Below are 286753 nucleotides of genomic sequence, written 5' to 3' on the forward strand. Positions count from 1 at the left end.
CCAATGTACATGGCAGAGGGGCATTGCTGGCACATGATGGCATGTATCACAGGGGTAGATGTGCAGGTGAATGAGCCTCTGATAGTGTGGCTGATGTGATTAGGCCCTATGATGGTGTCCCCTGAATAGATATGTGGACACAGTTGGCAACGGGCTTTGTTGCAAGGATAGGTTCCTGGGTTAGTGGTTCTGTTGTGTGGTATGTGGTTGCTGGTGAGTATTTGCTTCAGGTTGGGGGGCTGTCTGTAAGCACATGGGAAGCCCCTTGTTAATATTATGGCACCCTACAGAAAAAAGGTTTCTCTATAGGAATCAACCCTTCACTGTGAGTAACAGGCGACTGTCATTTATTACTTAGCACAACATATGTGTGGGATGCACTAGAGAGAGGCTGTAGGTGGGTGTGCCCACCCGATAGCAGTCATCGCTGGTCAAGCATGGCACAGCAGGGCATTCCCTGCCTCAGTTTCCTTCCCTGAGGTGGCTCTCATCTCTCCCCTCACCAGTCTGTAACTGGAGATATGGCCGAGCTATTCGGCCAAGTCACAAACAAACCTAACTCCATCTGGAACAGCAAAAAAACTAGCAAAGTCCAAACAAACTAAAAAGATCCTTCTGGGGCTTCTCTTCAGCCCGTTCTCTGGGCCCTGTTCCTAACTCCTTCCTGGGCTACCTTTGAGAGTCTCTTTTCTCCATTTTGGACTCGAGTACTGGCCCCCGGCTCGTTCCCCGGCAGATCCTTGCTCAGGGCCCTCTACATGAATAGCTCCCAGTAGTTCCAACACAGAGTGACCTCACACTCTGTCCTTTTATAAGATCCAGGTGCTCATGAATCTATCACCTGATCTTCTTAGCCCTTCCCCCTCAGGCTGGGAAGCAGCTAATTAATTATGGCACAGGTGCGACTGGCCCCATCGCCTCCCCCTTAAAGGGGCAGTCACCCTGTGACAGAGGGACACAAGTGAAGATGGATTCCCTGCCATTGGGGACCTCAGCAGAAGAAGGGGGCAAACACAGGGGTAGGACAAAGGTGAAGGTGAAGAGCCGACCCTTGACAGGTATAAATCAGCATAGCTCCTTTGACCATCTGATTTACACCAGCTGAGGATCGGGGCCAAGATGGTCATGAGGTTGCTTTGGTGACGTGAGAATTGACTCTGGAGAGCACTCTGGGGATGGGGCAGGCTCCACTGAATGGCAGGAGTGTTCATTAGTGATGACACACACACCCACCCACGTTCCTCACACCCACTTTTCACCAGTGTAGGAGACCCACACAAGGTGTGGGACTGGGAGGAATCAGGCTTGAGGGCATCATCTCACGGAGAAAGGTCCCAGAGGCCTGCAGCCCCACCTTTAATCCTGCTCCATCCTTGTGCCATAAAACCACAGTGCTCCTTCTGCCGGAGAACCCTGCAAAGAAGGGGAGATTTAGCACTGGGTCTGACACTGAACCAGTTCCCCTTCTCTCCCTTCTGGTGTGTCTTTATAGCAGCCCCTCCCGGCTCCATGGCTGGGAGTGGAGAAGCGAAAGGGGCATCTGGGCCCGAATTAACATTCAGAACACACAATCTCTAGACAGCATGTTAAGCTCAACGTGCACAGAGACAAATTTCAAAATGCCACAGAACTCAGAAGATATTGTGTTGCTATCCAGTGACCCAGACATGAGCGCAAAGGCATCTTATACCAGGAGGTGTGAGTCAGCAGACTTCAATTAGCCCAAGTACCCGAGTCAGGGTAGATATGGCAAACACCCTGTCCCTTAATGTGGCTGGTTATTCGAGCATCATAAACGATGCATGCACCGGATCAGCGTTAAAGAGGCGGCAAGCTGCTGACTGCTGAGAAGATCATTTCTTCCCCCCCTCCCCCCCCCCATTGCACCACATCTGCATACCTGGCCACGGAACAAAGGATACCCAGCCAAAGTCTCTATAAGCTTTTGCTGGGACTAGAATGTGATAGCAGCTGAGAATAATAGCAGCAGGGGGTGGAGAAGCAAGAGACACACATAGGTACTTGCAAAAAGAACAGGAGGACTTGTGGCACCTGAGAGACTAACCAATTTATTTGAGCATAAGCTTTCGTGAGCTACAGCTCACTTCATCGGATGCTGTAGCTCACAAAAGCTTATGCTCAAATAAATTGGTTAGTCTCTAAGGTGCCACAAGTACTCCTTTTCTTTTTGCGAATACAGACTAACACGGCTGCCACTCTGAAACCTGACATAGGTACTTGGTGGCTGAGATCCTGGGATGTAATGAACATAAAGCCTTTGGGGACGCTCAGAACTCCCCTTTGAAAAGCTCCCCTGGCTGGCATGTCAAGGAGTTCAGATCTCCTTTCAAAAGGCTCCTTCTGCCCTGCTCTCCCCTGCTTGCTTTGTAATGGGCAGCTGTTTCTAATGATCTGTAAATGTTAAATGCTCCTTAATTCAATCCAAGCACTTGTTCTCAGATGGTAAATCCTTCATCTGTTCTGCTTTCAACTGGGTCTCAAGAGCCATTGATAGCTGCTCCCCAGAGAGGCAAGGTTAGAGGTGCTGGCATCCTAGCATTGAGCAGTTCTATTGTATTTTATAAAGGTTCTTATCCCTTGTGCATCACCATCGTATCTGAGCAGCTTCCAGTTATGCCTTAAGCAACATGACTAACACTGGTCGCGTGTGGTTGGTTCTTTCTCTCATCCTCTCTCTGGTGGTTGGGCTCGTGTAATATTCTGCCTCTTGCCACATCAGAATGGACCAACGATCTGTTCAATCCAGAGCCCAGCTCTGACCACAATGGAGCAGATGAACCGTCCTTGTAATCATCCTTGCTCCTGCCACATTGTAACTGACCAATGGCGCACCTAGTCCTGTATCCCAACTCATGGCAGATCTCCACACAGCTGTGGTCTGTCTAGTCCTGTATCCCAGGCCCTCCTGTCCCACCAGAACAGACCCCGGGTCCAAGATCTAACCCCATCACCCTAGTCTTACTATGCCAGAATAGACTGATTCAGAGCTTAACTACCCTTATATCTAACCAAAATCTCCCTTGCTGCCGATTAAGCCCATTATTTCTTGTCCTACCTTCAGTGGACCTGGAGAACAATTGATCCCCCTCCTATTATCCACATCCAGTGGTACAATATAAAACCGCAAAGGAAGCCACAATGTTATTTCTCGACTCCCTCACATTCTCATTTTACAAACCCACACAATCATAGCCTCCTATACACTCACATCTTTACCCGTCACACACTCACAACCCCATGTCACCCAACCGCCGGGTCCCAGAAAGCACCATCACTGAAAAAAGACACACGGAGTATCCCACGGAGTTGGACTGGGACAATCACTTGGCTTCCACCTCTTCCGTTGCTGCTGTTTGGGAAGCTTGCGTGTACAGTCCAAGAACTAGAACCTCTGAGAAAACCCTAAACCTGGCATCCCCTCCCGCCATCAAATATCACTAGATTTTGTAATTTATACCAGACAGGCTGAATGGGGGAGAGGGGAGATTTTCTGTTTAAATCCATAGGAAACTCTCTCTCTCTCTGCCAATTATTCTGAATGATTTACTGAAGTATCAGCTCTTCCCCGCAGACCAGGGACACAGTCTTGCCTTTGATCAACCAGGTGACTCACCATCTGGACTGAGGGTGATATACAACAAATGTGAGCTATTTCTGCACATGTAAGAAAAAGTAGCCATCATTGTTGGGAGGGGTGGGGGAAAACAAGCCACGAACGGGAAATGCCCAGGCTGGGCTGCTCCTCACAGCTCCGCTGAGCCTTCTGCACCTGAGTGTAGAGCTCTGCTACCCGAACGCAAACTGCTGCTTGCGAGGCATGGGAGCAGGAGGAGTCCTAGATCTAGAACAAATGACACAATGCCAGGCTTGGAACAGAATGGCTTGAACTGCAGTCTCCATGCGGCACAGTGGGGCTAATCCTGCATCGCCCATTCTCCATGGGGCTTGCCGCACACACAGCTGAAGGAGTGGGGTCGGGAAACCTAGCCAGGACAAGGGCAGCGCCTGTATGACCCGCAGCCATATGGAGCCAGCAGCCACTCAGTCCTGTGCATCTGGGGATTGGGGGGCATGGTGCATATTCTGCAGATGCTACCACAAGCCTGAGGCTGCAGGCGCAAGGATGGAGCAGCCCTAATGCTGTTCTGTGCCCTGGCTGTGAGATCCCCATGCACCAAGCCCACTGTCCTGGGGGTATGAGCAGTCAAATGTTGGGTGGGGGTGGATTTGCCATTTTTAAACCAGGGGATTGAATTCCCCTCTCAGGCCAGCAAAAAATGGTTCCACCAGGTCAGCATGGGCCCCCCAAGGGAGAAGCACATCTTTAACAGCAGGTGGCTTTGGAGGGTCACTGATGGAGGCACATGGCAGGAAGCTGATAGCTGAATGATTCTAGAAGGCCTAATTCATATGGCTTCACTGGATGAATATGGCCCAGGGGATGCATCCCTCTCAGGGGGGATGTCAGTGATAGGGTGCAGTGTAGAGAGAAGCCACGTTCCCTGGGGCAGCGTTCTGCCCAGGATGCAACACATGGCCCTGGCAGCACCTCTCGCAGCAGGTGAGCAAGCCCAGGACCCCTCAGGGCTGGTGCTTGCCGCTTTGTGCGTTGCAAGGGGAATCATTCTCAGCTGATATGCAGTGCGTTTGTGTTCTCTCTGCTAAGGCGGCAGCTCCCCATAATTAACATTTCTGTCCCTAACCTCTCACCTATACATTTCATTCCTGTTCCTCTAACTGCCTTCAGCACAATGATAACTAACGATGGAGAATCCTGCGTCCCGCGCTTTCCTGCTGTCAAACTCTCCAGCAACGTCTCTCTGTCTTCTACTCCTACCCCCCACCCCCACCCCTTGCCAATCGAGCCTCTTCCTTCATTAGCTTCCTCTTGCTCTCTCTTTCTCCCAGCTGCCTGGGCTTCTCTCATTTTGTCTCTTCTCATCCCCAGTATAGTTCCCTCCCTCCCTCATCTACCTCGTACATTTCATTTTGACTTTGCTTCCTCCAAGACAAAGTTAAGTGCTGGGATTAATCTTGGCACATAGATTTGCATCTAGGCTCGAAGAGGATGTGTGGAAAGGAAGCGCTGCAGATTAATGGTGATTGAAAGTCCAGTCGCTCCTTAAATGGATTCCTGGATAGTGAAATATGAGGGTAGGTGGCTTCAGAGAGAAAAATATTATCTCCCATCCCCCCTCCATTCCCCCAGCTGATCATTCTTCCTCTAGGAACAGGGGACTCAGGAGTTTGGGGTTCTGTCCCCATCTCCTTCTCTGTGACTCAGTTTCCTCTCCTACCATTTGTCTGTCATGTCTATTTAGACTGTAAGCTCTTTAAGGCAGGGACTGGCTAGTACTATGTGTCTGTTCTCAGTTCAGCCACCCCGGTAATACAGACACTAATGAAATGATGATGAAGAATAGCGATCAACCAAGCAGGTGTCTGAGCTGCAGAGATTCCAGGAGATGGGTAGCCTGCAGGAGGACCACCCCCTATCTGCATCCTGCTGCTGGGACTCCTCGCAGCAGCAAGGAAAGATATAAACGGAGCGGAGAGGACCCACCCTGGATTACACTGGCCACAGAAGAAGTGGGAAGGCAGACCCAGAAGGGGCTCAGGGAGTGAATGCTGATCCAGGGCCCCAGCCAATAGATTGTGTGTTGATGTCAGTACATATTAACTCCACTGGCTTCAGCAGACTCACTGGGTACAGCTACACTGTAAAAAATACACCAACCCACAGCAGCAAGTCTCAAAGCACAGGTCAACGGGCTCAGGCTTGCGCTAGGAGGCTAAAAATAGCAGTGCAGACATTCTCACTGGGGCTGGAGCCTGGGCTCTGAGGCCTTCCCCCCCTCAGGGGGTTTCAGAGCAGGAATGTCTACACTGCTGTGTTTAGCCCTGTGGTGGTGCGAGCCCCCAGTGAGTTGATTGGGCTCTGAGATTTGCTGTGTAGACATACCCTCCGTGGCTTGGCCGTCCTGTAACCCAGATCATAATCTAGCCCATGGGTGGGACCTGTAAGAGCCCTCCCCGCTGTCCTAACTGTCTCCCATTGAAGTCATTAGGCCTTCCAGCTCCTTCGAAAATCCCACTTCACATAACCCAAGGCAGAATTCTACCATGGATTGGACCAAACACTCCAGCCCCCAGGGCAGAACGCTGCCAGCTGAGGTGATATATCATTACACCAGGACTCTGCTCTCAGACGCTTCCAAATCCCTCCGGGTGAGACTTTACAGCCTGCTCTGACCAAAAGCCAGGATCCCCTAAGGTGGAACTCCGCCATGTCATGTGTCCCAAACAGCACAGGTTCCGGGTCAGGAAACCATTTCCAGGAAGCTGTTGCAAAAACCTCCAGAGGTTTGGAGAGATGAGAGATGCCCCTGCTCTTTGTTGCAAAGCCAACGTTTCTTGGACAGTCTCTAATCCTCCATCGTCCTCTCCACGAGGCCTCCAGCCCTCATCTAAGCCTCCTGACTCGTGCACTTTGCAAAACGTCCTTTCACCCAAGGCCCTTTTCCCTGCTTTCTGTGTTTGTCAGCTGCATTCGCCAACAGTGTCCGGCCCACGATGTGAGACGCTCAGCTCAGCGAGCCCTGCAGAATCGCGGCTCCATATTCCCCTGACAACTGGCTGACGAGAGGAGAACTCATTAAAGAGCCCCACCGAGTGCGCTGTGCTGGCCGAAACAATCTGCAGGAAGATGCGTCATGTCGTACCTCGGGGGCAAGAGGCTCAGCTGCTCCGGAGCAGTGATTGGCAAAGCCTTATTAATGAAGCAGATTTCGGTGACATGGGGCAAATGGAGAGAAAGAGCAGAGGCTTCATCAAATCATGCAGTGTGGGCCTGTGGGGCCAAGACTTCAGCTGGTGTAAATTGGCATGGTGTCACCGCTGTACACCAGGGGAGGATGCGGCCGGCTTCCCTACCTACTGCTCCTTTGTTGATCACCCCTAATTTCCTCCTGTAATGAACGCTGCAGCAGCGGGCAGGCAGTGACTCAGAACAAGGGCCTGCAATGTAACTAGTTACTTTCCTAAGATTCTGAGGCCTCCGTGGGAATGCCAGAGCCGTAGTGCAGCACACAGAGGGAGCTGCCCAAGGATTGCTCCCTTACTTCATTTACTGGATAACCCAACGTCCCATGGCTCTGGTGCTCCCCTTCCCCATGCCAAGCTGGAGCAGGGCCCTCCAGGCTGACCTGTGACCAGAACCTCAGCTGGCATCAATCCATGTAGCGAATCTCTGCAGGCGAGTAGCTTAACAAGGTGCTCATGGGGAGGTGGGTGCATATAACCAGGGGGCCAGAAGCAGATTACTGTGGAGGACAGAATGGTGTGAAGAAGTTGCTGGTTAACCAAACCAAAGATGCTTTTTGGCCTGATTATCAGACAATAATTTCCATTTGTCGCAGGAGGAATTTTCCAAAGAGTTCTAAAACTTGGGACAGGAAATTCACCCCCCAGCCATCCCTCTGCCTGCTGTATTGGGTGCCAGCCAGATTTCCTCTAGCACTGGATCCACACCTGGCCTTTTCCTTTGTGGCTATTTGTATTATCACATCATCTACAAGTCCCGGTCAGGTTTCAAGCCCCATTGTGCTAGGCGCTGTGCAAAAACAGAACACAAAGACAGTCCCTCCCACAGACAGAGCTCACAATCTAGTCTTATAGAGTTTACAGTCTTCCCTACAGATCCCCTGGGACATCTGGACAACTGGGTGGGAACCTGCATTTTAGCACATCCTTTAGCTTCTGTGCTGAGCTGCAGGGAAGGGAGGGATAGGCGGGAGAGAGAACAGAAAAAGCCTAGGGATGTTCCCAGCTGCTCTACAACCTCCCTTCAGTAATTACAGCCCCTCCACCCACCCCATTCATCACCACGACATCCATTTAGCTCTTGCCTGGGACATGTGCCCCTCCTCACACGGCCCTTCGTCACTCTGAATCGATTTCCAATAGTGACCGAACAGGCCCCGGCCATTCAGGAGTTCATTTCCATCACTTAGATGCAGATGGATTCTCCTAGAAGTGGCAGGATCACTGAAGTTTCATTAACAGACCCTGTAAAAGTATCTAAATAATGTTTTTTCAACATGACGAGACAGCTGAGTGAGTCCATCGTGCCTTCTCCTGTATGCTCTTCAGTGTACCAGAGACACACAGAAGAAGAGGAAAGCCCTTACGGTTTGCCCCTGCCATTATGTGATTCATAGAGCCTCACCTGTAAAGGAGGGTGGAGTTCCCACAGTGCCCTAGAGCAAAAACCCTCTGACTACTACTCTGGCCCCCATCATCAGAGTATCTGAGCACCTAATGGATGTTAGCCTCGCAGCACCCCTGTTAAGCAGGGAAGTATTATCCCCCTTTTACAGATGTAAACTGAGGTACAGAGTCTGTGGCAGAGCCAGGAATTGAACCAGTTCTAGTCCTGTGTGCCCTCCATTATAACATTACCCAGCTCTTTCCATCAGTTGATCTCAAAGCACTTTGCCATCATTTTACCTGTTTCACAGGTGGGGAAACTGAGGCATGGAGAAATGATGTGACTTGCCCACAATCATCCAGCAGGCCAGTGGCAAAGTTAGGAATAGAACTTAGGTTTCCTTAGTCTCACTCCTGAGTCTGCTAGGCCACACTGTCTCCCACTAGACCAACCTTCCTATCTTACAGGCATTGAATAAACTCCAAACTTACCCACTTCCCGAGGTTTGGTAACTTAAATAATACCACTGCCATAATATCAACTGCAGCTGTGGGTTTCTTCCCAAGCTTGGCAGTACACTGCTTTCAAGTTACAGCTGGCCAAGTCTTCTGAATTTTGCAACTTCACTGAGAATTTCCACGGCTGCTTGCATCAATTTCCACCAGTTGAGGATCTGCCCCCAAAATCCCCCTGTTAAAAATCAGAAATCACAATTAGCCCCAACTGCCCCTCTAGCGAGCTCTTATTAGTCACAGGCCTTGCTGGTGAACTGGGTCTTGAGGAGAGATTTGCGGGAAAAGAGGGTTAGAGCCTGATGGATTTGTTCAGGGTCTAGTTCCATATGCAGGAATGGCATGGAAGCAAATGGGAAGATGGCTTCAGAGGAAGCAAAGAGGGAATCAAGGCCAATATTAGGGTGATAAGAATTGAGAAGTGCATTGAAGGTGAGGACAAGAAGCTCATGTGAGAACTGCCATGTTGGCCAATGAACTGGGGAGTGACCTGGGGACCATCAGCACTAAAAGCATGAGGTACCACAGCTTGAGCTAAAGAACCAAGCTGCCCCAGGTGGTCCTTTAACAGACCCATATCCTGCGTAGATCAGGCACTAAGGTGGGATTTGTTACACCCACTCCCCTGTACATTGCACTTGCACTGGATATGGTAGAAGAGCACGTGGAGGAGTTCATTCAAGGAGGTGATGTGCAGGGAGCAGCAAGCGAGGAAGATGTGGTATGAGCAGCCTTTTGCATGCTGCAGAGGGAAGGAGTGTTGGACGAGAGCTGGAGAAGGGCATGTTGCAGCAATCCAGGTGGGCGGGGAGGAGAGCTTTTTGCCACCAGAAGCGGGGGTAAAAGGCAGACTTTAGTGATGCTGTGCAGGAAGCAGCAGCAGGATTTGGATGTGAAGGGAGGGGGGACAAAAGGAGGAATCAAAAGGGACCCTTTGGCTAGGGGCTTGAGTGACAGGGAAGATGGTGGTGCTGTCAAAAGTGGCAGAGAAGGTGGGGAAAGAAGAGGGCTTGGGAGGAAAGCGCAGGGAATCAGTATGTCGACAGTGAAAAATGCAGGAGGGGCTGGCTGCAAGTGGATCAGAACTGTATGTGTCTGCACACGTATCCCAGGCTAGCCCTCCATAAGACAGCTCAGCAACCCCCTTCCTTTCTGTTAGACTGAACAATTCCCTGCCCACAGACTGCTGGGGAAGTTATAATGTGCCACAGCCCTGTGCTTAGCCGTACCTTTGACTTGCCCTCTGTTTATGCCTCTCAATTATTCTGTTTACTTCCTTTCTTTTTACTGCCTTTAAGCGCAGTGATGAATTTTATCGGCTGCTCCCCACAGAGCCGAGGGTTTCAGAGCATATGGGCCATTCAGGCTCCATTCTTCTTGGGTTTATTTTCTCTTTGCCTCCAGCCCAGTGTCTTCACAGGTCTTCAGAGTGAATGGTGTCAGCCACTCTTGCCTTGTGAGGGCAGCTGTGGGCTCATGATGATTACGGTGGCGCAGAGAGTTCTCAGTGGAGATCAAAGCCCCATTGGGCCTGGCGCCGCACAGCAACAGAGGGAGAGTCCATCCTGCCTCTGAAAGCTCACAGACTAAAAGAGACAAGGCAGAAGGGGAAACAGAGGCAGAGGGAGGGAAAGAGGCTTGCCCAAGGTCATGCAGCAAAGCCAGGAAGAGAATCCAGGTCTCCTGCTTCCCATTCTAATGCCCTATCCACTAGCTTTTCTGGAGGCTCACACTACTCCACCCACTTCCCTAGCACCCTCCATCTAAAGCTAAGCAACAGCCCTCCCCTCCCCCCAAGCCAGCAATGAGTTGAACCTTTGGGGGAAAGGAAGTAGTGTTCTCATCCCTGTTTTGCAGAGAAGGAAACTGAGGCAGAAAGGAGTAAATTGTGGTTTTGAGCCGTAGTTGTCAGCGGGGCACAGCACTTCCCTAGTGGGAGCTCTCAGGTGCCCCGCGGGAGACTCTGAAAAGGATCCCTGGGTGCTCCTCCACCCTCAGCCAGCTGGCTGGTAGGCAGGGGACAATAGCCGTGCCATCGCTCCCTTTAGAATTCCAAGCCCCAGGGACCCCCTGAGCTTTGGGCAAAGATCAAGCATCCTTCTGCAGAGGCAAGGGTGTCCTTGTGGGACAGGCAAGATCTGGCCTTGAACAACATGCTCATGCTCAAGGTCGCACAGGAAATCTGCAGCAGAGCCACGATTTGAACCCAGCTGGACACAATAACTGCCCATCCATCCTGCTGCCCTGTACTGCCTGGTTTGGGGGAGAGGAAGGGCTGTGCACGCTCACAGCTGTCCACCCCACCCAGACCTGTTTTCAGCCAGTGCCAGCATTTCTTGGTGGCTAAGGGGGACATGCAGCTCCATGCAGAAGGGGAAGCGCTTGTCGGTGGCGGGGAGTTCCTGAAGGCCCTGCTTGTTTTACGGTCAGCAGGGGAAGACATCACCTCCATCTGGGCTCCTGCTGAGGTTAGCAGAGTAGGTAACTCCAGCTGCCAGTCATTCTTCCTGTTCCAGGGCTTGATCTCATGTCCACTGAAGGCAGTGCCCCGTGTCCCCTTGACTTCACTGGCTCAGGCCTTGGGTGACTGACAGGCAAGCTCCATGCAAGTCCCAGTCCTCCTTCACCACTCGCCCTCGGCAGCAGGAGTGGGGAGCGGGAGCCCTGGAGCAATCTTTTCTGTGTGTGCTCCGAAAATCACTGAGAACCATACAGCAGGGAGGACTTGTGCACTGGCAAAGGGCTGTGGCATGACTCAGCCCCCTGTGCATGGAGCCTTCCCCCAGAGCAAGCACTCTTAAAACCTTTCCCCAGAGCACCTTTGCAAAAGAGAGCTAAGGTTAACCCTTTGTTCCCTGGGGGCTCTATGCCTTGCCACAATGACCTACCAGGGCTTTTCCCTCTCTAACTTCCCTAGGACAAGCCCTGAGGCCTTAAGTCGCTTCTTACTCAGGAAAACTCCTTGCTGAAGTCAATGAAATCCTAAAAGGTGGGATGCACCCACCACTTCAGTGAGGGTTATTTATATCAAGCACCTCACAGCCCCAACTGAGATCAGGGCCCCGTTGAGGCAGGTGCTGGACTAACAGACAGTAACTTCGCTCCTAGTCCCAAGAAGCTTACAATCGAAACCCCTGCGTCTAGCTCCCTGATAACACAGACAGAGGGCAAAAGGAAGGGCCCAAGGTCACACCAGAGGTCAGCGGTAGAGCCAACAGTATCCAAGTCTCCGGGATCGTAGTCCAGAGCCCGATGGACTAGCCATCCCTGCTTCCCTATGGGAGTGGAAGATGCGCAGAACTTCTCAAAAGAACTTCTTCCTTGCTCCTAGCTCTGTGAAAGCCACAACATCCCAGCAAAATTCCACACCAATGGTGGGTGTTTCTGTCCCTCCAGATCAGGATGTTTTGCAACCCAGAAATGTCACCTGTCACCCAAACTCCACCAAAAACACTCCAGTTGAAATCTTAGGCTTTCAAACGATTTTTGATCTGAGCTCATTTGAGTTGGGAATCAAATTTCACGTTCAAAAATTTGCAAAGGAAAATTTAATATGTTGTTTTTCTCCCTGCTTGTCAAGAGGTAATTCATGAAATCAGTTGATCTAAGGCTCCCATGACTGGCCCTCATGACTGAAGTATCTCGACACCTCACGTCTTTAAGGTATGTATTTCCCACAGCCTCCCTGGGAGGTAGGGCAGTTCTAGATTGTAAACTCCTTGGAGGCACTGTCTTTTAGTTCTGTATTTGTACAGCGCCTAGCACCGTGGGGGTCCTTGTCCATGATGGGGCTCCTCACTGCTATAAATAAATAATAATAATTATATTAGCTAAATTCTACAGATGGGGAACTGAGGCACAGAGACACTAAGGCCCAGATCCTCAAAGGTATTTAGATGCTATTGATTTCCATGGGACTTAGGTGCCTACATACATCTGAGGATCTGAGTGACTTGCCCAAGGTCACACAGGAAGTCTGTAGCAGAGCAAGGAACTAAACCTGGAGTTTTCCAATCGCAGGCTAGCACCCTAATCATTGGACTATCCTCCCTTCTCATGCACAGTCACTAACCACCCCTGCTGGAGGTCGGAAGTCTGCAAATCTGAGACTTTCCTCCAGCAAAAGATCCAGTCCAATGGGTTTTACCATCATGCAAACTGCCACCATTTCGCCTTCACTGCCCACAAAATCCTTCTCTATTCTGTCATCACAACTCTGCCCTTTTGCAAGTGCTGCTCTCTCCACTGCGGTGAATTTGGTGCACTACAGGTTGATTAGATGAAAAAACGAGCCCAACCTTCTGACAGTAAAACATCTTCATTAATTCTAGCCAAGCCACAAGGGGTGCGCCCCCTGCAGACACAGTCCTGGGAAATTATCCTCTCTCTGAGGGGATTGGGCCAAATTCTGCTCCTGGCTACACCTGCACAAGCCCATGGAAGTCACTTGGGAAGGTTGCATGGGGTGCAAAGAGGGCAGAATCTGGATAATTGGCTAGTTGAATTGTCTTTGGAAGCCCAAGTAGATCAGATAGGAACAGAACCACCTGCTGAGGACAGCAACTGTCCCACATGTGCCCCAGAGGAGGATAGTCCCCAGTCCTGCCAGTGTCTTAGAAGTGAGAAGAGGAGCTCATTCACTACTTGTCGGAGGCGGAGAAGGAAGGTCGGCCCACCTACCAGCATCTCAGGGAGGGTGAGAGAAGCATGGATGGAGAAGGGAGATCCCCACTTTCTCTAGGGCCTCAGAGATGGGAAGGGAGACGGCCGGTGGGAGGCCTTTAATTTAGGGCCAGTTCAGTCTTTGTAGGCCCTTGAGACCTGTGGGGTAAAAGCCCGCACACACCTGAGGCTCGCCCCCTTAGTCCTTCCTCCCCCAAACTCAGCAGAACAGTACACCAATGTGCTCCCTGCTGTCAATTCAGCCCGGCAATGCCCACGTGTGTCAGCACAGGGAGACTCATTAACTCCGGGGAGGAAAACTCAGGCCGGCTTATTAATATCTGTATTTATCAAGTATTTATGCTAACAGCCTAGGGGATGATAAATCAGCCTCACTGGGAAGGGCTGGGCCTCCTCTGGTCGATCAAGGAGTTTGTGACGAGGAGGATGACACCTGGCTCTCAGAGGGAACTGGGTCTCGGGAGCTGGCTTCAGAGCGGCAGCTGGTTTGTGACAAATAGAAACTAATTATCTGTTTGAAAGAGGTGGGTGTGGGAAGGAGAGAGCGAAAGGAGGGAGCTTGCTGGAGGTGGCTCAGCAGCAAGTGCAGGCAGATTACAGTAGGCTGCCTATACAGTAAGGGTGGTGATTTCAATGCACAGCACAGGTGAGGATTCTTCTCTCACTTACCCCAGATCTGGAGGAAAGGCACTGACCACACTGGAGTTACTTGAGATCCACAGCGGCGACTCCACTGGCTGACTGCCCCCCTCCCCGGTCCCCCCCCCCCACCCCGGAGTTATTCCAGATTCAGCAATGATTCCATTGGAGCTACTCCCGATTCACAGCAGTGACTCCACTGGCTGACCGCCCCTCCCCCCCCGCTCCCGCCCCCCCCCCGGAGTTACTCCAGATTCAGCAATGATTCCATTGGAGCTACTCCCGATTCACAGCAGCGACTCCACTGGCTGCCCCCCTGCCCGGAGTTACTCCAGAGTCCGAACACTGAATCCATTGGAGCTACTCCAGAATCATCCCAGTCACTCCAATAACTTCAGTGGAATTACTCTGGATTTACACCACTGACTCCATTGGAGTTACACTAGATTTAAACCACTGACTGCAGTGGGGTTATTCTAGATTCATACCAGTGATTCCACTGAGTTCAGTTAATCAGCCGATGAGCCGGGAATACAACTCCCACTGTCTGGTCCCATGATCCAGCCACTCGACCACAGGTTTCCACAGCCCACAGAGCCCCTATGAGGGAACAAGACTGTTTTCACGTCCGAGGCAAACACAAGGCTAATAATGATTCTGGAATAGGTATTCCAGTAAACTTCCAAGTGTAGACAAGCCCTCCGTTGGTTTTCTCACAGGAGTGAGCACCCATGAGTTTCCAAAACTCTCACCCTGCAGGCTATTCAGGGTACCACTTAGGGACTGTCCTTAAAACCTCACAGGGTGTGCCGCATCTCCCGGGAAGGCAGCGATACAGTGGCTCTTAAATAATGTATGATACTTTCTAGTACAACCACCGCTAAGTCTTGCGCACTCTCCAGATGAGAAGCGTAGGCTTTGCAGCGCATGTGGACTCGCAGCGTCGTGTCTGAGGGCTATATCCTTGCAGGGAAGAAGGCTGTGTTTTCTTTGCAGCTTCCTTCTTAGCTACCCTGGGAATAGATGCCCTTTGAAATGAGGGGAGTGCTGCTTTTATTTGATTTCCTCTCTCTGTATTTTCTCTGTCTGTCCCCTGTGTCTCACTTGGAAGCCGATCGTGTTCTCTGTCTAACATGAGGCTGTGTGAGTGTGTGTGTGTACACGTTTCCTGGGGCGCCCGCTCTGTCAACAGCAACGATAGCTCTTTGCATCAGGTGTTTAAACAACTTTCCCTGAGTAAAATTATTCTTTTGTCATGTTCGAAGGCACACTTGGACAGACAGAGCTGACATCCTCACAGGGAACATACGCACCTCGGCACCTCCAAAAGCAACTCACTTGGGGCTAAGCAGTGAGAAAACTCCTAGGGATGACGAGCCAGATCCTCAGCTGGTGGAAATCAGCATGGCTCTGTGATATTCTGGACATCTCCATTACCTGCCTCTCTATTCTCTTTCTCTCAGGCTGTCCCTGTGAACAGCCACTCACCCCCTGCTGTGATAAATGACTCCCTAGCCCTGAACTCCTTGCCTGGCTGGGTGAATCCAGCAGCACAGATGCTGCCCTTCGGTCACTAGATGGCGTCAGACAGTTGTGCTTTTTGTAGCTCTGCCTTCTCTCCCTAAGAATGTGGGGGGATTTTAGGGAGAGGGAAACCCCGGCTCTGCCCACGCTTTTTCTAGCCAACTGCTGGCTTCCCGAGGGCCCCCACTGCTCCATCAGAAACCATCCCATCCCCCGCGATGGAGACATATCCTTCAGAATCTACCCACCGCTCTCCAGCTTATAGCTGGGTACCATCCAAATTAGGCTCCACTGGGGATTCCGGCCTCCAGCTACGTGTGCCCTGGGCAGGGCTTAATTTGTGCCAGGCCTCGCCAGGGCTGAGCCCCGGCACCTCTGGGCTTGGCAGTTCACAGCCCCGGCACCTCTGGGCTTGCCACGTCAGTTATGAAAGTAAAAAAAAAAATTGCGTCTAGCTCCGGCACCTCTTACAAATTAAGCCCTGGCCCCAGGAGAAGCAGGGTGGGGCACGCATCCATTCACTCCCTGGGCACTACGAGGGGGAGGTGCCAGCCCTGGCCTGGGGTAGAGGTACCCTGAAGAGGAGCTGTGATTAGGACACAGTCTGCCTTCCCTCTCCTGAGCTGGCTGTGTGCTGGCAAGGGCAGATCCTCCAGCCCTTTCTGGACCTGGCTTGGAGCAGTGGGAGGAGTTCTGAGAACTGAAAGACCATGTGGCAGGAATTCTTTCCCTCTCCCTGCAGCAAGGGCAGGGAGGGTCCATTCAGGTCAGGAACGGGTGCATCAATACAACCAGCCCAGGAGAAAGCCTGGGACTGGAAGGCAGCTTGGCAGAGCAGGCAATTGGGGACCCCTGAATCTGCTCTGAGACCGGGGCAGAGTCACTCCAGCCAAAATCGTTCCCTGATTTTGGACGCAGTTCTCCAGACACCTGTGGGGGCCTGATTTTCTGAGGTGGTGAGTGTCTGCTGCTCCCAGGAATGTTGATTGGAGTGGTGGGTGCCCAACACCTCTGAAAATCAGCCCCAGGCACATGTCTCTTGCTGAGCCCCCAAGCACCCCAAGTCAACAGACCTTGAAAATATGGGGTGAAATCCTGATCTCTTTGAAACAAATGACAAAACTCCCATTGACTTCAGTAGGGCCAAGATTGCACCTAAGGGCTTTAATCTCCCTGGGCCTCTTTTCTCCCATGGACAAGGGGGATTATACTAAAATTCCTGCCTCACCAGGGGTGCTGTGAGCTTTTCAGGGGGCTAAGGTGCTCTGAGAGAATCGCATAAACACCTAGACCCAGCTCATGTTTGCAGACGGCTTAGAAGTTGTGTGAGCGCTGTTAGCTGGGGGAAAATGTCTCCTCTCATTCAGGGTTGCATTAAATGAAGCCATCTAGAGAACCACAGGCTGGGAAGGAATACGGAGATTGAAATGCCCTCTCCCTACAGGAGAGGTGGTACAGGAGATCGGCTCTGGCTCTGATGCTGGAACAGTGTGTGTGTGTGTATGAGAGAGAGAGGCTGCAATAGGCTAGCTCAGGACGGAAGCCAAGCGCAGAAGCATTTGCAGTTCTGATCCTTCACTGCTGAGTGCATCGCAGATACATTATGTGTGTTTACAGATGAAAAAGCAAAAATAAAGCCAATGCCATCTTAAACATTCTGTGCAGCACTGCACGCCACACTGATTCAAAATGTTTATAAACACGGAAGGTAATGTAATCAACTGCTGCAGCAAATACACCCCAGGTACGGGGCGGTGACAAGTGTCAAATGCGCTCCCTATGCAGAGTCACAGGGCTCTGCTGTGGGCCGTTCACAGAACAAAAGCAGCTGCAAAAGCCCAGTGAGAAATGCTTTAAAGAGCTATTTCTTTTCCTCTTTCAGTCCCTCTGGCCATAATCATCAGCACAATATGATATCATCTAGTTCTATAGTGCCATTCATGTCCCAGTGCCCTGCAAACTACATGCATAGGGAACTGCTGGAAAGCTGTCACCTCAAGGGTGGACAGTGGCAAAGCATCATCCAATGCAAGTTATGCCCAAAGGTGCCAGGATGTGGGAATTACTGGGTGAAATTCTCTGGCCTGTGTTAGGCAGGAGGCCAGAGTAGAAGATCCTAAATGGTCCTTTTTGGTCTATGGTCAATTCAAGCCCATAGTTCCACAAACTTTGTAATGTCCGCCCAGAGCAGAAAAGGGCTTAGTGTCTACAAAGGTGTAGCTGGGTGATTTATCCCTTTCCCCCTCCCATAACTGCATGGACCCACATTTCTCTGCTTCAGAGGGACAAACAGCTTAGTCTAACTGGTGAGGATTCCAACGTGTGTTCCTATGAAGCTGCATCACTGAAAGTGCCCCTGCATGTGATGGAGGCCCAGAGCGGAGCTGTCTCCACTGAGACCCAGCTCTCTGCCCATGCAGCAGCCCTCTGTGTTGCTGATTGGCTAAGGGATTGATGATCTGTCATACCTGTAGGATCTGATGCAGCTGGGGCCTGTCCCGATTGTTACGATAAACTTTGTCACTGGCTAACGTCCTCACCAGCTGTTTTCAGCCTATGGTGTAGGGAAGGCCCCAAATAGCAGTCTTCAGGAACTTTGAATCCCTCTCTTTCTCTGTGTCTGGTCTCTTGCTAGAGCAGACCTTAGCCACTTCCAGATGTGTCCTCCTCAGAGCGAACCATCGAAGCCTCTGCTTCAGCTCAAACCCTGGTAACTGTCACCAGGGATTCTGGGGGGTACAGCAGACAGGATCTGGTTGCAAACGGCTGCCTGTAGAGTCAGCGTCCATGAAAAAGTCCTGGATTAGTTCGATGCACCCTCAGCTGACGTGTGGCTGGCGATTCGTCACTGCACTACGGGGAGCCAGCCAAATGTTGCATGCTTTAATGGCAATTTCAGGAACATTAGTGGCATGACAACTTATATCAGAGTGGGCCAAAAGACTATGCTGTTAGTGGTGTTTTCACAAAGTGGGTGGCGTGCTCCCTTTGGAAGCCTGAAGGCCAGGCTAGCCCTTTCCATTGTTCGGCAGAATTTCAGCCCTCATTTAGTTTTTAAAAGTAAACTTCTAGCTGCTAGGGCTACAAATAAAGCATTTAAAACATGAAGCGCATTTCACCAACACAGAGATATCTTGCCGGAGTTTGCAGAAAGCCTGAAACAATAGCTCTGCGGTTTAGACTGCTCCATTCATCTAAATGGAGGCGAACTCAGAAGTAAGGGAAAATACTTCAAGTATCAACATTTTATTACTCATCCAGCCAAGTGAAAAAGGAGAGGAAGGGTCATGTTATGAAGATCTAAGCCATGATGCTGTGAAATGTGAGGTGACGATCTCTACAGGTACCTATATGGGCAAGCAAGTTTAGAGCATAAGAACGGCCATACTGGCTTAGACCAATGGTTCATCTAGCCCAGTATCCTGTCTTCCAACAGTGGCCAATGCCAGATGCTTCAGAGGGAATGAACGGAAGAGGGCATTTTCAAGTGATCCATCCCCTGCTGTCCAGTCCCAGCTTCTGGCAGTCAGCGGTTTAAGGACACCTGGAGCACGAGGTTCAACCGTGATCATCTTACCTAATAGCCAATGATAGACCTATCCTCCATGAACTTGACAGTAGACTGCTCTTTAATCTAACAGAAAAATGCAAAAAGAGACCCGATGGCTAAAAGATGAGGCTAGACAAATTCAAACTAAAATTAAGCTATACATTTTAAAAAGTGAGGTAGTTAAACATTGGAACAACTTACTGTCGCCTGTCCATCCACCATCACTTGTCTTTAAAACAAGGCTGGTTATCTTTCTAAAACGTATGGTGTAGATCAGGCAGAAGACCTAGGCTTGGCGCAGAAATTACTAGATGACGTTTTCTAGCTGGTGCTACAGAGAAGGTCAGACGAGATGATCCTAATGGTCCCTTCAGGCCTTGAAATCCATGAATCCATTAGCTAAACCTCATTACTACATAATAACCTTCATTATTTTCAAACAAACCTTGTATTTGGCTAATCCGCTTGGTTACAGGGCTGTCCAGCCTTCCCTTGAATGGCAATCAGCTTCTCCAGGGAAAAAAAAAGGAAAGAGGTGTTGAAAGACTCTTTGGAGGTATCTTTTTATGGCTTCCGCCTTTCCACTCACCATTGTATGCAATATCCTTCCCCACTGAATCTGTCCTTTTCTGTTTGCCAAGCATTGATTTGTTCCTGTGTTGTTTCTAATGGAGCTTGAAATCAACATGACTTTGTTGTTGTTGTTGTTGTTGTTGGTCACATGTTTGTTTGAGACTCAGCATCCTTGTTGATGCCAGTGCAGCTTGAGGTCTAGGGCTTGTTGGTTAAATACTGAGTTAGCAGAGGGACCTTTAAAAGCAGAAAACATTGTTTTTCTCTAGGTCCTGTTTTTCAAGGGTCATTTTTAAAAAGTACATACATGCAAAAAATGCTAATTCTGAATCAGCATGACTACATATCGATATACACACAAAATATATTCAAAACATGGCCTTCGTTTACATTACACATTGTCTAGGTCCTACATAAACAAGGGCCATTTATAAAAGTATGTGTGTGTGTGTGTGTATATATATAAACCAATTATGAGGTGTGGTGGCCAATGGCTTGACTGCAATCTCAGAGGCTGTGGGTTTGAGTTTTGCTTACTCCTACATTAAATCTCACCTCCAATTCACCCAGCTGCAAAATGGGCACCTGATCCTTGGGTTAGGGAAGTCAAAATCGGTCAGATGTGATGCCAGCTGTGCCACTCCTTGTATACCATTGGGTATGGAAATGGCTGCACCTTAAACTGCATCCCTTTGATGAGCTATCTCTGGCTGGGGGCAGACTTCTACTTGTTACCAATAGTAAGAGTTCCTCTTTATCATTCAAGTGCTTTGCAGACCTTAACAAAGTCTCACACTAGGTCAAATGAAAGAAAGCCAGAGGTTTAGATATTTCCCACCCCCACCCTCCACCGAGGTGGCAGGGGCTATTTTTTCAAGCTCAGGCAGGCATATTATACTTGGTTCACATGTTCAGACTTTATTCTGTATCCATGAGGGCTAAAACCATAATATTCTGATTCTGATTTAATCCAGTGACTCCAAGAGCTGGGAACCTCGGCCTGCAGCCTTGATCCAGCCCCTTTGTAAAGCAAGTCCCTATCATCAATATCCCCTTTGTACAGGTAGATAAAGTGGGGCCCAGGGGCTCTAAGCCAGAAAAACCGGATCATTTAGTGTTACTCATCCATCACGCCAGTTGGCTAGGCGCTCCCAGAAGAGCTTGCAGTCTAAATGGAGGGGGACCGACTATGGATGCGGGAAGAGGGAAACAACATACAAGGGAAATGCTTGAGGTGAAGGCGGGCATGTGTGGGTGAACCTAGGAGTCCTGACTCCCAGGCCCCTGGTCCCACTACTCAAGAGCACCGGAAGCCACAGAACCCGGGTCCCATGGGATGACTTCAGGGATTAAATATAGAAAACCAAACAAATAGTGGGTCGGGGCTGCAGACCTTCCCGGTCTCTCTCTTTCTCTCTCTATGAGGGGAAGTTATCCAGTTGAAACTAGTGGGCTAATGACAGGTTTCAGAGTAACAGCGTGTTAGTCTGTATTCGCAAAAAGAAAAGGAGGACTTGTGGCACCTTAGAGACTAACCAATTTATTTGAGCATAAGCTTTGGTGAGCTACAGCTCACTTCAAGGGCTAATGCTGCTTTAGCAGGATCGGGCCCAGACTGGCTGAATTCTGGGTTGGGACGGGATCATGTTAAATCTGCCTTCCCCGGCGGGCGCAGCCGCTCGAAGTCGGTGCTAATTTTTAGGGGGGTTAGGGGGGATCCCTAAAAAAACGAGCCACAGCCCGGTCTGCGAGTGGGGGTCGGCTGCAGGCCACGGCTGGTCGGCTGCTGCCCGCGCCTCCCCGTGGAAAGGGTTAAGGCTGAGCCCTCCTCCTGCTTTACATGAGCTGACATCACAGCGGAGGAGCGGGGTTACGGATCCGGAGCCACGCCAGTGTGTGTCTGCGCGTTCCATTGTTACAGAGCAGAGACCAGAAGGGAGGGACCCGCTTTTCCCGTGCTGATGCTCCAAGGAGACTCCAGTTCTTTCCCCCAGTCGCAGCAAAATCTCGGTGCCAAAGAGTCGCCCCGGCCGCCGCCAGCCCGCTCGCTCCCGCTCTCGGTGCCCGGGAAGTGCCTCCCCCTTGCTCCTGGAGGAGAGAAGCAAAGACATGGAGCTTTGCAACTTGCACCAAGCTGGGACCATCTGATCGCAGCAACGTGGACTGGAAATTAACAAGCCCTTTCCCCTCTTTGCACAGCCCGGCCGGGCGGCGGGGGGAAGAGATCCAGCCTCCTGCGTGGTTGCCTTGGGATTTGTTCCCCGGTGAAGGGCTCCGACCTGCCCCCAGGGTCCGGAGGGGGAGGCGGAGAAGGGGAGCATGACTTGTCCTCCGCCTGGTTTCAGGGATCGGCGGTGCTAAGGGAGAGAGCTCTGCCCCTGCGGACGTGGTCGCCGGAGGACGAAGGAGAGCTCCCCGCTGGGGGGAAAAAAGCCGGGTCCGGGCTCCCTCTTGGAGCAATTTTTGTAACCCCAGAAGGGAGGCTGTCCGCGACAATCGGTGGATTTTTAAGGGGCCCCTGCACAGCCTGCCCCGCCAGATTTGCTTGGTGCGCCCGATATTTATTGCCCCTGCCTGGGTCGTGTTTGTATTTTCCTTTGCCATTTTTTTTTGGAAGGGGGGTGGGGTGCAAGCCCAAGCCAGCAGCTCGCCTGAACCCCCGCGTCGCGCCCGGTTCCTTTGAGTAAGAAACTCTGATGGCTCCGCACCGGCGGTCGAGTCGCCCTGGGTGCTGGTGGACTACTGGAGTTTGCTTGCTGGTGGCTTCCCTCTTACCAGGTGAGCGACTGGGATCGGCGGCTGCCCAGCCCTGCCCTCCCCAGGGCCCGGCTCCCTGGCTGCAAGGATGGGGCGGGGGGATTGGTGGGGCTGGGGGGCGAAGGGAAGTTGGAGGTGAATAAGGTGGGGGGGGGGGGTGGGGGGGTGAGAACCCGGCTTCTTTTCTGCCTAGCTTTGCAGCAGACGTGAAGGCATCTGGGGGGGGCTGGGGTCCCGAATGGGCGGGGGGGGGGGGGGGCTGGCAGAACGGGCCGAGATCGTCTTTGCCTGTAAACCAGCAACCGGATGATTAGTTTTGGCGGCAGCCAGGCTCCGGAGTCCCGGGCGCTGGGGCGGTTTGTGCGTGTTGGCGGTGGCAGCGTCGGGCGCTGCCAGGCTGCCCAGAAAAGGGCTGGGGGAGGCGCACAGATGTTTTGGGGTGCGCGTGTCCCGTCCCCCCCTTCCCCCAGCTGCACGGGTCACGGTGCCGATCCGCTCTCGGGGCCTGATTCGGATCCCGGTGCCCGCTGTGTCAAGCCAGAGCGACTCCGCTGAAGACTCGCCCTGCCGTGTACCCGCTGGTGCAAGTGGGAGGAGAACCGAGCCGTGGGCAGCCGTTTGCCAGGCGTGGCTCGGCTCTGCCCCCTTCTCCCCCGGCCTCGGCTGTAGGGCAATTCATAGGCTAACCCACTTTTCAAATTGCCCTGGCTGGGCTGGCTCTGTTTCTCCTGGCGCCTGCTGCAGCACCGAGCGGGTTAACGTAAATCCGGGGTCCTGCAAAGAAAACAAAAGGTGGCTGTCGGCTTAGCACTCAGATGTGGGGCCGAGGGGCAGGGACAGTCCGGGGGCATTGTGCTGGAAAATGCGTTTGGGAGGCGACTCCAACAGATTCCCCCTTTCAGGGCTTAACTCCTTCTGCCCAAGCCTGTGAGTGCAGGAACCAGCGCCCCACTGCCTGCCCTTTGGCAGGGGGACGGGCTGCAGAGGGAGGGAGCCTTACAGCTGGGCAGGCGGGAGGAGCCGGATCAGAGGTGGGCGTTTTAAAAGGGGGGAAAGGCAGAGGGCTGGATCAGCAGCTGGCTGCAAGTACCCCGGGACCTGTCGCCACTGGGGAGCATCAGGGATGGGCAAATCCGGAGACTGGCCGGCTCAAGGGATGTGGGAGAGGGTGAAGGCCTGGTGCTGAAAGTCAGGAGTCCAGAGAGGATCTGCCAAGGGCGGGGAGTCCAGGAGAAAGGGAAGCCAGAGCTGGATGTGTCCCTGCCTGGGAGGAAAAGGAGCTGGTTGTGCATTGCAGAGTAATAATGTGATGGGTGAAAACAGCCCTGGCCTCTTATACAGGTCACTTTCTCCAGCCAGGTGGATTGGCTGTTTTAAAAGCTGCTCTGAGCTGTGGCTTGCAGGAAACAAGCTCAAACTTTGCAGGAAATCATTTGCCATGGATGCCCTTGGAGATTTTCCATTCGGGGCATTGGCTAGGTCACGCTCCCCACACACAGCCAAGAGGTACTGGAGATGGAATGAGTCTGCAGGAGCAGAGGGATGAGTGGTTTGCTTTTGCAGCCACTGTGATTAATAATTTATCCCTCATATCACCACTGAAGCATAGGAATTGCCTTAGCAAAACACAGTTGCTCTGTCTATTCATTGCTTCAGTTCCTATCCTGCCACTCCTATGCTAGAAGAGATTAGTGCTCCATCTAATCGGTATCCTGCTTCCTGCTATACTTAAGGGTCCATTGGAAGTCCCATCTCTTGCCAGATCGCAATAGATCAGTGCTCTGTCTACTCTCCTATCCCTCCTCCAGCTCTCCTGGAGCTTACCAATGGCCCATCTTGTCTGGTAGCCTGGCTCTGATTTGCAGAGAAACGTACAGTCAACTCCGCAACGCTTTGGTGATATATTCCTTCCTGACCCCTGCTGGTGACCGCTTTGTGCCCTGAAGCATGGGTGGTTGATATTTTCAGCTCTGGTAGCGGGCAGGAGTCCCAGCCAGAGATCAGGGCTCAAGTGTGCTAGATGCTGTACAAAAACAGAACAAAAAGATGGTCCCTGAGCCCCAAAGAGCTTATGAATCTTACTAAACGGCTCACCTCAGCAACATCCGTTCACAGTGAGTTCTGCAAGGGAGTGAGATGTTACATTTAAAAGCTGGAAAGCGCGTGCACGTAGCTATCCATATATAGCCACTGAGACCCAGAGAGGCAGAGGTGTCAGGGAAAAGGCAGGGAGAGGTGGAGAACACAGAATGAAGCTCTTTTTCGCTCTGCTGGTCAAAAAAAAAAAAAAAAAAAAAAAAAATCCCCTACTTTGCTGAAGGGAATGGTATGGGACCCAGGAAGGATGCAATTAAATCAGGAGGCAATTTTAATCTTCTCCCTGCATTCCTCTGCTTCTGTCAGACCTTTAATGTTCATCTGTTCAATGCAGATTTTTTTTGTTCCTCTCCTGTGTGCGTTTCCCGCCCATTCCCTCTCTTCTTATAATGTTAGTTTTGTCTTATAAGGAGATAAAAGTTCCTTGCCATAAAAAGGTATATGAAGTCCCCTATAAAAATCTGTTTCACAAATTGTCTTTAATGCAATCTGCTCAGTCGCCCATAACGGATTCAATTCCGGGCTCCTGCAGTCTACCATGCAAATCTCCTTTCCTGTCCGTGTGGAGCCATTACCAGGTATCATATCAGGCTGCAGTGTAGAGCTTCAAAGATGTTAATGGGAATCGGCCAATTCAAAACCACAGGGAGCTGGACAAGAAAGACCCTAACCAGCTGATTTTCAGAGGCTGGGAACACTTGTGGTTAAATTTATGTTTAAGAAGTACTAATGCGCTATCTGTTTATCTGCCATGGAAATTGGTGCCGTTCGAGGCACAGCTGGTCTTGTGGTTGATATGGGTGACTTGGCGCCAGAAGATCTGGTTTCTATTCCCAGTACTGCTGCAGACTTCCTGTGGGAACGTGGGCAATTGCCTTCTCTTAAGTTGGGACAGTAATACTTCTTGAGTTCACGGTGGGGCCTATGTAGCTTGGTTTGTAAGGTGCTTTGAGATCCACAGATGGGAGGTGCTATAGACATGCTTGATGGCAATTTGCAATTTCAAAGTACTTTGATGATCACTGGCTAAGTCACACCCAAGTTATAGTGGCCTGGAGGCCCTAGGTCAGATGTGAGACTTCACTGCAATTCAAGGGGAAATTTCCTTTCCAAGGAGATTGCACAGCCTTCAGGAGAATCTGTCATCAGACCATTCACAATGCCCAAGCTGCATATCTTTGTTAGATGCCAAAGGGGACTGGTCCATAGTATGGTCGAAGAGCAGCAAGAATATCATGAAGCATCTGCTAAAAGGCTGACGTTTGCAAACATTGAATTCATTGGTTGGATCGGGTCAGATTTTTTTCTTCTGTGCACTCCTGCAGCATGACAACAATTGGATCAGACTACAGTATTTTGGGAAGTGAGTGTGTGTGTTTTGTGGCTGTTTTCTCATTAAATATTGCTAGTGCACTGGAACTTACCGACCGAGTTTTGGCCTGGAGTGAATTTATGGGCGTGTGTCAGCATGGGTTGGGTGTTCCAGCTGGAATTGGAGCCAACCCAGCTGACCTGAGTTCAACTTGCCCAGCTACTCTGCGGTTACTGCATGGTGGGAACCACTTTTGACGACTGGTTAGAGCAGGGGGGACCAGGGAGCAGGACTCCAGGGTTTTACTTCCAAACTCTGTCTCTGAGTCTGCGTGACTGTAGGGTGAGCCTCTTTGCTTTCTTTTGCCTCAGTTTCCCTGATCTGGATAATGGGGTTATAATATTCACCAGCCTCACAGGGGTATTAAAATTAATTGGAAACCATTGGCAAACACCATGGGGGCTGCAAAGCAGGATTAGGAAGAGAGGGGGATTACCAAGGGCATGACGGGATGCTCATCTCAGAACAATACAAGGGGCATCGCTAACTAGTGGTTAATAGTGTAAGTGGGCATTGGCAGGGTCCAGCAGCCTTTTTCCTCATGGCTGGCTCTCCCTCAGGCTTGATTGTTCCCACTGGCACCAGCCTAGTTTCCAGGGAAGCACTGGGTAGCTGAGAACGATCCTTTGGGCACCTCTCGCTCCTGAGTCGAGTCACAGCAGGAACTGGGCAAGCCAGCTCCAGTGACTTCCTTCCCACCCCAGATGAGCACGTGACACCTTCAGCGGGCTCCCTTTCACTCTCCTGTTGGAGTGAGTGCATAATCAATCAGATGGGCATGGTGTCTAAACCTCAATAGGACCTCAATAGAGAGATGAGATAAGGAGGGAGGAGGATGCTGGGGAGGAGCAGAAGCGACTGCCCCCTCCTCAGTAACATGTCCTTGCTGTAACCAAGGGAAATTCACTCATCTCTAAATGCACTGTGTCATTAACAGGCACAACTTCTGCAGGAGTGCGACCAGCAGCAGACAGGCCTGGGGGGAAGGGGCAGCTATATAGTGATGTGTGCAGAATGGAGCAGAGGGAGAGATGGCCCTCTGGGACACAGAGCAGTAGGAGGAAGGCTGTCCATGGAGCTTTGCAGAGATGAGTTTGCAAGTCCTCAGATGGACGCAGAAGGCCCCTTGACTTTCTTAAGCAAATGGCTGCCATGCACGCTTCCATCTTGCTAAGTTGTTGCCCTTCGGTCAGAGCAGCTCTTCTTTGATTGTGTTGGGCCAATGAAGATTTCCGGCGTTAGCTGCCCCTGCCGTGGCTGTCTCTCCTGCTGTCCTGTGGTGGGAGCCCCGGCATGGGCTTGTCCTGAGTCCCCGCCCTCCACTGGGAATTCCTTTGGCCCTGATCAGGAGAGGATGTTCGGGAGAGATTCCTTAAAGGGTGCCAACTCCCTGGGGTGATGATATTTGGGCCAGTGCGATGCTCAGATGAGCCAAAGCCGGGAATGAAAGCAGAAGAGGTGGCGGTGGCAATCCTGCAAATACCCGCCAATAGCTATCCCGGGCTCATATCCCAAAGTACTTTTAACCAGCCCCGCAGCGGGGACCCCGGGGGAGTGGGTGCACACCCAGACGAGTGTCTGTGCGGGTATGTGTGTATTTTCATGCTTGTGTGTATGCACATATGTCCGTCTGTGCAAGTGTGCGTACAGCCGTGTGTGGGTGTGTGCACTTGCATGCCCTGTGGGTGTGGGTGTGTTTGTACGGGGGGTGTGCACTGACATGTCCGTATGTCTTTCTGCACAGGCCAGTTGGGTTTGTTGGTATAAAGGGCACAGATGAAATACAGGGAGGGGCAGATGGTTCCTAATCAAACAATGCCGTGAGAACTGTTCTCTTATTCAAATGCGTCAGCTTAGCTCTAGCCAGCTTCCCGGCTCATTGGTGGGTTGGTGCCGGGAGCTAGAAGAGGCGGCGTGCAGTTTGCATCGTCTCCCCCTGTCCCCTCTTAATGTCAGCTGAGAAACAGGTTTTGCTTGGTCACAGAACCACAAATTCAGTCCCTGCTCTCCCAGGGTCTCTCCGGCTGCAGTGAAAGCTCTGTAGCCCAAATTACCTTTTCAAGTGAAACCCATCAAATTGATAACTATATCCCCCACTCCTCCTTGAGCTGCGTTTAAGCCCAGACCCCTCTCCTGATGTCCCGCTAAGATGCCCATTGACCTGTCCTGGCAAAGGTTTTAGTCTGGGTTAGGATGGGCCCTGTTCACTTTCACATTGCTGCTGGGATGAAGGGAACCCCTCAGCTCTGGAGCAGAAAAGAAACTCCAGCCTTAGGTACCGTAGAGGGAGCAGTGAGGCCCTTCAGTCAGCAGGTGAGAGTGCACAGGGGCTAATCAGACCTCCCTCTGGCCTTCCCCTGCCTCCCCAGTGGGTGAGTGACTCTTCCTGTGTTTTAAGGACCCGGCTTCCAACCCTCGCAGCCACTAAATGCGCGCTTGTCGCAGACACAAACTGCGTGTGAAGCCGGGAGCGGTGCTTCCACATGCCGAGCCCTGTGGGTACGTACCCTGGCACTGCCCATTTTACGTGCACCGGTCTGCATTATGGGCGCATGTGCCTGGATCTGGGGCTGCACTGCAGGGGACCGGGGGGTGGGGGGGTGGAGCGCTGCAGTTTAACCCCTATATTTTCTTCACAATTGCTTTTCTCTTCCTCTTCATCTCAGGGGCTGGGACAGCCCGTTGGCACAGACTGGTCCCAGAGGGGTTGCAGCAACTGCTCAGCTCTGCTTTTAAGCAGAGAGCAGTGAGTGACTCGGAGGGTAGGACAGGGGTGTCAACCATCTTTATCTTCTCCCCTCTTTCCCGATGCTCTGCCCTGGCACGGCTGAAGCTCCCTGCTCTCTCTGCACCAAGAGGCAGTGGGCTTTGGAACAGGGGCTCAGCCTCTGCTGTGAATGGGTTGCTTGACACCAGATGAGGATCTGGCTCACAGTTTCCTACCCTTCCAGATCCCACTGGGAGGGGAAATGTCTGTACCAGGGACACCTCTCCCTTACAAGACGTCCCTTCTGATGCTGGCGCTCAGTGAGGTATATATTCCCCTCCCTCCAGACAATATTTGGGGGGACACTTATTATCAGCTAGATCCAGGCAGAGTGCAGACAAGCCTTATCCCACCTCAAGTGCACCCCAATTCTACACTCCAGCAGGGCTTGAAATTCTACTCCTGGGCTCTCCAACTTCGGTCTACCACCCCGACCTATGGTGCCCTCTGAGATTCCATCCTCCCCTTCCTTCCACATGCTTGATGCTCCAGGACACAGCTTCAGCAAGGGGGCAGGGGCAATGGTCTTTCTACACCTTGTCCGCTAGGCTCTGCCTCGCTCTCCCGCTCTCCTCCAGACCCTCCCGTTGCTCCTACCCTACACCCTGTGGCTTAGAGTCAGTCCCAGTCTAGGTTGTTTTCAGTGGCTCTTTGAATTCTCGTCAGCCATACGGGTGGGTGGGAGAGATCTAGGGGAGGAGCAATCCACCTGGCAACATTGCCCGCTGAGATAAAGGACCTGGGTCATTTTAAGAAGTAATTCCTGCTCTTGCCATGCCCACGTAGCTTTCCTCCCTCTGATTGGGGCATACACTGCAGGGGAGTCTGCTGCAGCGCAGGAGAGGAAATGGCTGGTGACCCCACTCTGCTGTGCTGGGATGTTGCACAAGGAGCTTGAATCACATCATTGCTTTGAAGCAGCAGCGTGTGCCATATAAGCCACCTATCTAGGCAACAGAGGCAACAGTAAGCCTCTGTGTATTGAGGATTGGCTGCATCTCTTCCTCTTTCTCCACCCTTTCTTCCCAGCCCCTCTTTACCTGGGCTTAAGCATGTTATCACAGTTCTCTTTCCTGGCAAGCCAAACCTTTCTTTCTTTCTTTCTTTCTTTCTTTCTTTCTTTCTTTCTTTCTTTCTTTCTTTCTTTCTTTCTTTCTTTCTTTCTTTCTTCCCAGGAGCTCAGCCACTCACCCTCTCACCCATTTGTTAAACACAGGGAGTTGCTCCATGGAGATGGAACTTTTGGGTCCCCTCCCATGGTTGTTAGCTCAGGTGGATGTGGCTTTCTGTAGTTCAGTATGTCTGGTGCATATTTGACCCTCCGGGCCTAGGGAATCTATTGTTCCCCAGTGAGGGCTCCGTTGTCCTTTTCTTTTAGAGCAGGCTGATTGGAGACACATCCTGGAGTGACAGACAGGTCCAGGGATCCTGCGGGTTGTGGCTAGCGTCCAGCGTTTCTTCTCTGGTAACAGGCGACAGCGGTTCCAGATACAATGGGATGTCTGTTTTGGAGGCGAAGGGGCTGGAGCCGAGCGCCATGTGGCCACCCAAATGCATAAACAGCCTTGTTTTCTAATCGAGGCTGAAAACGCAGAGTGCAGATCTCAGCCGCTGAGGGGGGCAAAAGAGAATCTGTGGCTGTGTTGGGCAGATTCAGGCTGGGGCTCCGGTTACTGTCTCAACATTCTGTGTATCAGCTTTGAACCCCTCAGCTTTCCCCATAGGGGTGGGGCACTTCTTGAGTCTGGCTCGGCAGTATCTCTGGGTTCAACCTTAATATTCTTTGCAAAATCCACTGGTGAGACCCCATGTGGCTGGTGCTCTCTGGCCTAGATGCCGTTATGATGTGCCATCTATTCACATACCATCCATTACAAGTCGATGTGGCTCAGGGCATGAGATGCACTAGCCAGAACATCAGTCGGGGGACTCAATGCAGGGCTATAGGGTAAAAGAGACTAATTAGAGGCTGTGGGACTTACGGGTCTAAGCAGAGGCTGACTAGCCCAGGGTATCAGGCATAGAATGTAGGATCCCAGAGATAAGGCGCAGGTTATAGTAGACACATAGGTGAGGGACAAAGGACAGACCCGGGGGTGATGAGCCACAAGATAGGGAGCACTGGCCCGTCTCCGCAGGGCACGGAGAACAAAGGGATACAGGGTAGAGAGTAAAGAAAGGCTATAGAAGGGCACAAGGAATAGTAAGGGGCCAGCAAGCCCTGGGTACAGGGTAAGGGCATGGGGAATGTGGCTATAAGGTTCCGGGTACATAGCAGGGGGAAGAGGCTGGGCATTTTTAACCCTCTCCTCAGCTATTCTGTGAACAAACATAGGCTTCCCATCTCCAGAGCAGTAAGTCCAGCACCTTTCACCAGCACTGAGCTCCCTGCGAGATAAACAGTGTCAGTGAGGAAAGAAACAAGGGGAGGAATGGTCCTAGCTCTGTCCTTGAGCAACAAAAAACAAACCACCCGGCTGCTCCCAGGGCCTGGGACGGGTGAGTTATCGGCTCATTGCGGAGTCATAACTGACCACCAAACCCAAACCTACTGTGTACAAACAGCAACAACAGAGCCATCTCCTGCCCTGAAATTTCACTTCACCCTCCATCGGGGCTAGGCACTAAAGATCAGGTTGTTATTCAGGCACCCCAGAGTAAGAATGGCCCCAGGTCTCAGTAGGCTCTCAGGTAGACGCACAGGGTGGATTTTCTGATGTACAAGGGGTGCCAGCCACAGAGGAAGAGTAAGGAATGTATCACAGTCGTGCTTAGAGGCCCTAGCCAAGTTCAGTGCTAGGTGCTGTACGTACACAAAATGAAAAGGGCATCCCCACAGAGCGTATGGCCTAAGGATGCGTTCTCCATATCTCACTTCCCCAGTCTGTATGGCCTTATCCAGGAGAACAGGAGCTCAGCCATTTGACAGGTGAAGATGCTGGGTGGTGCAGCTGGTCTGGAAGAGGATTTAGTCCACTGGCCATTTAACTGCAATGGAAACAACCGAACAAGCTGTTCATTGTCAGGCCAGCGCCCTCTTCTCTGCAGCCACCACAGCAGGATGGGGGCAGGGGAGCTGGTTTGCAGGAGGCAGTGGATGAGATGGAGAAGCTAGGACTTGCCCGCTTGTGGTAAAGATCCCATGACACTTTGCATAGCAGCCTTGGCATACTTGCCAAATGCTAACTCATATCAACTACCACAATCTCTCCTGCAGTGTCCATGGGATACAAGATCCTTCATCACTTCCTCTCCCACAGTGTTTGGTAGCATTGCTGGGGGCTGTTAATCAGCAGATGTGCTCCACCCCAGAGCTGGATGAATTTGAGCTGTGGTTGGAATGATCTTCTCCCTGCCTCACGGGCTCTGTTAAAGTTGACTAATTCATGATTGTAAAGGGCTTGAGATCCTGGGGCAAAAGGCATTAAAGAAGGAGCAAAACCTTCGACAAATCCAAACCCCAGAGATCTCTGATGGTTAGTGACATGGCTCCCAAGGCAGGAGCAGGGTTCCATGTGGCATAGGGAAGAAAGCACATACTTCCCTATGGGAGCCATTCAAAAAGCCCCAGGCTTTACCCTTTGGGATATTGCTAGGGGAAAGGGAGTCTTTGTGGGTGTCTGAGAAAGACAGTGCACAGACATATCAGCATGCATGTTTCTAAATACCACTTTTGTCTCCCTGTTTGCACATGTGCAGACATGTCTGGGCCTGCTGCAGGTATCATAGAATCATAGAATACCAGGGTTGGAAGGGACCTCAGGAGGTCATCTAGTCCGACCCCCTGCTCAAAGCAGGACCAATCCCCAATTTTTGCCCCAGATCCCAAATGGCCCCCTCAAGGATTGAACTCACAACCCTGGGTTTAGCAGGCCAATGCTCAAACCACTTGTTCAGGCATGTACACCCATGTTTCCCATGTGCTTGGCTCTGACTTCTTGCATGCATCTGTGCTGGTCCCCATAATTGCGTGCATCTCCGTGTTTGCGTGGGTGCACTGCTGCTCATCTCTGCAGCCACTGCTGTTCACATATGTCTATCTGCATATGCGAAGCCTAAGGTTTTGCTCATCTCCATGGTCATCACGCCTTTGCTATGTGCTATTAGAGCTTGTGACATCTGCAGCAGCCCTCTTCCCTCCCACGCCAGCTGCCATGCTCCAGCTGCAGGCAGGGACGTAACAAAACCATGGCCTTTCGGACAGAGGCAATGTAGTCTTTTTAGCAAGCACTGACTAAGGCAGCTTCTGAGCATCTTCTGCTTACTGAGAACGGGAGAGAGAGAGAGAGGGAGACTGCAAAATCCCTGAGTGTGAATTTCCTAGTGATGATTTTACTGTCCACTGGTAATTAAGCAGAGCTTGCCCAACATGTGTAACTCGCACTTGACTCCAGAGATGTGAATTAAAGGCACAGGGAAGGCTTATCAGCATCTCCTTCCGGAGGGAGGGATCACAGACACTCTGATTGTTAGAGACGTATTGTTTGGGGGGTTGATCGGTGCTGCAATGTCTGACAAGTTCCTTCGATTCACAGTGAATGAGACACCGCAGTGGTGAGCACGGGAGGGAGGCAAAGGGATCACACATCGTCCCACTTGCAAAGGGGGTGGGTGTGGGGGTGTGTGGTTCATGGTTCATGAGGCTGGAGGGGAAATTGAAATGGGACCAAGGTCAGGAGGAGAAAAATCTTTGGGATCTCTGGGGAGAACAGTGCTCTGGTTATGTCTGGCTTATCTCTCTCATGATGGGTTGCACATTATACTTGGGAGAAGCCTCTAGAAGTCCTTGGCCTGTCTGGTGAGACAGCCAATCAGGGTGCTGAGCCTGGTGCTACATGTATGCTCCTCTGTCTGCTGGGAGCTGGGCTGAGACCCACCTCTTCATTATACTCAGTGTGGTCTAGTGAATAGAGCTCCCAACTAGCAGCTCCGAGACCTGGCTTCCATTCTTGGCTCTACCGCTGATTGTGGGCAACTTAATTCTGCTCTGTTTTGCCTCCCACCTTTGTCTGTCTTGCCTATTTTGATTGTAAGCCTCTCAGGGCAGAGACTGTCACGCACTACGGGTATGTACAGCACCTAGCGCAATGGGCCTCAGTTTCATTTGGGCGTTCAGTGCATAGAACTACTAAAAACAATGGTAATATGTAGGCTAGCCACCCACAGTCAGATGTTAACAACTTGCATTTGCTACTGACCCAGACTGGAGTTGAATCAGCGATCTCAGTGAAAGTTCCCTAAACCTGGCCTGACAAGGTCCCCATTTTCTCACTCCATTCCAGACGGAGGCTGGTAGGAGTGGATTTCATGAGTATAACATTTCCAGACATCTAACTGTAGAAGCTGAAATATCTTTCTTTCTTTCTTTCTTTCTTTCTTTCTTTCTCACTCAGCACAGCAGGAATGTACGATTTTTAAATACAATTTTTGCCTGTGGTATAAATACTGAAATGTGCTTTTCCTTCCCTTCTTTCCTGGAGTTTAAAAATATGGCTAGCCCAGGGAGGTGCATCTTTCAGTGCAATTTATAATAGTTGCTTTCAAGTGATGTGGAAAATAAGCTTCCCTCTGCACCCTCCAGCCTGGCACCATCCACGGATTTATTCCCTTTATTTGTGGGAGCCTAGGAATAATTAGAAGCTGCATCTTGGCCTAAGCAGTCCAATTATTTAAGCTTTGTTTATGGCCAGTCTCCGGAGAGCTGAGTGGTCCAGGGCTGCTGATCCTTCACTTGTCTTGGAAACTCAGGCCTGCGTAACTGCCATTTGGTAACAATTAGCAAATCCTGGGCTCTGTGTCTATCACCTGCCAGGTATCACCCAACCAACGTAAATTGGCTGAGCCTCCTGGAGCCAGTGTTTCAGGACAGGAGATGGAAAAGAACAGGCTGCTGCTTGTGGGCAGGGAGGAAGGAGAATGCTGGAAAGGAGCTCATTAGTCAGCTTAGTGGGGAGCTCGCTGGGGTCATTTACTCTGTGTTTGTACAGCACCTAGCACAATGGGGCTCTGACCTAATTGAGGCTTGTAGGTGCTATTGTGACATTAATAGTAATAGCGCCATGCATGGGGAAAGCAGCTTCAATGCAGACATGCTCAGAGCTCAGCCTCCTCCCTGACCCGCTGCAGCCCCTGCTCTTCAAGTCCTTGCCTTCCCCAGCCCCAGCACTGTCACTGCACCCCAGCTCCACTCTGCAGCATCATTCGCTGGGCCAGCCCTGGGATCCCACCCAGCTTTGTTGCTATAACTCAGTGCCGCTCTTTGGAATGTCCTACTGTTCCCAGGGAGGGCAACGTGCCGCTCTGCCAGTGTACAATACTTGATTCCTACCTGCAGCTCACCCTGCTATCGAACTCTGGACTCCTGCACAGCTCTGCCACTGATCCTCAAGCCTGACCCACGCTCCTCCCTGCCATGCCAGTCCTAGATTCCTCCGTGACCAACTCTGTTGATGCTCGTCAAGCCTGACCCACAGGCCGCCCCTGCTACGCCAGTCCTAGATTATCCATGCCCAGCTCTGATGGTGCTCGTCAGTTCTGATCACATTCTCAACTACAGTTCCAGTCCTGGGCATACACACCCCGAAGCTCTGTCAATGCACCTCAGTCCTGACTTGCATCCCGCCCCGTAATGCCAATCTTCAGGACCTTTCCTGAGCAGAGACCATAGCTGTGCCTGGCGGCGGCACAATCTTGTGATATGGGCAATGTTCTACTGGCACAAAGTTAAGACCAACAAACTCATTTCACTTGTGAGATGGAGCCTGGGGCTTTGGAGGTGAAAGGCTGGTAAAGCTACATTCCCTGGCCCCATAAGGGAAAAAAAAGGAAGGCAAAATCAAATGCACAACTACAAAATGAGGAATAACTGGGTAGGTGGGAGCACTGCTGAAAAGGAGCTGGAGGTTTGCAAGACGTGGGAGGTAATTGTCCCGCTCTGCTTGGCACTGGTGAGATCTCACCTGGAGTACTGTGTCCAATTCCAGGTGCTGCACTGGAGGAAAGATGTGGACAATTTGGAGAGAGTGCAGAGGAGAGCAACAAAAATGGTAAAAGGTTTAGAGAACCTGACTTACGAGGAAAGGTTAAAAAAACTGGGTGTGTTTGGAAAGAAGACAGAGCGGGGATCTGAGAACAGTCTATAAATATGTGAAGGGCTGCTAGAAAGACAATGCTGATCAATTCTTCTCCATCTCCACTGAAGGTAGGACAAGAAGTAATGGGCTTAATTGGCAGCAAGGGAGATTTAGGTTAGATATTCGGGAACTGTTGTGCTCTGCAATGGGCTTCGAAGGGATGCCATGGAACCCTGTCCTTGGAGGTTTTTAAGAACAGGTTGGACACACACCTGTCGGGGATGGTCTATGTTTACTTGGTCCTGCCTCAGTGCCAGAGGCTGGACTTGGTGACCTCTCAAGGTCCCTTCCAGCCCGACATTTGTGTGATTCTGTGATAAGGAAGGATCCATGCGCTCTGGAAACCGCACAGTTGCCATAGCCTCCGTTCCCGTCACGCTCCATGGTAAAGAGAGAGCAAGAGAGATTTGATTACATTATGACAAGCAACAGAGAGTTGGAGTGAGAGCTGCAGTCTGCCTGTTGTAATACCAATTAGCAGGGGCAGTGCAACCATAGCCTGACAGCTGCATTGATCCCATTTTTATATGGGAGATCCAATAATACCATACCCAGAGCTCCCTGGAGCGTGGGGCTGAGAACGCGGACAGTTGAGGAGCTGGAGAGCGGAAGAAGAGCTTGTTTATATCTGCAACCCACAGAGGGGGATGCTGCCCTCATGTATGTAGAAGTCACCCTCCCGGTTCAGTTCCCGACCAGGGCATCCTGGTTGAGTTCCGTCCAAACGCCACCCCTGAACTTCGGTGGCATTTGGATCCAGGTCAGAGTTTGTGGCTCAGACCCATCTCCAGCTGTTACTGTAGACAGCCTTTTTGGTGGCTTATGTAAACCTAGTGTGTCAGGCCGCATTTCGTTTTCCAGTCAGTCTGCGTACAGGGCCCAAACCACAATTGCGTCCCGTGTTCAGGGCCCAGAGGCCAAGGACAAAAGGGACCATGACGGGGAGAGCTTCCCCTCACACTTGGTGGCAGCCCCCCAGTGGAGGTGTGCAGGCAAGGGACTCTATTGGGAGGTTGTTTGCACAGATGCTGTCTCAGCCGTACCCGCTCAGTGGCTAAGGAGAGGACTCCAATTTGTAGTTTGCTGTGCTATCGATCTGGGCCCTTTCCCCAGCACTAAATCCACTCTGGAAGTATGAAGCTAAATGCCTTATTTTTAAGTATATTTTTCGTGCTTTTGACATCCAGCTGCTGCCCTCCCTGCAAAATGATTGCCTGGCATCCTAAGCGCTCAATATATTTGCAGCGCCTTCTGCTCCACACCAGCTGGCATCATGCTTGAATCAACTTCTATTCAGAGTGGAAAGCTAGCCTTGTGGTTAAAGCAGTGCCTTCGGACACAGGAGATTTGGGTTTGATCCCTGCTCTACTTGACTCCCTGTGTGAAATTGGACAAATTACTTACTCTGTCTATGCCTCCCATCTGGGAATGGGTTGCTGATAAGAATCCTCCCTCTTCTTGTTATAAGCTTGTTGGGGCAGGAACTCTTGCAATGAGTTTGTATGGCACCTAGCACAAGAGGACCTTGATCTCAGTGGGTGCTAATATAATACAAATGGGAGGAAATTTGCAAAGCACAGAGACAAGTGTCTCCTTTTGGTACCACAAATAAGCTGCCAAAATAGTTTCTCTTTTGAGACCAGCAAAGATCAGCCAGCTCACTGCAGAGGGAATTCCCAGTTTAGTGCAGGAAGCTGTTTAGTGCAGGTACATTTGCAAATATTCTCAAACAGAGCAAATATTTCTTTCTGGTCTAACTCTGTTGTCTTTGCTGGGGTTATGCCAGGGATGAACTTGGTCCATTATATTTCTCCTTTGTTTCATTGCAAAGGGTCTGTTGATTTTACACTCAGTTGCTTTGCCGCCAGCTCATTTGTGGTTTAAAATAAATATTTGATGGGAATTTTTAGGGCTGGCGAAAAGTACCAGCCGTTTAGCCAAGGAACAGACAGCAGCAGGGCCAGCTTCTGCTGCCCACTGACCCTCAACTGGAGAAACCACTTGTAGGGTTGAAGAGGGAGGTCATGTCCCAAGCCCCACTCAGTCCTGGTTCTCTCTGTTGAGAATACCAAGGCAGGAAGGATGGCCTTAGTGGTTAGGTTGCTAGCTGGAGACCTCTGCCACAGACTTCCTGTCAGACCTTGGGCAAGTCACTTAGCCTTTCCCAGCCTCAGTTGCCCATCTGTAAAATGGGGATAATAGCCCTGCCTGACCTCCCAGGAGGGTTCTGAGGGTAAATACATCAAATCTCGTGCGGTGCCCAGCTGGTAATGGGGGCCAGCTCGTTACATAAGGGGAGCAAGTAGCACTGTCAGCGCTTGTCTGAGAACCGTTATGTTCAATGCATATGCAGGCGCTTAGCTGGTAACAACTGTGGTCTCTGCTGTTGTAGGCTGGAATTGAGCTCACAGCCTGGTGGTGGGAGGAAGGGCTTGATATCCCATTGCCAGTGTAGAGTTCCCGGGTCTTTGCAGCCTTCCAGGAGAAGGGAGGATATGCAGAAGCTGTGCTTTGCAAAGCTGGGGTTGGAGCTATTTGCTTTCTGCCAGAGGGAGTCGCAAATTATTGTCGGGATGCACGGAAAGGAGATTTGTGTCCTAGCTCCCTGGGAAGCTGGTATTAATACGCTGAGGCTCAGTATTGGAGTAAAGAAGATGCAGCTTTATTGAATGCATCCTGCCTGGCTGGAGGTCTTCACAGAACTGCCTGCGCTCCTTAAATGTCCTGCCTGAGCTTGCTGGGTGTCTCCTGGGAAATCTGGGATGGGATTGTTCAGGAGCTGACTCCAAGCTGGTTCTTGTGAAACCCTGGTGTGGAGTAGGAGTGGAGGAGATTTAAGGCGCATTAAGAAAGGGACTTTTTTGAAGGGCCGTTTCCTTTGCGAACTGGTTTCACAGCATATTAGCCCCTGTCCTGGCCTTGCTGAGCTGTTCAGACCTTGCATTCTCCTCTCGTTTCAGCCTTCCGTGGGATTAATAAAGACCTGCAGGAGAGTTTCTTATCTTCCAGCTGAATTATGTTTGCAATACAGGGAGCAGAGGCAGCTTTGATCTGGGAGGAGCGATGGAGGGGACAGTTAGCACAGACATGAAAGGAAAAGAGGAACATGAATGGGATAATGAAGGAAGGAGGGAGGGGTTGGGTCAAACTGGGTTAATTTTCTGCATGGGAAGTCTGCACTGCTGCTGTCCAGGCTGTTCCTGTGGTTGGAGGGCGTCAGTCTCCAGGGCCGGTCCCTTTCCCCAAGAAGGGAAATTTGCACTGGGGTCACTCCATTGGTGAGTTATGGGGGAAAAGACGCTCGTGCCAGCCTGGCTGTGATCTAGCGCAGTGCGTCTACGTTTGGAGCTTGCCCTACGTCCGTGCAAATTTCCCTCATCTAGACAAAGCCCAGGGGATGCTAGGATGTAACTTTATCTTCACAGGGAGCCAGAAGTAGAGTCAACGTTCATTAGCCGGGACGGTCTTGTGGTTAAGGCACTGCAGTGGGACGCAGGAACTCAGCTCTGCTACAAACCCATGCATACCTTCTGGCCAGATGCACCAGAGGAGTTAGGCTCCAAATGTCGATTGGTTTGAATAAACATTCGGAGCATTCAGCCCATCATCTCTCTGTCTCTCAGCTCCCCATGTGTAAAATGGCAGAGGCCTTTCCCCACCAGCGGAGGGGTGGTGAAGGCTACGGATTGGGACTCTGGAAGTCTGCTAACAACCTTGTGTTGCTTCGCCATGTGCCAGTGAGGTGTGACAAGTGTGAACCTGCATCATTATGCGAGAGCTTTCCTATTGGTATTGATCTAAGTAGGATCAGGCCCTGTACAAACACTTCCTAAAACAGCTGAGCATAGAGAGAGGCTGGAGAAGTTCAATCCTGCGTAGGTGAGGGAGGTGCAGGCATGGGGAGAGGGCAGTAGGGGAGGTGAGCAGGAGCAGCCCCATCTGGCAAGGGTTTGAATTGGGTTAGATCCGTTTTCCATGGCTCCCCTATTAAGCAGCTGCTCTGGTCGAGGAGGATGCAAGTTGTTAGTTGCTGCAGCCTGAGAGCATCTTGCTTCGTTGCTCTCCTGGCTTCCAGCAGCACGGAGGGAGTTTGGCGAAGCCTGCCTGAGCTGCCTGCAGCAACCTGGGTCAGGGCGGTGGACGGGAGCAAGCGGAGGAAGGACACATCTGAGCCTGAATCCGACAGGAGGCAGCAGGCCTGTTCTGGACGGATCCTCGCCGGCAGGCTCCAAGGTCAGAGTCTCCCATTCACACAGGGGATGAAATGAATGAACTGTTCACTCCTCAGCCTCCACGCGCCCAGGTGCTGATAACAGAGCTGTCAGAGACCCCGACTGGAAGCCGAGCATAGTGGAAAATGACATGAGACAACCTCCTCCTAGCAAACAAATGAGGGGAGAGGGGGAGGCGGAACTGCTAATAATAACCCATAATCAAAAGCCAGAGGTGGCAATTCTTGGAAGGCTCCTCCTGGACTCCCATGGGGCAAACAGCCCCTGTGGCAAGTGTCATTCATTGTACAGCTCCTGGTTTGCTCCTCCTGAACATGAAGGTCGTTGGCTCCAAGCTGGCTTTCAAATCCCCCTTGACGGGAGCCTGCAGGGAAGAGACGCCGGGACCTGCTTTTGCTGTTCACATGGGGTGTGAAATGGTCCCTTGAGGGCATAATATTTGTGTTCACTGGGCCAGAGATGAGGGAGCAGCTCCAGCGGAGGCTAAAGATGAGAAGATGGAGATGGGTCAAGTCCCATTAGCTCCCAGTCCCCATTCTCGCCGTTGGGCCCTATGGCATCCTGTGCAGTGCTTGCTCCCGATGAGGGTTAAATGCTCCCAGGACTTTGCAAGTGCAGCTGTGTGCTTGGTGCAGAGGAGGAGACTGGCTGTAGAGACTGGCTGCACTCTGGAGATGAGCTGGATGCTGTTGGATGGTGATGATGCAAGAGCCGCTCCAGGGTATGGCTACACTGCTATCAGGAGGTGCGTGTGCAGATATATCTGAGCTAGCTTTGAATTAACTAGATCAAGGCTAGCTTGAGTGACCTCAGCAGCGGAGCAGCAGCTGGATCAAAGCTACCTTGGTACATCTGTACATGCTGCAGCCACGCTTCCTGACTGCAGTGTAGACGTGCCCCTGGAGTTGGCTCTGGAAAGAGATTGTTGCCCCAGTTGTTTTGGAGAAAATGGATCTGCATGTCCAAGGGATCCCCATTGTCCAGGGTTTGAAATTAAGGTGGATAATGAAAAATGAGCATTTTTTTTCTTTCTTTCCTGAAACAATGGCTTTGTGAGGCTCTATAATCAGGGTTGATCGTTTGCATTTATAGTATGGTGCTTTGCATTGCACAGGAGCCTGGGAGGCTTTATCAACTTTAGGAAACTGATTACGTGCTGTAAATATACATGAGCACCACTTTCGTCCACCCCTGAAATGCAGCCATTTCTGGAATGTAACAGCTGTTAACAGCCGCGCAGCCACTGTTTCAAATCCGATTAGGCCCGGATGTGAGGAAGAATCCCATGTCTGACTGACACTGCACTCTCTGAAGGAAATGTGGCAGGGCCTGCAATATCAGTCCCAGCCCTGAATACTTGCTGTGGTTTAAGTGAGTCTCAGAGACTTTTTGCTGCTGCTTCCCCTTCTCTTCTCTGATCCAAAACACTACACCGGGGCCCCCAATGGACAGGATTGCAGCTAATCCATGAGGAGATTAATGACCTGGTTTTCCTCCCCCCTCCGGCCCCCCGTCTGCTCTGATGAATCCGAGACAGGCGCCTGTGTCCCCTGCTGACAAGTGGTGATGGCTGCACTGCCGATGTGGGTCTCGAGGATTGCCTGTGGGCTGGGGCTGTCTGGTCCTCAGACCCACGGCATGAGGAAGACCCAGCTGCACTAGCATGCAGTCACCCCAGAAGCTGGAGGGAGTGAGCTTTGGTTCAGGGAGACATGAGAATTGTCTACACATTGAAGGAATTCTTGGCCTGCCCAACACACCTCACCCAGGGCTGGGCAGCTCCCTGCCAGATTAGGGAGATCAGATAAATTCAAGATACCCCCCTGGCATCCTTCCTGAGCCCTTATTCCCCAGGCAGAGTCCCCACTGGGTTAAGGAGATAGGGAAGTTAACAATAGGGTTGCCAAGCATCTAGTTTTCAGCCAGAACGCCTGGTCAAAAAGGGACCCTTCTGGTGGCTCCAGTCAGCACCGCTGACCGGGCAGTTAAAAGTCTGGTTGGCGGTGCAGCAGGGCTAAAGCAGGCTCCCTGCCTCCTCTGGCTCCACGCGGCTCCTGGAAGTGGCGGCATGTCCCTGCAGCCTCTAGGCGAAGGGGTGGCCAGGGAGGCTCCGCGTGCTGCCCCCGCCCCGAGCGCCGGCTCTGTAGCTCCCATTGGCTGGGATCCACAGCCAATGGGAGCTGTGTGGGTAGTGCCTGAGCCGCCTGGCTGCACCTCCGCCTAGGGGCCGCAGGGACATGCCGCTGCTTCCGGGAGCTTCCTGAGGTAAGCGCTGCCTGGAGCCTGCGTGCCGAACCCTCTCCTGCACCCCAGCCTCCGGCCTCAAGCCCCCTCCCACATCCAAACTCCCTCCCAGAGCCTGCATCCCGCTCCCCTGCCCACACCCCAGCTCCCTGTCCCAGTCCGGAGCTTCCTCCTGTACCCCAAACCCCTCATCCCCGGCCCCACCGCACAGCCCGCATCCCCACTCAGAGCCCTCACCCCCTCCCTTACCCCAACCCTGTGCCCCAGCCCAGAGCCTCTGAACCCCTCGGCCCCGCCCCCAGCCCCCTCCTGCACCCCACAGACCTCATCCCCAGCCCCACCCCAGAGCCTGCACCCCCAGCTGGAGCCCTCATCCCCTTCCACACCCCAACCCCTTGCCCCAGCCCTGTGAAAATGAGCCGGGGGGGGGGGGGTGGAGCGAGGGAGGGATGAATGGAGTGACCAGGGGCGGAGCCTTGGAGAAGGGGCGGGGCCTCGGGGAAGGGCCAGGGGTGTTCGTTTTCTGCAGTCAGAAAGTTGGCAATCCGAGCTGAAAACCTCCATTCCTCTGAACAGCCAAGGCCTGGTCCATTTGGTGCCCCTGCTCCCAGGGATGCATTGAAGGCCCCACAGCTGTGGGGTGGGCTCCATGGGTATCAATGGGAGTGTAACCACCTGTGGGGCGGGGAAGAGGGGCTCTGCCCATGTCTGTGTGTGTGATGTCAGTGTGTATACAAGTGCGTCTGTCTCTCTGGGTGTCTGTGTTGCTGCCCATGGCTGTGTGTCTGTGTGCACACGGAGGTGTCTCTGGGTGTGTGAGCCTGTGTGTCCAGGAGCGTCTCCGCGTCTGCGTGGGCCCCTTTCCAGTCGGCTCGTGCGTCTGTCTCTCTCCCCTGTTTTTGTGCCCTCCTCGCCGTCAGACCCTTTGGGCCTTCCCCAGAGCCCCGGGGTCACGCTACATCTTGAGTCTCCTCCTTCGCTGCTGGCCCTGCTGGGGTGACGCTGCAGGCCTGGAGCTCGGCTGGGCGTGGGGCGATGGCCGGGACGGGGTGTCTCTCCAGCCAGCGCCGCCCCCACTCCCCTCCTCCCTCTTTAACTGGAATTTGGCTCATCGAGACCATCTGTTCCTTTTCGCCCCGTTGTCATGGCGATGGAGTGGCTTGAGACAGAGGTTTAGCGAGTGGTGGCCTGGGGAATGCTGGGAAAAGAAAAATACACCACCAAAGGTCTCCTCCTTCCCTGGGCGGAAAGGCATGGGAGAGGGAGGGATCCTGTGTGGGGTGGGACCTTCCCGCCCCGTCTCATTCCGCCCTGCCCAGCCTTGCTTCTGCCCTTCCCCTCCTGCTTCCCCTCCTGCCTCTCCCGCTCTCTGGCTCTGTCTCCTGTTGGTTTCATTGTCTCGCTCACACCCACCTACCATCCGCTGGGTTACAGCTTGGAAACCCTGACCTGCGCTCAGAGTGCAATGGGGTGCAGTGGGGATTCACCCCTTGCTCCCCACGGACCAGTCCCAGCACTGAGGCGGGTGGGGGTAGTGCTGGAAGGCATGGCTACAATACTTCTTTTATGGAGGTGTCGCTAGCAACAACCTCGTCCCCACCCATCTGCACCCGCTCTGAGCACCAACTCCGGCCGTGCTAAAGCTCCCCGCGTCTTGCCTGAAGGGGTCATGAGGAGCAGGATTCTGGGTGTCCCCCCAGCTAGGTTCCCAAGGGGTGGGGGTTGTGACTTGTACCCACTGCCCTGTCCTGTGGTCCTGTACATACAGACGGAGTATGGACTGAAATCCCCACCCTCTTGCCCGCAGCAGAGAGCCCAGATAGCACAAGAGAAACTGGAGCAATCTCAGTGACCTGCCGGTGCATAACCTAAAGCAGAATTCAGGCCAGTTTGTTTGTTCTTCTCTCTGTTTGTTTTTATTTAAAGAGTCACTTGTCAGGCAAATCTAGGCCCACGATCCTATTTCTATTCAAAACAAGCCTGTAATGAATACTCAGGCCAGTAGAAATGGTTCCCTGCTATTTATATTTTCTATTTCCAGTGGAAGCAGTTGAAAAAACAAACAAACATAGGAGAGAGAAACAAATAACTGTGTGCCTGCAGTCTTTACAACCTCCACATTGCAGCTTTGTGCTAGTGCGTGAGAATCAGAAACTGAAACCAGTCAGAAAATGGCTTGTTTCAAAAAATCTATCAGTCTGTCATTGCCACACACCTGCTGATTTATTATTGTATTTCTTTCTGTGTACTGCGTTAGCTAGACACTGTGCTAGACACGATCCCTGTCGCAAGAGTTTACAATCTCATGCCCTGCTCCTGCCTTGGACTTTGCTGACTCTGTATTTGTGCCCCTGGTGCAGAGCGAATCAGAGGCGTACCAGGGTGGGGGTGAGGACACTGCCCTACAGCTATTCTCTGCTGCTTAAGACCCAAACTGGGCTGTGGAAGCAAAGCGAAAATTAGAGCAACGCTGAGACTGCTCTGACTTACACTGGGGGCTGGGTAGGCCCTCTGGGTGGCCCATGGGAGCACAAAGATGGCTTAAAGCTGCCTCTATCCCTTTGCCTCTGCCACACCACTAAGTACAGGAAGGGAGTAAATGCAATCAGACATCTCGTGTTCAGAGATGTACAAGTCTTGATCTGGAGCCCTTATCTCGATTCCTGCTTACAAAGAAAATGTTATTTTTGTAATGACCCTAAATCCCAGCCCCACTGAATTGCCATCACTGGTCTGTTTCACTTTGAGGCTTCCCCCAGACTACCCAGCTCACTTTTCTTGGGACCAGGGCCCGTATGTTCTGATGTAGATTTTAAATGCCTGCTTTAGCTCTGCTTGTGTCAGAGCCTGGCACAAGAACGGCAAACCGAACCCAAAACAGCATTGATGAGGTAAACAAAAAACCAAAAAAATATCATCAAGAATTTTTTTTTTTTTTTGCAGATGTGTTTTTTGCCAAAGCAGACAGGAAGGCCAAAATGTTTTGAGAAAGATTGATTTGATTTTAACATAGCTCATCCATAGCACTTAAATGGAACAATTCCTCCTTGCCAAAACCAATAGCAACAACAAAAGTGACCCAAACATTTATGTCAGATCCTTGTTCTCCTTGAAAAGCCAGGTTCTTTAATTGGCTTTTAATCCGGGAAGCCAAGTGCTGTTTTGGTGTTTGCATTGAATGGTGCTAGGGGATAATATCTTTCCTTTCAGTGATAGGCTATTTGATCTCTGCATGTCAGCAAACCTGAGCATACGTGCCTGAGAGTTGGGGAGGGAGGGATTGGCACTGGCTCTCAGGCCAAACAGGAGCACAGCTACTTTCTTATTCCCAATCATAATTAGAAATAAAATGAGGAACAAGTGTCTTTTGTCCCTGTGCTCTGGGCTGTCCTGTGACTCTACAATCCTCAGGAAAAGCCTTCAGAGATGGCATCTAGTGTACAAGGATGTTAACATTTTGTATCCAGTTCACATGACAAACCGGCTGCTGTGCTGAAGTATGAACGTAGTCAGGCCACAGTTTGGCAAATCACCTAAGTATGTGTTTAACTTGAAGCATATGAATACGCTCATCCCTGTTCCGCAAAGCACGTAAGCAGATGCTTAATGTGAACCATGTGATTGAAGGCAAGGGGACTACACATGGCTTAAGGTTAAAACACCTGCATACGTGTTTTACTGAATGGGAGCTATAGCACAAAGTTGAACTAGGTTAAATAAAGCAATGAGCTTCAACTAATTTAGCTAAACTGATGCAACTTTGAGTGTGGACACTTTTACATTAATTTAAACATAGCTGCTATTCGCTTAGCTCGCCCCGAAGCCAGGTTTAGAACAATGGAGCCATGCACAAATTTGGATGGAATTTAATCCTTACATTAAAGGGGCGGGTTGTGTGGACCTTTGTGCTAGGGAAGAGAAGTCCTGAGTTCAGTTTCCCACACTGCCACAGAACCTCCCTCAATCCTGTGTCGTCTTGAGCAAGTCACTTAGGCCAGAGTTTTCCAAAGAGCTCAGAATGTTGCAGGCTGATCTTTGATCATCTTGGAAAATCTAGCCCTTAGTCTCTCTGTGCCTCAGTTCCACCTTGATCAGAACAGGAATAGCCACATTTCCTTTGCCTACCTTGACTCGTTAGATTGTAAGCTCTTGGGGCAGAGACCGTCTCTAAGGGCTTGTCTACACTGGCGCTTTACAGCGCTGCAACGTTCTCACTCAGGGGTGTGAAAAAAACACCCCCCTGAACACTGAAAGTTTCAGCTCTGTAACGTACCAGCACAGACAGTGCACCAGCAGCCGCGCCCCTCATGGAGGTGGTTTTCTTAGAGAGCTCTCCCAGCGCTGTGCCACGACTACACAAGCCACGTTAAAGTGCTGCCGGTAAATTAAAGCTAGCCCAGGTATGTCTACACGTGCTGCAGTCATACCTCTGATTGCAGAGCAGACATCCCCTTAGGTGGCCGGAGATTTGTTACACTGGACATTAAAGCATCCGTTGCATTAAGCTAACTGGTGGCACCGCGGGGCTCTCTGGATCCATTCAGGCCCACAGGGTGATTTGTCTCAGTGCCGTTGCCGCGACATGTTAATCCCTGCAGAAGCGTTGACTCCCTTGTGGCTGGGAATGGCGTAGCAGGCTCTTCTTGTCTAGTGGCCCTGCCGGCAGCCGCTGCTGGTTGGTGTTGGTCTGCCTGTTCTCATGACCTGGCCACCTCACGTCTAGTCCCGTTCCTTCTGGGGCAAGAGAAAGTCCAACATGGAGAAACATGTCCAATCCCTCCGTCCAGTCTTCCACCCTCAATGCCCCTTTTTCTCAGGGCTCCCAGGAGTCCACATCCCCTTCTCAAGGGTTACCCGTCACCTTCTCTGTCCTCTACCCCAGGTTCCAGCTCAGGGAGCCTAGGACAGGCGGTCAAGGTTCACCCCACCAGACTCTGTGCTGCCACCTCCCTGGACTTCTTCCTACCCATGCCTGTCAGCAGGCCTTTCCCACAGCCTGCCTAAGTTCACCCTTCTTGCAGGCCACAGAGTTCCTCCCTGGAATTCCCCAACCAAAAGTATAAATTTAACCCAACTCCTGCCATTCTCAAGCTTGACTGTTCATCCCTCTCTGGTCCTCAGTTGAACGCTTCCCAGGGCTCTCTCTCTAAAAGGCCAGATCCTGCCTTACAATCAGGGCTCATCACCAGAGTTTGGTGCACCCCCAGTGGCTGCTCCATGTCTCTCCTTGCCAGACTTTGCTACTCAGGAGGATCCCAGGGCTGACTGTCCCTTGGGCAGTCTCTCTAATCCCAGAAAACAATAGCAGAGTTCCTCTTTCCCTACAGCCCCTTTCTACTCCATATCCCCTGCCTTTTCAGAAGCCAACCAGCTCCTCTCCCACCTGGGGCTCATCTTTAATTGGGGCTGATCCACCCTCCAGGTGCAGCCAGATGGGTTAATTGGCCTCTCAGGCCCACAGTAAACCTTTTAAAGCCAGGATGGGGAATCCACCCCATCACAGCTGGCTTTAAAACAAGAGCTAAGCCACCGGAGTTATTACCCAGGGTCCCAGGTGGCCTTGTACAGCCTGCCCTGTCGCAGCATCACCCGAGCGAGCTTTAATTTATCGGTGACTGAATGTTAAAGCATCATTTATGTTCAGATAACTGGGGAGGTCGTGGGGCTCTCTCTGGATCTGTTCAGCCCTGTTTGCACATCACCAAGTGATTTGTGTTGCAGCCCTGTTAATCCAAACAGGATTGGGAAAGGGTTCTGCATTCGGGGCTTAGCAGGTGAGGCATGAGGCAAATTTGGGACCAGTCCACCATCGCATAGCTTTATTGGCTCTGCAGGCATCACAGGTGAATTGGAACCTGACCTCAAAGCCATTGAAATCAGGACCATATTGACTTGACGGGCTGTGGGGCAGACCCTTGGCCAGTTATGTGAACAGATCTTGTCATGTTCTGCAGGCAGGAGCAAGTGCCGCAGAGGGGAACCTGTGTGGACAGCAGAGGTATACAGACAGCACTGCTCTGTGTGCAGGGAGACCTGTGAAGTGCACTCTGTAAGTGTCTCCCAGAACAGTTCTGACTCACTGAGGAAATAGACTTGATGAATAAGTTGGCACCGTGTATCTGTGATTATTTTTCTGTTGTAATTGCACTTTGAGCAATAAATAGTAGCAGAGCTTGCCTGTGGTCCGTACAAAGGAAGTAATAGTTAATCAGGGGCCTGCAGTGGATTTATTTTGATTGGTAAATATTTGTCATCCTATTTTACGAGCTGGCCAAGTGGGGCCTGATTTCCCAAAGAGCTCAGGGTCACATTTTCAAGGTTTCAGCACCCACATTTGGGGCCAGGTTTTCCAAAGAGCTCAGCTCCCACTGAGGCACCTACATCAGGGCCAGTCTCTCAAAAATGCTCCGCTCTCAACGGGTGCCCAGCGTACAGAGCTCTTTAGAAAATGCCATGCGTGTTGTGAATATTTTCCATCAAGGTGCATTAGAAATGTGTGATGCGACTGGCCCCAGCTCATTCAGCTCCCCTGTTGGGTTCTCCTTCCTCAAATGTTCATGCATTCGGGTTTTACTAAGCTCCAAGGCTTGCAGGAGGCAAATTTGATATCCCATCCTGCAGAATCTGCCAAACTTCTGGGGCTGGCCCCACCTGCGGCTTTGTCTACGGTGGGGATTTGCCCTGATGTAGTTACCCCAATGCAAACTCCAAGGCAAAGCTTCAGCTTTCCTCGGTGCAATTTAGCCCAGCGTCAAGCAGGGATAAGCTGCCCCAATGCAAATAGTGTCTTGGAGCAGCTTCGCTTGCCTGCCCTGTCCCCAGTGTGGCCAAGCCCTGACCCTCAGGACAATTGTTTCATGTTTCTCCAATGATAAGGCTGGAAGTTTTTTAAGTCTGTACTGCACAAAGGATTTTATTATTATTATTTTCTAATTATTTGTCTTACCCTAGCACCTAGGAACCCCTGTCATGGACTTGAGCCTCATTGTGCTAGACGCTGTACAGAGAGCAAAAATATGGTCCTACAGGAGACAACAGGTGTATACAGGCAGATGGGGGAGTACAACGGAACAATGAGACAATATTGGTCTAGAAGCAGTGGTATCAGCACACCAGGGGCATAGTGGTTGTCAGGTCTTCCTGTTGTCTGTGCAATGCAAGGTCTCTGGACTAGTATCCCAAGAGAACAAGCAGTGGAATGGCCAACTGGCGTTGTGAGTATGGGTGTAGAAAGGGGGTGGTTTATTTGCAAGATGGACCAAGCAGCAGCATGTCAATTCCATTTCCAAGTGATTGGAAATTCACGCCAGCTTGAAATCAGCTCCTGTATTAGAGGGTCGAGTCCACTACCCCAGGGGCTGGTGTCTTGGCCAGACTTATTTTACAAGGGACAGGAGTTAACATGCTGCCCTGCTGGAGGATGGTTGTGGTCTAGTTGACCGAGGCATCAGGAGACCTGGATTCTAGTTCCAACTGTGGCATAGACTCACTGCATAACAGTCCTTCCGCCTTGCGGTTTCCTCAGTTCCCCGTCTCTACAATGGGGCTGACAATGTGTGTAAATAACCCTTTGGAAATTGCTTTGAGACCCGTGGGCGAAAAGTGCTGTGCAAGCAGAAAGCATTTATAATGAGCCAGACTGGAACTACAAAGGAGCTGTGAGGCCAGGACTGTCCAAAGAGGGACCTCAGGCTAGAGAAGGGGGTTTTCAAATATGCCTAGGGGTGTTAGTCCAGTTTGACTTTCAATGAGTGCTTAACTCCCACTGAAAATACCAGCCTAGCGTCTTTGGTATGGAGGGGAGAAGTCAGGGGAAAAGCATGCAAGAGGCCTTATAGCAAGGGGATCCAAAGTTTGGCCCGTAGCCACCCTGGCCTTCTATAGGGAGTCTCAGCCCAGAGAGACCACAATGCTCCATCTTGATTTAAGTGAGGGATCAAGACAGAGCATTGCACACAGGGAACATGTGTTTGTAGAGGCAGCAGGTGAGGAAGATGTTTGCAACCTTCTCCGTTTCTGGCAGATATGGCTCAGATGCCCTGGCAAATTGCCACCGTGGCCTTTGGGTTGGGCAAAATGTGGGCGTTGTGGATACATTTGGAAGGGTGTGATCTTCATTCGTAAACACTAGCGACCCTCTGTCCTGTCTGAAAACTAGTGGAAAGACGTGTCCAATGTTATAAGAATCAGGATCTACAGAGATAACAAAAGAAGGATAGAACATATTTCTTGTGGGCTATTAAGTGCTTGTGGGGCTGATTCTCTCACGTGGCCCATTGTATTGTCATTTAAACTTGGGCAACATGGGTGCAAAGCGTGACCTGGTCAGAATGGTAGCATGGCGTACGCACATGGCACAGGTGTGAAGGACTGCACAATACTGGCGGATCGTCTGGCTCAGTGCATTTTCATGGCTCTCCCAAGGAATTCTTTCTTCTCTGATGGCTGCTGATGTTCAGAAACAGAGTAGGAAGGACTGGGAATATTGGGAAATATTACGATTGCACTTTTCTGGATGCCGCTTCAGAAACGCGACAGCTGTGCCATTGGAAGGCATGGCAGTGGGAGCTGGCTCCCGCAGGAACATAAGTTGATTCAAAATAAACCTCGGGGCTCAGTATCAACACTGGGATCCAGCCCCATTCTGCAGGCGGAAAGGTTGCCTCCTTCTCAGCCTAGAGTTTCCACTCTGACTTGCTATGGGATTGCAGGGGGTGCCACAGGGGCAGGATCTAGTATTTATTTGGCTAGAAATGTCTCTAGCTACACTCCAGAGTGCTGAGATCCATAGCTTTGTTTTACCCTGCTGGACAAGCAGTAATCAAACCTTCTCCCTTCCCTTTCCCCTGCCCTCCAATTCCAGGCTGGCAGTGAACAGCTGTGCAGAGAATGGCTCCCTGGGTCATTCATCTTTTTCCTGGGGCTCATTGTGCGCCTTGAGCTGAGCCGGGAGCAGGAATATGCAGTGGGCGGGTGGGGCTGGGGAGGAGGATCCCTTTATCCTCCTGCAGTTCAGCACTCCCGGTGACCAGGGCAACGAGGCATTAGCGATGGCCACCTGTGTGGATTATACAATGGACAACATGCATGGGGGGAGGGACGGGGAGGCGGTGTTTGGGTTATTTGGCTTTTCCACTGAATGTGGCTGTTGGGCGTTTTTTGTGAGCCTGAGCTTCACCAGGATGGCAAGGGCTCAAACAGCAAGAGAAGACGTAGGGTTGCACACCTGCCCTTTGACCATAGCCAGAAGTGAGGGAAGGCGAGGCAGAGTGGTGCTCTGGTAGGGCACGGGAGTGGACATTCAGACCTAGGTTCTCTTCCTGGCTCTGCCACTGACCCCTCCCCTGCCTTTGTTACCCATCTATGTTGTCTATTTAGGTTATAAGCAATTCGGAGCAGGGGCTGTCTCTGACTCTAGGTCTGTACAGTGCCTAGCACCATGCGACCCTCATCTCAGCCGGAATGCAATTGTAATATCAATCAGATTGGAAAAGATCTGCTGGAGTGGTGAGTCCAAGGGGAACGATCAAGCTCCCCAATTAAATAGATGTTTTGTCTGCCAGCAGGGTACCCATCCCCAGTGCTTCGAGAGCTCCTGCCGGTATCCGAGCAGCACTAATCCCCGTCCTACCATAAATACAGCTGCAGCTGAGACGCTGTGGCACACGTCCTTCTGTCTCTCAGCACTCACCCGGGCCACGCATCGCTTTACAAGTACTGGATTGAGTGCTGGGCCGAAGCGCCTCGTCTTTCAGGGTTGAGTCAGAAACTGGATCCTTGGGCAGCATCAGCTTTCATGGGGAGAGGGGAGGTGGGGAGACGTAGCTAGGAAAGGAGCGTTGTGAATAAATATCCTCCAACAGGGCTCTGGAGAAGAGAGCTTTGCCATTCACCTGGTGCTGGCTTTGCCTGTGGGAGAGTCCAAGGCCCTACATTTCCATAAGTGACCCGTGATGCTAGGCGCCCAATTTGAGGCCTCTTAAAAGAGGGTGCTTTTCAGAAAGCAGGTGCTCAGCCCTCCTTGGAGGTGTCTCAGGTTTAGCAGCACCCAGAACCACTCGGAAATGCTGGCCAAGCTAGCCAGGATTCCTGCCTGGACTTTGCTGTGTTCCTCCTTTCACTGGTCCAGTGAGTCATTGAGGCTTCTTGTCTGGCAGACAACTACAACCATCCTTGTCTGGATAGACTTCAATCCCTGGTTCTATGGCTTCTGAAGACAGATTGCCTGGCAGAAGGCCATCTATCCCCATGGCTTGGCATGCTTTATGCCCAAGTTGCTGAATGTGTCTTCTCTTGTAGAAAGTCTTCTGTGTCTATACCATAGCAGAACGTGGGCCCATGTTCCATGACTGATGAGGGCTTTTTGTCTGGTAGAAGGCCCATATCTGGGCGTAATTCTGTCTGTAATTTCATGATGATGGAGGCAGGTGTCTCGATTTCTCTAACCTGGAGTTCATGTTGGCCCTATACTTTTCCATCAGGATCTCTCTGTGAAGGGTGGCTGTGGTGCCAGTCTAGTCCCTGTCACCCATTCTACCCGCAGGCGCCGAGGGAGATAATTAGGAGTGCTTTTGATGGCTTTGCATCTGAAGTTCCATTTTCTGGAAATGCTAACGGGGTGTGCGGGGCAGGGGATGACGGCTTGCTTGACAGTCCCCTTCCTGCCCTCAATCCTTTGTCCCCTCCAACATTCCTGACAGCATGTGCTGTGACAGGGAAATAAAACACAAGCGAAGGAAATTAGATCTGGAGGATAAATTAGGGCTTCCCCTCCCCCAATGTTATTAATTTGTCAGAACTAATTAAGGTCTTGCCAAGATTTGTCTCTTTCCTTGGTCCCCCATGACTCACTGACATCGCCCCCAGGAGCTCCATTACTTTGTGACTCAGAGAGGCTGAGGATGGCTTTCTGGGGAAAGGGACAGAGCTGGGAATGAGATGGAGCTGGCTCAAGGTGAACATAAAACCTGGTGCTGTGGTGTTGACCACCGTAAAAAGGCTTAAGGTAGATAGAAGAAGGACACAGTGAATTAGATCCAGGCAATGATCGCCCTCTACCCCCGGCAGCTTCTGCTCACCAGATGAAATCTACTGCATGAGGCCTGTAAGTGGGATTTAAGTGGTAGCTAGTCCAGCTTTGGGCCTTTGCGGAGGGGTGAATTTCAGAGTGACACGAGTGCCCTGCGAGAAGGGAGCCCAAAGAGCAGCACCACAGAAGGCATACGGCCATCAGGGTGGCACTGGCTACAGAATTATGATCAAGAATCTAAGCTTGCAAAGAAAGCATTAAACTTGGGAACTGGCTACAAATGGATGCCTGAATCTGCAGACAGCCTGAGACAATAGCTCCGAGAGGTGTGAGCTGCCCCCTTCCCCTCAACTGCATGTTAACTCTGAAACTTAATGATGGAATTACAAATGTCAGCATTGTTAACTTTCACTGCTGATTTTGATAACATTGATTATTTAATGTCTCTGACATGAGCCAGCACCAGCTGCTTCAGAGGAAGATGCAAAAAAACAAGAACTGTAGTACGTGGTTATGTGAAAAAACCTGCTACGCGGGGAAATGTCCTGACCCCTAACAGTTAAAGATAGCAGCAGGAAGCAGGAGGTTTCAGTCCCTTTTAAAGCTCCTGTTTTCTTTTCCTCATTTTTATAACTCTGGATAGTCTTGCTAGCCATATAAAAGTCCGCTCCTCTGTTTTTCACGCATCTGAGCACTTGGTCTTGAGCATATCTTGTGGTGGTGAGTTCCAAAGGCTAACTATGTGGCTCTTCAGCACATCCAGCCTCAAAGAGGAGAATATTCAGTGGCTTTCGGCACTCTATGTAGCTGGGGGGGTAGGGGGGGGCGGGGACAGGACTGTCCTCACTTTCTGCCCCTTTATTAGAAACCATGAGCTGCGACTAGAACCTCAGATCTAAAATCTTCCTCCCAGCAAACTATGGGGAAGTCTGGATCAGAGCCTGACTTGGTGCCCAGTCCAAGCACCAGTAGCAGAGAAGAGGAGCGAGAGCTGTGGTGTCCTTGCTGTGCTGCAGATGGAAATTGCTCACACGGTGCTTTCAGCTGTTGGAAATCACTGGGCTTGAAGTCTGATTTTATGAAGTACAGATGTTTCAAGGTGGGGTGGGCAGGAAAAGTTCCTGCAGCGAGTGGGGTCAGGCAATCTTCCCCCCGCCCCTGCTCCTGCTTTCCGAGGCTGGCAGGCCGGAGCGCATTGGGTCTCTCAGCAGCGATGGGAAAGCTGCAGCAATCAGCCCAGGTGGCTGCGTGCTGCCGCAGAGATGGCGGGAGGGGAGAACGAAAGCAAGAGTGGAAACAAGAGGGTGATGGGAAGAATGAGAGAGCGGAACGGTGAAGGAGGAGGAGGAGGAATAGGGGAGAACTGAACAGAGGCGCAAAGGGGTGTCTCCAGCCCTTTAATCAGTGGGTAACAGAATCCAGCTCGGTGCTGCCGATTGCGTGGCTGCAGCAATGGTGCAGACGCTTGCGGTTGTGAACATTAACTCAGTGCGGTGCTTTGCACTGAACGCGGGGGCTGGGGGGTTCTGCTGACACCCCTTCAGCATCTTTGTATAGGCTGCCTGTGTTTCTGAGCCTGCCCCTTCTCCCGCCTCTACAGGAGGGCTTGCTGGGAATCCGGAACTGCGTGGTATCGGGGGAGTTTCATAGACACTGAAACCTGAAGCTGAGCAATTTAGATGCAACCTGTTACCCAGCAGTTGCCCACACGAGATTGCACAGATGCTGCAGGCACGTGTGTGCACTGCAGCTATGTTTAGCTGGTCTGAAAAGAGACCCTGGGTTTCCCAGTGCGGCACAACCCTTGCTACACACACCCTGCTTCCTGGAGCCCTGACACAGCACACAGGCTCTGGCTCCCACCAGCAGCTGGAGGGCGGGGGGTGCATGGCTGGCTGCAGGGGGTGCATGGCCGGCTGCGATGGGAATGGCATCAGAGCTAGGCTGGGAGTATAAGGAAGATCCCCCCCAGCTTATCAGGTAGCTGAATCCAGCTGCTCTTCGCATTGCATCAAGACCTCACAGCAATGTGAATGCTGCACTTGGCTGGATGTTCCTCAGTCTATTGTCTGTCCCTCCTGCGTCCTGCAGAAAATGATCTGCCTCCACTGAACAGTGGAAAAGTCCCTTTTTGGCCTCAGTAGCAGATGGTAGCTTTGGCTCACCCCAGCACCGTGCACTGACCCACCGCCCTTCCCCGACTGTGGCAGTACTATGAGCTCCCTGGAGTCCCTGCCCAGGTCCCAGTGAGCAGCCTTTCATTTCTGGGTGTTTGAAATCCAGTTATTAGGCTTGGGCCCATCTCTAGCTTTAGGTGCAGGTTTGACTCCATTTTCATTTGACGTGGATCCAGCTGGCTGCCCTGCAGTCCAGCTGTTGATGGAAACAAACAAGCAATAACAGAAATAACCATATCATTGGATCACTGTTCCATCAAGTCCAGCATCATGTCTCTAGCCATGGGTGGTATTAGCTGCATCAGAGGATGACACTTATTCCTCAGCATGCCCAGCAGTGGCAGTTTCTTCCTGACCCATCAGTTTATGATTGGCTCATGCCCTGGAGCATGAGGGTTGAGATCCCTGACACGTGTTCATCCCAGCTAGTGTGGTTGTGGATGGAAGATGTCAGCTGAGCGATGCCCTGCTGATGGTGAATGTTGGTCTCTGGGGATCAGTCAGCAGCAGTCAGAGGATTTGAAACTCTACCCCTATCTGAGCCAAGCTGTCCCCCCATCCCCCCAGGCATGGGAGAAATGGGAGGGTGTAACTGGAAACAGTAACCAGCCATAGGGTGGATAATTCCTCCCCAAAGCTTGTCCCTTCATCTTCCTTTGGGCTGCAAAGCAGGGAGGTAGAGGGCAGTGCCCTGGTGTACGTGCAGAGAGATCTCGCTCTGGAGCTGGATGGTGGGACCAGCACGAACCAAATGCTGGCTGGGGAGCAGCACTCTGTGCAGGCCCCCAGGGAGTTTGTGCTTAAAGCCAGGGTCCTGCGATGCTCAATGACCAAGCTGCCTCCAGATCATGTCACCTCCTGGGTGTCCTCTGGGAAGGGGCAGCTGGCTTTGCAGCGTCCAGTGGTGCAGGAAAGGATTCAGTCATGGGTGAGGGGAGATGGGAGTGTGTTTCCAGTGGTGCATATGCCCCTTGAGACAAGCACTGTCTTTTGTTTGTACAGAGCCTAACACAGTGGGGTTCTGGCCATGATTGTGGCTCCTCGACCCAAACTGCAGTATCAACAATAAATTACAATGCTGGCAGTATGCCTCTTGGGGAAAACCTTCTCCTCTCTAGAGAAATTTCCCTATTTGTCGAGCCCTTGTTGTTGCTTTCCTCCCAAGAGGTGGCTGCGTTTCAGCAGTGGGATAAGGGGTTCTGGCCCTTGAACTGTCTGTGAAGGGATTTGTAGCCTTCAGGATAAGAGGCAACAAATGATGCTGTTTTTGAAACGTCCCTTAGTGTTTGGGCAGGCGATACCTGTCGGGCTCCCAGCACCTGTCTTGCCTCTGATGCTGTCCTTAAAGAGCAGATCTCTGCTCCATCGCCAGCACATGGCCCTGAGGAAGATTTAGACCCTGCTGTAATTGCTGTAATAAACCAGCCCGGCGCTCCTCTGCCTGTCTGGCACATGCATGGGGAGGAATGTCGCAGGGATTTCTTTGATTTACTTTTTTTTATTGGTTTCAACGAGGGAACAATGACATAAACAAAGAGCCCTGATCTAGGAGGTGGGCCCGATCCTGCGGGGCTCCGAGCATCTGTTGCTCCTGCTAAGATCAGCTCCCTAGTTCTCAGGATCAGTCCCTCAGAGGAGGGGATGCGGCACCAGATCCTGATGCTGTCGAAGTTAGGAGGAGCAGTTTCACCATTGACTGCAATGGGTGCAGGGTTAGGCCCTGTCCTTCGTGTGTGATCTGTTACAGCTGAATATATCGTGGTAGACAGATCCCAAGTGGCAGCTTCACCCCACATCCCACCACCTAGCACCCCACTCACGTACACGTGCCCCTCTCCTGCCTTCCCATTCACTTAAGGATCGAGTTGTAAACTGCTCTCTCCCGCCTTACTTGAGGCAGCTTCCCTGACCTATCTCGGTCTCCACCGTCCCGCTGCTCATCCTCCACGCCCTTCCTCCACGCCCTGCTGCCTCGTCTCAGCCCATTCGGTGCAAGACCCTCTTCCTGTGCAGCTCCCCAGCATAGGGAGCCGCCGCTCCAGCTCTTTTTAAATCCCAGCTGAGGAGCTCTCTCTGCTCCGTGGTTTGTGCCTCTTCGTTTCTCTCTCTGCTGGCCATTGAGTATTATTTAAGGGTCAGATTTGCAAAGGTGTTTAGGCTCCTAAAGATGCAGATAGGCGCCTAGTGGGATTTTCAGAAGCTCTTAGGTGCCCAACTCCCATGGGGTTGGAGTCAGGTGCTACCACATCACTAGGCAGCTATCTGAATCTGTAAGGACCTAAGTACATTGAAAAATCTGGCTCCAGTTCCATAACTATAACTTAGCTCTGTGCAAACAAAGCCAATAGGGTGAGAGCATACATACCAAAGGCCCTATATGGAGCAAAGCTGCATTGTATCGGGCGGGGGTGGGCGAGAGCTGGCAATATTCGCTTGTACTGTCAAAAACTTTTCCCAAAGCCCTAGGGCGGGCACCTAGGTTAGTAAAGGAGTTATGACGGCCGCAACAAGGTGAAACTTGCCTGGTTGAACAGCTTGTCTCAAAGGGGGATGGGGATGATCTCCAGACTCCCAGACCCTGGGAAAGTGAGGAGCCGGAACTGAATTTGGCAACAGGCCGCTGTCGCTATCATGGATCACACTAAATGCTGAGGATGCAGGGGAAAAGGCAGGTCCAAGCTGATCCAGGATCAGACGGTGAACTTTACACCCCGCCTTTAGCTCTGCAGTCGATGGAAGCAAAAACCCGGTTCAGGGCTACCCAGGACTTGGGGAAAGATTGGATCTGAACTTCATAGTGCAGGCCCAGTTCTACTTGCAAACTCGAAACTCAGCCCCAGCTCGGCAGAGGTGTCTCTGCGGCTTGCAAGACCGTCAAGCTTAGCTGGGCTCAGTTTGAAATGAAGCAGGGACTGATCTATGGTGCGAGCATAAAATCGGGAGCCATCCGGTGGTCTCAGCAGCATTTGGAGGTTTGCACAAATGCAAAACATCAACCAAAGCTTGGGAGGGGAGGGGAGGAGAACCCAGCAGCATGGAAACTGGAGGGAAAGTTCCCTCAATAGAGAAACCCAAACGAGCCCTTGGAATCTGGGTGATGTCCAGCTCCCAATTTCACAGCTGGCTTTTACCTCTATGGTGGGCTGACTGGGATCCCCTAATCCAATCCCCTTCCCCACCAAACCCAGCTCAGGCCCCTCTCTAGCTTGCCTTGAACTTGCGTGAGTTCCCATGCTATGGCGCTCCCTCCGTATGAGTCGGGGGCTGAGTCAGGGGCAGCTGGCACCAAAGCTGCCATTGTGTTGAGCGTGTCCAGTGTTGGTGAGAGGCAGAGGGCACAGTGGTTCTCTACCAGCTGGTGAACGTTTAACCAACCCTCGTCATCTGGGCTAGGAGCTGGAGCACATTCCTCAGCAAGCCAGAACAGACCCTCCTCCCGCCTGACAGGCAACCCCCTTGTTTATCAAGGACCTTATCTGGAAGGCCTCGAAGCACCAGGGCCTGATTCACGTTTCCCATTGCCTGCTCTCATGCTGACATTTCTGATTGCAGCTGTGTTTCTGGGGCAAGTCGGAGCAGGAAAGCCAATTACTGGTTGGACAAGCTTTGTTCCTGCTCCGGGGAGAGAGACACAGAGAGATGCTGGCTGCAGATCTTGGCTGGGAGGGGAGCCGCATCCGTGTAGCTGGGGAGAGAGGGGATGTGTTGCAACCTGCTTCCCCCATCCCTGGGGCTTGAACTTTGGAAAGAGCCAAAGAAGGAAGAGGTAAATGCTCCCGGAGCTTAGGGAGGCTAGAAAGGGTCTGTTGGTCATAGGTTTCCCCTTGGGAAGGAGGAGGTAGGAGGAGAGATACTTGGGAGATCTTACCCTGCTTCTCTGTGCAATACTAGCCTGCTGACCAAGGTCCAAGCAATGTCTGTAAATGCCCCTTCCCCATTTACTCTCCAGAGCCTGTATGGGCTGGGCATGGAAGCCACAAATCCTGGGCCAGGTTTTCTAAAGAGCAGGGTCTGTACCAAGTCTCAACCAAACTTAGGGCTATCAGTGTCTCTGCCACCCGGCTATAATAAGTGGGGATTGAATCCCGGGCTCTCCTGTCTTGTCTCTCGGCTCTGGGGATTGACTCCATACCCCTGGCCGTGTTATCTGCTACTTTATCTGCTGACAGCTCTGTGCACCCTGCCAGGTGCTCTCAGCCAGAGCTGTACACATCAAACAGCGCTGCTGAGGCCACCCGTTGGCCTTCCTGTAACAGGGCTGGGGAGAGAGCCAGGCGGAGGGCTTGCGGGGAGAGGAGGGATGATGGAAGGACGCAGCACCTTCCCCTGGAAAGCTCTGCTGGGAGACTGGGCTGGTCACTGGAGAATGGGATGAAAAAACAAAATCTGGATCGATTCCCAGTGGGCCGAGCTGCCAATGAGCATTTACATGATGGTCTCCGAGGGATTAGGGGTCTTCCAGTAGAAGCGCTGCTAAGAGGCCATTTAACTTCCCATTCCACTGAACCTTTCCTGCCCTGTGCAGATGAGCCTAGGATGGGATAGACTGAGAATAGATTCATAGATTCCAAGGCCAGAAGGGACCATTGTGATCAGCAAGTTTGACCTCCGGTATAGCACAGGCCAGAGGACTGCCCCAAATGATTCCCAGAGCAGAACTTTTAGAAAAAACATCCCATCTGGATTTAAAAATGGCCAGTGATGGAGAATCCACCCTGACCCTTGGCAAATTGTTCCAGTGGTTAGTTACCCTCACTGTTAAAATTTACACCTTATTTCCAGTCTGAATTTGTCTCACTTCAACTTCCAGCCATTGGATCGTGTTCTACTTTCTCTGCTAGATTGGAGAGCCTGTTATAAAATATCTGTTCCCCGAGTAGATATTTTTAGACTATAATCAAGTCACCCCTTATCCTGCTCTCTGTTAAGCTACTTAGATTGAGCTCTTTCAATCTGTTATGATAAGGCAGGTTTTCTAATCCTTTAATCATTCTCATGGCTCTTCTTGGAACCTTCTCCAATTTATCAATGTCCTTTTTGAACTGTGAGCACCAGGACTAGATACTGTATTCCAGCAGCAGTCGCACCAGTGCCAAATAAAGATGTAAAATAACATCTCTACTTCCACTCGAGATTCCCCGGTTTATGCATCCCAGGATCAGGACGGGACGGGATGGCTGTCTCTCTGCCTCCTTCCTTTGCTCTTTCTCTCTCCTTCTCCGATTCCTCTTTCACACTCCTTTTCTCTCTTCCATTCCCTTTTTCAACCATGTTTCTCTCATCTCTTTCTCTCTCATCCTTCGTTTTTTCCACCATTCTCTCTTTCTTTCATCTGTTTTCTCTCTCTCTCTTCCATCCCTCTTTTTCTGTGTCTGCAGGATGTCTTTGCCCAGGCTAGAGACATGACAGGCACAGGGGAGCATGCCCAGAGCCCTGTTTCAAGCGTCTCCATTTTGCTCGATGATCATTAATTACCTTGGCCATTAAATACAATTAAAGATCCGGGAGACCTTTCTGATATCAGAGCCATTAGCCAGGACGGCTTTTGGAACCTTCACTGGCAGTAAAACAAAAGCTGGAGATGGACCGGTAAATCAGGGAATCCCAATTACAATACAGGTTTAGCTCATTAACCTAATTACAGCCTCTGCTCCAGTCGAGAGAGGTGGTGGGGGCTGGCGAGTTACCCACGCACTGGCCAGTGCTGGAAGGGGGCAGGTATTTTCTGGCTGGCCGGTTTCACGTCTTTGGGTTTGAAGGGTAAATTTCCTTCCTAGCTGTCAGCTCCAGGAGCCTACTGAGGGGGATCAAGACAAGATAGTGAATAGTGGTGGTGGGGTGGGGAGGGGAGGGATGTTTCCTTCGATTCCCCGCAGCGGCTGCACTGATGATCACTTGTGCATGCTGCGAAACCTGCATGAGCCCCCTTCCTCACACCCACCCTGCTGGGGTAAGAGCAGAGAGTGGCTATTGCCTGTCGCTGGGTAGAAGCAGGGCAGGATGCTACTGGCTTCCCCACAGAAATGGCAGGGCACTCTCTCCATTCAGGGAGGGGCCCTCAGTCAGCTGATGCACGTGATAAATAGGGAGGGGTATAGGGCCAAAATTGGAGGAGCTAAGTAATAAATACCTGGAGAAAGGGTAAAAGGGGAGAGACTCTGAAGACAGAGATCATGAGTGGGGAAGAGCTTTGGGGAGGGGGCAAATGGGGTTGGGAGAGGAGCAGCACCTGGAGAGGATGTAGAGCAGAGGGGAGACAGGGCTGAGGGAGGAGCGGGGGGATCGGAAGGAAGCCCTTTCCCAGCCGGTGAATACGACCATGACGGCCATCACCTTTGTCTGTTCCTGAGCTGGGGCTCGAAGGGGAAGTCTGATGAAAGCCGGTTCCATCCGGTCCCATGGGCTTGGATCCTGTCTGTGCAAAGAGCCGTTATTGCTCCCTGGATCTAGTCATCTGCTCGTGAGGCTATCCCTGCTCCCTAGCACCCTGCCTCCCTTGCTCCATGGCCGCGTGCACACAGACGACACCGCAACCATTGCTGGAGTATCCAGAGCCCTTTGGTGCTGCCCCCCTGCCCAGTCGCTAGCAGCCACTCTCTGCCACTCTTTGCCCTCTGCTCCACAGTCCTATCCCCACAGCATGGCAAAGACCAGTGGCTGCCCCGCAGGAGCCCAATTATGGCCCCCCGGAGCCCAGTTCTCCCAGAGACGTCAGCGGGGGAGGAACCACGGGGAACCATTCCAGGGGTAACCCAGAAAAGCCTGTGCCCTGGGACCCTGGCTGTAGAGAGGAGGTGTGGGGCAGAGGAGGACACGGCTTTGCCGGGCCCTAGTTCCAAAGACGCGGCTATTCCGGTCCCAAGGCTCAAGGTGACTCATGGGTTGTGGGGAGTGGGGAGGATTCGGTGCACAGTGGTCCAAGGGCTGGCTCCTGTGTGTGCAGCTGTGCTTGACATACCTCACCAGATACGTGTCTCTGTTCAAAGGGAAGGTGAGGAAGAGGCGGCAGGCCCCAGCTTGTTCTGCCCCGGCCCAGCCAGGATCAGAAAGCGTGCAAGTCAGAGCTGGAAGGGGCAGGGTGTGGCTCCCCACCACAGGATCCAGGAGCGGTGGAGGGGGTGGGGAGCGTGGTAGAGACCCCAGGTCCCATGGGACCAAAACTGTGACTCTCCTGGTGCCTGGGGGAAGGGAGGGAGGAAGAGCCAGGCTGGGAGAGGAGAGTGAACCCGGGGGCACGCTACTCTCGGAAAGGTAGCCCCACATGGGGCCTATCCAACATGGCCTGTTCTAGCCGGTCTGGGGAAGGTGACCATAGGGAGGAGGGGTTAGTCATGGGGTCACCACTGGCTGCGACGACGCTGAGTGTGCTGGGACTTAGGGTCCATCTGCACTCGGAGCTGGGGTGGGGGGCTCATTCCCAACTGGAGGGGACGTCCCCACCCTACTAGTCTAGTGTTGCCATGGCAGCTGCCCCAAGTGTGTACTTAGCACCTCAGACAGGATCATTCTCAGGGGAGCCGTTAGCCCCTCCTGCGGCAAGCTCCGCTCTTATTTTAGGGCCCTAGCTGGCTAGGAGCGCCAACGGGTCTGTCTCCTCGTGCTAGGCGTCAAACCCCAACTTGAAGCGCAGATGTTGCCTTAGGGAATGGCTGAGATCTGAGCACACGGCCCTGGAGCAAGGTGGGAGAATCGGGTGGCACGTCCAGCCTCCCACTGACCCTTTGACTGCCTCCTGCGGGCCCCAGGGCTCTGCCAGTGAGATTTGGGGAGCTGCCATAATCCAATAAGGGGACCCTGACCACCAGCGCTGCAGGGAATTGCCAATACCACTGGGTCACCTTAGCACTGGCTCAGATCTCAGCCTCTTGGGAGCTGTGGGCCCCCATCGTTTTCTCTCACCGGGAGAGCACACATGGGAGAGGAAAAGGGGAGTGAATGACAGTGTCTTGTGAGCTGGGTGATCTAGGGGGTTCAGGGCGGGGCAGGGTGTGGGTGGGCACAGTGAAAGCTTGATGGGGCTGTTTTGATGACTCCAGTGCCCCGTGGCGGGTCCAGTCCAAGCTGGAACTGTCCCCTCATTTGTCCAATTGTCCATGGTAATTGGAAGCCTGTTAATTGGTCTGTTCTGCTCCATGGACTGATGACAGAGAAGCCTTTGGCAGAGCCCGTGTCTTACAGGGATGTAGCAAGCCCTGGCCTAGCTCCTTGGGCGCATCTCCCTTCCGGTGAGTGCTCTCTGCAGGGCTGGGGGCTTAGGAGGGATGAGCAGCAAACTGGCTTCTATGTCCTGGGGGAGATCCTAGACACACTCTCGCCATGACACGAGGCCCCTTGCATACGGGATTCCCTTGAAGCAGCGACTGGAGATGAGGGAATGAGACAGTCATGCTGGGATGGATCTGTCCGCAAGGGCTGCTTACCCAGACAGTCAGTGCTGTGCGAAGCTGGGTAGGGCTGGATCGTAGGGGCTTGTGTGATCTAGAGGTAGGCTCAAGCTAGGGAATTCTCATCCAGATGCAGGTTTCAAAGGCTCTCAAGTGTAGGGGTGTTCAGATGTGGGGTCTTTGCTTGAGAAAACAGGAGCCGTTTGCAAAAACCGCCTCTGAATTTGCATTCAAATCTTGAGCAACACCTGTGTCTGTGTGGCTGGACTAAAGAGAATTTAGCGTGGGCCCAGTCTGTATGACAACAGCTATTTATATGATGGTATCATGGCACCTCCGCTCCTAGTGCCAGCCCAAACCTGGGGCCGGAGAGGCAGCAAGGAGAAATAAAGGAGGAAAAAGTAAACAGGATGCTTTTAAACTAAAAAAAAAAAAAAATTTGTCGGGGTGGGGTGGGGAGGTTTCAACCTGCATCTCTGGTTCTGGCTGGTGACTTTGTGTCTGTTTCAGAATCAGAAAGCTCCATAGACATGCTGAATAGCTGGTTCACCCCGGCCTCTGTACTGTCCCCTGCCAGTCATTGTTCTCATCTGGGTATACTGTAGAGCTAGGCCAGACCTCAAAGCCCAGATCTCATCTCCTGAAACTCGGGGAGTTTGGATCTGAATCTAGTTCTGTCACGGTTGAAGCCAAAATCCCCATCCCATTCTCAGTCCCCCCGGTTTTGCAGAGGGATTTGAAATCCAGACCTGAACATTGCAGCTCAGAACCCTCGCTGGTAAACAGGCTCTGCTGTGGGCCCAGCGATGGGCTCTAAGGGTCTGAGATAAGTTCCCCTCATTGCCCTCTTGCTGCAGGTCAGAGACTCCCTTTCGCTCATGTAAGAATTTAATCAAACAGAAAATCAGCAGGCAGCTCTTAGTGAGATATCCCAGCCCCACCGAGGCAGCTGGGGTTGCTTTAAACACTGACCATTGTTCCATGGGCTCTCTGCTTCCAGGTGATTAAAAGGTCTTAATAGCCACATAACCCAAACAGCTGCCTCCAGATAACGTATCTGCTCGTGGGGGATCTTTAGCTCATGGCCCTGTCTGGAGATCCCCATAATTAACAAGAAGAACAACACAATCTGGGGGGGTCAAAGCTTGGGGGGGATATTTCTTTGAAATGTCAAGGGACATGGGTGGCAGTTAGTTGGGGAATGCAAGGGTTTGTGTGAAATGGTGAGAGACAGGGTTTGTTTGTGTGTGAGAGAGATTCAAACACCCAGTTTTTAGAGTGGTGAAAAGAAAGGGGATAGGCTAGAGAGCCGAAAAGGCTAGCCAACTCCTAGAAAAGGGGAAGGAGAGAATATGATTTTGAGATCTTAGAATGGCGGGGATGGGAGGAAGAGATCAAGATCCAGATCTCAGCTACATGGAGGTAAATCTGGAGTAACCCTGCTGAAGTCAGTGGAGTTACTCTGGGTTTACACTGGAGTAAGTGAATCAGGTGTTGGTTTTCAGATGTAAGGTGCAGAATTCCCAAAGTCTCCCCTAGGGGCTGTATATAACCCATCCCTGTCTCCTAACACTGATGGCAGCAATGAGAGGAAAGGCTGCCTTCATGCTTCTGGTGGCAACTGGAAACTCCACTTCCCTCTTGGGCTTCCTGTTGGTTTCCCACCTGTTTCCTTTGCCTGAAGAGCTCTGAAGGTCGGAGCCAAAACTGCCCTGAGCAAGACACTCCCTACCCCCAGCTTTGAAACGGCTGGGGGAGAAGATCCTTACCCTTTGAGACTGGGTTTCACCTAACAGAGGAGAGGGAAGTATTGTCCCTCTCGGGGTGGTTGTGTCTTGCTGGTCAGATGTTTCCCTGAGAGGGAGTGTCACTCCCCTGCGTGAGGCACTTTCACTTTCCCACTGGCTGTGTCATTCTCATCAGTGCAGGATTTTCCTCACATGGCTGAGTGTTTGGTATGTCTGATATATTTCACTAGACGTAGGCTTTGGGCTGATGTCACATTCAGTGCCGCACTAGCTTTGCATTCCTGGAATGTTGTTGGTTTAAGGTTTGGGCTGATGCTAATCCAGTCGGATGAATGCAAACCCCATAACAAAGCCAGTGAATGTTGTTAAACCCTTGCATGGCTTATGGGGTCATGATGTTTGTTCAGGGGAGACCTGTTACTGCACCAGTTATCACAAGTGTTGTGCTGAAACAAAACCAAAACCACGAAACTCGCTCTGTGCCTGTCCAGAGAGAGCAAGAAATTTCTCTTGACATTTCAAAGAAATATTTTCCCCCAAGGTTTGACCCCCAGATTGTGCTGTTCTTCTTGTTAATGCATGGAGAGCTTGTTTCTCTTCTCCACTTTGCATCCACCTAAGAGCATGCAAACCAGAGCCTGCTCCAAGCAGCCGCAGGCAGCTCTCTGTTCTGATCAGCCAGCCCTGAATTGCTTGGTGAAAGGTGACCCTTTGACTCTCCAATTCACTCAATGATAGCAGTGAATCCTGTCGATGTATGTACACATCCGGCCCCCATCACCAGTGTCTGAGCATCTTGCAACCAGGCAGGGAAGCATTATCCCCATTTTACAGATGCGGAATTTAGCCACACAGAGGTTAAGTGATTTCCTTGTCTGTAGGTGGAGCTTTTCTTTCCAAGTCAGCACTAATCCAAACACTGCTGCACCAGGTTTGGAGGTCCTGCAGATGAGATCTATAATCAATGTCCTGAACATCTTAAAGATAATTCAGTATGGCTGCTTTTCAGATACATCTGCCTCTAGATCTAATCTCTGAGGTGCGCAGCCATCTACCTATGGTATTTCTCAGGAGCCTGTCACCTTGGTATCTCAGCAATGAGTAGGGAAGCTTCGAAACTGTTAAGCAGCATTACTGTGTACAGTGGCTGCATTCCACCCCAGAGGTGGCTGCACTTCAGTGGAAGGTAAAGGCTGTCTAGGATGCATAGTCTGTGGAGTGCTACTGTTGCAGTGTCCCTTTGGATAAAGGTACTAGGGAAAGGGTTGTTTTTATTAGCGCCTCTAATCGCTTCTGTTTAGAGGGAAATGACTGGTGACACACCGCATGGCCATGGGGCAAGTCTCCAGCTCACTTCGGTGACCTTGATAACACGCCCGATGCCAAGCCAGGGAGGCCGGGTGACCTGCTTTTGCTCCTCTGAAATCTGAGCGGTGGAATTAATGCAGGCAAAGCTTTTCCCTCTCGGGGCTGATTAGCTGGTTGGTAAATCAACATGTGTAAATATTTTTTCCAAAAATAAATATTTATTGCCTGATAAAATGTTTTTGTCATAATTAGACACTGCTGCGTGGAATGTAGAGAATAATTAGCCAGCCTCATGCCCAGCCCCCTGCCAGGTGCAGGGCAGAGAACAACCTGGGTCACACCTACTGGGAGCAAGCAGCTGCCAGGGTAGGTGGCAGAAGTGCCTGCCTTGCTGGGTGTTCTGTGGTGACTGCCTGAGTGAAATGTATTAAGCGCAGTGGTGGTGCACTGGGCAGGGAGTCCTGTGGGTTTTGGCCATGCCATTGGCAGGGGAGTGCCAGGGAAGGGGCGTTCACTAGTTGGGTGGCACGGGATGGGGCCATTAATATACGTAGAAGGCACTGGGCATGATATAGGGAAAGGGAAGTGCCATGTGCATGGGAGATCCATGGGATGGAATCATCAAGACAAGAGGTTGTCCCTGGGCATAAGATGAGACTTCAGAGGGATGGAGACATCAGCAGGCAGGGAGGATGCCACGGATTGGGAGCATGTGGGAAGAGGGTGATGTGGAGTAAGGGGATTGGAGTAAGGGGACCGCATTGCACATGGGGTGACATGGGGTTGGAGTGACACGGGTAGGAAATGCTGGGCGATGAGGGTGTCCTGGGCATAGTGGGTGATGAGGTTTCCAGAGTAAAGTGGAGAGATGCCATGGGGAGGGGCACTGTGGTACTGGAGTTCCAGGGGCAGCGAGTGGTAGGCAGTGCATAGGCCAAGGTATGACAGTGCTCACCTTCAGCCGTGCCCGCCAGCTGTGTGTTTTCAAACGCCATCCGAGGAGGGAAGCAATCGCTGGGTGGCTGTGGTGAGACGACACCTCAAGGGAGCTGCTAGGGATTCCTTTTTATTAGAGTAGGAGCCGCATCTGAGCCAGGAGAAAGACGGAGAGACCTGCACCACTTTTAACTTTAACAGGGAAGAAAGTGACACTAATTAAGCACAAACACTTTGCTAATGCATCAAACACATGGGGCGGATTCCACTTAAGCAGGAGACAAGTGAGGTGCAAATCTGGCTGAATTCACAGTGCTGTGTGAGCATCAGGCTGTATCACAAACCCTCTGTATTAGATACTTATCCGCTTTACCCCCACTGTTCTCCCTTGGAAATCAGCTGCCTCACTCTCTGACCAGGCACTTCTAGAGCCCACTGGTGAGTGTGTGATATAGATCCCCTGCTGTGCCTGATCTACAGAGGAGATGGGTTTGTTATAGCACCCGCCAGGGAGGTGTGTCTCTTCAGCTCAAGCTGGAGTAGCTTGTGTTTTTAGCTCTGGAGATCCCCACTTCAGTCCCCAGTGGGTTGGCCCAGATGGCAGCTGTCACAGTAGCATCCCTGCTCTCGGGATCGGACTTCCCTTTCTATCATGCTGCGGGTTCTTTGTTGGGCTTCCTCTTGAGAGCTGAGAACTCATTGCACGGCTGTGCTATGATCATAGAATCATAGAATATCAGAGTTGGAAGGGACCTCAGGAGGTCATCTAGTCCAACCCCCTGCTCAAAGCAGGACCAATCCCCAATTTTTTCCCCAGATTCCTAAATGGCCCCCTCAAGGATTGAACTCACAACCCTGTGTTTAGCAGGCCAATGCTCAAACCACTGACGCGTGGGGCTGGCTGTCCTGGCATTGGCGTGGAGGGATGCGACAGTATCTGTAGCTTGCTTTTGTAACAGGGCAGTGCTGTGAGGCAGCTCACAGTGCTGGAATCCTGGCTGACACCGGGGGCACTGCTGTGAGGAAGCTCTCAGTGCCGTAATCTTGGCTAGCTGGAAACTCACAGCTGCCTGCCTAAGAGCAGATGCTGTGTGTTGTGGCCAAACACACAGCCTCCAGACTACACAGCCAGGTGCTGAGAGATTTCATCCAGCCGCACGCAGCTTTTAAAAAAGTTCTGGAAACGTGAAGAACCCTTTCCCTTCCTCATTTCCCCACCACTGTGGGAGCTGGCTGAAATTTCCTTGGGTAAAGTTGATCATTAAAAATGCAGAATTGCTTCAGGAATTGAGTCCATATTGCAGTTTCTGCTAAAAGATGTAACCATTTGGTTTGTTCTTTTTTTAATCAGCAAGGAACATGAGTTCTTTTAAACAACCTCCGTGTACCAGTTACTGCTCAGAAAGAAGCAAACAACAGACGGAGGGGAATAGGGGCTTGCTAACCAGGTGGGTGGGAAGAGCAGAACCTTCTGTACAGAAAGAGGGAAAGACAGGGATCCTTCTGGAGGGACAGACAGCTGGAGGTTGAGAACATTTCAGAGCCAGAATCTAATCCGCTTTGCAGCTGCACAGGAATGCCATGGGCTAGCTCCTGTGGCTACTCTACCTGACCCCCACCCATCCAGAATGGGTAGGCTTGATCTAAGGGGCGGGTATGGGGATGGGCCAGCTGGTTCAGATGAAAAGAGCACAGATAAGAATTGAACCCAGGAATTCTGTAGTTACATTTTACAGTGATGGAAAATTCTAGCAGGGATGGATAGATAGATAGAAGGTGTGTGTCAGATTCAATAGATGGAGAGGTACACAGAAGGTGTTCTCTGTGTGTGTGTGTTATATAGATTAAATAGAAAAGGTTAAGATATATTTTTAACACACCTTCCATTTTTGTGGCAGCCTCTTCATTTCCCAGTTTCAGTGGGGACTGACCTTGCAGAGATCCCAGGAGAAGGCTGAGGTCATGGTGTTTTGACATTGGGAGGAATCACTCCAACATCTCTCCGAACAGCCTGTTCTGGGATTCCTCGCCCAGCTTTGCAGTTTGCCCAAAGTTTCAGAGCCTGGCCAAGGGGTTTGCTTTTCCCATCCCAACCCCAAACCCTCCCAGGATCGCTCATTGCTGTGCAAAAGGGAAATATGGAGCCAGATCCTGAGTTGATGTAAATCAGCATTGTTCCATTGAAGTCAAAGAGATACACCAATTTGCACTAGCTGAGCATCTGACCTGATATCTGTGGGCCCATTTCTCCAATACGGGCGCTGAGCTGGGACAGCGGATTTGACTCTATTCCATTAGCTGATCATTAAGGAAGTCTGGATCCAGATCCGAGCTTCATGGATCCAAACGCAACTGGCCTTTGGCGATGGTCAGATTCCAGATCCAAACCTGGCGACTCGGGTCTGCCTCCCTGGAACATCCAGGGCTTGTCGCTGCATGGTCTGGTCAGGGCTTCAGCTACGAGGTAGGTATTTGTGACCCTACCTACCCACTCAAGCATCCTGAAATGGGATCTGGAGGCCATGGTTTGTCTCCCATGGTTGAAAATTGGGCTCCTCGGTCCAGATGCTCGAAGGTATTTAGGCATCTGACTCCAGTTGCTTTCAATGGGAGTTAGGTGCCAAAACACCTTCAAGGATCTGAGCCCCCGTGTCTATTCACTACTGGATTTCTCCACTGCTGGTACCTGACCTTGGGAGGCAACATTGGACTCTCCCACCAGACCCTGGGAATCAGTGGCTGCATGACAATGTAGATGATGGATGGTTGTTCCCATGGAGAACCAATGCCTTGGTGCACTGCAAATTCTCCTGTCTGTGCGTGCCTGGCAGGCATCCCCCCTATTGTGTGTTGTTGCACAAAACCTGAGCTGGCGCCTTACCTGGGCAACAATGTGCCTGTTGAGTCACACTGTACAACCTGCAGTTCTAGCTCTAAGTGCTGGTCTGGGTGATGTTTAGCATCAGATTCCCCCTTGTGTTTTGTTTGCTGTGTCTCATCTGCCATCTCCCTCTGGGCTCCAGGCTGCCTGGGAGTGTGAAGACGCCTGTCTGGTGAAGGGATCATGGGTCACAGGGAGGTTCCCGTCTCCCCCCATAGCTTTCCCTGGCTGCCCACAGCTTCTTAAACTCTAGGCATGCAAATCCCATTAGCCTAACCCCAAATTATCTGCATTTGCCAATTTTCTTCACCTCAAAATGAGGGCTTGTGCCCACTGCAGGCATCTCTAAGGGGGAGTGGGCACAATTAGCTGCCTGGCCTGGGCTCCTGCAAGGACCGTGCCGCAAATCCCTGCTTGGAACAGAAGTCCCTTTATTGCACCTTGTCTCAGCAGACCTGCTCTGCTGTCTCCCTCCCATTCAGCCAGCTGAGTGCCTCAGTGTCCCTTTAGGTCATGGGCCCTGATGTGGGGCTTATGGGGGGAACCTAGCAGGCCGGAGAAAGTTGTTTTTGATTTCTTTTCCTCAGCACCTAGAGAGGAGGAGGCTCATCCCTCCTTTCTCTTCTTCTATCTCTCTCTCCTTCCCCCTCTTCTGTTTGCTCTTCCACCCTGCCCTGTTCGTACAAAAGCACATGTGAGCGGTGCGGGTTTGACCTCCAGGCATGGGCCCCAGCTCCAAAGTTTTGGATCCACATCTAGATCTAGACTCCCTCCCCCCTGACCACATCGGGAACTGTTTGGATCTGGGGAGTTGGTTCTGGTCCCTCTTGACACCCCAGGGACAAGCAGAACCAGAATGTTCAACACCCAGGAGTGTCCGTTAAGACCAGTGGAGAATCCCTCCTCCCCCCCCCCACACCCCATTGAGAAGAATGGGAGCTGCTGGGCACGTCATATACATGCCTGGCTGGGCGCTAAGCAATCTGACCCCTGGAATGTACCCCCCTCCCCAGGGGCAAATCATCTTTCTCTTTGCTGGCGAGAAAGACCGCCTCGTGCCCTGCAGCATGTGTCTGGGAGGAGTGTTTCTGGGTTGGGACATCTTTGCCTTTTCGGTCCTTTTCAAGCAATCAGCTGGGAGGGATGAAGCAGACAGACCGCCCCCCCCCCCCCGCCCTTCAGGTCCAGTAGACATGGGGGTTGAGCTGAATGGATCATAGTGACTCTTGTTCTGAGTGGATCAGTGACTCCCAATGGCAAGGCCGCATTCCCATCGAGCCCCGGGCTGTGTCTGTACCAGACAGGACAAGGCAGGATGCATGGTCCTGCTTGGGAGGCCCCTTGGCCAGGCTGAGACCCTCACTCGTCTCCTCCCGCCAGACTCACTGTGTGATTAGGGCCATTGCAAGGAGCCTTTAGTGGGTGGTCCCTTGGCTTGTTTACAGTCCTGAGTCTTAGGAGCACAGCAGGCTCCCTTAAGCCCCAATCTGTGCAGCTGCCTCCGAGCCCAGCGTTCATTCCAGCCACCGCCTGGCCCTGGTGGAGGCTGGGAGCTGATCCGACACAAGAGAAGAGGGGTCAGGCAGCATGCAGGGAACTAGGGGATCCTCTCCCTGCTCAGAGCTTGGGACAAATCCAGCTCAGATCTCAGCTGTTAAGTTCCATGGCGTTTCAATTGCTTGGACCAGAGCTGAACTGGGACCCTGATCGTTAACCTCCCTGGGGGACCCCCTCATTCCCAGGTTACTCTCTGGGGAACCACCTTCTGGACTTAGCTTCCCTCAGGAGCCCACAGATTGTCCATGTCGGTGGGATTCTTCTGGCCGACCTCTCCAGAGCCACTCAGCGGTGAGACAATGGCTCACGCTGGTGAGGGGGAGAGGCTTATGGGAGTCAGAGGGCCTGTTCACAGTTCTCCGCCCTCCCAACCGGTAGCTGGTTTGGAGTCAGTTAATCAGGCCTTAACAACCAGGGATTGGCAGAACCATTTATCAGAACCCCCTGGCAGAGCTATATCTCCATTTGTGTCTGTCTCTAGTCACACCGAGAGCAGGGTCTAGCGCTTAGAGCTGGGAGTCGGGAGACCTGGGTTCTCTTCCCAGTGTGACCTTGCACAAGTCGTGTCCCCTCTCGGTGCCTCCTTTTCCCCATCGGTCACATGGGGATGACGAAGGGGAGGGGGGGACTGTTCGGCTTAGTCCATCAATGTCTGTAAGTGCTTCCTTGGACGCAAAGTGCAGTATCATGTCTGAGTCCTGAGCTTGGGTTCAGTCAACATGTCAAACCTCAGCCTCAGGGAGGCTGCTGGGGGACACAGATGTTGTTCTCCCATTGACTCCCTGGGTGACCCTGGGCAACTTACTTCACCTCTGTGTGTCTCAGAGTTCCCCATCTGTGAAACAGGGATAACAATACTCACAGGCTGTTGAGAGGCAGAATTAGTGTAAAGCTCTTTGAAGATGTAAAGCTCTGTCTAAACACGAATTATTATTCTTACAGGTGGGGCCGAGGTAGGAGGGATAGGTAGTGTCACTCGGTGCCTTAGACATGGCCAGTTTGTGCCCGGAGGAAGAGGAGGAGTTTGTGAAGCTCTGAGTCTAGATTAGATGAAGGCTGAACAGCAGAAGGCTGGGAACCAGGCAGGGGGTAGCTGACTTGTTTCAGGTGCACACACTCATGCCATGGCACACGCTGCCCTTTTTTCCATGGGCAGGAATCTTATAAACAGCCCTGGTGGCTCCAGGGTTGTGGAGATACAAAGATATATGTCACCCTTCCTGGAGTGACTATCCCTCCGGCTAGAGAAGGTGAGTTACTTTTGGAGAGGGGGAGATGCCCGTGAAGAATATCTTCCTTAGTTACTTGCCCCACTCCCCCATCCATGTTCATGTGTCCTCTTTCTTTCTGACCAGGGGAGTTTCCGGATGCTTACAGGTTCCTCAGAGAGTTTCCAGCCTTGGTATGTCGTGAGCTATCAAACCTTAAAGCCACATCATTCTGATTGCAATCGTGCATTGTCCTTCTTCTCCTGGCTTTGACTGAAAACATTTTAGCTGTTGGTATCTTGGGAAGGATTAGCAACCGATGCCTTATATCTTCGGAGAGTTCAGAATCCCAGCTCTCAAAAGGCATGGAGCATCCCTCTCTAACTGCAGGAGATGGTGAGAGATTAGTTGGTAAATTCATTCGAGGACCACAGCAGGTGTAGGACAGGGTGGAAGCAAGACTGTTATCAGAATGGCGTGAGGTTACGATCTGCTATCTTGCGATCTGACCAGATTACTATAAGGCACAGCAAAGTAGGGGTCCTGAGTGATCTAATGGCACAAAGATATCAGCTCTGGTTGATGAGCTGTCCATTGGGGCTGGCATTGATTGGTTTGTTTGGCACTTGTCTAGCTTCCCAGCCAGGACATAACACCAGGTGACTCTCTAATCCCTTGTGATTCCATATGCCTGGCAAGCTGCCCCTGTGGTGACAGTGTGTCTCGGAGAGGCCAGGTTTAACCGCCCCAATGGGATCAGGAGGGGTGGGGGCATGGAGATGGCAGCCATTAACCCCGCCCGCTGGCGCTGAGCTCAGGGCTGAGTCAGCACAGTTTCGGCTTTTGTCATGTTCCCATTGTGGTGCAGGGTGAGTCATCTCCCCAGGCCGGGCGCTCCACGCTCTCTGCTTCCTGCTCCCACTATAATCCGACAGCTCAGGGGGGATATTTTTTCCATCGGGTTTATTTGTGTTTTCATTTAAGCTGTGAGGTCTCGGATTCCTTTGTTTCGGAAACGAGATGCTCTCACGGATTGATTCCCCCCGAACGCCTCGCTGACCCTCTCCTGCACAGAACTCCTCAAGCCACCTCCAGAGGTGACCTTGAAGAAGGTGGGTAGGAGGGAGGCTTCCATACATTCAGCGGGTGCCCGCAAAAGAAGCTACCATTGCTCCCTTTATTTTTCAGCTGGACTGCTCTCTTCCACCCAACGCTCTCCTGCACCCACACAAATGTCTGCTCTGAATCTGGCCCCTGCTCTCCGCCTCCAGGAGGGATGTTCCCACAGAGGTGATAGCAGGGGGTGTGTCAAGGGTAATAGTCCATCCAGTAGGGGGTGCTCTTGCTGGGCCCCGTGTTTGCTCAGCTGCATTGCCTTCCCTGCATCATCTTCTGGCCGATGGAATCCGAACGGAGGGCATCTCACTTCAGCTCGCCTGTCCAAACTCCGCCATTCCCTCCTGCGTGCAGTTCACTGGAGGGCTGGCAAGAGAGTGATCCCTGTGAGCAGCTCATCGGTAGGCCCAGGGGACGCTAAGCCCAGGTGCTACCTCTTCCCCGGCCTTTGCCCACATGTGACCTGGTTTCCTTAGCAAAGACATTGAGTTCTGGCTCTTCTGCACCCCTGGGATCCCGCTACTCAGCCACGCTCCTTGGTAATAATTATGCCTCAGAGGAAATGACCTGCTGGAGATGGGTCGGGGAAACGGAGGGGACAAGGTGTGGAGCTAGAGACGGGAATACACCAGAGGAGAGTGGGAGGGGGGTGAGGGGTACAGGGGTGGAGGACAATCGAGGGTTGAGGGTTTGCGGGGGAGGGATACAGGTCAGTGGAAGGCAAATGTTACAGAGTCGGTCTGAGGGGCATCTTTCAGAGGAAGCATGGGGCTGCTGTGGGAAGCTAGGGGAGGCAGACGGGTTGGGTAAAAATGCGGGCTATGGAGTCAGGGGAGGGCAGAGGCAGGCTGGCAGCGCATCAGCGCTGAGGGGTGAAGTTCATGTGGAGCGAAGGGATGCAGAAGTGGAGTGAGCTGAAGATTCTGAGTGGGAACTGGGGAGATGTCGGGCACAGGAAGCCCCGGGCAGGCTCGGGCAGCAGTGTTGGGTCAAGCAGTGACGCTCAGCCCAGGTCAGGCAGAGGCAAGGGGCAGTGCTGCTACCCGTCCTGGGGTGGGAACTGGCAGAACTAGCTGAGGGATTAGCGGGCATGCTCGCGGGGCGGGGCCAGCGCTGGGAGCAGGATCGCAGACTGAGGAGCCTTTGTGCTTTGCTGCTGAGCTTTGGCTTTCGTAGCTTTATTGCAGGAAGGCCCGTCCCATCGCTGTGTCAGCACTTTCACCTGGAGCCCTGCTCTGCCAGCCTTCCTGCTTCCGCCCCAGGGAGCATTCGTCTCCCATTCACACTGGGCGAAGCGGCTGCTCTGAAGTCAGTGGACCCAGAGCCGTGGAAAAGCCATGGGAGTGGGCAGAGAATCACCATAGTGAGTCTAGTCTGCAACTCATTTTCTAGAGCGGTGCCATTTGCCATTCCAAGAAATATGAAACTTGAGAGGCTGTGTTGCCTAGTGGATAGGGCTGGTTCTCAGGAGACCTTGGGCCTCTTTCTAACTCTGCCACTGACCTGCTGTGTGGCCTTGGGAAAATCACTTCCCCGCTCCATGTGTCTGTTTCTGTCTTGTATATTTAGCCTGTAAGCTCTTGGGGACAGGGGCTGTTTCTTACTGTGTATCTGCAGCACCCAGCACAACAGAGCACTGAACTCAGGCGGGGTCTGTAGGGGCTACCATCAGACCAGTCATCATAATAGTGCCAGGAAAGTTATAATAAAACTTTGAGGGGAGTTAGTAGAAAATCCAAGAAGGTCTAGGACAGATCTTTCTTTCTGGATTCAGTGTTGACTGATGGCATCCGGGCAGAGATTGAAGTTTAGCCACCAGGCTGGACCAGCATGGGGAAGCTTCCTCTCCATCGAACCTCAGCTTGGGTCTGTTTCCATTATCTGGTACCTTTAGATTGCCAACAAAGGGGCCAGATGTGGGGTGGTTTTGTGATGTGGACACTCCTTGGAACTAGACAGAGAACTACCAAAAAAAAATTCACTTACTACAGGCCAGTGACATCTCTGTCGTCACTACTGACCTACTCTGGCTGTGAACCGGTGACCTCGAGTGAAAGGGGCTGTGTATCCCATTAGCAATCCCAAGCCAAGATTGGTCTTTCTTTTCTGAGATGGATTTGAACTGAAGCCAGAGGCGGCATTGTAAGCCATGCCACTGAATCCCCAGTGTCTTGATGTCACATAGCTGTGGGAGGGGATGCCTTAGCTTGCAATTTTCTTGACTTGTCCCTGCCATGATCTTAATGCTATTTCAACCCAGTCTGGACATTTTGCATTTGTATGCCACTGTGTGACCTTCAGTGGCAATCTTGCCACACTATCTCACTAGCTATCTCTCTGTCTTATTACTAATGCTCCTCTTGCATGGGTGTCTAAGCCCTACTGTCTAATCCCTCTGGTATCTGAGCTCACAAGCTAAGCAGGGTTGAGGTGGATCAGTATTTGAATAAGAGACCTCCAGTGAAGGGCTAGTGTGCTGCAGGAAGTGGTGTATTGGTGATTCATTAGGGAGCACTCTCCTTTCTCAGCTAGTGACTAAGCATGGCGTGGTGAAAGCGGTGCCTGTCAGAAGAGGTGTAGAACGAAGTTTCTAATGCCTAGTGATCAGTTAAAATCTCTTGGGCATTTTTTTGGTACTTTTTTTGCAAGAGGAAGGGTGTTAACGCCAGAGTCTTGGCAATGTCCCAGCTCAGGTAATTACATCCTGCCTCTCAAAATTCCGCATGTGGTTTCAGCTGGATTCAAGATTCTTTATTATTTCCCATCCTCCCTAGACCATGTGCAGTGTTGCTGTGGGCTGTTAAATGCCTGCTGCGTTCTGCTCCAGAGGTGGCTGCATTTCAGTGCCGAGTGATTTGATCTTTGTATATATATAGGACAACACCTACTGAAGTCAATGGGAACTGTGGGTGTACAGAGCCTCTCAGGACTGGGTACTAGAGAAAAGTAAAACATTAATGCATTATAAATAACCCTAGGCTGTAGTGTAGACATGGCCTGAGACACAAGGGCCTTTGCATCTCTGACCCCCCCCCAATAGCATTTGTGTCAGCAAGGTACACAGCGATATTGCCACACCAGCAGGGAGTCTCACCAGACTGATGCCAAGGGCTGTTTCAATGCCTTAGGGGCAGGAGGGGTATCTGGGAACGGGAGGGAGAAATCCATGGTGGGTTGGGCCAATGTGAAATTGTGCAAAGCTGCATGGAGTTCACATGGTTCTTACTCACGAAGAGCGATGGATTGGGTGCACGACGGTGTAGCAGAGCGTCAACAGAGCTCTCTGAGTGAGAGGCGAGACTCTTGAGGGGCAGGACATTAGCAGCCGTGTCTGCAAAGCACCATGCTATCCCTTTCATTCAAGTGGGAGATGCTCTTGTTCTTAGCATGGAAGAGCCCAGGTTCCAGGTGACCGTGCAGGGCTTGGCAGGGGCCAGAGAGCAGTGCTGGTGGCTGCTAAGAGGCATGTCTCGTGGGAGGGGCTGGGGGACGAAGGAGTCCCTTGGTTAGAGGGTGGAGGTGTTGGTGCAGCAGGACGGAGGGGGCTAGTTCAGTGGGTCTCTTAGAGCCTGTTCTTCTATCTTAGGCCAACACTCGGGGGCCTCACGAGGTCAGATCCAGCCAATGCCTGGGCTTGATGTCCCAATCCGGGAAGCAGGGGAAGTATGAGCTAGGGGACCCGTGCACACATCCTCCTCCCCCACGCCCCTCCAAGCTCCCTGCCGATGCCGGAGGGTGCAGCCAGCTCTGTGCTCAGCACAGCTGCCAGAGCGCTGAAGCCTCACGTGGCCCAGTGAGTGTCTGGAATGAGGATCCTGGAGAAAAGACTCCACACAAAGCACTTCGGAAGCCAGGGCGGAGAAGTGGGGCCGAGGTCTCTGCTAATGAAGTCGGGGCACCGGTATGTCTCCAGCTCTCAGCTGGGGCTTTTTGGCCTGAGAACTAGGAAGGAGGCCTCAATTGAGCACGCTCTGATGTACAGAGCTAATGTTGCTCAGTGCTCTGCCTTGCTAGCTGGCTGCCTCCCGGACACAGGCAGGGACAGGTCAACAGGCTCTTGGCGATTTGGCACGGGAGCAGCAGAGCTGGACATGGGCTCACCCCTCTGGCTCCTGCATCACACATACCCTGGGCTCTTCCAGGCCTCTCCAGAGGCTGACTTCTCTCCTGCGTCGCGCACTCTCTGATTCCCATCAATAATTTATGCATTGGCCCTGATGAATTATTGACTGTGCATTGGGCCAAGGGGAGAGGAGCCATCGAGTCTCAGTCACCTTGCGAGTAAAGGCCCTCGAGGGCAGCTGGCCGCTCCGCGGCAGCCAATCTACGCTCTGGCTGCAGGTTTAGGTTGGGGAGCAGAGGGAGGTCACTCGTGTTCGCTGGTAACTTGCAAAAAGCCTTGGCTCCGTCTGACCTCGTTCTCGGTGATGCGAGCCGGGATTTGGTGTCGTCTCTTGGAAGTGGGGGTGGGGTTGTTTCCCCAGACTGGATTCAGGGGCACTGCAAGCCGGGAGGGGTCAGCAGAAGTTTGTCCCCTCTCCCAGAGCAGACACCAGCATTCAGACACCTTGGGAGGAAACATGATTTCCACGTGCTGGTTGTTTTCTCGGTATATTTTTTCCCCCTGCAGCCTCTAACAGTTAGGAATGTGGTTTTTTGAAAGCAGCTGCATGTAGAAGCCTGACTTCCAGTCGGGCATGGTGCCTGGCTGGATCCTCAGCTGGCATCAGTCAGAGTGGCTCCTTTGGTATGGCCACACTGCTTTTGGCCGGCCGTGTATCCAGCCCTCTGTGTCTGGGAGGTGACCCCCCTGTCATGGGGGATCTGCCGGCTGCTTCTTGTTTTAGACATGTTGGAGATCAGGATCAAATTTAACGTAATCCAGGTCTCTGCCATCTTGCTGGGCATGTGTGCAGCCATCATGTTCCATGTCCCTCTGCCCTAACCCCTAGTTCTGTGTGGCCAGCTACACCATATCCCTGTATTCTAGGACTTACGCTCCATGACCCTATTTCCCAGCCACTCCAGCTCCGTTTCCACGTATCCCAGCCCTGGCACGCTGCCCAGTGCTATTTCCCTTTATCCCAGCGCACCTTCTGCTCTGTTTGCTTGTCCCTATGTCTGTTCCACAACCATGTGCCCGGGACCCTGCTGTTCCCTCTCCATGACCCCAGGCTTTACTGAGGAAATCCTCTTTTGGTTTTGATAGGGGCTTGGAAAGATCCGAGCAGGGGAGAGAAGTCTATTTTCTGTGGCAGAATAGCAAGCCAGGCTGAATGCCCCGGCCTGGGGTAAAAGTGGGAAGTGCGCTGCAGTTCCAGCTCTTTGAAGAATCTGACCAGTTTTGTAATGATCCGTAGTTAGTTTCCTTGGGCATTGCTGGGAACAGAGCTCGGGGTAATGGAATGGAATTAACACAGGGAAAATTGAAACTGAATATAAAGAAAAACTTCCTGAAGGCATCTGTCTGTCTGTCTATCCTATTCCTCATCAGTATCATCATCCCAGTGATATTTCTAAGGTGCCTGTCACCTTAGCATCTGGCCTGTGGAATAGCATCCCTTGGGCAGTGATGGAAACTCTGTTTCTTTAGGCCACCCACACTGGGACGTTACTCCTCTCCCTGTAGCTGCATTGGCAGGGAGATGCCCCAGAGAACCCCGGAGGGTTCTTCTGTCTTTGACTTCCATGATTCTCTGGCCAATCACTCGCTTTTCTGGCCCTCGTGGTAAGGAGTCCAGCCTCGGCAAGGAGCGTGGTTTTCTGCTGTCCATTTGCTGAACTGAAAGCTATCATGGCCTCTTCCTCTTCTATTGGTCTTTGGAAAGCCACGCTCCTGAGGAACAGCTGTGGGGTCACAGAGCTTATGTGAAACCGGAGCCAGCTGCACCATTGCCCAAGCCCTGGAGCCAACAGCTCACTTTGAGAACCAGGGCTTGTTGAGGGAGGTTTCTCACTGGTGGATGAGCCTACCTGCCTGTGCTGGCAGCCCTTCAGAAGAAGGTGGGGCTGGGGCTGATGAATCCATCCTCCCCAGGCCTTGGGAGAAAGAGGGAGTGCCTACCTACATGCAGGCAGCAGTGAGCCGTGCAGGAGTCTGTTCCCAGGACCTTTGCTACGTGACTGTCTCTGCTAGCCGACAAGCTCCCACACGCTCTCCGGGGCTGTAAACACTTCAGAGCTGGGATGCCTGGCAAGGCTCTCGCTCACCTCTGCAGGTGCAGCCAGTTCTGCAAGAGGCTTCCTCACCCGAGGGCAGAAGGATCATAGCATGCTGCATGACGGGTTGGATGCGCTGCATTTCCCCCCTTCCTCGAATCCTGGCCTGGTATTAGGCAGTACAGTCCTGCTCTTTCCCCTCTTCGCGTGCTCCATCACCCAGTGCGCCTCGTGCTGTTAGGGGGGCTGCTGTTCATAACAGGTCCCAGCTCTCTGCCCCCATTAGGGGTGCTGTGCTGAGAGCTTCATTGCCCAGACATTCTTCATCCATCTCAGTCCTGCTGCCATTCCCTTCCTGACTCTGGCTGGTCCTATCTGTCATGGCCCCAGCGTGGCATCGGGAGGTGCAATGCTGCTGGGGGTGCTCTGCTCGACATCAGCTGGCTCCAAATCCTCCCACACCAAAGGGCTGCTGCGCTGCTCCGAAACTAAAGTGACATTTGCAGTGCTCCTCTGCGGGCTCATTAGCTGGATCTAAAGGCCAAGAGGCATGTGGTGCTCCCCAGCTGCACACACCCAGTGCCTTTCAGTGACTCCTAGCTGAACATTAGGGCAAGCCCCTGTTCCCCGGCAATGCTGAGTGACTCGCAGGGGCACGAAGCCTGGCTCAAGGAGGGAGCCCGTACTCAGCCCAGAGGAAGGGTATTCAGGCTTCACTGTTGCCTTGCTGTGGTCTACGGGTGAAATATCAGTTCTGCGCAGGTTTTGTTAGGATCCCTTCTGGGCTCAGCCGGGCCGCGGCGAGGGGTGCTGGCGGGGATGGCTGCCGACCGCCGGAGGGGAACAAGTGCAGCCGGCTTTCAACAAAATGCTGGCAGTCAGCATGTGCCTCCATGAGGACATGTGTGTGGATGTATGTTAGAGAGGGGGAATGCGTGTGCACCCACCTATGAGGCTGTGTGTGTGTGTGCATGAGTGTGAGAAAGGAGAAGTGTGTGTGAGAGATTGGAAATGTCTGAGTGCACATGTGTGTGACAGGACGTGTCCATGAGGGATTGCACAGGTAGGCATAGATGTGTGTCTGAGGACATGAGTGAGACTATGTTTGCCCGTGTCTGTGTATGAACGCGTGTAAGGATGTGCACGTGCGGGTGTGAGAGGACACTGTGTGTACGTGGCGGGGGGGCCCACGGAGAGCTCGTTCGGTTCTGCACTCCCTGGGACCTCGCTGGCCATTGGAAGAGCGGGAGCGCAGAGGCCAGACTGTGTCTAGCCTTGGCTCTGACAGCAGCAGCATTGATGCGCTTGCACTTAGCAGCGATGACTTTGAATGGCTGTATGCACTGACCATGAAGACGCTCCATTTCCATTTCTCCTACATCCCTCCCTCTCTGTCTCCTGACCCTCCCTTCCTCTCCATCACCCTTTCCTGTCCTTCTTTCTTTCTTTATACCCCTTTCCCGCCTCCTACCCTCTCTCGCTTTCTTTGGGCTCCCTCTCTCACGCTCTGCACACATGCATTTCAGCCTCCCCCGTAAGGGAGTGAGCAGAACCAGCTTTTCCAGTTCTCAGCGCTTTGCTCTTTCAATACATTTTAATATCCATACCAGCTGTATAGTTATTGGAGCATTATCTCTAAACACACAGATTAGAGGAAGATGTGGCAGCAGCCAAAGATGAATTTAAATGTTGATCTTGTGAGAGACTTTATTTCCCCCTCTGTAGAGGGAGGGATCATCTGGGACAGAAGAATAACCATTAAGAATATGCTACACTTCTGCTGAGCACCTTTCATCTCTGTGTTACAGAGCCTGTGTGTAGGAATGGCTTCATCTGCCTCTAAAATGCAGCCACCTCTGGGGTGGAACAAGGCAGCTGTTTGCCATCTGACAGCAACAATGCACAACAGGAAAGGAAAGGGCAGGAAGTGAAAAATAGAGCAGCCTGTGTTCCTGGGTGGTCTCAGAACCCTGTTCGTCAGATTTCCTCTGAAAATCACATTCTAGGCTTCGGCAGCTCAGTGGGAGTATCTCCAATGACCTTAATGGGCGTTGGAGCAAGCCATTAATCTGCATGGGCTTGTTTTCCTCTGTGTGTGTGTCTGTGCACACACACATGTGCATGCATGTGTCAGTTTGTGAGTGTCTTTTGCACCCTTGGGGTGCATCCAATGCTGCCAACAAATCTTCCTGAGTAACTCCCCTTGCTTTCAGTGAGCCACCTGCAGTGTCCTGAGAGCCGAGTTTGGCCCAGCGTGTAGCTGTGTGCACACATGTAAGTTCATGTGTGTACAGCGGGTGCCTGGGGATGTGGTTCCCTGCCTGCCTAGAACAGTCGAAGTGTCTGGGCGTGTGTGTGATGGCGTGGTGTGTGTGGTGTGTGGATGTGTGCGTAGGTATGCTCCGATAGCCACATGTGTGGGGTATATTTGCAGGAATTACTTTAGTAGCATGTGACGTGTTTCCCAAGTGTAAAAGCATCACTTTGTTTGTCCATCCCCAGGCCATCAGGGGATGGTCACAGGGCACCATATTGGCCATTGGGCACTAGACCTTACTGGGTGGCTACGGGGGGGAAGGGAGCAGCAGACGTCACTGGCCGGCATGGCTGGGGGATATCAGCCCTGATCGAACAGATGTTGTAGGTGGGGTTGCAGTTTGTTACACAACAGTAGTGGAGCTGGCTCCCCCAGATGCTGACGTGGGTCCCAGCCAGCCCTGGCTGCAGGGGGCTCCGTGGCATTACATCAGGGTGGATTTGGCCCGGAGAGTTTTGCTATGTGACGCTATGACCTGGGCTGGGGACGGACCTCTGGGGTCCAATAGCTCTTGGCTAACTGGAAGGCAGGCGGCAGGGACCATAAGCCCCCAGCGTCCACAGGGTGGTGCGCTCTGCAATCAAATGCTGTAGGAATTGGCCCGGTGTACCAACTGCCTGACAAATTCCTGGGGCAGCTGAAATTCAGGGGATGGTCCCGGAATGTCAGCTCCTTGCCTGCTACGCACCAGATGCAGCTGTGGTGTGGGGGTTCCAGAGACCAGGATCCCTTTGTCCCTCTCTCTCTCTTTCTCAATCTCATCCACGTCTTCCCTGCTCTGTCGTTGCAGGGCTCTGGGCTCAGACTGTCCTGGTCAATGACACAGTCTCGGGGTTCATCGGGACGGACGTGGTCCTTCACTGCAGCTTCACCAACCCGCTCCCCAGTGTGAAGATCACGCAGGTCACGTGGCAGAAGGCCACCAATGGCTCCAAGCAGAATGTGGCCATCTACAACCCTGCCATGGGAGTCTCCATCCTCTCCCCCTACAAGGATCGTGTGACCTTCCGTAACCCCTCCTTTAAGGATGGCACCATCCAGCTGTCCCGGCTGGAGCTGGAGGATGAGGGCGTGTACATCTGCGAATTTGCCACCTTCCCAACCGGCAACCGGGAGAGCCAGCTGAACCTCACCGTGCTGGGTAAGATATAACCATTGCCTTGGGCCAGATGCTCAGCCCGTATCACTGCCCTGGGTCAGAGTCACCCACTGAACGCCCTCTGGAACCTGGGACCAGCGACCTAGGACTCCCTGAGGCTCTGGTGGGGGAATCCCTTGGTTTAAATTGCACCCACAGAGCTAGTTCTCCATAATCTGACATTGCCAGGCTCATGGGGAAGCTGAACTAATTTGCTAAGTGGCTTGAGAGTCCCAGATGAAAGACACTAGAGCGATACAAAGCATTAGTAGGGTTCCTCCTTGGAGCTCTCTTAGCCTGGGTTTGTGGATAGAGAGACCTTGGCCTAGGATTCCCCCACAAGGCTCTCTCTAACCTGGGCTTTCCAGGGAAGGAGAGAATTCAACTGCCCATCCAATGTATTGCCACTCTTCTTCATGACCTGCAGCTTGGAGGGCTGGATCCCCAGTGGGTGAGGTTCAGAGTAGCTCTTCTGAGACTGCAGGAAATTTGCTCGAGCTCTGGATCAGGCCAGGAAAAGCCCAGCCATGGGGCTGTACCACTGGGTGTCCCGGGGGTTGGGAGCCGTGGGGATTGGTGGTGATTTTAAAACCTCTTCCTCTCCCTGCTCTGCTGTCTCTTTGTAGCCAAGCCCACCAACCGGATGGAGAGCACCACCCGGCCCCTCGTAGCCAGATCCGGCAAGATGGAAAAGATCTTGGTAGCCACCTGCATGTCCTCCAATGGGAAGCCGCCCAGCACCGTCACCTGGGACACCAAGCTCAAAGGGGAGGCGGAGTTCCAGGAGATCAAGAACAGCAACGGCACCATCACGGTGATCAGCCGGTACCGCCTCGTGCCGAGCCGTGAGGCCCACCGGCAGCAGCTCATGTGCGTGGTCAATTACCAGCTGGACCGTTTCACCGACAGCATGACCCTCAATGTGCAGTGTAAGTGAGAGAGCAATGGGGCCAGGCCAGCTGCCAAGGCCTGGTGTCTTATTGACTATCCCCAGGGCTGGTGCAGGGAGGGGAGGGTCACGAGCTTGCTGCAGGGGTGGAGTCCAGTGCCACATCCTCCCTGGGGTAGAAGAGAACAGTGATCTCTTGGAATAACCACTCGCCCTCCCTCCCTCTCTCACCCACTCCTTCCTTTTGCCCGTTCTTTCTCTCCCTTTCCACCTCTCCCTTCTTCCTGACTTCCTCTCTGCCTTCTCTACTCCTCTCTAATGTTCTCTGTCCCCATCTCTAATCTTCCTCCATTCCCACTGTTCCTCCATCCTTCTTTTCTGTTTTCACTCCCCATCTCTGTTTCCTTATTCCTCCTTTTCCCTTCCTCTCCCATTTCCTTCCCCGCTCCTTTATCCATCTCTCTTTCTTCTCCCCCCCCTTCCCCCCCGGCCCTGTTTCTTGCCATCCCTCTCTTCCCTGACAGATGAGCCAGAAGTCACCATCGAGGGCTTTGACGGCAACTGGTTTTTGAACCGGAAGGATGTGAAACTGACGTGCAAATCCGATGCCAACCCCCCCGCTACCACCTACCAATGGAGGCTGTAAGTACCCGCAAGGCATCCGGCCCTGTAGCAGTGCACACCACTTCCCACAAGAGCCAGGGAGCCCCCTTGGAGAGCTAGAAGCCTCCTACCAACTGGTACTTGGACTCAGTAGGGCCTGGTTGCTGAGCTGTGTATAGAGACACAGGGCCTGGCTCTGCTTTCACTGTGAATCCGGAGTCACTCCATTGCCATCAGAGGGGTTGCACTGGAGTAAAACCTGTGCCCTTGGGAAGAGAAACGGGGCCTCAGGGTCACTAGAGACCGAAACCATCTTTCCACGGGGAGCTCAAGGTGGCAGAGCGATATCTCTACATCTTTGGGGGCAAAATGGGCAGTGTATAGAAATCCTGACTCTGCCAGGATTGAAACTAGCTTTCTATAGGGAACTCAGGCCTGCACCTGTGTGCATACCATACACCAGCTGAGGGGCAGGTCTATAAATCCTGCCTCTCTATGGATTGCCTCTACGTAGTACTCTGGGACACATATAGAAGAGTCTATCCGTTGGGACTGAAATCAGCTTTCTGGGGGCAGGGGAGGTGTCTTGCTGCCAATTCAGGGGATCTGGAGTCGCTGCTGTCCGGGACCCTGACCTTTTCAGCTCCCCCCCTCCGCCCATGCCCCATGTGGAGCCTGGCCTGTCAGACGCAGAGCAGCCTGCTTCCTCTGCCAGCCGTGCCTACAGGACAGTCTGCGGGGATGCGGCTGCAGACCGCGCTGGCGGGGAAGGTGACGGGGGACAGCAGTGCCTTTCCGGGTGGATGGACTCACCGGGCCTGGGCTTTGGTCTGAGCCCCAGCATGTCTGCCTGGCATGGGCAAAGGTTTCCAGCTCTGCTCACAGCTCTGCTAACAGGCTCTATGGGGGATGGGGTGGGATGGGGAGCTGAAACAGTCACGGTCCTCTCCTTAGGGGACCATGATCCCCGTCCCTCAGGATTGCATCCCCTCCCTGCTTTCTCGGGTTATTCTCCTGCCCACGGCCTCCTCCAGGCCCAGCACTTGCCAAGGGGAAAAGCTTTCAGACCCAGGGGGCCCTGCCATCTCCGATGGAGGGGAACAGGCAGCAGGCAAGGAACTAGCAGCTCCCTCCTCCCTCTCTTGGCCCTGGTTTGCATTAATTAGGCAGCATTGCAGGTCAATCTGACAAGGACCCGAGAGCGGGGAGAGCTGGGCTGTGAGGGCCTTTGAGCTGTGGCGGCAGGAGGATCCCTTGATGCACGGGAGAAGAGCAGAAAATGCGGCTGCCCTGCCCTGCTGTGTTCATGGTGGCTGGGGGATTGACCTCAGCACAATGAGCCATGCAAGCTGCACTCGGTAGTGAAGGGCTGCAGGTGAACACGCTCCCACAGCAAACCCGGGTGTATGGTGCCAGCTGCAGGCTCCGCTGGGGCATGAAGACTCCATCTGCCAACCCCTTTCCAGTGCGGCCCTGCCTCGGAGACGGAGCATAGCTGTGACATGTCCAGATGCACACAGACATGCTCTCCGGGGCCCTAAGAGAAGAGATGCCCTTTGTTGCATGGAGGTCGAGCAGGTGGTTGGACACACGTAACTCCATTGCTTCCCCTCAATCCTGGAGGCTCTAGCTCCATCACTGGACCTGACAGGGTAACCCAGCTGTCACTCTATAACTTCTGAGTGTGAGCTGGACAGACATCCAATAATCCTCCCAACCCTCCTATAAGGAGGATGAGTATTATTCTCCCTGTGCTGCAAGTGGGGAAACTGAGGCACCGAGCGGTATAGTGATTTGCCCAAGCTCACTCAGCGAGTCAGTAGCAGAGCCGGAAAAAGAACCCAGGAGTTCGGTGGTGGTGCGGGGGATTGTCATATGTGCCTATAAGGATTAAACAGCACAAGTTCTGTTGAGTTTATGCACCTTTGAAAATCTCTCCCTGCAATGAACCCTTTGCAACTCTAACCAACCTCCCTTTGGCACACCCCTCCCCACATTTCAGTCATTAAATGGAAGCAATTCAGCCTCCTCCAGGTTGTCAGCTTTGGGCTGAACGCCCTAAAGGGAAGGAGAAGTGAGCCGGAGCCACTGGGGGCTTAGATGAACATTGACGGAACCTGGAGTGGTTATTTCTTTTTGCATTCACGGAGCTTAAAAACCGATCAAACGTATTCTTTTCTGTTTGGCTGGTGCTTGTCATCGGGAAAGTGGCTCTCAAAATGTCTTTGCAGGGAGCCAGAGTTATTCTCTTTCATGTCGCTACCCGCATCAGGCTGCTTGGCTCACAAGCCTGAAGAGGATTCTTCTGTCACCGCTGCCAAGTCTTCCCCTGTAAACTCCGTGTGGGCTCTTGGCACCTCTTGCACCAGCACCCAGGGCAGCATAGAGAGAGGGTTTCACGCATGATACAGGAGGCTCCAGTGCCCCCGCAGAGTAGCGTTGGCTCCCAGTGGCTCACATCCTTTGGGCAGTAAGGCCAGTTTCCAGGTGTTAAAGGTGGCCCTGTGGGACTGGGACTGGCCAAGAACATAGGAGACCAGGCCTCTGTCCCAGGCTTTGTCTGCCACTTTGGGCAAGTCATGTGATCTCCCATTGCCTCAGTTCCCCCTGTGTAAGATGGAGACAATAATACTCCCTTGGTCTGTTTAAATTATAAGCTCTTCAGTGCTGGGCTGTCCCTTACTATGCATGCATACAGCACCTTGCACAGTGGGGCCCTGATCTCAACGTGGGGCCTCCAGCTGCTGCTGTAACACTAGAGGGAGGCAGACAGCCACGATGTGAGTAAGACGGGGCCATTTTTTCTCAGCCCGGTGAGATTTGCTAGCACAGGCCAGGTGGGAGGGGCAGTTACAGTCGGCAGGGGACGCAGGGCTCCACACACTGTGCCTGCTGCATGGCCCTCCGCAGGACCACTTCAGGTGTGCATCTGGACGAGGAGGCGTATTGGTTGGCAACTGGCATAAGCGCTCCCAACTCCCAGCATGAGGCAGGGCCCTGGAGAATTGTATCCCCTTAGGCCAGGCCTGGAGTTAGCCCTCCGTGGCCTTGCCTTTTGTTACAGTTTTAAAATCTAGAAAGAGTAAGTATTTTATTGTCAGTGTGTATCTATGGCCCGCTGGTCCCGAGGGGACCATGGCTCATGACTCAGCCACTAGGGGCACAGACTCGATGGCTGCAGAAGGAGCTGGGGAGCGGAGAAGGGAGAGACAGAGAGAGGAGGCTACTGCGACAAATACCCCTTCGTTTCTGTCCTCACCACTCCCTTCCCAGAGGACCTACTGGTCAGTGAGGACTGTGTATAGGTTAAACTGAGAGGGAGCGAGGAAGGGAGGAAGGGAAGGGAAAGGAGAAGAGAGATGTAGTAAAGAAAGAGGAAGAGGGATAGAAAGGAGAAGAGAGGGATGGGAGGGGAAGAGAGGGGCAGAAGCAGCTGTTTGCTCTTTCTCTCTTTCTTCCTCCTTGCCACAGACTCTGCTTCCCCGTCAGCTCAGGGCTGTCTATTAGCTTGTTCCCCTGGGAGAGACGCAGGCCAAAGGCTGGGTTTAGAGCTCGCTAACTAACTCTGTTGATCCCCAGCAGCCAGGCCCTGGGAGCTGTGTGTGCACGGCAGGAGGGATGGGGATGGTGAGTGATGGGGACAGGGCCACCTCGCAAGCGGAGCAGCAGCGCTGGAGAGAAATTCACTCTGACGTGTCCCCCTCTGCTGCTGATTAACGTAGAACTGATTCCCTGCTCCCATGTCAGAGCCCAGCCGGACAGGCAGAGAGATCGCTCCCCGTGCTTTTCGTTAACCTGCGAGTTGCATTTGCCTGCTTCTGCTCCTGAAGGAGAGGCCGCAAATTATGGGTGGTGACACCGCAGCCCTGCTTGGAATGGCAATCACCTCCTCCCCTTCCCTCGCTTTTGTGCAGCGGAGAGCGGCTGCTGATTCCCTCACTCGCTCGTTACAGTAATCAGCACAGGCTTCCCATTCCCACACCTGACCCTGCAGGGGAGCCGTCGTCTCAGGGGGCCCCTTGCCTGGAGACCAGGAGGTGCTTAGACTCGGCCCCACCAGGTTCAAGAAGCCAAGTCTTTCCTTTCATAGCAAGCTGTCCTCCATAGGGCTAGCACTGCTTACTGGCTCTTACCCTCCAAGAACTGCCTTTGGGACCATCACCCTAACAGCAGCACCTGCCGTATGTCACCTCCCAAGCAGTGCACGAACACTGAGCCAGAAATCTTCCCGAGAGCCCTCTGAGCCGTTCTGATCCCTGTTTTACCAGACAGAGCTGGCCGCATGGATGCCAGGTCTCGGGGAATCTGGCTGACCATTTCTGGGACACTTTGCAAATCTGAATTACGTTCTCCATCAGTATCCCCCTATCATTCCCACCCTTTTCTTCCTATCCAACTTGATTAAATTGGAGCGGAAATACTGCCAGCTCGAAGGCAGCCCGTGCCTTGTATTAGGGATAGAAAAGCCTCCCCCCGCTGTAATGCTGCATGCAGTGACACGAGAGCATGAGTACCAGGCTCAGAACAGCCTGTCCAAAACCAGTACACAAACCCCAAACTGGCTGTGAACACTTGGATTTCACCAACCAAGGATCAAGTGTAAATTCCTCAGGCATGATTGCAGCCTGAACACAGAGTCACAGACGGTCCCCCGGGGTACTCTGATCTGTCTCGCCACCCAGGTGAGCCTACCTTTATGATAGCTGGTCCCTTTCACCATGAGTAATATTCAGGTGACTCCCAGTCCCAAAGGACCAGTCACTTACCCCCAAGTCAGTTGCACCTTAGAACCCACACCAAAGATAAAGCTTGTAGCCAATCCTATAATAAAACCTTTACAGATTTATAAAATAGAAAAAAAGAGTTATATACAAGGTTAAAGCAGGTGAACATGCCCACACAAATGAGTTACAATCTTAAGTTTTAAAAGGCAATGGAAGCTTTTATAATAAGCAAGCTCTTCATGTCCTTTAGGGTTAACCCAGGCTATGCAGCTGGGGATCTCTTGCTTATCCCTAGAAACTCTTGTCCCCCCGAGTCTAAGCAGCACAGAGATACAGTATCTTCTTGTTAGGGTTTTTTTTATTCGCCTCCTGCCTTATGCTCTGAGCTGCAAACTCAGCTGATGGGAGAATCCACTTGCATGGCTCCTCTTCATGGGGAGGGGAGGGCAGAACAACCATTGCCTTTTGTCCTCTTTAATGTTGCACACTAGTCCGTCTCGTGTCGATGGACTTTTCCTGTCAGGCAGGACATAATGCTTTCTGTTGGGGATCAGCACTTCACACTAGTTAATCTCTCTCCTCTCTGGTAATTTACACAGTCACAGAGGCTCACCATACAAACACTCAAATACTACCTTACAGTATGGGATACAGAATGTATAAGTGAGACTAATGCATGCAGCAGCTCACAAGCATTCAGTAAAGTCTAAACTGTAAACATATTCTTATAACTCTAATACCCATGTTAACAAGACTAACACACAGAGGGGCCAGACCAATTCCTCCCATGTGTTTGTCAGTGTTCCGATGAGACACAGGGACCTTGGCATGAGCTGGCACCTGGTTTGCCAGCCTCACACCCACCAGCTATGCTGGCAGATGTGTTTATTTCTTAATTGGGATCTTTGCTGTTGTATTGCAAACCCAGTCTCACTGGGTCTCAGCCCCACAGCTAGGTTTGGAATTAGACCACATTGAATTAGCCCAGCCCTGGTTTTAACAGATGTGGAAAACTGAGGCATCGAAACGTTAACATCCTGCCAGAGAGTCTGCATTAGGATTCAGACTTTGGGAGCCAGGGCACAAGCCTCTCTTTGAGCTGCTTTAGCAGAACCTCCAGATAGTACTTGAGGACGCTAGGCTTGAAAGACTGGGAATAGGCAACAAAAAAAGAAGTTACTAAGTAGGCACATCTGATCAGGGATCAGCTGATTCCCCTATAAAAAGCCAAAGGAAGCTGCAGAAAGGGGATTCTCAGAGAGCTCTAGCAGAAGTATGGAGGCTGCTGGGACTTGGGGAGCAAGGTACAGGCAGGCAAGGCCTGGGAGTGAGCTGATAAGAGGCTAAATGGATGGATTTGAGAACTTTATTTTGGATTCTGCTAATTGAATAAACCAGAATTTGAGAAGGTCTGTGAATGGGCAAAACGGGGATGCTTAAGTAGAAGGTGGGAACCTTGCATTGTGGGCCTGGTCAGTTGTGCAGTGCTCCACATTGTGGGGCTGGAGGAGATGGAAACGACTGTCCTGCCAAGCTCCGCGGGAATCAGCTGACACCATGGAGTAGTTCTCTATCTGTTCCACGGGGATAATAGCACTTCCCTGCCTCCTGGGCTTGTGAGGGGTGTCAGGGTGACTGGCCCCTTTAAGAGGGAGGGGGATCCAGTGCACCAGGGGTGTATTACCTGCCTGGCTTCTATTCCCCTCTCCCTGAGGCCCAGGTGGGCAGCAAGAAAGCAGTCGCAGGTGCACTGGGCCCGGCTCCCTCTTAAAGGGACTGGTCACCCATGAGGATACATGTATTAAAGATTGGGGCATTTGGGTATTCCTGTAATGTAGAGAGGAGTCTGAGATAAAATGATAAACCTAACCACACCCACCCTCAAACCTAGCCACTCCCCCATCCCCAAATCTGCACCTATTTCCAGAACCACACTGGAAACTGATCCGTTTTAAGGCTCTGAAATATTTTGCTGGTTTTCCCCCCCCTTCTGGTGCCTGGCTGGAACTGGGAGTGCTGCAAATAAGGATGTTCTAGAAAGATTTGCAGAGCCAAGAGGTTTGTCTCTGACAGCTCAGCAACCAGGTGGTCAGATCCAGCAATAACATACCCAGGTATAGCTCCATTGACTCCTGATTTCTGCCAGTCTGATCCAAAGCCCATTGAAGTCAGTGCGAGTCATCCAGCTAACTCCCTTGAGCTTGGGATGGAGCCCTAGGTGAGATGGGAATCCATGCTCCAAGCAGGTCAGGGGTCAGGTGGTAGTGACAGAGAAGGGTAACTCAAGCCCGTTTGCAGATGAAGAGAGGTAGACACCCGAAGGTGTTGGAAGGGAGTTGGTGAAACAAGGACCTGATCCCCATCCTGCTCACACCAGTGGCTCTGTTGAAGTCAGTGGAGTTATCTAGGCATTCGTGAGTGCACCAGCCTTGCCTGAGCATTGCCCATTGCCACACCGTGAGACCCCAAAAGAACCATCTCTGGGAACCAACCCCAATGCTATTCCCCCCCTGTAGGCTGAACGGCTCACTGCCCGAGAACGTAGAAGTCCAGAACAACACCCTCTTCTTCAAAGGGCCCGTCTCCTACAGCCTGGCAGGGACGTACATCTGTGAGGCCACCAACACCATCGGCACGCGGTCGGGGCTTGTGGAAGTCAATGTCACAGGTAGGAAAAACTCAGCCTATCCAGGAAGGGGCAGATTGGGGGGTCTCTTCTGTCAATTCTCCTAGAGCTGGACTCTCTCTTGGGGTATAACCGATAAAGCAAACAGGATCTCTGTTCTGCCCCTGCCCTCACAGGGTTTGTTTTCTGTGTGATGTGGGCTTGGATTTCATTTCATGTTTTCTCGGTCTCGCTTCCTTTTATATGCTGCGGCTCGTTTGATCTCACCGCTCTTTGTTTTCCTTTCGGCTTCTGATTCAGAGCGAGAGTTAAAGCTGGGATGTGTGGCGAGAAGTACTGAAGGAGAGGCTTCCGGGGTGGGGGGGGGGAAGGAGGAGTGGCTCCCAACAAGGCAGTGGTCCGACATCTGTGGGCGACTCTTTGTGTCCCGTGCTTGTCAGTTTGAAGTGACTCAGCAGTTTTTCCAGTTGTGCTCCTTCCCTTCCAGCGCTGCTGCTCTGTACAGCCGTTAACCCTACCATCGCGCACAAGGCTGAGGAGACAAGTTGTAGGGAGATGGGCCACTTTCTCTAGGCTCCAGGAGGGAGTGACATCAGAGGGCCAGGAGTGACGATGGTGATGTCGTAGGGTGCCATATGAGAAATCAGGCTAGCCACTGAGAGAGGAAGTGGCATCTGGAGGTGTTGGGTTAACATCCAGAGAGGAGGTGACATCAGGAGGCGTCCTGATGACGTCAAAGGGAGGGAATGGCATCATGTGGCGGTAGATTAATGAGGGAGGAGAAATGACATCAGAAGTTGTTGGTCTGACATCAGGGAGAAGTAACCTCTGGCAGTGACAGGCGAATGGCAGAGAAAGGAAGTGTCATCATACAGCACTGAGCTAAGGGCCCGTGCGGTAGGCAGAGCATCTGCTTGCTCTCGGGTCTTGGTGGAGATGGCAAGGAGTGGCTGGCTGACGAAGCAGCCCTGAGGGCCTGGGGTACATTGCGCTGCTGACGGTGTGTGGTTGGGCTTGTGACATGTGTTCTGCTGGTGGGCGATCTCCCTCTCGGATCAGCTCAGTCCATGGTGGTTATAAAAAGACAAATGACCCAGTGTTGTTCCCAGCATCTGTGAGGAGACCATGTGCCACCCGGTGCCCTGGAGACAAACCTGCTTAGCTACCAGGATGAGAAGCATGGTATGAACATCTAGATAGGCAGAGCCAAGCCTGATCTCACTCAGCTGGCTTAATACAATGGCTGGAGGCCTCTTGCCCTGGGGATGACCTTTTCCACCATGCAGGGGAGCTCTGACGTTTTCCCCATGTGTTGGCCAGGCTGCAACGCTGCTGGGATAGAGAGAATGGGGAGAGTATACCATACCATGCTACAGCCAACCCAAGATGCCCAGCACTCTAAGCCCTGGGCTTAGCAGGGCACTAGTTCTGCCACCATGTGCCATAGCTGGCCAGCTGTTTGGTCTCCTGGCTTGCCTGGTTCCGATCTCCACTGGGGAATTTCCAGGCAGCATAAAACCCTATCCGAGGAACTGCTGCCAACTGGCCATGCAGAAAGAGGCAGAGGACTGATCTGCAGAGGGCTACTTCTCAGGCTGCCCTATGACAGGGGGCATGGGAAACTTGTGTCCAGTCCCTGAGGCACGCATGGGTCCCTGGTGGGGCTGGGAGGGGAGACAAGCTCCTGGGGCCAAGACGGCTGCTGTCAGGCAGGTTGGCGAATCATCGCGCTGTTTCCTTTCTCTAAATCTGACCAAAGGCCCAAGCACTCCCATACTGTTCCCTCCAAGGCACACGGCTAATGAGACGCTCCGCAGACTGTGGGGGCTTCCAGGGCATGGGATGTTCAGAGCACAAGTGGAGAGCAGGGACGGGGCCTCCTGCACTTGCTGGGCCAGACAAGGGGCTGAGTGGAGTCAGGACACTGGGGTCCCATTCTCAGAGCTGCCACAGACTCCTTGTGTGACCGTGGGCACTTATGGGCAGATTGTCAGCAGGTGCCACTGTCCGAGCGCAGAGCTGGGAGCCCCAAGGGCGCAGGGTTCTGGTTCCCGCCCTGCCAGCCTCTGGCGAGGTGGCTCAAATCATTCTCAAAAGCGGGCCACTCTTTCCAGATGCCTCATTCTTCGGGGAGGTGCCCGACTTGAGACATCTCAGGCCTGATTCTCAGAGGTGCTGAGCACCCCTCGCTTCCATAGATGCCCATTGCAGCTTGTGGGTGCTCAGCAGCTCTGAGAATTGGTCCCAGGGTGCCTCAAACGGAAATCAGTGATAATGTTGGTCTGGGCATCCCCAGTGCCTCAGCTTCCCCCGCCTAGCACGTGGGGACAATCACGTTTACTTTCCCTTGTGAAGCGTGTGGAGGTCTGTGGATGAAACAAGCTGTTGAGATGCTACGTATCATTCGTTAATTGCTGTTGGGGTGAACCTGTGGTCCAAACCGTTTACCTTGCGTCCTTATCAATTGAGCCGGGACTGGTTTCTGTTTTCCTTGGTGGAATACTTTGCTGGTAAAAGGAGTTGGCATGGCAGCCTGAGCAACTGGGGACCTCTGCCTATAGACTAGATATAGCCTGCAGCAGTGGGGCAAGTAGCCCTGACTCAACATTGATGCGGGATCGTGTCTAGGGGCTGGAGAGATGAGCATCTCCGAGATCCGTTCAGCCACTGGCCTTGTTGCAGGAGTACCAACAAGAGGGCTGATCAATGCCAGCCACTGTGTTCCTTTGACAACGTGGGCAACTGCCCTCTAGAAAGCACAGCTTATTTCATGTAGTCCCGAAAGCCCTCAAATGGTAATGACCAGTGCTCTGGGCTAGACCGGAAGGTGGAAAGCTCCCTGTTCCCAGTGCAGGAGAGTAGATTCACAGCACACGCAAGGGAAGGGTTTGGGGGAGACAGGGTTTCTTCATAGTGTTTCATTCTAATCTCAGATTTCTCTGTCTCTCAACCATTACTGTGTTGCAGTCGAAATATGCCCCAAGATGTCCGTTGCTGTGAGGCCTGTAATAGCAAGGCCCTGTTTCTGCTCCCATGTCTCTCAGCTGGCCATGCACAATTGCAGAGCCATGTACAATGACAGACACACATCTGCCTATCAAAGGGGCTTCCGCTGCCGCCCATCATCACACCGTACCCAGGTACCCTTCCACATTAAATCCCCAGCAATAGTGAAGTCTCTCGTGGATTTCCTGGTGTCTCTGGCACATCTCCCGTTTCAGAGTTGGCTAGGGTGTGGGGTTCATTGGGCAGATGGTGGCAGGGTTGTGAGTGTGGTTCTTCTAAGGCCTCACACTCAGGGGGAACCACAAACCGATGGGAGTTAGGCGCCCACTCTCACTGACTTCCAGTGGGAGTTGGGTGCCTAAGTGCTCTTTGTGCCTTGGTGGATGGGCCCTCAGCCCATGGAGTGAGCCATCCGGAGGGAATGGAGAACAGAGCACGGGAGGGGAGGGGGCATGTGTCGAGCAAGGGGAAGCAGAAATGGGCATAGCAGGAAAAGCTTCGGGGAATTGCTGTTTACCAGGCAGATGGGGCCCAGGGGACGATTAGCACCGAGGGCAGGGGAAAGCCATGGTTAAAATCAGTCTTTGGAGGGCGTTGGGGTAAGGCAGCATGGGGTAGAACAGCATCCATGGTGAGGTGACCAGCTGTGGCAGCGATGGGCGGGGGAAGCGCGTGCACTGGAGGAGGCTGCGTTTGAGCCGATTAGCAGCTGACTCATTAGGCCCAAAGTAATACCCTTTTAATAATTCATGGGATCTGAATATGTTTATCCAGCTCTCCTCAAGGGCTGATTAGGTCAGCGCTGGAGAGGGCTCAGCCGGCCTCGCTCGGCTATTACAGGTACATTTGTTTGGGGCTTGCAGGCAATTTAGGGATTGTCAGCGGACCACAAAGCCTCTTTCAAGAGCCGTGCGCAATAAATGGTGCTCAGTCGAGTGAGCAGCTAGCCTTGGGTAAAATAGAGAGGAGTCCAGTGTGGAGCCAACCCACCCCAGCTCTCGCCTCACTCACACACGTGCCTGTCCCCCTCTCCTGCCATCACGCCCACCTGCTATTTGCCCACTCCAGACGTGAACAAGGAGGGGAATCGCCTGGCTAGTTTGGTCTCCCTCCTGAGCCAACCGGTGATTTGTTCTGGGGAAAGGCTGAAAGCTGCTATTAGAGTTATAGCACATTAAAAAGATTGATAAGTGGAAATTTAATATTTTATTCCTGCAATCTGTTCACGTAATAGCTTCTCCTGCCGTGCAGGACGTTTGTCGGTTGAGGCAAATCCATGTAGTGAGGCATGTAACTATTTATTACAGCTGGTTGTGGGAAATAATAAGGGACTCTTATTATAGACTCACTGTCTGCACATGTGTCCCTGCATGTCTAAGTGGGCTCTAGGGCAAGCAAGCCTCCCTGCAGGGGAGCATGCTCCATCATGCATGCACGTGCAGGCCTGGCTGTATGCACACGCTCACGTGCACCGGGGCTCAAAGGCACGTTTGTGTACAGTCAGGCAGATGCAGATTTGGGTACAATTGCAGATTCATGAGCAGTGGTGCACATGCGTCTCTGTATGATTGTACCTTCAGACACAGCCAGGCACAACTGCACACCCATGTAGAGTCACACATGTGCCCACCCATTTGGCCACACATGCATACACACGCACACGCTCGGACACGCTCATACATAATCACCGGCATGTGTACACAAATGCACCAACCTGCGTCCACAAACATCCCTGCATGCAGAAGTGCACAAACATGCCTATGCACGTGGCGACACTGTCGTCCCTGTGTGCCCATCTTCAGACACACGCAGCCTGTGCACATGGATCCTGGGGCTAGTGCATGCACACGGTGTGATGTGCAAGGGCAGACAACTCCCTGCGCCCACCCACCTGCACATTCATGCAGAGGGCGTGCACACTCCTGCTGGAAATGGCAGGGAGGGACCTGAAGAGATGTGGTGGAGAAGGAGGCCTAAAATCCTCTCTGAACCCAGCTTACTGGCAGCTGCATTTCGCAGATGCTCAAAGGAGAAGCGGTGGTCGTTCAGGCTCAGCTCGGCGTTTGGTCCAGAAGGTCTCAGCTGGGCTCAGCATCTGCATGCAGGATGTGTTGCTCTGCACACAGTCTGGCAGCGTGTGGATATCTGTAGCAGTGCGTCTCGCTGCCCCCTACGGGGCTGGGGCTGGAGCAATGCAGCTGCAGGAGAGGAGTGGGTCTGTGTGTCGGGCTGGGCGGAGGGGAAGCAGGAGACCATGTGTATTGGCCTCGTTCAGCGCGGGCACAGGGTGAGAGACCTCATTAAAACAAACCTTGCGCAGGCCTGTGAGCTCTGGGCACGCTTAAGCAGAGCTAGTGGAGATTAGCAGAGCACTGGGAGAGCCTGGCCACCCTCTCCCCCTGTCTCTTTCTCCTGCGCTCCCCATGCCGCTCTCCCTGGAGGATCCCTCCTTGGCCCAGCTCCGGCCAAGGCTGCTGTGGCTCCCTACGGAGGAGCTCGTGAAGTGGCCCTAAGGAAGCATGGCCCAGGCCACGTACTCGGCACGTGCATGGCCCGCGAAGGTTAAAGAGGATGGGGTGGGAGGTGGTGATGCTGAGAGGGGACAGGGATGAAAGAGGATGGGGACCCCGAGGGGAAGAGGGGGAAAGGCAAGAGACGGGGCCAAGCTCCAGAGGGGTCCTCAGCTGTGGCCAGGGCAGATTTAAAACCTGCCCCGGTGCCCCTGTGCTGGGTCAGTCCAGCTGCTCCACCACAGGAGGACCCGGCAGGGCAATGCTGTTCTCTGCAGGAAGAAAGAGGCCTGGGAAGGGGGGACAGGTTCCCCTAGCAGCTCCCTCGGGGTCTGTATGTGAGGGCCCCTCCCTAGAGGTCAGAGCCAGCTGCCCAGCGGGAAGCAGTGTGAGGCAGGGAGCCAGGAGAGCATGGGGATGTCGCTATCGCTTTTGACTTTCTGTGGAAGGAGCTCAGATGCCAGAGCGAGGGGCAGCAGGATAAAATGGGCAGGTGGATGGAGAAAGGAAGTGTCCCCTGCTCCACCACCCCCTCCCTATGTGACCCTCAGCAAATGGATTCCTTGAACATCTTCCAAAAGTGCCTCAGGCCTGACTTCCCGAGATGCGGCACACCCGCCAATCCCGCTGGTTGCAAAGGAGGTTGTGGGTGCTCAGCATCTCTGAAAACCCAACCCCCGGGTGTCTCAAGTTGGAGGCCTCCAAAACCAATGGCCCCTCTGGAGAACGTCTATCTCGTTCTTCTCCATGGGGTGGGGGGAAATGGGCACCTCCGTGAGGGGCTCTGTGAGTGCCAGAGGAAGGGATGTGCTCCAGACAGGTGAAGCTCGCGTGCCCAGTGTTAACTCCACACCCCTGCCTACGGGGGTCTCAGGCCATCTCCCAGTGGCTACCCAGCACGTTGTGGGTTTTCCTCTTCTTTCCTATCACTGATTGAATTTCGCCCTGCCCTGCTGCTCGAGCCCAGCGGATTCATGCCCCTGGTACATCGGCACTCCTGTGCATCCCTGAGACGTACCTCCAGCCCCTATCGATTTGTATGTGGCTGGTGGCATTTGATAAACGTGCCGTTCTGCCATTGGCTCCTGGCCTCTCCTCTGCGGTGAGAGGGGCCGTGGCTCAGCAAGACAGGCGGGAGGGGAGCAAGTGGAGAGGAGAGGGGTGCCTTGTTTGCTCTGCTGCGTGGAGAGTTATTTACTCACCCGCCGTGATCTCATCCCAGCAAGGTCACTGCAAACAGCCTGTGGGACTTGGCTATGCTCCGCACCAACCGAGCCCAGGCCCTGTGTGCAGCTGAGAGAGGCCTTTCCAGCAAGGATTTCGCTGCCGCTAAGGAGCTTGGGGGCTGCCAGTAGGTGCACCCGGAGCTTGTGGGCTGCATGGTGTATCGCGCTCCTCCGTGCAAACCCCTTGGGGTTCTGAACCCAGGGCAGCGGGTTAAAGGGGGCTCAGAACTGGGGGACTTTGTGGTGTAACCTGGCCGCTGGATTCTCTGCCAGAGACCTGCTGGGGGGGTAGTCTTTGACTGACAAGCAGTAGGTGACCTGACACTGAGATCGGAACCTAAGAGACGTTTGGCATCTGTCCTAAAAGCCGTCACAATCTGAAATGCCAGCAGCAGCTGCTGGACTCCTGGATTAGCTTCCAGGGGTGGTTTCCCTTCCCACCCCTGCGCTCCCCTCCAGCACAAAGAGCAGGGAATGATGGAAAGGGGGGGGCAGATCTTCCACTGGGGTAAAGCGGCATTAAAGGCTGTGGGTCCTCACTGATTTACACCAGCTGAGGATCTGCCTTGTATTTTCTAAATAGCTACCACGACTGGCTTCATCTCCCTTCCCAGCTCTGTGCTGCTCTGCTGAGATCCTATTGTCAGCAGCCACAGGGTATGTGGGTGGATGTTCCACTGTGAATGGGCAGGGGCAGGCCCAGTTTTCTGGAGAGAATAAGAATTTCTAAAATCAAAGCCCTTTACAGAGGGTCTGGACGAGAATGCACTGATCTACCCGGACCCAATGGGGGTATCCCAGATTGGGGTCCAAGCTCAGAATTTCCCAGTGCACACAGTGAAATCTCAGGGGATTCTGGCCTAGGATGACATATCATCTGAGTGGTTTTTGTTTTGGTTTGCCACTCAGGGACAGAAATCTCATGGGAATAGCTCACCAGATCTGGGCTCTATCCAACCCTAAACCTGACTGAGCTCAAATCCCCAAACCTCAGCTGAAACCCAATCCAGATCCCAGGCCAAATGGGACATCTCCTTGGGACGTGCCTGGAGCAAATAAGAACCAAACTCAACCATAGGAAAACTCATCCAAACTCTAATCAAAACATTTTTGTTATAAAAAATCCTTTCCCCCCGCTCCTGACACACACACGCTTTCAGTACAGCCAGCCAACACTTTTGGAAATTTGGACTAAATTTTTTCATGAAAATAGGTCACATTTTTCCACTGGGTCTAACTTTTTTTTTTTCCTTTTTAAAGCATGATTGTCTCTGTGCTTGCGGAGTCCCGCTGGAAGCTGCCAACCCCCAGAAGGCAGCCAGCTCTTGCAGTATTCTCAGCCTTCAGCAGGAGCCGGGGGTAGCAGGAATCTCATGCGTTTCATTGACCCTGCCAGTTTCCCAGCCTGGTTTTGCAGACCCCAGTGGTTTGTTAGGCTTAACAGCTGAACTTTATCCAAACAGAACGACCAGGATATTGAAGACCTGCCAGTTGCTAGGAAAACATTCACTGATCTCCAACCCCTTGCCTGGCATCTGGTGTCATTATTTACTCCTCTTGTGCAAAGCTAATGCACAGCGGGTGTGAAATGCTCCCAAACCAGAGTGCTCTACCAACTCCTTTCACTCCCGTTTTGCACAGGTCTAAATGACAATGCAACGTGCCAAGCAGTGGGAAGCAGGGGTGGTTAGATTTATCTCCGTCCGTTTCCTCAGGGATCAGCTTGGCCAGAGACTTCACTCAGGATCTGCTTCTCCTTTGTCATGTTTTCTGGTGGGTTTTTTCCTTAAGGCCCCAGAACCTGGAGTCGCGTGATTGCTTGAGAATCTTGACTTTTGTTTTAGAAATGGAGCAAGTTTCTAGTCTGTGTGGTTGCAGAGAAAGGCTTGGACAGGTGAATCCTAAAGTCTGAAAGACCAGAAGGAGGAAAAAACAGAGCCCGGAGAGTTGTGTTTTGTTTTAAATCTCATGATTGGCTTGAAAAAGATCCTGATTGGCAGGCGCCTTGCTCCTGATATGGGGAAGCCTGGGACTGGCAATGCTGTTAAGGCCTCAGTGGGGTTACTCCTGATCTCCCCCAGGGTGGCAGCCCTCAGAGCCATTCATTCCCATGCACTTTCCAGCTGTGAGTCAGCCACAGGTGAAACCCACCATGAGATGTCTGGCTCCCCCAACCCTGGATCAGAGGAAACGTGCTCCAGTCTGACTATCCAGCCAAGCCTTTCCAAGAGGGGAAGAAAGTGCCCCAGAGGCCAGAGCTCCCTGCAGATGAGGCCGGATTGTCCTTTTCTTTGGAGGGATCAAAGGGAAGCTGTGGGCTTGGCTTCATTCCAGGGCGAAACCCAGAGCGACCCCTCATCTCTCTCTCTCTCTCTGCTCCCAGCTGCTGCCCCAAGAGGCCTGGCTCTTGGCATGGGGACAGGAAGCCCTGGCTCAATGCAACAGCTGGCAGAGCGCAGGAGGGGGAGAGAGGGGAGATAGTATTGCTCCTTTAATTCCTACGCATACAGCGCTCTCTGTTTTACTGGGGCTGGGGGGAGGAAGGGGGAGGAAGAATGTGTTACACTGTAGTAAAAGCTCAACCTATCCCTCCCCCCATCTCCCATTTCTCCGCTGCTCCCCTTTCCACAGTAGCTTTAATGCTCTCCAGACTCTTCCTAATGGATTTTTCACATGGGGCCCAGCATGCTCAGCTCCGGGCAGTGGGATTGTGTCAGTTTCCAGGACCCTCATGGGCACCAGGGGGGAGAGACAGGCCATAGGATTCCACAAGCACCCAGGGCTGTCATTTGGTTCGTTTCATCCTGCCTGTGGAACTCAGGATTGTTCAACAGCCAGTACTCAGAGCCAGATCCTCAGCTGGTGTGAATCAGCGTCGCTCCATTACCCACAACAGATCTATCAACGGCAATGGATCCACGCCAGGTAACTCCAGCAGAGGATCCGGCCCATCCTAAGTCATTATTTAGCTTCAGAGTTGAACGGTGGGGCAGAGGAGGGAGACGAGGTGCTGGGGCTGATGCCTAACTCCCAGCCTCGCTCTCCCAGCTGCTGCCAGGCGTGCCCAAGAAACGCCCAGGTAACCGCCACTGTGTGAGCCCAGCTCCCACGTGATTACAGGCAACACTGACAGCAGGCAGGTGCAGCAGCCCCGGTGGGATGAGGGGGCAGGGGATTGTTTGCACTGAGCGCTTGGTGATAAAGCAGGGTGTGGCTGGGCAGCGTGGCTCTTGGAGAGGAGAGGGAGAGGAGCTGGCTTACCAGGAAAGAGCCCTGCTCTGGGTAGGAATGAAGGCTGAGGTGGGCTGGCTGACGCCTTAACCCCGCTGCTGTTGGAAGAGACTTGGTGCTGGGAGTTCAAATGGAGTAGGTCTAAAGAAGTCTGCGGCCAAGCTGCCCTGCCCAGCCCCATCCCTTCAGTCCTGAGCCCGTTTGGCAAGGCAGGAACTGGTAGGAGGAAAGTGAGCAGCGAGGAGCAAGGTCTAGGGTCATGGCAGGGCCTGAGAGTCGGCACTTGGCAGTTTTGTTCCTGGCTTTGCCTGTCGGCTTGCCACATCCCTGCTCTGTGCCTCAGTTTCCCTGTCTGTCAGTGGGGATAATCCCCTTTCCCAGCCTTTTGGAAAGTACTCCAAGCCCCTGACAGGGAATGGGTGATCCAAGGGATCTCTGTGCTCTAGATCTGCCTGCAAGTCACAGCCCTGATGTGGAAATAAAGACCAGGACTTTCATCCCACCCTGCCACATCTCTCCTTCATCTGCTGGGCCAGGGCCAGGGCCCTGCCAGCCTTACTCTCCCCTTGGTCTCACCCTGCCGAGCACGTGGGAGTGCACCCAGAGAGTGGTGGTGATGGGCAGTGTGGGGTACCGCCTGCTACGGCGTCAGCATGCTGCTACCACCAGCTGGGGACAGCCATGAGTTTGCAGGTCTCTGCTGAGCAAAGGCACTAAGGGGTGCAAGAGGCCGTGTTTGGGGCAGCTGTCCCTGGGAACCCCCAGGCGCCCTGCTTGGCAAGAGTAGGGGCTGCTGGGTCACTCCTGGGATCCGTGGGGATTCGCTTCTCTCTTGTGCAGCGAACCCTGGTGGGAGGGGTGCAAATGAGAGAGAGAGAGAGAGAGAGATGCTGCAATGATTACAGGGAACTGGTCACTAGCCCTGCTCCCCTCCAATCCGCTGGAGGACAGAAGTGGTCTCTCCTGCCACCCAGTGGCAGTGCCGGGAACGGCCTCATTCTTGGCTTCCCAATGAGCCCTGGCCCCCTCTCTGCTGTGTCACTGTGTTTCCTTCTCTTGATCGCCCTGCCATTCTGCAATCCCCCTTCTCTCCTCTCTTTCTCTCTGTCCCTTCCCTTCTCCATATCCTCCCCGTCTCTCTTGCTCTCCCTGGCTGACAAGCGGCAGGTGAAATTTCAGTGCTGCCCACGGTGCAGGAGCCCCCCTTTCCCTGCTGATTTGCAGTCATTCCTTGTTTTGCATTAGAACTGGCTTTGCGGGGGGGGACGGGGACAGGGCTTCAGTTTGAGTGAAATCATTTCCTCCATGTGCAAGGTGTGAAATGCAACACTTTGACAAGTTAGTTTTCCCATCCAAAGCATTGGGGTGGGGAGGGGGGTTGATGAAACGTGACATCTGGGGATGGGAGAAGAGGAACCGAACATTAGGAGATCTTGCGGGTTGGGGTGGGGGGTTTAAGGAGAATCATCCCATTTCCTGCCTTTGAATCATGGGGTTAACAAGACCGTTGGCGAGGAGACAGGAGCCAAACTCCCCTTCCCTGCTCGACACAGAACCACGGCCTCTCCCTTTGGATTTACCCCCTGGAGCCAAGAGGAGGGAGGAATCTGTACAACCCCAGAGACTTCCCCACCTCCTCATGTGGTACCAGTCCCCAGCTGACTTCCATGGGCAGCTCCAGGGGGAGAACTGAGCTCCCGTTTTCCACCAGCTGCTTGGGTCTGAAAAGACCTTATGACATCTCTGAGCAGGAGAGAGAGGCACCAATTCTGAACTGCAGCCAAGCTGAGTTTAGGGCTGGGGGGGGAAAGATCCAGCCCCCAGGTTCTGGCATTGGCTGGCAACCAGTCTGGTCAACTAGCATCAGCTAGAGCAGCTGGAGGGCTGCTCTGTCTTGTACTCAGCTGTAGTAGCCCTCTAAGGAGCCATCCCTGCCTCTGGGAATGGTCCAAGATCAGCAGCATTCCAGCTACACCCATGTGCCAGAAGCTGTGAGGGGAGAAAAGGCTGGCGTAGAGAATCACACCAGCTTTGTACCCCCTCAAGATTCACCAGTGTTGGGGTTACTCCCAGGGACTGGCCCCCCCCAGCTCAATGGGGCCACGGCAGAGGCTAGAAGTGGGACGGCTGAGCGTGCGTGCGTGTGAGAGAGAGAGGCTGAGCCATCAGCAGCTAGCATTATCCAGTTTCCATTAGGGATAGATGTCACATTTTTAGCAGTTGAGACAAGAGAGGTTTTTAGTTTCGTCTGACTGGCTTTTCTGGACACACACACACACACACACACACACACACACAGACACAGAGGCCTTCTAAACTGGCCGCCTTTTAATGTAGCTTGTCCGTTTTTCCTCTGTCTTGCGCTGGAAGGAGCAAATCGCCCCCAGCTGCGTGCACCTGTCCCATTCTGGCTGGCACGTCTCGCTGCAAAACCCTCTGCTACGATCAGTTTCATTGCCTTCCACTAATAACACTCCTAATGCAAAGGAGTCGGCACTGTCGATCCGGGACAATGCAAAAGAGGAGCAATTTTTGAGGGAAGGATGGAGATTTTAAATGTCTCTTGTTCAACAGCACAAACAAAACCTCTATCTCCGAGGATTGGGGAAGGTTTGAAATGGGGGACTAGGCAACCATGGGTACATGGAATAGCTGCACTGGATCAGACTGGTGCTCCGTCCAGCCCAGTCTCCTCTCACCAGCTGCTTCAGAGGAAAAAATGCTACACTTCTAGGATAACCTGTCCCCGGGGAAAGTTTCCTTCTGAGCTTGAGGTTGGGATAAGCCCTGAAGCATCAGGATTCCTGTCTCTTCCCAAACTCTAGTTTGTTTGATGTTTCCTACAATCACTCATAAATGTCTAATCCTCCTTTGCACTCCTGCTTAGCGCTTGGCCTCTTGTGGCCATGAGAGCCACAAGCTCATCGTGATTGGTGTCGGGGGCGGGGGGAGGCATTGCCTTTTATTTGTTTTTGCTTTGCAACCATTCAGTGGTGGAAACTGCCCATCGTTCTGCTGGTTGTCTGTCTGCCCGTAGTCCTGGCTTCTATTCCAGAGGGGAGTTTGGTGTTTGATTGGCAGCTGCATGCAGCAGAAGATGGGGAGGCAGCTGCAGAGCTATTCAGCAGTGAGGAGCAGCCCCAGGGCCTGGTGGAGCCAAATCTCCATGCTGGGGAGGCAAGGCAAGGCCCCCCTTGAGGGGAGAGGGGCTGCTCCAATGTATGGCCTGGTCGCCTCACAGTGGGAGATGCTTAGAACTGGGGGGTCAGACAGGCTGGCGAGGAGAGAGCGTGGAAGCCAGCAGGCCTGAGAGCAAGGGCGATGCTGCTGAGTGTGGAGGGGAGCGATGCAGTGCTGGGAGGGGGAGCAGCAGCCTTGGGAGTGTGCATCGGCAATGCTCTGCCGCGGGAACAGTGGTGTAATGTTTTGCTTCTTTCCTCGGAAGGTCAGCGGGGCTGGATTCAGCTCTCGGCATGGCTGTTGTAAATCCAGAACAATGCCGCTGAAGTCCATAAAGTTGCTCTGGATTTCCCCCAGCTCCCCAAGAGCAAGATCTGGCCCCGTGTTGTGAGTGTTCACATGGAAGGAATGTATCTTGACGTGTTTCCAGACGGCTGGCTGGTGCGTGCGTGTCCTTTCCTGATGGGACATTCCTGGATGTGTTCTGAGCCTGGCAGTGTCAGGAGAGACGAGGGGCTACTCCCCTGCACGCTCACTCTCTTTCTCTCCTCTGTCTGGAGCGGCCCCCTAGAGTAGTGTTGTTTTGAAGGCACTACTAGACAATGGCTAGAGCAGGGAGCTGGGAGTCAGGACACCTGGGTTCTATTCGCTGCTTTGCTACTGCCCTTCTTGGGCAAGTCCAGTCCACCGCTGTGTGCCTCAGTTTCCCCATCTCTCAGACGGGGCTGGGGATAATGATATTGACCTGCAGTGAAGCAGCAGGTTTGGAAGTCTTGTTAGTAATTAGCTCTAGTTAGTAATTCATTTGATTAACGAGTTCCTTGGATTGGAGGCTCTATAAAAGGGCATCAGATGACCCTCCCTCCCGTTCTTGTGAGCCCTGGAGCAGAGAGTAGGCACACAGTACCGAGTCCACAGGAGGACAGGCCGCCCTGATGCAGCATCACTGCCAAGGCGCAGCCAGGACCGTTGGGGAAAGCTGGCCCAGCCCGGCATTCCCCTTCGCATTGAGGGCCCAATCCTGCATGATGCTAAGTACCTCAAACTCCCATTGGCTCCACAAGAGGTGGATCATGACCAGCCCCTTGCAGGATTGGGCCTTAGGGGCTGCCCTTGGCAAAGTGCCCAGAATTTCCAGGTGGGCATTAACCCTGCCAGTGCACCACCCACAGCGAGGGCATTCCAGACCCTCTGCCGAGGACACAGGCACGTTCCAGGCAGATGGCTGCTGGCCCAGTGACAGAGGTTAGGGAAGGAAGGATGCAGACCCAGCTTTCCTATGGCACTACCATGCAGGCACCCATGGAACTGGCATTCCACTGAGGAGGAGGGTTAGCTTTTTGTTAGGGGCTTTTATTGAGCCTAGGGGCCTAGCAGCTCGTCTTGCTCTCTTGGCCCCAAACCGCTGTCTGTGGTAACATAAAATATATAAAATAAACAAGGTGAAAAGGAAAATAACTTTGTTTCAATTTTCTTTTTCTTGAACTAGGCCAGGATCTCTGTGTGAACAGGATTAGCAACTGCAGTGCCGCTGTACCAGCCAGAATAAAACAATAGAGCTTATCTATCCTCATGCTTCAGGGTGTAAACTGATCAGCAGCTGGGGTCAGGCAGGAGATGGCTCCATTGCATGGAGTTGAATTACACAGATGCATCATCGGGTTTTCCATCTTCCTCTGAAGCATCAGACAATGTTGAGAGGTGTCTGAGACAGAGGGCTGGATGGGCTGCATTTGATACAGCAGGGAGGAGGGATATCAGGTTGGATGGCTCATTGGTCTGATCCAAAACCAGTAGATGGCCCACTGGTCTGTTCCAGTGCAGTGCGAATTTCTATGGCCAAACTTTTGCAAAGCAGCCTCCCTGGTTTGTCTGCGTCTGTTTTCAGTTGCCCGACCGGACACACCTCAGGCCTGATTCTTGAGGAGCACTGAGCACCTGGAGTTTCAGTCACCAGGAGCCGTGGGTGCTCAGCCCATCCCAAAAATCATGCTCAAGGCGTCTCCAGGTGGGCAGTCGAAGCACAGAGGCAGCCTGAATCCGGGCCCTGCTTTTGGAAAGCTGGGTTTAGATGCCGCCGGTGAAGTGGGCTGAGGTCTGTCGCGTGCGGGGCTCCTGCATGCTGCTGGTGGTGGTGGCTTGACCTGGAAAGCTTGCAATGGTGCGCGGTCCGCCTGTCACTAACACCTAGAACCCGAGCGCTAACCCCGTGTCGTGGCCGCCGTACGTAAGCTCCTCCCCTTCCCCGATTTTTCCCTTCCTTGTTCCTTACCCTCATCTTCCAAACAATAACCGATTGAAATGCAAGCCCGGAGCGAGGGTGCGATTGCACATGGATTGACACTGTTCCCCCTTCCATCTGTCTTTTCCTACCCAGAATTCCCCTCCACCCCGCCTCCCAACGATGACCGCAAATCAGTGACGCAGCCGAACATCCCCACGGCCGTGATTGGGGGCGTGGTGGGCGGAGTCTCGCTGGTCCTGGTGGTGGCCGTGGTGCTCTTTGTGGGGCTCCGGCGCCGGCGTCACACCTTCAAGGGCGACTACAGCACCAAGAAGCACGTGTACGGCAACGGGTACAGCAAGGCCGGCGTCCCGCAGCACCACCCGCCCATGGCCCAGAACCTGCAGTACCCCGACGACTCGGACGACGAGAAGAAGCCGGGCCCGCTCGGGGGCAGCAGCTACGAGGACGAAGAGGACGACGCCGGAGGCGAGCGCAAGTTGGGCCTCGCCAACAAGTATGAGGACGACGCCAAGCGGCCGTACTTCACGGTGGACGAGACCGGGGCCCACACGGAGCCCTACGGCGAAAGGACACTCGGCTTCCAGTACGACCCCGAGCAGCTGGACCTGGCTGAGAACATGGTCTCCCAGAACGACGGATCTTTTATTTCCAAAAAAGAGTGGTACGTGTAGCTCACCCCCTCCCCAGACCCCCACTCACGCGCTCCCCCCCCCCGCCCTCCAGACCCCGGCCGAGGGCTGTTCGCACATGCATCGCACGCGCGCACTCACATCCATGCACGTCCACTGCTGCCCGGCCCAAGGGAGCTCGACAGAGACTTGAGACGCCTGCCACTCACTCGGAGGCAACGGGGGAGGGCTGGGAGGGGCTGGTAGCTTTGCTTTTGGATCGTTTTTTGGGGGGAGGTTGTTTTGGTTGGTTGGTTGGTTTTTTTAATTTCTCCCAATGACTTTGTCCCCTTCTGTGGTGTTTGTACTGATCAGTGGCTTAGGTGTTACTATTTGCTTTAACTACTACTGCCCATCCTTGTATAATATGCCCTGTTTGTGTCTTAGTGTCTCTAATCGCCCTTCCTCAAAGATCCCTCCCGCTCCGTGCCCCCCGAAACACTGGAATATGTTTGTATGTTGTCTTATTTGGGGGTGGGGGGAGTCCATGGGAGGGCAAAAAAACAGGAGGACCAAGGAGGGGAAAAGCACAAAGCAATGAAGACCTAGATGCCATATCAGATGAATTTTTTTGTTTGTTTATTTTGTGGTGTTTCCATTACCCACAATGCGCCTGTGACAAGCGAGTCTCAGTGTTAAGCATGTCATAAACAAATTAGAATCAAAGGAAACTAAGCAAAATCCAAGGCGCACGGGGCTGTTATTGGCACAGGGAAATGGAGCTGCCGTTTTCTGCCTCCCATTTATTATCCCTTTACAGTATTTAAAAACAAACCAGCAAAAAGAAAAGGAAAAGAGAAAGGGGGGGGGGGAACCCTGGCCGTGGTGACGCTGCTGGTCACTGCTGGGGTGTCCTGTTGTTTAAAGACGTGAAGGATTTTTAGTTTTAGCCAAGGAGGAGTTAATTTCACCCTGTTTCCGATACGCGCCTGTCCTCTGCACATTCCTCCATGCCACAGTGATGGGTAGGGTTCCATGAAACACCCCTGTGCCCTTCCCGCAGACATGCTGCCTATGGGGATGGTGCCACCCAGCCAAGTGGACGGTTTCTTTAGGGGAACTCCAGCGCCGTTCAGAATCAATGGGGGGCCTTTGTGTTGACTTCAGTGGGCATCAGGCCAGGCTCTTTGTATTTAGACTGCTAGCTCTTAGCAGTCATCAGTTTACATCCTTCCTCTTTGTGAGAGCGTTGCCAGCCACATCTCCGTCATAATGATCCCTGCCCTTATGGCCACTGATAGCCTGCTCCAAATGGCCCCTTGGGAGGCTGATTGAGCCATGTGTGCTGATCTCCTCTCCCCCGCGTTGAGATGTGATGGGGAAGTTGGAGGGAAGCTTGGATTGCTGCTACCCCTGCTGTTCTGTGGCTAAGATTTCAGTCTCCGGGGCTGTTGGTCTGACACGGACTTTCCACCAAGGCAGGATTCACTAGGTGTTTGGGTTTTTTGTTCCTTTATCAAATGGCTAAATGAATCTTCTGTTGAAAAAGAAATCACCAGTTTCAGAGGTGTATTATAATGGGTTTAATTCTCCCCCAGTGCCATATACGGGTTTCATGCCATAGACGTTGACGGTGGCCCTGCCATACAACTGGGCAGCAGACTCGGACCCTTTATAATAATCCAGACCAAAATCCCACATCCAGCTTCAGCCAGACTCTGTTCCAAAACCAGCTCCACGGTTTCTGGCTTGAGTCAGGTACAGTCGGACTTGACCCAGACCATTCCCTCAACTGATTTATTTCATTACTGCTATGGGAGATGGGAAATCAGATAACTCTATTGTAATTGTTCTGGCTTTTCCTGGTGGTTTCTGGGCTTCTTGGGGGAAACACCACAAGAGTGGCTGTTCTTGGGGTGCTTCTGTCCCCGTCGAAAGCAGGATGTCCTAGAGATCTCGGGAGAGACCGTCTCCACAGATCCAGGGGTTCAGAGAAGCCACTAAACTTTAGGGTGTCCATCCATCGCTGACAGGTGAATCCATACCCAGGGAGACTGAATTCTACCCTCACTTCAACATAGGGATTTGGGGATCTCGGATTTCTTTTTTCGTACTACTGAGCAAATGCCCCATTGAAGGAAATGAAATCCCCAGCATCCCTTTGATTAGGTACCAATTAAAGGCGCTGTTGTAAACCTGCAAACCCGAAGGGAGTCAAGGCCTCACCCAGTCCTGCCTAGGGATAGCAGCACATATTGGATGAAGGCGCACCGCCGTGATATGAGACTCCCAGCACATGGCGGACACATAGGGGGCCCGGGATAAAGACAGAGCAGAGGAAGTAACTTTATACTCCTGGTGGATCTCAGTCAGTCACTTACCCTCCTACAACCTTGCTGTCACCTCGGGTGGTCTGTTGGTTCCGTACTGTACGGTGCATCGTACAGTAGAGATGGGAACTTGGCTAGGGCCCAATCCCAAACATAGGGGCTTCTGGAGTCAGATCTGACTCCAAAAAGGGCCAAACCAAAATCCCAGGCCCATGCTAACCCCAAACTCTGGGACATCCAAACTCCAGCTGCAGGTGTGAATTTGGCAGCTCGGGCCCACCTCTGAATGTACCCGCCCACATGGGTGAGCCAGAACTTCATGCAAAATCCTCAGGCCCAGTTGAGCAGCCCTTGTGTCCTGGATTAACAACCCAAAGCAGCAGGAGCCCCCAATCCAGGGTCTGGCAAATTCTCTTACTGCTGAATCCCGCAGAGTTGCCTCAGGGTAATCCCAGCTCATTCTCATGTGTTGCTTATCAGCAATACACCCTGTTTGCAGAATCTCTGATGCAGTGAATCCCCAGTCATCCTGTTTCCATCCCTCCCTCCCTTCCTGATCAGTTTTCCTGGCTATCTAGATCTCCTTGTCCAGCTGAGGAGATCGATGTTTATCGCCAGGGGGAACATGGATACAGATTCTCAGCAGGAGGTTCAGTAGGGTGCATGGAGCCAGAGCCAGGGAAGCAGGATTTGATTCCTCTTTGTGATGGTTTGTTTGCCTGTATTTGAAAATGACACGTCCCCTGTTTCCAAATGACTGGGTGATGGGATGGCATGTTCCCTCTGCGCGTAGCGTGCAAATGTGAAGTGAGGAGATGTGCCCAAATTTCCATTTGCACGCTGATGTGTGAAAGCAAATTAAGTCACCACACCAGTGCATGCACCCTTTTTTAGACTTGTGTGTAAATGTGAACTGACCAGATGTAAGAGGGTGTCTTGTTTGCACACTCGCAGGCAGGAGGTGAGGTAAGGTGTGGTGTGAAGCAGGGAGCTCCCATTTGCACACTTAGATGGGAGTCCTGCCCTCTCGTTAATGATCCAGAGTGTGTGTTTGTGTGAGACTCTCGCACCTGTAGGCAAATCAAGGGCTCTTTAGAGCTAGGGAGACTGACACATAGCGTTCCAGTGTAATGAGGAGCAAGCTTACAGCCTTGGGCAGACACAGCAGGCTGGCTCAGGGCGCAGATCGGGAAGTAAATGTGATAGATCATAGACAGGCGGGTGGCCATGGGGGAGCGAGGGCTGAGGGGAGACACCCTCGTCATTGGTAACATCACCTCCCCAGGGGTTAATGGCTCATTCACCCGCACGCCCCCCGCAGGGTGTGATTCCTAGATCCCAAGACCAGCAGGGACCACTGGGATCGAGTCTGACCTCCTGTGTAACACAGGCCAGAGACCTGCCCCTAAAGAATTCCCAGAGCAGATCTTTTCAAAAAACATGGCCAGTGATGGAGACTCCACCGTGAACCTGGGTAAATTGTTCCCACGGCTAATTACTCTCACTATTCAATGTCTATGCCTTATACCCAGTCTGAATTTGTCTAGCTTCAACTTCCAGCCATTGGGTCGTGTTAGACCTGCTGTCTCTCTGACTACACCAGGGCCAGTAGAAAAGACGAGGGGGAAAAATATATCCAATGCCACCCCCAAACGGGGCCCTGCCTGCTTGGCTAGCTGCACTCCTCCCCTCTGAACCAAGCAGGGCCCACCTCCCCTTGCCATCAGCACATCTGGCTTGGAAGCTACACCTCAAATCTGCTCATTCCACAGCGTGAGGTGGTCCCAGGCACCCCACTGGCTTCCTCTGTCCCCACAGTGCATCACCAGGGGCAGGCCTGGGCCCTATGGCCATGGAAAAACCAAGGGCACCTAGCTCCGTCCCCCTTCTTCTCAGAAGAAGGATGCTTCTGGCTCTCGTTACTGGAAGGGTGACCATTTATGGGGTCAGTTAATTGGACAAGCGTCCCTCATGGGGCCTTAATTAGTGAGCCTAAACGATTCGCCATTAATCTATAGCGAGGAATAAGATGCCTCATGAAAAATTATGGATTGACAATTTGTCTGAGAGCTGCTGGGATACAATAACGAGACCCTGGGAGTCTAGCCCTTCTGCTGCTGCTTGACCCTGGGAGTCCCGTCCCTGGGAGTCCAGCCCTTCTGCTTGTGGGGGGCGGGGCGGACAGTGTCCCACCTATTTAGGTCAAAGGGGCTGTCGCGGCAGGAAGGTTGTGAAGGGGAGATGTGTAGCGGGCTAAACTGAGGACGCTGTTCGTTCTGTGTCCCAGGGCTGCATGGGAGCTAATGGTTTAGAACTGGTACTCCTTCCCCACCCCAGCGACTTGAGCCTCACAGCCCAGCGAGGTTAGCCTGCCCGCGAGACACACCAGAGCTTAGGGGTCTGTTACAGGAGTGGCTGGGTGAGGTTCTGTGACCTGCCATGTGCAGGAGGCCAGACTAGATAATCACGATGGTCCCTTCTGGCCTTCAATTCTGTGACCTGCGCTAACCAGCAGGTGCAATTAGAGAGGAAGCCTGCTTGGTGTTCAGGGCCATGAGTCAAGGGATGGGGAATCCCTGCATAGCTCTGCCACCAGGAAGTCACTTAACCACTTTGTGCCTCGCTGTCTCCGATAAGGGCCCAGATTCTGATCACTGTCGCACTGCTGTAAAAGCGGTGTCGGACTGTTGGCTTGTGACTCCTGTTTGACAGCGCGTGCCCCCATTGGCACCAGGCCCAGCTGCTGGGCAGTGGCAGTGAGCGGTCCCCATTCCCTGAGGGATGATGGTGGTCATGGCGCGGGTACGCCTCACTCCAAGGAACGAGGGCTGGTGGGACAGTCAGCCCTCTGTCATTCTGACCCTCAGTCTGTCACTTGCCCCCGTGAGCCAGGCGCTGAAGTCAATGGCCTTGCACTAGTTTAGGCCGGAGAGCTGCAAGTGCACAAATCACATGGCTCAGGCCCCTCCTGGTGGTCCCAGGTCTGGCCTTTGGTTTGGACAGACACGCTGCCCCTTGCTTCCATGCTTTGCTCTTGGAGATTTGCCCCTGGTGGCACACAGAGGCTGAGCCAGGGAAGATTGGCAGAGACCCTGGGGGAGGGGGAGCAGGTTTCGCCTTCCTCTGCAGTGGGGGGGCCCATGGGTCACTTACAGGTTTGAACTAGAGTCAACTAGGGTGGAGTCTCTGTAACTTGAAGTCTTTAAATCACGATTTGAAGACTTCAGTGACTCAGCCAGAGATTAGGGGTCTATTACAGCAGTGGGTGGGCGAGGTTCTGTGGCCTGTGATATGCAGGAGGTCTGGTTAGATGATCACGATGGTCCTTAAAGTCTATCAGTCTGTGAGAACTTTTCAAAGTGCCAGTGAGATTCAGTTGCCCAACTCCCATTCCTTTCAATGGGAGCTGAGTGTCCAAATCCCCTAGACAGCTTTGCTGATCCCGGCCAAGGCCTCTCACCTTCCTGAGACGTGGCACTTTCATGCTGTGAACCCAGGCTTTCTACCCCTGGGGAAGGCCAGGAAGATATATTGGGGTGGCCTCCACCGCGGAGTATTACTAAGGGAGGCGGTCTAATTTCCAGTGGGAGATCCAGGGCTAGCTGCCCTTGTGGCCGTGGAGAATGAGTTCCTAGGGGGCCGTTTGCAGAGCTAGGGTTTAATTCTCCGATACAGTCCCCTTTCTAGCCTTCCTCTCTGTTAACCAGGCAAAAGAGCACAGATTTCCATGGAGGCAGGAGACAGGTAGCTCCGCTCTGCCCCTTCCCTACAGCTTGCCTTCATGTGTGCTCCTCCTTCCCCTTCCATCCACAGCCTCTTTGGCTTACCCCCAGGGCAGACTGTTATGCACTAGCGGAGAGGGAGGGGGAGCCCATTAACCAAAAGGGGGAACAGGAGGCCTTGCTCAGGAGTTTGCATGTGGCACTGATTTTGTATGGTTTCCCCATCCACTGGAGCCACTTCTCCATGGCATTGGCTGCTGGCACAGGTAGCTCCATGAGTCAGAGCCACCCTGCCCCTAAGAGCAGAGCACAGAGAAGAAGCCCGCCTAGGGAGCACAGGGGAAGAAGCATACTGGAAGGGACCTTTTGGGTATGTGCATAGAACCCAGATCCTTGCAAGTCATATTGCGCACATCTGTGCCCACAGGGAAATCCTAGAGCCTGCTGAAGATATCTGTGCAGCCCTAGCCAGCCCTGTGTAAGCAGTAGTCCCTGGAAGGTCCACAGGGAGAAGGGATTGTTAGTGCCAGGCAAGGATATGGGCATGGAGGTTGCAGACAAGCAGCCCAACCCTGACATGGTAGCCCAGGAATTATTCTCCATGCAGTTGCCATAGGGAAAGAGACAAGTGGGGAGAAACAAAGCCTCTAGGACCCAGTATCACAATGAGAAGGTGAGGACAGCAGGATGGAAGGGTGACCCGCCTGGTAAAGAAAGGCCTCATTATATGGCTACGGGGTCCTACTCCCGGGTCCAGAGATGGCCCATTGGGGAAATTAAGGTGAATTTGGTCTGAGCTATATGCCAGCTTCCCTTTCCCTCTCACAGGGAGCTGTGCACAGGCAGACATGTCTCCTCCTGCAAACTAAGTTGAGTCTGTATTATTTGTATGAAAACGCCCCAGCTGTTTTCCTGCTGGGGTCTATGTCTGGGATTATCCATCACAATTCACCCCAGTGATGTTATTTTCCCTGATTTAATTACAAGATTGTTTGGTGGTTTGTTTCTGTGTTTTTGTAAATCATTTTTATTCAAGTCAGAAAAAACAAAAAAACAAAACTCCATCTGAAGTTTTCTTTAGGAAACAAACAAACACAAACAAAAATCCAAACGTTAGAGCTGAATTGATTGCAGAGACAGCAGGGACAGAGGAGCCTTTCCTGGCTCATTGTCGAAAGAAACTCAACGACTGTTAAGCACAGATCGCTGAGGAGGAGAGAGAGAGTCAGTATAGCAAATAGAGATGGGAGCCACTGGCTCCTTCATTCTCTCACACACATGCAATGAGTCTCACAGTTCAATCTGCTGGAGGAGGAGGGCTGAGAGAAAGGGGGTGCGGTCTCCATTGAGTTGTGTAGGTGGACACGTTTGTAGCATGCCAGCAGGGCTACCCAAACAAAGCTCTACTAGGAGTTTGTTGTGAAGAAGTGGGGGCTGGGACCTACTCCAGTCCCAGGTTTTTTTCCCCAAGAGGAGGCAGTGCAGGGCGTGTTGTGGAAGTGCTGACTGGAGAGATGCTTAGAGCTTCTCCAGGCCAAGCAGCAGGAAATGTTGTGGAAACACTGGCCGGTAGAGAAATGGAGAGTTTCTACAATCCCAGCCCAAACCGACAGCTGTTGGAAATGCTGGCGAAATGGTAGAAGAAGAGTAGACCAGGAGGAGGAGCGGTGGGGAATGCTCCAGCAACATTGACTCTCGTGGCTATCCCAGTCCCAGCCTCTCCCAGCAGGAGGCGCTGTGGGGAACGCTGCCCGCACTGTGTGCACTGAAGCCTCTCCGTATCCTACGTGGCTTACGATAGCACTTTACCCCTCCCCCAGTTTGTGACTTTCTTTTTCTGTTTTGACATGATCCGTAGTGAATTAGAGTGACTCGCTTTGCGTACGAATGCGTTTCCCTGCACAGCACCCCCTTCCACCAGGAGAGGCAGGGAATGTGTAGGGGAGGGGCATGGGGGTGGGTGGGGCAGGAGAGGATGAGGCTATCAACTTGCTCCGATCGAAATCCTGCCTCTGACAGTCATTCCTGGAACTCGCCCACCACTCTACAAAGGGCCAACCTTGCAGCCGTTACTCACCTGAACGAGCCCCGTTGAAGGCGATGGCACAGTCTGAGATTCACCACCGTGCCAAAGAACCAGCACCAGTCCCGGTGCCATGTTATCCCTTAAAACAGGGTTTAAGTAGGAAGTAAGAGGGGACGGCCCAGATCCCCAATGGTATTTAGGCACCGAACTGCCATTGGGCTGAGGATCTGGGCTGCAATGCTTTGGGCTGGTCCTCCGCATGGGGCTGAAGTCCATCCATGAGCAAAGGTGGCAAGACCAGGCCCTGCAGAAGGGGCTTGTTCCATATACATTCGCACAGCGCGGCATTCCATATGTGACCTACGTGAGGGTGAATGTAAGTGTAATGAATAGAGGGGGCCAGATTCTCAGCTGGTGTAAATGGGCGTCCATGGAGAGCTGCTGCAGCTGATCTGGCTCGCTCTTTCTTTTCTTTCCAGACTCCAGTGACTTTTTTTTTTTCCTTGCTGTAATTATCATTGTGGAATTAAAAAACAATCCTAAAAAAAAATAAAACCCCCTTGCATTTTTTTGTAATCTGTGTTGTCAGTGCTTTTGTAAAAAAAAAAAATAATAATGTAATGGACTGAATTTGCTTTTATGATTTTTTGTTTTGTTTTCCATCCTTTGTAATAATTTTTGGTGGGGGGGGCGTTTTCATGGTTCTGATTGGGGGGGGTGTTGCTTCACCCTCCCTTTTACTTGTATAAAATAAAGTAGTGGGTCAGCTGTGGAAAGAAATGTACTTTTTTATAAATAAAGAATTTTAAAAGAAGCAGCGCGTTTCCTTTTCGACTGCAAAGGTGTCTTGCTGCAACGCGTGGCCGGGTGCAACAGAATCAGGGGAAGCTGCGCCTTTCCACTTGCCATGATCTTTTCCGTGATATACGGTGCTTTCAAACGGGACTGCTTGCAATTCAAAGGGGAAGAAGCCAGCCCAGAACCCATGACTGTCACAGGACAAGCTTGGAGAGATCAATGCACTGCAGGCAGGAAAGGGTGCCTTGCTAGAGAAGACCCTGGAGGCTACATCTCTACAGGCCTATTGATTGATCTCTACATAGGGAAAAATCCAATCTTTGCCATCCATTGTCTGTCTGTCCGCCTACAAACAGCTTGCCAGGGAGTCCTTGTTCCTCTGCTCACGCAGAGCCTCCTGTCTTTGGAGAGAGAGAGAGAGAGAGAGAGAGAGATTTAGCTAGAGAGTGAGATACAATAGATAATAGATCAAATAGAGCAGATTTGTTCTTACGTCCCCTGAAGTCAATGGGAGTTTTACTGTTGATACCCATGGAGCGGAACCCTATTAGAGAGCTCAGTAAGCATGTGGGGGAAACCAATTGATTCTATCGCATGTAGTGCCTGGCTCATAGCGATCTCCCTATATTGCACTGGACAGCTTTGCTCAAAAGCCCTGACCACAGCGGGACAAGGAACACACTGTTCTGGCTACTGGTTCTCAGGAGCAGAGTCCCAGCACAGGTTTCTCCATGGGTGGAAGGCAGCGTTTGCTTTCTTTTCTGACTGCATAGTGCTGCTTAACGAGAGATGAACTTGAACCAAAACCCGGGGTCCCAGCACCCCAGAGAGACTGGGAGTGGGATCCTGATCCAAATCTGAACTCAGCCGGATCCAGATCTCAACTCAGCCGATTAGCGTTGTAGTACAGAATTGTTCTACTGACAAGCTGGGTTAGGTTGGGTGGGTGGGTGGGTGAAAGAGTTAGTCTGCACCACACAGCTCAGCTCACACGGTTCGTTACCCATCTTCAATGAAGCACGCTGGCAGCTGGCACTCGTCTGGTCTCAGTGTAACAGGGCCTATGGGGAGGTTACATCAGAACTAGGAATGCAGTTTGCAAAGCACTGGCCTGACTAGGGGGTTGTCTCGTTTCTTCCCCAGATGGCTTGAACTCGAGCTGGGGTTTCCCTTAAAGCAATGAGCAGTGCTGGATTTAACCCTTCGTACTCCAAGATAGCTGCCTCTCTTTAGCTTCAGATCTAGTCTAGCCCAGGGGCTCTCAACCTGGAGGTCACACACATGAGTCAGAGGGTTGTGACCACCCTGCCCTTCTCATATTGCATATGGGAAGGGGGGTCAGCGGGGGCGGGAAGGTTATATGGAAGAGAGGGTTGCAGTACGGCAAAGGCTGAGAAGTCCTGGGTGATGGTGTATAGAAATGGGGACCGGCCCCAGAACAAGCATAGGCCATTCCACTGACTTCATCAAGATGGTCAACATAACGAGGGATTAATTTTGTCCTGCAGGATCAGTCTCTCACACAGACTGGGAACTCGCCTTGGCCCGTCGCTGGTCTCTAGCATGCTCTATAGCTTGCTGAGCGTGGGGCATCCCACATTCCCAGGAGTCCCCTGAACCCAGGGGCTGGGACTCAGTATGAAGGTATGTGTATCATTGGTAGCTGCAGCTTTATGGCCCAGGGACAGTGCAGGGACTGAGCCCTTCCACCCTGCACGGGGCTCAGAGTAAAACCCTGGGGGGATCTTTCGGGCGGGGGGGTGGGGGTTGGAAAGATGCTCTCCTTTAGGACCTGGCAGGAATTTGGAGAGGGATGTTAATCTGGGAGGCCTTAGGGGAGGGATGAGCCAAAAGAATCCCAAGCAGTATTTGTGCAGCAAATTCAGTCCTGCCCCACCCTCTCCTTCCCTGGCTGCTTCTCGGGGACCAGGCGTTAATATCCAGAAGGCAGTCCCTGAGCCCCTAGGTGGGTGAGCCACTGGCTCAGCTGGGATATGAATGCCACTGAGACCTGGGAGCGGGGAATCTTAGTGGTTTGAGACTAATCAGGGTTTCGGTGGCAATTAAATTCTGATTGATGGCTCACGTGTAAGGGTGACAGCGACCCCTCCGGATCAGGGCTGGGAAGGGCCAGCATGTACTGTGCTGCCAGTGACCATCCAAGGCAGCCCACTGGGGCTGGCACAGGAGAAAGGGGCCCTCCAGCATCAGAGGCCAGTTCAAGAAAGCATTAAAGAATAACTATAATCTCCCAGCTGTCGATGCACTGATAGGTTCCTCTCCCAGTGGCAGGAGCAGCGATGTGTGCTTCTGAATGCCAGTCGGTGTCCTGTTGGTTCACATCACCTCCAAGTGAGTTGAGGGCAGCTAGGGAAATCTGTCCGGACTGATTTGGCCTACGGTGATCTTGCAAAAGTGCACGGGAAGGAAAAGGTCAGCAAGCGGCCCAAGCGCTGCAGGCAGGCCATTGGACAGTGCCAGCACCCAAATCGCGTGCCCATATCTATTGTCTGGCAGCTCTTCTCCTCTGACCTTCCCCCACCTGGGAACAGCAGATGTCTGCAAAGCAGCATCACTTCAGTTGCAATCATGCAAGTCAACAGCACCAACAGAAACTAATACACTGATGTACAGGGGCATCGGCATATATAAGTGGATTCCTAACAGCTGGTTCAGCAAAGCCAGCTAAGTTCAGTGGGAGATAAGGGAGCACACACTGGGCTGTGAGCAGGAAAGAAGGCGGGGATAGAGGGTGCGGGCCTGCTGCTCTTTTGCATGGTCCTGCAGCGACCGCGCTAGGGAAGTGCTGCCCGCATTTCCCAGGCCATGGCTTACAGTTGAGCGATGATGGATAAAGCCCATAACGCGGGGCTGCTTCTCCGCTTGGGATGCAGGGAACTGAGCATGACAGAAGCCGGAGCTCCCTCCTGGTGCCCTAAGTGTTTTGTTTCTCTGGAACAAAATAAAAACACGGTGGTGAGTGGAATCCCAGTTTTGTCTGTGTGCGCGCACGGCCTGGGGAAAGATGGCAGGCTGGTGGGGCAGCTTGGCTCTATTTCTAAAGCTACATCTTTGCAAGCTATAGGCTGGCACAGCTGGTGGCGAGGGCTACATTCAGAGCCCGGCTGGTGGGCAAGAGTGCGGGCGAGGAGCCAGCGAACAAGCTGATGTGAAGGAGGCTAGATCTGGCTGCAGAAGCCAAGGGACGGATTCTGATCTTGGTGTAAATCTAGAGCCAATAGCGTCACTCCAGATTTACCTCAGTGGAGCTGAGAGAGGAATGGGAATGAACGATCAATTCTCCCTCCCCTGGGATGGTTCCTCTAGGCCAGGGGTCAGCAACCTTTCAGAAGTGGTGTGTCAAGTCTTCATTTATTCACTCTAATTTCAGGCTTCGCGTGCCAGTGATACATTTTAATGTTTTTAGAAGGTCGCTTTCTATAAGTCTATAATATATAACTAAACGGTTGTTGTATGTAAAGTAAATAAGGGTTTTAAAATGTTTAAGAAGCGTCATTTAAAATTAAATGAAAATGCAGAGCCCCCCGGGCCGGTGGCCAGGACCCAGGCAGTGTGGGTGCCACTGAAAATCAGCTCGCGTGCCACCTTTGGCATGCGTGCCATAGGTTGCCTACCCCTGCTCTAGGCCAAGCTGCATGAGTTTTGTGCTGCTGGGAGCCAAATGTCCACGCAGGCTGAGTTCTCCCTGCCATCTGGGACAGGGTGATCCCTGCAGGGCAAGGTCAGGGTGGCACTGATGGCCCCGTGGTTGGGGAGCCCAGGGCTGGATGGCCATGCAGCGTGAATTCCCCCATCTGGAGAGAGTGATCCCACCAGGTCGAGGTAGCGAATCCATCAGTGCAGCAGCAGATGGCCGGGGAGGAAGCTAAGCATGCCTCTCATTCCTGTACTGCGTGCCTTGTGCTGCATGTATAGTCCCTGCCCATTAAAGAAGCTTCCCTGGCATCAGCCCATCAAAAGCACTCAGTGCTGCGTGCAAAGGCCTTGCAGAGCTCACTGCACCCGCAGAGGGCTCCTTGCCACTCCCTGCTCTCTGCTCAGCTCAGCTTCCCTAGCCATTGCCAGGCACAGCCTGTCCTCCTGCCAGCGCTGCCAAGCCCAGCACTGGCAAAGTTCTGTTTCCTTTCATCAGTGCTTCCTTAAGAGGTCTCTGTCTTCTGCAGCAGCCGGGCGAAGGCAGGCGGCCTGGAACAGCTCCACGGAGCAAAGCGAGTGCTGGAGCAGCTGGGAGAGGCTGACCTGAGTGCGGGAGCTGCTGTGGCTGGGAGCTTGCATGTTTATCTCTGCTTTAATTTTAGGCCTGGAGCAACAGCCCTGAAGGTCTAGATGGATGGTATCCCCAGCACGACCAGGACAGCCCTGTGGATGGGGCCTGTCTGCGGTATGAGCCTCCCGTCGGAGTAAATCAGGCGTCACCCCACTGAAGTCAGCAGAGTTACACCCCTGTCACAATGGGGTCAGGGAGGGGAGAATCTGGCCTGTCAAAGTTGCCTCTGCTTTGGTTTTGCCTGGCCAGCTTCAGTGCACGACCCCGTTGAAGGGAATGAGCCAGACTCACAGCTGGTGTAAGCACGTCCAGCCCTGTTGGCTTTGATGGCATTGCCTGCCTTTTCCCCCACGTTGAATTTGGCCCGGATGGGCTGCCTAGCAAGTGTGGAATTCTGCTCAGTGCAAGCAGAGAACCTGCCTGTCGTTTTGACGCATCGGAGCTCTGGGGAGGGAGTTCTCCTCCACGATGTTCCTAACCCTCACCTCTCGGACGACCCTCAGTATCAAGTAGATCCCCCAGGATCCATGGGTGCTGCAGGCTCAGCAAAGCTAGTGTTGGAAGAGTTACCAGGACTTTAGCCATGTCTATAGGAGAGTGCACTCAGGCAAAGTAAAGGCTGGAGATTGATTCCACTGGCAGAGAGTCTATCTAGATCAGCGTAAACCCAGGGCTAGACTGATGCTTAGATCTTATGGTGAGGGATGCTCTAAAAAGACCACAGTCAGCTCAGATTTAGACAGGATCAATGCAGAGGTACTCCACGGCCATGTCAGCTTGACCCTTGCTATGGTTAAAGATCCTGTGGTGAAGCTGGAAAGAGTCAGATGTTGAGCTACAAATTCCTGCGTGGGTGATTAAGTTTTGCCTCCCTACATTCCCGGGGCAGTTTCCACCCAATGCAGGATTCCCCTTGTTTTCCCATTCTGTTCTGTGCTGCGTTCCTTCTTAGCAGTCCCCTGTCAGAGGGGAGAAAAGTGATTCTTTGGGCATCTTGTCTGCATGTGCATTTGTGAAAGGCTTTGGGATTTTTTCCAGCAAAAATACCACTATGTAGGTTTAAAATTTTCAGGAAGAGCTAGCCCAGCATCAAGTCCAGAGCTAGTCCAGAACAGGATTGATCCAGAGCTCATCCAGAATCAATCCGACTAAGGTGAATCCAGTGGTAATCTAATCAATCCAGAATAGGGTCACCCTAGAGGTAGGCCCGTGTCAGGAGAAGAGGCAATCCAGAATTAGTCCAGAGTCAAATCAGAACAGGGAAAATGCAGTCAGACCAGGTCAATCAGTCTTGTAGTGCTAATCCAGAGTCAAGGGAGACCAATATCAGTCTAGAACAGAAATGGGTGAATTATTTGTAGTGAAAAATGGATTTGATGAATTTAACTTTTTTTCCGTTCTCAGATTATCTACAAAGCAGAGTTTGATTTGTATGAAAGTATTTGTTATAGGAAATTGCTTTATGCAAATGCCATCCAGCCTAGGGGCCCCTGCACTGAGACTGTGAGGTAGTGTGGCTCCTTGAGGAGGCCTGCACAGGCTGGAATTCCCTTCGTTAGTGACGTTTATGATGAGCCAAGAGAAAGTGTGTGTATTTGTTGGGGGGAGGGGGGAAGCTCGCACACTGTCCCAGCATGCAGCGGCTCTCATTGCCGTGAACCATTTATGACCCACTACAAGAAAAAACAAACCCTATCAGAACCCATGCTGTCACATTACAGACAGCACATGGGCCCAAATGTTCACAAGCCAGGCATCCAAAGGTCTCTGGCAAACTTTGCACACGTTACACTCACAAACCAAGCATTTGTACGTGTATCAGTGTGCAGAAATCAGATGAGCAATACGTATTAGGTATGAAAAATCACATACACAGCACCATAATTATCCGTGATGCTTTGCAAGTTTTGCAAGTGTAATACACCAATGTGCAGCGTGTCACACCACTCTCTAGTGACATGTCTACTAAAGGGTAATAACTTACTACTGCTACCAACTAATGTGGTTGCACCTTTAGCTCAAGACATTTAGCTGATGCGGCTGTGCAGAATGTGCTAACTTTGGATTCCACTGACAAGCCATACAAATGCAGAGTGAGGCATGTTCTGTGCCCCAGAGAGTTTGCAATCGCAGGGCCTGATCCAAATCCCACTGAAATCAGTGGGTGACTCTTCCCTGATTTCATGGGCTTTGGATCAGGCTTTTATCACATCCACCCAGTGCAGAATTTGGGGGTGAAAAACAAGTGCCTGTCAATGTCAAGGGTGCAAAATAGGCATCTCCCGCACACCCCATGAAACCATGGCTCTGACCTGTGCCCACCAGCCCTGGAGGGACTGTTCAGTGGCAGGTAAACCTCCTGAGGAAATGTCAAGCCATAGCATCCAAATTTGCCTCCTCCTGTGCAATTGACAAGGGCCTGGGGGACCCCCCTGGGGAGCTGACTGTGAGTCAAGCCCCTTCCTAGCTCTGTTGCTGCGCGTTTGGCTGGCAGCATGGGACTGCACACGCAATGATGTTAATACTCTCGCTCCTTTCCTCTCCGCCTCTGAACCATGACTGGCCTCTCTGTGCAATGTGCTTGACATTCCCATCTTTTATGTTTCCATTTCGCCTTATCTCTCTGTTCCTCTCCATCTCCTCTGATTCCTGCCAGCCTGTTTATCTGGCAGTTTTGAAAAGAAAATTGCCAACTTCACACCTGTCAGGTTTAACTGATCGCCTGTCAAGGGGAAGGAGGGGTGTCTCTCCACCCAGGTCTGGCCCCACAGGCTTTGCTCTCCTGAGGAATTGCTCCATCCCCGGGGACTTAGAACACTTCATTTCCCACCACCAGGCTTTGTCCCACTCTCCAGCTGCTGGCTTCTACAATGTACCTTCAGCTACCTCGCTGTAGTAATGATAATTGCAGCCCGCTGCTCTGACATGCCACCTTTCACCCCAGGAGCTTAACCTGCCATACAAACATTCAGCAGCTAAGCCTAGGAATGCTCCTGGCAGCTTGGAGAGCGCCCATCCACACACTTTGCAGAGGGGAAATTTGAGCTGCAGAGAAGTGTTGGCCCAGATCAGTGGGCGTTAGGTGCCTAAATCGCTTTGAGGATCATGGGCGTTCCACCCCTGGCATGATCTTGGTACCCCATCCACCTTTCTGTCCTCCCGATAGTGTCACTTGGGTTAGCTCTGAATCCCTTTCTCTGGCCTCCTCACCGAAGGGTCTTTCTTTCTTCCCTTCTGTTGGTCAATCTACCTGGGTTCAAAAAAGTGAGGGATGCCTAGAGGCCAGGACTGCCATGCAACTCTACTGATGCCCCTCAACCCTGCCACTAGCACCCCCTGCTGTTCCAGTCCTGAGCCCCAACCAATGCCTCTGGGCCCTGGCAAGTAGCACCCCCTACTTCCTCAAACCTCTTCTGACCTGTGTGAGAGGTTTGCATTCTATGGACAAATCCCCAGTCAGGTCTAGACTGAACCCAACACTCCCAGGCCCCGAGTGCCTTCAACCTGGATCTCCAGAGGGGAAGGCGAGCACCCCAGCTCCAGGGGCCATCCAGCACCCAGGGCTGCCATGCAGGGCGCAGGAGATTGGCATGGGATACATGCCAGGCTGCCGCCTCAGTGTGAAGAGAATCCATCTCTGGCTTGAGAGCTCGAGCCCCCTCCCACTTGCCCTTCCAGAGGTAAAAATCAGCCTTTGGTTCCAGTCGCAAATCTCTTCCCCTGAAGTGTCTGGTTCCCATTAGGGCTCAGGGGATGGAATGCAGCACAAATTGCTTCTCAGCTGGCCGCTGGTGCTTCTTGGGACTCCCTGTCCCCCCTCCCTTTTCCAAATGGCTTTTCGTTCCCTTGAAATGCAGAGGGTTGATTGGACTTGGCCATTTAGAGACTGGCAGGGGCAGATTCCCCAACCCCCTATGGGGGTGACAGCCAGACAGGAGGGACCTTCCTCTGAAAGGCATGTGGGGGGGGGAGTTCACTGCCCACCTGCTTCCTGTCTCTGTATGCAGCCCTTGTTCTGGCTACAGATGGGCCTGAGCTGCAAAGTTCCCATCAGTCCCCCCTAAAATCTGAGCGTATTTTGCCTCCTCCGCATATAAACCCATGGCCGATGCTCAAAGGAGCTGAGAACCCGCAGGTCCCAGTGGCTTCCGCTGGAGTCATGGGTGCTCAGCAGAGAAGCAGGCCCATAGAGCCTAGTTACACAATAATTAGACTGAGACAGGTGGGATGTGAGGTCTAAATCCTGGTAGCACCACACCCAGTGAAGGGCACTAAGGGGGGAAGCGGGAAATGGGTGGGTCCCATCCAGATGCTACCAGCTGTGCAAGTGGCCCCGGAGAGGTAGGTCAGTCAGATTGATCCCAACAGCTGGAGCAGAGCGGAGTCTGAATCACTCAATTCAGCATTAGAAACCAGACCAAAATAATGGCATGGGGGGCTTTTGTAACGGGGCGGAATGATAATTAAATAGAAATTAGATTGTTAAATGGTCACTTCCTGGGGTTTCCTTGCTGTCCGATTAACTTAATTTTTAATTTGCATAAGCAATAAATGTTTAATTATGTTATTAATATATTTGAGTTGAGAAGCTTATAGGGTTTTATAATTGGCATTTAACTAGATAGTTCCAGCATATTAACTGAGGTTTTATAGCTCCTCACGACAGCGTCCCAATTATATCTGACCTAAAAACTGCACCGAGGACCTGCCTTTAAAGTGTTACCTGAGCAAGAGAGCAGACGAGGCTGGGAGAGTGAGTGGAGTCCAGCTCCCGGGGAGGAAGCGCTCCCCAGGCTCGCAAAGCTGCAGGGAACATGCGCTGAGCAATGCTACGCTTTCTGCTCTCTCCATAGAGTCTTCTGGGGTCTCTCCCGTCTCCGAGATGCTGCATACTTGGCAGCTTTCCCAAAGACAGAGAATGCCAAGGCTCCTTCCCTTAGCGTCCACATGCAGTGGGGAAGGGAATGATATTGACTGTGGGGGGAGAGTCGTCTAATGGGTAGAGCGGAGCTTTGAGGGAATTACCCCTGGTTTCTGGCCTTGGCTCTGGGAAGGGGAATGTTGATTAGTGGTTAGAGCACAGGGGGTGGAAATCAGGACTCCTGGGTTCTCTTCCCTGGTCTGGTAGAAGAGCATTGTCTAGTAATTACCCCAGAGGACTAGAGTCATAGAGTTTAAGGCCAGAAGGGACAATTAGATCATCTAGTCTGATCTCCTGTAAGCACAGGCCATTACAGTTACCCCTGTACTAAGCCCAATGACACGTGTTTGACTAAAGCAGAACTTGTGTTTGGCTGAAGGATATCTGCCCGTTTGGATCAGAAGACATCAAAAGAGGGAGAAACTTGGTGGTTTGTTCCTGTGGTTAATCACCCTCACTGTTAAAAATGTGTGCCTAGTTTCTAACTTGAATTTATCTAGCTTAACTTGTGGCCACTGGTTCTTCTTCTGCTTTTCTCTGCAAGATAAAAGAGCCTTGTAGGACCCCGTCTTTTCTTCCCATTATGGCACTTATACCTTCAAGTCACCTCTCACTTAAGACAATCCAACCTTTCCAGTGTTGAGGGCCAGAAGCTAGTTACGGAGCACTTCCGTGGGCCACATGCAGAAATACGTGCTCTACAAAATGGCGTCCCCTGTGCGGCATGACCTTGCACATGCCTATGTTCTGTTCCCCATTCTGGAAGGGGATCGTTGTCTAGTAGTAATTTTCAGAGGCCTAGGCATCAGGACTCCCGGGTTCTATTTCTGGTTCTACCATTGACCTTCTACAAATCATTCTGCCTCTCTGTGCCTCAGTTTCCCATTGGTAAAATAGTGATAGTGGGCCAAATCTACCTCTGCCATATGAAGTTACAGCAGGGTTCATTGACTCACTGGTGGCAATAGCAATGACTGTTCCCCAAGGGTGTTGAAAAGATCCTCAGACGGAAGGTAAGGGAGTGCATGGTATGGTTCTTTTTCCTTGCAAGGAGGGCAGAGCGTTTGGAGGTCTAGAGCCCAACCAAAGCACCCCTTTGGGTATCAGGGGAAGCCTAGGAAAATGTTGCAGCTGCCATTGCTGTTCATGAGCTCGGATGCTTCCAGAGGTTAGAGGAAGTGGCTCTTAACCTCAGAGCCATTGATCAGGAGCAGCGCACATGACAAGCAATAAGAAAGGCAGTGACACCAGAATCCAGGCCAGGGCCATGTGGATATCTCACAGCTTTGTTCTTATTCCAAGGCGCTCCAAAGCATCCAGAGCGCTAGGATCCTGGAAGTAACTTTACTAGAGATTCCCTGGAACACGCAGCGTCTGATACCAACCCACACTCCTGGGGGCGAGGAGAAATGTAATCCCTTTCCAGGATGGCTGGTGTGTCCCAGCCCCGCTCCCAGAGATTGCTGGGATGATGTGATAAGGTTGTTCTAAGGAGGAACACAAAAGAACAGTGCAAACAAGTAGGAACAAAATCAGACAGGCTAAGGCCCAAAATGAGTTACATCTCACCAGGTCCATAAAAGGCAATAAGAAGAGGTTCTTTAAATACATTCGGAGCAAGAAAAAGACAAAGGAGCGTGTGGGTTCTCTACCCAGTGGGGAAGGAGGTTGAGGTGTCTAATGCCTTTTTTGCTTCAGTCTTCACTAAAAAGGTTAATAGTGACCAGATACTTAACACAGTTAATCCTAACAACAAGGGGAAAGGAATGCAAGCTAATGCAGGGAAAGAACTGGTTAAAGAATAGTTAGATAAGTTAGCTGTATTCCAGTCAGCGGGACCTGATGAAGTTCACCCTAGGGTACTTAAAGGTGTAGCTGAAGCAATCTCAGATGCATTAGCAATTATCTTCACAAATTCATGGAGAACAGGTGAGGTCCCAGAAGACTAGAGAAGGGCAAACATAATAGTTGTCTTTAAAAAGGGAACAGAGAGGAGTCTGAACAGCCTAAGTTTGATACCTGGAAAGGTACTGGATCAAATTATTAAACTATCAATGTATAAGAACCTAGAGGATAACAGGTTTATAAGGCATAGCTAGCATGGATTTGTGAAGAACAAATAATGCCAAAGCAACTTCATTTCCTTCTTTGAGTTTAGGTTACTAGCCTTGTGAATGGGGGGGAAGAGATAGATGTGATACAACTTGATTTTTAGTAAGTTAGTCCTCAAAGAGTAGTTATCAATGGTTTGCTGTCAGACTGGGAGGGTGTTTCTAGTGAGGTCCCACACACATCAGTCCTGGGTTTGGTACGATTCAATATTTCCATTAATGACATGGATAATGGAGTGGAGAGAATGCTTACAAAATTTCGCAAGTGACACCAAGCTGGGAGGGATTGCAAGCACTTTGGATAACTTTGGATAATTGGAATTCAAAACAACCTTGACAAATTGGAGAACTGGTCTTGTTTCAACAAGATGAAATTTAGTAAATACAAGTGCGAAGTGCTTCACCTAGGAAGGAAAGATTAAATGCACAGCTAGAAAATGGGGAATACCTGGCTAGGCAGTAATACTGCTGAAAAGGCTCTGGGGGTTATAGTGGATCACAAATTGAACATGAGTCAACATTGTGATGCAGTTGCTAAAAGGCTAATATCATTCTGGGGTGTATTAATAGGAGTGTTGTATGTAAGACATAGATGGTAATTGTCTTGTTCTGCTCGGTTGTCGCGAGCCCTCAGCTGGAGTTCTGTGTCCAGTTCTGCGTGCCAGACATCAGAAAAAACTGGAGGGTGTCCAGAGGAGAACAACACACAAGAGAAAAGGTTTAGAAAACCTGACCTGTGAGTCAAGATTTTAACAAACATGAGCATGTTTCATCTTGAGAAAAGAAGACACAGCGGTGGAACCTGATAACAGTCTTCAAATATGTTCAGGGCTGCTATAAAGAAGACAGTGATCAATTTTTCTCCGTATCCACTGAAGATAGGACCAGAAGTAATGGGCTTAATCTTCAGCAAGGGAGATTTACGTTAGATATTAGGAAAATCTTTCAGACTCTAAGGAGAGTTAAGCTCTGGACTAGGCTTCCAAAGGAGGTTGTGGAATCCCCATCATGGGAGGTTTTTTTAAGAACAGCTTAGACAATCACCTGTCGGGGATGATCTAGGTTTACTTGGCCTTGGCTCAGCACAGGGGATTGAACTAATTGACTTCTCGAGGTCCCCTCCAACCCAGTGATTCTTTTGTCTGGGCTCTGGAGGGTCTCCTGGGTGTCTGGGAAGCTGCTGGAGATGGAGCGCTGGTGGAGAAGCGGTGAGGAGCATGCAGCAGAGAGCAGCTGCAGCAATGGCTGGTAAGCGAAGTATCTCCCAGTCTCTTTGGAAGCCTGTTTTTCAATGCTGCTGGACCAGGACCCTATTATGTCAGGTGCTGTACAAACCTAAAGCACTGCCTGGAGCCTGATTCTGCTCCCTTACATCATGGCTAACTCTCTGAAGGTCACTGATGCCAGCGAGAGGAGGATGGGGTCTTCAGACAAACACAGGCAAGGGTCTGTCTCCTCCCCAGCGACACTGAGCCAGACTCATCCCTCGTGGAATTGTGGGGAAGCTGATGGGATGGATTGGGCCCAGGCTGAGTGGAGAGTCAGATGTCCCCAGGAGTGCAGCTGGAAGGTTGTTAAGCAAATTAACTCTATTAAAACAAATGATAAGAGTTTAAGCGGGAGCAGTGGCATCCCTATCTCTCCAAATTCATTTGGTGGCTGCCTGTAACAGCACGACCCTAGTGCACTCTCCTGGGGATCCATAGAGTATCAACGGCTAGAGACGGATTAGGGGGCTGGGTTCTGCTCTCACTTGCGATGACATAAATCTGGAGTAAGAGCACTGAAATCCCTAGAGTCCCTCTGGATTTACACTGGTGTAATGGAGGTCAGGATCTGGCCCCTTAGTTCCAGGAGAGGCAATTTCAAGTGCCATCGCCTCCTCAAAAATGTGCAGAAGGAAAAAATAAATTAGCAAAGGGATTTGATTGTTCATTTCTCCGCTAAGCTGGGAGGAAATGAAGCAGAACCAAAATTAAGAAGTGGGAGGGAGGGGGGAACATGCGACATCGCCAGGCCCCATCCTGCCCAGAGTTGCGCTGGGGACACTCTGTGGTGCTGGCCTTGCTTGGGAAGCAGCAGCCTCTGGCCAATGAGCAATAGGTGGGATTGCAGGAGCCGGTATAAATGCTCCAATGAGGTGAGCACTGGAAGTGGATGGATACACTGGAGCAGAGAGAAGAGGGGCTACGTCTGCTCCCCTCTTTCCCAGAGCTGGGCTGGGGGCGTCACTGGGGCTTGTGGTACTAACTGTCAGGTTTATACCAGGCCTGTCTCCATTTTTCTCCTTGTGTCTCTCACCCCTCGGAAATTCACTCTCTGGGATGGAACGGTTTGTCTGGCCAAGTCCCAGTGTGCAGGAGGCTGATGGGGGGCCCAGACCTGTGGACTGACCCCCGGGGTACATTTTAGTGAACTTCCCACAGCTCCCTAATCTCAGCCTTGGACCCACTGAGTAGCTCCCTGGCCGACCCTAACCTGACATATGGATTCACTCCAATGTAGCCTTGCAAACCCCTAGCTTAATCCCCAGAGTCTATCTACCCTGGCCGCACCTGAGCATGGTCCCCCTCAGGCACCACCCAAGCCTAGGATGACCCCAGCCACACCCCAAAATACCTGTGCACTCCCCAGGCACAGCCAAGCCTTGGGTAGGTCCCAGCCCACTCTCTTTGCTGAAGAAATAGGACCACGGTGGAACGGCAGAAGTTCCCTGGAGGCCTTGTCTGCTCCTTGCACCTGGGCTGACCCTGCAGGTATGCATTTATTGGCTTGGCAAAGAAATGCCCTGCCTGTGAGCTCTGGGGGCTGGGGATGCCAACTACACACAACGGTGACCAAGTGAAGCTGCAGCCTTTGTCCCTGGCAGCGATATCTACATCCCCCATGCCAGCACGAACCCTGCTGCTGCTGCCACCTCAAGGACTGGGATCTGGAGCAAATGAAAAGGTTTCTGGCCTGGCCTTTGTACTGTCCGGCTGCAGAGGCGCCATGTGGTTCTCCAGGGGAGTGGTTGGGTTGCCACAAGGCTTTCTTGGGGCATTGTGTGACGGATGGTTGTGTGGAGAGATGGACCCAAGCAGAAGCCCCAGAGCCAAACACCCACAAACGTGGAGAATTTGGAATCTGGATCTAGATCCAAATGTTGTGATTCAGGCCTCTCTGCATTGTGTTGTGATTGACGTACTTGAGTGTGTGTGTGTGTGTGTGTGTGTGTGTGTGTGAGTCCAGTGAGGGCAATCCAGCCTAATTGAAGGGGGCTGCACTGGAGTAGGTCGGCCTCGCTGCACTGAAAGCAGTGGAATCATGCCAGTTTCCATCAGCAGAGGATCTAGCCCTGTCATCACTGCCCTGGCTTCCTTGCTAAATCCCCCTTGCACTTTAAAATGCATAAAGAGCTCTTTGTTTCCCACCCTGGACTGTTGCCTAGTGTTGACTTGCGCTGTCAAACAGCTGCCGTACTCCCCACCAGAAGTGGCTGCTTTTTCTAGCATGGGCAAAACCACCCCTAAAGGAGAGGCTTTTTTTGCAAAGTACTTGGTGATCTCTCCCTGCCAAGGTTGTTCTCCAAAGATCAGTCGGGGTTTCCACCAGGCCTTGCTGGGTTAACTTTCTGCTCCCTTTGCGATTACCCAGCCTTAAACTCCATCCTTATTAACGGCTGCTGGAGGAGACTCAAAGAGGAATTGCAATAGGAGGTCGCCATGGGTCAAACTGCATTCCAGAGGAGATGAGACTCTCACAGTCCAGCAGCTACTTAACCACTGATGGCTCCTATGCCGGGGAAGAGGGGGAGGAAGGTCATTAGTGGCCAGAGATGAGTTTCCACTGGTACCTCCTGCCATTACCTGAGCTGGATGGCAAAGCAATTGCCCAGGATAGAATGTGCATGAAATCTCAGCTAATATCAAACACCTGGGCGTATCCATTGGCAGATGGGTTTTCTCTTCAAAGCAGGAGCCCAGGGGAGGGGTCTGCCCCCCCGTTCGCCATGCTCCCGGCTCTCCACTGCCCTCTTGAGTTGTTTTCACAGTGCTGGTTAGGGCTAGTGAACACAGAGCGAGGCAAACAGGTTTGGGAGGGCATGCGGCCGCGGAAGGGAAATGCAATCGGTACCCTGTGGGCTGGGTGCCAGGACATGCTTTCCTCTGGGACTTGATCAGCCCCCAGGTGCTGGCTGGTAGGGGATTGCTCTGATTCAGTGACCAAATTGCACCAAATGAGGCCAGGCTGGGGCTCACGCTGGGGCAGTGACCACAGCAAACCCTGGAAAATAGCTCCCTGTACCTGTCCGTTGTGAACCTGAGCAGTGTGGTCCCAGTGCTCCAAGCGTGCTCACGGGGCTGGATGTAGGGGGGGTGTCCATGCGTCTCTGTTGCACAGAGTGGTTGGGCTCAGGGTGAGATGAGGATTTCTGCTGAATGCCTCGGGTGGGGCGTAGCGCGGCAGACCAACAACACAGGCCGAGCTGGGAGCAGCCTCCTGCACAGGGGTGGCCGTACCCCCTCCGCGAGGCTGGCAGCTGTGGAAGTGGCTGTTACATAAACAAGCAGCCTCATCGAGTAGCCTGGGCTTGCTTTTAAATTTCCTCCTTATTTATATAGTTCCTCCGAGCCCATCGCAGGAATAACAGCTCTGCCTCGTCTCTGTTCTGGCCGTATCCCCAGCTCTGCAGGTTATTAACCCTTTCGCTCTCTTCCCCCTCTTCATTTGAGGAAATATAGGGCCTGCTTGTCCCCATACCCTGCACCCAGCGGAGTCATTTATACCTGGGTCGAAGGGGTATAAACGGATATGGGATCAGGAATCACTGCTCATTCCCGTGGCTAGAGCATTTCACCCCACCCACCACCACCACCTTTGCACACAAGATGACCTGAGCTGCAAGGCCCCAGAGAATCGGGTCCAGAGACTTCTCTGGCTCAGAAAGACCCGCAGCGCCCGTCAGCCATCTCCTGCATTCAGAGATTTCTCACAGCTGCCCCTCGCTCCGTGGTTCCGGCCCCCTGCTGTTTGCACAAGCGTCAGAGCTGGGCGGCCCTGTAGGGTTCTGAACACGTGCTGGGCACTGTGGGGTTAACTCTGTGCGGCAGGCTCGGGACTGGGCCTGGAGCATTGATTTGTGGCAGCCTGGTGGCTGATTCTCCGCGCTGTGAAATGCCTTCGCACGCATTCTCGCCTGCAGCCCTGAGCTCTGGTTGGGAGCGAAGCAAGACAGGGCCCGGTCAGCCCGTTAAGGAGAGGCTCTCTGGGTCTCGTTTGCCATTGCCCTGCGCTGTGCGCTGTCGTTTACACCAGTGCAAAGGGCGGGAGAGCACTGTGGCTCACGCTGACCGTGCAAGGCAGGGGAGGTCAGACCCACAGGCTGCAGGCTGCATTGGTTGTTCAGGCTGCATTGGTTGTTCAGCAGCTGGCACCCTGGCTTAACTCGGCCCTGAACCACTGACCCAGCAAGGTGCCAGTGGGGAAATCAGTGGAGCTAGGCTAGCTAGGATTTGTGCCAGCTGAGCATCTGGCCCACTGCCCGTCTTGCAGATGCAGCGTAGAACCTCAGCTCTTGCTGGCTTGTGTACAGTGCAGATGGACGGTGCTTGTCCCTTCCTGATGCCCTGCTCACTGGCGAGTTCTCTCACCTCCCCGCTGGTTAACTTGGGCAGGGCGGTAAGGAGGGTCCATCATTCCAGCACTCTCCATCCTTCCTCTTCTCCCATGGGTGCTCTGGATCCCTGTAAAGCCTCGGATTCATTTTCACAACCCAGCCTCTGCCCCAGCCTTGGCCCTGCCTGCTTAGCCAAACTCCCCGTCTCCATCGCCTCTCCTTAGGCATAGCCTTCTGTTAACCCTTTGCGAACAAGAGTTAGACCCTGCCATGCTCTGGACTGGTGCTGTGCTTCTGGGCTATGGAGGTAAGAGCCCCAAATTAGCCAGTCCCACCACATGAGTTTAAAAGCAAGCTCAAGACCTATTTTTACCTGGACTTGCCAGTTCCTTAGCTGTGCCGCCTTTGAATCCTCACTCACACCTTCCTCTCCTCTAGTGGTGAGTTAATGCAGCCCCCTTCCCGACCGCCTCCCCGTGTCTCAGCCCTCCAGAGCCCAGCACCCACAGAACTCCACAGCAAGCCAGCACTGCCCTCCTAATGCCACCGCTGGCTCCCGGTCAATTCAAGTCCCATTCGAAATGGCTCCACTTGGAGCAAATCCCCCACCCCCCGGCTTACGCCGCTGCAAATCTGAAACAATCCTGCTGAGACCAACAGAGATCTACCTTGCTGCCATAGCACAGAATGTCACCCCCGGCTCCTCAAACCAGTGCTCCGATGGCTAAGATCAGGGCTTATCCCCAGCTTAGACTTGCTCCAGCCAACTTAATAAATCTTGTCCCTTTCTTCTCCCTCCCTCCCTCTGCCCATTTAGTACCAGCCTTCTGCAATCCCCTGACTGTAGGTGGGAGAGCCTTCTCCTCTACAGCTTCTGAGCTCTGGAACACCCGCCTGTGTGTCCAGAGGTGGATTAAGGTTTCCTGGGTCCTTGGACAAGAGCAAGTGGGGGGGGGTCCTCTCCCCATCCCCTCCGCCGGCAGTCCTGCCCCTGTTCTGCTCCTTCCTCCTGCAACCCTGCTACACCCACTGCTACACCCCCTACAATTTTGCACCTTCCCCCTGCGGCCCCGCCCCTGGTCCATCCACAGTCCTGCCCCATTCCACCACCACCCCACTGCGGCCTGCAACCCGTTTGCTCCTTTCTCTCCCCCACATTGCAGCCCCAAGATCGGAGAAGCTCTGTCCCCTGTCCACGGCCTAGGGGCTGCAGCAGGGAGTGAGAGCTCCTCCAGCCCTGAGACCTACAGCTCCTCCAGTCCTGGAGTCGCAGCAGGGGCCTGGGCGCTGGGGCTTTCCCCCTCCCCGGTGTTTCTGCCACGGAGCAGGGTCAGGGCGTAGGGGTGCCCATTTTTCCAGGGCCCCCCAGTTGGCTGGGACCCCTGGGCACGGGCCCGTTGACCCATTGGCTAATCCGCCACTGTCTGAGTCTCTACAGCGTCTCACCTCTTTCCAAATCACACCTGGGAACCTCTCTGTCCACCCTCCAAAGCCCTTACTCTCCCTCTGCTAATATTTACTATTTACATCTCACTTGCATTATTTAACCCAGGGGGCACGATACGTGGGGGTGGCTTGCTCAGTTTGAGCTTGTGGTTGGAAATGATACCATGGCTGCTCACACAGACAGGGCCATAAATCTGAGCCAGGCCTCTGTCGTTGTAAATGGAGACGTCAGCCCTGTGGTTTTTTTGTACTTGGGTGTGTTTCGTGGCTGGCGGGGGCTGTGCTGAGGACAGGAGGCCTCACATGACATCCCCTTCAATTTGTCCGTCTAAAGGGGATTCTCTCTGTCCACTGGAGATTGTGCGCATTCTTAGTGAACGGTCAACTGAGTAAGATTGGTGGATATGAGCTAATTGCGCATCATGACTGGTTAATTACAAAAAGAAAAGGAGGACTTGTGGCACCTTAGAGACTAACCAATTTATTTGAGCATGAGCTTTCGTGATCTACAGCTCACTTCATCAGATGTAGCTCACGAAAGCTCATGCTCAAATAAATTGGTTAGTCTCTAAGGTGCCACAAGTCCTCCTTTTCTTTTTGCGAATACAGACTAACACGGCTGTTACTCTGAAACCTGGTTAATTACAGAAGGTCTTGATCGCATTAAGTGTTTTGGTTTGCTTTGGTGCCGTATCGTCATCTCACTCACAGCTCCGATTGGCTCCATACAGAGTCATGACCGCATTCAGGGTTATGATTGGTTTGTTAGGAGTCCTGCTCTCACCAAGTATTCTGATTCGTTAACTAGAGTCTTGATCTCATGTAGTTTTTGGTTTGTTTCTCTAGAGTTCCCCATCTCACCAAGTTTTGTGATTGGTTCATTCCAGATTCCTGATCCACCTTGGGGTTCTGATTGGACTGTTAGGGTTCCTAATTTCACAGTGTGTTTTGTTTGGTTCATTAGGATCCTGATGCCAGAGTGAACTGACTGGGAACCAATGGTCTCCAACCTTTCAGTCCTTTATCTCTTTCCTTTTTCATTCGTGGAATCACGACCTACAGCTGAAGGCCTCATGGTCCACAGCTCCAAAGAGCCACATGGGAGCCAGAACTCCCGGGTTCTATTCCTGGATCTGCCAGCGAGTGGAAAGTTGCATCTTTTAGTGTGTTGCTTTCCCCATCTGCGAAATGGGGATAATAATACTTACCTGCATTGGGGAAGAGCTTTAAGAACCCCAGACATACACAACAGTGCAAGTGCAATGGATTCATTATTAATACATAGCTATTTTAATCCACTTGCAAGGAGGGCCGGGGGTTAGGTGGCTCCTCACCATGTTCCCAGCTCCAGGAGGGAGCAGGGGGCTGGGGAAGAATGGAATACAAGAACAAACTAAAGGAGGCAAATGGCACCAAAAACTTTTTTTTCTTTTCCTTTCATCCTTAATTCTAATTGTTCACATTAATTCAGTCTCCAGCAGGAATGAAGAGCTCCCAGCAGCCTTTAGCCACTCAGATAAGGCTGAGCTGTTTGTTTAGCCCCATCGGGCTTCCCATTACTTGCCTCGCTGCCAAATGCTTCATGCAAACTTTGGGGGGAGTTTTAAGCAATTCTAGCGTGACACGGAGCAAGGGGTTTTGCATTCTTAATTTTCAAAAGTTCTTCTCGGTCCAAGGCTGATTTCCACCCCCCCTCCCCTGCCCATGCACTGCAACCCTGACCAGCCCTGGACCCCCACAGCTTTCCCAGTGAACCCCAATATTAACCCACGGCCTCTGCAAGTCCACTCCTGGGCCCTCCATACCATGCTGTGCTTCTGAGCCCTAACCTACAGTACCCCAGTTCTTACAAGGCAGAGGAGGAGCTTGGGCTGCCGTTGAGATCCCTGCCTCACTCAGCCCAGCTAATGCAGTTAGACAGACAGTCCGGCAGGCAGATGGACTACAACACTCAGCGGGTTCATTAAGATGCCCCCAAGTGAGCAGCTTCTTCAAAGTGAGATTGATAAGGGCAGGGACCAGACACGGGAAGGGCCACCTTGTGCTAAGCCACGGCTGCTCAGAGGCAGAGAAGGGGAGAGCAGGAAAGTGAAAGGCTGAAGATGTGGAGAGAGAGAAGCAGATGAAAGAGAAAACAGGGAAGGGGGAAATAGGAGACAGCCTCCCTCTCTTTATCCCTCTTTTTCCTGTCCTTTCCCCTCTTGGCCTGTCTAGCCAAGCCTGCATCTCCAACTCACCTACTCTCTTCATTCTTTCCTTCCTGGTCTAGTCTGTGCTGGTTCTGATCCGGCCCCCATCAAATCCAATCCCCTCCCAGCCATGCATTCAGCGACACGACTGACGTCTGTCACGTGCAGCATGTTCTTGGCCATCCGCCCCTCTGCGTGTGCGGTGGACTGGTGTGTTTTGGTAGGGTTGCTGCTGAGATTTGTAAATGCCCACGCAGTTCTGTGCTTTTGTCAGAAGAGGTGGGTGGGAGCAGTGCACCTGGCACTGGGTGTGAAGGAGGGGGGGTGAGGTCTGATGATCCTGGGGGAGTTCGTTCTGCTGTCTGGAACCTGCTCCCAAGGCAGCTATGTCTCTTGCCCAGACGAGGTTCACCCTTGTGAGAGAAAGGGCCTGAGGGGTGGAGCTATTCATTACCATCACCCTCATTCTGAAGCTCCTGCATTTCCCTCATCCCACTGTCATTCCCTGTCCTCTTCCTCTGGCTTTCTTTTCTCATTGTCCTCTCTCTCACTCTCTCTCTCTCTCTCTCTCCTGCAAATTTGAGGGCTGCATCGCCCCCTCTCCAAAACTCCCTGACCCCCTCCGTTGTCATGAACTCCTGTGCTGGCTCCAGGACATCCACTTGGCTCTATTTATTTATTTATTCCCCACCCCCCGCAAGCCCTTTCCATACAAAGAGCCTGATTTACAGCTGTAGCAGGAAGCTGATGTTCCCCGCTCGCTACCTGACATCAAGAGAGCCATTTGGGGCCAATTCATCACGGGTATGCCCCAGCCAAAGTGACTGGAAGATTCTTTACAATCGTTGTCCCTGCCACAATCTCTAATGCAGTCCTGGAGATCATATCCCATTGCGTCAGCTGTCTGTTTGAGCATGGCAGTAAGTGAGCTGTCTCAAGGCAGAAATGTTATTTATGAGGTAAGGGGTGTATGGAGAGGGAAAGCGGGGGAGGGAGAGGAGCTGAAGTGACACCGCTCAGGAGGATGAGAGCCGGGCCTTTGCCTTGTGATGACTGCAGTATCCTGCGGCCTGGCTCAGAGTTTTTAAAGAGGGGCCTGCGGAGGCCAGGCGAGATACCAGCTGATGGAGATGCGGGGGTGCCTTGCCAGGTAGAATAAAGGCCCAGGTTAGCATCAAAGCATGTAAAGGGATGGAAGAACAGTGGGGAAATTGAGGGTGGGGTAGCACGTTGGCTCGCTGAGCCTTTTCCGTGCTTGCTGTGATGTCTAGTGCTGACATTCAGAATCCTTTACACTGATGTGATAAGTGTGTTCGTTCTTTGCCGTGTGCCACAGGGACTGATCGCTGGCAATAACTGGGGAGAGGGGACGTCTCTGTGAATCCCATGCAGACCCCATTTGCTCCTTAGTGCAGCAGTCTGGGAGTGGGATTCACGCAGATGTGTTGCTTTCAGAGATCTATCAGAGTTGGCTTTGCGCTAGCAATGGGATGGGTCTTCGGGCATGGGATGGCAGGGTGTCAACCTCACAGCTAAGCAACTGGCGGAGTACCCAGAGCATGGGGGTGACTAATCAATGGGGGAGGCTTTTCCATCCGAGTCAGCACTGAACCCCAGTGCTCCATGTAGGGAGTGTGTTGGATAGATTTTCTTGTGGAGGGGGTATGAATCCAAGGTGCTGACTACACGTGGCCATTGAAGAGCCCCTGGAGTGGATGTGTTTAGGTGTGGCAGAATTTGACAGATAACAGCAATGTCTATTTATAAGCATTTTTTTTTTTTTAGTTTTATCCACTTAAATTTTCACAGTTGGACTAAATTATGGGCAGGGGTCAGAAAGCAGCGAAGGTCAGTAGATGCTGATTTCAACAAGTTAAAACTTTATAACCACTAAAACACAAATTGTTAACATCGCTTGCCAAACTAAGCAAAGTAAATAGCCTCAAATCAAACTCTAACAAGTTCCTCAAGCAGCATTTTCCTTACTTTGCCTATCTGTCAATTTCAAATGTTATTGATAGAAATATTTTTTGTCAGTTTGTGTATATGCAGTGAAATCGACGTTTGCCACAAAAATCAAACCCATCCAAGTCTAAGTATGTTAATTCCAGTGATACAGATACCGTCCAATGTGAGAAGTTACATTCTCCCTGCAATTTCAACAGGGCACAACATTCTGCTTCACTTCCTGTCCTAAGCTGCATTGTTCCTGGGGGCTGTTAAGTAGCTGGTCTCTTCCACCGCAGAGGTAGCTGCTTTTCATCAGTGGAGGGCAGAGGTGAAAGTAAGCCGGTCTGGTATGGCATACCAGCAAGAGCCAGTACGGCATGCCGGACCTGACTGGCTTCCCCAGGCTGGCGCTTTAAAGAGCCCCGGGCTCCCTGCTGCTGGAGCCCCTGGAGCCCACAGCATATAAAATATACCATTATTATTCCATCTGCCCTACAGGGGGAATTCCACTGACTAGCACAGAGCGTCTTCCCTTACGTGAGATGGGCAGAATCTGAATGTTCTCAAGCTGTGAGTAAGCCACAAGGGCTTTGGGGCTGGAAGGCTCTGCAGAGCTGATAGTGTTAACATCCCAGCTAGCGGAAGGTTGTCCGTGGGGTTAGGCCAGTCATTTAGGATTTGGAAAATCCGGGTTCAGTTCTCTGTTCTGCCACAAACTTTCTGTGTGTCCTTGGGGTGATTGCCCTGGGTCCCACCCCATAGACAGGGCTGGCATTATTGGCCCATGTCTCATGCATGTGACAGGCTCAGGTGCTGAGGATATAAATCAGATCACACTTTGCACCTCTGCAGGGAGGAGATAACTACATGGTGCATCCACCAGGGCCACTGCCCCTTGTAATGAGACGCACGCACACACCACTGGGCAGGTCTCCACCCCATTTCCAAGGAAGGCATATGCTCTGCTGTGAGCTGCATCCCTTCCCCAGGGGACCAGGCTCCAGCAGGCCCCTTTTTCCCCCTCCCCTGGATTTTTTCCTTCCTCCATTCCAATTATCTTCCACTTTCATCACTGCCGGAGCTGTAAGTACAAAGTACCAATTAGCTAGTTTTCAAGTTTAATTAGGTTGGAAGGTAGAGCAAATTAAATCCTTTTATCGTACATTTCAAAGCTCTTTCCCATCAAGCCCACGGGATTGGTTTCCTTTGAATGAGGTCCATGTTAGTTGCATTGAGGCCGACTCCAAGTCATGGAGCTCTTCAGCTCCAGGGCCAATGGGAGCCAGGGCAGGGGGTATATGCCCTATCCGACAGCCAGGATATCTGTGCTCCATGGATGCAGGACCCTGACACACACACACACCCTGCTCTGCCCCCAGTCAGTCACTGCTTCCCTGGGATTAATACTTGATAATTAATGATTAATACTTCCCTGGGATTAATAATTCCCTGCTTCCTCTGATACTAAACTTGTCCTCCTGTGAGTCCAGCCAGCTGGCAAAGTACCTGCAGCTGAAGGGTTAACCCTCAGGACCGTAGCCAATGCCCTGGTGGACTGCGAGGAGTTTTTGGTGGGCGCCTGGGGGACCTGTGCTTGGGGGATCTCTAGCCACTAGGAGCGGGGAATGCTGGGGTTTGGCACTGCTGCTCAGCATTGTAGTATCTGAGCACTAGGATTCTGGGAGGACGAGGCCCCCACCCCCAGTGCCCCATAGGTTTCCCCCTGCTGTCGGTTCTGGCTGCAATCCTTAGGACAGACCTGGTTATGGGGAGGCGGGTCCCAGTGGGGGGTCCAGGCCATGGGGAGGGGAGACCTGGGAGAGTGGGGTCAGCAATGCTAAGAGCAGGGAGGCCCTCGGTGGGGAGGATCACGGTACTCGGCAAGGGGGCTGATGAGTGGCGAGGAACCTTGTTCAATCCACGGGAGGCCAGCGAAGGAGGCGTCTGGTGCTTCTCGAGGCAAGGCCCTATGATCGTGGAATCTATGGACCCAAATGGTCAGAAGGGGCCAAGATGGAGCAGTGTCAGTCAATAGAAAACCAGGTCTCTGGAGACCTGGAAGAGACAAGGTCCATCGTGGGGCAGAAGGGTATGCCTTGCAGGGGGAGGGATGGGACAGGGAGATCAAGCAGTGTGCGCAGTGTGGGGGCTGATCTCTCTCCGGGAGCCACAGGATCTGCAGTACATTGGGCCTCTGCTCTGCTGAGTGCTACGCCTGGCGCCATTGCTCCCCAGGCTTCAGATGCTAATGCGTTACGTCTCTGTGTTTGTTCCAGATAAGCCGCTGCCGCAGGGACCCCCAGGGGGCATTATCGGGATCCTGGGGGGCGTAATTGCTGCGGCTCTCATCATCGGCGTGGCCGTCACTGTGTTCATCATCTACAGGCGACAGCAGAAGAGCCGCACGGAGACCGACAATGACCTGTGAGTAGCCTCTGCGTTCCCTCCCGGCTGCACCTCAACCCTGGGCTCCAGCATTCCAGTCCTGGACTGGCCCCACCCCACCTCCTTCCCTGCAGCTCCACTCCTGCTCCCCCAGCCTGAGCTGTGGCTCTCCCTGCTAGATCCCTCCCCTGAGAGCTCTTCTGATGCCCCTCAAGCCTAAACAGCAACGTCCTCTCGGATTCCCGGCCAGAGCCCTCACGCGGGTCACTTGGCCAATGCCCCCGTACCCGAACCTGCAACAGCCACAACAATTCCACTCCTCAGCAGAGAGTGCCAGCCATGATGCCTTTGTCCGAGGTTCGGTGACACGGGATGGCACGCACTAGGGAGAGCAGGGTATGAACCCGTGTGCGGGATCCCGGTCTCCAAAGAGCAAAAGGTGAGGGCTGCTCCTGACTGGCACAAACATACACACCGACACCAGGCACATGGAGGGGTGGGACACCCGCATCGGGGGTTGGACAAAACTGGGCCTCTTTTTAGCTTTGCCAAAGCAAATTGGCCCATTTGAGATTTTTCCAAAATCACAAGCAAAGGGTGGGGGGTTGCAGTAAGTGCTGCCTGAACCCCACAGAGAATGAGGTAAATAAATCTTTGGTGATGGGGGTGGGCGGGTTGGATCAGTGGCCCATTGGCTACCGATCAGGGGTGCCTGCTGGTGGAGAGACAGCCAGGGCTTGCACACTAGAGATTGAACCAGGATTCCCAAGTGCTGCCTAGGGCCCTACTCCCTGGAGACTGAGCTCAGAGTCCCGCATTGCTTCCCCTGGCTTCTCTACCACCTTGTCACCCCAGCTGTGTGTATTTGGGGGCAGATGTTTAAAGAGGAGGCACGACAGGGGAACCTGCAAAATCTGCACCGCCGCCCATTGCGTTACAGGGAGGCCTGCTTGGAAGGCACAAATGCCAGTTCGCTTGTGCCAGCCTGGGTGCAGGGGGCATTGTCTCGCCTGCTTCTCAGTGGAGCAGCCCCTTTCGCCTCTACCTGCTGATGGAGCAGGAGCTCAGAGATCCACCACCCGGCCCCACCCTTGGGTTTGGAGACGCTTGGCCCCTCTCCTCTGCCACAGCCCTTGGGAGTTGATGGAGTGCCTGCTGTCCATGGTGCTGAACTATCCCCCAAACAGGGCGGGAGCAATGTTCCCTCTAATGTTCTTCCCTGCAAATTTTTGACAGGCCGTGTGTGCAAAAAATGTCTTGTGTGCAAATTTTTGTGCTTCTGTGCAAATGTTTGTGGGCGCGGTGTTTCACCGTGTGCGCAGGGTTTCGGGTCCGTGTGCAAACGCACATGCACACAGCTTGGAGGGAACAGTGGGCGGGAGGCAGGGGACATGCCGAGAGGATCCTGCTCCCCAGCCCTGTGGTGGCTGGCCTGGTTGGAGGGAGTGCCCCAAGCTGAGTGTACCCTGGGCAGCCCCTGGGCATGGTCCAGGGCTCTTGGGCAGAGGAGTGAATTATTCTCTTTCATTGTGTGTGTTTCTCTCCCTTCTTCCTGCCGGCTGGTTCTCCCTGAATGATAAATCATCTTTGCTCCTCTCTGCCTTATCACTCAGGGCTGTAGCTCCCCCTCCTAACAGGGCCAAGCCATTACCAGCCCCAAGCATGGTCCTTTCCCAGAGTGGATCCTAGCAAGCGTCTCTCCCCTGCATCTCATACGTGGGAGCTTTCAGGCCCATTTATAAAAATACCTGACTCCCCTCCCCACCTCCAATGCTCTGGCAACATGCAGGGACAGCTCCTGGTTCCCAGCTTCTGGCTCCCATTCACAGCAGAGTTTGTTGTGGATCCTTTTTCAGTTGTTAGAAAGTTTGGAGGAGGGAAAGTTTGTCCTTCGATTGTGTCACTGAGAGATTCTGGGGTAGAAAAGCAGACAAGCCAACCTGCTTTCTCTGCCTCTTCACTCCCCTCCTGATCTCCCCACTTCTCTGGACACCCCACATGTGGTCTCCCTGCAGCTTCCCAGCCTGGCCCCCTCCCATTTCTACTCCTGCCCTCTCTTACTCCCTGATCCCCCTCCCCAGGACTCAGATTAGGGCAAGACACTGAGGCAGTGGTATTCCCCCAAGCTCCAGTGAACAAGGCACCAGAACAAGAGGTGACTCACAATAGAGTGTGCACAGTTTTGAAGTTTGATCCTGATGCACAGCTGGGCTCCTCCAGCGTGGATCCCCTTTCAGCCTCCTCAGTGCAGGCTCCCCCTGTTCACCTCCACCCCAGGCTCTTCTCCCGTGGCAGCTCTCTCTGGCTCCCTGACTATTGGAATGGTTCAAGTCACATTGCTGGGACCTCAACCTGCAATTCAGCCCTGGCCCCATCCTCCCCTAGGTGCTCAGGTTGTTGGCAAGAATCGGGTCTGAGTCCAGGCTCAGGTCCCACTAACTACTTTCAAAATCTGGGGGGGCAGGGATGTGTCTGGGTTTGGGCTCATCTTTGCTTTCAAACACCATTTTGTTCCCCATTCTACTCTCCCTGTGCCCCTTCTTAGCACACTCTGATCACAAGAAGTCTGTAGCCACCTAGGAATTGGTGGTTGCCCCTAAACTACATGGCCAGTCAGACTCCCAACAGGGCATCTCATCTCCCCCTGCACCAGAGATGTGACCCCAGCTCCTTGAGCTAAATGTGACTCTCCATTAGCTACCAGCAGTATGGGGTCTATGACACACAGGCAGGCTGCTCTGATTTTGAAGAGGGCAGTGGTCATACATTCATACCAGGCAGTTCATTACAGTCTGGGTATTACCACAATGTGCTAGCCTGGTATCCCGCATCCCTCTGATGCTGGAGAAGGGAACAACTCCCTGGATCCCACCGGCTGCTGCTCACTGAGGGTCCATTGCCCAGCTATGTCCCCTGAGGCTCAGAGCAGAGGTCTTGGAGCAGAGTGGTTGCTCCAGTGTGTGCTGCACAAACAATTCCACCCCCACCCCCTTTGGAGAAGTTCTTCTCATGCATCCTCTCAGGGAACAGCATCCTCCTTGCTGCTGTATCCTTTCAGAGAGCAAATGCCCCGCCTATCACCCTCAAATCACCCCCTTCCCATTTGCAAAGGGAAAGCACCAAAGAGCTGAAGGGTAAATGGATCTCCCCACTGCCCCCACCACATTGTTGTTACATCCCAGAAAAAATTTTTTGCTCCATTAAATTCTGTTTGAGAGAAGGCACTGGAGGATGACGGGAGTGTGCAGAGAGAGACAGCGGAGTGAAAAGCAGGAGCTGAGACAATAATAACCATGTGGGGTGCAATTGCATGGACTGCATCAGGCCTGCAAAAGAGCCATTTTCAGACCGTTGGTTTCCCACAATGGCCCTCCACAAAGGCAGAAGAAGAGCTACTTTAGCTGAGAAGAGTCATACAATGGAGCAGGCTGAATGCCCTGACCCTGGGGTCAGGCCTTCTCCTGGAGCCCGAGATAACAGAGACATCTCTTCCCCACTCTTCATGCCATCCATCACTGTGTGGTGCCCCACTTTGCATAGAACCATCTAGGAGCTTGATCCAAAGCCCACTGAAGTCACTGGGCATCCTTGCCGCAGTCCGCAACCCCCATTTTCCACCCTGCATCCCCGTCCCAAGCCCTGCTCTGGGCTTGGAATCCACTGGAGTTTGCAGAAAACTACCCCCTGCATCTACTGAAGTTTATAAGGAGAACAAACAAGTATGGAGAGAAAAGGGAGGGGGCAGCCCACTAATTAGAGTGGCAGAATTTAATAAGATTTGTAAAAGGATTAGACACGTGTATGCATATGAGCAGAATCTGCAGAGACAGTCCCTAGGATGGAGATTACAAAGGCTGTCAATCCTCATGCTCCAGGGCAAAAGCTGATCCCCCCATTTGGGATCAGGAATAAATTGCACAGTGTGTGCAATATGAAGATTTTTTGCCAAAGCCTGACGTATCCAACAGTAGCCACTCAGAGACCAGGTACCAGACCAGACAGACCATTGGCTTCCTCTTGATTGGCAGTGCTCACCACAAGCTGCTTCCTGGAATCCAAAGCAACAACTCAAATAGTCCCTGTTGGGATGATTTGGTGCCAGCTCTGAAGTGGGTTTACCCACACCAGCCTGGGGGCCACAATATGAGGCAGAGATTGACCTGGGATTAGAAATGTAGTGTGGACAAAAGAATCCAAGGAGGGTAGGTGAAATATTAGAAGCAGCCCATTTAATTATGTTGACAGTTCAGTGGAAAGCTGAATCGCTGGATCTAGCCATCTCACAGTAGTGCCTAGATGCCCCAGTCAGGATCGAGGCCCTCGTGTTCTAGGTGCTGTACAGACACATGGTCTGTCCCTCCCTGCAAAGCTCACGAGCTAACTTCAGAGAAGACTCAGCTGTGGGTGCAGTGACCAAGAGGGAAGAAGTTGGGGGAGGGGGGTAAGGGCAAAGGGAATGTGTGGAGTCATTGGGGTTACTCCAGATTTACACAGGCAGAAAAGAGAGTGGAATCTGTCCCAGGGTCCCTGCCCCAAGGGATTTAAGGTCTGGGCCAGAACTGTAGTGAAAAGGCAACAGGCAGGGGGGAGAAGGGGGATGCAGTTCTCTGAGAGAGGAGGGAGAGGTGAGTGCTCCTTGCACCTGGGAGCTCTGACTGATCCCTTATTCTGTGACTATGAACATTTCTATGGCTAAATTGCAGAGTGGGTGAAGCAACCTCCAGGGGCTGGTCAGCCCTGACACACGGGCTCCCTTGGGGAAGTGAGCTTCATGGAGATGAAAGCCAGGAACCCAGAAGGAAAGCCCTCCCCGCCCCCCCAATAATGCCCAAGCTACTTGATCCGCATCCACACCCACTGAAGCCAAAGGGAGTTTTGCCATTGAGAGTGGTGCATGTGGGATCGAGCAGATTCCCTGACCCCACAGTCGAACCAACGGCTGCTTTTCTCCCTGCAGAATTGATCTGCCTCCGTCCCACAAACCTGTCCCGCCACCAAAGAGGAAACAGGAGATGAAAAGCCACCTGACGGCAGAAGACATCCAGGTACCTACCCCCAACCTAGCACACCCACTTCCTTTGCCAGCATGGGAGACAGGCCTTCAGCCAGAATTGAGGGTGCCAGGCCTCTGGAGGCACAGAGTGCAGGCTCCAGCCAGCCTTTCGGAATGCCCCATGAAGCAGGTTTGGTGGGAGGAGGGCAGTGGTTTGGGATTATCCTCTCTGTCCAGGATCTCGGCAGCCTTGGAGACTGCAGATTGGACCCAACCTGCACCCTTCTGGGCACGGACAGGTTCTAGGTTGGGCATGGACAGGTTCTAGGTCAGGCAGGGTTCTTCTCGGAAGGATCAGTGCCTTGGTGAACTCCCAGCCTTTGAAGTGTCATGCCTAACCATGGTGAGACAAGGAATGGGGCAGAGAGAGAGCTGGAGAGAGGGACCCTGCAGGGGAGGTCTCATGGTGACTCTGTTCACCTTGCCCGATCCCCTGGGACAGGTGCTGCTCCCCAGATGGGTGGCAGGAAGGGTGAGAATGGTGCTTGCCCTCTTGACCTGTCTTCCCAATTCCAGGTCGTCCACCTAGACAACATGAAGCAGGAGGAAGAGATCCAGAAGCTCCCTCTGCAGACACCGTACTACGACATGGCAGCCAGCGAGCCCTCTCTGTACTCTGACAAGCTGGTAAGGAGGGCATGGTGCCGGCACTGCCAGGGACCTGACTTGGCCCTTGCCCCCCGTTTTCTGCACAGGAACTCCCAATAAGGGATTAGGTCACTCCTCCGTCTGCTGGGGTGGGCGAGGCAGCCTGCTCTCTCGAGCTGTTGGAGGAAAGGAGAGCCCTCTCCTAGACTGAGATGCGAGACCACAGTCTCCATGTTCATCCAGTTCTAGGCCTCCTCGCCCCACAACCGCTGACCCTAGCCTGGCAGGACTCTGCCCTTTCCTCTTCCACTGTGTAACCCCCCTGGCTTTCCATAACTGTGGGTGCATGGGACGTCCCATGGGCTCCTCTCCAAGACACAACCAGCAGCATATGGGGTGGGAATTAGGACTGAAATGTGTGTGGCTGAGTCAAACACCCCCACTCTCTGACCCATCAGTCCCAAGACAGCTTCACCCTGGCCAAATCAGAGTCACAGGGTCCCCTACCCATAAACCCTTCCCTGAGATCATACCATCGTGTGCCTGGAAGGAGTGAGGATCTGCTTGTGGATCCTGGTCCATCCTCTCCTGACTGGGCCTGCCCTGTGCTGCGTGCCTCTTGGGATCCTCATCTCCCCAGGGGGGCTTGGGGCCTGAGGTCCTTAACAGCCTACTAGCAGCGCGTGGGAGAGAATGCAGCTGCAGGGCTACATTTCTTTTTTGAGGCACATTTATTCTGGGGCTCAGGGGCCAACTGGCTCGGGGCACTGCGTGCAACCTGACTGCTAATTGACCTCTGCATTTTTCCCTGCAAAGATTCAGGCCTTTTTGCAGAAGGTGGAAGAGGCAAGTTGCAAATCTGCATTGGAAAGGGAGGTGGACGGAGGCAGGAGGTGCTGGGATCTGTTCTAGAGTAGAGTTCTGGGTTTTCAGCAAGTCATCGGGGCCTGTGACCCAGCCGGTGCTCCCTGCTGGGTCCTCACCTTCTGCAGCCAGTCCCATAAGAAACTGTTAAGCTGGAGGGGAGGCTGCTGTGAAGTGACCCAGAGAGAGCAGAATGTACGCAGAGGAGGAGCCTGGGAAATCAATTATCTGCAGGGCAGAGCTTGCTGGAGTTTGACTTTAAATTGAGGACACTTCTTTAAAACCCTGTGTTTTGTGTGGATTTGTTCAGCTTGAAACAGGGAGCTGCTAATGCAAGGCAGCAGCAGCAGGGGGACTAGGGTCAGGGAGACAGGGAGGGAATGTAGCAGGAGTGTAGGGAAGGCTGATGCAGATCTAGAATAGGTTAGATAGCGATGCATGATAGCTGTCCGCCTTCCTGCAAGCGGGTGACTCATGGGCTACGCATCAGCCTTGGTACAGCTAGACTCCCTGGAACTGCAGGTTTAGATCCCTGCAGTGTTGACTGACCTTTGCTCCTCCGAGGGTGATAAATTAGTTACCATGCATAGGGGAATCTCTTCAGTGAGACTTTAAGTCAAGGGCCTGACTGCTCAGAATGGGTACAAGATCAACAGAGGGTTTTGCCCTCGCATCCTTGGCCAAAATTTCTTCTTGAGCAATGTATTGTGCTCTGCTTGCTGCTGTCCACCCCAGAGGTGGCTGCATTTCACCAGTGCTCGCTCTATATGAAGTGCTTTGGGATGAAAAGTGCAGAGTAAAGGACCTATAATAATTAGTATGGATGTAGGGAGCAGGATTTCTCCCTCATGTTGCTTTTATACCAGTGTGTCTCCAGTGAGAATCTCCAGAATAAGGGCGAGGACAATCAGACCAAAGCACCTTCATCCGGAGAAATGTCAACCAGCGAGACAGTAAGAACAGCTGTGATGCAAAATCTAACCCTAAAGACCAAACTCTGCTCTTGGTTCCACTGGTGAGATCCCGGGGACTTCACTGCAGCTGCAGGGGGCATATAGCCCTAAGGGAAAAATTCTCTACTGAGACCTGCAGGCGGGGGGAGATGGGAGGGGAGGGGGATGACCAATTTCCTGGTCTCCCCAATTGGTTGCCAATTTCCAGGTGTGTTTTGTGGGGAGAGCAGGATCCCGGAGCTAGGCTGTGCTCTGAGGATGGGATCTGAGAGCAGAATCTCCTGCATAATTATGGGGAAGGAGTTAGCTCGCTTTGGTAAATAACAAGAGGTTGGTTAATTAAAGAAAGCCATCAGTGGCCGGGCTAGTGATGGGAAGATGGGCCCAGCTGGTGGCCATGTAGTAACCATGGGAACCTGGTTTGGCAATCTCAGTCCAGCTTGGAGCAGACACATGTCCCAAAAACCCACCACTGTTTGGAGCACTGAGGCTGGGACGGGTCATGAAAACCAAACTTCCCTTTTCCCCCAAAGGGGGTCCCTCCAGGGCAGGACGGAGGCCTGTAGGGGGCAGTGTGTGGGGAGCATCCCCCGACCCTGCTGGACTGTCCTTGCAGAAATCAGAGGGCTCTGGTCAGTGGGGTTCCAGTCCTGCCCCTTTCAGTCCTGAATCCGGTTCTGTTCAGGTACCTCCGCCCCCCGTCCGTTCCCAGGCACACAGGACCCCTCCCCTGCCATATGCCGACTCACCCGCAGGCTGCACTATCAATAGGTAATGCTGGACGGAATAATTTTGGAGGAAAATCTCTGCTTGGAATCAAACAGAGCAGGGACTGGGTCTCTCACTGCCTGGCCCAGGGCCCTGACCCCCCTCTCTGCCCCCCAAAGACACAGAGAAAATGTTCACAAGGTTTTGGTTTTGTTCCTGCCTTCCCCACACCCTAGAGATCATCCCCGCCTCCGGTGCCCCCAGCTGCCCGTTTTCCAGCTGTTGGTAACACCCCTTTGGCTGGCTGCCTAGGGGTGGGCAGGGGTGCTGCTCCCAGTCGGCTCCATTCCATCCCTGCCAATCTCCAGGCCCTTTGAGCAGGCGGAGGGGCTATGGAGGCTGCTGAAAGTCAGCAGGAGGAGTGTGCACGTTTCCTGCCAGGCCTGCTGGGATCCGCCAAGGGCTCTGGGGTGCACAGATAGCGCACGCTGGCTGTGGGGCGGCGACGGGGACAGGGGTGTATTGCGCTGCACGTCCGGGCCCAGCTCTTCCCCCCGCTCCTTCCCATGGGCCCTGCTGGGGGAATCGTTGTGGGCTCCATAAACCCACAGAGACGGCCTTCTGCCCATGCTTACAGCACCCAGCCTATTGCAAGCTCTGCCGGCCTTTGCAAACCCTTTCCAGACCCGGGGTCCAGTCTGTGGCCTGGTCACCACTAACTCCCACAGTCCCCCGCTGGTGGGAGCAGCTCATTGGGCGGCCAGAGGGGTGTGGCTGAGAGTTTGGCTACAGGGAAGCATCGTCCTCAGATTGTTCAGGGTCAGCTAGGCACAGTGTGATCTCATCAGCTGGGGGGCCGGAGGCAGGGGCCTGGACCTGAGATTTAATGCCGGCAAAGAGATCCGAAGAGGAGGGGTGCTGCAGGAGAGCAGCCCTCATGACAATGGGGGCCTCGGAGCAGGGGGAGGTTGCAAACAGGTGTTAGCAATCCCTCTGCCCCTCCCATACTGCTAAATGGGAGGAGGAGCCGGAGTTCATCCCGGCTAGATGGGAGGAGGGTGGCAGGCTAGGGGGAGGCCTTGGCATGGAAAAGGCTGCAGAGTGCTGCATTAGAACTAGATAAGGGTGAGAGGCAGCTGGTAAGAAAGGTCAGATTAAGCCAGGACTGGGATGGGAGACCTCTAAGGAGCAGCTGTGGCGATTGCAGGAGATTGTGATGGCACCAAGGCTCTGGCATGCTGCTTTGGGGAGCCGTGCTGCTGGAGGTGAGGGGGGAAGCTATGGTAGATCCCTTTTCACATCAAGAGTGGTCGGGTCAGTGCCCCGGCCAGTTCCAGGGTGGCGAATTACAGCTGCTCCCTAAATTCCCTTGTTGGTTTCACTTTGTCTCTTCCTGCCTTACTCTGATTTGCAGGGTGTTCTACCCCAGAAGCAGCTGCATGCTGAAGCACTTCCTGCATATAGATAGTTTGTCACTGGCTTTGGGACCCCTCGGAGGGGAAGGTGCTGGAGAAATACAAGATGTTCCTATTCTGCTGGCGCTTTGTCTGCTTAGAGACGGATGGGGGAAGGGATTAGAGAGCCAGGCACGCTGCGTTTCGCTGGGGCGGGCTCTTCATACATTCAGTGAATTGTGTGATGGCTCGTAATTTGGGATAAAATAGATTCATCGCAGGGATGCATGAAAACTTCTGCCTCAGGGTGATGATTTCGCACAGTTGGAGAGAAAGAGAGTCGGATAGGGATTAGAGAGACTGGGAGGGCTGGGGGAAGAGAGGGCTGCCAGAGAAGGGTGGCAGACGAGAGAGAATGGGTGAAAAAAGGAAAAGACTAGAGAGAAGGGGAAAGAGAGTAGGATGGAGGGAGGGGAAGAGAACAAGAGCAGCCCTGGGAACTGAGCCCAGCACGGTGGCGAACAACAGCCGCAGACACCCCTAAATTCCCATGATCATTTCTCGCTGCTCACCCTAGCCCCCTCCTCCTCCGCCTCGACTCCAGCAAGAGGAGCAGTCCCGTCCTCGCAGATGCCCCAGGCCACACAGACACCTCCACCTTCACATACCCGCCAGGTGTGCAGAGGGACAGGCAGGTTTGGCTGCTCCTTGATTAGCTGGGTGTTTCCCTGGGAGGTGTCTGTGCTTCCTGCACCCCAAGAGGAGGACATTTTAGCTTCTGCCACACTGTCTCCTCCTTGTCCCACCTGCCCCACAAATCTGCAGTGCCCCAGGCCCCCCCAGCCGCATGGGTGAAATGTCCCTCCCCTCTGCCCCACTTTTCCTTTAGGGGAGGTTATTTGTGGTGTTCACAGCAGTGAGAGGATGGTGTCTCTAGGGCTTGGCCCAGGCCTAGGGCAGGCTCATGTAGCCAAGTCTATGAGCCCCCAACAAACACAGCACCTTGTGCAGGCAGGCAGGTACCAAATGACCCAGCTCCCCTTGCCCCTCCCAGTGGAGATGAGGGCTCAGAAGTTGGGGGTATGCACGTCTGATAAGCGTTCCCCCTCTGAGCTTTGCACTAGGCCAGTACCCATGGGCTCAGCTGTTTTCTCTTCCAGGGATCTCAGGCCAGAGAAAGGTGCAGTGTCTGGAAGACCTGCCAGGCTTGTGCTGTGTCTGGTTTTCACTGTATCATCGTGTGTGTTGTCTGTGCATGTGTGGAGAAGGGAGCATGTTTGTGCGCATAACTGTGAGGAGCCAGCACCAAATCCCTGGCTCTAAATACACCCCCCACTCTGCAGATTTCAATATCCAGATCTGTCTCCAAAGCTTGCAGCACTGGCCCCTCTCTAATGTGTGCATGAGTGTGACTGGGTCTGCCAGTGTGTGTGTGTGGCCTTGCCAGAGAGCCTATGCATGCACAAGAACGTGTGTGTAAACGTCGGTGTGTGTGGGCGTGTGCAAAGGGGTACGTACATGTGAGTGTAGGTGCTGTGTGTGTCTGTGTTGCATGGGGATGTGTAGTGAGCCAATGGCACAGTGGGTGTGAGTGTGCGTGTGTGGAAGCTCAGGCGTGAGGCATGTGTGCGGGGAGTGGTTACATGTTTGCAGGTGTAGAGGGAAAGGGTTCATTAGCCCAGGCAGCCGTGTCATTCGTTTGGCTGACAGGGAATTACCAGGGTGTCGGCATCAGAGCTTGTGTAAAAGTCACATTATTGATATTAGAATACATTTTTGTTCTAAACAAGCAGCAGGCAGCAGGCATGAACCAGTGAGTGGCAGAGACTCACGAGACTCTGCAAAGACACAGACCCCCATCCCCAGAGTGCAGGGTTGTGCTGGCTATGGGGCAGCAATGTGGACAATGGAAGGATGGGGCCCTCAGGCCTTGGGTCACCCCTCTCCAGGACTAGAGAAAGGGTCCAAGATGCAAAGGCTGGAACCAGATCATGGTCCTTCGGGTCTGGGTTTTGGATTGGGACCAGCATTATCCAGAACTGAACTGAAGAAGTTCAGTAAACTCTTCTATTCCAGCCCCCTGGCCCCTACACACTCTCTCCACATGCCCTCTCGGTCCCGGTCAGTGAGATTTCATTGGCACTACAAGTTACACACTTGTCTGCAGCAGGTAATGAAGACGCAGACCACTCAGGTCTCTGTCAGACGGAGGGGCTTGATTCCACCATTGCCACATACACCAACCTCTGATGTCACGTACATACATTCACAAGCCCTCACATACACCACTACGCTGGGCACCTACACACACACAAGCCTTGCACTTCCATATGCTGTGCGTGTGTTTACACCCCCACCCCCCAGCCCCCAACGTTTGTGAACTCCTGGCTGTACACTGGGTTTTCTGTTGCTAGCCCGTCCGCTCTCCCTCTCCCGCCGTGCAGCACAGAATGCACCTTGAAGTCTGTTGGTTCCCCTCACAAGACCAGCCTATCTGGGCACCCATGGGGAATATGATACCGGAAGAACCACCGTTGTTTGCTTTTCATTTCCCACCACCCTGTTGGGTGGAGGGGTTCTGCCCTCCAGAGTTACAGCAAGGTAGATGGTGCAGCAAGACAGTCAAGAGATGACTCAACCAATCACCCTGTGCAGCAACAGGTGCTTAAAACAGCTCATCACAGAGCCATAAACCTCCGGAAATGGCCCTGCCACAGCTGGTAAATGGCTGAAAACCGTTCAGAAGCAAAGCGGGGAACGTTCTCAAATTAAACACCTTTTACCTAATTTGCACGGGATGCAGTAGCTCAGGGAGGGGAAGCGAGAAGAGGCTCCCGTGTCTGGAAGCGTCCCACCTGCCCTCCAGTGAGCCGTAGCAAACACGCTTCTTGTTTGGTCAACACAGGCACCTTGTGTGGGTGGGACCAGAGGCTGCCCCTGAAATGCTGTCTATAGAGGATGTTTGTGGTGCTCCTTAGAGCTGGGAGTCAGGAGAGCTGCATTCTATTCCCAGTCTGGCATTGATTCTGTGTGTGAACTTGAGCAAGTCACTGCCCGGCTCTGTGCCTCAGTTTCCCCACTCTAAAACAAACCTCCCAGGAGGTTCACTCGTGACTGTTTGTAGAGGCACTTGGAGGTCCCCAGAGGGAAGCCTGCAGAGGAGGCCAGGTATGTATCATGCTGTCCATGCAAGATTCCTTATTGCTGAGCACCTACAGATGGGATGGGTGCTTGGCAGACACATCACAGAGGTGTTCCCTGCCCCAAAAACTAGCAACCTAGCTAGTGCTCTAGCAAGAGAGAGCAACACACAAGGAGGAGGAATAGGAGCACGGACGGACCTGCACCCAACCCCAGTGTCCTCCACATGGGAAGGGTGTTTTCTTGCCCTTTGGACACCAAGCTGTGACCTTGAGAGCTCCATGTGCAATATTTTACTGGTGACGGGTAACTCAACCAGAGGGTCTCAGAAGTGCTCAGGGGACCTCCTGCCAATGTCCTGTGGATATCACAAGGGATCTGACCACCATTCCCACCCATCCACACCTGCGTCTGTTCTCCTGGGGCCAAAAATACAAGCATTATCACTGATTCTGGGTTATGTTCCCCCCTCACCCTGTGCAGGCCCTCTGCAGTGAGATTGCTGGCTCCTGGAGGGGGCATGGAACTGGACAGCACTGCCATTATATGGGGGTTAAATCCAGTTCACCCTCCCAGGGGGAGAAAGTCTGGCCCCATTGAAATCAAGGGGAGCTTTCCCATTGACTTCAGTGGGGCCAGGATGTCCGCCCCAATTTCCCAAAGATGGAGCTGTCCATAGGGGGGAGTAGCTGCTGGACGTGGGAAAGCAGCCCCTGTTCAGCCAGGTTGGAGAAGACACATGGGGGGGGGGGCGTGTCCGCTCAGACAGGTTAATTGCCCAGCTCGGCTAATGAATGGGGAGAAATGCCATTCGGATCCTGGCTCTGATGGGGGATTTTAGTTGTAATGATTGTTCATTTTTCCCCTTTCTTATCTTTTCTCCCCCTTTCACTGTTCTTGTCTTTCTTCTCTTCCCTCTCGCACTTTCCTTCTCTCCCCCTTTCTTTTAACACCCCTGTCTCTTTTGCCCTTTCTCATCCCTCTTGGCATGAACCCCCCACCCCTTTCCCATGAAACCCCCACCCCCACCCCCTCTTTGCACACTCACACTCTCTCTCTCTCTCCCCTTCCTCGTGTTTTTCACTCCTCCCCATCACTGCACTCTGCTGTCCCCTCTGTGTTTTCACACCTCACTGCTCTCTCATCTCCAGAATTCGGGCACCAAGGACTGTGATGTCCACTATGCAGAGCTGGACACATCCGCTCTGGCCTCGTCACCCAGCCCCCGGAGCTCCATCCAAGCTGGCGGAGACCTAGTCGAGTATGCAACCATCCAGCCTAACTTACGCTAGCGCATGCCACTCTAGGCCTTTCCCCTAAGATTCTGGCCTCAAGGTACACAAACGCACTCTCCTTTCTGTGCTCCTGGTGAAATCTGTGCTCCCCCCACCTCCTGTCACTTCCCTCCCTCGTGGAATGGTTCCCGTTGCATACTAACCTCCCGCCCCCACCCGTGTCTCCGTGGTGCTGCATGCTCCCTCCAGTCCCCACGGGGCCCGGCCAGAGAGACCTGAAAGCCAGAACGCTGTAGCCTCGCCTCTCCTGCATGCGGCCTGCAGCGGCATGACGCGCCCGTCCTTTTGCTTCGTGCTGTGTGGAGAGGTTGGGGGCAGGGCGGGTTGGATAATGTTTGTTTCTGGTTGGTTTTCCCCTGTCAAGGTGGCATATGTGAAGTGAGTGGTGCGGATGGGAGTGGGGTGGGTCTTGGTTTGGATTTCGGTTGGAATTGCCTGGGTAGCCAGAAGCGAAGCGGCCATGGGGAGATGTGCCGAAGAGGAGGCCAAAGGCCCCGGGACATGTTGAGAGAAGTTTTTCAAGAGCTTCCCCCATGCTTGTGGGCAGCTCCTCGGGTCTGTGTAGAGGAACGTGCAATACAAGGCAAGGTGGGTGAGAGGAACTCTAGTTACACCGTGCAGAGGGACGGGGGAAGGAACCAGCAAGCGTGAATGAGAAAGGACTGGAGAAAACAAGAGAAGTGAGAAGCAGGGTGGGGGGAGAGGCTTGGGGACCGGAAGGATTAGTGCCCTAGAAATGGTGGGCTAGAAAGCTAGATGAAAGAGAGAGTGGGTGGGTCAGGGCAGGTAGTTTGGGTGAGAGAGGGAAGTCCTCTTGCCAAGGGGCACCCATCTGAGAAGACAGAACACCAGAGGCAGCTGGGTCACGCAGATGATGGCCACCTGCTCCACGTGGCTGGGAAGCCAGCCCCGCTCTGCAGCAATGCTCAGCTCTGCGGAGCATGGGAGATGAGAGGGAACGTGTCCTGCCAGTAGGATGCTCCTGCTGACACTCAGCCAGGACATTTGCCAAGTGGAAATGTCCCCAGGCAGGGGATTGGAAGAGCAAGAGTGGTGTTCTTGTTTAATGGTCTGCCCTCCCCTCTCCGCCCGTGGCCTCCCGCAGCCAGGGGGTGAGAAAATCCACTCACCAGGGCCACCGCCACTCGCCCACTGCCCATCGCTCCCATGTTTGTGTGTCGGAGAAAGTTGGTCCGTCAGAGTGAGCGTGTGTGTTTGTGTCAGAGACAGAAGATGAGTTTGTGTGTGTGTGTGTGTGTGAATGAGAGTATGTGTGAAAGTTGGAGTGTGTTTGTGAAAGTGTGTGTGTGTATGAGAAACAGGGTGAGGGTGGCTTTGTGTGTGTGTGTCTCTTCTGGTTGCAATAAGTGGAGATGCTCTCCCCACACCGCAGCCAATCCACCATTTCTAGTCTCCTCCTGCACCTCGCCCAGGCGTGTGAGTTTATATTTTCTATAACCCCTGGCCCTGGCTCACAGGGAGTGGTTTATCCTGTAATATAACAGGTCTCTGCTCTTCGTTAACCAGCTCGGGCGAGACACCCTGTCATTCTCCCTTCCAGCCCTTTGTCAATAGTTCACAAGCTGCTGTCTCTGCTCTTGTGTTTCTCTGCTTCGTCTGCCTCACAAACTCCCCTCAGCTACAGTCTCTGATGCCAGGGACCAGGTCTGGGCCCAGGGAAGAGGGTGCCCTCTGGAGATTGTGGGCATCCCCAGCCAAAAACCCCAGCTCCAAACACCCGCCACGCTTTGGGGGATTTAAAAGATGGAGCCTAATTAGGTGGCTCAGGGCCATCTCCAGAATCCTGTGATACCAAGGGAACTTCCCTCTACCAATCAAATGAAAGAGCTTCCTGGGACCCTATCCAAAGGGCTGCATGGATGTTTGAAGCTCGGACACGGGCATGGGGAGTTGCAGAGAGCAATACCTAGGGCCAGGGTCATCCTGGGTGCAGCTGTGCCAATGCAATGGAATTACATCAGGGCTTAAATTTGACTTGAGAGTCAATTCATCCAATGTCTTGGCTGCAGAGCTCTTTATGGCTGTGCTTTGGGGTTTTCTTTGTGGAACGAGGCATGGGGAATTTCTATGGGTGCGGAAGGTGCCCTGGTTTCCGTTAGAAAGCCCCAGCTCCAATGGTCCCTCAGCAGCTGGATTGCACAGGGAATGCTTTTCCTTTGCTGGGAAGGCTCAACCCCCTGTAGGGCAGCAGACAGTGGGGCTGGACGCTGAGTTCTGATCTGGAATCGGAGTACCATCCAACGGACATTAAGGCCCAGGAGGGTCCAGTGTTCCAATTCAGCCATTAGACAGAGGAGCCTGAGACAGGAAGTTTGGATCAGGACTCCCTCAAAGTCCAGATCCCTGGTCCCAGCCTCTCATCGTTAACAGAGGGGCAGAACTTGGCAAGCCACAGTTTGGATTTACAGATCCCCAAAGCAGGGTTGCTTGGATCTAGGTCCCATTACATCTAGCTTAGTTCAGGAAATGGGCCTGGACATCTCCCGCTATGGTGACAATTTGAGGCAGGCAGTGGGGAAGGAAGAGTCCCCAGGATCTCTCAGGTCCCCTTCACCTTTATCCCCATCTGCGGTGGGTCACTCCACCTTTCCAGACAGCAGAGAAATCTGGAGGCCACCAACTCCATGACTGGGACAACCAGATCAAGAGCAAAAGGGGGCACTACCTCTTCCTTTCCTCCCCGCAACCACTGGGGGACTGAACCCTGCTGGCCAGGGGGCTCAGAACCTGAATCCCGCCCTCCACTTCTGCTTCCAACTCCACCCCAAAAAATCACCACACACTTCAGCCTGGAGCAGCATGGTTAGTGGGTGGTGTGGGCAGAGCCAGCTTGGCTGTGTAGGAGCTGGAGCCATAGGAAGAGCTGGGAGGCAGCTGATAAATTAGCTAATTGGACCCGTGTAATAATGAGCTATTATCCATGTGGCTCGTTCAGGGCTGTGTATGGCACAGATAACTCTTCAATATGCAAATGCCCCTGAGTGATGGGGAAGAGATGGGAAGCTGCTGGCAGGGAGGATTGAGATAGCCTGGCATACTTGGTGTCCAAGGCAAAGCAGCCAGGACAGCTGGCATTGAGGGGTAGGGCAGCTAGGGAAGGTAACAAGGTGTCCACAGGGTCCTCTTAAGGGAGACAATAGGGCGGTCAGGGCAGCTCACCAGAAGGGGCAAAGGGGCTGGGGCAGCACAGAGGTGGGAGAGCCTGGACAGCTGGCATCGAGGGGCAGGGAAACTGGCCGCACGGGGCTTTGGGGAGGAGAACAGCTAAGAACTGCAGGCCCCATTATCGGGACCCTTTATCACAGGGGGAGGGAGCGGCTGTGAGTGGCCAAGCGACTGTCCATGTCCCACCAGGGGTCTTGGGAATGGAGTGAACGTAACCCCCCTGCAACTGCCCACCCTCGGATTCCTGTGCCCAAGGCTCAGCTGCGGCTTTCCGCCTTCAGCAGGAGGGATGGGAGCCTGGCTTAGAGCGTGGTCTAGCTGTGCCTCGGGTAACACCTCCCCTCTTGGGCAGCCTCCACTCGCCAGCCCACTCCCTCCCTGCTGTGTGGGGTCAGGGGGGCCCCCTCACAACCGTCCTCTTTGCATGGGCCACAGCGACCCCCAGGGAGGTGCGTCCATCTCCCATTCTCCTGACTTAGTCCCTACAGTGGCTGGCGTGGCCCTGTCATCATAGCACGGCAGCTATGCTCTGTGGCGGGCACCCCTTGGCACTCAGTCTGGGCTGACGGAGCCTTTCAGCCTGGCCGAGCAGCTCGAGGACCGTTTGTCAGGGGAAGGATGTCGGCAGCTCTCTCCCGAGCTATGAGGTCCCCGTGCCCGGCCTACGTGTGTGTCTCAGGTGACTGCAGCCTCCCCCTGCACTTCACACATTGTGGCATCACTCAAAGGGGGCAAGCTCAGGCCCCCGGAGGAGATGGAAAGCCCCAGCCTCCGAGCAGAAGGACCAGGTCTCTGAGGCCCAAGGCAGCCAGGGAAGGGAGGGGGCTGCTGGGCTGAGCAACTGAAGGGCGCAGGCAGGGGTGAGGCAGGGTCTGCCTGAGGGAAGCAAAGGGACAGCTCCTGTTGCAGCGAGGGAATGCATTGAACTCAGACACCTGGTATTGGTGGATGGAGCACACCCCGTGGGGCAGGGGGCACCCTCAGGCTTTGGGACTGGAGTGGGGACATGCCTTCCCACCCTCCAGGCAGAGGTGGCAGGAGCAGGGGGGCGGGGGGGAAGGGAGGGGATGCACCCAGGAAAGGGGAAGAAGCTGGTGTAGGGTGAGGGACGTTAAGGAAGGGAAGTCGCTTTACAAAGGTCTGCTGGAAAATGCCACAAGGATTCGGAATCATTCCAGCCCTGGTACATCTCAGCCACCAGGCTGGTCCTCTGCTCCGGTCACTGCAGAACACGACAGTCTGGGTCCCCGCAGAGGCAGGAGATTCTGTGGGGTGAGTCCCTGTGGGGAGAGGACAGTCTGGGGTGAGGGCGTCCCAGGGACAGGAGCCCCTGGGGTCAGAGTCACCATGGGGAGGGGACACTCTGGGGTGAGGGTCTCTGCAGCGGCCGGAGTGACTGTGTGAGTGAGTTGGATGGGTCTGGTCCGCCTGCTACCCTCCCATAGACCCCCTTGTTTCCCTGTGCTGGAAGGAGCCCTGTAGAGCCCCACTGTAGCCGGTAGGTAAGTGTCTGCCGCTGGCCTTGCCCAGAGTGGACGGTAACCTCTCTCTCTTGCGGTGTCTCGCCCGTGTCCTGCGCGCAGAATGAGGATCAAGGTCTTCGTAGACGTAACAAGCGAAAGCGGACAGTAAGTTTCTGGGTGGTTTTTTTTTTATCCTTTTGGTTCCGATGTCAGTTTGGCGCAGGTGGGCGGTGCTGGGTCGTCAGCCACAGACACCGGGTGCCTCTATCCAACAGACAAGGAGAGCACAGGTCACAGCCAGCCACCCCACACATACCACGCCAACCCAGCCCTCCCCTCGGGGCAGGGTGCAGTGCCGACTCCATGGTCCATTCACCTCGGCCTCCCCGCTGCGATGGAGAAGGAGGCTGACTAGTGCCACTGGAACGATGGGCTTGTGACCACCCACCCTCTGGGCTGAGGCAAGCCAACTCATCCCACGCAGGGCACCAGACAGCCTTCCCTACCAACCCAGGCTGGGTTCTAGACGGCCAGCTGGAAGGCTCCATGTCCCACCCCAGGCCCCTCAGCTACCATTACTGGGATGGAAGGTGGGCTGGGCCTCCTGAATCCAGCCCTGTCTGGTGCTGTAGGGATAGACTGGGGTCCCAGCAGGTTATACAGCAACCACCCAGGCTGACATGCAGAGGGCTCCACTGCCCGGGATTTCTTAGGGGCTGGCACCAACAGGCAACAGAGAAGTTGCCTTTAATCAGAACCAGCCTCCCTCGCTGTGCCACGTTCCCTGCTGGGCCGTTGGTCTCACAGTGGCAGAGATCTGGGCGTGATATGCTCTAGGCTGGCCCAGTAATATTGCATGTCTTTCCCCCTCTGAGGTGCCTCCACCCCGTATCCCGCTCCCACATGGCCCACACTGGGTCCTACGTTCCCTCCCGTGTGGTGCTCCACACCAGACCCTGCTTCCCTCCGACAATCACTGGCACACTGCACATCGTGTGGGCTCACCAGGATCCCTGTGACCTGCTGGGCTTCACATCTCTGACGTGCTCCTCACCAGGCTGGGGTTCGCACTTTGACACATGGGGACATGAGCCTCGGCCCCTTCAGCTCACCTCCAGGCAGAGCCATGTCTCCGTGCCAGGTGGCTGGCCTCAGTGTATTCCTCCCTGCTGGCTCCTAGCTCCCAAGCTAGCATGCCATGCTGGACATGGCATCTCATTCCAGCCAGCCCTTTTTCAGCCATTCTTACAGCACCTGATCCAAACCTGTTCTTCCTACAGGCTCGAGAGCCCTATTGTAGGGGCAGGCAAGATCCATGCTGCATAGTTCAGGGGGCCAAACTCATCCCCGGTGAAATGAGCAGAGCTGAATTTTCACCCTCTGATACTATCCACCCTTTGCAGCTTCCAAAAGGCAGCTGCAGGCTAAGCATAATTTCCCCTTCATGAGGGGCTGGCAGGCAGAGGGCAAACTAGTGAGAGATTCCACTGCGGACCCCTGCCCTTCTTCCCCTCTGCTGAACCGTGCTCATAACTCTGACCCCCCCCCTTGCAAGGCCTGGTGTATTATAATTACACTCAGCAGGGAGCCCAGGAAAAGGTGAGAGGTTTGAAAGCAGAGATCTACCCACCCTTTCCCAGAGGATTCTTGCGCTGGAACAGGAAGCTGTTCTCAGAGCTATAAACAAGGCAAGCATTCCCTAATCCATCTTGGGAGGTCTTGCCTTTTCTTCCCGGGGTGGGGGATTTTATCGCCAGCGCAAGGACAGTAATCCGCCAAATCCAAATTTGGAAAGCCTCCTGGTTTCTCTGAAGGAAAAATAAAGCCGGTCATATGGTGCTTTGAAAGTGTAATCTCACTGCAGCAAAATCTTCCCACTCAGACACAGCATAGGCTGGAGGGTTCACTTTTGATGCTTTTATTAAAAAAAAAAATTCTCCTGCACGTTGAGAATTTCCCGTCCCATCTCTGTTGTGTGGATGGTTCAGATCATGAGACAGATTCCAAGACCCCGATGTGTCTGGAGGAAATTAAAGCAGGAGGCAGACTCCCAGCCTGCTGTCCAAGTACCAGCAGGCCCAGAGATGTGCCAGAACCAGAACCTCAAATGTGAACCCCTTCATGGTTAAAGGGGTTGGATTTGAATCCACAGATCCAGGCTGCATCCAAGAACAGTAGAAGCCAGTTTTCCAGTTCTGTTTTAATAATAATATCTAGCTTTGATGGTGCTTTTCACCAGTAGATCTCAAAGTGCTTTACCAATTACCACTAGTCCTATTCTACAGGTGGGGAAACTGAGGCACAGAGCAGCACAGTAACTTGCCCAAGGTCACCCAGCAGGCCAGTGGCAGAGTTAGGAATAGACCAACCTGGTCTCCTGAGTCCCCAACCAGTGCACTAGCCACGCCTGCTGTTTGGATGCATTCAAATGGATCATGATACTTCAGCACCATCAAACCCCAAACCCCTGCCCCTACTCAGCGCAGGCCTTTCGTTTCCCAGAATTACCTGCGCTCTGCACCCTTTTGGGGTCCCCCTTGCCTTTACGATCAGAAATGTTGTACACCAAAAATCCAGACTCTCAGCAGCAACAGTGACCTTGGGCAAGTGACTTAGGCCCTGGTTTTTTAACGTAATTAGTTGCCTAACTCCTGCTGAAATCTGGGCCTCGTTCACCACCTTTTGAGTGGGGTTAATAGCCCTGCCCTGATGCCCAATCCATTAGGGCACGGGAGGCAGTCAGGTACTGCAGCAATGGGTCCAGATGAATACCTGTGCGAGAGTTAGGGCTGGTCTAGGCTGAAAACTGACATTGGCCTAGCTTCATCATTCAGGGGTGTGACAAATTCAAACGCACATCCCAAGAGACATAGCTATGCTGACCAGCTCCCCGTGTACACCGTGCTCAATGAAGGGAAGAATTCTTCTATCCACCTAGCTACCACCTCTGGGGAGGTGGATTACCTACGCGGATGGGAGAACCCCTCCCATCTCTGTAACGAGGGGCTATGCCGCAGCGCTCCGGCAGCAGAACTGCTGGCTGTAGGATTTTAAGTGTAGACCAAGCCTCCGCAAGGAATCTTGCAGCGTTAAGCTTCCTGCATGAATAATTTGTGTGTGCTTCTCCTTGTGGATCTTGGCCCCTCCTAACCAAACCTCAGATCCACCCTCTGGATCTGGATCCAAGAGCCCAAAGTCTCTGCCTGGAGAGAATCAATTGCTCATGAGAGCCCAGTTCTCTCGATCCCAGCCCCTCTCCCTGATCCTTGCAGCTATTACTCACGATATACCCGGTGTGGTGAGCAATCAAGTTGCTCCATGATAGATAAGGCGTCAAATGAGCAGCAGCGCTGTGAGAATTAGCTAAAGTCTGTGCAGCACTTTGAAGATGAGAAGGGCTATGAAAGTGCTGAGGAGTCAGTTTATAAACACAGTGGGGAAACTGATACTAGACGCCAGTACTTTGAGTTTCCCAGTGCTTTCAGTAATTCTTACGGGTAAGGATACAATACAGTGTGTGTAGCAGCCCTTGCTAGTGGCTTGTCCACTACAGGGCAACAGTCTTCTCCTGCTATGGGTTAGTGGAGCAGCTGCTTCAGTTTCAATTGTCTGCAGATCCTGGGGTTCAAATCCTGCTCATAATTTATGAGGCGATTGTTAGAAAAGTAGACCTGAACTCTCGTCAACCTCAGATGGTCTAGAGTAGCTGCCGGCAAAGGGGAAGCCGCTAACATTCTCGCAAAGGATATTTATTGCACCTGTCCCTTTGTCTAGTCATGGTTGGCCCCATAGAGGATAACAGCCTCGGGCTAATGCAGCTAGTCCATTAGCTCCAATAGTAGTTAGCAGTTCACAAGGTCCTGTGTTCAAATCCTACTGCCGGGGAGTGTTCCAAGGCAGTTAGTGATAATGTTTTGGGTAAGGCCAGATGGCATGGAGCCCTTTCCAGATATTCCCCCCTTGTAATTCTGTCTTTCCTGCTTCTGATTTTCACGGAAATGACGTTAACAAAACATCAAGATCTTGGCCAATATCTTTTCCCCTCCCATCCCCTCCTTCCCCCTGGTTAGAATTCATTCCTGGCTATGGATGAGCAGATTTATTGGTGATTACCAGGTCACAAGGGGAAAACAATTCACAGCACTAATAACTATGCTTAAGGAGTGACTTTCAGAAGCAAGAAGAGCTCCAAAGTGGGGCGGGGGGGAGATGGTTGAACTAGAGTCACTGAGAAACTGAATTAGAGCATGTTAATCAAACAAAGACAGTTTAATAATAATCCACTGGGCTGTTTGAAATGGACGGCTTTTTGACACCCTACTTAATCAGTTTCTTTAAAATGATTTAAAACAAATATCCCAGCGAACATAAGTGTTATATGGAATTGCATCAGAGGTGAAGGCAGGGAGAGCAGACACAAGAGTTGGGGGTGGGGGGGAGAAATTCATGTAGCAGCTAAATTTAATTAGCCATAATTTCATTTCAAACTTTGTTGGAGGTACATAAGGTTGCAGAAAAGTCACAGAGGGACAAGGGAGAGATTCAAAGGGCACTGGCTGTCAGAGCTGTTAATAAACACAGGGTGTGTGCAATCCCCTTCCTTCCTGCTACTTGACAGTGAGCAAAGTGGGGAGCAGGCTTGGCTTCTGAACTCACAAGCTTAGGGAAGGCGCGAGGGCACAGGGAATGCTTTCTCCCCCCCCCCAAGCTCCAAAATCTCGTCTGCCCTGCTGTGGTCATGCAGTACCAGCGCACAGTGCTACCAAGGCAGGCTGGCAGTGTTCTTGCACCCACCTTGCGAAGGTGGGGCGGCTGCCACAAAGAGGCTGATCTTCTCTTGCCCTGTGCCTTAGGTGATCACCTACACCTGTGCACAATGCCTGGGTGCAACAGCCCACAATGCTGCCTGAGTGCCTAGGGCACCGCCTGCAATGCACAGCTCAGCCTGGGAGCAGCTCACACCAGGATAAATGACAATGCCAGCTGCAGGGCGATGGCGAACTGGGCCCAATGAGCCTGGTAGTGGAGGGACAAGCCCTGTAACCTGGTCCTCTCTTGCAGCCCTATTAAGTATTGGTATTTCTAGTGATGGGCAATAGCCAGCACATTTCAATCTGCAGTAGGAAGCTCCCAGTTTTCATGGGGTTGATTTAGGCCCATCTCCATGGTTTTCCAAGGGTCTTTGCAGCAGATCCATAAAGATTTCCCACTATAACTCAGGGCCCTAGCCATGGGCTATGTCTCAGGATCCCTGCTCTGGGCTCCAGCGCAATAGTTTTGGTGTCGTTGTACTAGCCAATTACTGAGGCCACAGCACTGGCCTCTCAGCATGGTTCAGGGTCCCTAAATCAGACCCTCATTGGTCCTTGGGATCCTTCCCCAGGTTATTAGCATTTTGGGGTGTATCCCCATCAGCTCCCCTGTGTTTCTCCGGGCACAATGCTCAGCTGTGTTGTGTTCCAGTGTCTTCCTGCATCTCCCAAACTGGCTCTAGCTCAGCTCCATCCACATAAGACCCAGTTAAGGAAGCAGGTTTCTAATGTCTCTGCTGTGCTAGGGTAAGCCACTCCTTTGCACTATGCCTGTCACCCAGCATGCTAACGAATCCCTTTGTATGCCCAGTTCTGACATACTCATTTGCACGGAGCGTTGCACCCTACTCCAGCACAAACCCCCTGGGGCACACATGATGCACAACTCCAGATGGGATTAATATTATAGACCTCCTTGCCCATAGTTCCAGGGTTGGGTCTGCCACTGCACACCTGCCCACGCACTGGGAGGTGGACTCCCTTGCTACAAACATCCACATTCTGGTAAGGTGGGCAAACCCTGACCACTTCTTGGCTGGGAAGGGGTTAATATCCTTGCTCAGAGAGGGAGTTCTGCTTCAAAAAAACATATTGGGTCAGCTGGCAGGCATGGAAGCAAGTGCCTTCCAGGTAAGGCTGATCAAGGGTGCTCAGCAGCAAGTGCAAAGACTGATTAATGACCCTGGCTATAAAGAGGGAGGAGACAAGGCCTGCTCTCCCTTTATGTAGTGGGAGGTGGATAGGTTGGGTTCTGAGTCCTGAGCAGTTATAGGTAGGTGAGGGAGCTAGCTTGAGATAGGAACATGTTCTGTATAAGCTGAAGAATTGCTTATTTGATTAGCAATAGTTCTCCCCTGGCAGCTGCTCTCAGTCCCTGCTGTGTGAATGCTTGAGATCTGTGTGAGAACAACCCCCTTTGTGTAGAGACCTGCTGCACCCCTGTGTTTGCCCTGGTGGTACAGATGCTGAGCCCTGGGCTGGGTGTGAATGTCCCTGTCCTGTAGGCCTGGGGTTCTAGTCTTTCAATATTGACTGCCACAGAAAGTGCACCACAACTTCTGTGGGGCTGACTGCCAGACCGTGTGGGGCTATAGGGGGTCCACTGAAGCTCAGGGGCACTTTGTGTAGCAAACCTGAATGGACTTGTAGCGATTAAGGCTTGATTGTATGATCCTAGCCATCTCCTGACAAAAGCAGGATCGTTCCCTACAGCGCATTCCCTAGTGCTTTAAATGTCTCAAGCAACAGGATTCCTCTCCTTCTGCAGGGGAGGCTATTGCACAGGCTGACTGGTTTTCCTGATGTTCAGCATAATCTTCCATCCCTTAATTACAGCCCATTACTCCCAGAAGCTCCCCACCAGCACCCACCCCCTCTCCTGCCACTCCTTGGCCCCTGAAATTGCCTGGAGAACATGCAGCTCTCCAGATTATTTGCTGCCTCGCGCATTAGTTCAGCTTTGTAGAGCCATCAATAAATCATTAGCGACATTTTGTTTTCTGGATATATATATTATTTTTTTAAAGCAGCCTGGTGAAATATTTATCCGGGAGCTGGCAGAGAGAGGGCTGAGGGGCTCTTTCTGTTCCTTCAGGCTTTTCCTCTTGAGGACCCAAATCCTAGCACCAACTGGAACCATTTGGGGGATTTCCAACCTGTGGCAAGGGAGGGGGCCAGGAAAAAGTTGCATTTCAGTCAGGCCAAAAGCAAAGCCCATGCATAAAAAATGATCGCAGGCTGTTTTCTTCCTGGAGAGGAGAATGTTCCTTTAATCTACGATGCTGCATTGTTTCATGGGAGTGTTGTGTTCCGGTTGCTATGGGTTATAGATCCTACTGGTTCACCAGACAGGCAGAGGACTGTCAAAAAGATAATTGAGGATGCTTGAAAACCCAAAGGATCATAATTGGTAGGCTGGCCTGGGCTGCTTCCTTGACCCGCTCCCGCCCTTAGCAGCTCAGCCTAAAACAAGGTGGAGAAACCCTTGGAGATAATCTGCCAATAGTGTAAGCAGCATTGATCTCTCTTCCCCTCTCATTACCTTGTCCTGATTTCCCCTGCCTAAACTGAGATGGGATTGGGGAACAGGGAGGAGGATGAGCCAGCCTTTGCATGAATGGGTGTGTGACGTGCATGCTTCGTGGATACAGGTGTGCCTGCCAGTGAATGGCTCCCTGTCTGGTGCTACAGATAACTGCATCCATTTTGCAACAGCTTTAATAGAACACGGGCCAGGGTGCTCAATATTTGATCTGCCTTCCTAGGATCAGAACCACACAGGGACCCTCCCCCAGCTGATAATGCTCTGTTGTACTCCAAACCTCAACAGAACAGGGAACAATGAATTTGGATAAAAGAGGCTTCAGACAAGTAAAGGGCTCAACTCTATATCTAATTTGTGTTGCAGTAGCACTGGGGGCCCCAACCAGGGAGCAGGACCCCATTAGACAACCCCTGCCCCCCATTGACAATCTACTAACTGAATGAGGCTATGGAACAACAGAGACTGGATAGTTCAAGATTTGACCATGTTGTTTTTCAATGCACGGTGGTGTGTTTGAGAGAAAGAAAGCCCTCGGTTTTTGGTGCGTGACACATCAAAACTGGTACATTCACTCTCTTGAGTGCCTTTCAGCAAATCAGTTAACCAGGAAGAACGCTATCCCCAGGGAGCTAACCCTCGGAGGGAAGACCAAAGCAGGAGTAGGGCCTCTTGAGCCCCAAATGTAGCAGATAACCCAGTCTTTGCCTAATAGGAAAAAGAGTTGTCAAGTAACCTTTTAAATAAGCTGAGGCCAAACAAGAGGAAGTGGGAGCTGAAAGCAATTGCTTATGATGTGCCCAGGTTGTTGTAATGATGCCTGGAATGTAGATAGATGTCCCGACTAGGTCCTTCACCAAGATCAGCTTGCAGGGTTTCAAAACAGTAGAGAAATGTGTGAGCAGGAAGGGATACAATCCACTGCCAGTACCGAGGGAGGGCAAGTGAAGAATTTGCATTTCCCTGGGGCACTGAGCAAGCTGGGTCTGTCCGTCCCCCTGGCACACACACGAACAGAAGGGAGGGAGCTGAGCATCAGTGGATGTTCTTTCCAATCATCCCTTTTGTTTTGCAGAAAACCCACCAAAGAAAGATCTTGGCGATTTTGCACTAGAACAAGTGACATTTGATTGTCATTTGTTATTAACAACTGGGCAAAGCAATCACAACAATAGCTTATGCTCCTTGGAATTCAAGGCATTTGCATTTTGTTCAGGGCTTGCAGAAAAGAACCAGATTTTGCAAAATATCTGAGCAGCGCTGCATTCTTCTCCCTCCCTCCACCCCCGGAAGAAATGGATCATTTTATGGAGGAAAGATTGGGTCTGTTTTCCCATCTTGAAGGAAATGGTCTTGTGTCCGAGCCAAATCCATGATATTTTTCCAAATTGGACATTTCAGTTCTCAACACTGTAGCCCCAATCCTGCAAACCCTGACATACACTATTAGTGTTACTCACATGAGTAGTCCCGGTGATTTCAATGGAACTGCTCCAGTGCATAAAGTTAAGCACGTGCATAAGGGTATGCAGGTTTGTTTGGACAATAAATCATTTCACCCTTCAAGGCCTGATCCTGCAACCACACTTTACAAAGGAATATAGGCATAACCAGACTGGATTAGATTCCAAGCCCATCTAGCCCAGTATCCAGCCTCTGACAATAACTAGCACTAGATGCACCAGAGGAAGATGTATAAGAACCCTGCATTAGGTAGATCTGAGACAATCTGTCCCGCACACTAGGTATTCTCCTAAATCCTTATAGGAGTAGATTGGTTTAAGCCCTGACGCATGAGATCTAATATTGGTCCCAAAATTTGTTAGCATTAACTGTTTTAATTCCGGCTATTTTTGTTGTCTGCACAAATGTACACTCCTTTTTTCAGTGTTACTAAGCTCTAGACCTCAATGACATCCTGTGGTAGGGTTTGTCAGTCTGATTATGCACTGCATGAAAAAAAGATTTCCTTTGATCAGGTTTGAATTTTGCCACCTTTTAATTTCATTGACCATCCCTGGTTTTTGTGTTATGAGACAGGGAGAACAGAAGCTCTCCATCTCCCTTCTCTACACCAGTCTTAATTATCTGCTTTTATCATGCCCCTTCTTATGCATTTCCTTCCAAAGATAAATATTACACATGTGAATCATCCCATTGAAACTCACCTGTGTAAAATTAAGCCCTTGGGAAACGATTTGCAGGACTGGGAACAAAGTATGTAAATTTTCATGGGGAAAATGGGTATATATGTGGGTGAGGCAGACATTTCTCATTGCCAAAATGGCCCAGGATGAAATGTGAATAGCTTGTTTTTTTTTGGGGGGGTGGGGGGAAGCCAACAGAGCTCCATTATTTTCCCTGCTGCTATTAATTGATTGAGGGTATCTCACAGGGAGTTAGGTACCTATGCCTGTTACTGCAGTCTAGCTCCAAGATTCTATTCACTGACTTTGTCTCTTCTCCCAGAACTTTGGAAAGTGTCACTCAGAGATACCGGATGCGAGTGATCACCTGACCTGCTGTTGCTCACCTGAAGATCAATATCTGGAGAAAATACCCCGTGTCTATAACCCCTTATCGTATCTCCCAGAAGATCTGTATCCTCACCGTGCCGATATCTCCTTTTGCTGCCCACCACCAGGTTCCCGGGCGCCGTACATCTGTCCTAAGGAACAGTATGTTTAAAACAACAGCACACAGTCAAGCAAAAGCAAAGAAGCCAGTTCTTCACATCTCCCGACCTTTCACGTATTAACCAAGGCCTTTGATTTCTCCCCAGCCATTGAGAATTTTGTGTGGGTTTTTCTGTTTTTAAATTTTGGTGCAATTGTAATTGACACGATTTGGTTAAGTATCCACCTGCTCATTAGCGCTCAAGGGAACTCTCTACCTTCATCTATGTGTCATACACTGACTGCATCTTTTTTCTAATTTTGGCCCCACCACCCTCCAGTAGCAAGCTGGCTATGTGCATGCGTGTGTGTGTCAGTGGGTGGCTGGGTGGGGGTACCACTGCCCTCTGTTGGATGGAATGTCCCAGACCCACTCAAGTGTCTGTGTTCCGTAGTGTCAATTTTTACACCATTTACACAAGAGGATCCTGGAGCGGATTCCTCCACAAACCTTGTTACACCGTGTCTAAAATTCCCAACTCTACTTTTACTTCCAAACAAAATGATCTCTGTACTACATTGAAACTTCCCAGCCAGGGCCCGGGTCTGAGTCTGCAACTCTCTCGTTTGAAAATACCGTTTGGGACCGGGAGCCCTGTTCAAAGGGCAAAGGGTAAAGATTTCTGAACCAAATGTAACGATGGGACGTTTGGAATGAAAAAGGCTCAGAACCAGCCCCAGAGCAGAAGAGATGTTGTATTTTTCCCCACTCCCAACTTCTTGCATTGACTCTTCCCAACCCAGAGGGTGTAGGAACAGAATTTGGACACAGGAAAGACAATGGATTCTAGAACATCTTCCTAGAACTTTCTATCATGTAACCTGAAACCAAAAGAAAAAAAAATCTCTAATTAGGAAAAATACGTAGATATACACGCCATAATTTTCTTTTCCAAAAGCCTAAAGCTCACCCCAGGTCCGTCTGTACACCTGTTGATTGGAATTTTAAAGTGAACTCAGGCAGAATATAGAAAACAAATCAGAATTTCAGGTAATCTTCTTGCTCTTAATGAAGGATAAAAGCCAACACAGAATCTGGCCTTTTAACTTTTTTTAAATCGTCTTAGTTTTGGACTGTGAATTTTTTGATATTTGGAGTGTGTGCGTGTGTGTGTATATGAAAGTGTAAGTTCCTGCAACCACCAAGTGTTTTAGATAAGGGAATTCATCTCCACGTCACCTCCTTGTTCACTTGTATTAGAAAAAAAGAAAAGAAGAAGAAGAGGAACAAGAGGAATAAAGTCTTGGAGAATAGTTGGCTTCAGGGATATTTCTAACCTTTTCCACCCAGGTACAGCATGGGAGAGACACAGAATGGACAGTTATGCACAAGGGGACGTGTCTTCAGTTAACAGACTCTTATTTTTCTTAATTTTGAGATGGATCTTTAGCATCCTGGAGACATACACAACCTCGCACTGCTAATCCACAAGGACATGTGAGCCAGGCACCCCCAGCTATCTGCCTGGTTCTCCAACACCAAACCAGTATCCAAAGCTCCTTGCACAAATGCAAAGGAAACCACCACAGTATTAAAGATGCCCCATGGGGGAATAACACATCAGACACTGTCAGCCCAGCTCCTGCCTTCGCAAATAGACTGGGTCACTTTTATTTTTGTATATCTGATTCTAAAGGCAAAGGTCGCTCTATGTACTTTCTTTGCTCCCACCCCAGAGGTTTGTCTCTGAGCTCATCCTGCTTGTCCCCCAACTCCCTGACTCACACAGAAGCACGTCTGTGTCCGCACTACCTCATATATTTCCTGCAGGCTAAAATATGTAGAGAGAGAGAGAGAGAGAGATTGCTTCCATTAGGAAATAATGTGCCATGAGGGAACCAGGCTCTGCCCACGCCTCCTGGGACTGCCCCATAAAACCTAGCTCCGCCCTTTCCCTGTGCACATGGCCACATCCTGTTTTGGGAAATCAGCATGGCCACCTGGAGCGATGACATCATTCCCCCCTGCAGAGGGAAATGGAAGAGCCGGTTGGGGTGGGTTCTGTTGGACTGAATGGCTTTGTTGCTTTGTGCTGACCAGGTTGGCTGCCTCTAGAGATCAGGGAAGAGGGCACCAGCTCTTCCTGGCCTACCGCCATCCCAAAGCATGCAGCCCCTCTAGCGGGCCCACGGAGCAGGCGGGGCAGCCCATGGTTGCACCTGGCACATGGAACTCTCCCATTGTCAGAAGGGCCAATGGGCCCCCTAATTATAGACACAGGGCCTTTGAAATCCCTTCCCTTCCATCTTTGCTGGTTTGGATCCTTTGGCCCTGTTAGGGTTCACACTTCCTTGATCGGCCTCCTCTGCCCAGAGAACCGGCCAATTCACTTCCCTTCACGAACGAGCTCAAAGTGCCACTTGCCTCCACTCAAATGCTAGACCTCTCTCTCTCTCTCTCTCTCTCGCTCTTTCCTCTTAACGTGCCATGCGGTAATGTTTGGCAGCCACGGAGCTGGGTTTGCTCTGAACTAAGACCTACTGCCGTCACTGTCCAGTTCCCTGCCGCCTACGCTGGCAATGGGAATGTACTTTGGCCTCCTCTACCAATCTGCCTTTAGTCCACCCATTAGAGAAGGAGATGTGGTGGCAGAAAACCCCTGCGGTCTTTGCGTCCTGGAGAGAGATGCAACCTCACACCGCTGAGCTACAAGAACACATGGGCAAGGGACATTCCCTCCGACTCCCTTCCTAAAAGAAAGGGGGCATCTCCAGGCTAGCAGGAATTAAAGTGGGAAGCCTGTTTCCACGTTCACCCCAGATCTGGGCACATAGATGAGAGGCAGAACAAAAGCAATATGGTCAACTCTTGAGGTGCATAAGAATTATATTACATGAAAGGACTGTATGTGGGAGGGGAGGGGGGCAGCGGACATCTCTGTAGCTAGAGATTTCTTTTGCAGTTTTTGGGGGAGGACGGTACTATGATGGGTGAGGGGACAACATGTAGGCAGACTGTAGTGTCGCATGGCAGCTCAAAGAAAGTCCAGTTGCCTTGGACAAATTTGAACTCAAGCTGTCCATAAAGAGGAGACACAGAGATCTTTGCTTTTCAGCAAAGCGAAAGGATTTCTAAGCTCCCCAGAAAGAAAGAGTGAGACAGAAATTCAGCCTCTGAAACCAGCTGCCTGATTTATCCAGTGCATGTTTTAAACTTAGGAACATTTGATCTCTCTCTGCCTTTTCTACCTTCTCCCCTATTCTTGACACACTAAACAAAGGAGGCCCTTCTGTCTGTGCTGCAGCAGAAGGTCTGGTGGTATTGCCAGATTCCTTCACGATCCCCATGTGGAGATGCGTAAAAACCTATCGGTAGATGGAGGGGGAGGTTGGCTTGATCGGGTTTTGGCTCCACAAAGCCAAATCCATGGATGGTTCTGATCCAGGCCCTCATTTTGCTCCTCTGTATTCATGGGTTCAAATAAATTGTCCCATAGATCTTCTATCTTCCCCAACCCCAAAGCAAAGGGATCATACTTCTTTTCCTCCCGTGCCCAAGTCTTGACCTTTCAGAGGCAGTGGTCCAGCTTCAGCAATGTCAGACAGTGGTGTCTCTCTCCAGCTAGGATAAGCCCACACCTCGGCATAGGCTGCTTAGACAAAGGACCTGTTCCTGCAGCAGTGCCATCCTTAGTCGGGGAGGTAAAGGGTGGTTGCTTGGATTGAACAGGAAAGGTGGCTGAATGCGAATACACAGAGAGAGAGAGAGAGAGGGAGGCAGCAGCCCCCATATCCCAGTGGCAGGCGGGTGGGTGGATGATTTCGGTGTTTTATTTCTGTGTCTTACCTCATGCGAGACGTGAAGCCATGTCTCCTGTCCAGGGGGGGTGAAATGCCAGACCTGCTGCGGGGATGGCTGATGGTTGATGGAGCTGTTCTGGAGGACCAGACTGACCACAGAGCTTAAATAAAAGTGATGTAAGAGTTCAAGCAGCTTCCCTGGTCTCTTTACTGTGAAACTGGTGTTGGGTGTTTGGTCTCGGCCCTCTGACCACACCTCGTTCACTGCACAATTAAAGCTTTACACTTTAGCCCTTCCCCACCTCTACACACACACCCCCGTTGTCAGGGCTGATTCCCCACTCTGGCACTTCGAGTGCAGAAGGGGGCATGGCCCGCAAGGATTCTAAAAATCAGTACTGGCCACTCCAGGCTTGTATTAAACTCCCATGGTTACAGCTTTTCTCTGACCTTGGCTTGGTAAACGCTGCCCCCACCCAAATGCAAAAACCCCCTTGAACCCAGGAAGGAGCACTTGGGAATTTCTCCCTGTGGGGTATCTTCTGGGGAAGAGCTGAGAAGAAAACAAAGGAAATTAGCTGTTGCCACCAGCTAATCAAACAGCATATGCACAAACCTCTTAGGACACTGCTACTCTGAAACCAATCCAAATCCTGCTCTTAAAAAAGGTAAATTTTACTAAAAACAAAAAGGAAGAAAATACATCTGGAACGTAGGCTTTTGCTAGATTTTAAAAGAGCAATTCCAAAAATTAAACACCCAAAATAGCCTCTTGGGGGTTCAGCTTAAAGGTTACAAGCAAACAAAAGCAGCTGGGGTTAGCACAGAGGAGTCCAAAAGCCTTAAAAAATAAACAGAAATAAACCTAATTGCATCTTTCTAAATATTTCTAATTTTCTTACATTCCTGCTGCCCCATCTCTTCACCCCAGAAAGATCAACCACATACACAAAGGGAAAGTTTCCTTCCCATTGGCTCTTTCGGTCAGGTGTCCTTTTCTTTACCTGGGGGACTTTTTTAACCCTTTACAGGTAAAGCATGCAGAGAACAGATACCAACAGGGATTTTACAGCTAACTGGCTGGCTGGGTGCCCATCAAAGGGAGATGCTCCCTTCCCCTTTATTTATCACACCCCCGCAGAGATCTCTGTACAGGACTGGGAGCTATTATTTCAAGTCCCTTCTAGGAGGAAGGTGTGGTGAGAAGGTGCCACCTCTGTCCCATTTGTCTTCCCTGTTTCTCTTTCTTTGTGGGAGCCTCCCTCAAGGTCTCCTTGCCTTCCTCTGAGCTGGAGCCTGCTCACCGAAGGGCTAACTGAAAGGTCCACCAAGTTCACCACATTGTAGCCCCAGCTTTTTTGTGAGTCTCTGAGGCAGGAGGACTTGTATCGCCTGCCCCCGGGACCAAATGGGTGCCCTGGGTGGGTGAGTGGCTGTGCGGCTTTGTTCACTGAAGCCAGGCTATTTGGGATGATGAACGTAGCACACGTGGCTGCCCCTGTCTGGTTCTGACATGCTGCATGGAGAACATCGGGAGAAAGCTGGAGCCCCCATCCATAAGGCTGGGAAAGGAGAGGGGGGAGACTGTTCCATCTCTGGTCCTGTGTCATTACAGGCACCCAGGCATCATGGCGAAGCGAGCAGAAAAGCACTGACTGCCAGGATCCATTCCCTTACCAGTGACATGACCACTCCAAACATCCCCTGGCTCTGCCATGAGCACATGACCTACACCAACTGGCGGGGGGACGTTCCCTGATTCACATGAAACCAGCAAGTGCCTGATGAGTGCGGGGAACTGGCATCACAGTAGAATTCCCCATTAAAAGGAAAGCAAGCAAGAAAGAATGCATTGGAGGGAGGACAGAGGTGCAGAGAAGACATGGTTCTGGATATTTTCCTTTGAAGTCCAATATCTGGTTACAATAACCCTGTGGATGGGATGAAATGGGCTCCTGAATGTGGTGGGCCCATTGTCCACAGTCAGATTAAATTCCTCTGACGGGCAGCCTTCAGGGACATTACAATAACTCCTGCCAGTAACCGGTCTCTTTGCAGACTTGCAACACCACCGGTTGTCCAGTTCCTTTTCAGGGCACGTAGCCAAGTCTCATCCCCTGTCTTCCCGCTCCCTGGGACGCAGCATGAGTTAGGATGGTATGGCATGTACTGCGGGCAAAGCCAGAGTAACAGCTCTGCTCTCGTACAAACAGGAATGAACTCAGGGAAGCCCTGTGGCTGGGGTTATGCCAGAGGACGAAGCAGATGACCACACTGGTCTTTTCGGACCTTATAACCTATGAATCCAGGAGTGGAAATGCAGGGCAAGTTGAATGGCAGTTCAGCCAAACCCTCTCTTCATTGCCGCAGGGTGGGTAGCTGTGACCAAAGGGACTGCATGCTCTGCTCTTCTGCTTGGAGTTCTTTGAGTCTTTCTGGGAGCGTGTAAAGGTGTACCATGCCTTTGAGCAGCAGAGACTCAGCCCTGCTCTGAACAGGGCCATCAATGGCTATTACCCAGGATGGGCAGGGATGGTATTCCTAGCCTCTGTTTGCCAGAAGCTGGGAATGGGCAACAGGGGATGGATCACTTGATGATTCCCTGTTCTGTTCATTCCCTCAGGGGCACCTGGCATTGGCCACTGTCGGAAGACAGGATACTGGGTGAGATGGACCTTTGATCTGACCCTATAGGGACATTCCTATGTTCTTAATAGAGTCTGGACTCTGTCCAGCATGTATAAACATCCCCCTGCCTGGGGATTGGCTTTATCACTCATTCAAATGACAGCTGAGATTAAAACTTTGTGCATGGTATTCCCACTTCCTCCACCCCCTTCCCTTCATCCTCCTGCTACATCCCACCACATCCCTAAATTGTGAGCAATGAGGTACAGGGGCTGCCCATGTTTTGCTTGTTTGTGTAGTGACTCCCAGATTCAGATTCCCAGGCCAGAAGGGACCATTGCAATCATCTAGTTTGACCCCCCCACATGACACAGGCCATAGGACTTCCCCAGCTACCTGGCACAACAGAGGTCTGATCTTTAACTGGGGGCCCCTGGGCACTAGTGTAATGTCAATAGTTATAGTAATAGCAGCAACCAAACATACTTCAGCCTAAGCTTTCTCCCCAAACTTGGCTTCAGCTAGGATTTCTCAGCAGGACCTCCTCCAGGCCAAGCCTGAGTTCCCTCTTCCTATGAGTTAGACTATCCAACCTCTCTCACATATCTGGTTGGCGTTAACAAGAAATACCTACCATTGCACCTTAGCAGCAATTACCCTGCATCTGCAGGCAAGGTGTGAAGATCCTGACAGCCAGATGGCTCAGTAGGGTACCCCTGCATCTCAAGAAAGGGTCTAAGCATCTGTCCACGTGTTATGGTGTCTGAACTAGTGCACTGAAAGCCCTTACAGGTGGATTTGCTTTGGAGACCGGCCCAGCTAACCGTGGAATTAGCACACTGTTAGAATGTGCACTACCAAATGGGTCTGACCAACACGCAGCAAGGGAATTCTTAGCACAAGTCACTAGCTCGGCAAATGAAAACTCTCCAGGGCCTATTTTAATGGGAAAGCTACATTGCCCGGGGATAGAGCGTCTCTTAAAAAAAATAAATAAAAAGACCTTGGTCCTTTGAAACAATTCACCCAGGGATGGAGACAGCAAAAGGCTTGAGGTGGGGTTGGTACAAAAGAGCCTGTCACTTCTAGGCCACTGGTGAAAATTCACCCTAGGCTGCCGTCATGTGGCCATCTGTTGGATTGCATGAGATGAGTTGCTAGGGCCTCAGCCCAGTGGCTAGCAGGACATGGCAGAGAACGGCATGGGCCCAAGGAGTTTCCCTTGATGAGTGTCTCAGCAGAGGGGCCAAGGATGGGATGGACCTGGAATATGAATAACCCTCTCACCCCTACAAGTAGTGAGTGACTCCAGGGCAGGATGGAGAGAGCTGACTGATAACTCCTCCTGCAGAGCTCCAGTCCGGCACCTATCACTAGCATGCATTCTCTTTAAATGAAGGAGAAGAGCCACTGAAAACGGCTGCTGTGTAACACTATAACACAGAATACCCTTGGCACCATCCCTTAAACACCGTCTGAGTTTAAAACCCCCAGGAACACCAAGGTTCAGCAGAGACACTGAGCCTTGTGGCAACTGGGGGGAGGGAGGGGGCGGGTAAAGACGGCTGCTTTTACAAAGGTGATGGGAGCCCCATTCATTCCAGTTCATCTTATTTCTTTTCCGCCATCAGATCTGCAAGCAGGGTCGGCACTTAGAGTGCCTTTCCAAGCCTCCATCTCAAACACTTACCAAGCTCTGATTAGCCTTATCCTAGCACAGAGCATATCCTGCTGGTCCCTTTATTTCATATATAGATAGATTTTTTTTAAGCCAAAGATCTGTTATTTTCTCTCTGAAACAGCTGCCTTTAGAGAAAGCTTTTCATGCAGGAGCAAAAAATAGACACAGAGGAGCCCAGACGATACCATGCTATGTGTAGGGATCAGAAAAAAGGGCTCCAAATTAAAGGACAGAGTGGTAAAGCGTGCTACATTAAAGATTCCACATCTCAGCTGGCAAACAGAGGTGGCTGATCTCTTTTGCTTTTCTATCATTGTGTTCCCACTCTCTATATTCTTTTTGGAGGATGGGAGCCAAGGTTAAATCTGCAACGAACATACAGAGCCATCTTCCTCGTGGTGAATAGAATCCCTGAAATGCTGCCGGAGAAGACAACGCTTCCTCCAGCCTTCCCACCCCAAAAACACTCCCTCCTCATTCAGGCTCGAGCAACATCATTTTCACATCAGTACTAATTACATTAATTACTCTCCTCAGTATAAAACTCATTAAGCTGGAATTTATGGTTCATTAACTCAGAGCCAGAGCATTAGCTATTTTGCTGCTGCAATGGGATGGGTCAGGTATAGTGCTCATGTGAATGTTCCCAGGGCCATGCACCTACTGAAGTGCAAACCAAGTCGATTCTTGTCTTTGCAAGGCTCCTGGCAGATGCTGTGCCTGGAAGGAACTGCTGCTGTGAACCTCCAAAGGGTGAGGGAGATGGATGCTGCTACAGGCTTGTAGTGAGATGTGTTATGTTGCAGGGAAGATTGTAGGTGATTGTCATGTTAATCCCATGAGGGAAGTGTGTGCAGATGGGCTTCTGGCTAGGATGGGTTTGCCTGAATTGGACAGGCCATAAAAATATAATAGTGGAAACATGGACTTGAGGTTTAGGCATGAGACTGGCACTCAGAGGATCTGGCTCTGCCTCAGACTCCCTGCATGACCTGGGGCAATTCACTCCATCTCTCTGTCCCTCCATGTGTGGAACTGGGGTAATAAGCCCCTTCTCTAAGTGTGGTGGATCCATTGACCACTGAGTCTAATTGTCTCCTGCATGGGCACTGTCCCAATCCTGTTATTCAGTGGAAGAGTTGTGATGGGTATTTGGGTGAGGGGACCTAGGCCAAGCAGGTCACTGGATACCATGGACTCCTGGAGCTTCTGCTCCTCCATGGTCCCATTGAGCTGCTTTGCATACAGAGAGCTCCCTTTACATGCCGTGCCAACGTTGTCCACCCCACTACAGTTACAGAGAGTGGCCTTCATTGAGGGCAGAACTTTGCTTTAAAAGCAAGTGATGGGTGGAAGCTGAGAGGCAGCAACTGTCCATCACAGCCGATATGCCTGTCCGAGGCCTCTCAGCCACGCCTCCCGGGTTTGGGGGTGTCAGAGCGCTGTCTGTACCGGGAGATGGAAGCGACAGGCGTGCTGACCTGTTAATGGATGTGGCCCATGGCGAGAATCCATTTCCTGAGCGTGGCGCCTCCTGAGCACCACACAGGTTTCCCTTGCGCTCCCTAATTACAGTAATTAGGGAGTCACGCTGAGTGATGTTGGACAGGAGAAGCAGGGCCATTAGAGTCCGATGGAAGAATTAACAGATGTAGGCGTTCTTGTCTAAGCTGTCTCGGGCTGTGGATTGTGGAGATCGGCGCCAGGGTGCTGCAGCATGGGGTCACGTCACCTGTCATGACTTCTGCACATAGGTCCTGTCATGGAGACAGTCATGGGGCCTGCTAGGCCAGAGCAGGGCAGGATCGGGTGCCAGAGGTCTCTCCATCTTCCAAGAGCTCTGCATCTCTGCCTGTCTAAGAGGCAGAGGAGCACTCTGAATGGGTGGGAGGGAAGGGTCAGTGTGTCTTATGTTCCCTGGTGCTGGGAAAATGGGGATGTATTTAGCTGCCACACAGAATTACATCCTGCCCAGCCCCAAAATGCAGTGCTGCATGCAAAGTACAAAGGGCCAGGAGCACAGGAGACCCTGATCCTGCATAAATGAGATGCTGTTCTGCACCCACCAAGCTACCCTGGCTTAGCAGAAGGAGGCCAGAGGGAGTGCGTAAGCTAAGCATTTCATTAGCATGATGGGGCTGGCCCGATCCTCTTCACCTCCCACACCATCCCTTGTGCCACCATCCCTAACCTCACGCCTATCCCCATCCCTTTCTCCTGCTGTCTCTGGAATGCACATGGCATCCTAAAATGATCACAGGTACCCCTTGACCTCTTCCTATCTCGCTCCCTCCAGCTCCTGGGCCTCACAGAGACCTGGGTCTCTTCGTTTGATGCTGCCCTCTCTTACGGAGGCCACATCTTCTCTCACACCCTCCCCCGTGAATCAGACCATAGAATCACACAAATTAGAGACTGGTAAGTCCTGTCTAGTGTATCCCTTGGGGGCCAATGCAGGATCACTCCCTGCAATACAGTCACTGGTCCTTTACCTAGGTTAATTCTGAATGCTCTCAATGACTGGACTTGTGTTGCTTCCCTTGGGAGAACACTCCACAGCTTGACATGTGTGGTTAATGGATTGTATGCTGTCCTAGGGAAAGATCCTCAGCTGGTATCAACCCATGTAACTCCATTGACTCCACTTTACGCCAGCTGAGGATTAGTGACCCCAGAGTTTAAAACAGGACCCTCTGCCTGGGGAGAGAAGGTGGAAGATAGTTCAGTTGGGGGAGAGGGTGTATACAATCTTCAGATGGAATTTACTATTTAATTTCATCCCATTATCCTTCCTTCTAGCCTTCCCCCTCATTAATCTATACATTTCTCCTCCCTCTTGGCAGTTTTAGCATTTGAAATATTCAGAGCCGTTCATTTTCTGAGCTTGTCTTCCCTTTCCCCCATCATCTGAACTAGTCGTTTAAAGCAATTCCACATATTTAAACTGGGGTTTCCAAAGCTACCCAATGGGTTTGAAGGTCTATGGCCCATTAATTCAGGGTGCCCATTTCCATAGATGGCTTGGAGGATCTTGGCCTCAGTTGTTCCTCACTGTTTCTTTGGGACTCTGACTTTATCCCCAGCAGCTAACTTCAATGTCATGTGTGATCTCTGCATCCTAACCTTTTGCTCACGTTATGAATACAAGCCACTGGGTCACCTGCTCCGTTGGTAGCTTCTTCCCACCAGGAGATGTTCCAGTATATTGTCAAAATGCTGGCCACTTTCCTGTTTCCCAGGCAGGTATCTATCTACCCATCCACCTCTGTCACTCTCAACGCCAGGCCTTATCGCCTTAGTTAACGATCTCCATTGTGGAACTCAAGAAATAATAATGTGGCAGCAGCATTTGAAGCTTCAGAATGAGGTAGCTGAGCAGATGATCACGTCCTGATAAGTCCATGCTGGCATCCCCAATTAAATGATTCCTTTCGCAGTGTTCACTTTCTAAATCCCACAAAATGGTTTCTAATACCCTTCCCCACGTATTGATGTTAAATGGGCTGGACTGTAATTTCCTGCTGTATCTCATGGTCTACTGATAAATGCTGGCGTGATGTTGGTCATTTTCCAATTCCTGGGTCTTGAAAAACAGAAAACACCTACAAAACTGTCATGTAAGTCATCATTAAGTCCCCCCCCCCATTTCCTTTACAGGACACATGAATGGGTGGTATCTAGGCTGGTACAATCTGGGCTTTTTAAAATTATTTCTGTGGTTATCCTCGAACTAAGAGCCAGAATATGCATCTACTAGTGCAAATCTGGAACAACTACATTGTTTTATGTGGAGTTACTCTGGATTGATACCAGCGTACCTGAGTTCAGAATTTCATGCTACATTTGGGAGGAAATTTTGTTTGATCAAAGGGCTAGACTGTCTCACTTATGCCATCCCTCTATACACCCAGGGACTGCCAGCGTGCAAGGTGATCTGAACGTGCAATGTACCCAGGCAGTGTCAGGAAGAGGTAGAATAGAGACGGCTATTCCAGTTCTATGCCAGCTGGAGATTCAGCCCAAAGGACTGGGAGTGGGGACCAGAAATCTGGCACACACATTCATCCTACCATCTCACCTTTCACTCAAATCTTCCCTGGTATTTTAAATAAAAACCTTGCTGCTTGTTTTTGCCCCCCCCAACAAAAGAAACCTAAGGCTGATCAGCTTTCTCCTTATCACCCTCTGCAGATCCCACCTGACAAGGTGCTGAGCAGTGGGAGATTGAGGTGTCCAGAAGCACTTTGCAAGATCAGATCCATGGAGAAGGCAAGCCAAAGGGCAAATGTTCTCAGGAGAATTTTGGTGGCCTTATTTGGCTGTTGGGCAGCAGTTTGAGCCCTTGAACTTCTTGTTGGGAGGTACTGCATTCTCTTCTGTGAATACAGAAACAAAACAACATTCTCAGCAAATACATCCTGCCCATTAATTCCCCACTCCGATTTTTCTAGTAGAGCAATTTTCTGTTACCTACCTTTTTGTGTAATGGTTCAAATACATTTAAAGAACACTTTGACTGTGCAGTGAAATATTTTTCTGCATTCCCATTCCACTATTCCTGTTTGATCTGCAAATTACCCTTTTAACTTGCTTTTGCTTATTTTTATAGATCTCCTGGTTTATTTATATCTACCTATCGATAATGATTTCAGAGCTATTACTCACTGCAGCACCAGGAAACATTACATTTCCCAATTTACAATTGCAATTATGATATCCGACAGAAACAAATGCAGCTGCCTTCAATTTTAAGCAATATTTTGATCACAGTGATTAAAAAGTAACTTATGGCACTGCACACATTAGAGAAATTAATGTGATTTCATGGTTGTGTTAAAAGGCATGCAAAGTGTGGGGGGGGGGTAATGGGGCTAGAGCAGATGTACTCTTTTTAACGCATTGGATCCCTTTTGTAATTCACCAGGTCCCACTCCAAATCCACAGTACTGCCATCGTTAGAGTTAACTTCCCCACTGAGTTTAATATGTGTGGCTTTTTTGTCCTTCAGCTGATTTTTTCTACTATTTTTCCCATCCTGAAATTGCTAGTTATTAAAGTATCTGTGTGCAAACAAGAACATTTCCCTGTCACTGCTTATTTTAGCTTGCCTGTCTGCGTGTGTGGGGACAACTGAAATCCAGTTGGCAATATTATAATCATTCCCACAATTACTTATTACAAACTCAATAACAAATTGTGACAGATCTTGGGGGTTGTGTCTCTCTTTGTGCTTCACAAGGAAAAAGCATACGCGAGACAAATTTATATGAATGACACAGAACGTCTTCGCGAGGAGCCGGGATTCACATGAACAATCACGGAGAAACGTGAATTCTCTCAGTGCTTGAAGGCTTGGGAAGTACAATTTGACTTGTCTCTGCGACAAAGAATGCATGTGCCCAGGATTATTTTGCTCACTCGCTTGCACTTCCCCCTCAAGAGTCTCGGTGAGTTGCTTGCTCGGCCCCATCGAACTGGTGTCTCAAAAACCCTTGAACCATTATAAAGAGTTGATTCCATTTTGATGCCTTTTTTTTAATGTGTGCGAAAGGAATGTCAGATTAAAAGCAGCGGAGACTGAAGTTCTCCGTATATGAGTATAAAATTAGCACGGGGAATGATAGCGTACTGTGTAACATGACCCTGAGCTTCAGGGCCCTTCCTTAGTTCAACCCTCTTAGTCCATTCAGCCTTTAACATCTCTGAGGAGACTTCCTGTTAGCACTGGTTGTGCTGATGTTTTCCTAACATGGATACTTGCCCGCTCGCAACCAGGCTGAATCCATCAACTTATTTAAGGGATGTCATCAAATTCTATTGCATCTGCTAACAACTTACTGGTCATTCACTTCTGACTGCAGGCTAGATCCACACAAGTGCTGAAAAGTTCAAAACCCCATTACCCTGTGATCGCTCTGTTCTGCAGCACACAGGCTTGAAACGAGCGAGCCTTCTTCCAAATCATCCGCATGGCTGATCAGCAGGTGAGATGAACAAGAGCAAGGCTGACACATAGGCCAAGATTTACAATGGTGCTCAGCACCTGCCGGATTTTCAGAATGGCTCAGCTCCCACTGAGACCAGCTTTGGAAAATCTGACCAGATCTGGTGTGTGCTGAGCATGTTAGAAAATCTGGCCATTTCAATGGGATCGGAGACCTTTTGAGAACATTGACCCCCTTGAGGGTGCTGAGTCCTGGAAAATATGGCCTTGTGATCATATGAAAGCCTGGTCTAGGGGGTCTCATTTTCCTCTTGCTCACACTGGGGTAAGTCTGAGATCCTGCCATTGAAGGTAGTGTTGTTAAACTGCAATAGAACATATGGAAGCAGGCCGCTGATGTGAAACCAGTTTGTCCCTCCACCAAAAATGAAGGAAGTCTTGATTCATTGGCAGTAATGATATCCAGTGTTTGGGAAGATAATTACAGATCCAATTCCTTCCCTGAGATGATTTTGATAGAAGGTAGTGTTCCTGAACTTCTTGACATAATATCTCCTTGCTCTAAGAATGCAGGAAAACAAGAACCTACTGGTATTACGTTAGCACTGTGAAACTTAAAAAGAAAGATTGTATTGATTTCAATATGCAAGGCTCACTGACCCATGGCTAAGAAGTAGAGACAGGATACACTGGCTGAACCCAGACTGATCGAGAAGAGTGTGTGTGGAGTTACCGGGGTTTGCTTTTAAAGGCAAAATAAACCTTTCCACTGCTCACTCTTCCTTAGTAATGTCTCCTTTGTCTATCCTGTGTGTCAATGGCACTTTCCTGGCCTCAGACTCCACAGTATCTGTCAGAATTTCTCCTTCCTGCCCTTTCCAGCAATTAGCTAACCTTTTAATAGCCATGATTAAAGTTAAATGTCTTCTTCTTAGACTGTAATGGGTCAAATACACCCGACTCTCTCTCTCTCTCTCTCTCTCTCTGGAAACCCTCGAATTTCTCATGGAAGAGAATTCCATGGCCCGTCCAACAGCCAGGCCACCTTAGCTCTTAATGCAAGTCCTTAGCTCTTGTTCCTAAAAGTTTCAGCTCCTAGGCACTGTCTGGATACATGCTGCATTCATACCTCTATGGGAATATCTACCCACTGCCAGACTTCCTACAAAATGCACTCTGGGGACCACAGTGCTGCTATGAAGAACTGTCCAGGCCAGCTCAGCTTAGGACCTCACCTAGAATAGGATGCACAGAGGACCCCAAGAATAGGACCCCAAGAATAGGATGCACAGAGCACTGTTGCTGTAGCCGACTGCCTAGCAGGCTGAGAGCTGTCCATCAGCACCATGTGTTGCCCAGGATAAAGCATAGTCTGGGAAGGAGTTGTCCATCAGCACCAGGGACAAAATATAATTATCTCCACAACCTTTCATTCCCGCTTGGAGACAGAGCGGGGATCGGGCCTGAGGTGCTTACACTGGCCATCCCTCCCCGCAGGGAGCTGCTGTTTTTCAGCCCTGTGATATCACTACACTGCATGTGTAAGATTGCCTCACTTTGCATCTTCGGCAGAGATACCGAATTAGAGCGCATCCATGAACTACTGGCTAGAATCCCAGCCACCACCACAGATCACACTGGGCCTTGTTCCCCCCTCATTTACACCCATGCATGGACTTCAACTGAACAACTCTGGATTTACCCTGAGGTGGGTGGAGGATCAGGCCCTGAATGCAGCTATATTCCACGGGGATGCAAAGAGATACAGTGGCAGCCCATCAGTATCACATGCTGCTTGCACATGAACTCCCAAAGAAGGTTGAAATCTGATTTTTGCTCTCTTTGCAAAGCATCCCAAAGATAAACGTTCGGTGTGTCGGTGGGTAGAGTTGAATCACGTTCCATCAGGCTGCGCTGCCTTGAAACTTACTTTACCTTTGGGATGTCAGCTCTTCCAGGACAGGACTTTGTTCTTTAAGAATGAGATGCTTGTCATAGGCACGTAGCAATCTCCAGACTAGATCAGACCAGTGGTCCATCTAGCTCAGTATCCTGTCTCTGCCGGCACCACCAGTTTGAAATGTCAACATGTTGTTGTAATGTTCAAAGTTTAGCAATCTCCAGCCATAGCATTTGTTGTTAATTTGTATTAAAATAGCATCTAGTGGCCTCCTAGTGGCAGGTACTGTACATAGTGGGAGGCTGTCCCACCTTAAAGAGTTTACAAGTGACAAAAGTTGGAAGAAAGGAAGAATTATTACCCCATTGTACAGACAGGATATTGAGACGGACACATTAAATAACTTGCCCAAGACATAGGTGCTGGAACTAGGGGTGCTGCGGCATCCCCTGACTTGAAGTGGTTTCCATCATATGCAGAGTTTACAGTTTGGTTCAATGGCTCTCAGCACCCCCATTATTCAAATTGTCCCAGCATCCCGGCCAGGTCACACAGGGAGTTTATGCCAAAGCCAGGACTTCAATCCAGATCTTCTGAGTCCCTGCTGAGTGGTTGTTTCCCCAAGACCAGGTGCTCTCTTATTTGATTACATTGCTCTTTCTTTCCTGTGTCACTATGGAAATCGTCATCAGACTCTCATACATGACGAGCTCCCGCCCAGTGCAGACAGCACTAACCAGCCTGGCGCAGCATTCAGTAATTCATCCCCTCCACCCCCCAGCTCATGCCGCTCCTGAGTCATTTGCATCAGGCTGCTTTTGGGTTCTGTATTAATAACTTTTCTTCCTGCATTAGCGAAACAAATTAAAAAAAAGGCACATTACAGAAAACTGCTGACGTTTGAATATCACATCAGATTATCCAGGGAAGAACAGACTGGCATTAAAATAAATGATCCAGTCATAATTCCCCCACTCCACTTCCCATTTCTGCCAATGCCTGAGTTCTGATAACTCATCTGACCACACATTTCCATTGGGGCAGGGTAATTTTGGGGTAATTTGAAAGCCGACAGTAGCAGACAGGAAGACAGGTTGCTACCATGCACACCTTCAACAAAGACATGAAAAGAGACACTCTCATTTGAAAAAGAAAAGCAAGAGAGAGAAGAGAGATGATTGACTTCTTTTATAACTTCTCCATCATGTTGGCACCTTATTTTACCGGTCAACGCAAACCCATTGTGAATCTCAATGCTGCAAGGTCAGCCCAATTTAAGAAAATCAAGCTGTAAGCCCGTCTGCTCTGTGCATCACACTTGGAATCAGCAATAATAATCACTCCCTGATCAGAACTGGTTTGCCATTATCTGCCTGGTGTTGGTCTATGATATATGAAGCAATTTTGGCTGTGACAGTTCTGTTTCGTGCATGTTCAGATCCTTCCCGGTGAAATCCATATGCTGTGCTTTTTTTTTGTTTCTTCCCGAGGAGAAATATTTTAAACTAAAAGGACTTTGGAAGAGGTGTCACCGTAATTCATCTTTAGAGTCTTGGGGTGCAAATGATCCTTTCATTGGACACTGCATTTCTCTCCATTATGGCTCAATCTGAATGCATTTATTTGGTCATTTATCAGCAATTGCTTGATGAGATGTAGGGAAAGAAAAAAACTAAATTAGAACAAAGGGTTATTTTGCTTGTATACTGTAAGTGGGTGAGTCCATAAAAATATCCAAACTTAATAACATCTATAACTCTGGAAGCCGTAGACACATACACAGTGGAAACAAGCAAGTTGTAATGACAGGAATGAACCAGGAGACTTCCATCAAGATTTCACTGCCAGTGGCTAGTGCTAGTGGATTGGAGAGAGATTTCTCTTTAAATGTTACAGTCAGTGTCAAATGCTTTATTCACAGACTGCGCTGGTGGCTGCTTTAGCTGTCTCAGGACATGATTGTCTTGTTAGCTGCACCTTGTTTTGAAAGATCTGTAGGAAGGAAAGATTGAAGTGTTACACAGAGGCAGGTTTGATCATGCTGAGCCTGTGTCTTATGTCTCCTAAACCAGCTTTGTGGTTTGCATTTTAATAAAGTGCTCAGAAGCATTGGATGGGGGGGGGGTTAAAACACACCTTCCCCCCTTCCCAGCATCCACGCATACACCTTTACATGCATATGTAATAGGGAGAGGGGGATCGTCTGTTGACCACCCAGTCAGCAGGGGTTAGAGCTGTGGCAGTCTGGATGATGAGTTGTGCTTCATTAAATCCAGCCTGGATACAAGGGAGGTGTGAGTGGTCCTCTCCTGAGAGGGAATTAGGGGGCTAGGACCGAAGGAGTCCTGCAGGAAAGCCCTAGGCACAGCCAAGGGAGGGATGGTAGGCCAGGCTTTTGTGATGTGTTATTGTTCTGGAGGCACCGGTAAAGCCAGATCCCAGGAAGGATTAATTTGGATATGGTCTAAGGCCTACGTGTTCTGTTGCGGATTAAGACGGGAACTGTTTGTTTACAGCACACTGCTTTTCACACAAACACATGCACACACACCTTGCCCACTATACACATCTCCTCCAACACATATTCTCCTAATCTACTGTACGCCTTTCCACACACACACACATCTCTTCCTGCTTATGCAATCAGTCCCTAGAAACACACCCCTCACGCACAGCCATGCACGTCTGCCACAATATTTCAAGTCAGCTCCACAATATTTCAAGTCAGCTCCACAATATTTCATGGACACCACCGGTCATACATATGCCGCTGAGTTCCGAAAAGGACATTGCTCCAGGCTGGGGACTTACGGGAGGATGAGCACTTCCAGCTTCTGCTGAGAACGCAGCTTCCTGGCGTATTTGATGTGCCAGCACACTTCGATTACATTTTTGTGAATGAGAAACAGTCCTCCTGTCTCTGACATTTGCGCTGGTGCTAACATCAGGGGATTTGTTGTTGGTTTGGTTTGGCTTTTTTTTTTTCCCCTCCTCCCTTTTATAATAAAGATAAATATATTTGCATCTGCCTGGAGGCCGCTCTGAGGAGTTTTCTAAAGACAGAATCAAAGGGGGGAAAATGCTGTGTTCATCCAAATAGTCTTAAAAATTAAATAAAGCCACGCAGCCGCTCGTAGCTCCCCAAGAGCATTTAGTCTTTTGTGTTTAATTTCCACTGTGAATCTGTCTTTCAGAAGAACCCTTGTGGAGCCATAGCACTGTGTAAATGCCATGCTGCAAAACAAATGTGTACAAGGGGTTTGGCCTATTGAAGAGACACCAGGACATAAAACAGGATTACGAGCCCCTAATACAATAAAACAAGATTAAAAAAATTCAGTGTAGATCAAAGTCATTTCAGGAGCAAATGAAACATTTACATGGGACAACATGACTTAAAAATGGAAACCCTCTGATCAATATGAGCCCCTGGAATTTACAAGTCATCAGATTAAATCTTGTAGGGGCTAGGTACATTATACAAGCACTGCTAATATTGGGAGTGTTCATGTTGAGAGAATGGTCATCAAATTTCAAGCTTCAGGGTATGAACTTATTGATCCCCTAACGCATCAGATATTTGCCTCTGCAAATAGGACACTGGATGTGGAGAGCAATGGTCTGGTACAGTAGGGACCCAAAATTATTTCATGGGGTTAATTTAGGAAATAGTTGTCAGACTCTTTTTTCTTTTAAATACATGGGTGAAAAGAAAACACCATGCAATTTGTTGGAGAGAGGAATATCAATATACCAGTCCTTCAGCCTTTCGTCTGGAGATCACAAAGCAAATATTATTTCCCCATTTTACAGATGGATGGACAGAAAGGTTCAGGGATTTGATGCTGAATTCTCACCTTGAGTCAGTGGCAGAAATGGGAATTAGAGCCCAGGAGTCCTGACTTCCACTCACCTGCTCTAAGCACTTGACGGCACCGTCTCCTAGACTCAGGAATAGAACCCAGAAGTCCTAACTCCCAGTCCCAGCTGCTCTAATGAGAAGGAAAGAGAAACTAACTGGGGGGAAAGTATCAGAATTTGAAACAAAGTCTTTGGAGGAATTTTCTCAAGTGCAGCTCTCCCTTGCAATTGTTAGGTTTCAGAGTAACAGCCGTGTTAGTCTGTATTCGCAAAAACAAAAGGAGTACTTGTGGCACCTTAGAGACTAACCAATTTAAGTGAGTTGTAGCTCACGAAAACTTATGCTCAAATAAATTGGTTAGTCTCGAAGGTGCCACAAGTACTCCTTTTCTTCTTGCGATTGTTGTCATTTTAACGAATTGAAAAGGGCTCAGAGAAAGCTGCAGAGGGCGTTACGTTGTCAGCCCAGTGCTTACTTTGGTCTTCAGTAACCATGGGCAGAGAGGGCCTGTTTAAAATTGGCGGATGGGGTTCCGCCAGCAGCGATGGGCAGAGCCTCACAAACAAAACCCTTTGGCAAGGTCCTTAATTGGATTCAAGGACATTATTGCCACCTTCAAAGCCAGAGATAGTCTCCCAACCTGAACTAGAGTCCACCCCAGGCTAAAAACCAAACAAAGCCAAGATCAATTTTAATTTGGCCTCAGCGCAATGTGTTTTGTCTCACCTGACACATGCTCGCGGGGAAGCAATTTTTTCATGTCACAGGTGACCTCGTCCTCCCATCCTGCCACAGACCTCGGCCCTGCCTGGCCCTGGGACTGAGGTTGCCTGGGAAGAAGGCATAGCAGCCCCTGGGATTTGGGTTCACTCTAATGCCCAGCGTGTTCGGCTTTGGATCCTCTGTTGAAATGGCAGGAATTTGTTAAGCTGATGAAGAGAGGCTGCAGTGGAGAGACACAATAGCAGAGGAGGATTAGGCCTGGAGTAAGTATCTGTACTTGGGGGGATTAATGAGAAGGATGCAATGGATTTTGCATGGTGAGAGGGATTCACTGAATGCTTTCGGTGAAATGAAATTAGTCCCATTCTTGTGCTTGAAGGTCCCAAGTAGGGCAGGAGATTGGAAACCCCACCTTATAATAACAAAATCCTTTCCAGCCCCTTACTTCATGGAAACCTCCAATGCAACACACACTACACACCCACACAGGGAAGTGGGCTGTGTGCTCATTTGGGGCGCCGGTATTTCACATGTGGCACCTGTGTTGTCCCGAGTCACACAGGGCTTGCACAAAAGTCACACATATATTCTACAGGTGTTAAAAAGGGACCAGGTATACTTAAGAGAAGTAGACACTGGTGAAAGGTGCTGGATGGATCACCTGGCATCCTCTTAATCCACAGCACAAGGTACCCCCAAGCTGTCCCTAACCAATATGTCTCAATATCGACCAGGAGCTAGTTCCCTAGACCCACTCAGTCATTTGCCTCTTGACTAAGAGTGTCAAAAAGGAGGCACTGGTTTGTGCCAAGTACACACCTCTCCTTAGCTGAGGGTCCCAGACCTATTTCAGTAGAAGCCACCAAAGTAGCCATCATCCATTGTGACTTTCAGCCATGACTGAGCTGTCCAGACTGGGACTAGTAACCTATAGGTGAGTGCTTCTTCCTCCTATCACTAGTCCACCAAGGCAAGCTGTCTCTCCCCTCCCCCTGCCACCCAAGGAGCCTTCCTTAAATATGGGGCCAATCAATAATGGAGAAAGTCTAATGGCGATGCCAACTCTCAGCCCCTGAAGGAGGCCAGAGAGTTAGTTCAACATGATGTCTCTGCATAGGCTGCCACGAGGACTCAGAGATAAAGAAAGATGGGAAACGTTGGCAGGCTCAGTCCCAGGTGTTCAGAGGTGGCAGTCAGGTTTCCCTGAATAAGAATAAGAGGTTAGAAAGAATGGAAGAAAATAGAGAAGGAAAGAAAGGCAGATCTTTGATGCATTGATTTTTCAGGATGCAACCAGCAGCTGGATGGATTACATCTTCTCCCTGTCACCATGACAAATGGCGCTAGGCACACCAAGCTTCAGAACTCTCCAGGTGAAGGGACAGAGCAGGAAAGAGGTGACTTGTTGATGTTCAGGCATTTGCATTGGGTACAGTGGAAGCATCTAAATACACAGAAGAAACTGTTAGGAACAGCTTGGCCTGCCTCCTGCCTCCTGTGCATTGCATTCCAGTCCATCATTCTTTCTAATTAGGCACCTCTGACACCCGATTAATCCTATTTGCCTGCAGGCCTTTTTATCTTCCCTTCTGCTTTTATCGGACAGGGAATTAGATGCCATTAGTATGTAAAATGCATTGTGCGGAGCTGACTTTCACGGGGCTCAGAGACTTTTAAAGAGGCAAAGTCCAAGCGATGCCCAGAAAAGTTTGTGAAAAGTAATTAATTTTTTTTTAAATCATGCTGATTATTTCGCCATTTCTCAGAAACGTAAGAGGCCAGTCAATGTTGGGAGAGGCAGGCAGAGCACAGGCGGCTGATGGGTAAGCTTCCCTTCCCTGTGCAATTCAGAACTGCCGCTTCCAGGCAGCTCCAGTCCTAGCTTCTCACCTTCGGCTCCCGTGCACAGCTCGGAGGGTGAACCTCAGTCAAGACCTGGAGCAGGCCCTGCTGCTCCAGTCCCAACCCTTTGTGCGTTTCTGTTGGTGCCCCGCAGACATGACATGTTATTTGCCCTGATGTTCCACACAGAGGTGTCTGGTTGATCAGGCTAACAATTCTGATTGAGATGCATTAGACCAAAGCGCGTGGTCAGTATACGCAAATAGATCATTGTTATTCTTTATTTTAAAATAACCGCGCTGAGACTTTAACACTCGTTCAATGGTGACCAAAACTCCGCTGAAACTCCAGTCGGCTATTGCAACACTAAGCCCTTAAAGCCTGTTTCAGAAAGATAGAAAAACAAGCTAAGCGTGTGTGTGTGTGTGTACTTATAACATCCACACTCCAGTGCATGTACTCTGTGTGAGTACCCCTAAAACACCTGTAGTCTCATGGCCACACTGGCATCTTGCCTTCATTTATTCACTCTAACATACACACACCTTCCACGCTTCCCCCCAACACCCAGCTTCTCTCCGCCTCCACATCTCTTTCCCTATATCTCAGATATACACTGCCACGTCCTCTTCACTCCCACCCTCACCCCACTCAACTCCCCAACACGCGCTCAGCTTCCCCCCCACACACACCCCTCTCTCAGCACCGCTCTCCCCTGAGACACACGCTCATCCAGTCACCACACCTCCTTATGTATAGGCTCCTCCCCCTTGCACATAAGCCCCACCCATGCCTTGATACACCATCCCTGGGGCACAGGGCCAGATGGGACGTGTTCCTGTGGCTTGTGGGAGCTGACGTGGCATTCTTCTTAGAGGGCGCTGGAGGAGGTGAACTTAATTCAGCAGCAGGCCCAGCAGCAGTTCAGCTTCTACTATCAACTGGTGCTTTCCTTATTCAACCTCTCCCACCATCTCCCTGGGGGCTGATGTCTCTTCCTACATCTCTTATTTCCCACCAGTTTCCCCTACCGCCCTGGAGGCTCCCCCGAAAGGGGAAACAGCCTAGAGGAGCCATCTGCTCATGTTGGCCACTCAATCCAGGTTTCTGGGACTCAAAATGCGACATGACAGCGGAGGTCTCTTGTCACCGAGAGGTTAATAAAATGATGATAATGAAAAGCCCCCTCCGCTTGCCAGGACAAGAGTGCAAGGCAGCAATGTCCGCTGCACCAACTATCTATCACTGTCAAGGTCCCCTGCAGCCTCAAACCAATTCCAGACCCAAATGAAGAAGGCCCGGCTGTACCCGGAGTGTAATCTGCCTGTCGTTTCTAATACATATTCCTTTGCTGTAAGTGATGAATTGCAGCGGCTGCCAAGGCTGAAGGGCTACGAACCACTAGGAGATGAAGTGCTCTGTATCCTCCCCCTGGCCCGAGACAGTCAGCAATGGTCAATGTAATGCACTGCGCCTCCCTGATTCTCTTCTCTGCTTGGATGGACCTGGAGCTCCTAGGCTCACAGGGCCTGATTTTGCTAAGGTGCTTGTTCAGTCCTTGGGATTTCCCAGCTCTGCTAATGGACCCAGACCTAGCTGGGCAGACCACTCTCCTCTGTACTTAAATTCACTCCTCGCTTGGATTCGCTCCACCAATGAATTCTAGCCTGCCCCCACAGCTACCCGTTGGGCAGGAGAACAAGGAGAATCCAGCTTTGACTTTGAATGTTCTCACCTCTCTCCAGCCATGGACCTGCTCTCTGATGTGGAGATCTACCCAGGCCCCTGGGCTCAGGCAGGGCTTATGGGCTCCATGACTCTTTCACTTTGGCCTTCTCCAAAATGTGCCTCTGTTATGACTGACTGGTACAGAAATCCTCCTTCATCCCAGATAACAGAAGGGATGGCAAAGGAGGGGGCAGGCACCAATGACTGAACTCAAGAAAGCAGTGGTCCTCCTAGTGGGGGGCTTAACGGGGGAACAGGGCCAAGACCCATCAGCATAGTCTTCCTCCCAGCACAGTCCCCCATCAACATAGTCTCACTTGTTGAATTTCCCCAGGGGGATTCTGGCCCTTCCTCACCTGACTGCATCTAGATCTTCCTCCCAAGTGAATCCACTTGTCCAGGCCCCTGATCCTCTCCCAGTAACTCGCCAGCCCCTCTGACCCACCTCCAAATTTCTTGGCCACCCACGTCTCTCAGAAGTTTAGCAGATTTTTTTTTAAACGAGTGACGCAGACTTCTTAGGAAATGGAAACCGAGATCAAGTAGCGAGTGTCCTCCCCTGAACTCCTCAGATTGGCATGAGCTCTCCTGCCAAGCCGTGTTTCCTCCAGAGATCAGGCTGGTTAGTCCCTCTTTATGTCAATGTTTGTTTGATTGCTGCAAAATAATGATTAACCAGACGCTTCTGACTTAGCAGGTATTGCAGAAAGCTGTGCTAATTCTTCATAAGCTTCCCATGCTGCCTTTTATATATCAAACTGAAATGTAATTATCTGCCTGGCTCAGGGTGTAAATCAGGAGTGTGTGTCAGGGAGATTGGCTTCGGGGCTTCCGTTTACTGCGTAAAATATAGACGTGCAGCTCTATGGGGCCGTTACCTGCCTAATCACATGAAACATTTTCATGTGCAAACAGCTAGTTAGGGTGAAACCCACCATAAACCAGCCGCAGAGACGTAGCCTCAAGCTCAACATCCTCCCACCGCCTTTTGCCCCTGCCCAGAACACCAGACCCTTAACACCTTTCCGGGATAAATCTTCCCACCAAGAATCCATCCCCTTCCCACCCACTGGAGCGCGAGGTGCCTCAGCACTACAGCTCTGATTCAAACGCTACATAGGGCCTCTGCTCCGAAGGGGGGGGCAATGGCAGATGAGGCTCGCTGGAGCTGCATGTCAGCATTAACGTGCAAGGATGTAGATGGGCATAATTAGCCTTCCAGCTCAGTAACGTATTAACAGAGAACAGGTCTTATCGAACCACAGCTAATTCTCCCAGCTTAGCCTGAGCTGTGGTACAGCGCGGGCAGCGGCTCGCCCAGGTACCTTGCTGCACGCACAGATTCTGTTTCATGTCAGAAGGGCTTTGATGGGGATATCCAGGTGCTCTGACTCCAGCGGCCGGGCCAGAACCAAGCCGGCAAGCAGCCAGCTGCATGCTGGGGCCGAAAGGGGTGCATTGCAAAAAGAGAAACCCATTTCCACCTGTGTTAGGCCTGTCGGGGCTGCAATAGATGGGTGTAGGGTCCCTCTAAGGGGTCGGTCCCCTTTCTCTAGCAGCCTCTGCAGCAGTGGATTATTTTGAGCCCTCTTAATCAAGACAGTCTTGGAAGACGATGAATGAAACAAGCTTCTCCTTTTGAGCTGCCTTTTTTAATTAGCCACCTCCAAAGCATCCTATTGTTCAGAGGCTTCCTCTCTGGAAGGCTTGCAGGCCCTGAGAACAATGGCCATTTTGAGATGGCAGGGACAGAAACCGGACCTGACCCCGTGCCGATCCCAGTAGCATCACTCAACAACATCCACTGAACAATACCTGTCAGGACGGATCACAGCAAGCGTTCCGGACCATGATTTGGATTGTCTCACCCAACGGGGGGAGGGATAGCTCAGTGGTTTGAGCATTGGCTTGCTAAACCCAGGGTTGTGAGGCCAATCCTTGAGGGGGCCATTTAGGGATTGGGGGCAAAAATTGGGGATTGGTCCTGCTTTGAGCAGGGGGTTGGACTAGATGACCTCCTGAGGTCCCTTCCAACCCTGATATTCTATGTTTCTATGTAAGTAGCTAACAGGTCTGGCTGCAGTCCCGCTCGGCTATAGATTTTTGTGTTCAATCACTGTTGACAACACTCCACTGATTCTGGGCTTTTTTGCTTCAGTTTCCTGAACACACACGCATGCACGCATGAACGCACAGAGCCCTTGATCCTGAAAGACTCTGCCCGTGCTCAGCAAGGGAATGCAAGTACACTGGGACACTCACTGGTACACTCCTGCACAGGGGTGAGCACAGGCAGGTCCTGGGAGTGAAAAAGAGAAAGAGCTAGAGCCCCGGATTTCACAAGTGCTGAGCCCCCACAGCCCAACTGAACCGGTACCTGCAAGCCTCCCCTGGGGCTGGTACCTCTCCAGAGGCGTTTACAACCTGAGTGACTCACCTTAATCCAGAGCTGTGACAACCCTCTCCCATGGAGCCAAACACAGTCATTCTTCAAACCCCCTGGCCCACAGCGATACACACACTAACTTAACACAATATGTTCCCCCAAAGATACTGCATGTGGCTGCAGTATCTCATTAGTGGATAATTGGGCTCCCTTGCACGCCACGTCTCTCTCCTGCTTATATAGTTCACATGTACACCCCCAGTCCTCTGCTCCTGCAGTGGGCAGGGTCGGTCTATCCTCGGGGGATGTTATCAGAGAGGGAGGCCAAAATCAGAACCCACTGCAATTTTGGGCATTGTTTAGAGTCAGTTCCCCGGACCTAAAACAATCTCTGTCGTCTTGTTTTGGGGTTGGACCCCAAACTAAAAATGGGCTGTTTCTGGCTCTGGTTCTGATGTGGCCCAAATCTCAGCAGAGAAGCCAAGAGATTTCCGCATGAGGTGATGGACAGTCTTTCAGGAACAGCTGATCTCACAAAACGTCTGCCCTGGGATGGGACAAGATCACATCAGAACTGCTCATGAGATTTCAGCTCCATTGAATATGAATCTGCCTCCACATTTTGATCCAGCCTCTAATTTGCACCAAGCACAAACCTAATCTGTATCTGGGGGCCTAATCTCTGTGGGCCATCTTATTATATGTAACTGTATTACAGTGAGCTATCCGCTGTACTGGATGGAGTCAGAACTGCTCATCAGGGTGTCATAGGACCTATACTGATACTCCCTAATGGTGATTCTCCTTTAGGTCTAGTGGCAGGTTAGCTCAGGGCTTTGGAAGCAGTTCTGTCCCAGCTGTCACCATAAAGTTCCAATTAGCTATGTTGTGACGCATTATAAACCGGCCTGACTGCAGATGTCTTACTCCCTGTAGATCAAGGGTGGGCAAACTTTTTGGCCTGAGGGCCACACTGGGGTTGCAAAAGGGTACGGAGGGCCAGGTAGGGAAGGCTGTACCTCCACAAACAGCCTGGCCCCCCACTCCCATCCACCCCCTCCCCCTTCCTGCCCCTGACTGCCCCCCTCAGAATCCCAGACCCATCCAACCCCCCCTGCTCCTTGTCCCCTGACCGCCCCCTCCTGGGATCCCCAGCTCCTAACCGCCCCCTGGGACCCCACCCCTTATCCAACCCCCCCTGCTTCCTGTCCCCTGACTGCCCCGACCCCTATCCACACCCCCGCCCCCTGACAGGCCCCCCGACCCATCCAACCTCCCCCCACTCCTTGTCCCCTGACCGCCCCCTCCCCGGACCCCCTTCCCTAACTGCCCCCCCAGGACCCCACCCCCATCCAATCCCCCCTGCTCCCTGTCCCCCCCTTCCTGGGACCCCCCGGGACCTCCCCCCCGCTCCCTGTCTGTGAACCTCCACCCCATCCAACAGCCCCCTGTCCCCTGACTGCCCCCTGGGACCTCCTGCCCCTTATCCAACCCCTCCCCCCCCCCGCACCCTTACCATGCCACTCAGAGAGGCAGGACAGGCTTATTGGAAAGCCTGGGAGGTGGGCGGGCACGCGACGGTGTAGCTGCAGGGGAGGGAGGACAGCAGGGGAGGGGCTGGGGGCTAGCCTCCCCAGCCTGGAGCTCAGGGGCCAGGCAGGACGGTACCGCGGGCCGTAGTTTGCCCACCTCTGCTGTAGAGGGAGGACCAGATTGTGTCACCCTTACTCTGTGAATATTTCCATGGATTTAACACTCACACAGTATGCTGCTGGTCACCATGAGCATAGGCATCAGAACCTGGCCCAGAGTGAGCGAGAGATAGGAAGTCTTTGAATAATAGTAGTTATTTATAAGGCTCTTTAGTCTGTTTGAGAAATGAGCCAAGGGACATCTGCCTTAGGTCACAGAGTTTGTCACAGTGCGGAGGGCAGGGGGACTATCTGGCTTTCATTGCCAGTCTCCCAGCAGAAGCATTTTTGCTTCGGGTAGCTGGCATTGTTAATGGTGGTTTAACCTACTTACAGTAATAATCCCTGTAATCGAGGTATTGATTTAATCTTCGCAGCCCAAATGGGGCCATGCTGCAGGGGCGGGAGAGCTCTGTGGGAAGTTTCTCCAGTGAGTTGTAGCACAAGCCCAGTGAGGAGTGGCAAACCAGCTGTATGCTATGCCTCCTCACGTACCCCCCCACAACCTCCCCACCCCCCGCCCCCAAGCAAAGAGAATTCTTTCCAGGAAGGAGTCAACCGTGGCTCTGTCCCTGGCAAAAAACAAACAAACCAACCCACCCTGTGGATCACACATCTGGAGCAATATTAGATCATCCAGGTTTCTGTTGCATTCAGAAAACCAAATTCCTCTAATCTCGCACACCATCTGGCCAAATCTCTCGCCATCCGGCTCCCTTTCACACACCCAGCACTGTGTCTACAAGATGCTTGGCCTGGGGTCACAGCGACTGCATCCGCACACAGCAGAGTGTCTGTTGCAGGGACAGGCGCTGCAGGAGACAAGGAAGGAGGGTTTTGTGGTTAAAGCTAAGGACTCAGGAGTTCAATTCACTGCCCTGCCACAGATTTCCAGTGTGACCTTGGACATGTCACTTAGTCTCCCTGTGCCTTGATTCTCCATCTGTTACATGGAGATAATAGCTGACTCGTCTATTCAGACTGTGCGCCCTTCGGGGCAGGGACTGTCCCTTACTGAGTCTATACATTACCTAGTGCCATGGAGCCTGGATTCCAGCCAATGGCTGGAGCTGTCTCCTTTGCTTGTAATCGTTCTGCACAGCCACACAGCTGTGCTGTTTCTCATCAGCACCCAGTGCACCTTACAGACGTGGCTGGACTGGTGCATTCTGGGACTTCTTTAACTATCTTTCCCACAGCGCTCAGGTTTCTGAGAGCTGTGACTCTTGGGTAATTTTTAAATGGGTGGCTCTGCATCGTGGCGTGGGGTCAGGAGGACAAGCTGAACCTGAACAACTGGAATGCTTGTGGCTCCCAGTGCAAACTGGGAGAGAACGCAGGTGACAATGGCACCAGTTGAGATGCACTTGAGTCTAACCACCCAGCACTGGTAAAACGCTAGGGAGGGTCTTGGGTTTATAGGGCCCCATTTGTCTGGTACCAACAAGTCGTTGTACTGGCTTCACATGGTCAAGGGGGTCTAGCCAACAGCCTCTGCAGCACCTTTCCGACTTGTATAGACCGGGCCAGCTCAAGCCTCCTGTCAAGATGGGAAGAAGAGTGTCTGTGGGTCCATCAATAGAGCTAGCCTTCCTTTCGTCCAGGTTCGCTTTTATTCCCAGCTCCGCATAAAAACACTTGTTTCCCCTCCCCTTCCCTGCTTAAAGTTTAGCTTCGGTCTATCTCCTTCAGTACAGAGCAAATATCCAGTTGCCCTTAACTCATCTTCACACTCACCTAACTCCAGTTCATGAGATGCAGGCCTGAGTGTTTCTCTGACTCCGGCTTTGATAGGATCTTGGTTAAATCCTTCCCTGCTCACCCATTTCAAGATGTTCAGATATTGGACTATCTGCTCAGTTGTGTGCCTGCTGGGCGGAATGGCTTTCAGAGGAAAATCCAGATGTGCTCCGTATGGAAACAACTGGCCGGGGAACCTGATCTCCTGACTTTCCCTGTCCAGTCTGGGGAGAACCCAGGCATATAGGCAGCATTTCAAAAAATATATATTTACCACAGAACTGCTTGCTGAGTCAGAGCTACACTGTGGGAGTTGTACTGTATTTGCACTGTACAGCAGGGTACAAAGGCAGTGCTGCCGGCAGCAGGCATAAGAGAGAAACACACACAGACACATAGCATGCCTTGTGATCGAGAGAATGTATGGGGAGAGAGATGATATGCAGAAAGAGGTGGATGGATAGAGGGTGTGAATGGGGATGGATAGATAGATAGATAGATACATAGATCAGTATATTAAGATCTAGGAGGATAGACAGATAAATAGCATGGGGCAGGAGAGTTATTGTTGCAATGGCCAGGGCTCGCAGTGGTATAAGGGCTGTGCCTGGCAGTGATACACATTGTAAAGAAAAGGAACAGACCCATGGATAGGCTCAGAAGCACACCCTGAATAGAAAAGCCTGTGATTTTAGCATGCGCTGGTGGGGTTGGTCTATTCCAGGTCTCTGCCTCTGCCCAAAGAATTTCCAGGTTCTCCATCTAATAATAATAGAGCCGTGGCTTTTAAACTGTCTCTTCTCATCAGGTCACTGTAAAATAGGGTTAAGGGGAGGAGTGGGGAAGAAGAAGAAGAAGAAATCCAGTTGTTCATGCTAAGGATTTAATAAATGTTGACATTTGTGCAGAGGGAACTGTCTAGTGTTTTATGGTGCTCAGATGATCAAGGCAGGATTAGCAGGATCCAGAAATTGTTCTCTCACTGAGGAAGAAAGACTAATTTGCTCCTGCCTCTTATTTAGGATTTGAATATACCTATCCATCCCTCAGATGATGAGACAATAAAGACATGTGGGAAATAGTCCTCAAGTAGCTCCCCACACTCGGGAGACCAAGCAAATACAATCCCCCTGCTTCCCTCACAGTGTCAGAACACTGTCTCCTCAGCATGGTGTGTGTACTGGGGCTGTCTGTCCCTTGTCATCTCTGCTCGTTTGCTTTCCCATTTGACCTGCCTTATTTTTAGACACCTCTTGTAGCTATCCGCCTTGTCGATTTCTGCAGCTTTGATTGCGGCAGCTGAGGTGGCAATGGAAAGTGCAATTTCAAAATTACCTTTCATGTGTGGTTTGGAATAATAACTGTTGCATTAGACAGAGCAGGCTTCATCTCACGCCTGAGGGTGAGGGTCTGTTTATCACAAGTATATAGTGTGCTGTGTCTTTCCTTCCTTCCTTCCTTCTTTCCCTGCCCCCATTCTCTCATCATGCATATTGACCAGTGAAATCTGCCTGGCCTAGCCACTCCTGCCTGCCAGCCTAGAGCAAGTGCTTGCTCACCCAGATAACCTACTGGCCAATATCTCACCTGCCCATCCTACAGAGTCAGCAAAGGCAACCTGCCACCATATAGCTCAGCTGCCCAACCCACCTGGCCAGCAGTGCACCCCACACTTGCCACATAGGGAAACTGAGGCATGGGAAAGTAAAGCAATTTGCCCGAGGCCACACAGATCAGTGACAGAGAATAGAGCACTAGCCACTAGATATTGCTCTCTGTCTGAGGTGGGAGGAGATTCTCAAGATCCCTGACTTCTAGTCCATTGCTCTAGCCACCAGACCATCCTTCCTCAAGGTCAGTGTGTTTGCAACAGTGAGCATGTGGCCATGCCGCTGTATGTGTGTGGACATGCGTGTGTGTGTGTGCGTGTGTAAGCAGCACTCCCTGAACTCTTGCGTAATGGTGGGACCCAATATCCTCCCGAATAAGAAAAGAGTCTCTGCAGCTAGTTCACAGCAGCCTCAATCGCTGGTTATTGACCCCCACGGCTCCTCTGTACAGAAGTAGGAGGCAAAAGCCGGTGTTCCAGCACATCTGTTCCGGAACTGGGCCTTGATGGCTGTAGGGTATTTCCCCCTGTCAGTTCCTTCCTCTCCTTTATGAGCAGAAAGAGCCAGGACAAAACAAAGCTGTTAATGCTCTCAAAGCTGCCTCTCTCCTCACCCTGCCACCTGTCTCCACTAGGGAGAAAAGAAACCACAGACAAGCCAAATGGAAGCACAGAGGGTCTTAGAGATTAAAGGTGGGCTCTTGTGTTCTTCCTGAGGAACTCGTACCTGCAGACTCCCCCATCTTCCTTTGGTGGTAATCCCATGGAAACCTCTGCAAACAACTCCACAGGACATGTGCTAGGTAAATCTCTCTCTCTGCTGGAGCAGCCAGGATTTGCAGCTCTATAAAAGCCTCTATGAACCCCCAGGCTCCCTTGTTAATAATGGATGGTTCATAATAATAATTCATATGGATAGGATTGGTAGTTTGGGGAGGAGGCCAGGTTGGGCTCCTGGGCTGCAATCCCTCAACCCCTGTCCCCATGGCACTAGAGTGAGCCCAATACCACCTGCCTGAGTGCTGGTTTAGCTCGTGTGGAGGTAGGGGGCTGGAATGCCAGGCCCCCTGGATTACCTGGAAAAACTGCACTTTTCCAGACACGGACGCTCAGTGTTGAACTCACTGCCTCTCCTGGGCAATCCCCATCCTTCTGCCAGGCCAGGAGAGAAAAAGTTAAGCTCCTCTGGCAAATGACTTCTTCTTAGGAACAATATATTCTCTATATGACGGTAGCACTGGAGACCCCATTGTGCTGGGTGCTGCCTACACACAGGCCCTGTCCCTGTCCTGATGAGCTCAGAGCCTGACTAGACAGCGTTATCACCATCACCAGTTCAGAGATGGGCACCGAGGCCAGAGAAATTAGGTGACTTGCCCCAGGCAGGAATTGGGCACAGGCAGGAATTGGGCCTAGATCTCCTGAGTCCTAGGCCCTTAACCTCAAGACCAGCCTTTCATCCGATGGAAGCACGACCTATTAGATCTAGAGGTGAGCTTGAAACCTGCATATCTGGGCCAACTGGCCCATTGAACCCGGGAGCAATTCAGACCTCAATCCAGACATGCACTTTGTATTCCTGGGCTGATCTGAACCACGATGGCAGATGCTCCCAAACTTGGGAGACTAATTTTCTCATTTGTTGGCCACCACTGCAGAGGGTTCAAGGAAAACAAATGAGCTTGGAGACTGAACTGAGAGAGATTAAGTGACTGGCCCATGGCCACAAAGGATATTGGTGGCAGAGCTGGGCATTTATCCCAGGTCTCCCAAATGCTAAACTAATGCTGTAACCACTGAGCCATCCTACCTCTCAGAGGTGTCATACCTGAGTCACAGCAGCAGCAGGGAGACAAAAATCACATCCAAAGAGCTGGTAAGTGACTGAGGAATCCAGCTAATGCAGAAATGCTGACCCCATTCTCCAGCGTGAAGGGGCATAGCCAGGATGGATGTTGCTGACCTCCTCAGCATGAGTGGCACTGAACTGGCCGTGTAGACTGGGAGGTATCAAATTTGCTGCCATAGCTACCAAAAGGGCATCTAGAGGATGTTCACTGTGGCAAAAAAGGGTGCCTGAAGCCTAAGACTGACACCTGGGCTCTGTTCTTAGCTCTGCCATGTGAGTTTGGGCTAGTCTTGTCACTGCCCCGTGCCTCAGTTTCCCACTCTATAAACTGGGAATAGAAACACCTGATTTAATTAATTAAAAGTGCAGATTATTTTGAGCTCCATCAAAGGAGCTATTATGGCTGTGAGTCCTGTGGGACCTGCAGGATCCTAGTCCTGCTGCAGGGCTGTCCTGAAGGGCTTAAGTGGAATTAAAGTACTGTGATGGCCCCCATGTTACTGGGGGCTCAGGTCAGATCCATCCTTAACTGGCCTTTAGAAGATGTGACCCTAGAAGGACCCAGAATCACCATGTAATGGGGACTGAGCATGTACCCAGACTGACACCAGAGCTTCATTTACACTAAGGGAGGTGTTTGGAAGTTGGGCAGAGACCCCAAATGGAGACCGGGGAGATTATATTTGTTCTGCGGCAGCCTGAGCTCCACCTGGCTTATGAATAAACAGCTTTACCTTCAGCAGCAGCCTGCACAGCAAACCCAGGCTTGGAAGCTCTTCTCCCAACTCTCATCCTTCCAACTAAGTTTCTCTATTGGCTGAATTCCCTGCTATGGTGTCAGGTCTCATAGGAGATGGGGCCTGAACCAAATGGACAAAACACCCCTGGATTTTGCAGGTGTTTGAAATCTCGGATCCCATCTAAGAAGCCGAATAAATGATGGAGAACCAGTCCCTGCTTTCCCTTACCTGCATCTGACGTTGTCATTATCTGGAACGCCGAATGGGTGTAAAATACTGTCTGATCAGAATGATAATGTTCTGCACGTACTTTGCACCAAACTCAATGATAACAGTAAGAAAGACTCAAGCCCATAGAGTCTGATCCTGTGTGTTCTTGAGGGATGCTGAATGTCCCAGACTGCTGCTGATTTCAATGGGAACACATGGTGCTCAGCACCAGAGCAAGGGGAAGGACAAGGGAGAAATGGTTTTCCAATCCCAGGAAAATTTTACAAAAAGAAAAGGAGTACTTGTGGCACCTTAGAGACTAACCAATTTATTTGAGCATAAGCTTTCGTGAGCTACAGCTCACTTCATCGGATGCATTCAGTGGAAAATACAGTGAGGAGATTTATATACACACAACATGAAAAAATGGGTGTTATCATACACACTGTAAGGAGAGTGATTTTAGAAATTTTGGACATTTTTCCTGCCCCGAATCAGGATGAAAAGTCAAAATTTCAAAATTGCCCACAAGTCAACAAGCTGAAGAAGAATTCAGTTGGGGTCCATTGAGATGGTTTGCATTGGCATTTGTTTCTTTTTAATTTCAGGTCATATAGATTTTATTTTTATTTTTAATTTTGACCATTTTTAATTTTTATTTTTTTTTACTATATGACCCTAAACTTCAAAATGAAAATTTGTTTCACCATGAAACAACCTTGAATTTTCTGCTTAGACAGGGCCAAGAGGGGGCACACTGACAATTTCAAACCGTTTCTTCCGAACAATGTTTCTAAACAGAAATTTGCTCGAAAGTGACCTTCCCCACAGGTCTGGTTTTGAGAAATCAGCATTTTCCAATGAAAAAAATGTTTCCCTGAAAAATTTTTGTCTGATTCTCCTTAGCTCCAGCATTGCATATCCCAGCTTGGTTTGTATCTGTTCCTCATCTGATGTTGCTATCTCCTTCCCATTGACTGCTTTCAGTGTATTAATTTTATCGGAAGACATTGTCAAAACAACTTCTCTTCTGTCTTTGCATTTGGGACGCCGGCGCAGGAAAGTACATTTCGTTTTCAATCTGGCCCACTGAACACTGATTGCAGACAATGATTTCTTCTGCTTTCCAGACTTCTCTGCGTCACCCTCTTTTCTGCACCGAGTTTATGGTCACTGACTCCGGATTTTGTTGTTATTTGCCTTTGTTCCACATTTTAACCTTTGTTAGTGACTCAGTCATTGTGAAATTTCTGTTCAGTGACCTATAACACCCTAATTTAGTTGGCATTTTGATCTTGGATTCCTGATGCACAGTCTGTCATGTGCCAAGCCCCTTCATCCTTCCCCTCTCTCAAGTCTCCTCTACTCCTTCATCCTACTTTATTCCTTCATTCCCTTCTGCCTTCTAACCCCCAACCCTTTCCTTTTGAATGTTCCCTTTTCTCCTCCAAACGCTCCTAATCCTGTATCTCTCATTCCTTCCATCCTATGCTTTCTTGCTTGATTTCTTTCATATTCCCCTCCACTATCCTCCCCGATTCTCTCTCTGCACTACGTTGTGTCACTGAGGGGTGCTGCAGTGAAAGGAGCCATCTGTTGATCCTCTCCAGCTGAGACAGATAAGGGAATGGCACCTCTGCTGAGGCTGGAAACTTTGACAGAACGAGAAGTGTCAGCAGCAGAGATAATGGTTGTAAACAAGCTGCGTGGGGCAGAGCCCATCAGTCTCTTGGGGACCGGCAGTGGGGACATGTGTGTGGTCCTCTCCATTACTTCTTGGAGTAGTGGGGGGGGATCTCCTGCCCTGTGTCAAGGAGGTCTCAGGAGGGCACGATTGTGTTACCGGCGAGGTGAGCCCAAGATGATGTGCTCTTGGGAACATTCTGCATGGAGCGGGGTAACTGCTCATAGGGCCATAACTCCCGACTCCCTTCCCCCTAGATATTCACCAGCCATGAGGAAATAAAAGATCCTGCTCGGTTTATCCCCTCTCCCAGCCTGGGGAGCTGAGGACTTTGGTTGAACTCTGGATGCAGGGTTCCCTCTCAGTATGGGGCCTGCAGAAGATAACCTAGCGCTGCCATGACCAGCCTGTGTTAAAATGGCATCGAAAGCTCAGCTTGCTTGTCTGACTCTCTGCTTCCTTCCCTCTGCCTTTCTGCTGTACAGCTCCTGTGATGACTCTGATACTGGGGGGTCAGCATCCCTGGCTCCCAAGCTCCCATGGGTTCCCCTCATGAAGAAAGGCTGATGGGGGTTAAAGTATTCCTTTGACGCTTTGCTGGGCAGTAGCAGAAGGGTCTGCGTTGTGCCAGGTCATTCAGTGACAGGCGAAGCTGAGTTCCCCATGATCCCTCTGCAGCTACAAGAATGGGCTGATCGGACTTTCCTTTCTTGCTGCTGTTGTCACAAACCTTCGGCTGTGAGAGCACAGGTGCCATCAGGCCTCCATCTAAGGAGAGGGAGAGAGGGGACCAGAGGGACAGGATGGGGGGGCTCTCCATTTCCACCTCCTACTCCGTGACCCCAGCCAGAGAGGCTGAGGCGACGGCTATCATAGCCAGTCTCTGTGACGCAAGGGGCATGCGAGCAAACCTGACAGTTGCAAACTGGGCCCCCCACACCTCTTGGACTCATGCTCCAGTGTGTTTTCCTTTCAGAAGGGCTCAGCTGGGAACAGCTCACAATGGAACGCCAGCACATTGTTCTGCGGCCCCTGTTGCCGTTCTGACAGCCAGAGAAGCTGCCAACCAACCTGGGAGGTTCTTCCATGTGATTTTTTCCTTTTGGAGCTTGCAGTGGTTCTCTGGAAAGTGACGCTGTGCAAAACAGCCCCATCCCCATTGTGTCTCTCGGACTCCAGATCAAATGGGCTCAGTTTGCTCACCAGTGTGTGGTTGGCTTGTGGAACTCACTGCCACAAGCTATCACTGAGGCCAAGAGCTTAACAAGATCCCAAAAGGATCAGACATTAATATAGCTAATGAACCCATGCAGAGTTATCACAGTAGATATTAAATAAATACATTAAACAAGAACTTTTGGAAGGGATATAAACCCTCCTGCTACATGGCCCAAGCCAAACTCTAACTAATGGGGGAGGAGGAAAGTTATCCCTTATCTGCCTACTGCAGAGACCTTGTCCTTCCTCTGATGCACCTGCTAGTGGCCACTTCCAGTGACAGGACACTGGACTAGATAGCTTCCTGGTCTGATGCAGTCTGCCATTCCCTACATTCCTAACAAGGTGACATTTGTGGGGCCTGATGTTCAGAGGTGCTGAGCTCGCACAACTCCCATTGACCAACGTGCAGCCCCTCTGAAAATCAGGCCATCTTCACATCTCAGTGCCTCAGTTTCCCCTTCTGTGAAATGAGGATCATAAGGTCTCCCGCACCTTTACAATCTGCTTTGAGATCTACTGATGTGGAGCGCCCAGGATTAGTAGGATATTAACAGAAAGGAAACACACAAAAGAGATTTAGAAAAGGCAGCTCCATCTAATAACTGCCCTACATACCTCTCTGTCTGTCTGTCAAGGCACTTATATAGCTATCGTCGCTGCAGTATCTGAGCACCTGTTTCTTCTTTGAAAGAACAAGCTCGCTGGGCCAAAGTTCAGCGCCGGCAGAAGCCAAGAGAAGCTGAAGTCAGTGGGAGCTGCAAGTGCCTGGGGGAAAGACAAAAGGCACAGCGGGTCCTTTGGCAGCTCCCACATCTCTGTCCTGGCGGGTGCATTGTAATGAGAACAAGCAAGAAGGAGATAACGGATAGGGAGGGAAATAAAGCCTGTTTTTCTCCCCTATTTAGGATGAAAAGTAAGCGGCGGTGCCCGGGCCTATCAGATCTGTCAGCGTGGCGCCTGGCAGGAAGAGGGAAGGGTGAATGCTATTGTGTGCACCATTCTGCTTGGTGGGTTCCTCTCCTCGGCGGGGAAAGGGGAAAGAAACACACACACACACACACACAACAAGGCACAGGGTGTACGACGCGGGGGCAGAGACATTTGTTATCGAAATGGAAATGTGGCTCTTTGTGGATGAAGGTGTATCTGCTTCCCATTGTCTCTCGCAGCAGCCCAGTGAAAGGCTCCTTTGATGGCTCCGTGTTTGTGCAACGGCTATGAAATTGCTTTAGAAGACAATAGCACGCGTTTATTGATAATGAAAAGGAGGGGCGGGCTGCGTTTCTCTGTTTCCCCAAGAGCAGCTTTCAAAGGCTTGTAGAGAAAAACTGCGATACTGGGCCAGGCCGGCGAGCGGGTGATGGACAGGGAGCCTCATAGCTCCCGTACAGAGCTAATGTGACCATCTGGCCTGATTTAACAGGGCTACTCCACTCTAACGCTTTAAAAATCCTCCAGGCTGCTCATGCTCTACCCAAGTCATCAGCTTCCATTAGCAGTGAGGAGAAGAATACCTCTGTCTGACAATCCCTGCATGGAGCCCATTATCCCACACACCGAGAAGCAACCCTCCTGGAGGAGATACCAACCTGTTAAACCTCTGCAGACAGGCATGGAGAGGACATTCCATAGCTCCCAGGGAGGCCTGGTGAATGGGAGGATGAATTCCTGGGGCGCTCATCTAGACCCAACAGTGGGTTTCAGGGAATCTGGAGTGAATGCTGAGTCTGGAGAAGCTCTGCTTTGGCTGTGTGTGGGGGGGGGGGGAGGGTATCAGGGGCGATATCCTGGAGAGGTGGGCAATTTGCAGGAGCACAGTGATTATGGGGACCTTGTATAGATTCAAGTCAGAACAGAAGCATAGAATTGTAGGGTTGGCAGGGACCTCAGGCGGTCACTTCATCCAGCCCCCCACCAGTGGCAGGAGTTTGAAGCTGAGGGCATTTCTCAGACCTCCCTACATTACAACTTAAGGTAGGAAGAACTCAAGCCTCAAGCTTATTCCTGGATTCTAGCGCTCACCAAATGACCCTGGTTAGACCTTGGCAAGGGAAACTGAACAGAAAAAGAAAAGGAGGACTTGTGGCACCTTAGAGAAAAACCTATTTATTTGAGCATAAGCTTTCGTGAGCTACAGCTCACTTCATCGGATGCTGTAGCTCATGAAAGCTCATGCTCAAATAAATTGGTTCGTCTCTAAGGTGCCACAAGTCCTCCTTTTCTTTTTGCGAATACAGACTAACACGGCTGCTACTCTGAAACCTGAACAGAAAAAGGCACCCAGTCCCTGTGGGCACTCACACTCTCAAACATACACCCATACCTACCTACATGCAAACACATACACAGCCACACATGACCACCCTTGCAAAACTGTGTCCAACCATCCAAATGTATACACAGGCCCACTCTCTCACACACAGAAATACATAGATGGGGATAAACACTCATGCAAGTATAAAGGCAACCTGCAAAAGTCATCAGCACCTTTCAGTGCTAAAAACCTGGGTCTTTAACACCTGAGCTAAAGGAGCAACTCCACTGGCTGGTAGCTGTTGTAGGCTGTTATCCACTGCCCATACATCTTCCCCACACACAGACACACTCCCATATGCACATATACATATCCCTGCGATGACACAAAAACACAACTCATACATAGCCAAATCCACACACACCTTCCTCGCACATGTGTACACACCCAAGGCTTTGACACAGGCACACACTTGGACTCTCTCTTACACATATACCACCTCTCAAACAATTAACCAAGCTCTCACACAACAATTGCTGCTCCGACCTGGCCAGGACAGGTCTCCTCCAGCAACACCCCAAACCAACGCATACACCATATCGTTCCCACCCCTGCCCAAAGCAGCCTGAAAACAGGTTATTAAGTCTGTGTATATATAAAAACACATAGTGTATTTCCCTTCTCCCTCATTAGTTAATAGCGGCTTTAATAGGAATGTGTCTCTTTCTTCACCTATCCTCCCTCAGATGAACAGTTTAATCATACAGTCATGCTCAGCCAGGCTAGCTCCTTTATCTGCACAATAAAGAAATGGTTTATGGCAGATAGACGGCTCAGACCGAGCTGTCAATTTCACACAGGGCCTTATCAGTGCTCGCACATGGTGTAAGTCCGTCGGAAATTAGACGCGGGATTCACATGTCTAACAAGCAGGGTTAAATGCTTTTTCTCCCCCCTTCTTTTTCTTTTTCCTTCACCCTCTCTCTTCACTGATTACAACATCGGTGGCAGCTTTAAAAGGACAGTTGTGCCCGCCTCCCCGGTGAAAGACATTAATTTATTGTAGTTCGCTCTTTATTTGATTATCGTTTTATTAAAACCACCCCGGGCGATAGCATTTCTGCTAGAACAAATCCTCGGCTCCTGCGTTTAATCTATTACCAGCCCAATTTATTGCCAGAGAAAACCAAGTGGCTCCTACTTGCTGTCGCCGTCTGATGTCTCTCCCCAAAGGAGGAATGGCCCAGCGAGGCCTCGGCATGGACAGCCCCGCAGCTTATCCCCATGCCTCTGGAACAGAGCAGTTTCCAGTGAGTAGGGACCTTGTCACAGGGTGGCTGGACCCTTGAAGGGAGGCAGGATCAACTCCCCTGTACTAGAGCAGGTGTTCCCAGTTGGGCCAATTAAGAGGGTGTGGCTACAAAGAGCCAGCTTGTCATTAAGGATGGAATGTTCCGGGAGCAGCAGCCTCAGGACATTCCCCTGGGAAAAGCTGCCAGAGGTCCCCAGGGAGAGGGGAACCTGCTGGAGGGAACATGGCGCCCAGGGAGAAAGCCTAGGAAGCAGTGCTCAGCTAGAAGAACCAAGGAAGAATCCTGCAGCAGGCCTGAAAGGCAAAAGGGGTAGGGTAACCATATTTCCCAAAGGGAAATGGGACACCGCGCAGGGCTGGCCTGAGCTTTTCCCCCACATGGGGCTGGCCCGAGCCCCCTGCCTGCTGCCCACATGAGGCTGGGGTCACTGGAACCCTACAGGCCCCCCCCCCCGCACAAGCCCTGTCTCCCTGCTCCAAGGGGCTGGCATTGTAGCCCCAGCCACATTCCTCCACACCGTACCTGACTTTTTTGACAAAAGTGGGCATGTGTCCTGTTTGCTCTTGCCAACTGATGGAGCAAAAGGGGCACATGCCCACTTCTGTCAAAAAAGTTGGGCCAACTGGGACAAGGCTTAGCAAAGGGACTGTCCAGGCCAAAACGGGACGTATGGTCACCTAAAAGGGGTCGTCCCTGGTAGCTGTAGCCATAGGTGTGCTGGAGAATTGGTTCAATCTCTCTCACACAGAAATACATAGACAGTGTTTTGGAAAATTAACTTACCTGAAAAGTGACTCTGGATGTGGTGGTGGGTCTGTCGTGGGCTGAGTGCAAAGCAGCACCTTACAGATCCCCAGTCCTGGAGGGAAGTCATGGTCCCCAAGTTCTTCAGTGTTTGACTTCAATTCATGGAGCCCATCCTTGACCTGAAGGGTTCCTTTCCTATCCTGGAACAGGAGATGTTTCAGTGCCCATGGATTTGGGAATCCTCGTGTTATTCCAACCCTTCCCTAGGGTAACATCTCCTTCTCGAGTGAGAGGGGAATAAGTTCTCTGTGGACATTGTCTTCACCTCCCCCAACTGTTCCAGCTATGACTCCTACCTAAACTACCCTCACGGCTTTCTCTACCAATCGCCCCTCCTGGACACAGACAGCAGCCCCAGGAAAGACTCCCCCTTCCTCGTGAATCTGGAGTCTGGGACTCCATGGGGCGTTGATTGTCCTTGACCTTTCACCTCTTCTCCCCTGGCTGATACAAGTCTGAGGAGGCTGCTGGAAGAATTAACCCCTTCTCCCCGAAAAACAGTCTGAAGCTGAGTCATACCCTCCCTGACCACGCCTGGCGGGGAAAGGGGTGACATTTTTAAACTGAAACTTTTGTTTGTCAAAAAATGCAGATTTGGGTCTTCTGAAATGTATCACGAATTTCCGTTGAATTGCTTTGGTCCAAAAAAAAAATTCTGAAAAAAGCTCAATGTTTTTGTTGACCCAACTTTGTTTCAAATTTTCCTTCAATTTTTGTTCAACTATTACATAATCTGAAATCAAAATTAAATGGTTTTTTTTCAGGTCAAACAAAACATTTTGTTCACACTGAAATGAACTCTTTTCCCCCTTTTTCCCTTCGACAAAATATTCAAATAATTTTTTTGGTTTTGGGTCCAAACTGAATTTTATTTTTCTGATTTTGGTGGTTTGGCAGTGAACTGAAAAATCAGTTAATTGTACTGCTCTAGTCATGGACTGCCCCTCTAACCAGGAGCACAAATGTAAATAGCAGATTTTCTCTTCACACACACACACACACACAGACCCACACACCACAAAGCACTAAGAGATGACTTTAGAACAATATCCCCTGACCCTTTAACTGGCTCCTCCCGCTACACACAAAGTTCTGAGGTTCCTCCCCTTATACACCCTTCTCACAACCCCAGATCCCAGCTCCCTCCATATACCCACAAAACTCCCTGTATTTAAAATCACAGCCCTTTTGCATCTGCCCTGCCCCAAACTCATGGGTATCTCTGGCTGCATCTGCAAAACCCCAGCAACTGGAACAACTAGCACCTTAAAAACTAGCATCTCTCCAGCTCCGCTGCAAATGGACAGGAACACCTTTACAGTGACAGAAGCTTGTTCTAGACTGCCGTGTCTGCCACATAACAGTCAGTGGCAACATCAAGAAGCGATCAATGATGATGGCTGACATTTTATACAGTGCCTTCCAGTCCAGGGCAGTTTGCAATCCACGTAGGGACACAACCACACGTTTCATCCAGCCCTGGAGTTTCAGCCCCATCTGATGCCATGTTAACAGCATGTTGCAATCCTACCCAAGATTCCAGGTAGGGAAGTAGAGAGGGAGGCCGCGTCCATGCATTTTAATGGGAACTGGGCACCCAAATCTCCTAGGCAGCATTAAAAGTCTCCGCCTGAATGTCTTGTAGTGGCCCAGTCTGGGTTGCTTGAGTGCACCCTAGTTTTATTCCTCTGAGTGGAACCAAATAAATGGCAGTTGCTTGGACATGGTGGTGAGCCAAGCCTTATCCTGCCTTCTGCCCACCCTCAGAGTCATGCTAGATCCACCCCACCCTCCACCACCTACCCCAAGCCAAGAGCTTTCTCCTGTCAAGCTGGTAAGAGATATGTAGTGCCAAACAGCTGGGTGGTAATGAGGGCTGGGTGAGCCAGCTGGAAATTTCCCCAACCTTTCACCCAATTTTACAGCCTCACATTTCTAAAAATCTTGTTGCTTCTGAATTCCACACGGACGGGAAATCAGAACTGTCAAAGGGCTCTTGGCATGGCATTTCCAGTCATGAAACATAGACACTCGCAAAAAACTCTACAAACATAGGCACGCACACACACTCACACTCTCTCCTACCAGAAGAGCCCATTTTCTGGCGGCTCTTCCAGCCAAGAAAGCCTCCAGCTGCAGACATCCATTAGCGATCTCCAGTATCTGCTCAGTGCTGCCTCCAGAATGGCGAGAAGGGAGCAAGTCAAATGAGTGGATCTAGCATTCAGGGCTCCCTTGCTGGCTGGGGTCAGGAAGGTTCCCACAGGCAGACGACAGAAATGAACAGCAGAACAAAGCTCCAAAGAAACCTGTGGGTGTTAAAAGCTCAGGTAAGCAGCAATTGCCAGAATTACAGCACTGGGCACCAGGTTCCTGACACTGCAGCCCCTGTCCTGGTTCTGTTTAACAGAGTGTAGCTCCAGAGCTGTCTTTCCCCTCTGCTCCTGCCGGGCTTAAGGGTGGAGAGAGCCTGTGGCTCTCAGCATGAGGGGCAGCAGCCCTGAGTGTGATGCTTCCCCCTCCCTGATTTATTACCTCGTGTCTCAGGTAGGATATTGTGTGATTAGCTTTGGACAATTCACGCTGCTCGCAGGCTAGTGTGTGCAATGCATTTGGCGATTCTTGGCCCAGCTGGGTGACTGCATCAAAGAAAGAAATCCACCCACCACAATCGATACGAACTAGCCATCCTCACTCAGCCATCTCAGCAGGCCAAGGACCGAACTGACCCTCTCTGCAGAGGTGCTTCCTCTGCCTTAGGGCAGGTGCAAGATGGCCAGGCTGTCCTCATGCTGGGGAGGGGTCCAGGTCTTGCACCTGCAGGGCTGTCGATCCAGCACACTTCCCCAGAGTTGCGTCATTTAAAATGTTAACATAGTACAAAAGCCATCCCAGAGCAGCAACAAACCATCTATCTGGAGTCTCCTGCTAGTCCCAGTTGCTGCTTTTGACAGTGGGCGCATTTACTGGTGGCTCACAAATTAAGAAGTGCAAAAAAGCCTTTTTTTGCAAGGGAGAAGTGGATGGAACTCTTCCAAGATTTACGCACACCCTTGTCTCTCCCTGCTTGCTGTTCTAGGGCTGCCTTCAACTCCGGTGACTACAGCAGGACGAGGTTTCCATGCTGCCTAATCCAGGCAGGTTTCATCTCTCCTGAGGAGTCTTCATGTTCTCATGGCTAGAAGCCTCCCAGACACACTGATGCATCTGCAATGTCTTCATCAGAACGAAGGCTTGGCTCAGCAGATCCTAGACTGAAATACTGTTTGTGCTTTCTTTCTCCTTGGGAAAAGTAAAAAAAAGCCAAGGAATTGGCAGCTCTCTAACTCCTCATGTTCACTCCGTGTTTCTGACCCCATCTCCGAGGTCGATGCAGAGCACAAATGAACCTCGCCCTGTGCAAGACTTTCTGTCTTGGAGCATCCCTCGTGGTGAGACCCACCATTGCAGCCACTGTGCCTCACTCTCTGCCTTGGGACTTCCAGGGTCTGGGGTGGGGGCTCAACCGTTGGCAGGTTGCATGACAGCCTCACCCCTTCTGTGGTATCCAAAGTCCATACTAAAGACAAAGGAACCCTAACTCTTCCACCCTTCCTGGGTTCAGTCCTGGGCAGACTCTTCTCCCGCTCCAGGGCTCTGCAGGGCTTTCTCATTGGAGACCCAGCTCCTGTTGAGCTGCCAAGCTTCAGGGCTTCTTCTCTGGTGTCTTTTCCCCAGGCTGATTCTCTCCAGGCCAGGTCCTTAGCCCTGGTCCGTCCCCAGGCCTGTCTTGGGAGGGAGGGTTGGCCTTCTCCCAGGCCAGCTTCAGGAGTCTCCTTCACCCCTGCCCTCTCCCTTCACTGAGCCAGTCCCATGGTACAAGCTCCCTCCAGTAGCTCCTCATGAGTTCTTTCCCTGAGGGAGGAAACTCCAGACTACCTCTTTCCTGTGTCTCCCCTCTTACTGTCCTATCGTCTCCCTTTGAAGTTCCTCTTCTTCCCAGCTGACCGCGCCTTTCTCCGAGTGTGCCAGCTGTTCATTAAAACCCTTTTTGCAGGCCAGATTTCCCTGATCAATTATCCTGGAGGTAGACCAGGTCCCCCCCTTAAAGGGACCAAGTCACCTTGTGACACGCCCTTCCGAAAAAACCCAAATGCTGTCCTAACTACAGGACAGACTGTGCTTGCAATTAAGTGCTGAACCCCGGTGAAGGTAACTGGCACAAGTGGGGGCATTTGCACAGGACATAGATTGTAAATCCACACCGCAGTATCCAGTGTGCAGACCGTGGAGCCATTCGCCTCCACTTCAGTCCACGAATTCCCCACTAAAGGATGAGGTTTTTTGAAATCTATTCATTATTTAAAAAGTGGCAGAATGACTCTCTCAGTACAATCCCGGCCTCACGGAAGTCAACGGGAGCTTTGCTATTGATTTTAATGAGATGAGGATTTTACCTTGGTTTGGAGCTTGTTCACAAGCGATCAGTTGTGAAATGCCAATGCTCAGAATTAGAGCTGTCTGATTGGACATGTAGGTCACATGGTATTGTTTCTGTTCCCTGATTGGATGAGCATAACTCTTAGAACTTGACCCGGATATTTGCTTTCCATGAATGTTCTGCAGTCAAATTCATTATTCCCAGTAAAATCTATCTATCTGTCTTTTATTTCTAGAGTGCCCATCACTGGGGCACCTACCACTAATTCATCAACTCGAGTATTTGCTGAAAGCTAACTCCAAAGGGGTGCAAATGCAACCAAAGCCAGTTGGTTTGCAAATGCAAACCCATACTCGTCAAAATATTTATTTCCAGGTTGGTCGTTTCACGTTAAACAGTGGCGATATCACCTGGCAAGGCCATCAGATCAGCAAAATGCATCCAGAGCGAAATTTGCTCTCATGCAGAGGCACCTCAAAATAAGACGTAAGGGAGACTGATATTATTGTTTATTATTTGGATAGAGGTAGTTCTTAGGAGACCCAGGCATGAACCAGGACCCCACTGGGCCAGGTGCTGTACAAATACAGAGCAGAAAGATGAGCGTTGCTCCAAAGAGCTTACAATCTGTGTAGACTTCAAAGGAACCATGAGGCTAGTGGTAAATTTTGCCCTCAGTGCTCGTACAGGATTGAAGTGATCCCTAGTTCTCGTGCTGGCTTTAGGGAAGGAAAGCATCAAGCGCACTGTTGTATGTGAATATTCCATGGATGAGTCATTCCGCCTCCCATCAGGTGAAAGTTCATTGGAGAAGATATATATAAATAAAGAAGCGAAAGTTGAATCATTTTGATGACTCATGTAATATTCATTTTGAATAATTTGTACACACGATTCTATAAAAATGATACTTTCCATCGGATTCCTCCATGAGCTTTAATTTGTTGCTGGTGAGGAGCAGTGCCGGGGTCTTTTATGGGTATTAGTTCCATGGTGTATAGCAGGAGGCAGAGGAAGTTTAATTATGATTCAGTGAGCCACATTGTGGGTTTGTCTTAAAGCCACTTAATTAGTGCAGAAATATACAGCTGTAATTATCCTGAAATATGGCCTAATTAATCTATGGGAAACCCATACATGCTGCTCAGGAAAGTTGGATGCATTAATAGTCTATTAATATACTGGAACTGACAGCCTGTCATGCACACATTTGGGAACACCAAGACAGAACCTCCTTAAGTATGATTTCCTACTGAGAACAGCTATACCTGTACAAAAAAAGAACTGAGCTTCTCTCTGCTGGCTCCGGAAAGAGCCAGGTACAGTACGGTAGCCCCAAAATGCATTTCCCTCACAGCCATTTTGAGCTGTAGCAACTCTGTTGTTCCAGTACCGATCCCCCCGCCCAGCCCTGGAGATTTGCCAACATACCTAAGTCCTGACTTACAGCCCCCTAATCTACTTGTTGAGTCCTGGGTCTCTTCTGAGTGCAGTTTGCCAGTCAGTCCTGAATGTGTGACAGGTTTATATTGACAAAGTCATATCTACTTGGAGCCTGGATGGGAGTCCCCACAAAGTCCTCTGCTGGTGGCCTGACCTTGATCAGGATTCCCACGCTTGTAAGACAACATGAGTTCATGTCTGAGGTTTCCAAGTCGCCTGTTTATTATACTTTCTTGATTTGGTTTGCAGAGTTCATAGGAAAGAAAGCCCTCAAATCATCCAATACCCTAGGGTTTCTATCCAAACCATCTCTCAGCCCCAGTCCCTACTCCAGATCTGAGACCCACAAACTCCACAGTGAAGCTGGTCCCCAAAGTCAAAGTTTCAGGCAGCAAACAACCCTAAAACCTGGCAAATTTCACTTGCTAGTTGGTTTTGATTAGAAGAAGTTTTCCCCCTCCCAGCTTTGATGTGAACCAGTTCAAATATCCCCCAGGGCATAGAAAGAATCCACAAAACACCATGAAACCCAAACTGGGCTTTGGGTCCTTGTGCCTCTAGAGTCCGCGGACCGGGTGGGAGGACGAAAGAGGAGCTGATCTGGATTCAAGTAGGGAGATGTGAATTTGTGTGGCTAGAATCAGAACCAAACCTTTGCCCCAAAGCTGCACCGGGCACTTTCTGAGGTTCAGAACCATGTGCTTCACATTGCCCCCAGCCCATCCTTTGCCTTTTCCTCTGCTGCCCCTGCATTTGGAGAGAGCCCAGCCTGGCTAGAAATATCGGCTGTAATTGGGCTGTTCTCTTGGGATGAAATCCTGGCCGCATTAAACTTAATGGGAATTTTAACATTGGCAATAGGGGTAGGTGTTTCTAACCCACCCAGCAGTAGGAAGAACTGATAACACCCAAGAAACCTTGTTCTCAAGGTTTCCAAACCAGTTTTGCAGCACCAAGAAATCCGGCTAATCCTCTGCACTGATAGCTCCTTCTCACACTTAACAAATATGAGCAGCTATTATTCCCCCATGTTATGGATGGGGAATATGACACACAGACTGGCTCTGAGTCACAAAGTTGGGAACAAACCCCATAAATCCTATCTCCCAGTTTCTAGCTAACCATTAGATGATGCTGCCTCCTAGCACAGAAAAGTGTCTTTGGGGTTCATTTGGTGCCCCCTGAGCTGAGGGTGCAGCCTGGCGGAGTGGAGCCGGAAAGCAGCGAGGTGGGGGGAAGAGAGAGGAGGCAGCTAGAGGAGCTTTTCTTGAAGCACAGACATCAGCAAATATTCCAGCAGCGTCCTCATGCTTTGGTGATCAAAGTAACAGAAATTGAATCCGGCTGTAATCATCCACAGGGTAGTTTGCTTAAAATTCCCCTAATTATGGAAGTGCAGAAAATGACAGTGCCACAACGTTTTGAATAGAAAATCGACGGCTCCCACAAACGGGCTGCCTCTGCGGCAGCTTCAGGACAAACGGGGCGGGAGGGGAGAGGGAAAAGCTGAAGGTGGAAGTGTGGTCGGGTGGCGGGCGGTGCAGAGAAGGGAAGGTAATCATCTTTCTTCCGCCGCCTTTCAGGCTGCAGAGAAGAGCTACGAGTCAAGGTGAGCTTCCCTGCTCCAGAAGATTGATAGAAAAATGGATCTCATTGGGTTGGCCCGTCCACTTTGCTGGCGATTACTGGGTGATGCATTTGACACTGTATCCCAAGTGATATTTTATCCAATACTTATAGCTGAGGCGCTAAAGGCTTTCTGAGTGCCTGCCTGTCTGAGAAGAGAGAAGAGAAAAGGGAGGGCGATGTTTATAAATATAACAAATGTGAAATATGGTTTGCCGTAGTGCTTCCAGCAGCAATCTTTCATGACGGATTGGAGCAGGCCCCGCAGATGTCTAGAGCCTTCCCACCCCCGCCATTCACCCATGGGAGATGACTTGACCAAGAGGATGTTTTATTCAACAGAGAAGTGGGGATGGGGCTTGGAGGGGGGTTGGTAAAAGGTCCCAGCCCCCATCGATTGCAGGTAATAGGGAGCGAAGAAGAGGGCTTGGCTCAATCCCACCTCTCCAGTAGGAAGAGCGTAACAATGGTGCCTTGCCCTTCTCGTCCAAGGATCTCACGCCTGGGGGTGCAGAGAGTGCCAGTGGCCAATGCAGAAACAGAGCCCAGCTCTCCTCATTCCTTTTCCACTGTGTCACACTGCTCCCTTGGGCGTTACCTGCTTATATCGGCCTCCTGCTCTGCCTGGGCCTAGGGATCCAGTGCCCACTCAACAGCTTGGGTCCCTCAACTAAAGACTTGCCTGGAACAAACCATCAGAAACAAGTAAACTTTAGCCTCCAGGGCTGGGCACCCCTATGCTTTATGGCAGGGCTCATCCCCAGCTGTGAATCGAACAGCCGAGGTCTTCCATATTCCCAACCATGGCAAGTCAGCTTTACCCGTGACCTAGACTATAGACCAGTCTCCAATACGGGGTACCAGATACAAGCAGCTCTGTAGCAAGAGTTGCCAGTGTAACCTACACTAACCCAGTGTGGGGTTTCATCCCTGGCTGGTGGCTGGGTCACATATTAGATCCACAGGCCCTGAGTTCAGTCCCCACAGACAGGCGCAGCCAGGAGTGTCATTGCACCTTCATTTCAAGCCCAGTAGTTGGATCTCAGGGGGTTTGCAAAAGTGCCCTTAATTAACAAATGCTCTGCAGCGAAGGAGGTTATGCTACCCCCTGAAAACAGTGACCCTGGCCTGAGCCACAGGTCATTGCGAAGGCCCCCTGTGCTGGTAGGATCTTCCAGGGGGTGTTTACGCCTGCCCTATGCCAGCTGAGCTGATGGAAAGCTGCTGCAGGACAATGATTAATTGGATCCAGGATCCTCAGGACAGTTTAGCCTCTGACTTTGCCTGGTGTCACATCCTTGAGCCACTCCTGATTTGCCCATTGCCCATGAGTGACAAATGGAACCCGGAGAACTCCATAGCCATTGAGACACAATGGGTTCCCAGTGCCATTAGCCTGTCTGTGTCTTGATTGCTCAGGAAGGGAAATGCAAGCCTGAGAAATTGGAAACCTTTGCCAGCAGCTTCAAAGAAACCCAGCAGCTCTGTGGAGGGGGCAGGGAAAGAAGAAAGGGATTTCTCTGGTGCTATTAAAAAGAAATAGAAAAATCTGCTGTCCATAAAGAGAACAAAGCCCTGAGTCAGAGTCAACAGCAAAGTGGGAGATCAGAGCAGGCTGTTTAATTAAGGGATGATTGATAAACCAGGAGGCCTGAACCTTTTCGCTCTTGGTATTGCACCCTGAAGGAAACCTGGGTAGAGGAAGGGTATCTTTGTCAAGCATTTAGGTATCTCGCTAACAACCTGGGCTGCCAGTGAACTGCAGAGACATCACAACGAGCAATACAGTACATCAAAATACATCCTGCAGTCTGCAGCTCCTGGCCATGGCTGGTGTCTCTTCTCACTGATTGCATACACGGGATTAGTGCTCTCTGGCTCTTTTATCTCCCTTTGGATCTCACTGTGTAAGAGTGAGCTGGTGCAGGGCGGACAGCCCTGGATACCGGGTGTCCTCAAGTTGGGCCCAGTCCCGTGAAATGCTGAGGACCCCTGGAGTCCCCTTCGTCTGGAGTGGCTCAGGCACTCGGCACCTTGCAGGACTGGATGGAGGGTCCCGAGAGTAAGTAGTGAGCACAGGGGGCCTCCGTGCCTTTGGAATGCAAACCCAGAAACTCAGCTGGCAGGTCACGTGACATGCCTCCAGTCCTCTGCCAAGCCCCTGTGCTCTCCTGATCACTAAACCCTACATGAGGAAAGGGGGGATGGGATAGGGGGCTGCCAGACTCCCCGCCTTGCCTTGGGGTGCAGCCCCCTCCTCCCGCCCTTAGGGAGACACAAGCTCACCCAGAAATCACTCCAACACCATAATCAGTAAGGGACCCTTAGCTTTATCAGCAGCAAACAATCCCAGTGCCAGCATCAGTCCCTCCGTCACAGATTGAGGCATCTCTTTCCTGTGGCCTCCAACCAATCCTCACATGCCGCCTGATGCAGGCTCCCAGGGCACATGTTCTGGCTGCTCCCTGGGTCTGCTCCCCAGCTCAGAGCTCTGACTCTCAGTGGCTGTCCAGTTCTCTCTCACTGTCCTGCACCCCCCCGGGACACAAAGTGCACACAGTACATCCACTCCCAACCACCCCTCGTTCTCAGGAGCGCTTGGCACAGGTTATCAAGGCTGGGGTGGGATTTCCAACCAGAGCTCTAGGAGGGTGAACGGGCCAGTTTCTCCTCTGTGCTCACCCCCAACCTCCCCGCTGCTTAGTGTCCGAGGGAAGGCTTTCATAGCAATGCTGCCAATCTGCTGTACACATCTGTGGGGTGACTGGTAGTCCACAGTGATTAGGAGGAGCTCTGCTTGGGGCCCTGATCCCCAAGACGGTCAGGTCTAGACTCTGGATCTACCAAAGTTTGGAAGCATTCCACGATGAGGGTCTTGGTTCAGCCCACTGCAGAAACAGAGACCGGCTGCAAAATTCAGCTCTGGATCCCAATTCAGACTCAATCCCACCCATCATTTGGGCATGTCCAATTCCAGATGAGGCCCATTGCATGCCCCCAAGTTTCTTTGCCCTAATGCAAGCCAAGCCCTTTCAAAGAGTGAATCTCTTTCCTGGTGTTCAGAAAGCAGCTGTGAGCGTAAATGTTGCAAGGCCAATCGAGCTTGTGTTGTGTATGATGGAGTGAGACCTGGGGCCTGCAGGGCAGAGCATTCCAATATTTGGTTTCCTGCACTCAAAGCACATTCCCTCCCTCTGCTCATTCGCCCTGGATCCTGTGAATTGATCATGCTCACAGCACATCCTGCTCTTCCTCTGCCCAAGCTGGGTTTTTTTTTCATTTGTGGCTCTTGCCAAAAAAGTATCCAGGTGATGGATTAGTTTGCTGCTGGGGAAAAAGCAGGTGACCCCAAGTGGCCAGCCGACCAGCAATGCCAAGAGGAACAGCTTGGGGGGAAAGCAGTGAAATCCCGATGGTCAGCTCAATGTGAGATAGCAAAGCCATTGGAGGGTGCCTGACCAGGCTGGTGACTCAAGGGGTGTAACCTGAAGCAACAAGACTGTGAAAACTTAACAAGGGAGCATGGAGCAGATGGGGCAGATTCTCAGCTCATACAATTCGTATTGACTTCAGAAGCCCAATGAACACTAATTGGCCCCAATGCAAGGTGGAAACGGGATAGCTCAGTCGTTGCTCTAATTGCCCCCAACCTTCTTGCAAAGGTCTTGGAAGGCTCAGGAAAGCCATAGACTCTGATACCCAAGAACAATTTTCAAATCCAAACTCAGTTTCAGCAGACAAGGGATCTACCAAGGAGAAAGGCACCAGGCACCAAGTGTTGGTGAAGGAGCAAAACCGCTCAACTTGCTCCAGAAATACAGGGCAACACGTCACTGCCACCAAATGGCTTGGCAACGAGCCATCCCGGCAAACGGCACCAGGCCCTGCGGCTCTGGGTCACAGAAAAGGAACAGAGCAGTGCACATGGACAGTGGGTTCCAGAGTTTCTGCTTCAGATGAGAAATCAGGACCCGTTGCTTGGTTGCTTCTGTGAATAGAGTTGATGATGCCAGTGAAGAAGCAACTGTGTCTTTAATCCCCTCCCCCCAATGACCCTGGTAATAGTTGGCCTGCTTCTTCACAATCTCAGCAGCGAGACCCAGGTCCAAATGCTCTGGATGCTTTAGATTAGGCATGAGAGGGACGCTTGCTCTGCCTCTAACCAGGAGCGTAGATGGTCTGTGGGTCAACAGAAGAGTTTGGTTCCTTTGTGTTGGTTCCTTTCAAAAGCTCAAAATTCACTTAGAACGAATGGGAGCAAACACCTAGAATGTGATCTTCGGGAGGTCATGGAAATCTGTTTGGCTCCTGCTTCCTTCTCCCAGCCCTGGACATCAGAGAGCAGCATAGCAGAACAGCAAAAGCAGTTTACAGGAGTCAAAACCCAAACCCCAGAGCATGTATTTTTGAACACCCTCTATCAGTTGTTCCTGAATGCATCCTGTGCAAATGCCCTCACCCCCCAAATTGCATTCCATGCTCAAGGAAGATTAACCAGAAACCAACACTTATTCCCAAGAACAATCATGAATAATCCTGCTTTGCACTTTCAAAGCACCTTCGAAAGCAGGAAACTGAGGCACAGACTGCCTCAAAGTCACACACAGCAAGTGGAAGAGCCAGAAGTGCATCTTGATCTGCTCCAAGCACTCGATATGTCTGCCTGTTGCAGCAGCCATCTCTTTAACTGAAGCACTAAAGATTGAGTTGCCTGCCCTCCAATGTAGCCCGTAAAATTGACCCCTCTTGCCAGTAAGCCCTAGAAATATGTCGCCATCACTCCTAGCTAAGTTGGTCTCGGGGGTAACTGCACACATCCTGCTTTGTGTTTGAACTGAGCTGTTTGCAATATCTGGTAATAACATGGGACATTAGTCCGCTGATGACTTTGCATAACAAGAGAATTGCAATTAACACAATGATAATTTCTTGTGTTTGAGCACTTTGGCATGGGTCATGAAGCCAGTTTAGCAAAACAATCCGGTGGGAGTTATTTACCCAGTGGCAATAGGGCTGTGTTTATGGCGAAACAAGAACTCCAGTGGAAGGCTGCAGCCTGGACTCAGACCGTGCCTCTGTATGGGGCGCTGCATGTGTGTGGGCCAATGTGCGTGTCATATACTCTGTGTTTGCATGCATGTGATGGGTGTGACATGTATGCACATCACATGTATGTGTACAGGCATGTAAACCACGTGAGTGGGGGCATACATGCAATGCTAGAGCTGTGTGTACACATAAATGTGTGCACACCAGGGCAGGGTCGTGCATATAAACCGTACGTGTGCGTGCACACACGCATCCATAGCTAGCACCCTGCATGCTTCAGAGCATTGGTGCTTGAGAGTGCTGCATGTCACATGCATGTCAGCTTGTCGGCACATAAAGGATGTAACCTGCGGGCATGCTGTGCATGTGTAACAGCTGAACTTTGCATATGTATTAGTGTGCAAGGGAGGCTGCTGCAGCTTTGGGAACTGCAGCATGCCTCATCCCCAGTATCAAGCTTCGCTCCTTCATCTCCAATATTATAGGCCTAGGCTACATGACCCAAAGACGAGCTCCCTGATGAGGAACTAGAAGCTGGTCTCTTATCCTCTAGAGGGAGCAAGATCCTGTGATATACCTCCCGCCCCACTGCGGCAATGACATTGTCCAACTCCAAAGTGCAGGCCCTGAATCTAGGAAGCCCCAAATGTCTCAGATGGCAGCTCCAGCTGCAGTGACATCCCCTGAAAAAGACCAATAGTGACTTCTACAACCAAAGCCTGCAAGAGCCACTCAGGCCCCTGCCTGAACAAATCGACTCTAGCACAGGTCATTATCTGGGAGAGAAAGGGCCCTGGGGGGACTGGCATGCGGGAGAAGAAGCAAGCACCTGGCAGACAGGCTCAGTCGGATGATCTGCCATCTCCTTGCGATAGGAAATTGATGACCCCCTGACCCCCACTCCTTTCGCTGCTGTAATCACTGGCCAGTAACAAATGAGAGGAATTTATCATTACCCTGTGGTTAACCAGCACCAGCTTATGGTAATTAATGGAGTTGCACCTGAAGCTTTGCTTGGCAGATCCCCGGGGATCCCACTGCGGCAGAGGAGGAGGAAGGGAGAAGCGAGGGGCTGCGAGAAAGGGTCTCTCACTTGAATGGCTTCATGAAAGATGCAGCTCTCCTTGGTGGAGATTAATTTTCTCTGATGAAGTAATAAGCACTTTATCATGAGGATTCTTTCATTAGAGGCGTGTGGCTCAGAGCGCGTCCTGGATGGAAGCACAGGGTATGCCCAGGCAGGGAAAGCATATCCTCTGATCCTTGTCTTGACTGTACGCGAGCAACAGGAGCCAGGGGTGCACTCAGGCGGAGGAATGGCGTCCTTCCATCCTCACTGACGCGCTCCCCGGGACAGCGGGAACTCTGGGGCAGACACTTCTACAGTGCGGTAGGGGGACTCCAGGCAGCAGCTTCCTCTTGGAGTGAGCTAGAGGAGAATTCTGGGAGAATAGACCTCTGACCGTGTGGGGCAGAGGTTCACAGGACAGATGTCCTCCCTATGTGGGAGGCAGGGGAATTTGAGGCAGCTCTTAGGTCCCTCAAATAAAAGCTGCAGCCACCAAAAACTACATTTTTATTGCAGTGCTGATTTCCTAGACACTGCAGACCTGATGCTTTCTTTGAACCACTGTTCTGAACCCCCACCACAATTGCCACCAAGCTATCCTGTACATCTGGGAAGCCAAACAGATATGATAGCAGTCTAGGAAATTATGACTGGTGTGGAGAAAGTGACTAGAGAAGTGTTATTTACCCCTTCACATAACACAAGAACCAGGGGTCATCCAATGAAGTTCATAGGCAGTGGGTTTACAACGAACATAAGGAAATAATTCTTCACACAGCACACAGTCAGCCTGTGGAACTCATTGCCAGGGGATGTTGTGAAGGCCAAAATTATAACTGGGTTCAATATAGAACTAGGTAAATTCAGGGAGGGTAAGTCCATCAATGGCTCTTAGCCAAGGTGGTCACAGACATAACCCCGTGCTCCGGGTGTCCCTAAAAATCTGACGGCCAGAAGCTGGGACTAGACAACAGGGGATGGCTCACTCAATAGTTGCCCTGTTCTGTTCATTCCCTCTGAAGCAGCTAGCACCAGCCACTGTTGGCAAACAGGATACTGAGCTATCTGGACCATTGGTCTGACCCAGTATGGCCATTCTTATGAGATCTTCAGATGGGGAAAGAGCACAAATGAATTTAAGGCACTGGACTGAGAGTCAGGAGGATCTGGGTTTAATTCTTGGCTCTACCACAGACATTTTGTGTGACCTTGGCACATCACTTAACCCCCCTGGGCATCACCTCCCCATCTGTCAAATGAAGATAACAATCCTCTTTTTTCAGTCTCGCCTATGACAACTGCAAGCTCTTGGGGACAGGGATGGTCTCAGACTGTGCGCGTGCAGCACCTAGCACAACGGGGCCCTTAAGCACCGCAAACAAGACTGGAAGCTGTTAAACAAATGCAAAGTATTATTACTATTGGAAAGTATAAGTCAGAGGAGTGTAAATCGCTGAGTTGTAATTTAGCCTACACACCCACACGAACATTAACAACCCTCCACTACCATGGATGCAGAAGGGCCGTGAGTGGCCAGAGACGCTCTTTCACGTCTCATTGAAGAGACTGATAAATGCAGGTGTTTAAAGTCTCTTTTCACATGCTTTGGCACAGTAGCATCTTTCCCTTTCTCTTGCTCAGTTGTTTTTTCCAATCTGGGTACTTCAGCGTCACCGGCCAATACAGTTTGTACCTTGCTTTGCATAATTCTAAATCATTCCATTAACGAAAGGAATCTATCCATTATCAAACAAATATAACAAATATGAACAGCTAATTTTTGCCTTATATTGCAGGGATTAAATAAGCAGAAATATCAGACAAAAGCATTCTAGACACGTTAGGCTGCCATAAAATTTAGTAGGTGAACTGTTTAATTTACATATCCCAAAATGCAACAGGGTGACACTTTTGAAATTAAAAATTGACAACATAAATGGCATTTAAAGTTCATTTAATATTATTTGTTGAAATTCCACTGACAAATCTGTCATATATTCAGTAGATCCTATTACCAGAAGAAAAAAAATTGAAATTCATACCCACCCGAAATCTGAAAGGCCTATTAAGGCAATAGATGAAAATTTGCATTATCAAATAATCCTAACAGGAGGTTTTATAAGTGGAAATGTAAACTACAGAGTTTTTAAAATGTTAATTTACAGTGACAACTAGTTTCCAAAATGAATTTGACTGTCTCTCATAGTGACAGTGGAAGATTTGCTCAAGGAGCTGGCCAAAGTGTGTCCCAAACACAAGAGGTTGTGTCTCCAGAATAGCAAATCTGTGACCTAATGGATAAGGCACTGGAAGGGGAGTCAGGAGACAGTTTCTCTTGCTGGCTCTGCTAGTGACCTTGGGGCAGCCACTTCAGTTGTGCTTTCCCACCCTTTGTCTTGTTCATGCACAGTGGAAGCTCTTTGGGGCAGCAATTGTCTCTCGGGATGTGTCTGTACAGCACCTAGCACCATGGGGGAGCCAATCTTAATCAGGACCTCTGGACACTACAGTAATGCCCCTCATAATGCTGAATACCGCTCTGCTCACAGCACAGGCCCTAGTGGGTTAGCACAAGCCACCCCGATATTGAGCCCAATGCCTTTAGGGTTAGACCAGTGCATTTTAGTCCTCAGGAAGCTAGGCTGCTGTGTGTCCTGAGCAGAGAACAGGGGAGACCAAGATGCTCTTGGAAGAGAGTACAGAAAAAGCCCCCTGGCTTCTCCGGTACAAAACAGGAAGGAAGCCCAGACGCACTTACGCATGCGACCACACGCTCTTTCTCTCTGAGCTACTCCCATCTGGGAGGAGCCACATCTTGTGCAGACTGCTATTGGGCTTTCCAAGAAACACCCCCTCACCCAGTCAGCACAGTAACTCCACTGCAGAACACTCATCCTCCTGCTCCCAAAGCCCATACCCCTGCCACTTAAGCTAAAGGAGAATCTCCACTTTAGCAGTACAGGGCCTATGAAACACAGATGAACCATTCTGATTCATCCACAACATTGCTGTGGAAAGCTGGAAGGGAAAGCAGACTGGATTTGCAAGTGGCAGTGATGGTGCCTTCTGAGGTCTGCCAACAGGCAGGGGTCCATGACAGTCATGATGCAGGGAAAAGATACTTTCTGCACAGAAGGAAGAATTCCTATTTAAATGACAAATGGCTTGTGTTCCATTTAAATGAAGCTAAAGATAACGACAAAAAGTATTTAGGTTCTTTTTTCTTGTTACATAAAATATGGGAGGAAGGAATCGCAGGAGAAATGGTGCATGGAAATTAATCTGGTTTACAGTCTACATGAATATTAATGAGCTGATGAATATGTAACCATATTTCCTTCCCCCTCTGCTCCCATCTCTTGTTGAGTTACTTTCTATCGGGTTGGAGTACGGTGGGGATGTTGTTAGCAGTGGTAGTATATGCTGGGTTAATTGGGGAGGAGGAATGGGTCGAACAAGTGAAGTAATGAGACCCTTGTGTGCAGTCACAAAAGGGGCTTGTTCGTGTTTAAATGATCTAGGTCCCTGCCTGGAGTTGGGGCAGCCACGTCAGAATCAGCGCTGCCTACCGTGGTGCTGTTCATTGGCTGATTTAAGCACCTTGCAACAGCATCTTTGTGCCCATTGCACAAACAGGGAAACCAAGGCCCAGATGAGAAGCCACTTGCCCTAGGTCACCCAGGGAGGTAGTACCAGAGCTAGGAATTGAACCTCTCAGCTCACGGCTGAGCGCTCGAGATGCTCGATCACACGACCTCTCACACATGGGACCCAGAACCCCCTCTCCTGCAGTACGTACACAGGCCCCCAAAGCCAAACTGAGGTGTCCCCAAAATCTCCAAGGTCAGTCTCTTTGCAGCTGTGACAGCGGTGGTCACATCTTTGGCCCTTCAGCCAGCCACATCCCAGAACGGCCTCCCCCGCCAACCTCCCCATGGCTTCCAGCTGCCATTCTGTTGACAGGAGGCCCATAGCCCAGAGAAACCCACGCCATCCAGCCCTCTTTCCCCCATTGACAGAGCCCAAAGCAGCCGCCTCAAATCCGTCACTGTTAGTGACAGAAAAACAACCCAAGGGATTTTTTGCATTATTAACCCAGACTGTCCATCTCCCCGATCGTCTGGCCAGATAAACAACCTAGTGAGGAATTAATAAGGACTTTCATGTGCACTGTAATAAGAGGGAAAACTTCATCTAAAGATTAAAGCAACAGGGCTCGTTTCTAATGAATTCAATTAGGGGCTGAGTTGATAATAATACATGCCCCTAGCTAGGCGGGTGCTTTGTGCCAGTGGAGTGTGCCAAGTGAAAAGGGCTATGTGGTGTGAAATATAAAAGTGGGTTTATAGCACAAGGATTTATCTGCAACTCTGAGCACTCGCAGTATTAATAACATGACTATTAGAAAGCAAATTGATGTAGCCATTAGGTCACATAATCCCAGAGAGCCTCAGTAGAGCTTAGAGCCACGATGCACAAGTATTTATGGACGCAGCCTTCAAGCGAAGACAGAAAGTGCAGATGCCTGTGAAGGAGCGATGGGGCTCGGGGACAGATGAGCAGCCAGCGAGTGCTCCTCTCCAAGCAGTGGGGAGAAGGGCCGGCTTGCCCTGTGAAAAGAGTGTCGGTCTGTTTCTCCAAGGCCCCGCTAATGCGGAATGCTCCAGATGTATTCAGGTGGGAGGCACCCGTCTTGCCGCTGAATGTTGCAGGCACAATGCAGCTACAGTGCTGCTGACGGTCCCAATTAGATGCCACCTGCTGCGTTATTGAATGATCCAGGTACAACCAGATAAAATGCACTTGCAGCGCGGCTTAGCGCTCCAGGTATCTCTGGGTAAATTGCAACCTACTGAGATGATGGCTCGACCTAGTATGTGCAGGAAGATCACTGGTACAGCCAGGCACAATAAACATTTTCACAGGCCTGGTTTCTATTACTGTGCCCTGCCTTCAGGTGAGTGGTTTGTGATGTAGCCGCTCGGCAGGGGGTGAATGAGAATTGTAACCCCCTTGGCTGTGAAAGCTGCTGGGAATTGAACAACTCCCTGGACTTCCACTAAATCTGGAAGCTTTTGGGACCTGGGGTGATGCCCCACATCCATTTGTGCAGCGCCTGGCACAGCAGGGCCCCAATCCTGATGAGTAGGTCTCCATTCAGTGCCTCAACGGACAAGTGTCCACATCCCAGTTAGCATGAACTGGCCCCTTTGTAGGCAGTGTGAGCAGGGCCCATGGGTGAATCAGTGTGGGGGAAGTTTGCTCAGCTGCTGCCTGGGCTGTGGATAGACAGAATCTTGGTCTGTCAATCTGGCACTTTTCACCAGTGCTAAAATCACGTTGAAAACCGAAAGATCTGTTTGAGGTGCGCAGTGCTCTCTGCACCAGGCCGCTCCTGACACCCCCTTCTGGGAGCAGGAGGCTCTGATTATGCCCATCTGCACCACTTCACTTCACTTGTGTGATGGAGCAGCAGAAATTGTTCCAATAGGAGACTTGTCTTTCACGTCTCCCCGAATAGCCCGAGGCTGAATCAGTCAGGGAGCTGGCAGCCTCGGTTACTTACACATTCAACATCTAATAACCTCTACTGGGGAGCCTGGATCTCATGGCAGCACGAGCACAATTACAGTGAGCTGTGAAATGTTCTGCTAAAATCCTTCTGTGGGTGTTGCACTGGCAGATTTGGGAGTTTGGGGATGGGGCATTCAGAGCCAGGCTGCACTGAGAGATGCAAAACTCATCCAAGTGACTCTAAACACAATTCCCATCAAGTGGTGGTCCCTTTGCCAGCATCAGGGATGCCCACAAACCAAGGAGTTAGCAGTTCAGACAGACAAGTCTCATGTCTCACTCCACTGTGGCCTTTGGTCTGGTCATTGTCTTGTTCTATGAGCTCTCCAGCAATTCCCACCCCACCCCCGGTCCTGATGTGTCTGAACCTCAGGCAGTGGAGTGGAGCTTCCACATAATGAGTCTGGTGGGACTAAAGAAAGGCCAAAGAAAACAGGCCAGACAACCCTCCATGAAATTTGGGGTTCTCAAAAATGGCTCCACACCAGGACTCAATCTTAGATCCATCTCTCTATGGGACAAGTGTGTTCAGTTTTGTAGTCTGCAGAAACAGAGAAAGAGAGATGCACAACTGCACACACAGGCAAATGATGTTTGGAAAGGAATCCTTTTTTCAGTAGGCAATACTGAACTTCTGCTGAATTATTCCTGGGGCCTATTATGCTGGGAACCTTCAAGGTGTGAGAAAGTCATGACAGCTTTCTCTCAAAGTGATAATAAAGTCCTTCACCTGCTATGGGGCAGGTCCTAAACTGATGTCAATCACCATATCCGCACTGATTTCAATGAAGCTCCATCACTTGACACCTGCTGAGCTTCTGGTCTATATATTTATTAAAAGTGAGTGACATTTTCACAAGGAGCACCCCAGATTTGGATGGTTTCACAGTTTGATATGAAACTGGGTCTTGGCACGTTTTCATGAAAAGATTCATACTTAATTGGCATCACAGCTAGAAAATGAGTCTGTTTTCAAACCTAGAATGGTGAAATATCATTCAAGTCTAGGTGAACTTACAAGTCACATTTGGCTCATATTCAGGTGTGGGAGAAGTTGCAAATGCAAAAATGAACATTTGCTGTTTTGTATTTTTTGATGCAAAAAACCAACAACAACCCCAAACCTGTTGGCTAAATCCCATGACACAGCCACATTTTCCAAGCACAAGTTTCCACAAGCCAAAATTGTGAAATGTTTTGCCCCCTTCCCCCAAAAATGTTGCAGCTTTGCAGCGTGCTGCTGTATTTACACCCATCATTCATCCACCAATGATAAGCATCCACCTCTGGAGTGGAATGCAGCAAGGACTTGGCTGTACACAGTAATACTATATAACAAGTGAGAAAGCAAAGAAGAATTTTGTAGCCACTTGAGAGGTGGCCGAATGGAATTATTGGAGTTGGAATCTGACAGTGACACCCGGGTTAAGACCTCAACTTTTGCACCAAATGCCATGGGATCATCAGTGACCCTGACTGGTCAGGACTTTGAGTTAATGACATTCTTCTGCAGAAACTCATTCCACATCCCAGCTGCGCAGTTGGTGCCACGCTCTGCTCCCCTCCTTGTGACAACATCTTGCTGAAATCCCTTGATGCCCTGCTATTTCCTTTACCACTCTCAGGCAATCCATTCCTTTTCCGGGCTGAAGCCATCAGCCTTCTTCAGAAGCACTGAGCCCGTGAAGTAATTGTTCCGTCGTGGACTGACATCTCCAGAGAGGCAGCTCAGGTCCCCAGTAACAGGAAATGTAGAGGCAAAGCTGGAAAGCTATTAATGTTTAACACATAGGGAAGCTGCTGTCTGTCAGATGCTCCGATCGCCTTGAAGTTGGCAGGCAGAATGTGTTAGCACTTCTGCGGCTGCACGAGGATGTTATCAGTCTGACAGGGAAAGTGTACCAGTCCCCCTTTGTGACTGTGTAGCTAACATGGCCAATAAAAAGAACGACCCACCTCTGGAAGACACATGCTCAGAGCCGCATGACACTCCAAGGTGCCAAATCGCAGGCCAGAAGATTTGTGATCTTGGGAGAGCCCGTTGCTAAATCCGGGCCTGGGGTTGGAGTTTGTAATAAATTGTGGAATGTGGATACCATGCAACCTTGGGTTTGGTAACAGTTGTATCATCGCCACTATAGGGCTCCCCTTGAAATAATTGACAATGCTCCCACTGGGACTAGGACTGGGTCCTGGCCCATGGGGAAACTGAGGCACTGAGATGCAAGGGGATTCACCCAAGGCCGTACAGTGAGCTAGTGGCAGAAGAAGCTTCCCCAAGCCCATGTGAACTGAACTTACTGCATTAACTAGCTGCAGTCCCAAGGAGCTGGAATAAGCTATCTCTTCAGCTGCAATAGGTACCTGGCAAATGGATTGGCTTGAAGAGACTTGTAATCCTTTCTCTCAAGGAGCTCTCATATGTAAAGTGAGCTGGAATTGTGATGGCCCACTGCAGCCTGCTATTTTCCATGGAGTGTCCTGAAATCATATGCTTTGTATGAAGCTGAAGCATGTCTAAGTATCATTGCCGGGAAACGAGGCATGCCTCTCTTGAGGGCATCGTGGCCAGCACAAAACGTAAAGAAATAAAAAAGGATGTCTGTATGATACTTGTGTCTGCATGTATAATGTTAATATCCACACCATGTTTGTGTTAAATCTGTCTGTCACCTTGGTACCCAACATACAAAAGGATGCAATGATAGTTATGGTTCAAGAAAGGCACTGGGAGTCAGGACTCCTGGATTTAATGCAGGGCTGTGGGAGGGGTGTGTAGTCATGTGGTGTGGTTAGAGTAGGAGACGAGAAATCAGGGCTCCTGTGTTCTGTTACCCTACCCTGGGAAACACTGGAGTCTAGTGGTTAGAGCAGGGAAGTGGTCATGGGGATACCTGGATATTCTCGGCTCTGTCAATGACTAATTGTTGGCCTGGGGTGATTTAATTCCCCCTTTTGTTAATTCAGTGCCTGTTTCCCCCATAAGGACAACGTGCTGGCCCACCTTGTTAAAGTGCTTTGGGAGCTCTGCTATAAGGTGCTATTTTATGGCACAGTGTTATTGTGATGACTATGTCCAGCAGTGATGGGGAAAGCCCTTCTTTTCCCAGGTAGGAGGAAATATTTCTGCAGCAGCCCATGTCACATTCCATTCTACCACCCCCGGAGCATTCATGCCTGTCCGAGATGGAATGAAGATGGCAGGACAGCGGGATGCAATCAGCACTGACTGTTCCGAGCTACCCCAGGATTTGCTGCCATCCTCCGGACAGGCTCCATTTTACTCTGCTCAGATGGCTCCTGCCAGATCTCACATGAGCCCTGGATGCCCCTCGCTGCTAAACAAGACAGGAGTGGGGCCAGGATTTCTGTGGGGACAGTGGCACAGCGCTAGCTGTGAGAGACAGCACAGGTGCTTAGAGCACTACTTCATCCAGCCTGGGATTTTACAGGGAATGGGGCAGGAGCACTAGCTGTTCAGTCCCAGCCGGGGGCACTGTAAAGAATGACGCAGATGGGCTGGCTGTGGGGAATTCCCAGTGCCAGGCTCCTCCACTAGAGTTGTTGTAGGGATCCGTGTTACCGTGCTGGCTGCACAAGTCCCAGACCCTGATGGGCTTCGGTCTGAACCCATCTCACCCCCTAGGGCTCAGGGTGAGCTATATCTGTGCTGCCCACCTGCCTCCCTCCCCTCCGCTGTCAGGTTCTCATCGCTTCCCATTTGCAAGTCTTCATACTTTAATTCCGGCTCCCACTGGGCAAGTCTGGAGTCTCTCGATGGAAGTCAGATCGCATCCAACCAGCCTGAGCCCTAGCCCCCATTACCATGCTGCAGTGCGCCCGAGAAGCTATTAGAGCTGCAAATTACCCCTGTGCTTGGCTGCTCAGCTATTCTTAGAGAGCTTTCCAACAGACACGGGGCAGCTGGTGAGCTCCATCCAACCTGCCAGGTCCAGCACTAACCCACTCCTCTACACCGTGCATTTCTTTGCCTTCATTGCTCCCCACCTATCCCACATCAACACAAACTCACAGTGCTGCTGGGATCTTCCTTTACCCCTCTTGGTTGTGGTTAAGGCACTGGCTTGGGACTCAGGAGACCTGGGTCCAATTCCTGGCTCTGCCACAGATTCCCTGTGTGACCTTGGGCAAGTCACTTAATCTCTCTGTGTCTCAAAGCCCCATCTGTAAAATGGGGACAGTAGTACTTTTTTCATCTGCCTTGTCTATTTAGATTGTAAGCTCTTTGGGGCAGGGACTGCCTCTCACTCTGCCCACACAATGGGGCCCCACTCTGATTTGGCGTTTCTAGACACTACCATCATACAAATAATCTATAAAATGAAGTTCATACGCCCAGAGGGGTTGTGAGGATAAATTCATCAATAAAATTTGGGAGGCACTCAGATACCTCCATGATGGCTGCCATAGACGTCCGAGAATGGACAGATCATGAGCCAGAGATTCCCTATAAAGGACCCAGATACTGAGCCATCATGCCCCTTGGATGACATCTTCTGGGCCATCTGAGATGACCTCAGTTGAGCATCAAGCCCTGTGGGGCTTCAAGTCACAAGTGCCGGCAGCATTTCCAGTCCAGGAAGCTGACCCCTTCCAACTTCCCAGCCAGGACTTTAGAACAGCCAAAGTGGAGGAAGCATCCCTGTATTTTACTTATGCTTCGGACAGGACTTTGAAGGGAGTATATAGCTATCCAATCAGAGCAACTGCCATTGGTAAAGCTGCAGGCTCTGAGTCAGTGTATGAACAGCTGGCTCCTGGGGATGTGGGGTGCAAAACACCCTGGAGATGGGGACTAGCTGAGATCTGTGCAGACGTGCTTCCAGGCTGTGTCTCCTCTTCTGCAAACAGCAAGCGCAGTGGGCAAGGCCAGAATGCACAATTGATCGGCATGACTGATTGGGACTTTAAGGAGGGAAGTGTGCTGGATCAATGCACAATCCACAGTACATGAATCACTCTGGCTTTTCCAATTTATTCAGCTCCAAATAAAACAAACTAACAAAAGATGAATATATAGCCACGGGCAGGCAAAGAGGGGTGGGGGCAGTTTTCTTACTGGATAATTAACACGCTTTTATCATTCTAGCAAAGCGTTATCCCATTCAATTGTGGGCAATGAAAATACTCCAGGGAGTGGTTCCTCTTGGGATGTGGGGGAAGTGGGTGGGGTAGGGTCAGAGCCAAGACTCTCTCCTGAGAGTTGCCCAGGAGCAGTGCCAGGGACAGGCCTGAAATGGAACCACCCAGGACAGGACTGTGGGGCAGCCTGGCTCTAGGTCTGACCATTGTGACCCAGGCTGTCGCTAAGCCAGGAGAAGCTGTGGGCTGTAACCCAGCTGGGACCTCCTGGTGAGGGGTGTGCACTGCAGAGCGCAGCACCTCAAACCCACGCAGGGTTGAGCTGAGCCCTGTTTGTGCATTTACACAGTGACTGCAGAGGAGGTCCAGGGTCCTAGATACAAAGTGGGGGGAGGAAGTCCTCAGGTGCCCCATGTCCTCCTGGCCACGTAGAGACAACCACTGCTGCTTGTGGGGCCTACCAGGGCTACCCCTGGGGAGATCATCCGTGAGTGATGTCATATTCTCCCTGCTTCACTGCAATCTGCAAGGGCTGTCTCAACCTTCCCTCCCTCACCTGCTGCAGTCTGGGGCAGCTACCTGCCCACCTGCTGGCCTTTCACCGAAACAGACCTCCTGCAGCCTGGGGCACTGAACCTCAACTGTCCCAGCCTGGAGAGGGAGCATCCCTCTGTGGGCCTCTCCTCGCTTCATGTCCAGGTCTGGCTGGCCTGGGACTGGCTGGCTGGCCTCAGTTCCCTCTGCCTCCTTAGACTGATGGCTGAGTGAGTGAATCTGCAAGCTCCACAGCCTGGTCTTCAGCCCTTGGGGGGTCCCACACAGGCCTCATGACTCGCAGCAGCTGCAATCATCTGCTGCCAGGTGCAGCTCTCTCTTTATCAGCCCCATGACTGGCACCCCCTTTTCGCCTCACAAAACTGTTGCAGTCTCTGGGCCTCTCTTCTTCTCCCCCTTGGAGTGCTTATCAAGAGTCTTATCCGACACATGTCCCCAGTAATCAGGGGGTGCTGTCAGGAAAGTTAATTGCACATTCCTTGTCTATCTGCCCCATCTCTTTCTCGTTATTCCATCATCAATCAGCAGGAATCCAGACAGGCCTCAGAGACCTTTCCTCCTGCACTCCCAGGCTCCTGTATAACTTTGTTGCCTGACCTTTGCCTTCTTTCTTGTTGTTTCTTGGCACATTTCTACCTCTGCGGCGGATTGCGCCCTGACTCGGATAAGATGGATGCAGTGCATGCTTCTCTGGTTGCCTGATTAATTGCTCATAGTCCAGGGTTACGGGTTTGCTTTGCTCATTATCAGCGTTCATTAAGGGAGGGCTGGGGGTACCCTGGGAGTGAGGGGCCTGAGCATCTCAGAGAGATGAGTCACAACTGAGGCACTGACCTGGTCTTTGTGGAGTTCAAATGAACGATCCTTGATCCTTCTGCAGCACTTTCCTTGCAAGGATCCCAAAGTGTGTTACAACCATGAATTTAGCCTCACAATCCTCCCACACATTAGGGCAATATAATCAACGTCAGAGCTGGGAAGAAAAAGCAGATCTCCTGCCGCCCAATCCTGGCTGTGCTTTCTCCCTGGGGAAAGAGGAGTTGCGTCACAGACATGCCTCGTTTGGGCTTGTAGGAAAGCAAAACCCAACCAAAGCGATTTTGCAAAAGCAGCACCAATCCTGTCTCTGGTTGGCTGATTGCCAGTGGAACTCCCCAGAAATGAGTTTGGCTCCTTCTTTCTGATGGTCAAGGAGTCCTTTAAGAGTGTTTTTATTGGGAAGAAAATCAGATAGAATCCTAGGGAGGAGAATGAAGTTACTTAAATGTCCCATGGCTCCTGGCCCACACTAGGGGCTTCTGCTCCCTCTCACATGGCCCCCACTCTGACCTCATGCAGACTCACATAGCTCCTGTCCCCACCTTATGCAGCACCTGCCTCGTGCAGCTCCAGGTCCCATGTCATGCAGCTTCTGCTCACATCTGACCTGGCTTCCGCTCACTGCCTCACGTGGTTCCCACTCTCACCTTACGTGGTCCCTGCCTCACGTGGCTCCCACTCCTACCTCACACAATCCCTGCCTCATGTGGTTCGCCCTCCTATCTCATGCAGCTTCCGCCCCCATCTCACCTGGCCCCTGCCCCTCAAGGCTCCCGCCACATGTGGCTCCGGCTCCTTCCTTACATGGTCCCATTCCCACCTCCCATGGTCCTTGCCTCACGTGGCTCCTGCTCTCACCTCTCTCAGTCCCTGCCTTCAATGAATTCCTCAACTCACAATGCACTTTTTTTTGGCGAGGGGGAATTTAGGAATTATTGAAAGATGTCCTTGCAACATTTTCAAAATGAAAAATTCCAGTTTTCTGGTTTGAAATACATTTATGTTTAGAAATGAAAGCTAATTATAGTAATACGACTACTAATAAAAAAGACAAAACCGAAACATTTGAAAATAATTGAAGCAAAACATTTAGATTGACCTAAACCAAATTTTTTGGTTTTTACAATTTTCGGTTTGCAAAAGAATTTGAGATTTGGACTTTTTGTCCTGACTTGGGATGGAGAGTTTTTATTTTTGAAATCTCAGAAATGTTCCTAGGATGTAAAAATCTCTACCACCCAGCTCTACCCACAGCCACAGCCATAAAAGTAAAAAAAAAAAAAAAAAGAAAAAGGGAAAATACAGGTTCCGAAAATGTTGTTTTGCTTCTCAACATTCTGTCTCCCCAAGGCCCACATAGCCAGGAAAGTAAGTTTAATTAAATCTGCATTAATACTTCCCACATTGAGCCTATGGGTCTCTTGGGACCATCTGTCTCTGATGGATACATGTGTATAAAGTGGCAGCCCTTCTGTTCCTCCTGACAATGAGACGCTGATGCACAAAATGGACCCCCTCTCTCTGCTGGAAAGGAAAAGCAGCCTCAGCCATCAGAAAGGGAGTTAGGGGTCAAGTGTATAGGGAGAGCATGATACAGATTACACATCCCCCGTGAGGGACACACACAGCCATCCCCCATAGAGAGACACACAACTGTGACCTCCATAGACAGCTGTTATAGACACATCACACAATATATACTCACATACATTCTTCCCACACACTCCATCTCTCTCTCTCTCTCACTCACACACACACACACACACACACACACACACACACACACCATGCAGTTCCCAGCTTAAGCCATTCATGTTTTCCCCCACCATCCCCAAGATGGTGTATCTCAAGGATCTGGGATGCAAAGAGCCAGAAAGGATTTTCTTCTCACCTTGAAGAAAGGGAATGGTCTGGGGCTCTGGATGCATTGGGGCTGAATTGATAATAAACCAGAGACAGGCCTAGATACAGACCTAAACTTCCACAAAGTTTGGAGGGATTCCATGCCAGTGTTTCCATTCAGTGCCACCTCTGTTCTAAAACCTGTCACCTCCCAGCTGCGTCCCAAGGGTCTGGCTTGCTAGAAGCGAAGCGTGCAACCTCATCAATTGCTGTCCTCCTCGCTGGCCCCATGGGGAACATCCATGCTGTGTTGGGGAGGGCCGGGACTTTGCTTCCACATCAAGGTTTTTTAATTTCCCCATGCAGTGATGGTATCATGGCCCCGACATTGTACTAAACACGCATCTTATCTCTGCCGCCCGTGTAAGAACAATATCAATTTTGTGGTGTTCTGGCTGCGGTGAGAACAATGCTATGTGAATTGTTAAACAAGCCACCAGCCTTGTGCCATACAAGCAGAACAAGTGTAATCGGTGATATGGACTCTCTGCATAATTACAGTACAGCCGCCAGCACAGAGGCATCCCCCCTTCCCTGGCGTCTGCTGTTGCAGAAGAAGTTCCAGTTACTTTAAGCCAGTCCCGACCGGAGAGAAGTTCCTCCATGGCATTTATCTCTCTGGAGTGTGACAAGGCCAGTACTCACAAAGCAGGAAGACATGTGGGGTGAAATGCCCTAAGTGCAAAAGAGCCACCACGAGGTGGATGTCCCACTTACGTGCTACTTTGAGGGCTTAAGGGGTGCATAAGCCTTTGCACAGAGGTGAATCTCACCCTTTGCTGCACTGTGTGAGTCTTTGATACCACGTCAGAGTCAAACCGTCCACATGTTTCCTCCGTCTGCCGACCTGGATGAGAACACAATCAGCACCCCCACTCTACAAATTGTTCCAGCACCCCTGATGGTCAGCTGTGCTCAGTACTGGCAGGGTGCCTTTCATCAGTAGATCAAGCCCATGTCCAAAGAGTTGTTACCATCTGATGGCTGTTGGGTGAGTTACATAAAATAAGCTGCTCCACTCTCGATCCCGCTAGGCAGGATCGCAAAAGCTTCCACCGCTTTTGATACCCTGGTCTCAGCCGCAGAGAGGCTGGGGACTGAATGGGTCATGGAGACTGACTTCCTCTCTCACTGTCAGCAGTGGGCACTCACAGGGCATATCTGCACTGCTGATGCCCCATGCTGTCCCTGCTTTTACCAAGATCCAGCCAGCCACACCATCATCTGTCTCTTCTTCCACTCTTCCAGTGGAAAGCTGCTCTCCCACTCAGGCTATGTCTACCCTGTGAGCTAGGGAAGTGGTTCCCAGCTTGTGTAGACAGACTCACACTAGCTCTCGTCGAGACGGCACGCTAAAACCAGCGATGTGGTCACAGTAGTGCAGGGAGCAGTGGGTGGCGGCGGGGGCTAGCTGCGCCGGGTGCTTCGCGGCTGCCCACGCTACTCTGGCTACGCTACAGGTTTTCGCACGCTAGCTCGGATGAGAGCGAAGGGGTGCGTCTACACGGCAAGGAGGATCCAGCGGCAGCAAGTCTCCGAGCCTGAGTCTGCAGGCTCACAGGTCTCAGGCTATGGGGCTACAAAGAGCTGCGTAGATGTTCGGGCTCAGGCTTGTGCTTGGGCTCTGAAGCCCATCCCCCCCTTTTTTGAGGTGCTCTATGCAGGCTGAGCATCACATCCCAACTCATAGTGTAGACGTAGCCTCAGATTGTCCTGCCCCTCTTCCTTGTCTCCAATCCCTACCGTCCAGGACAGAGGCTTGCCTGTCTCCTGCTTGTTCCCACTGGGGCTAGTTCTGCAGTGCCTCCTTCTGGCTGGAATAAAAAAACAGATTCCCTGGATATCCCCTTCCCTGTGCAACCTTCTTCAATTGCACCCCATGGGCTGGGGCAGGGACTGCTCTCGATCCTCTTCACTCCACCTCTGTCCCATTCTCTGCAGTGACCTAGTGATGGATAGAAGATGTTTTTTTGTATTCCTCCTGCTATTCCTCACTCCTGTGTACGTCCCTTTGGGTTCAGTTGGTCTCCAGGACCCCTTCTGGCTGGGACATATTATGGTCTTCATTACATTCCCGGCTGTGCTCCTTGCTGGCTGGGATGGGAACTAGTGTGTCCTAAGTAATTTATATTCCCTGTAGCGCTCCCTTCTGGCTGGGACTGAGATGGATCTGTCCCCTGTGTCTACGTTTTGGAACTGGCATTCATAATGCTCTGAAGCCTAATTGCTTCTCTTAGCAGACAGCTCCACATAATGACTCCAGTGTTTTGAAACGCTGAAAAACAGCTGTGTATCAGTAATATCTTGGGAGCTAGGTCAACTGCTCTGCAGTAAAACTCCATCCTGCCTTTCATATGCCATCAGCACAATGAGCAAATTGGACTTCGCTCCAAATACTAAATGCCTCAGTAAAACTACAGATTGAGTTTCCTCCGGTAGTAACAGGCTTTACTTTCGACACACAGACACACACACAGAGTCACTTGTCATTCTTTGGTAAGCTTTTCCTCTCCTTATTTCCAGTGCAAATCCAGCATTCCTTCCCCTCTGATGTGCAGTATTTCAATTGCACTCTAAAGACAATTTAAGAGGGGCAACCTGCTTCTGCCACAGTCTCCCATGGCTGTGCGTTGCGTCTGCTTCCAGACCTGCTCCGCTCTGAGTCCTTCAAAAAAGAGCTTTTATTTTTTTGCATCCGCATCTCACTTTTTTCATCTCTCATTTTAGAGTGAAAAGGGAAAAAAGGCAAAAAAAAAGCAATCAGCTTTGAAGGGTTTCCTCTCACTCCCCCTTTACACGGATAGTCCGCAAAACCAGCGTCTGTTTTTCCCCGGCTAATTAGCGCCGCAGATAATAAGCTGGTTTCATGGAGTTAGCATGGATCAGTGTCTCAGTTAACTGGGTTAATTACACAGTGGATGGGCATTTGTTTCTGTAAAGACAAACTGCCAGTGAGAATGTGGCTGGGCGTACTCAGCAGTCTCTGCAGTACTTGAGGAAGTAGCAGAAGCAGCTAGAATAGCTCTTGCTTGTGGGGGGATGCGGGCCCTTTTCTTTTTTAAGGGAATCATACACAATTTGGGAGATGGAATGCGGCTCAGCTGTTTTGGAGAAGCTGCTGTCAAAGGGACCTGGGAGGTCTAATCCAATCTATCTATCAGCGTTTAATGCAACGTCCATCCCGGAGGTAGCCAACCCTAGACAGAGTTCTGGTTTCCTATCAACTTTGTCCTGCCCCTCTGGTCTAGGCTCCGTCTCTGATTCACTGGGTGACCTTGGGCAAAATCATTTCACTTCTTGGTGCCTTATTTTTCCCCATCCATTGAATGATGATAATAAAACTTGACTCACTTTTGTAACATGTTTTGAGGTCCTTGGATGAAAGCGAGTAATGTAATTGGATGTATAATTTAGGTATTATTGTCAGTGTGAAAGGTCAGCCCTGGGCTCCTGCTAGGCTGTTAATAAAGAAAACCATTGACCATGTGTCATTCAAAATGAGAGATTCCTCTATGTCTGCAATATGATTTTAGAGTGGGCGTAAAGCATCAATGGCGTCAGGTTTTCGTTAAGTCCGTGCAGATAGATAGGGCATGGCACTGGACTGGGAGTCAGGAGACCTGGGTACTGATCCCAGCTCTGCCACTAACCAGCTGCTTGACTGTATCTCTCTGTGCCTCTGTTTCCCCTCCTGCCCTTTACTGAGCTTGTCTATTTGTGAGCTCTCTGGGACAAGGATCGTCTCTCGCTATGTCTCCGCACCACACCTTGTGCAGTGGTGCCCTGACCTCAGTTGGGGCACCTAGTTGGTGTCATACTAAGAACAACAAATAAGAAAAGTCTGAGCATCTTGTTGCTCCCAAACTGCAGCCAAGGAGCCAAACGCAGTCGCCGCATTGTAGTCCTTGCCCTGTTAGCTGAGTGATCTTGATCAAGCTATTGCCATTGCAGTGAATGGAGCGATGCTACAGGAAGACAAGAAGCTACAGCAGGATAGCTCTGTCCTATCCCCAGCTGCAGGGCAGGATGGATTAGATAAGGGAGAGAAAGGAGAAGATCGATGGCCTGGTGGTTGCTGGTGCACAATTCTGCTCGGGATCACAATCCCATTCAGGGCCCTGGTCATGCTGAATGCACTACACCGGGTGCCAGTACCCCAGTCAGTGGGCAGGGCATGCTGCTGCTATGCCACCCTCAGGAGAGACTCTTCTCTGTGAATGAGCCAGCCTTTGGTCTCACAGCCCCCCACGGTGGGCAGGACCTGGGTAACCCTCAGCGATGGGAGCAAGGAACACTGCTGGTGCCCCCTGGGATGGCATGTGCTGAATGTGGCCATCATGCCTGGGCCAGCATCAGGGCCACCCCACCAGTCCAGCCTTGGAGCTCCAAAGGGGATTCTGTCTGGAGGGGCAGGAGCTGTGTGGTCTGTGGAGCTCTAGACCTGGCTGCAACCCGCGACGTGTTCCCCTGAGTCAGATCCCTGCTGGCATCACAGGCAGTTTGGAGAGTTAGCAGCCAGCCTGCCCCTCGTAGCGCTTTAGCATTCAGCGCTGTGTCTGCTGTTTCCTATTATCTTTGACAACTGGATAAACCGAGTGAGCCCAGCACCGTTGTGAAGACGCCACATGTTTCTTTTCTGCGGTGGTGTGTAGTTGCAGAAGCGGGGGGGGGGGGTCACTTGTACCATGATGTTGCTATAGCAACCTAGTCCCCACTCAGCTGGCTCGGGGGGGGGGGGTTTGCGGTGCCTAAGTGACTTGCTTGGGCAGTTTTTTCCCATCGGGGTGATAGGGAATGGTTACAGTGATCACCTCTCTGACAGCAAGGGGGGTGGAAGGGTGGCTTTTTCCTGTCTGAGAAGACACATGGGTAATAATGTGTGCATGAAAATCCTCTTTCAGCTCCTCAGAGGCAGCCTCTGGAATCCTCTAAGGGATGGGGGCTGCTGACAGACGCAGCCTCAGCTGGTTAGGTCAGCTGAGCTCTAGTGAAGTCAGCGAAGAGACTGCAGTTCATGTCAGCTGAGCATCTGGCCTTGTACCTGGATGCCCCAGCTGGCTAACCCACATTTCAGCATATGTAGGAAAGCTTGGCACCTACCTCTGGCCATCAAAACCTTTACTTATAGCTCAGGTTTGGGCTTGATAAACTAGGAAGCTATTTTTCTCCCAGGCCGTGGCGGCACGGAACTAAAAGTGGCCAGGAGCTGGCCATTCTCTTCATTTCCAGGTAGCAGATAGGTGTCTGTCCTGGAGCAATGCAAGAGATGGCCCCAATCCCCTGGAGAGCCCTGACTTGTTTCCTTTCTGGCTTCTCCTTGTTCAGGCCCAGAGAGCTTGTATTTAACAATTAAACTACCTTCCCGCAGACAGACACACAGGAAGCAGTCCCCAGATCCCCTCTTCGCTACAGGTGAAGGTGGCCTTAGGTCTTCGTAGCCATACCCAACCCTCTGACACAACAAGGGCCTTTCTCCTTCCTGTGGGCTGCTTAGCATCAGAGCTCTGTGGAGTTGCAAGTTTTACGTTTCAGAGCATAGCCATGGAGAAATTAGAGAAAACCAGAAATACTCGTGCTGGAAGGTTGCAAAATAACATGACTTTATTTCTTGGAAGTCGAAACACACAAGAGACAAGCAAAACAGGCTGTTCCCAAAGGCAGGGAGGCAGAACTCACCCCACCTTGCCTTATGGCTCTTTTCAGACTGACTCCAACCCCGTGCTTTGCTACAGATCCCCTTGCTTTTAAAGTGACAGCTTGCAATTCCAACACTGTCTTCGATACACCACAACAAGTGGTCAGCCTCTCACCCCATTGGCTTGCCCCACCTTACTGCTCTCATTAAATGCTGCAGTAAAGGTTTTCAGAGTGAGCTTCCCAAAAATAACAAGCTAAAGGAAATGAATTGCTTCCTGAGGCTAGTATTTCCCAGGCTGCCTGTGAGTGAATGCTGAGGAGGTGTGTGAGCATAACAACAGCTGGTATTTATCTGGCAAAGTACTTTACACTTTGTACATGTACAGCCTCATGGAAATGCAGCAACCTCTGGGGTGGAAGGCAGCAGCCATGCATACAGCAGACAGTGCAACAGGAAGGAAGGGGAAATTTTGGCTAAGCACAAATATTCAGGGCCATATTCTACTGCTAATTAGTTGAAAGCAATGTGGTTACAGGGGGCATAAGTCAAGGTTGAATTTGGCCCTGACTCATAAACCACGCCTTGGGTTCTTTACTATTTTCACAAAGCAGACAGGACCTTGTATTTTAAGGCCTTTCCAAAAAAAGCCACATGTAAAGTAAATGACGTACGTGGGACTCAGGCTTGGTCCACATTTAAAACCTCGGTTGACAGAGCTACAGTAGAACCCTAGAGTTATGAACACCAGAGTCACAAACTGACCGTCAACCACGCACCTCATGTGGAACCAGAAGTATGCAACCAGGCAGCAGCAGAGACCAGAAAAAAAAGCAAATACAGTACAGTGCTGTGTTAAACGTCAACTACTAAAAAAATAAAGGGAAAGCAGCATTTTTCTTCTGCATAGCAAAGTTTCAAAGCTGTATTAAGTCACTGTTCAGTGGTAAACTTTTGAAAGAACCATAATGTTTTATTCTGAGTAATGAACAAACTCCATTTCCGAGATGTTCATAGCTCTGAGGTTCTACTCTATGGCACTTAGAGGTGTGAAAAATCCACAGCTGTGAGCACCATAGCTATGCTGACCAACCCCCGTGGTGTAAACACAGCGAGGCTGGTGGAGGAATGCTTCCATCAACCTAGCTACCATTGCTCGGGGAGGTGGAGTTCCTACAGCGATGGAAAAAAATCCGTCTGTCTCTGTAGGCTGCCTCTGCTCCATCGGTTTATGCTGGCATCACTACAGCATTGTAGCGGTGCGGCTGCAGTCTGGCCTCAGGGTGTTGCCCTACCTCAGGTGGAAGGGAGGCCGAGCTAAAGCTACTGGGATTCAAACCTACAGTCCCAGGGCACCTGGGTATTCAGACCGACTGCCGTGTCGGGGGAGAAGCGGAGGGGCATGCTGGAGGGGGGAATGTGCATGCACCAGCTTGTTTGGGTGAGCCGGAAAGAGTGTGAGAGAGACAGAGACAGAGAGAGAGCCCATAGCCACCAAAGAGTTAATAGTATTGTCCCTATCAGCAGCAGAGAAAAAGGAGACTAATTCACCAGCTCAAGAGCAATCTCGCAATCCACTCAAGCTTTGTGCCACTCTGTGAAACCTCAGCGCCTCAACTGGCTCAGAAATTGGTTTACCTCCCCCAAGATGAGTTTATGAGTTTATTAAAAGCTGATTTATTGTATTCTGCTCCTACTTCAAGATATTACCGCAAGGGCAGCTGTTGGGAGAAGGGCTGGGATTCATTACAAAGTTACTTCAACAAAGTGGCTGCTGTCGGAGTTGTTGGCGTGGGGATTATTTGGTTTGTGTAGCCTTGCAAGTAAAAAGCCCTGAGAAGGAAGCCACACTAGCCCTAGTGTCCTTAGTGTCTAAGATGGCTCCTTTTACAGTGTCTGGCAATTCTCCCTTTGATTCCGTAGGGAGAAATCCTGGCTCCAGTGGAATCAAGGATAGAACTCCTGTTGACTACAATGGGGCCAGAATTTCAACCAGAGGGCTTAAGGAATGATTATTCATTATTAGTTATATTGCAGTAGCACTTAGGAGCCCCAGTCGTGGCCCAGGACCCCATGGTGCTAGGCACTGTACAAAAAGATGCTCCCTGCCCCAGAAAGCTCACAAGTGCTGCACAGGCCACATGCTAGCCCTCCGCAAGCTGGTGATTTTCACCCCTGACAAGGCTATGGAACCAACTTCTTCTATTTCAATTCATGTGGGCTTGTGTTGTGAACAGTCCCGTGTTCTCCCTCCACCCCACCCCTCAAGTCTCTTGTCATCCAGGCTCCCTCTCCCATTCCCACCCCAAACTCGTTTCCCATCTTGAGTTTGTCTTGCTCAATCAGGAGGCTTGCGAGCAAAACCCAATTGTAAAACAATTTGAAAGCAATTTTTGCAGCAGTTTCATGATAAGAGACAGCGCTGGTATCAGCAATGTCCGCTTTCAAACCACAGAGCACAGAAACAGTAATCTTGGCAAGGGGAAGGAGAGAAAACACACAGCACATGCCGACGTCGCTCCGCTGGCTCCTGTCTGCTCTCCAGACCTGCGTTCCTCTTGTATTAACTGCTTGAGTGTTTCCCAAGACAGCCAGAGAAAGCTGTTCCTCCAAGGACAGATCCTCAGCTGGTGCGAATCAGCCTAGGTCAGCTGGCGTCTGGGCTGATTTACACCACTGCGTTCAATGGAGCTATGTTGATTGACACCAGGTGAGGATGTGACCCACTGATTTCAATGGAACTGGATCAACTGAGAATCTGCCCCTGCAGCCTTGGCTCTGGAAGGAGATTACTTTGGGAGAATGCAATAAGGGACTAAGAGGGAGATGATATTTCAGAGCAGGCATAAACCTGAGCCTTTGAGCCCTGGTTAATTATTATTATTTTCATGTATTACCATTTGTATGGCAATGGCACTCAGTGACCCCAATCAGGATCAGAGCTCCATTGCGCTGGGCACGTTAGACAAGGCAGGAAATGAGAAAAGTGCGGATAAGAGTTGTGAGTGGTGCGGACAGAGAGAAGAAGCCAGGGCTTGGAAATGTTATGGAGGAAGCAGCAGCTGTAGGATTAGTACATGACTGGAGTGTGAGGATCTAGAGCAGTGGTTCTCAACTCACGGGTCATTTGCGGCCCAATTGGCACACAGCTGCGGCCACCAGGCCCTATAGGTAGTATATACGTTGTGTGGATGTGGCCCACATAACACAGAAAAAGCTGCATGTGCGGCCCACAGGGCAAATAGGTATAGAACCACTGATCTAGAGAGAAGAAGCAGTCAAAGGCGATGCCCACGTTACAGGCCTGCGAGGCCAGGAGGAAGGGGGTTGCTAACAGTGACAGAGAAAGGGAACAATAGGGAGGTAGACTGTGGTAGGTGTTCTCAGCTTCTGTAGGGCCAAATCCAGGCCTGGTGTAACTCCATTCACGTTGCCAGGGTGTTACCCATTTGAAATCAGGTAGAAATGGCCCCCAAGCTACACCTCAGATACAAACTCCCCCAAAACTCTGGAAATGTTCTGAGCCAGACCCAAAAATGGCCTGCCAGATCAAGGCAACAGATATAAGAAGGACCATTCCTCTTCTAAGCCTGTGCTAAGATCATCATCCCTGAACGGAATGAATAAAGATCATTTAATGCCTTTAAACTCGGCACATTTTCCTCCAAAAATGGCAGCAGATAATCCCAGGCGCTCTTGATTTAAATGTCTGATTATGATGGAGATTAAAACATAATGCACTGCCTATAAAAGGGAACTGTTATCCGTGAGTGAAAGGTTTTTTTCAGGGCAGGGCTGGGGTGCATCAGACTGGGAACAGTACAGAACTGAATGAACGGAGAGGAATTATCTTCTCGCCCAATGAACGGGGATACATTGTGGGTAGATCAGGGGGTGCCCTGGCATACAGGAAGCCTAAAAGTGAATGAAGAAAGACTGGGTTCCCCTGTCAGCTCAATAAGGGGGGATCTTATGGTTCTAGGTTAGGGGCTGCCTTGGCTTTAGAACTGAATGGACAAAACGACCAAACTCCCCACTTGCCCTCTAGTGATAAATGGGGTCCTTTGGTGAGGAGAGGAATGATTATGAAGATTGACTCCGAGCAAAATGTGCAGGGACACATATATGCACATGTATGTATAGGGATACATGTGTGCATGCACATGTGTGTTCATGTGAGCCTGTGTTCACACGTGTGCATACGTGCTTGTTTGAATGTAGCAGGGAGCTCTTACAGAGCAGGCTTGGGGTGCACAGATGAGCTGAAGCTCACTCGCCCATCCTGGCAGCCTGTCCCTGTACTCAATGCCACCCTAAACTCTGCTTCAGCTGGTGACTCACCTCTTTAAATCTGCAAGGGGGCAACAGGGCACCAGCTGAGCAGAGTCAGTTAATTAAGCTGCAAATCCACCCTGGTTGCTGGCTGATTCACTGAAGTTCCTCTTTACACACACCCCCATATGCAGGGTCCCAGCATTCAAATATCCATCACAGTAACAGTTTGCACATGACATCTGATCCCATCAATCACATCCACCAATCATCAAGCCCTTCCCAAGACCAGGCATCATTAGAAATGCAACAGCAGTGTTAAAAGACAGGTTGCCACAGGCCAACGGGGCCAGTGCTCGTCGAGTCACAGCAAAGTAACATCCTGCCCATCCTTCAAAGAAGATGCACCAAAACTCCTTGATGTTGAGTCTCCAGGTGCAACATCTAAGAGATGCCTTCACTCGCTGATCCATCTAGCCTCAGAGGTGCATTGTCTCTGGCGCAGGGGCCCTTGACACCCTCTACATTAAACGTTATGGCCAAAAAATTCAGCCTTGACTGTCTAAAGCTAGGCACCCAATTTTGGAAAGGTGGCACTCTCTGTCTGACTAGAAAGCAGTGATCCCTGGCTAGGACTCCTCAGTAGTTCTTCCTCTGAAAGTTATCTCCAGCCCCTGATAAACAGCAGCTGGGGAAGGAGTTTGGGTTTTTTTGACTCAGAATCCCAACCTGAAAGCAGGTCTCTCTCCTTCATTTCCCCCTTGATCAGCATCCCGGAGACACTTCCCCATTCATGGTGTATTTCCTTGCGTCCCAGCATACATGTCACCTTTCCCTGAGGAAAGGGGCCCTCCCCCTGATTGTTGTGGGCTAGAGCTCAATATAGAAGGAGGAAATGAAATGGAAGAGACACTCATTCACTTCAGGGTAAATTCTTCGCCGGGTTCCACCAGAACAACTCCCTGGCCGTCAATGGGACTGTACCACTATAACTGAGAATGGAATCTGGCCTTTAGAAAGGAAGAGGTGGATGGACACTGAAATGACAGGCATCTTGGAGATACTAAAATTAGATGATAGATTCAATTCTCTGCATTCAGGCATGATGCATCAGCTGCTCTTCATATAGCTGCATCACACTCTGCTACCCAGAATCGGAAATCTATAAGGGCCCGTGTCATTTTCATTTGTGGATTGGACGTGGGCTTCAATCACATATGTGGCAGGAGCTTTTTTTATTGCTAGTATTATTTGTGAGAAACTCAGACAATCAGGTTTGGCAAACAAGAGAAGAAAGTGAGGAGGCAAAGGACCTGCTCAGAGCCAACTTTGAGGGCACTTGAGATAGACAAGTGGCCCCAATGAGTCTGGGAACATCAGCTCCGATGGGCACTCACAGAAGTAAGTGTGTTTGCACATCCCGGCTTGCTAATAACAATGAGGATGATGCTCTGCAAGTATGTAGCCCTTTTCTTCTGCGGTTCTCTATGTGCCTTGCAAACAATAATTAATTAAGCCTCGGTAAGGAGAGAGGCCCTTGTGTTGGCCTCTTTCTTCTGAAGCGAAATCCTACAGCTCTCATTTGTTTAGTCCAAATCCCTGCTATACACTCTCATGCCTGGCCCCAAAGGGGATGCTAATCCAGCCTCACTTTGGGGCTCCTGAAACCCAAAGGCTGGCCTTGCTTATAATAACTCTCTAAATGTTTACAGAAGTTTTTTGGCTGGCCTGGACCCTGCTTGTGCTTTAGAAATGAGACACACGATCCTTGGAGATATGGTTACATGTTTTTGATCGCTGAATGCTTTGTGGGTTAGTTTCAATCCACTGTCTGTCCCTAGCTACAGCTCGGTGTGCATGCAAGCACCAGGCAGCGTGGTAAAAGGTGTGAGGTTCGGTGTTTCAACCCTGTCTGGGGATTGGCAAGAACAGGGTGAACTTCCTCTTTCTGAGCAGCGGGAAGAACACAGCCACGTGCCCTCAGCACAGGGACTGGCAGGAGAGCAGCCCTGGGCCTGGGTGGACACTAGAAGTCAAATCCTTTCTCAGTTCTTACTTGGGCAAAGCTTTCATTGACGACAATAGGCCAATTCCCGAGAGGTTTTAAGCACCTCCAAGCCCACCAAAGTCAATAGGACTGGAAGGGATCAGCTCATCTTGAGATCTGTCCCACTGGGAGTTTTTCCTGAGTAAGGCAGCTATTATCTCTATAGATTTCAAGCCTTGGTCCAACAAGGAGGTGCCCTGGAGTGCTGAGATGGCAGGCCTTTGGTGGGAGGAGACCTGGAAGGAGTGAACTGTTATCTCGGGGGGAGGGGGGAATTTCTTTCTCTCCTATTTGAAGCAGGGCAATTTTCAGACTCTGTTTAAACCTGACCATGGGTCAGACCTTGTAGTCATTCCTCAGATTTCACTTGCTCCTTGCCCTGCTGAAACTCCCACTGATTTCATGAAAGCTGGGCCAGGCTGTGAGTAAAATCAGAGGAAAAACTTGGCCCTCCATAGGGGATATGGTGAGCCAGATCTTCAGCTGGTGTAAATCAGGGTAACTCTATTGCTATAGAAATCATGGAAAGTTAGGGCTAGAAGCGACCTCAAGAGGTCAGCTAGTCCAGCCCCCCAGTTCCCATGCTGAGGCTGCATTAAGTATGCCTAGACCAGCCCTGAGAGCTCACAGGTATCAGTGGAGTTACATCGATTTACGCTAGCTGGGGATCTGGCCTGGCTAGTTGACTTTCCCAAGGCTATGAAACCAGGCTAATGGGAGCCTCTGTGTCTTCTCAGTTTAAAGCAAAGCAACATGATCAAGTGCGAAAGGCACCAGGAGATCTGCGTTCTATTCCCAGTTCTGCTGCTGCCCTGCTGCGTAATCATGGGCTAGTCACTTCCTTTCCCTGTGTCTCCATTTCACTTCCTGCCTTTTGTCAGCCTTGTCTACATAGACTGCAAGCACTTTATGGCAGGGGTTGTCTCTTACTATGTGCTAGCACCTAGGGGGCCCTGATCTCAGTTTGAGCCACTAGATTCTACCCTAATAACAAGAATGATAATAAATCCTGCCTGGGAAGTTTTGGGGTTTTTTTGACTAGGCTCCCAAGAACTGGGTACCTCGGTTAAATGGACTTTGGGGCCCTGGGGGGCCTAACCCAACTGGGTGGCTCATGGGACTGGAATTTGTTTTGCAGGGTTTGATGCTCCAAATCCACTGAAATGAATCTTACTGAACAGACAAAATATTTCTAAAGCTCCTGCCCATGGGCTGCTTCCGAGTGCTGAACGACAATATGCACAAGACAAATGACACACCTATTAGCACCGCATCAATATCATTTAAAGCCCCATTCTGAGGAGGGCCTGGCAGCTCAGTTAATGCATTTAATTTCCCTGTGACTCTGAATGGATGTAAATAATTGCGCTGTGCTAGCCCTTCCTGCTCCATCCTCTCCAGCCAAACAGATTATCTCTCATTCTTTCCCCAGATTTGACTTCAGGATGCCATAAACTTCATTTATGGCCTTTAACTGTTCAAAAGGCCAATTGTATAATGTACCATAAAATGAGATTGTAATACTTGGTGGGAGATTAGAGCAGCTCTGTTGTTTTAAAACAGCCAGTTTTCCCACATGACCGTAATCCCCCGATCATGTGATTTGTTCCTGGGATCAGGAGGATGACACAAAATGACCTTCTCATTTAGGAGATTCTGCCCTCTGGCCTGCTTTGCCCTTTCAGCTTCAGGTTTTTACCTGGTGAGGCTGCTCCCTTTCCTAAGCCTTTGGTATGCAGGGAATTACAGTGGAAAAAAAACCCAGGGCTTGCTAGCAGAGCCTGGATACTGGTTTAGAGGAGGTTGCTCTTTTGTGGGTAGTGTAAATAACATTGTTTATGGCTTTCTCTTGTCTTGGGAGAGAGACACCATTCATCTCAAAGGACAGCTCCTCCATTCAGCATCAACTCCATGATTCAGCACCAGGGACAGCTCTAGTGAGGAGATGCACTACTGAAGCTGGGCCGCCTTCTTCATAAGATGGGTGCCATCAAATGGGCTTGGTTCCAGATTTGCTAGCCTTCTCATTGTCCTCGTCAGAAATGTGCCCTGCACTGAAGGCTTGGAAACTTTAAATGGAGCAATGATCTCCCTCCGAGAAAGATGCGCGGCGGTCCCGCTGCACGTGAAAAACTGGTGGGAACCACTGCAAAAACATTGCAGACTCACTGTGTCACCGCTCTGGGAAAGCCCTCCCTGCAGAGAGAAGTTGAAGGATCAGAGCTGCACTTAAAGGAATGTAGAGGTTGGGAAATTAGAAAAACTGAGTCTGGGGAACAGACTGTATGGAAGGGAGAGAAAATCTATCATGAATTAATCACAATAGGGCATCTTTCCTCCATCTTCTGTAAAACTCCAGTGTGATAATTTAATGGTGAGAATATCCTCTAATGAGCTTTGAGGAAACTGCAGGCTTCTTAATGGGCTTCTTAATGAAGAATCATTTAGGCTTTTATTAACACTGAGGAAAAACACATGGTGTTTGGTAGCTATTTGGAGCTAGATGAACATGAATAATTGCTTCAAATGTTCAAACACAAACTCCCTAATGGGCCCCTATGCAGTGCTTTGAGGGATATCACAATTTGGGTCTTCAGAAAATGTATCTGGAATGAAGACTTGTTCTGGGTACCCAAATCAAATTTCCAATGCAAGAAGCATCGTGACAAGTGCCTTCAGCACCATATGTTCCCCAGATGTTCTAGCAGCTGAAGAACCAATGGAAAGATGCAAGATGATCTCAGCTTTGAATCATACACTGAGGCATTTTCACACTTGCATGTTTGTTCTAGGTTCAATTGATCCCTGCCAAGACCAGTTGTCACTGATTCACTCTACTTTCTAGATCACTGATTGTCTACTACCTGTTTGGGCTTTTTAAAGTCATTTAAAATGTCTTCTTGTTTAAGGCCTGATCCAATGCCCATTCACTCAGTGGGAAGACTCCCATTGACTTCAATGGGCCTTGTTGTGTTGCATTGTCACTAAGGCTTTGAGAATTTCAGATTCATACCTTCTGCAGGGACAGTAGGCAGTTTAGGTCACATATGCGTCCATACAGGGAAGGGGAGAATACAAAGTCATGACACATCAGTCCAAATGAAGGGGGGAGCATGACCCACTGTAAATTCTTGCTCCTCTGAAAATGCTATTAAGTTGCTTCAGAGCTAATATTATAGTATCCACCCTGAGTAATGGAATGGCTGTTGCATCTGTGCCACGAGCTTTAATATGTTTAAGAAAGCTTGAGTTAATAAACCTGAAATCATCACACTACATGGCTATATGGGGTCTTATCCATTGTATGATGCAGTTGCAACCAGAGATCCTTCACTGCTGGTCTTGCCTATGGACTTGTGCTTCAAATGCTCCTGGGAAAGCTGCTTGCACAGATAGAAGAATGGCTTCAAAGAGAGCTAATCTCATCCAGGATACTAGTGAGCACTGAGTTACAGGAGGAGGAGAGAGATTGAGAGGCAAAGAAAGTGGTGAAACTGGGGCCAGGAGAGTTGTTTCTCTCATCCTAATTTTGCTGCAGGGTTTTCTCTCCCTCCAGCCCTATTAACACAATTCCCTAAGGCAGCTCCAAGCAATATCCATCTCTCTTTCCCAGTGTGGCCGGTACACCCGCCTCCATCACTGAGATGTGCCTTCAGTGACTAAGGGGCAAGTGCATGAAAGATGAAGGCAAGAGCTGCACTCTGAACTCTGCTCTGCATCCTCCAGAGATGCTACCACCTTCAATAAGGAATTGGACAGCGAAGGGCTGCCTGGACATCAGGCCCCTAGATCTGTGTATCGTGCAGATCAGTCAGGGGAACATGGGGAGTTGAGCAGCTGCTTCCTGACCCCATGGCCCCATTCAGACAGATGGAACTGAGCTCACATGCTGTCCCCATGGAGCTGCAGCTGTGAGGGGGAGGGATGTTGCTACATAGCTGCCTTTTCCTCTGTCTGTTCCCCCACCCTTTTCCCTATAAATTCCACACTGTCTCCTCCCACGTGGTGCAAGGGAGACTAAGGAGACATAGCTATCAACACAGAACAGCCCCACAGTGACATGGCAAATCCCTGTACGAAGTAACAGCCTGGGGAATTCAGCATCACCACAAACTCCTCAGGGTTAAACTACACTCCTGTGCAGAGGGACAGCATAAAGTCTAGGTGTCAGTTGAGCCCCAAGGCTTAAGTGAGACACAACAATAGAGAGGAGCACTAAGGAGATCTGTGTTCTATTCCCAGCTCTCTACTTACCTGCTGTGTGCCCTTGGGCAAGGCACTTCCCCTCGGTTTCCCCTCTCATCCTTTGACTTTGTGTTTCTACAGCACCCAGCACAATGGGGACTCTATTACTACTAATAAAGTCAGTGGGTCAAATCCTAAGGCCCTTACTCAGGTATTTCTGACTGTCCTTATGCACCAAGCTCTTATTGACTTGAGTGGGAGCTTTGCCTGAGTAAAAACTGAATACAGGACCTCGAGATCTAGCCCTAAGAGACCACTAGTTGGGAAGACAGAAATAACCAAGAAATTACTGTCTTAATCTATCCGATGCTTACTGTGCAATCAGAGGACCAGCAGTTACCATGCAATTATGGAGTTAATTAAATGGGTATCTGGACCCTCAAACATAAAACACTACCAGAGGCATCTGCTGAGAATTAGATCCCAGAGAAATAAATGACACTAAGCTGGGGGAATGGCAAATAGCTATTCTAGGTAAGTAATGAAAGGACGTTCATCATTCTCTTTCTGATGTAGCCATTTGCAAAATGCCAGGAGTTGAACTCCCGTTTAATTTCGAAGAGCTCTGCTTCAGCACAGTGAGGGGGGGTGGCTTTTGCCAAATTCAGTAGAAGTAGTCAATAATATTTCATGAATACAGAGGCAACATCACAAGCTTTTGAAGTGTGGAACCGTAATCACAATTTATTTTCAAGCTGGATTTAGTCTCCCTGTACAGCCAGCAGTAAAATAAATGGCAACATTAAAATGATAATTAATTTCTAAGCCTGAAATTTTAGTAGTGGCCAGGAAAAGGGAGATTACTTTAAAGAGGAATTTTCTAGGGAGGTATTATGTGCAGGTGGCTTTATTTCACTCTCAATTAAAGGCTTATTCCATTGGGCCTGAATTACCATGAGCTTACTCCAGTTCTGCTCCAGGTTTGTGCTGGGCTACTCCAGTGCCCAGTGGAGTTACACAGCCTTAAAACTGGAGTTACTCAGGAGTCAGCTAGGCCCTTTGACTTCACCTGAAATTACTCCTAGTTTATACAAGTGTGAAAGCAGAACCAGCCCAGTGGGCCAGATCCTCGGTTGATACCAATCAGCAAAACAATTTACATCAGCTGAAGAGCTGGACATGTATGTTTATGTATGAGATCTCTGCACATAAATGCCCCCAAGCATAAGTGTCTATAATATCAAGATAACACTTATAGGGCCTCATCCACCCGCTAGCTGCCATTCCTTGAGTCCTTATCCTCTCTTTTGCCAAGATGCCAACAAAAGACTTGACCATCGTTAGGCCACTGGTGTGTTGTGACCACTGCCTATCGTGATTCCTTGTGCTCCCCCATCCATCTGTCTGGAGCCATATGCTGTCTCTTGTCTCCTACTTAGGTTGTGAGCTCTCTGGGGCAGGGACTGTCTTTTTTGTTCTGGGTTGTATGGCACCCAGCACAATGGGGTCCTGGGCCATGACCGTGGCTCCTAGGCACTCCACTACTACCGATAACAAATAACAATGCTGTCAAAGCAGAGTGACTGGGCACCCCTCTATTCTGGCCTCCCAGGGCCCACACCTCCTCCCCATGCAGATCACCCATCCCAGAGGAGGAGTCACACATTGCTGTCACCAGCATACAGCATGCAAGTGGCTGGGCTGGGATGCCCCACTGCATGATGCTCCTCTGCCTGCCAAGTAGCATCTGAAGGTTTGTGGGGAGTGGGGATCCAGAATCAGAGGAAATAATTTCTTCTCCACTTTTGCCCTCAAGTTTTCCTGGGTGGTGGCCAGGAGCACCAGGCAGCCTGAATCGGGCCCTCGGAGAGCAACTTGGACTTCAGCGGACTTAAAGAAGGCCATATGATCAAGACGAGTCTGTGCTGCTATCCCTTAGCTGATCAGTTAATCATTGCCCTGGCCGGTAGTCCCAAATGCATGAGATCTCTCTGCTGGTGCATTGTTCTCTGTATTCCAGGGGCTACATGTGCTGAAACAGAGGGTTTGGGCTAAAGAGTCCATTGGGTGCCCCTTAAAAGCCAGTGAGAGGTTAACGTTCCTGAGATCTGGGGATTGGTGACTCCAGGGATAAGTAATGAAGCAGAAAAAGTCTTTCACTGCCATATCAGTGTTCCAAACCTAACTCAGGCGGGTAGCAACTGAGGGTTGTAACCAGCTGGTGGCTATTTGGGGGCCTGTGTGAAATGAGTGTGGTGAGTCTCATGCAGTTCCTAGTGGACTAGGATCCACAGCTCAGAACTCTCCATGACAGCTGGCATGAACTGGCAACTTCCTTGGCAGTCTCACCAGAGCAATCAAGGATTCAATGGGCCATGGTGACTAAACTTCCATAAGGGTCAAGGACATGGCACAATGGAGTGATGCATGGGCATAATCAGCTGGTGCTTTACCTACTCTGTAGATGAACAGAGGGCTTCAGTCTCAAGTGCTATCAACCCATCACCTTCCACCCAGGCCCCATCACTTCTGTATCCTCTTTGCCTCTTATACTTCCCCCATGTCTTTGCCATTCCCTAGGGAACCACCTCTGTGAGAGCCATCAGGAGTCACTCAGACCTATGTGGGAAAGTATGAAAATAGAAGAGAAAACCATTGAGAGGAGGAGGGACACTAGCTTGCAAATTCCCTGTGATTCTTTTTCCCTTCTGCTAAATTTCTCCCTGCAGACAGTGACCCATAAGTCAGCTGCTTTCAGTGCTGGAGGGTCCAGGCCCCCATCAGGTCATAATTCAACTCCCAAGAACCACAACGCTGCAGTTTTCCTCCTTCCCTTCGCAGTTGGTTCTCATTTTCTGCTGTCTGTGGGGATGGACCCACAGCCCTCCTGCCTTCCTTCAGCAAGCCAGCTTCTAAGAAAATTAAAATCCAGGCCACCATCCCAGAATGACTCTCCAAGCAAGAAGCTGCTGATGTCAGGGGCAGCCACGGTGGCAGACATCTGTTTACAAAGGGCTGTTATTTCCCTTTGCTAATTACTCCAAACTGCTGCAACCTCCAGTAAGGGATGGAGCCACCCAGTGGGAGATGTCCAGGCTATTCCAGTGTGTTTGTGATGTGTCCCGCGGATGGAACCTAGAGCAGAGGAAGGGATGGAGGAGGAGTTCAGTCCCTGATGGAAAGGCCCAAGATGGGCCGATTATTTTCTTCTCTTCCTGCTGGGGTTGAAGATGTGCTTGGCGCCTTCCCTTGGCACTCAGAGCAGGAATGCCCACTTGCTAAGGCCCTTTTCGAGTTCAGGAGCAATGGAGCTCCCCGGGCATAGGGAGTGAGCTCCACGGTACCACCCAGTTCTGTCCCTAGCTCACTGCCTGGCCTTGGGCAACCCTCTTAGCCCTGGATCCGGGATGCCCTGGCCGGGGGCCCAGCGGGAAGCACAGGTTGAGACACTGCAGCGGCAATGTGAGTTGAGTCTCGGCATGAGCATGAGTGGACTGAGCGGTGCACGGAGCGGGAGCAAGTCCCAAACCCCTTGTGCACCCAGTCCCTTGCTGACAAGAGCCCTGGATAAAAGAGGGACCAGGAGGAGGGCTGAGGAGACGTGGTCTTATACAGGTTCCTCTTCACTTTAGGGAGATGCTCAGCTCTGCGTTCCCTTCTCTGGCCTCACCCTGGACATGAGCACTGGAGCAGCTGTGCAGCGGCGCTCTCATTAATGTGCTTTGTGCTGTCTTGGTGCAGGATCAGGCTCTCGCATCCTCCTCAGCAATGCAGGATCAGGTCCCCCGTGGTCTCCCTTTGATGCAGGACTGAGCCCCCCGTACACCCCGTCCTGCTGAGCCCTTTTTTTCACCTTACACTCGGGCGCCACCTGCCACACCTCCCAGGTCCCACCACTCACAGCTGCCACGCAGCATCCCCGAACCCTGCATCCCCCTCTCCCCCTGTCAGCACAGCTGCCCCCTCCCTGGGGTCAGCCCTCACTTTAATGTAGTTGCATGTGTTAATGTAATTAGACATTCCCCCCAGAAGCAGATCCCTTTGACACAGGCAGGTTCCCCATCCTAGGGGGAATAATTTATGGAAATGGGGAAGGTGTTTTAAATTATTCAATATAAATGTAAATAGGAGAAAGGGTTCCTTTGAATAAATTCTGTTATTTATGCACCGCCCTGGGAAAATGGGCAGCACGTTGGGAGCCACTCACAAATCAGAGGCATTTGTTTCCCCTCCATAGGATGCAAACAACGTAAATACACTTTACATTTCAGAATGAGGCTTATTAAAGCAAAATTCCCAGTCTCTGTTTCCCATTTAAAGAGAGAGTTCATAAAGGGTCGACTTCAGTCTGAAACCCTGGAATACTAAGGTGATGAGGACCAAACAGAAAGGAGTGTGTAAGAAAGAAAGATGGCTAGATAGATTTAAAGGGAAGACCTGGGGCTGATGAGGTCTCTGTATCCCCACCTGATCTCCTAGAGGAATCTCCCCTAGCCCCAGTTTCCCACTGAAACGAGCGTACAGCGGTGACCGCCTGTGTACTACCTGGATGTTCCCTAGGGACAACAACAAAAAGTGTCAGCATCTGCACTGGAGTTGGCTGAATTATTTACAGCAAATGAATTAGCATTTCTTGCCGTTGCTGTGCCTGTGGTTTTCTGGGGAGCAAGCCCGAGTCCCAGGAGTTTGTGTCATTCAGGAATGACTGGCAGGGTGGCGTGGGCTGCACGTGTCCCAGCCTGTGGGATGCTCACGAACTCTTTGCTTTGGATATGCGTGTCCCTGCTCGTAGGTGCCTCTGCAAACACTTCGAAAAACCCGCTTGCCTGAACATGCATGAACAAAGGAGGAGGGCAAGGAGCAACAGGCCGGAATTTCAACAGCGGTTCAACCACACTAATGGGCATCATTCAGCCAGCTGTAGCAGGGTGCCTGTTCTAGGTAGCCCAGTCCTGGTCCATCATTCCTTCTCTGTGTCTCTCCTTTAGATGGTAAGCTCCCGGGGGCATGGACTAACTTTTTATTGGTGTCTTGAGCAGCAAAGTCCACATGATCAGTGCTTAGTGTACAACAGTAATCCCAAGGCATCTGTCCCCCAGCCTTCTGACTGAGTGTGTGCAAAGCGGTATCATCAGGGCCAGGTTCCCTAAGGGTTATCTAGCATCTCTCCCGCAGCCTCCACTTAAAGGTGGCTCAGTGGCTGTGTGGTTCTGAGGAGGCCTTCATAGTACTCAAATATAAAATGTGGATTTTATACAACCCCAGAAACTCTACACGCAGCTTCCCCCATCTCCATCTTCTCTCCTCATCCCAGTGAGATTTCATGGCCTAGTGCCACTTTCAGCTGCTTTTGTAACATTCTTCCCATTCCTGAAGGAAAGAGGTTTAATGGGAGCCGCTGCCGTATGGATTTTCCCCAAAGCACCAGGTAGCGCAGCCCCAGGCTGGGACCTAATTTGCTCCCCTGGAGTATGCAGGATTGGGGGCTTATGGACTCACCATGCCAGAGGAAGACAGTTCTGTGCTGGGGGCTCCCACCCAGTGCTTTCTTCTTGGGGCACACAGCTCCCATCCGCCGCCCCGGCCAGCAGCTCAGGGGCTATCAGCGTCTTTGCCCTTTTAGACATAGTCCCTCATGAGTCCGTCTCATTGGCCTGTTCTTCACCCCCATCTCCAGAACTTGTCTCTGCTTCCTCCGCAGGGAGGTGCTGCTCAGAATCCAGGACTCACTTCTCTCCAGGCACAAGTGATGGGGTCACAACCCTAACAGAGGACAACGGCAGACCCATACACAGCAACTGGGGGGGATAGAATCTGGCAGTGCAGATGCAGGCTCTATCTTCTGCAGGTCCCTTGCTGTCCCAGCCCCCTCCCCACTATCATGGAGTCCCATATTGACTATAGGAAATACTATAGGAATTCAGCCCAATGAGCACTGGGTTGGCCAGTCCAGTCCCAGTTTCCAGGGAGATTTTTTCCCCTTTGTCCCAGAGAAGCAGATAGAGGACATCCCAAGGTAACAAACAAATATCCCCCAGCTAGAGGTTCCTCACCCAGCCCACAGCCTGTTCCAAGATAATCTATCCCCATCTGTTGCTGTTATGGAGCCTGATGCATCTCCGATTAAACTCAGTGGAAGGACTCCCATGGCTGGGACTGGGAAATGGATCAAATCCCTAGTGCCTCCTTGGAACACTTGTGTGAACGTGAGTTGCTGTTAACTCTTCGTTTTCCTGAAATGAGGTAAGGCCTCTATGTGCTATTCCAGATGAGTAAAATACTGCATGGGAGATGTAGTCCAATCAGGGAGCCCAGCCCATAGAGGAGAATGTGAGCTCCAAGCCCCAAACTACGACTCCCATGAGGCACCATGGTGGCATTTCAGAACTGAAATATCTTGGGTTTTGATTTTTCACAGAAAACTCAAAGTTTTCCAAGAAAATTTCTTCAAAATTCTTTTTTTTTTTTTTTTAGAAATTTTCCACTGGAAAAAAAAAATAGTTCTGGTAACAACCGCCCTGTATGAGTTGTCAGCACAAACCGCTGCCACGTGACCCAAAGCAGTAACTCCATCAGCTTCCTGCAGTAGTAGATTGCTATTCTCTAGCAGACAGGCTAATAGAGGGGAAAGTGGCCCTTATCTTGCCGGCTGCTACAAGGGAAAGCCCATTTATTGATTTTTATTATTGCTAACTATTTGTATTTATTTTCTTAAATACAAAAAACCCTGATAAAACATGCTCATGTATAAATAGAAAACAGTATTCATAAGGATGAAAACCTGACAAAGAACAATACAGATATAATAATTCATAACTGATTATCAACAATTAGTAACCAGGAAATGAAATGTATTTACAAATAAAATGACAGCATATTGCAGCACAAAAAGCAACCGATGTCTCATCAAGTGTCTTAGAGCTGATATCTAATAGAGTCTAAGGGGACCCAGGGTCTTTAGCATTTATATAGCACTATTGTGCAGTCAAAGAATGGTGCAGATATTAACTAGTTCATTTTTACAGCTTCCCCGGGAGGCAGAAGAGGATGATGCTGTTATCTTTGTACATTATTACTAGTTGTTTGTATTACAATAATGCATACATGCCCCAGTCAAGATCAGGGACCCACTCTGACAGACACTGTACAGGCAAAGAGTAAGGATACAGTCCCTGCTCCAAAGGACTTGCAGTCTAAACAGACAAGAGGTGGGAGAGAAAAAGGCACAGCGAAGGGCGAGTGACTTATCAAAGGTCACACAGCAAGTCAGTGTCAGAGCTGGGAATAGAACCCAGGTCTCCTGATTCCCAGTCTTAGTGCCTTATCTGCTGCTGGGGAAACTGAGGCATGGGCCTGTTTCTCCATTCATCCCAGTGTCATGTGACATCAGGATCAGAGTCCAAGCAATTTGGGATTAGAACTTAAGCCTGACCGGCTCCCAGCATAGTACTCATTCCACTAGGCAGCACTGCTGCTTAAGATCTTCAAGGTGAGAGGTGCCTGGCTAAGGACTGAGTGAAAGTCCCTGTCCTGTGCTATGTAACACTGGGCAGGCACATATGGACAGTTGTTGTAGACTCATTTTTTTCATCTGACTAAATATACCAATGACTCCAAGAGGAAGGAGAGTGGAGACCAGGAGTCAGGAATCCGCCAGGTTCAAGCCAGAGCTGCACAAAACTTTTCTAACCAAAACCAAAGCCAGATCCAACTCACCTGGTTCTTCATTCCATTGCGAGCCCAAAGCTCAGGCCATTTTCACTGAGCTCCTTTGAGCTGGACCTAGGCCGAGTTTGGAGCAAACCTGGGCTTTGCAGGACTGCTCTCCCTGCCCCACTGAAGCCATGGAGAGGTTATGGGGTTTTAGCCCCACCCATGTGACATTAATTGTCTTCCCTTTGCATTTGCTGGGTGTGTCATTAGCTCTAACCCCAATACTCAGAAAGCCAACCAAATTCAGCTCCGGAGACAGCAAGTGCAGGACTTGCGTCTACGTTGAGTTTACAGTCAGCATGCAGATTTGGCTTCTGGCCACATTCCACGCCTCTGGGTGAACCAATATTTTAGAAAAGGTTAGTGTGCTTTTTGGATACAGTGATGTTATAGAAAATCCTATGGATGGCTGGAAAGAAAGGAGGAAATTGGGCCTTTGACACAGAGTATTTATCAGTCTAAATAGTGACCTCTGGCACACAGTACAGGCCAAATCCTAGACCATGTAGTATTTCTGCAGTCCCCAGAAGAGAGACATCAGTTTTAAGCTCCACAGTTTAATGAATGATTGGTTCATTGCCTGAGTCTGGAAGTCATATTTGTATTTTCCAAATGAGTCTGTGACTTGGGCAATGCAATCATTTGCTTGAGTTCCCAAGGAAGCAGTGTATAATAGCTGCCCTTAAATGGTAATGGGCAAAGGAATATTAGTGTGTCGTAAACTTGCAGAGGTTCCAATCAGCTACAATGAGGAACCACTTGCTCTAAGAAGGGCAAAGCGCATCCTAGTGGCTGGCCCTAATCACTCACAACCGGGTTTGGAGGAGCACCTGGGGTGGATGTTTCACTCAGCAGTTGGTTCCAACCTGAGATGAGTTTCTTTCATGCCCCCAAAAAAGTCTCAGGACCAGCTAGAAAAGGTCTCTTGGGTGACCCAGTCTGTCCAACCAGCCAGTGGAGGATTGCCCCCCTGCAGCCTAGATTCTCAGCCTGGGGGTCCCATGCAGGTTCCAGGGGGTCACAACGACCCTCCATTTCTTTATGACAAGATGGGAGGGAGAGGATTCCCAGAGCTTTGTTCTGTGGTAACATGGGGTCGCAAGGGGGAAAGGCTGAAAGCCGCAGCCCTAGATTACATTCTACACGGCTGGTTCTCTCCAATTTTCAATGTCCCAAGGACAGAGGCTTCCACTGTTTCCCTTTGGAGACTGGATAAGCATGTAAGAGAAATGCGTGGATGTACCCACCACTCATTTGCCTTTTCTCCCCTCCATCCCATAACTCAGGAAGTTTAAGGCCAGGAGGCAGGGACCTGATTATCTAATCTAACTTCCTACATAGCCCAGGCCAGTTAACTTCACCTCAGGATTCCTGCATTAAGCCCGTGGGGGTGGGGGGTGTTCTACCCCATGCCACTCATAAGAAATCCACCCTCGAATGACAGCTGGCTTGAGGGTCTGCTAGGAACAGCTGATACCTAGTGTACCGCTCTGTAGGCTGCGTACCCTCTGAGTGTAACCCTGCCCCTCACCCCTGGGATGTTGCTTGTCTTCTTAGGCCTGGATTACAACCCTGAAGTCCAGCCTCAGTAAGGGGCAGCCCAGAGCAGCACTGCCCCAAGGACCAAATTGTGGCTCTGGCCTCAGTTTCCCCTTGCTACAGGTGGGGATGTAAGCTGTGATCACTCCCCGGCCGGAATCGGCTCACCAGTGTGTTGGGCAGCACGGCCAACGGCCTACCCACTCCCCGCGCACCTGCTATCCAGCTACTCATCTACACCTACTAGCCAGCAGCTTCTCTTCCACTGTACAGTGGGCTCCTTACTCCTCTTTACGCTTTGGGCCACGGCCCACGTGTTGCTACCTGCCTCTGCCCCACCAGAGCCCCAGCCTGCAGTGCTGCTGCAGTGTAAACTCTACATCCTAACGGCACCGGTGTGTGGCTGGACGCTGAGGGGGCTCCTGCTGCCAGATGGGCGCTGTCACCACCGCGGGCTGGGTAGAAATTATTTATGAAAGGAAATAGAAACAGAACTGCTTGACATTTGAAAAGAAATCATTAACATGCACTCAGCGCGAATCAGATCTGGAGTGCTTTAAAGTTCCGCCGCCCCAGCACTTAATTAGAGACCCGGCTGCCTGTGTTTAATGTTCATGACAAACGTAACCCCCAACTGCTTTCCCCGATTCCAGCACAGCCTCGCTCATTTCCACCTCTCCTTTGAGCTTCAGCACTCTTCTGGTTTCCAATCCCCCCCCTCGCTGGAGCCTTTCAATCAGGGGAGGCGGCGAGGGCTAGGTCAGGAGGTTGATTGCACAGCACAAACCTAACAGCCTTGCACTGGACTTGGCAGCACAGAGTGGATGAAGTTAGCACAAGGGTGTTTCTCCAGGGCTGGAGTCATCAGAGAGTTTGGAGCTGTGAGGGTTTCGCTGGGGCAGGTTTATTGGAGAGATTAGAGTTGATGGGATTCCTCTGGAGCTCATTTTCCAGGAAGTTTAATATATCTCTTTTAATGCTTTGGGCCCTACTATGTCATATGATATTTATCCTGTCATGCTTTCCAGAGGGAAGACCCCGTGTTTTACAAAGCAACCCTAGGCATGGCACAGCTCAAGGCATTGGTTCTTCGCTGGATCCCATGATCCAGCCGGCAGAGCACAGGCTTAGATATCCAGACTCCTATGTTTTGTTCTCCACTCTACTGACTCCCTGGATGACCTTGGGCAAGTCATAGCCCCACTCTGTGCCTCTGTTTCCCTGGCTGTAGAATGGGGACAATGCAATTGACTCACCTTTGCAAAAGGCTCTGAGAGCTATAGCTGGAATGAGCTAAACAAGTGCTAACTGTTATTAAATTAAAAGGTCTGGGATTATCTACTGGGGAGACACCCTCTCTGCCCAAGTGACATCATAACAGAGCCTCAGCAAACAGCCCCCTTGTTCCGTTCGGAGGTCCTGGGCATTGGAACTTGCTTGCTGTGCCTTGTCTCATCACAGCCCTGATCTTCTGACTTTCTGGGCATGCTGTACCTGCTCTCCAAGCTATTTGCTGGGAGGCAGGGATATGAGGAGCTGATGGGAACCATGCCAAGGGGCTGGAATGGTTCCCGCTTAGGTGGTCTGTCTTTAAGGGTTGATGGATAGGCGTTGGTGCCCGTGGTACGTTGCAAAGCGTCAGGACTTGCCTTGGACATTTAGAATGTGGGCTTTCTGACCATCCAGCTCCCATGAGCTCTCCCTGCTTCTCTCATCCGTTTTCACATGCATTCACGTAGCAGTGAATCTGCCGGCCACCCCCTATGCTGTCCTATAGTCTGGTAGCAGCTGATGGAAACTCCTGGGATCTCACTTGTCCCTGCTTTGTCGCCCTCTGTTATTGCTGAGCTGGGGCAATTATTTAAATCACCTGATGCTAGGGATAGGTAGGATAAGATGACACATCACTGCTGGCTGCTAGCCAGCTGAGAGCTCTCCTTGCCTGAGACAAAGGGGCCAGTTCTCCCTGGTACCTGCATATGCCATGTGTTGTGAGGGGGACCCTGCAGTCACTCACCCTGGCACCAGGAGCCCATGCTGGGGATGCAGTGACACCCTCATCCCTCCCATCCCCGACTGCTGCCGGCTCATCCGGGATGAGCAACCCCCAGTTCAAGCAGGGAGGGGCTGTAATGTATTGATGAGCGCAGTGGAGTAGTCATCAGGACTCCTGGGTTCTTTGTCCACCTCTGCCATTGGCTTTGGACAAGTCATGTTAACCTTTCTGTGCCTCGGTTTCCCCATCTGTCAAAGATGGACAGAAATAAATACCACCCTGGAGAATTGGAAAGGTTAATGGTTGGAACCATTTGAAATTCTGGGATGAAAAGTGCTATGTAAGTACAAAGTGCCCATCTATCAACATACTTCTCTGTCCCCCATCAGTGTCCTGTCTGAACACCACACATACATCCCCAAATTTATCCTCACACCCCTCCTGGGTAGGGAATTATTATTATCCCCATCTCATAAATGGAGGACTGAGACACTGGGAGATTATGTGATTTGCTCAAGGTCACAGAGGAAATCTGTGTTATGGCAAGAACTGAACCTCCCTGAGGTCCAATCCGGTGCCCTATCACAAAACCATCCCAATTAATGATTCCTAGTGACACTTCTAGGTCTCCACGAGGAGAAACCTACCTCCCGGATTCTCTCCAGGAGTCGTCTAAAATTTTAATTTGAATACATCAGTGTAACTACACTAAGGCAAACACCTAACGTAGACACACAGTGATAGTGCAAAAAGGGGCTTGCAGAAGTGGGGATTAGAGACAAAGGATGGTCCAGGTGTTCGGGCAGTAGTATAGCTCTTACAAGACCCACATTCAATGCCCTTCTCTGCCACAGACTTCCTTTGTGGTCTTGGGCAAGTCACTGTGCTTGAGTTCCCCAGGGATAATACCCCTGCCCTGCCTCGCAGAGGATGTGTGAGAAGAAACACATTTAAGACTGTGAGGTGCTCAGAGAACAGGGCCCAATATAAGTAATTTAGAAAGCCACCCCGGTAGTTTACCGTTGTAGTTACACCGGTATGAACTGTCTTCATCTACCCAAGTGCATAGTCATCTCCTTCAGCCTGCGGGTAATTGACATTTTTTTTTAAAAAATCCCACAATGATGTGCATTGCACTTTTTTCCCTTTTGCCTTACAAGATATAAACATTGTGTCTTCCTTTCAAATGGAGCCCCTGGGTAGGGTTCCCTGTGAAATTGAGAAGCAGACCGTTTTACAGATAAATGATTTATACAGAAGAAGCTATGGATGACCTGACGCTGACCTGTTTGAATTAATTCCAGCATTTGAGCTCCCATTTCTATTAAAACTCCATTTACCAGGGAAGTGAAAAGGTAATTATCGTCCCCAGCCTTAAATCACTCTGCCACTGAATTATTAAAGGGAAGAATTAAAAATAATCAGGCTTTTTCATTAGACTTCATAGAGAGGAAATTAAAGGTGTAAGAATGTATTTTTTGCTTGTATTTAAGTATTCATTTTTAAGATTCATGTCAAAATTGAAATTATTCTCTCTGCATGCCCCGCTCATTCTCTTTATGATAGACGAACGCAAGCACCCACAGGAAAAAAAATAAAATAAAACCCCCTTGTAAAATTAAAAGAAAGACAGAATGAGGAACGGATTTAACATAAAAAAGTACAATGGAGTGTTTTGCATTTTAATACTCTTTTTTTTCTGCACAATTACACTCTGAGTGATCCAGCAGAGGGAGATTAAGCTGCTACTAATTTCAGATATATAGTTGTAAAATGCTAGGTTAGCTCTTATCGGCAGAGGTAAAATCTAACGTTGTTTGTCAGATGGGCGAGGGGAATAATGTGACTTCCTCTAACATCTGGGGATTGGCTGGAGCAAAGCTACAAAGGCAACTGCCACACCAGCTCAGACATCTGGTCTGTCTAATCCAGTGTCCTGTCTCCCACAGGGACTGGTATCAGAGGAAGTCCTGTCTCCCACAGAGGCTCTGCAGAGGAAGATGAAAGAAACCACATAATCAAGAATTATGGACTAACCTGCTCATAAGAAACAATCCTTCCTGACCCCTGTCAGTTAGTGGTCATATTGTGTCATGAAGCATGAGGGTTATAGATTGATCTATCTACTTATCTATCTAACGATGGACAGTCTCTTTATCCACCTGAATGTCCAGTCCTTTTAGGAATCCTGCCTAGTACTTAGCCTCAGTTATACCTAGTGGCAGTGAATTCCACAGGTAAATAATGCATGAACCATAGTAATATTAATGCATGATGAGGATCTTGCACCCCCAGAGAACCAGCTTCTGAGCACTTCTTACAGCACCCTCAAGCAGAAAGCCCCTTGTCAGAGATGATGTTTCACTTATGCAGATCCAGCATGAATCATGTTTACTCCACTGCCAGTTAATAACAACAAGGCTCATGCATGTGAAGTCAGTTTGAATAGAATGCTGGGGAAATATGCCAACTCTGGGGAACAAGGGACAAAGGCTCATCACTCGGCATTTACACCTTTCATCCGTAGGAGGGGTGAAGCTGAGGCATCGAGAGGGAATGTGACCTCCCCAAAGTCACACAGCACGCTAGCACTGAGCCAGGAATAGAGCCCAAACACCTGATGCCCTATCTCATACAGCTCCCAGCGGACAGCAGCATGGGTACGTGTGCCACACACACACGGCCCCTTGCCAGTGCACCACAATCAGGACCTAGAGGTAAGAGAGGAATTCAGTCTCTATGTCTCATTCATGCTGCCAGGTCCAGGGGTCGGCCATGAATCTCTTCTGCCATGTCTCATGCCACTGGGGCAGCTGCTCTCTAGCTTGGCGCGGCTCACAAGCTGGTCATAACTCATAAGATCTAGTGAGTGCAGATGAGCTGAAGTCACTTGAGCGTTTGGTTGGCTCGCTGGATGTAATTGCATTACATGTTAGTATTGGGCGAGTGGTAATTGCGTTAGAGGCGGTAAAAGGGATATAATAGCAGGGAGGTACATTCAGGTCAGAAAGCCTTTGTGCAAACTCATTTGCAAACTGGTGGTGAGTGGCACACACTAAGCGGGTCTCAGTGTGCCAATTTGGGCCAACTGGGGGTAGCAGGGCAACTAGTTGGCAATTCTGGCACAGAGGAGAGATCGGGGCCTAATAAACAGAAGGCTCCAGCGAGGAGAAATCAACAACAGATCCCAAACCAGGGGGATAACTGAGCAGCCATCCCCACACATCCAGGCAGGCATGTTTCCATCTCCTCTGCTCTGGCATTATGCTCTCCGGTGCTAGAGTTAATTATCGATACATCTTGGAATACTGGGGAAACTCCAGAAAACTGGAAGGGTGCTAATGCCGGGCCAGCGTTTGAAAAAGCAAACTGGGAGACTACAGGCCAGTTAGCCTGACTTCAGTCCTGGGCAAAATAATGGGAAAGCTAATACGGGATTAAATCGCTCAAGCATTAAAGGATAGGAATATAATTTGTGCCAGTCCGCGTGGTTTTATAGAAAATAGGCTTTGTCAGACAAATCTGATTTCATTCTTAGATGCGATGACAAGTTTGGTTGCTACAGGTAACTGCATAGATGTGACGTACTTTCCCTTTTGTAAAGCATTTCCCTTAGTACCACATGACATGCTGATTAAAAAATTAGCACCATTCAATATCACTAGAGCACACATTAAACGGGCTAAGAATTGACTAACTGACAGATCTCAAAAAGTCGTTGTCAATGAGGAAGCATCATGGAAAGAGGGTGTTTCTGGTTGGGCTCTGCAGGGATCAGGATTCAATATTTTCAACAATGATCTGGAAGTAAATATAAAATCCCTGCAGATAAAATTTGCAGAGGACACAAAGATTGGCAGAGTGATAAATAGCCATGAAGACAGGCCCCATTGACATACAATATATTTTAATACAGTCAGATGAAAAGTGATACATGCAGGAACAAGGAATGCAGGCCGGACTGACAGACTGGAGGACTGTACCCTGGAAAGCAGTGACTGTGGAAAGGATTTAGGGATCATAGTGAATAAGGTGCTGAACATGAGCTCCCAGTGTGATGCTCTGCCTAAAGGGGTTAATGTGATCCTTGGATGTGTAAACACGTGAGTAGGTCTCAGGGAAGTAATGTTGCCACTGTACATAGGCGCTGACTTCCTCTGGGCCCGGGAGGTGTTCAACCCCCTGCTCCGCCCCAGGCCCCTCCCCCTTCCCCCAAGCCCCACCCCCTTCTATCTCTTCCCTCCCCTGCTTCACCCCAGGCCCCGCTCATTTCCCCCAAGCCCCACCCCATCCTGCCTCTTTCCTCACCCGCTTCACCATGGGCCCTGCCCCCACCCCACCCCATCCCTTCCCCCAAGCCCCCACTCCTGTCCAGCCTCTTCCCGCCCCTGATATGCCCCAGGCCCCGCCCCCACCCCATCCCTTCCCCCAAGCCTCCACTCCCACCCACCTCTTCCTGCCCAGTTCTGATGCCTCCTCCCAATGCACCCCATCTCCACTCCTCCCCCTTCCTCTCGGAGCCTCCTGCACACCGCAAAACAGCTGATCGCGATGGGTGGTAGGCACTGGGAGGGAGGGGGAGGGGTTGATTGGCGGGGCCGCCAGCAGCCAGGAGGCGCTGGGGGAGAAAGGGGGAGTTGGCTGAGCACCCACTAATTTTTTTCCATGGGTGCTCCAGCCCCGAAGCACCCACGGGGTCGGCGCCAATGCCACTGTATATGCCATTGGTGAGGCGGATCTTGGAATACTTCGTCCATTTCTGGTGCCCACATATTTAAAAAGATGTTGGGGGAAAAGTGTTGTGGGTGTTTTTTTGTGCATCAGAGCAAGTGCCTTACAGTGAGAGATTTCAGGAGTTCCATCTGTTTAGCGTCTCCAAAGAAGACTGAGAGGTGATTTAACTACAGGGAATAAGTACCTTTGTGGGGAGAAAGGACAGGGGACTAAAGGGCTTTTTTTCTTTTTAATCTAGAAGAGAGAGGCTGAGCAAGAGGCAATGGCTGGAACCTGAAGCCAGACAAATTCAAAACAAGGCCCACATGTTTAACAGGGAGGGTAACCCTTAGGATAGGATAACCCTTGGAAGAAACCACCAAGGGAAGTGGTGCATTCTTCGTCTCTTGTGCTCTTCAAGTCAGGACTGGATCCCTTTCTGGGAGATCTGCTTTAGCCACAGACAAGCTGCTGGGCTCAGCACAGGGATAACTGGGTGGCACTGAATGGCCTGTGTGATATAGGAGGTCAGACTGGATGACCTAATGATCCCACCTCACATTAAAATCTGTGATGTTCCCATCGGGAAAGGGTGGGGCTGGAACAAGTTGCTCATCCCTTCCCCAGCTCCCTCCCTCTCTTGGTAGCCATGGGAAACCAGATGAATGACCCAACTCAGTTCTGACTTCAGCCACAACGTACGCTAGGGGAGAAACCCAGGATCATTCTCCAGTCTCCTCCCCACCCCTACTGTGCTGCCTTTCCCTTCTCCAGCCTCTGATCTCGCTGCCAGTCCCAAACGTTGCCAACCCCGGGGCTCCATGAAGCCAGGGTCAGCCCCCAGAGCCAATGCACTTCCCTGCAGAAATCCCAGTCCCAAGTTCTGCCCACAATGTGCCCCCCCCTCTTCTCGTCTCTTCTCCAATCCCACCTGCTGCACTTAGTGTTTAACCAGAAACCTAGATGCAGCCGCATGCTCGTCTTCCCTCCCCTGCTGCTCCACGTAGCTCTTGAGCTCCTGTTCTCCGGTGTTCTTCCCTCTTCACCACATTCTGCATGCAACTTAAACGACCAGATCTCTACTGGGGTGGGGAATTTATCGTCCCTTAACTGTCTGGAAAGAACTTAGAGCCCTTATAATAATACTGTGTCTTCTCTCTGGGGCCTTCCCTTCTCAAAGAGACTAGCAAATGGTAATTAAACTGCACACCTTCACACAGTATTCTTGTCCAGCTTACAGATGAGGCAATGAGAAGAGAAGTGGATTTGCCAAAGGTCACAAAGGGGTTGGAATAGAACCCAGGAGTCGTGACTCAGCTGCTGGGTCATTTTTTCTTTAAGGACTATCGATCTCAGCGCTAACCACTAGACCAGTGGTTCTCAAACTTTTGTACCCTTTCACATAACAAGCCTCTGAGTGTGACCCCCCGCCTTGTAAATTAAAAACACTTCTTTCTATGTAACACCATTATAAGTGCTGGAGGCAAAGCAGGGTTTGGGGTGGAGTTCTGACAGTTTGTGACCCCCCCCCCTCATGTAATAACCTCATGACCCCCGAGAGGTCCCGACCCCCAGTTTGAGAACCCCTGCACTAGACCATGTGCTGTCTCTTGTAATCAATAATAAATACTGGACTGTTAGTCAATACGTATATGTTAGATGTAGGGCATGTCTGATTAATATTGTATTATACCTAGCATGTGAGCAGTTATGTTAACCGCCTTATATTATGTCTTTCCTACAGTTCTGTCCATTTTGCGTTTTGAATGTTGAGAGAGAGAGAGATCCCACAATTCTCTGCAAAGCAAAACTTCTCTTTTGGTATTAGCAAACATAGAGATTGCCAAAGCAAGCTACTTTTGTTTTATGTCCTGGTACAGCTACCTTTACTGGCAACTCATTCAAAATGTAGTATCCAAAACAGAGATAAGACAAGGTACAGAACAACAAGTTAAAGAGCTTGTATGAACTGGTGGGTTGGATCTTAGTGCCATATAAAGCCTTTTCTAACTTATAGGCACCAGTCCTATCAGTGGTTTGGGGGGTATATTTTGAAGCACACCTGCTATGTAAAGTGGACATACAGCAAGATGAGAATGGCTTCCCAAAAGGAAGGGTATGTATCTCCCTTTTGTATTGTACTAATTTCTCTTTAACTTTAAAACTGGCTATGTTTGGTTCTTTGGTCTCTGGACCATTTTTCATAGTGAACCACAAATGTAGTCAAACAATCAGCTATATTTTTAGTAACAAGACTTTGTCTTAGTTTAAACTGATGCTAATATTTATTATTATTGGCTGAGACATTCAAAGATGCCTGAAATGGACTTAGATGCCAAACCCCCGTAAGATCCTCTCACATTTTCAGCCATTATTCATTGCAAGGTTATTAATTGCAGTAAATGTGTCCATTTGGATTACATTTTGTTAGAAAAAAAAGCATTTTGATCAGGCTGAATTATTCATTTTGACTCGTTCTGAAGGAAACATCTTGTCTTGATTTGTTTTTTTATCTTGAAATAACTTTTCATTTTAAATGGTATTTTGCATTTAAAAAGTTGAAATCCAATGAAATGTTTCGATGGACCCAAAAAAACAATTTTCCCCCCAAATAATGTCATTTTGCGAGAAATTACAAAAGTCTTTGTTTTAACTACGATTCAGAATGAAACAAATTGTAAAATTTCCTGTGAAACAGAAATTCTGGTCCCCCACAGCTCTAGGAAACATTGCAGACAGATAGATAGATGCTCCTTAGTGAACCTTCTGCTTAGGCTGTAGGTGTCTTTTAAGAGAGCAACAGATGGGGCTGCTTCTGAACACTGGAGTGGAGTCAGCTCAAAATCTTGTGCAGGGGCAACTCTAGGCTCCCTGCCTGACTGATCTTGGCTCCACCAGCTTCATTCCCGACCTCTGGCCAAGTGTGTTTGGCTGATTTCTCCTTCTCTCCTCCCCCATGGGCTCCAGGCAGCCATTCACCTTGACATTTCTTCTGTGTGTTCCCATTCACTCCCACCCCCGCTGCCACCTGCTGATCCCCATTCACTCCACACCATGCCCTGATTAGCACAAATATTGCCACCGAAAGAAACTCCTGAACCGTTACCATTTGATTTCATGTCTCCTGCTCCTGGCCCCCGCCTCCTAATGAATTGCGGGGAAATGCCGCTGAGAAGTGTCAGAACAATTTCTATTAAACATAATTTCCTAATGAAAAGGTTACAGGTGAGTGTGTCAGAGCTAATCAGGATTGACTACGCCACTTCAAGTGCAGGCTTGTTACAGAATATGGGCAAACCCAGTTTGTCAGGCTCCATTGAAGCCTTGTCCGTGGTGCTGAAACAGGGGCCTTTGGACAGAGCCACGCCTTGGCTGCCAAACCTCCCTCAGCGATGGTAGCCAGGTTTACTCTCCTACATGGGCGAACACGCACATATGGCCCCCTGCGTGGGTCGTGAGCAGGGATCAAACTTTGGACATTTTGATCTAAAAGCCAGAGCCTCTTTCACTTGAGCTAAAAGTTTCAGCATCCGATTTGTTAAGGTTTTTAAGAGCCTAAACTTGCAGAGAGGTGCCGAATGGGATTTTCAAAAGGATTCAGGCTCCTCACTCCCACTGATTTCAATACCTTTAAAAATTGGTCCCTAAACTCATTAGCTGTAGGTAGAACAGATACATAAATGTCTCACCTAGACTAGCTGCTAGAGCGGTGCAGAAATCACGCTGTGTTAAGGAGGGCTACCGTCATTCCTGATCCACGAGGCTGGCAGCATCCCAAGTGCCCCCAGTTGTGGTTCTGAGCATGCAGCAGTTCAGATTTCCCATGCACCCCTCCGGCTGCCTGCCTCTGCAAGGCTCCTACCGCCACCATTCCCAACCCCCTCGGCAGTGCATGGAGTCCTCAGCAGAGCAGACACCCCGAGGCATTGTGGAACCAGAACGGAGGAGGCCACAAGAGGGCCTGAAGGAAACACTGGGGCCCGAAGGAAGTTCTCCGGGGTCTGCAATATGTGGGCCCTGCTGTCATGGACCCTCCCCCAAAACTCACAGCATCCCAGCTCATGCCTCCCTGAGCCATCCAGGCTGCACCTCTGCTGCCAGCCAGCCAGATGCCTCTTACCCACATCATGACCACTGCTGGGGTCTGCTCTGCTTTGCTTTGGCATGGCAGCATCTCTGAGAAGAGTCAGGCAGAGCGTTTCCCACTGCTCTGTGCTCTTCTGAAACCCGCTGCACAGAGCCACCCCACATGGCACTGTACCTCTTTGGGGGCAACATGGAACAGGCAGGGGGCTGCGCCACTGGGCAGGTCCAAAGCCTTTGCCCCTACATACCTAGAGCAGGGCCCAAGGGCTATGGAAGTTTCTCCAGCCCTGAGCTTGGTGCTGTGGTTGCAGAGTGGATCTGGGGCTCCTCTGTGGTCAGTGGGGACCATTTCTCCCCTCCTAGCACTGTGACTGAGATCTCCAAAGCCCAGCCCAGTTACTTGGACTGAGCATTAGAGACTGGGTTCACCCTTCAGATGGCAAAATCTTGCATACTCCTTCCTTCTGCTCTCTTCCTCTGGGATTCCTCTGCCTTCCCCCCATTGCTCCTTTCTTCCACTACTTCCTCCCCCTCCTCCTGCTGCTTTATTCCTCACTCATCTTCCTTCTCCCCCTCCTTCCTTCTTTCCCTCCTCCTGCTCTCCCCTCTGCCTTCCCCAAGCCACTGGAGAGGATTTGAGACAGGATTATCTGTTGATAGCAGCCCCCATCGTAAATGCAGTCAGGGGCTATGGCTAATCCCTTTAATAAGTCGTTTCAGAGCTGGCTGCAGCTTTAACCTGCCTGTTTACTCACCGGCACAAATGGGCTCTCCTGGGGCACTGTGTTGCCTGGCCCAGGTGAGCAATTTCCTCAGCCTCCCCCAGAGAGTCTGATACTATGCTGCCCTGCCATGGGCTGGGGCATGACTGCCAGCCCCGTGGCGGGGCGAGAATTGGAGGCATTGGGAGCTTTGCTATTTCTCTATTGTTACACATTACAGCTGGCTGGGTCCTCACTCGCTTTAGTCCCCGTCACAAAGGAATGAGATGAGTTCATGGCAGATAGGTCCAGCAATGGCTATTAGCCAAGATGGTCAGGGATGAAACCCCATACTCTGGGTGTCCTCAGCCTCTAATTGCCAGAAGCTGGGACTGGATGACTGGGGATGGATCAAGCGATAAATGCCCTGTTCTATTCATCCCCTCTGAAGCACCTGGCATTGTCCACTGTCAGAAGACAGGGTACGAGGCTAGATGAACCATTGGTCTGACCCAGTCTGGCCATTCTTATGTTCTTAGTAAAATTCCCACTGACATCAATAGTAGTGTAGCCTTGGGAAAGTCTGAGCAAGACCCTCAGGGCTTGATCCCTTGACTTCAGAGGGAGTTTGCCTGAGCAGAACATGAGTAAGAAGCTCAACACTAGGCCTATCAAGTGCAGAAGGATGATCACTAGGATCAGCAACCCCCACAGAGCTCAGGGCTGTGTGAATCCCTCACACTAATTTGTAGGCTCACAAAACCCTATCCGAATTGGCAGTGCTTCCCTTCCCTTGATTTAGATCCAGTGGGCAAGACCCTTAGTTGGACCAGCTATTAGGTGGTACACAGATCACCCGGTGCAACCGACACAGCCCCATGGGCCCCTTGTCGATGTGGGGCTGTGGTCCTATGGTAATTTACCAGAGTGATTAATTCATTTGGAGCTCTCCTAAAGGAAATTGTGGTTTAGCTAAAGGGGAGTGGAAGCCCATGCTGTGTCCTATTATTATTCTCTGTTATCCGCACTCAAGGCTGCCCAAAAATTGAGTCCTCAAAGACTGACGAATCCAGCCACCCAGCTCCAACACTTTAAGCTGGCACAAGGGCTGTGGTGTAAGGACAGCCAGCTCACCATTGCTGCAGGTTGGGCTGTATTCCACTCTCCTCTCACAGGGAGGAACCCTGGTGAATATTAATTGGGTACCCTAGGAAATAGCCCACAGCCTTACAGCATGTCCCTCACACAGTCATCTGTGTCCCATGCTGGTCAGGGTTATTTAGAAGAATTGTTTCCTCCACTGCAGGAATCACTGGGGAAGGGTCTCCAGCCTATGCTATACCGGAAGAAAGACTAGAGGATCCTAATGATCCCTTCTGGCCTTCATATCTATGGGCCTGCTTTGTCCTTGCCTTGCACCTTGTGTCACCATTCACGCCGGTGCAAAGGGCAGGGGAAAAGAGGCAAATCGGGCAGACAGGAGAAGACCATTCTGATTTGGGAGCACCTGGGTGCCCCTCTGTGGAGGTGTGGTGTGCTTGACTACACTCCTGATGGGTGTGGGGTTGCATCTCTCTTGATCTCAGGCTGAAAGGCCCCTTCCAGTTCACCCAGCTGCAAAGTGGGTACCGGATTCATTGGGTTAGGGCAGTCAGAGGTGATGCTGGCTGTACCGTTGGCTATGAAACTAACATGCTTGAAACCACATCAGCCCGATGAGCCACTTGCTGGGAAGAGCTTTGACTTTCGCAGCCCCTTTGCACAGGTGTACTTGACTCCAAAAAGAGCCAGGCAGAGAATCAGACCCTAGGTATCTATGAATTCAAGCTTTCTCAAAGGAATAATTTTCCACCCAGCCCTCATAGCTGCACAGGGCTGCCACTGTCCGAAATGTGGAAGGGAAACTTACCTGCGTGATTTAAAGTCCCTCTCTTGTTTGTTCACACTGTACTCAGTCCCATTGATTACTCAGGGAATAGGGTGTTACTCCAGGTGAGTACATTCTCACCATCTGGGATTAGTCTTCCCCAGCCAGAATGGCTCCAGCCCTGCAGCCCGGGCATCAGCAGCACCAATGCACAACCAAACGTCCAGCACCCCCTGCCCTCCGGGAGTTCCTGGCCTTCGAATGCCTGCATGCTCAGCCGCAGCCCAGTGCAATAGTGCTTCCAGTGCAACATTTCCTTCCTTTTTAATGAGGCCCTCTCTCTTTGCAGAACTTGGGCTTTTTCCCCCTTTCTCCTTATTAAGACAAAGCTGTCATCGGCTTCCCCATTCCGCTGGTTTGTTGGGACTTTCAAAGCCTGAAACCGTATTAAATATTCAGTCAGATCCTTTGGGCTGCATTTCAGGGCCCATATCTCTCCCTTTAATTGCTCCATCAAGAATAGATTAAAGTTTGATACCGCAGCTTTGGCGGGGACTAACTCAAATACTTAGGGCTCGGCTGCCTTATTTATTTAAAGAGAAAATATCCCAGTTATTCTGTTTAAATTAGGCTTTCCAATTGCTAATGCCCTTTCTTTCTGTTATTATTTGCCCTTTCTTTCATCCATTCTTTCTATTACTTACTCTTTCTTGTTTTCTATTAGTTATGTGACCATTCTATTATTTCCTTTCCTTCTTTTGGTCTTTCTGTTATTTACTCTTTCTTTTGTTCTTGCTCTCCGCCATCTCCTGCTATGCAAGAGCTCATCCTTTCACAGTACCCCAGATGGACTCCTTTCACATCCCTCCTCCTCAGGGAAGGACAGTACAGTTTCTTCGCTGCGGACACTTCTCCCCAGACTCTGGAGGTATGGCTGCAGCAGAGTGGTTGCATCAATCCATGTCTGGGAAGCACCTGGTGGGCACTTCATGAGCCCTGACTGGCAGGAGGAGACACCCTCCCTCACCCTGTGCGGCTGGCAAGGGCGGCGGTAACTCTAACTCTAACCAATAACCCTGAAAAGGCCTCTTCCCTTCCGTGGAAGCACATCCACTTGGGCACCTGAATCTTTTCCCCATTGCCTTATCTGCCTCTCCTAGTTGAATGAGCATTTTGACCATGATGGCTGGATCTGCAGGGCACTTCACCTCCCTTTGCCTCTCCGGCGCTCTTCCCAGTGCTGGCTATCTCTAACCCAGCAGACAGGCAGCAGTTCGTCAGTGTCCCAAAGCAGGGGCACTAAACTAGCTCATTCCTGCTTTTGCGGGCTGCAGCTGGGAGGAATAATTAAAAAAAACCCGCCAAACTTTCCCCTTAGCTGCATCCCAGCTGGTTTGCAAGCTGCTTTTCACTGAGGCTAGGAATCTGCGGGTGAACACATCAGCACTAGGAGGGGAGTGAGGCAGGTCAGCCACAACCACAGGGCCACAAACAGCAGCCGAGCGGTCTGCACTGCCCTCCTGGTTCCCTTTGATGTAATTAACATCCCTTTGTTATTGCCTGCAATCGCGTCTGTTGCTGCTTTAATCATCCTCTCCCCACAATGAGCTTCCTTCTCATTAGGGGCTTAAAATCTTCCATTATAAACATGTAAATGGGAGGCAGTGAGGAGGGAAATATTTTACTGTGCCAATTTCCTTTGTGCGGCAGCCAGCAACGCGTGATTGTATTGCTAAGTGTCTCTGATCGGCCTTGGCATTACAAGGCCTGTACCACCCTGCTGCACTCCCCCGATGCTCCCTGCACCCTGCTACCCAATTCTCTTCTGGCCCCGTAATTGAGAAGTGAGGCTTTCATTTTCAGGGAAGATATTGGCCCCCAAAAGGGAAGTCGGGGCGGGGGTGTGTGTCATGATCTACCCATGCAGTTGGGCTCCAGCTTTTGGAGGGTGTATTCTCTAGACTGCAGATATCTCTGCCCCAAGGTAGGGCAAGGATGCCTTTGTCCCTCAGACTTAGCTGGTAGGGTGATGTCTCAGTCCCTCTGCCCCCAGCTGTCTCTGTCGCTCTCACCCGTCTCTCTCTGCTGCACACAGGGAGGGCGGGCTCCCTCTGGGATATGAATCACTCTCCCTGGGTCTCGTGCAGTGCATGTTCAGAACCTCTCCCAGAGCCAACATGTACTGTGCATCCCAAGAGAGGAGTAAAGGGCAGAGCAGATGGCGCGGGCTGGCATACGGCTGTACTCTCTGTGTGTGACATGAATCATGGGGGGCAGAATGTGAAGGGAGGGAGTCATGTATTTGGAAAACACAGCCTCGGAAAACATCTGTTGGCTAGTCCAGATGTGCGACATTCCCCAACGGCTGCTGCAAACCAGGGAAGCGTTCTCTCCGACTGTGCCTTTCCTGCAGGCTCAGGATCCAGGATTTCCTGGGGCATCTTCAGCATAAAGCTGTTACTGTGACTCAGCATGCTACTCATGCTTCTGCACGGCGTCGGCCTGGGAGAGCCAGGAAGGGAGCAAGAGATGATAAAAGGCACTGAGCCCTTTTGTGCTGGATTCACATCACATGGGAGGTGGGTTTCGTGGGGTCTGGAGAGCTACATGCTGAGAGACAGGAGCTCCTCAAGTCAAAGGCCCATGCACCGTGCTCATGGCAAGTTACCTGGGATCAGAGCTGGCATGGGTCAGGTGGGTACAGAATAAAGGGTTGTATTCCTCGCAACTGCATTACTAAAGCACCGCACTGATCAGTCAGTGTCTTCTCAGTTCGAGGTACCCTGGAAGACAGGTTCCAGGGCACAGGCCTGGAATGGTGGTGTGCCCTAAGTCAGCACAGCTGTATGGGGGCCAAGACCGGGATAGCAGGGGACGTGGTAGGTCAGGACTGAGATGGGAGGGAAAGTATGAGGGCTGCATGGCTATCATCGGCCAGTACTGTCTGTCCAAGTCATGGATCTTAAATTCACAGACCCCTTGTTTTTGTTTTTTAATAGCTCTGTATTCTGGCACAGGAAACTTTCTCTCCGACAAGTGGGGAAGCGTCATTATGCATGTCACTGAGCTCTGAAGTGTCTGAGAGGAAACAATCTTTGCCTCTTTAATTGATTCGACTCACTCACTTAAGCAATCTTCCCGGTTCCTCTTGCATGTTCACGTCTGCTCTAATCCCCATCTGCTTCCAGCAGCTCCTCTCCCGCTGCACACGGGGATGGGGATTTCCCAAGGGTGTGCATACACTCAGCTGGGGGTACGTTTTCAAAAGTGCCCATGTGACTTGGGCACCTACAATTCAGCCCTTTAGGGGGACACGAGCTTCTAAATCACTTGGGTGCTTACCCTCAGTGCCCTTTGCATGGAGCTGACCATAGAGTCACTGCGGAAGCCCAGATGCGGTTAAGGAAAATGGAAGTGGGAAGGGAACTAGTGCAGTTTACTCTGAATGGTTCCCTAGTAGAAAACACTGTTAACTATTCTGGACCCATTCAGCTAGGACACCCACAGCTGTGCTTTTTTAGGTCCTCCACTCTGGTTAGCCTAGCAGCTGGGAAAAGAACACAGAGCATGTGTGGCCCAGTGGCTCCCCTTGCCCTGCATTTAGAAAAAGAAGCCAGCTTTAGATGTCCCCATGGTCAGGGAAAGAAGATGAAGATAGGGTGCTGATCAGATCTGGATTCTTGCAGGCCAGAAGTAGCCTCTGCCTGAGCTGGATGCTGGTGGCTGGCTGTGGTGTCCAGCTGAACATCTGGGTGCTGGGCTTTGACTACAAAGTGCAGATGAGCACAGCTGGATTCCGGGGGTTCAGCTCAGGCTGTGCCTCCAGAGCAGCACATCTGGATGCTGGGTTCCAGCTCTGCCATGTAGCAGAGCACCTCTGGTCAGTGGACACAGATGAGGGCATCTGGACTCCTAAGGGTCACTGCATCAGAGCAGCTGGCTTAGGAAGCTGGCAAACTCAGTGCACTTGAACAACGCACAGCTCAGTCCAGCCCGGGAGCTGAGAAACAACCTAGTGGAGCAGTTTCAGGGCCTGTGAAAACTGCCGCCCGTGGGGGAAAGGAAAGGAGCGGGAGGTTGACACCGGACGTTAGCTGGATGGCTGGGAGCGCTAAGAGTGGGCTACTGAACTGCTCCCTTGAAGATGTGCCCAGCACTCTCCCCAGCACTGCAGTTCCGGCCTCTCTCCCCAGCCAGGCTCTGAAAGACACACACAACTGTGGAAACCACCCTGGCCAAAATGGAGCTTGGCTTTTACACCCTTTTTGGTGAAGTAATTTCCCCCACGTCGTCGCCCCAGCATTTAACTGGAGCAAAACCCTGCAGCATCCCTCCCTCCTTCTGCTCCAGCAAGGTTCCACTGCCCTGAAAAGCGCTGAAGTGGCAAGATAGCAACTCAAGCTGGGCCCCTGCTTCAAATAGGAACCGAGTAGCCTGGTAACATTTCAAAGCAAACAGCAGCTCTTTGTGCCTGCATACCAAGCTGGAAGGAGAGATTTGCCAGAAGGAGGAGGCTTGCTTGCGGGGGTGGGGGGGTTGATTATCCTCCATATGGAGCTCGCCAAGGGTTCTGGAGAGAAAGCCAAGCTAGCCGATGGGTGTAGGGGGTCTGTTCAGCAGCATTTTGTTGATAATGGAGAAATAGGCATTCCAACACCCCTCTGCCCTGCTCCAGGGCCTGTCGGCAGAGGAGAGCAAAGCACTTTGCACCTGTCAATGAATTAACCTTTCTGACACCCCTGCAAAGCAGGTCATGATTACTGGGACCATTAGCAGCGAGAGTGACTGAGACACAGAGAGATTGGTCACCTGCTTTTAAGCACTGCTGAGCACCCACAGCTCCCACTGACTTCCTGGCATACCTGAAAATCAAGCCAGGAGGGACTTTCCTCCAGCTCACCCAGTGAATTGAACCCAGGAGTCCTGACTTCTCATCCCCCACTGCTGATCGTTAGACCACAGTCTCAGGAGGACAATGAAATATAGTTTCTGCTCAGCAGGCCTCCCCCATCACCCCCAAGGAATAATCAGTAGAGAAGGGCAACGAGTGCCGGGTTCTGTGCTACATCAGAGCCCCCGGAGATGCCCGAGGCCTTGTCCACACTAGACAGGGTTTCCCAGTGTGGCTGTACAGCCATAATGATGGGGGGAAGCCCTGCTAGCTGAGCCCCAACCTGACCCCAGAAAAACGAGTGCTCCTGCTGGTGTAGCTAGTGATGCTGGCACAGCAGGGGCCCAGCTCCTGCCGCGGTCCCCAGGCCTCAACTGCCCACGGAGAAACACACGGCTGGAATCGGCCTGGCTCTCCTGTGTGTTCATCTTGTGAACACGGGTATTAGAATCGGAATGCTTTCGGACTTTACAGAACGCTTGTCAGGCGATGCCTGTATTAATCCACTTATAACATCTGTGCCCTGTGTTATAAGGTCATGTCTGAGGGTTCGCATTCTGAGCCTCTGTAACTGTGCAAATCATCAGCCAGGAGAGAGACATTAACTAGTGTGAGTGCTGATCTCCAGCAGAAGGAGTTACCTCCTGCCCAACAAGGAAGGCCCATCGACACCAGACGGACGAGTGTGGAACATTAAAGAGGACAAAAGACTTTGTTGTTTACTCTCCCAGTGAAAATGAGTCATGTCAGTGAATTCCTCCCATCAGCTGAGTTTGCAGTTCGGAGCACATGGGGCCGGAGGGGAAAGGAATAAAGACCCCTAACAAGAAGGAACTGGGGTCTGAGAGGCAAGGTTTTCTAGGCATAAGCAAGAGAACCCCAGTGCTTGCCCTGTTAGTCCTAAAGGACATCTAGAGATTACCTGTTATAGAAGCATCTATTACATTTTGAAATTTAAGATTGTAACTCATCTGTGTGCATATGTAACTCTCTGGTTTCTTTTTCCTAGATAATAAATCTCTTTATAGTTTGTTATAGGATTGGCTACAAGTGTTGTCTTTCATGTGAGATCTAATTTGCAACTGACCTGGGGTAAGTGACTGATCTTTTGTGATTGGGAGTCACCTGAATACTGCCGTGAGCTGTGGGGTAAGGGAGACATTTACCACAAAGATAGGTTCACTGTGTGGCAAGATAGATCAGAGTATCCCAGGGGATTGTCTGTGACTCCGTATTCTGGCTGTTATGCTGCCTGAGGAGTTCACACTTGATAACTGGTTGGTGAAATCTAAGCATAGAGCTCACAGCCTGTTTGGGGGTTGTGCCCTGCTTCTTAACAGTCTGCTCTGTGGTTGGTACTCATGCTTTTGAGCCATGCAAGACAGCTTGCCAGCACTCATACCAGCTCCTCAAACAAAAGGACATTTTTGCTGCTCTAACTGCAACTACACTCGGGCTTTCGCCAGCACAGCTGTGTTGATCGGGGGTGACTTTTCTCACACTCCGAACTGAAATAGCCATGCTCCAAAACCTTTATGGGGAACCCAGGCCTGTGAAGACATCCTCATTGCTTCTCCATAAGAGATGTGCTAACATACAGAAGTGTGTGGCCTTGGAGTTCAACCACAGAGACAGAAAACACCCTGGGAGAGGGATGGTCAGTGACACTTTGGTATTCCAGCTTCAGAGCATGTGAGCAAGGGCTGCAGAGTGCTCTCTCTAGAACCAGGACTCCTGGACCTTATTGTCCCATGGTTCCAGTTAGAGTCACTCTGTGCACTCTGTATAACGGGGATAATATTTTACCCACCTCCCAGGCCTGCTCTGAGTCATGATTAATACTGGGAAAGTGCTCTGAGATCTTTGGATGAAATGCACCAGAGAAGAGCAATGGATTGTTGTTCCTTCTCCATGTGATCACAAGCTATCACCCCTGCTGGCTCTGGCTTCATTACTGTGTGTTGCCAGATCTCCTAGAGACACAGCTGTGGTTCTCTTAGCAGCTCAGGCCCAGATGCAATGGCCCCTGGAGTCTGCATCGCTTGCATTAATACCCTCAAGCTATAGCATGACATTCTGCTTTAGGGATACCAAGCCTGACCCTCTGGGAATGTCTGTGCTGGAGGGTTCTGTGGTAGGGACACTCACTCCCCCAGGCATTGTCCGTCAGTCTGAGAGTCTATGGGAGGGGCTTTGAGCTAGTGAGTCTGTTCTAGGAGCCCCGCCCCCTCCAGCAGTGGCCATGAGTCTGCGGTAGGGGGACTCCAGCTTCCCCCTCCAGCTATATTCATGAGTCTGCGGTAGGGGCACTTGAACTGCTTTATCAAGCCGTGTGTTTTGCCTAATCCTGCTAAGATCTCTGCAGACAGGAACCACTGAGCGTACAGAAATATCACCAAAGACGCCTAACGAAACCCTACAGGCAGAAATTGCAG

General features: G+C 51.1%; 1 protein-coding gene and 1 long non-coding RNA gene across 2 annotated transcripts; both read left to right on the top strand.

The window, feature by feature from the left end:
• The first annotated feature begins 22407 nt into the window (after positions 1–22407).
• Positions 22408–171573, top strand: NECTIN1 (nectin cell adhesion molecule 1). The gene is made up of 9 exons (XM_077839944.1): positions 22408–22489; positions 83924–84274; positions 84898–85200; positions 85685–85802; positions 93004–93155; positions 142779–142926; positions 147845–147932; positions 148457–148567; positions 171355–171573. The coding sequence occupies exons 1-9, from the start codon at positions 22408–22410 to the stop codon at positions 171571–171573; spliced, it is 1572 nt and encodes a 523-aa protein (XP_077696070.1).
• A 40107-nt stretch (positions 171574–211680) lies between these two features.
• On the top strand, positions 211681–216439 carry LOC144278515 (uncharacterized). Its single transcript, XR_013348595.1, has 2 exons — positions 211681–212303; positions 216193–216439. It is a non-coding gene; the product is annotated as an uncharacterized LOC144278515 (long non-coding RNA).
• Positions 216440–286753: the final 70314 nt, after the last annotated feature.

This window comes from Eretmochelys imbricata, chromosome 22 (assembly GCF_965152235.1).
Source record: "Eretmochelys imbricata isolate rEreImb1 chromosome 22, rEreImb1.hap1, whole genome shotgun sequence".
Classification (NCBI taxonomy): domain Eukaryota; kingdom Metazoa; phylum Chordata; order Testudines; family Cheloniidae; genus Eretmochelys; species Eretmochelys imbricata.

Excerpts from the sequence above, each read along its gene's own strand:
- NECTIN1 (XM_077839944.1), top strand. The coding sequence starts at position 22,408 with ATGGCTCCGCACCGGCGGTCGAGTCGCCCTGGGTGCTGGTGGACTACT. Across the intron at positions 93,156-142,778 it reads TGTGGAAGTCAATGTCACAG|ATAAGCCGCTGCCGCAGGGA; the intron begins GTAGGAAAAACT and ends TGTTTGTTCCAG. Across the intron at positions 142,927-147,844 it reads ACGGAGACCGACAATGACCT|AATTGATCTGCCTCCGTCCC; the intron begins GTGAGTAGCCTC and ends TTCTCCCTGCAG.